The sequence below is a fragment of the Tiliqua scincoides genome, chromosome 12 (assembly GCF_035046505.1).
Source record: "Tiliqua scincoides isolate rTilSci1 chromosome 12, rTilSci1.hap2, whole genome shotgun sequence".
NCBI classification, from domain to species: domain Eukaryota; kingdom Metazoa; phylum Chordata; class Lepidosauria; order Squamata; family Scincidae; genus Tiliqua; species Tiliqua scincoides.
In genome coordinates, this window is record NC_089832.1 from 5,092,786 (window position 1) to 5,377,073 (window position 284,288).

The 284,288-nt window shown below is 45.0% G+C and overlaps 5 protein-coding genes across 12 annotated transcripts; 4 read left to right on the forward strand and 1 right to left on the reverse strand.

Annotated features, from left to right (window-relative positions):
* The first annotated feature begins 9,520 nt into the window (after positions 1–9,520).
* Positions 9,521–14,504, forward strand: MAMLD1 (mastermind like domain containing 1). Of its 2 annotated transcripts, none has more exons than XM_066640104.1 (3): positions 9,521–9,674; positions 11,522–11,600; positions 12,666–14,504. In XM_066640104.1, exons 1-3 carry the CDS (start codon positions 9,603–9,605, stop codon positions 13,697–13,699), a joined length of 1,185 nt encoding a protein of 394 aa, XP_066496201.1. In that variant the 5' UTR covers positions 9,521–9,602; the 3' UTR covers positions 13,700–14,504. The 2 variants fall into 2 exon arrangements, with proteins under 2 accessions (XP_066496201.1, XP_066496202.1); XM_066640105.1 differs by having other exon boundaries at positions 12,669–14,504.
* Positions 14,505–23,446: 8,942 nt separating this feature from the next.
* MTM1 (myotubularin 1) lies at positions 23,447–65,217 on the forward strand. Of its 2 annotated transcripts, none has more exons than XM_066639878.1 (15): positions 23,447–23,523; positions 35,001–35,086; positions 35,778–35,850; positions 37,347–37,441; positions 38,423–38,533; positions 40,942–41,043; positions 47,835–47,918; positions 51,690–51,839; positions 53,670–53,858; positions 56,035–56,220; positions 57,480–57,686; positions 59,615–59,707; positions 60,667–60,780; positions 61,118–61,294; positions 63,064–65,217. In XM_066639878.1, the coding sequence occupies exons 2-15, from the start codon at positions 35,024–35,026 to the stop codon at positions 63,232–63,234; spliced, it is 1,815 nt and encodes a 604-aa protein (XP_066495975.1). In that variant the 5' UTR covers positions 23,447–23,523; positions 35,001–35,023; the 3' UTR covers positions 63,235–65,217. The 2 variants fall into 2 exon arrangements, with proteins under 2 accessions (XP_066495975.1, XP_066495976.1); XM_066639879.1 differs by having other exon boundaries at positions 63,067–65,217.
* A 5,052-nt stretch (positions 65,218–70,269) lies between these two features.
* MTMR1 (myotubularin related protein 1) lies at positions 70,270–123,177 on the forward strand. Of its 4 annotated transcripts, XM_066640288.1 has the most exons (17): positions 70,270–70,424; positions 75,935–76,040; positions 78,500–78,523; positions 81,368–81,418; positions 85,527–85,602; positions 96,080–96,174; positions 96,444–96,551; positions 97,875–97,973; positions 98,484–98,567; positions 99,430–99,579; positions 101,304–101,492; positions 102,133–102,318; positions 104,325–104,531; positions 104,933–105,025; positions 110,823–110,936; positions 112,837–113,013; positions 120,576–123,177. In XM_066640288.1, the coding sequence occupies exons 1-17, from the start codon at positions 70,270–70,272 to the stop codon at positions 120,732–120,734; spliced, it is 2,073 nt and encodes a 690-aa protein (XP_066496385.1). In that variant the 3' UTR covers positions 120,735–123,177. The 4 variants fall into 4 exon arrangements, with proteins under 4 accessions (XP_066496385.1, XP_066496387.1, XP_066496386.1 ...); XM_066640290.1 differs by lacking the exon at positions 81,368–81,418; XM_066640289.1 differs by lacking the exon at positions 78,500–78,523.
* On the reverse strand, positions 122,964–186,752 carry CD99L2 (CD99 molecule like 2). Of its 3 annotated transcripts, XM_066640293.1 has the most exons (13): positions 186,603–186,752; positions 153,335–153,400; positions 152,305–152,343; positions 151,289–151,381; positions 149,011–149,091; positions 145,500–145,592; positions 143,930–143,965; positions 140,534–140,599; positions 135,597–135,638; positions 134,033–134,152; positions 129,471–129,536; positions 128,072–128,163; positions 122,964–127,194 (listed from the first exon to the last, which is right to left on the reverse strand). In XM_066640293.1, exons 1-12 carry the CDS (start codon positions 186,676–186,678, stop codon positions 128,096–128,098), a joined length of 846 nt encoding a protein of 281 aa, XP_066496390.1. In that variant the 5' UTR covers positions 186,679–186,752; the 3' UTR covers positions 122,964–127,194; positions 128,072–128,095. The 3 variants fall into 3 exon arrangements, with proteins under 3 accessions (XP_066496390.1, XP_066496389.1, XP_066496391.1); XM_066640292.1 differs by having other exon boundaries at positions 122,964–128,163; XM_066640294.1 differs by lacking the exon at positions 143,930–143,965 and having other exon boundaries at positions 122,964–128,163.
* Positions 186,753–236,167: 49,415 nt separating this feature from the next.
* On the forward strand, positions 236,168–246,360 carry HMGB3 (high mobility group box 3). The gene is made up of 5 exons (XM_066639915.1): positions 236,168–236,269; positions 238,973–239,136; positions 241,306–241,445; positions 242,379–242,553; positions 244,795–246,360. The coding sequence occupies exons 2-5, from the start codon at positions 238,987–238,989 to the stop codon at positions 244,960–244,962; spliced, it is 633 nt and encodes a 210-aa protein (XP_066496012.1). The 5' UTR covers positions 236,168–236,269; positions 238,973–238,986; the 3' UTR covers positions 244,963–246,360.
* The last annotated feature ends 37,928 nt before the right edge of the window (positions 246,361–284,288 follow it).

The following is a 284,288-nucleotide window of genomic DNA, read 5'->3' on the forward strand; positions in this document are numbered from 1 at the left end:
TTTGGCTGTGGATGCTGGAGGGGAAGACCACTTCTGGTTTGTTAACTGAAAGTGGCCATGAGTTTGCATATCTGCAGGGAATCCTAGCATGGATCCCCCCATGGATACGGGCAGACCTCTAGATGCGTAGAAGGAACAGCTATGCAGTGTGCCATGAGTGAGAGAAGTTTGCAGCCACCATTTGTTATACCCAGATAGCATCCAGGAGTGAGGGAGCTTAAGCACCTTTCAAGGCCAGAATTGAATGGAACAGCAGTTTGAACCAACATTGAGTACACACAGGGAACCTTGCCAGACTTGAAATTCTGCTTCTAACCAGCAGCCAGTGGTTTACAGCTGGGTGTGTCTGTGTGGAGAAGAGGCGGCCTTCGGTCTGTCTCTGTCTACTGTTTTCCTACTAGAATTCCTCTGGTCCAGTGCTGTATTTTAAATTTGCAAAGCAAGAGTGCATACATTGAGATTTCTTAACTGTAAGGTACAACTACCGTAACATATTTTGCATTGTAATAAAAACACAAAACACCACATTTTGCATTTTAATTCAACTAATTGAAAAAAAATTAAAACATTAAATGTGGAAGATTCTTCCTTGGTTTGGGAGACCAGATATGATCTGCCTTCTAACCCCTTCCAGTTATGTGGATTTAGGGAAAAGCTGTTGGGATTCAGCAAGATCTACCTCCCCACGAGTCAAGAGAGTGACCATCTTTACTCCACACGGGAAGGATTAACCACAAAAAACCATTTTTGTAATTGTGCATAATCATACAAGGGGACAGGTCTGTGACCTGAGAAGCTTACAATCTTAACAGTTGATAAAAGGGAGGAAAATGGGTAAACTAGGATAATTATACATTTATACATTTATTTAGGCATTGTGGGGAGGGTCTAGTAGCAGCTCGAAATCAAATTGGTGTTGGGGGATATGGAAATTCTCATGCCGGTGGCTCACATGCTTTAAGAACATAACAAGAGCCCTGCTTGATCTGGCCAAGGGCATCTAGTCCAGCTTCCTGGTTCCCAACCGAGTCAATGAAACCAGCGGTGGGGGCAGCAGGTCGTGGTGCCCCTCCCAAGCACCTTGCACATTGCCCCATTGATCCCCCAGCTACGCCACTGATAAAACCATAAGATTGCATATAGCCATCATTGCTTGAAACCTGTGATGGACTGTTCCTCCATCAATCTGTCCAATCAGCTTTTAAAGGTATCTAGGCCAGGTGTCACCCCCACATTCTGAGGCAAGGAGTTCCACAGTCTCATTGCTCTCTGGAAGGGATTCTTGAGGTCCATCTCTTTTCTGATTGGGCTTGGGGGCAAGATTCAGATTCCTATCCTTTCGTCTGATGCTTCCCACTTGGTGTGGCTCAGTGTGGGTGTGGATTTATAAGCCTAAATATAATGGATAATGTGAGGACTTGACATAGATTTTTCACATGCTGCATGAGTGAGAGAGGGGAAACGGAATAAAACTGGCAAAAAGTGCTTTCTTTTCATTTTTTTTTTTAACCATTGTGATCAATTGTTCTAAAAGTTGGGCTCTATTCCCAGCCTATTAATTTTTTTTTATTTTAATGAAGTGAATGGGAAATGGAGATGGCTGCTTTCAACATAATAGCACAATATGGCCTTTATACCGCTAAGCTGTAAAAACGAACCTACCCAGCTCATTAGATGATTTTGAAGATACTCTCGTATTGGATCTCTCTTGGTTTTTGAATAGGGCACAGTACAATGGTGGTTCTAGGGTGATTAGTGACGCTTCTCTTTTTAAGCATGGGGAATGGCCCTTGATAGGTAGATGGCAGCCAGGTGTTGCTGCTTCCATCAAAGGAGGCAGGTGGGATTTGTGTGAGGTGCACTGGACCAGCGCTTGTAAGGACGGAGGAAAGAAAGCGCTGTCTCCTAACAGAACTGTCTACCCCGTCAGATCGCTTGCAGACTTCAAACAAAGCCTTCACTTGACTGGCAGCCTCCGAGATAAGTCTCAAAAACCGGAGTCTGACAGTATTACACATGGCGATATATCAAGTAAATGGGTGGGAGAAACAGAGCCCTGCTGTGAGCCTACATGGCGTTTTTTTTTTATCGGTGCTCGTGCTTTTTTTTTTAAAGAAAAAAGAAAACAAAACTGAGAGCAAGAGAAGCTTCAAGAGATTTCTGAACAAAAAAGCTGGATTTTTATCTTTCAAAGCATCTCTGAACCTGGAGGGGAAGGAAATGTAAAGGAAGAAATTTCTAGAGCACACGGGGCCAGGGAAGCAGCAAACCTGGGGTTCTTTTTTCAGACCACCTGTCCTGAGAAGAGGATGGAGAGGCAACAAAGCATGGGCGATTGCATTGTGCCCACTGCCAAAACCCCTGGGGGCTGGGGATAAGAATAGGCCCTCGGTTTGGCTATACTTGTCGTAAGAGGCGACTAAACAGCCACCGGGTAGATGGGACTCGTCAGCCTGGGAAGGCAGCTCATCTGAGAGAAGGAAAACTCTGATCCCAAACCTCCAACGCCTTGTGGCTACATCCAGTTATGGAAAAGGCTTCAGGAGTCAACCTCGAGGCAAAATCCGGAGCCGGAGTCCCTGAGACAGTTCATGGCTGAACACAGTCACGTTCTGGCAACTCCTGCGACGCCGCTGGAACCAACCGTATTGGCCTCTGCCTTTCCATTGGAACATTTCAGCGACGTGGAGAGGGGGGATTTGCTGCATGGGAAGTCTATCCTCCATACCTACTTTACCCAGGCTTCGCGCACTGGGGAGGACACTCTGTTCCAGAACCACCATTCAGAGCGTGACGCCATAGTCTTCCGAGACTGAAGGATGCCAACAACTGCCAAAACATACAGGGAACCCGTCTTCTGTCCTCATAATAATCTTGGTTTGCCTTTTGTTCTCCTTTGATCACCTTCACATTTCCTGGGGCCTCTTGTCTAGGCCCAGCATGTGAGTCCAGTGAGGCCCAGTGAGTCCAGGGCAGTTCCTTATGTACATTTTGTCCACACAACTTCAGCAGCAGTTCCCAAACTTGCCTGAGTCATGACACCCCTGTGGTCACCTCAGCCAGGCACCGCCATCTTGAATCTCACAAAGGGCACAATTCTAAACAGGTCTACTCAGAAGTAAGTCCTGTTTCGTTCAACGGGGCTTACTCTCAGGAAAGTGTGGTTAGGATTGCAGCCAAAGTCTTGTAAGTTCAAAGATGGTGGCACCCAAATCTCATGAGACTTTTTGAAATCCAAGTGGCAGCACCCAATTCTCCTGGAACTTTGGCCACATCCAGCTCACCACAAGATTTTATCTGGCCCGTAGCAACTTAAAATATTTTTTTTTCTTAATCACCAGGTCAGACATTTAACACATGTCGTTCTGTCTGCCGCACTCTTTTCCATGTGACCAGAGTGGTGTCAGTATGGCTAACCCTCATTTTGTCACATTTCTTTTTTGTTCTGAATCATATAATGCTGATTGCAAAAAAGATTCAAGTAAAACTTATTCAGTCATTTAAATGTCAATCATTCATTTATAAAACATATTTTTCAGCCCTTGAAAATGTATAAAATGTACGACGTGGCCCTTGAACTGAAAAGTTTGGAGACCTCTTCTTTGGAGTTTCTGGCACTAGATAGGCCATTACACAGTTCTCTTTACTGGGAGTTTTTAAATACATATGGAGATAGAAATCCCTTATAACAAGCCAAGAAGAGCAAAAGCTGCACACCGTATACCTGTATTTACTCCATTCTTAGATCAACTGTTTTCAACATTTTTCATCTCATGGCACACTAAAATTGTCATCAGGTTTTTTAAGGATATATTCAGTGGCGTACCCAGGGGAGCAATGGGGACAAATACCCCAGGTGCAAGGCTGTGGGGGGCAGTGCCGCACCCCACTTCCCCCCCACCAGTTTTTCTGTGCAGTCAGGAACTGTGGTAACAGTGGCTGCAATACGCCTCCTTCCAGTAATCTCAAAGTAGGCCAGCTTGGGCAGGGGTTACTTGTAGGGCTGCTAGCTTTAATTGGTCAATGAATCAAATAAGGCTCTAGTTGGTTGATTGGTGGAGGCCAATTATATACGGTGAGAGAGAATTATGATCAGTGGGAGGCAGGTTAAGGGGCATGGTTGGTTGGTTGCTTACAGTAATGCATCCAAACCAAAATGCAACAGGGGATGCAAAAATATATTAAGAATTACTATTACACCTTACGATGAGTGATGACTCTTGGTTCATTTGTAACCTACAAATCAATACCTTGCTCTTTCCTTCCAGTTTCTCAAGAAGGGCATCTATGGTGAGATTTACAGGAACATACAAATATATTCAACTTCTAGTCAATCACATTGATTAATATGTTAAAAGGCAGGTGATCAACTAACAGTTTTTTAATTGGCTGGCAGTGCTAGTATTTTTGCATTACAGTTCCTCTTGTTTGGCTTGGCCTTTGAATGAGAAAGCAAATGAGTTTTTCCTTGGGAGTGATGAAGAGGAAAAGAAATCGGGTTGATTAACCTTTTGATGCAGATAGCAATGTCACTTTGGTCATGTGCAAGAGCTATTCTTAGTCTTTAGACTTGCTTGCCTGTTCCGCTTTCTGGAAGGAAATACTGTAGTTCCCACTAGTGGTGAAAGTAAAGAATTATTGTTGTTGTTTATCCTGAATGTAATTTTGCAGAGTGCAAATTGCCAGTTGTTGTGTCCTCCGTTGTGGTGGTTTAGCTTTTCCTGTCATGTTAACACACACACACTATCGCACAACCAAAAAAAAACACCCAAGATGTTTAGGAGCTAATTTAAGTTTTCTGATCAGGCTTCACTCTGAAACACTTCAGCTCAGCCTGCATATTTGCAAACAAACGAAACCAACTGCTTTTATTGCACTGGGGTGAGCGTGGAACACCTGTATATAATTAAAGCAGTTTTATTGCTGCAGTTATTGCTGGCTGTATAGTTACTTTCCCCTAACGATGGCAAGGGTGGGGAATTTGGCATTCTATTCCACGTGACCCCAAGGCGAAACTGAACCAAGATGGACACTCTTATTGGTGAGAGAGAGAGAGAGAAGACTCCTTCACCCTGATGGGCTTCATTAATGCAGTCACCCGCTGCAAAAAGTCCCAGCCATTGGCCTAGTGATAAACCTGTTTGCTTCGGTGCATACGCAATTAGACAGATTTGGAGGAAATTGGCAGGAGTGCTTGAGTGTTGCTCAAGTGCAGGGCAAGCCAAATCTTTCCCCTGAAGGCAATCTGTATTATTCAGAGCTGCGTGGCTGCAGCATAACATCCAATATTCAAATAGGCCATGAGTTTCAATGGAACCTTTTTCTTGAAGGGCTGTATCAGTGCTAGCTGCAGGGTTTGGGGGGGCGGGGCAGACAAGGTAGTTTCACTGGTGCCATTTGATGCAGAACTGGTGAGTCGTGCCAATGGAGAAATCTTCCATACTGCATCTGATCTTCTTGGGTGCTTTGTTCCAAGTGAAAATGGAAATGTTGATGCAGGTTTTTTGCTGGGTTTTTTTTTTTTTTGGGGGGGGGGGTCTTTTGCCATCCCCCAGATCCAGACTTTCTGTCTGTGTGGTCCGAACAAGTAAAGGATGGGAAGCAGGAACCAGCAAGTGGCTGAGAGTTGCATGAGCAAAATGGGTGCTAACCACATCTGGTCACCTGAGAAAGTTCCACGAGTAGAAGGCACTAGCAAGATGCTTCCACCTTTGTGCAAAATGTGTGAGTGTGTTCCAGCAATTATGGGTTTGCTTCTCAGCCCTATGCTGCGATATATACACAAGGCACCATAAGCATGAACAATTTCAGCGGCCACCTTTTGGTAATAATATCTCCAAAGTATTTTAAAAGGGGGGGGGCAATTCCTAAAGTGTTGATATATATTTTTTCTTCCCATGATGCAGCCCGCCCTGTTCCGTGTCTCTCCCGTCATGTGTTCCCCCCCCCTTCCGCTTTGCTCTCCATAAACACAGCCCAAAGCTTCCTTGCTGGCTTCCTGTTTTCTCCATTTCGGCATGAGCGTAATTGTCAGATGTCAAAAGGCACCTACCCTTTTCTTAGCGGCTTATCTTCTGATAACACCGCTGCTGGAACAAAGGATGCAGGCTTCCATTTGGCAAACAAAGGAAGCATGGCCCAGTTTTTGAGTATGCCGGCAAAGCAATGTACATATTCCTCTGTGCCAATAACAACAAAATGTCATCAATAATGTAAAATAGTCCTGAAGGCTGCAATAGATTGTGAGGCTGACGGTGGTGAAGGAGCAGACAATAATATCATTTCCTCCCTTGTTGGGGGGGTTGCATATTTTTGCCATTCATAGTTTGCAGGCACTGCCTCCTGGAAAACAGTGTGCTTTGGAAGGTCTTGGTTCTTTTTTCTACGCTTTTGATCACTGATGGCGATCTTAATCTGGATTTCTTCTCTCCATTGATTTAAGAGGGATGTCCTCAAAAAAGGCAGCCCTGTGATGCTGCCAGTATCTGTAAGAGGTGGACTATGCAAACTGAGAATTCTCTCACGCTGCCTCTGCTTCGGGTGGTCCATCAAGAATGAGAATGGCTGTGCTGTTGGGGCTGTGTGGGCCCTTTGCTATTTTGGGGGGGCTGGGGGGGGGCTGGCAAATGTCCAGCTTGCATCATCTTCTGGAAACAATCTTGCATGTATTCTTGAAACAGACTGGTATGTATTCTTGGCCAAAAGTACGGGGAGGGACCATAGCTCATTGCTACGGAGTGCTTACTTTCACATACAGAAGGTATGAGCATACTGAGCATCTTCAGGTAGGACTGGTAAAGATCCCTGCCTGAATCCTTGGATGAGTACACCTAGACAGAGCAGGCAATCCTGAACCAAGGCAATGGTTCCAATGGACCAAGGCAACCAATGGACCAAGGCAACTTCATGTGTTCTTGTATCCTCCACTTGTGTAACTCAGCACAGCTCTCTTGCTTGCTGTAGGAGGAGTTGCAAACAGACCAACACAAGCCATTCTGCTCACTCACACAAGAAGTTGCCCCCTCTTACCACAGGCTTCAGGAATGCTTCTCCCCTCCCTCCACGAGGAGTGTTTAGATGAGCCGTGGCCAAAGCAATGATCTCCTCTTGCAATAGTAAAATGACTCTTTTCTTTTATCTAGCTCAGTGGTTCTCAAACTTTTTAGTAACAGGACTCACTTTTTAGAATGGCCATCTGTTGGGACCCACCGGAAGTGATGTCATGGCTGGAAGTGACATCATGCAACAGGAAAAATTTTTAATCCCTCCCTTACAACAATATCTAAATAAAGTAAATGAAAAGTTTACAATAAATATAAGTTTAAAAATTCATCCAAAATAAAGAAGAACCCACCTAACACTCCAAAGCAGTTGCTGATCTATTTTTAAAAAGTTTCTAAACATCCCAAAGGCTGCAATCTTATCCACACTTACCCGGGAGTAAGCCCCATTAATTATCACAGTAAGAATCATATAAATAGTAGTCTGTTAAAAGCAGTGATCTGAAACACTTCCCTAAATGCTGTCACATACCATAGTAGCATCAAGTCTAATACATTAAACATTAACTACACATTAAAATAGCCATTTTCAAACATTGTGCCATAGCACACTGGTGTGTCATGGACGGTCTGCAGGTGTGCCACGTGAGTTTGGGGGAGGGACGTGTGTTGTTAGGGCCACTGGGGGTTGTGAGCTCCTGCTGTCAGTGGGTGTGCCTTGTCAATTGTCAAAAAACAGGTGGTGTGCCTTGACAATTTTAGTGACTTGTCAGTGTGCCATGAGATGAAAAAGGTTGAAAATCATTGCATTGAAATGAATGGGAATCCCCCTGAAATTGGCTCGTGATCCACTTAGTGGGTCCTGACCCACTGTTTGAGAAACACAGCTCTAGATAATACTTTGCATTCTCCCTGGCAAAGTATGCCCTGTAACTAAATGTTTTATCTACTTTTTAACCAAAAGAACACTTTGAAGAACCTCTTGCTAGTTTTGTGCAGATTACAGGTGACTCCCTGTTGTGAGCTGTGAAAGAGAGTTATTTTCTGTTTTGCTTTCTGGAGTGTCATGTGAGATTATAAGCAGTGCTGTCTAAAGGGTACAAGTGATCCTGCAACTTTAAGGCGTGGTGTAATTTGTCTGTAATCGGTGTGTAATTACTGATGAGACCAGAGCGAGGATATGGTGTATTATTCCAGTCTGCAGACAGCATCCAGGAAGAACCGGTATTTCTTGGATCCCCTCAAGTGAGACCATGAAAAGGGTATTGAGCTGGCCTAAAGCAGGCTAGGTTAGCAAACCTTGAATGCAATGGGGAGGTTTTCCCCTCTTTTTCTATCCTGTAGCTTTCCATCGTTTTGATGCTACTTCATGCTTGCATAAGTGCCCAAAAGCTGCCAAGTTATAAGGGCTGTAATCCTATACGCACTTGCCTGAGAGTAAGCGCCACTGAAGACAGTGGAACTTGTTTCTAAGGAAGCATGTATAGATTTGCACTGAAACTTTATGTGCCTACAGATACAAAGGAAGTGTATGCCTAAGGCAGTGGTTCCCAAACCATGTGCCACAGCCCCCAAGGGTGCTGTGGCAAACTCACAGGGGCGTTGTGGGATGCCCCTGGTTGCCTGGGGCATTTGGTGGGCCACTGTGAGATGCAGGAAGCTGGACTAGATGGGCCTATGGCCTGATCCACTGGGACTGTTCTTATGACCTCATACACCAGGTAGTCACAGAAATACAGACTCAATGCCCGTGGAAGCATTGCACCATAGACACGACTGTCCAGAGCATCATCCCAATCTGGGGACATTAAGTCCCGCGGTGCACTGGAACTGTAAGTGCTGGTCGCTCCAGGCATTGCATTCCCAGTCTTTGACTTTGAGTGCCACTGGTTTATCAGAACAACTGGCCTTGTCTTTCTTGCAATGACATCCGTCACTCTTGCTTGCTAAACAGGAACTCAGGGCGCAATCCTAACCCCTTATGTCCGTGCTTTCCAGCACTGACATAGCGGTGCCAGTAGGACGTGTGCTGCATCCTGCAGTTGGGTGTCACTCATGGAGGCCTCCTGAAAGTAAGGGAATGTTTGTTCCCTGACCTCAGAGCTGCACTGCCCTTATGTCAGTGCTGGAAAGCACTGACATAAGGGGTTAGGATTGCACCCTTAGTGACTTAACTCGGACACATCACAACAAGCCATGCAGGAAGTTTAGCAGGGTTTGGCCCAATATCTGAATTGACAAACCATCCTTGGACTGTTACTGCCCCTAGAGGTGGGATTGCTGAATGGAAAAGAGACAAGAGCAGCCAAGGACTCCAAACTCTTTGGAATGTACCTGATTGTTTGTTTGGACTTTCAAGCCACAGTTTGGATTCTGAGCTGTAGTTTGGGCAAAATACGTTTTGATATAATGTCAGAACTGTTGATCCTGGTTCCCCTTGGAAATGATGTGATTGTGTGTCTAAATGCCCCGTGTTGTGCTCAAGTTTTAAACATATTTTTCTGCCTTGCTCAACAGGACCAAACCCCTGGGATTGTTGCAAGGCTTCAGGAGCCAGGTGCCGTCCCAAATGCAGGTTCGGTGTCTACACCTGCACCAGCCATGGTGAACGGTTACACAATGAGGAACCATCTACTCAAACAGCAAATAATAAGACGGCAACAACAGCTCCAGGTTAGCTTCTTCGCTTCTGTGGGAAGCTATCGATGTGGGATGACTCTTAAATGATGGCTGTAAAGTGATGGGTCTTAATTTTAGGAGATGGGGCCATAGAGTACTTGCCTTACATGCAGAAAGGTCCGGGTTCAAATCTTGGCAGCATCTTGAGCTTGGGCTGGGAAAAGACTCTTGGAGACCCTCTTCCAGTCGGCTGAGAAGATACTGAGCTCAATGGACCAAGGGTCTGATTTGTGGGAGGCAGCTTCTTGTGTTCAAACTGCCACACTGACATTGCAGTGTTCCAGCCTTTGTTAGGTGGCAGTTAGCTTTGTCCATTTTTGTGACTCTGTCAACCAGGGTTGAAAGATCATATGTACACCCAAAACCGACATCTCAGTCCAATGTAATTGATTAGTGTTTACTATCATTAAGTCCGGTCCATTATCAAACTGTTCCCCTCCATCCTTTCCTGGAGAAGACCTTGAGAATAGTTCCTACTTCTGTCCAGGGATGTGTCTAGCCACCCTGAATCCAATGCAGCATTTGATTCCTTCTCTTAGGATAATATCAGCCCTTCTGCTGTGGACAGGAATTGAATGCACACTTGTGTGTATCGCATCTATCAAAGGGGTTATGGGTGGGATGTAGAGACCATGTTCTCAGTAGAGAAAGATGTCCAGCTGGGAACCATCAATGATATGTCCATGGAGGGATTGTTTATTTATTTATCACATTTTTATTTATCACATTTTTATACCGACCTTCCTCCAGAGAGCTCAGGGCGGTGTAAACAGCTGCTCCCCTCCTTTTTTCCTCACAACAACCCTGTGAGGTAGGTGAGGCTGAGAGAAAGTGACTGGCCCAAGGTCACCCAAGAAGCTTCATGGCTGAGGGGGGATTTGAACCTGGATCTTCCAGATCTGAGTCCATCTCCTAAACCACTACACCACCCTGGCTTTCTTTTGTTTACTGGATTACTTTGGTTATCTTCCCAACAGAAAACTCAAGCCATTTTTTTCTCCTCTCTTGCTCATTTGCTGGATATAAGATCAATAACTTAGGGTGCAATCCTATCCAACTTTCCAGCACTGACATAGCTGTGCCAACGTGGTGTACACTGCATCCTGGAGTGGGGAGGCAGGCAAGGGGGCCTCCTCAAGGTAAGGGCATGTTTGTTACCTTGCCTTGGGGGCTGCATTGCAGCTAGGTCAGTGCTGGAAAGTTGGTTTGGATTGCGCCCCTAATCTCTATGGGACCAGTGAACATGTGAAGCTACTTTGTCTGAGGCTAGTAGCCCATTTAACCTCATACTGGCTAACAGGCAGTTACTCTCCAGAATCTCTGGGAGATGTGTCCGCTGTCCGCCCCCATCATCTGCTACCTGAAACTTTTTAAGTGGAGTTTTTAAGTTTCTCTGCTGAAACTTGTTTCAGAAGTTCTGCCTGCCTGGGCTGAGGCATGTTTTAGAAAGCAAAATGTTATTTCCTTTTTATTCCTGGCCCCAAATCCCCAGCTTTCTAAACTCTTAACACAGTGAGGTTTCAAGTACATATGAGTGTGCTCCAGTTGCTGTTCAGTTCATCCCACAAGTGCTGGACTGCTCTGGAGCTCTGTCTGCAAGGAATGAGAGAGAGAGAGAGAGAGAGACATTGGCAGCAACCTTTTTAAAGCATTTTTGTTGTGGGTTTGGATGCCAGTAGCTGGAGGGCAGAATAAGTACTTTCGTACACCCCCCCTTCCTATCATGCACAGAATATACTCAGCCCCACCCAATGAGTGTTCTTGAACAGATCCTGCCAGTTGGCAGTGACCCCACTTAACGACGCCTCTCTGATGTGACTCTTGTTTTTCTTGTTTCCTAGGAAAAGCAGCGGCACAGCATGCTGGGAGTGGCGTCGGAGCAAAGGAGTTTCGTCGGACAGCAGATTAATCAGTTCCCTGGTAAGAAGCGAGAGGGCTGGCAAATGCCCTGAGTCCACTTTGAATTCAGGGATTTTTAAAGGAAATACTAGTTAGAAGTGTGCCATATGAGGCTGCCATAAATATGCTTTATGGCACGTTTATGACATCCAGTGCCGGCATGGATGGAGCTCAGTGCCGGCGCTCAGATAGAATAGGATTGAACCCTTAAAAGTCCAGGGTGCCCTTCATTGCTTAGGGGCTTCAGCAGGACTGTTGTTTTAACAAGAGAGGCTCGTGAAATGAAAAGAGTTCAGGTGAGTTCAGTGGATTCTGCAAGTGGAATTCCGTAGAGCCAAGACTGAATTTGTGTGGCATACATACCTGACTTTTGCAAGATGCAGCAGAAATGCAGATTTCTGATAAATTAAAGGCACTCGGAGCCTCCATTTCAAATTTTGCAGTGATCCACCTGAAATCAGTTGGATCATATATGCTGATGGCAGATTTCACTTTCACTTTCAACTGTCTCTCTTGTGGAAGTTTGTTTCTTTAAATCCTCAAATCATTGAAATCCAGCCAGAAATCTGCATTTTAATAGTTAAATTTGAGTTTTGAAAGGTACTTTGAAATACTAGCCCAGGAATTCTTCCACTCTTGCCACTGAAAGGAAGAGCAGCAGTCAGGGAGAAGGACTCTAGGCTGGCCTTGACTCTGACAAGCTAGTTTTCTACATGCAAGTTCTTTTTCTTAATGTGGGGGTAGTCATTCATATCCTGATTCTCTCCCCCACCCAAGTCTGTTCAGCAAACGTTGTAATGTATGAAATCTGCACTTGGTGTGACTTGGTGCTTTGGCACATTCAGTAGTTTGGAGCGTTAATCAGATGGACACAGCTTTGTCTTTAGCAAAGAGCTAACTTTGGGCTAATTTTTGTGATGGTTTTTGGTTGTGATGGTTAAAAGGGACACCAAATCAAAAACAAAATCAAAGTCATTTGTATGCTGTATTCTGCTTAAAGAATTTAAAAGATGAGTGCAGGATCCACAGTTCTCTGAAGAAGCCCATATGCGTCCTTATTTTAATGCCTTCCTCCTCTTTACTCAGCAGTCTCCCAGACCGATTGCAGCCAGTCTATGCAGACACCTCCCCCTAACCATCGCATGATGCCATCTGCACAAGGGATCTTGCAGAACACCTTGGCCTCTGGGATCACTCCAGCTGCCGCGAACCAGAACAGCGGGGGGATGGTGATGATTCCGCACAACTCTGGCAAACAGCCAGGGATGTTCCCACCCAATTCTGATTTTAGTCTCCCGCTTCGGCCAAGCCAAAACTCCCTGGGCATCAGTTCGGGGTGCCAGCCGGTCCACAGTCATCACGTAGCCCGGCCGGGCATGGCATTGCCTGGCTTTGCTGCTGGCTCCCTGGCAAATCACTCCTCTGCCCAGCAGCACTTGAGACCACCCACCATGCCCAGAATTCCCAGTGTCTACTCCAACTCGTCAGCACAGATGTGGACACCGACGGGAGTCCCAAGGATGCCAAACCAAACCCAAATGGATGCCAGCATGCAGCAATTTGCCAGTAACCCTCTCTTCTCCAAACAAAACCTGAGGCCAACTATCCCAGGTCAACAGTTTTCCCATCAGGCCGTGGCACCGCCCAATCAGATTGCTCCCGGAGTCCAGGCCCGGCAGATGCAAAAAGTCAATCTTGGACAGTCCAACCAGAGCTTGGGCACTCTGAATAATCAGCCCCTGAGGCACAATTTAACCAGAGGACCTTTGCCAGCTGCAATGAATGTTATGAAATCAATGCCACAAGGCGTGTCCAGTTTTAACCAGCTCAGTCCCGCCCAGGGGGTTGGCCCACCAAGTTATCCTGGCTCCACCAGCCAACCATCGGGTTCGTTCAGTAGGATGAATGCCGCCTCTGAACTTCCTCCGCAGTACGACTTCGTGACTCAGCAGAGCAATACCATTTTGCCTGGGAACTGCACGGAGGCTGACTTTATTGACTCTCTTATGAAGAATAGCAGTGGTGGAGGCGGCAGCAGCACAGACGAAGACTGGCTAAATAATTTGACAATGATAGATGACATTTTGGGGCAGCACATTCAGAGCTCTGGCCACGTGTAACTCTTGGGGGGGGGAGGCGGACAAACATGTAAATAAATTGTGCAGGACTTTGGACAAAAAGACACATTGAAAACACAGATCCTCCCCCATCTTTCAGTGACGAAAGAGCGAGCTTGCCCTGCGTAGTGCTTCACTTTCCCCCCTGCCCCTTCCCAGGTTTTTCAAACAGCTGTGTATATATTTGAATATTTTGTAAATTATGTTTTCCTAAACATTAAATATGGAAGTATTTATACTTCTTTGCTGGACTCTTTGTAAATACCCTATAGACTACTCTTACGCTCTCTTTTTTTGTTATATTATAGGAATTGAATTACATCTTGTTCTAAATATGCAAATATTATTGTTAGTTTCAGTAATACTGTGTATTACAGCATCAATTATTTTATGTTTTTGACATAACATGCAAAACAGGGGTGACTTGGCAAACGGAATGAACAGGAAGAGTGCACTGTTGTATTCGCCCGATACTCCCTGCTCCTCGTTCCATACACATCTGTGTGACTGATCAACTCGATTAAAAATCCATTTTGATCTTACAAAATCAGGCGTGATTCCCACCCAGGAATTAACCCCTTTGCAAACGAAAAGTACCTCATTTTTGGCAAGGGTTTTGCTCAATGGCACCAAATACCTTTTCCCACTCTTCTTTCAGCCTTGCTGTCAACACGGGACTGATTCACACATGCAAGTTCTCGCTAAAGGAATCCAGAATCAAGTCCCTACTCCTCTGTGTGAATGAGGCACAGAGGAGAAGGGCTTCTGAATCTCCTCAAACACTATATATATATATATATATATATATATATATATATATATATATATATATATTTTTTTTTTTCAGTAGTGTCCACCTGCATTTTCAGCTTACAAATCCATCAGACGCTGAATAACCCAATGACGAAGTACACATGTGAGCCAGCCCCTAGAGTAATAAGTAGAGGTGTTTGTTTCTTCTGAGTAAAATAAACAACACCATTTTCAAGCACCTCTAGTAAGAAGGCTGCTGAGTGGGGAAAATGCTGTTCTCCAAAGTTCTCTAACCCCAGAAGAGCACACAAAAATAGCTCTTACCATTCAATGAAGATAACCCTTCCTGGTTTGCCCACCTCGACAGTGTATATTTGTAGTGTACAGGTGATTTGCTCCTGGTTTAAAACAATTTTCATATTTCCTATGTTTTTAATATGAGACACATGCTCTCTTTTTTTTTTTTCTCCCCCTCCCTTCCCAGAGAAAATGTCTGTAAACACAAATAGCTTAACTTTGGATGTTTTTCCTGTCATATGTATATTTAAGAGTCTGTTTATAAAAGAAAATCCGTTGTACTGTAAACTTCTTCAAAACTGTTCATACTTTGTAGTAACCATGTTTTAGTAGCCACACCATCCTCCATTTGTAAGATAACGTCCACTTCAAGCACACCAAAATGTTTTTCCCTTCATACCATAATAAACTGCCAAGGAAAAATTGCACCCACTGCACGTTTTGTTCCTTTTCTTTGTAAAATCAGCATTGAAAAAACACAAAAAAATCTGCAGCCTTGACTTGAATGAATGTAGTAGACAACTTGCAGGCATCTACTATTTTTGGTCAGGAACTGGATCACAAGGTCTTGTATGTAACCCTTTTGGAGAAATTAAAATCCAAAGAACTGGAAAATGGCTTTGAAAATGACAATCCGGAGACTTGGTACTTCCACTATTAACACTTGGCACTTGTGCAGTGACTTTTGAGGAATGTGTCCTTTCAGCATGTACAGGAGAAAGAGTTGTACCAGTTTTGGCATGTACTGAATTGTCCCTTCTCCTCTTCTTTGCTGGAATCTTCCAGCCACTATTGTGCTGCTACCTGTGCAGCTCTTGCTGTGTCAGCACTTTTCAAGCATCTGTTCCTGTGCCTTTTAACATTGGCTTGATCTTCAGACATAACCAGTGAAGCCTTTTATGATCACCTACTGATTTTTTTTGTAGATCAAGCTGAACTGGTAAAGATTTAGAATCGGGTCACATAAGAAGAGCCCCGTTGGATCAGGCCAAAGGCCCATCTAGTCCAGCTTCCTGTATTTCACAGTGGTCCACCAGGTGCCTCACACAAGACAACAAAAGACCTGCATCCTGTTGCTGCTCCCTTGCACCTGGCCTTCTGACATAGCCTATTCTAAACCAGGTGGTTGCACATATCCATCATGTCTTGTAATCTGTGGTTTTTTCCTCCATCAATCTGTCCAATCCCCTTTTAAAGACATCTAAGGCAGATGCCATTACCACATCCTGTGGCAAGGAGTTCCACAGACTAAAGAGATATTTCTTTTGTGTGTTTTTACTTTTCTGACACTCAGTTTTAGTGGATGTCCCCGGTTTTAGTGTTCCTTTCAGCTTCCTTTCCCGGGTGTTCATTTGACAGCTCTCCCCAGTTGTCTTGAGATATAAGCACAGAGGCTTGCTCCATACATCAGTGTAGTTGTCTGAAACCTTGTTTTCTTTCCCAGTGAAAAAGGATGCAAGTTTGGAAATCGACTCACTGGTTCTATACTTCTATGTACAGTCAGTCCTGCTCACTTGTTAAGTGCATATTTTATTCTTCTGAAACTGGCAGTATAAATGGTAGCTTGCAATAAGAAAGTCCTGGGAAGATTACTGGAAGTACTCTGATCTCCCAAACCCCAAAGAGAGGTCACTTTGGGATAATAAATGGCATTAAAATATAAATGAATAGAAATCATGTAATTTTTTCCCTAGCAAGACTTATCCCCTAAAGAGCTCAAGAGAAGAAAGGGATGGATGCAAGTATAGTAAAAGGGATAATTCTCAAGAGGCGATGGCCTAGAGCTCTGCTAATTGACTGGAGAATCCTATTTCACAAGCCTAAGGGGATACACCAGGTTTCTGAAAAGGCCCATTGGTCTCAGGGATTAATGAAGTCAGAAGAGGTGTCCGACAGAACTGTATGTTGAGCAGTCTTTACTTTGAGAGGTTTTGGACCATTTTCTTTAAGCTGTTTTAAGTTACTTTTGTTCCTTACAACATAAACGCACCTCCCACCTTCAAAATAAGTAGTGTGCAGACCACTAGAATTCTTTCATGTGGTCCATGTAGAGAGCAAACAGCAACTGTGCACTGAATTAAACCCAGGAAAACGAACAAAGATCCAAGCAGCAGGTAAGAGGGGAGATGCACACGTAGGCTTGGCGTTGCTTTTAAAATGATTCTTGGTCAAGATATTACTCATGCCATTGTCTTTCAGGGTCAGTACAGCTGCACTGGAGTGCAGTACAGGTCGTGCCTCGTTATCCAAAGGGGGTTCCATTCCGGTGGAAAAAAAATCAGTGGAAAAATAACTTGAAAGACCACTTCCAGGTTTCTTGCTCCTCCATTGTCGCCCCGGAATGCATTGGTATAGACCAGGGGTGTCCAAAGTTTTTGGCAGGAGGGCCACATCATCTCTCCGACACTGTGTCAGGGGCCAGGGGAAAAAAGAATTGATTTACATTTAAAATTTGAATAAATCTACATGTGCTTACATAAATGAATATATTAAAGATGAACTTATATGAATGAATGAAGGTTCTTGCAATAGCTTAAAGCCTATAAAAGGCCTTTCGCAAAGCAGGGCTGGCCTTTCTTTTGCTGCTGCATCACAGATGTGAAACAACAAGCAGTGGAGGGAGCCCTCATCCCACAGCTCACGTGAGAGGTCAAACAGTTGTCCTCACGCTGAGAGCAGTTGCTTCGGGCCAGTGTGGGCTCCAACAAACCTCCAGAGGGCCAGAGGCCCATTGGAGACTGGGGCCGCATTGAGGGCCGCATTGAGAGGCCTCAAGGGCCGCAAGTGGCCCCAGGGCCGGGGTTTGGGCACCCCTGGTATAGACCAGTGGTTCCAGAACAGTGGGCCCATAGCCCACAAGTGGGTTGTGACCCAATTTTTGGTGGATTGTGAAACCGACAAGGCAGATTAAGCTATGTGTATCAAGGGTTAAACAAGCTAGTACTTGGGGGAGCACTGCTGCCCAAACATAGTTATAGCCACAGAGGCCTGAGTAGCTGTAAAGTGAAACTTTTTTTTTTTAAGGTGTGTCCCAATGCTAAGAAGTTTGAGAACCACTGGTATATACACTATACCGTGTTCAGCAACTATATGGGGTGAATAGTGGAATCTAATGTAAAGAAATTATAATTATTTAACAGGTAGGAAATTGGATTTTGGTGCATTTTTGCTTTGTCACAAGGCATTTAAAAGTGGACCCGTATAAATGGTGAGTCAAATCAGTGGATACTGAGGTCCCACCTGCAGTTCCATTTCTAAGCTGCCTGCTGTGCTGCTCTTGCAGCAAAGGAAACTATAGAGGCTTGTAAATGACAGACCAGTCAGAAGCACAGTTTTAAAAAATGCCATTCTGGTGGGACAGTTTGGTGCCAACACAATGAAGAGACAACTGTTATCATATTAAACTTAAAACCGAATGGTAACCAAAGTTAGGAAATGTTTTGGTTCCATGGGGCAAGGAGAGCAAAGGGGGGATTTTTGCAGCCTTTGGAAACTCAGCTTGTCATTTGCACACTGTTTGAAAAAGGGCAGTGTCAGACAGAATGCAATGAAGCAGTAGTGTAGCTAGAGGGGGTGCAAAGCACTAAGGGCGCAAACCTAACCAACTTTCCAGCACTGAGGTAAGGGCAATGCAGCTCTAAGGTAAAGGAACAAACATTCCCTCACTGCAGTGGTTTTCAAACTCTCCAGGAGAGTTTGAGCCACTGTAAGTGCTTGCGGGGGCAGGGGGAGGCAGCCGCGTGATCCCCAGGATCATGCCGCTCAGGGGGCTGCAGGGGCTTGTGAGCACTCACCCAAGCCTCCTGCAGCCTCCCCAGGGTGCAGGGAGCCCGGTGCAAACCTTTGTTAGAGATCCCTGCAGCAGTGAATGTAAAAGCAGAGCAATTGCGCACCGCCTCTGCTAAAGCCCCCCCCTTAAGGGGGCAGAGGGCAGGGCCCACAGGCTGGGGCGTCATGACGCCCCAGTTTGAAAAGGCCTGCCTTACTGTGAGGAGGCCCCCCGTGAGTGCCACCCAACTGCAACATGCAGCATCTGCCCCACTGGCATAGCTAAGCCAGGTACTGGAAAGTTGGTTAGGATTTGGGTCTAAGTTCTGCAGAGAGCCTCACTGCGGCGTGCAAGCAGCCCCTTCTGCTCTCCTTAAGAGCCATTCTGGGCATATGCCTTTGTTTTGCTCCTACTGCCCAGAGTGACTCCAAAGGGGAGGGGAAGGGGCCACTTAAGAACAGCCCTGCTGGATCAGGCCATAGGACCATCTAGTTCAGCTTCCTGTATCTCACAGTAGCCCACCAGATACCTCAGAGAGCGCACAAGACAACAAGAGACCTGCATCCTGGTCCCTCCCCTGCATCTGACATAGCCCTTTTCTAAAATCAGGAGGTTGCACATACACACTATGGCTTGCACACCACAGTGAGGCTCCCTGCAAAACTTATTGCTTTGCACTCCTTCTAGCTACGCCACTGCAATGAAGAGCTGTAAAGTATTGACACAGCTTAGAATCTGTGACTTACATGTTTGGTGATACTCTGGCTTGAACTTGCTCTCCTGTGCCTGTGTGACTAGCCTCAAACAGGCTTCCCCATTCAGGGCTACAAATCAAATGTAAAATGCATGCAATGTAAGCATGAGAGAATAGAACAGGCCGAACAAGGAACCAACCACAGTGCTGACACTACAATAGTGTAATTCAGGCACATAGAGATGGGGAGGGGGGAGAGTAGCATGTGCAACAGACCACAAAGTTCCATGAATGCCACCCTGAGGATGCAACCTATTGCAGCGAAGCGTTTGCCCTGATTAAACTTTAAGGCTTCAACATGGCTTGAAGCCCAATCCTTGGCATGTCTACTGAGAAGCAGGTCCCATTATAGTCAATGGGGCTTATTCCTGGGTAAGTATGGATAGGATTGCAGCCTAGGAGTGTGCACTCCATTCTAAGCAATTGCCAACCTGCACTAGGGGGTCATCCACATGTTCCTGGTCACCCTTAAGCAAGGCACATTGTTGTCTTCCTGTTGCTTGCCCCACCATCTGGTATCCTGCTCCTATATATGGAAGTTCTGTTTAGCAACCCTTGTTACTCCCCACTGATCTCTCTTCCACACATTTCTCTAATCCCTTTTAAAACCATCTGAGCCCGAAGTCATTGCTGCTTCAAGTCATTAACATAATGAATTCATATATTAAACTTGGACCAGTGCAAAATGACACATCTTTCTACCAGTAAGCTTAATGGGGTGGCCCTCAATTCAGCTGTGAAAGCAGGAAAAAAAATATATATCTATGTGGGTTTGCTGTTTAGTTTTTGTTGAGTAGATGAGAAATCTGACCCAGGGTGCTGCTCCTTTGCACCACACAGTTAACCATGTTTTATCAGTGAGTTGTGTACCTCTCTGGCCTTTCCACATTTGTCCAGTACAGACTTCAGCTGAGGGCTCATTTTACGACAGTGTAATGCCCTGTTCAGTGACGCAGAGCTGGATTCAGCTGGGACTCTGTGCTGTAAAAGGACAAGGTGGGGAAATGGCTTTAAATAGGATGAGGCCAGCAGCTGAGGAATTGAGGTCAGCCCAAACAAGACACTCACTCCAAAAGAATCAAGAATAGAAGGAGAGGGAGGGAAGAGGGGTTGAGTAGCAAGCAGTACAGGTTTAGCCCTCACAGTATGCAAAACTGAAGATCACAGCACTAAAGACCCTTAGCTTAGTTTATTAAAATGATTCTGAAAAGAAGGCTGTGTAGGTGCGTATGGTTTTGTTTTTTAAAAAAATAAACCATGCCCCATTTTTCTTTTAGAAGAAGACTCTAGGTCAAGGGTGTCAAATATAAGGCTCCTGGGCCTTATGTGGTCCCCAGAAGCTATTTATCCAGCCTCCCCATTATATTTGGGCTCTCCCAGCTTCATAATTGGGCTCTCTCATATCTTGAAAACATGAACAATATTTTCACATTTTTCACTTTTGTCATTTTCAGCTAATGAGTTTCTATGTGAGAACAAAGTGTTTATTTCTGGCCATTATTTGCTTAATAATGATGTCACTTTCTGCTTAATGACGTCACTCCCAGCCCTCAGAGAATGCTAACTTTGGCCCTCTTTATGAAATAAGTTTGACATCCCTCTCTGGGTCATTAATACTGAACAAAATGCAGAACAGCCCTCAGTCAAATCAGTGCCAGGGTAAATTGCCTGCTTTTCTCCACTCTGGCTGTCACCTGAGTCCAGGGCCGCACAGAGAAATAATGTCATGTGTGAACAGGTGTGCTACTCAAATACATGTTACAGGGATTTCTGGAGTGGTTCCAGTTCCTCCATGTCACTGTGGAAATCATCAGACTCGAACCAGGGTAGTAGCAGCAGCTGTCCACAGGGTGCAGAGTCAAAGGGGAGAACCTGCTGTTTTGCTTATCTGGTTTAAATACCTGCATGGCCTCTGAATAGAACTTTATCAGGGGTACAAAGTTTTTTTGGGGTCTCTTCCCAAAGGGGGGGAACAGGGTGGGGGAGAATGGAGAAGAAGTGGGGTGGTGATGGTGGTGGCAAAAGCCAGAATAGTCTTTGGAGTCCAGGTCTACTTGACTTACCAGGTCTACCTGCCTGCATGGTGTCAGCAACTAAATACATTATGGAAAACCAAATCCATTCCTAAGTCTTTCTAAAATCTTTTCAGTATAGGAAATCATTGCAGTAAACTAGCATAATAGTATTTAGATTCATACTATTAGACTTAATAATAGTATTTAGCATAATAATATTAAGAATGGAAAGTGTCCTGTGTGTATCAAAATTTACTTTTACAGCTCTGTCCCTGAGCTCCTCTATACTCCTTCATGGCAAGCAGATGCACAAGCCAAAGAGTTACTGTAGCAGACCAGTTTCCTCTCTACCATGACCAGGGCAGTGCTCCCAGCATTCCACCTGGGCAGCAAGACTGGGTGAGATTGGAAAATGTAAGATCCCAGGAAATTTCTTGGTGCCTCCTTTGGGGCCTGGGTACACATTGCCCCCTTTACCCCTCTCGTTGATAAAACCTTGCACTTCCTTTATCAGACTCTAACCAGGGTAGTAGCAGCAGCTGTCCACAGGGGAGAATCTACTGTTTTGCTTATCCAGTTTAATTACCTGATACTCTCTATTCCAAAAGTTGATAGAGCCTGGCAGTTCCTTGCATGCAAATCATTCTCCTGCATTGAGTTAAGCCATTTCTGCATAGATGCAACAGGGATCAAATGGGTTATTGGGCAGAAATGGGTTATTAAGCCCAGCCCACAGGTGTACACGTTTGATCCCTGTTGCATCTGTGCAACTTTGGGCAGAAATGGCTTAACAGCCCCAGAGCAACAAAACTCAACCCCTTTTTCTTATAAAGTAACAGGACATGAAAACTGAGTGTGGCTACAATCCTGTACGCATTTTCCTGGGAACAAGCCCAATTGAACAAAATGGGAGTTACTTTTGAGAGGACCAGTTTAGGATTGGGCTGTGTGTTAGCAAAACACCAAAGGTGCCTGTTATATACACTCATCTGGAAGTAAAAAAAAAAAAATCCCACTGAAATCAATGGAGTTTATATTGGAGTAAGGCATACCTAGCATCACACTGTAACAGCCATCCTATGCATGTCTACTTAGAAGTAAGTCCTGTTGAGTTCCATGGGGGCTTACTCCCAGGAATGTGTGGATAGAATTTGCAACCTAACAGCCCAATTCTATACACACTTTCCTCGTAGGAAGCCCCCATGGAACACAATAGGACTTACTTCTGAGTAGACATGCATAGGCTTGGGCTTTCAGGCTGCAGTCCTAGCCACATTTTCCTGGGAGTAAGCCCCATTGACTCTAATGGAACTTACTTCTGAGTATACATGCATAGGCTTGGGCTCTCAGGCTGCAGTCCTATCCACACTTTCCTGGAAGTAAACCCCATTGACTCTAATGGAACTTACTTCTGAGCAGACATGCATAGGCTTGGGCTCTCAGACTGCAATCCTATCCACACTTTCCTGGAAGTAAGCCCCATTGACTCTAATAGAACTTACTTCTGAGTAGATATGCATAGGCTTGAGCTGTGAATCATCCTACCTACTGAAGGCTAGTGAGTAACTGCAGCTCAGGCTGCAGTCCCTGTGCACACTTACCTGGGAGTAAGCCCCACTGAAATCAGCCTTTCCCAGTTTGAAGAGACACTTTGCCAACAGTCTGAGGCAAAGAGGCAAAGAAGGAAGGCCCATAGCCAGGGAGACAGACCAGGGACAGACTGCACTTGCTCCCGGTGTGGAAGGGATTGTCACTCCCGGATTGGCCTTTTCAGCCACACTAGACGCTGTGCCAGAACCACCTTTCAGAGCGCGATACCATAGTCTTTCGAGACTGAAGGTTGCCAATACAAAATACTCCTGAGTAGACATGCTCAGGGCTGTACTGCTGGAATCAAAGCTGTGCGGCTATTATTGACCCTTGGGGGCAAGATCCCCCTTGTCCCCCCAATTAAGACAATAGGATGGTGTAAAAAAAAAACTACAACTCCCCAGAAGTGCTGGGGAACGTCTAGTGACGTCAGACGCAAAGAACGCTCCAAGGACTCCAAAGCGGACTACGCTTCCCAGCATCCTTCGCGCCTCTCCTTTTCTCCCCCTCCCCTCGCGCTTTCTCTTGCTGGACGGAGCAGGCGGGTGGCTGTTTCCTGTCAGCTGTTGTCACGTGACAGCAGGAGGGCTGAGGGGAGGAAGGCTTGGAGGCTGCGAGGGGAGGAGAGGCGGCGTCTGACCACAGTGGGGTGAGTGGCCGGGGGAGAAGAAGAAGAAGAAGAGGAGGAGGGCAGCCCCCTCCTCCTGGTTCAGTGGAAGCAGACCAGGGTGCTATGGTTGGACTGTATCAGCTCTGGGGAAGTGTCCTAAGTCAAATATCCCTGCAAGGAGAAATCTAGCTCCTCTGGAAACTAGGAGCTGACGTGCCTGAGCTGCTATGTTTCTCCTTGCAAGGAGTAGTTGGTATTATGGGCGGTATTGGGAAGGGGAAAGTACATTTTTTGGCAGGGGTGGACTGTGCCATCGGTGGAGGAAGAGGGGAGAGACAGAAACAGCCTTTTGGAATGTCCCAAGTCAAAACATCCCTTCAAGGAGCAGTCTAATTCCTAATTTGTGAGGCCAGCTGAGATGGTTGCCCAAGGTAGCAGATTGATGGGGGTCTGTTTATCTCTCTCCTGCTCGCTTCTCCTTTTGCTGTGAGTGGAGGAGATGCGGCACCTTACCACAGTGGGGTGAGTTGCTGGGGGGAGAAAGAGGTACAGAGCAGCTCCCCCTCGTTCTCCAGATTCAGTGGAGGCACATCAGGGAGATATGGTGTGCCATCTTGGCAGAGGTGGGCTATACCAGCTCAGGGGAGGGAGCAGGGAGAGAAACAGCCTTTTGGAATGATGTCCCTCCTGTGAGGCCAGCTGGGGTGGTTGCCTGAGGCAGCAGGGTTTTTTGGGGGGGGGGCTGCTTATCTCTCTCCTCTCCATTTGCTCTCTGGGAAAGGAAGAGGGGAAGAGGAAGCTTAGGAGAGATAAAGAGTGGTAGATTAGAGTGTCTAGCTAGCCCACCACCCTGCCTCTCCTTCGTGTTTCCTCTTCTGCTCTGTTCACTTCTTTCTTTTCCATCCCCAGGAGCCAGACGAACAAAGTCTGGTGCATAACCAGGTGTGCACGATAGGGCAGCATTTCATCTACTGCCTCAGGCACCAGGGAGTCTTGGGCCAGCCCTGGATCCTCCACCCCTTCAGGACTCCAATGTCTTATTCTTCAGATTTAGACCAGTGAGGCCTGGAGTATAGACTGGGTGCCCTTTCTGGAGATGCCAGAGCTTGAACCTGGGACCTTCTGCATGCAAAGCAGGTGCTCTGCTGCTGAGCTACAGCCTCTCCTGTTTTTTATTTTAAAATCTGTATATCCTGCCCTTCTCCTCCCCACTGGGAGTGTCCAAGGCAGCTTGCAATTTTTCGCCCCCTATATTGTAGAATACAAAAATAAAGGAGTGGGAGGTGGTGCTTCACTGTGAAGGGGCAGAGCCACAGTTCAGTGTAAAAAGGCACCAGCTGGTGGAGGTGGCAGAGCTGGCCTTGATGGCTTTTTCTCCTCTTCCCCACATGTCAGCGTCTTTTCTCTCCATTATCCTGTGCCAACATTATCCTGTGCCCAAACAAACTATTTTTCCTCCTCCCTATTTTGACCCCTTCCATTTTTTCAAAGGCAAGTCTTTTCCCACCTCCCTACGGGCAGGCTCTTTCTACAATCCCCCACCCCCGGCATCTTAGTATGAACTTTTTACATCTTAATATTGATATCTCTTTTATAATGAGAAAAACTGCTATTTTTAGCAACTCATTACAGTTTAGGCTTTATTATTCTGTACCAAAAAGGGGACACTGTTCTGTCACTTCGAGGGGTTGGCAATTGTTTTCAGTTATCGTAAGCTGCCTTGGTGGGACTGAGAGGCAGTTTAGTGTTTTTAATTGAGCTAATTATGATAATGTGTGTCGCCTCCTTGCAGCCACTTTCATGCCCTGTGGCAGACCTCACAGGCAAAATTTGTCCATATATAGTATGTCTCACCCACACACATTAAATAGTAGTTCCTTTCTGATATATTTATCGCCCACATACACCAGATATGGTGCGAGTTCTCTCCCCCACTCTATACCTTTTTTCAAGCATCAAACTGTGACTTCTCCCTCCCTCCTTCCTTGAATTTTATTACAGTCTTTCCTCATATCTTCACTTAGTATCCTTTCCCCACCAACTTTCACCCTGAGATGTCCATGATGGATTTCTCCCACCCAGCTGCAATTAATCATTACCCATCTTCCTATTTAATTATAGTTCCTTCCTGTTTGGTTTTTTTTTTTTTTTGCCTTGTGTTCTCAACCTGTGATGATGTTCTTTCTGTTTCTCTCCCCTTTCCTGCTTCCCCTCCTTGCTCTTGCTGGTATGCATTTTGTACCTCTGTCGTTGTTGTCCTCTTGCTCCAAGGTGACAGGCATCATGACTAGTAGTGACTGATAGGATTGCCCCCCATGACGTTGCCCTTTCATCCACTTTTTATATATTTTTCACATTTTTACACCATCCTTCTTCCAAGGAACTTGGAATGGTGTACATAGTTCCTCTCCTCTTTTTGTCTTCACAACCCTGTGAGGTTGATGAGGCTGAGAGGTGATGATTGGCCCAAGGACACCCAGAAAGCTTTGTGGCTAAGTGGAGATTTGAACCTGGATCTTCCAGGTCTAAGACAGATTCTGAATCGCTTCACCATCCTGGCTTTTAAAACGTTTGTGGTGAAATCACTAATTCCCCCCCTTTCCCCACATAGATATATTCAGTGCTGTTTTGGACCTCATACCTGATTGCCCATCATTACCACTGTCCACCTTTCCCCCCTCCTTTTTCTTGCGCAGTCACTGCCTTGTGTTATTTCCATCACTTTCCCTCCCTTGTTCTGATATTTTGCAGCCTTTTAATAAATTCCTTGTACTTTTGCTGTTTTACCTAACTAAGTTCACTTAGGGTGCAATCCTAACCCCTTATGTCAGTGCTTTCCAGCAATGAAACTCCAAGGTAAGGGAACAAACATTCCCTTATTTTGAGGAAGCCTCCATGAGTGACACCCAACTGCAGGATGCAGCACATGTCCCATTGGCATTGTTATGCCAGTGCTGGAAAGCACTGACATAAGGGGATAGGATTGCGCTCTTAAGAGGGAGTTACTCCAGCTTCTACTGGAGCTGGTCCCTCTACTACTTGATTTTAAGGGGACTTACCAGATTTTGGTGATCCCTTTTAACTTGAGATGGAGCTTTTATTCTCCTTAAAGTGACTTCCTCCTTTCAACTTTGGGTGGTGGCAGTGACAACTTTATTTATCCTGTTAAAATTGGGATGCAGGAAGGGGGTGTTGGTTGCAAAGTCCTTCATCCATTTTGCCCTTCATTCCCTCCCCCCCACATGGCCATATAGGTGAGTAGCCATCTCGCTATCTTATGCTATCAAATTACATGCATTAATGTGCTGAATGAAGGCACACTTATTTTTTCCAATATAGCTTTTGTTTCTGTTACGTTTCATAGTGCCTGTCTTCATCTTCAGGGTAACTTAATATTATAAAATGTATTGGGCAGGGTGCTGGAGTGGGGAAGATGCACAATTAACCCCTGCTAATTGGGTAAAAGGCACTTTTTCAAGTGGGTGCTCCTTTTTGTAGCAGGGGGAGAGTAACTGGCCCACCTCACCCCAGCACTGTCTGTTCTAGTGGCTGTCTGCTGGTATTCATTTGCATCTTTTTAGATTGTGAGCCCTTTTGGGACAGGGAGCCATTTAGTTATTTGATTTTTCTCTGTAAACCGCTTTGTGAACTTTTAGTTGAAAAGCGTAAATACTGTTAATAATAATAATAATAATAATATAATCACTAATGGGAAGATGCTGCTTTTTTGTGCACCAAATCTTCTTGGGGTGCTTTCTCAGTTAACTTGTACTTTTGGGGTGAATGGACATGTTCTTGCTACATCTTCTGTAGGGGTGGTATTTGGTGGACAAGAGAAAGACATCTTGTTTTAAAAATGGTGGACTTCTCCTTTAGCTTATGGTTGGATCACAAGGACGCCAGGCCCAGTGAATCCCTTTGATGGAAGAGTGGGCAACATGCCCTGCTGTTGTCATACACACAGTACCCCATTCAGGGTCTTAGTCTGTGTAATTTTTAATCTTAAAAGGGGGGTAAGGAAAGTCTGTGGAAACTGCGCACCTACATCACGCATGAAGTGTGCAGCAGGGAGTGGCGCATGCCCATGTCTCCACCACTACAGGAAGAGGATTGTAAGTCTGGGTAAGCCTGATTGTCAATCCGCAGTATTAAGAAGCAGACAGCAATTTAGGACACAGGTGCAGAAATATTTCTAGCAGGTGGTGATTTAATGTTGTAACTGTTGCTTTCTTTGTCCCAGCTCAATAGGGTTATGATACTGTACAGGTGAAAAATGGTTGCACGTAGTGTGTGATGGGCAGTCCAGTACTGAAGCCGGTGGCTCCATCGCCCAACAACTCCGTGTCGGTCCAGAAGAGCTCCTGCAGTTGCATCCCCCTCTCACTCCGGTGCCTCCCCCCATCCCGGAACGCCTCCCCTCACTTTTGCACAGAGCTCTTACCTAGCTCTGGGTGGCAACCAGCCAGTGCTGGGCTCAGTGCCTTCTGACGCTAACTCTGCGCAGGGTGTCACAGACGTGCCATTTGTGACATTCAGTGCGGATGCTGCTCATCTTTTGGATTGGGCCCTAAGTGTGCACAGTTGTGTACAAGATTGCTGTGTTTCCATAAGTGTATTAGGACTGACTCTCAGTCACTCCCATGCCCATATATGTGCACTGATAGCATGTGTGACTAAAATGTCTCTGGTGGAACTGTATAAGAACATAAGAACAGCCCCACTGGATCAGGCCATAGGCCCATCTAGTCCAGCTTCCTGTATCTCACAGCGGCCCACCAAATGCCCCAGGGAGCACACCAGATAACAAGAGACCTGCAAGGCTTCCTGGGAATTGTAGTTAAGAACATAAGAACAGCCCCACTGGATCAGGCCATAGGCCCATCTAGTCCAGCTTCCTGTATCTCACAGCGGCCCACCAAATGCCCCAGGGAGCACACCAGATAACAAGAGACCTGCATCCTGGTGCCCTCCCCTACATCTGGCATTCTGACTTAACCCATTTCTAAAATCACTTGGTCACTTGGATGCCAATGTGGTCACTTGGATGCCAGAGGCTTGAAGCTTCTGGGTGTGGGAGCTGGTTGTGTGTGTAGCTCTTTCACATAGGACTTTGCTGTTTATTTGTGTGGTTGGCGTCATGTCATGTCTGCCAAAAAGGCGACCCAGAACCACCTCTGAAAGATATTACTAAATGCAAAATGTTCAGAAAGAGGGTTGTAACTCCTTTCCGACTATTTTTAGAACATAAAAAGAGCCCTTCTGGATCAGGCCAAAGGCCCATCTAGTGCAGCTTCCTGGATCTCACAGTGGCCCACCAGATGCCTCAGGGAGCACACAAGGCAACCAGAGACCTGGATCCTGATGCCCTTCCTTGCATCTGGCATTCTGAGGTAGCCTACTTATGAAATCAGGAGCTTACACATATCCTTCACGGCTTGTAACCTGCGATGGACTTTTCCTCCAGAAATCTATCCAATGCCCTTTTAAAGGCATCTAGGCCAGATGCCATCAGCACATCCTGTGGCAAGGAGTTCCACAGACTAATTATATGTTGGGTAAAGAAGTATTTTCTTTTGTCTGTCCTAACTCTCCCAACACTCTATTTTAGTGGATGCCCCTGGCTCTGGCATTAAAGTTCCTGGTTTTAGCACCAGAAAATTGCATTTTTTGTGAACTCCATATTCCAAAAGCATTTTGGCAGATTGAAAAATGTAATCGTATTAAAACATCAAGGGAAGGAAGAGTAAACAGAATGGTTTTGCTAAAATGCTATTTTTGAGCATCCAAATATTTTTGTTTGTTTTTTGTAACATTTCTTGAGGCAGTTTTGTTTTTTACCTCCCAGAATGATGTAAGGCCTTTCAAGTTGGCTGCATCATCCATTCCCTGACACGCAACTATTCTTATATCATTGATTTCAGATCAGATTCTGAGAGTTGACGGGAGGCAATTTTATTATTCCCCACTATCTAAAACGCTCCTTGGTCATGGCTGAATCATATAGGTGTTAGATCAGTGTTTCCTTCTGACCGCATCTTCTTTTTTACTTGCTCCTTGAGAGATGCTCAGGCAAACCTTCAGAGTTCTCACTCCCTTTTTGCATTTTTTAAAAAATCCATAGCACTTCACATGAAAGGTGAGAGAATTACAGGAAAACCTTGAGGCATTGAGCTTTGTAGTTACCAATGGAGGTAGCTCTTGGCTTTTCTTCATCCCCTTCCCTAAACACTATGTTGAAAAAAAAAAAAGAATCTGTAACATTAGCTTGCTCATTTGTTGTTTCCATTATATGTTAGGCTGGAGCAGATTCTTGTGTCGTTAAGTAGGCAATGAGTGATGCAGCCACATTGCAAGGTATTGCATAATTCTGGCAGGTAAAATGCAAAACTGCTTGAAGAAACGTCACAAAGTCAACCATAGCTAGATGAAACGTGGGGTGTAGTATTCATTCTTACAGAAAAGAAGCCTGTTAGGCTTTATGAAGCATGTGAGCATGAACGTAAGAGCAGCCCCACTGGATCAGGACAAAGGCCCATCTAATCCAGCTTTCTGTATCTCGCAGTGGCCCATCTGATGCCTGCGAAAGCGCATAACAAGGGATCTGTATCATGTTGCCACTCCCTTGCGTCTAGCATTAAGAGACAGCCTATTTCTGAAACCAGGAGGTTGCACCAGAAGGTTGCACTTACCCATCATGGCTTGTAACCTGTGAATGGACTTTTCCTACAGAAATCTGTCCAGACCCCTTTTCAAGGCATATAGGTCAGATGCCATCACCACATCCTGTGGCAAGGAGTTACATAGATTAATTAAGTGCTGGGTAAAGAAGTATTTTCTTTTGTCTGTTTTAACTCTCCCAACACTCAATTTTAATGAATATCCCCTGGTTCTGGTGTTGTGTGAGAGGGATCTATCCATCCCATGCATAATTCTATACGTCTCAATCATGTGTCGTCGTCCGTCCGTCCCCGGTGCCTTTTTCTAGACTGAAGAGCCCCAAATGCTTTAGTCTTTCCTCATAAGGGAGATGCCCCAGCCCACTAATCATTTTGGTAGATCTTTTCTGCACCTTCTTCAGTTCTGCTATATCCTTTTGGAGATGTGGTGACCAGAAGGGTACACAGTACTCCAGATGTGGCCATAACTTATGATTTGTGTGATTGGTGCAGCCAAATTGCAAGGTCTTGCACAATTTTGGCAGGTTAAATACGAAACTGTCACAAGAAATGTCACAAAACCAAACAGAGATTATAGTCAGATGAAACATGGAGTATAGAACTCGCTTATAGAATAGAAGCCTGTTAACCTGGTATCTTGAAGGAAGCATGTGCTTATTTTTAAATCTGAAGAAACCAGAGTTTAGTGGGTACTGGTGGAAGAGTGGCAGGTATTGTCAGTGATCCCAACTGGTGGTCTGGGAGCAAAGAGTGGGAGGTGCTGAATACGTAGTTTCACTTCAGCTGCTGCTGGTGGGTGTTGTGGAGAACAGTGTCATGTTGTGGTTTTGCAGATTGTGGAATAGAGCTAGCACTGGTCTACTGGACAAAGGTAGGGTTGTTTGAAGGGTTTAGATTTAAAGCAAAAAAAAAACTTTTGAGCTTCGTCACTCTGTTTATGGTGGCTGTATCCCCTGACCCAGTATGCCATTACCGTCTGGTTGAAACAAACAGGTAGTAGCAGATATTCTTTCAGAAATGGGGGTCGGGCAGAAGCTCTGTAGCTCAGTGGTTTATTGCCCTTGGGTTGTGAAAGACCTGTGTCTGAGACTGTGGCAAACTGCTGCCTGTTCAGAATCTGCAGTATTCTGCTAGATCAGTGGTTCTCAAAATTTGGTCTCCTGATTCCATTTTACACCAGTAGCCTCCAAACTGTGGCCCACTGGCTGGATCCGGCATGTCAAAATTACTGGTCCGGGCACAGCAGTGGCGGAAACTTTCTGTTCGATGCTGCAGCCCCCATGTTTTGTTACCAGTCTTCTCAGAAACTCGCACAGGGCCTGCTGGGACAACGGACAGAAGAAGCGGCTGCCCAGTACAAGTTTCTGAGAAGATTGCCAGTAAAACATGGGGGCTGCAGCATGGAACGGACAGCTTCCACCGCTACCATGCCCAAGCAGATAATCTTGTCATGCAGCAAGCCATGGTTTGGCGACCACTGCTTTCATTACTAAAAGTAGTCTTGGGGACCCCCACTGGCACTTGCATGGATTTTTATGGATCCCCACAGCACTGGTGCATGTGCAGTGTGGCACACTGATTATCAGTGAAGAGCCAGCACCTGAGGGCAGTGAGGAAGGAGTGCTACAAAAGGGAGGCAGGGATGACGGGCAGGGGCAAATGGCAGCCACTTGTGGTGTGCTCATGAAACCCCTGCATGGTCTCTTGGAGCCCCTGGACTTCTAGGAGCGTATTTAGAGAAACATTCCACTAGACCAGCCATTTTCAACCACTGTGCTGTGGCACACTGGTGTGCTGCGAATGGTCCACAGGTGTGCCACAGGAATTTGAGGGAAGGTCATTGATTAGTAGGGCCACTAGGGATGTGAAGCCCCCACTGCCAGCATGGTGTGCTTTGGCAATTGTCAAAAACCTGATGGTGTGCCTTGACAATTTTAACGCCTTGTCAGTGTGCTGTCAGATGAAAAAGGTTGAAAATCGCTGCACTAGACGAACCAAGGGTGATTTGATATAAAGCTTCCTAGCAACCAATACTCATTTTTAGAAGGATGAGGCTTAGTAGTCATTGTGAAGGGAGATGAAATAAGCTTTCAATAATTAGAGCATTAAAACACACGCCTGTGGTGTATTTGTACTTCTATTGAAGCATACAAAACATGAAAAAAAAATATGCAGTTGAACAAGTTGCTCTCCATAGAATATCAATTCTTAAAAAGACAACCACTTGCAGCACCCAAAACCAAAAGACAAAGCATCTCTTTATGTGCTTTGGACTCCCGGATATCTCTGTGTCATGCATGGACAGAATTTTCTGAGCAAGATGTTCTGTAGGAACCGTGCCGAGACTGAAGGGTTTGGAGCCGTTCCCAGCAGTGAGGATGTACAACTTTATTTTGTACCTCTGGATGACTTGCTATGGGACTGTGAACCGAGATCTGAATTTATTCTTCAGAGGTATTACTGCATTGTCATTCTAAAAGGAAGGATATGCTGTTTGCAAGCAAACAGAGAAGTTTTACCTGTGTGTTTGTTGCCATTTGTAGCTATAAAGTTTTCATCTGTTTGAAACAGGGGTGCCCAAACCCTGGCCCTAGGGCCACTTGCGGCCCTCAAGGACTCCCAATGCGGCCCTCAGGGAGCCCCCAGTCTCCAATGAACCTCTGGCCCTCCAGAGACTTGCTGGAGTCTGTGCTGGCCTGATGCAACTGCTCTCTTCATGACAGCCAACTGTTGGACCTCTCGCATGAGCTGTGGAACAAGAGCTCCCTCCACTGCTTGCTGTTTCACATCTGTGATGCAGCAGTGGCAGTAAAGGAAAAGCTGGCCTTGCTTTGTGCAAGGCCTTTTACAGACCTTGAGCTATTGCATGATCTCCATTCATTCATACAAGTTCCATCTCTAATCTATTCATTTACGTAAATTCATTCAAATTTGAAAGGTAAATTAATTCTTTTTTTCCCCCTGGCCCCCCCGACACACTGTCAGAGAGATGATGTGGCCCTCCTGCCAAAAAGTTTGGACACCCCTGGCTTAAAGGATGCTTTTATGGTCTAAAACATTTTGTCAGGATGGGTCTTACTGGTTTTTGTTCAGGAGCCACATCTTGATGCACCACCTAATTTCAGAATGATATTGACTCGGCTACTTTTTTATCTTTACCCAGAGCTTCCTCTCCCATTTTCCTGTTAATTGTGAAAATCTCCTCTTGCTTATTGGTCAATTCCAACCTTCCAGTATATCAGTTTTGATGCAGTACAGGTCAGCCGTAATTATCCGTGGGTTTGGGGCCCATGGATTTGACTCATTGCGATTTTCCAACCTGCATCTTGAGGGCTGACCTGTACCTGTACTTGGTCACATCTGGAGGTCTTCTATGGGCCCACACACTGCTCCCGTTATCTGCAGATTTCAGTATCCACAGGGCTTCTGGGAACAACCCCCACAGATGCTGAGGGTCGACTAGTATTATAATATGGGGCTAATAGCACTGATCCACTCTAAAAATATCTCTTTGAGTGGTTGTTGGATTATAATGTATGGAATACTCATTTTTAGTCATAATGTATGGAAAATTCAGCAAATGTTTTGAAGTTCCGTACACGTATCGTACTGTTATGACAAGGTTGCAACTGTTAACTACTGCTAATGATGTTACTTCAAGTGATTTTTTAAAATCATTTGATCAGCCCAGGTTGTCAAGTGAGAAGCCAGAGGGTTTCAAAAACCCTCGATCTAAGCAGCAGTAAGTGAGTTGGAAGGGAAACTGGGGCCAAAGTACATGCTACGGCAACAGCAACTCACAGATGTGTGTCTTGGTTGTTCTGCAAATACCAGCTGCCAGGGTGGGGGTGTTTTGTTAACGGAGTAAAAAGCACCTTCAAGTTGGGGGCAGTTCTCACTGGGGGGGAATAGTGCAGGGGCAGTGTCAGCCTACCCTCCTGCAGTAGTGTTTGGTCATCAAGTACAGAGTGATTTTTGGGGTAGCCAAAGAGGCAGTGACAACAAAGTTGTCACATTAAGAAGAGAAGCTAATCCTTCACTTAACCCCACAGTCCAAAATCCACTGAAGCATTTGTTGTCCATCCAAACTCACATTGCCTTTTTAAGCTACACTCTGCTCAAGGTGGTGCTGTGGGCGGTAGATTCTCACCTTCTGTTAACTGCTCTTCCAATTAGGGGACAGAGGTGTCCACAACTGGAAAAATACTAGTGATTCCTACTGCATTTCCTCCCTCCCTCCCTCCCTCCTTTGTGTGTGTCTAACTTTTTCTGAAATGGTTTGGCGAAAACAGGCTATTTTTCCCTGACCTTCCCCCAAATGGAAAACTCCTAGCAGAGAACTCTGGGCATGCCTGGTTTCCAGTCATTTTAAGCATTCTGCTTTATATTGACTAAACTGGCTAGTTAGCATTGTTGGAGCTACTTTAATGCATTAATTCATTTTTCCACATAAACTTAGCATGCGAACATGTGGGGTCTTTGGAAGCCTTCCAGATGTGTGAATATAATGGAGGAGGTGGTGTTAGGTAATAAAATTTCTTCCCATTCCTCCTCATTCAAGGGTTGCAAAAGGAGGTCCTGGATCAGTGGTAAGGTGTGTGCTTGGTTTGCAGGCAGTCCCAGGTTCAATTCCCAGCATCTCTAGAGATGACTCGGATTGCAGGTGATGAGGGATATCTATCACCTCTATCAGAGCCTCTACTGATCAGAGCAGACAATACGGAGCAGGACCAAAGGCTTGATGCAGTTTAAGGCAATTTCATATATTCTAAGCTAAACCAAGCTTTGATTATAAAATGTAATTACCAAGTAAACTTACGCCTTCTGTTTTCTTAACAGTTTCTTCCCCACCCCTCCCCAGTATGGCTGCCTCTTCAACACCTAGATGCAACTCAAACTCCTTGGAGAATGCTTCAATTAGAAAAGTGAGTGGGCGTCAACCTTTTTTCCTATACTAGCTTAAAATTTCTGGTTATTTTTTTTTAAGCTTTTGGAACCCTTCATTGTTATGTGCTTGAAAATTTGAATTGTTCCTTATGTTTTAGTTCTATAGGTTTAATATTTGTTTTAAGGATGTATGCCAAGTTGTTATCGTCCCACTACTTCGGCAGGATGAAACAAGACTGATCTCTTGTTGGGATTTCTTGGCTTCCAGTTCTTCTGACTCAGGGGTGTCAAACATGACCCGTAGGCTGGATGTGACCTGTGGAAGCACTTTATTCAGCCCGCGTTTCTTTGGGCTCTCCCTGCACCACCTTTGGCTTCTTTTGGCTGCTGGGCTGTGGTGAAGTGTTACTGCTGAAAGGGCAGCCTGCAAGAAAATTGGGCTCTCCCATAGCTTGAAAATATGATCAAGATTTGTGTATTTCCTTTCCTGTTATTTGTAGCTGGTGAGTTTGTAAATGAGAAAAAAAGAGCTTATTTCTGGTCATCGCCTGCTTAATGATATCGCTTCCTGCTTAAGACATTGTTTCCAGCCCTCAGCAGGCATCATTAATGCTATTCAGCCAGCTGTATGAAGCAAGTTTGATACACCTGTTGTAACTGGTGTTGAGGCTTCGATTGGGCTTTTGTAATCTAAGAATTTCTGCTCTGATACTCTTATTTCTCCTCTAGCCTATGAAAGACGGAACTAACTGGGATCACAATGAAGAAATCCCTCTTATTCCCGGTGAAACGAGAGTCACAGGTAAAAACAAAGACAAATTGTGTCAGGAGCCCATTCATATGTGGGAAAACAGTACGTGGATTGAACCACCTCAGATGGAGGATGTTACTTTTGAATTGAGTGTAGCATCAGAGTGCAGGCATGCAATCAGGCTTGGACAGTCTGCGCCATGGCTACATCAGGTTTTGCCGGATCCTAAATGTCTGCATTTAAAACCTGTGATTGATGCATCACTAAAGAGGACTTGGGCCAAAAGTCCCATGGCAGGCATTTGCCTTCGACCAAGGATGCTCTAGACCAGGGATGCCCAAACCCCGGCCCTGGGGCCACTTGCGGCCCTCAAGGACTCTCAATGTGGCCCTCAGGGTGCCCCCAGTCTCCAATGAGCCTCTGGAGATTTGTTAGAGCCCACACTGGCGCAACGCAACTGCTTTCAGAATGAGGGTGACTGTTTGACCTCTCGCGTGAGCTGTGGGATGAGGGCTCCCTCCACTGCTTGTTGTTTCACGTCTGTGATGCAGTAGCGGCAGCAAAGGAAAGGTTGGCCTTGCATTGTGCAAGGCCTTTTATAGGTCTTGAGCTATTGCAAGACCTTCATTCATTCATATAAGTTCATCTTTAATATATTCATTTATGTAAACTTATTCAAATTTATTCAACTTTTAAATGTAAATTAATTCTTTCCCCCCCTCTGGCCCCCGACACAGCAACAGAGAGATGATGTGGCCCTCCTGCCAAAAACTTTGGACACCCCTGCTCTAGACCAATGGTTTCCAAACCATGGACCGCTGTGCAGCGAAAAAGCCTTCCCTGTCCTGCATGGGGCTTAGTGTTCCATACTGCTGCATCTTATCTTTCCAGCCGATCTTGCTTCTGGACAGCAGCTTCCACCCCGAAATTGGGGCACAGAGTGATTGGCAGTGGAAGTGGCTACCAAGCATGCCTTTTTGACAAGATTGGCTGGAAAGATGAGGCGGCCCCGTGGAATGGCAAGTGCCATGCAGGATGGGGAAGGTTTTTCTCCAGGTGCCAGGTGTAGCCTGCAGATTGGGGTTTGGCTCCTGTTGCTCTATTTTTTGGGTGGGTTGCAGAGCTGGTGCGACCCAGTAGTCGCAAGTTGTTCTAGGCCACATTGTGCCCAGAATGCCTTGCAGCGTTGCATTTTGGGGATGCGACCCAGGAGCCACATGGGTGCAACATGACTAAAGTGAATTTCAGCGGTAAAAAGTTTCAGAGTTGCCGCTCTAGATTCTCTGGGAACAACCCCTGTTATCCTCCGGGGTGGGAAGTCATAGCACCCTGGGCAAATCTATCATCTTCCCCTTCCCAGCAGCCATTTGATCGCTGGCAAGAGAACTGCTGGGTGGGAGTGGGAGGGACTGCCCCTGCCTGGGCTACTGCCAATACTAAAGAGGTGTCCAGACCCAGGTGCAATGGGTATGGGGGAGGATTAGCGATCTGAGCGTGCAGGACCTCATTGCAGTATTTTAAACGTATAACTGCTATTCCTTCTGCAGATAAGGATGTCATTTACATGTGTCCATTTAATGGGCCTGTGAAAGGAAGAGTGTTCATAACAACCTACAGGCTGTACTTGAGAAGCGTGGAATCGGTAAATACTCTTAGAGTGGCATAATTTTCTGGTGGATGTAGTAGCTCAGGTATGTCAAACATAAGGCCCGGGGGCCGGATGCAGCCCGCGGAAGCTTTTTATCTGTCCCTTAGACTCTCAGCTGCTGAACAGTACTGAGGTGTTACTACTGAAAGGGCAGCCCACATGAAATTGGGATCTCCCATATCTTGAAAGATTATCAAGATTTGTGTATTTTCTCTTCTGTCATTTGCAACTAATGAGTTTCTAAGTGAGAAAAAGTGGTGCATATTTTTGGTTATGACCAGTTTCATGACATCACTTCTTGCCTAATGACATCACTTCTGGCCCTCAGGAGGTATCATGAATGCTATTCGGCCCTCTGAATGAAACGAGTTTGACACCCCTGTAGTAGCTTATGGGGGCTCATTCGGTGGTTTGACCTTTGAAGGTGATTCGAGGTGTGTTCATTCAAGCACCCCCTGCCTTTCACAAACACCGGAAGGCAAGATGGAGTTTGAACACAAAAGAGTCATGACACCTGAAATACGTTTGGGATTTTTCAGAAGCAGAATGTTAACTCTCTCTCTTAAACTTGAAGGAACAATACAGTTCTGACTTTAAATTTTCTATCATTTTTGCATACCTGAGTCACTTTCTGTGGACAGTACCACAGCAGGGTGACTTTCTGCGTTGTGTCATAGCTGAATACTGAGAGAGAAAAGCCATACTGTTTTACCATATACAAAAGAGGCATTGGTTTGGTGATACAGACTTAAACATTGCCTGCCAGCCACTGCTTGCATTACATTTCTATTGAGTACTTCTTGCACAAATATAACCTGCATGATTGACAAGTTGAGCCCTACTCTTCATCATGAAAAGGTAGCTTCTATTAAAATAGCACCTCTCAGTATAAGGTGTAACGCTGCACATGTTTTAGTAAAAATCTCCAAAGTGTGGATTGTGGGGAATCACCTGCTTTATCATTTATCTTCTTAGGATCCAGTGGTGGTTATAGATGTTCCTTTGGGTGTAATTTCAAGGATTGAGAAGATGGGAGGTGCGTCGAGTAGAGGAGAGAATTCATACGGATTAGATATTACTTGTAAGGTGAGATTAAACATAATTGTCCCATCACCCTGATGCGTAGGTTGGAGGTGGGTGTTTTTGCTGGGAGAAAAAGCAACTGGAGTGAAGATAGACTAGAGAGAGAACTCGCTTGTGAATTTCTAAACTTTGAGTAATATAGTCTTGCAATCTTGATTCCTTTTAAAACATTGTACTTTGCCTACCAGCCCTATAAAGACTCTCAAAGCACCTTGCAAGACAATATAAAAATGCAGTCAACTTAGACACAGATATGCACATCTCCTTTGGGTTAGCCATACTTGGTGATAGACCACCTGCTTTGTATGTTTCCTAGTTCAGTCCATGGGATCTTCAAGTACTATAAAATGTATCCCTGTAACTGTGGAGAGTGGTTATCTGTTCGTGTAGGACTTGCAGTCTCCAAAGTGTGGCCTACAGCGCACCTACAAAACAATCTCTGTTCTTCATGCCTGATCTTGGCAGAAAGTCACACCAGGCAGCCACTTCTACAACACATCACCCCAGAAGGCCCATGCCCAGATTTCTGGGGGTCAGCGGCTGCCCGTTGTGACTCTCAACATTGGGCACTAAGAAAAAGGCTGCAGTGCAGAATGGTAAGGTACCTCCACACTGTGCCTGAGATAGAGATTCTGCAGGTGCGTTGGATCCAGCCCATGGACTACAGCTTGGTGGTCCTCTGGCGTAGACACTACTGAGCTATGATTGGAGACTAGAAGGCAACTTCATGTGTTCATTCGGGGCATCCAGTGCTCAGCAGGAAGGACACACATACTGCACTCCCTATAGGCTAGAGCCTCTGCTAGTCAGAAAAGACGGTGCTTAGCTGGATGAACCAGAGGACTGTCTTGGTATAAAGGAGCTTCATATGTGTGCATGTGCCAGCAGTGGCAAACCCCAAGCAAAACGGGAGTGAAATCAGCCAGAGGCCCCTCTCTGAAATGTGAAATTACTGAACCTGGTGGGTTTCCTTGAGTAAGATTTTCCACAGGGAGGGTGCCAGATTAGGCCCTGCTCCTTGAAGCCATCACTCTGACCTTGCATGTATCAGAATCCAATGAAGGGCCTTGCCTATGATCTTCGGGGGCTGGGGGAAGGGAACATAATACATGCTTCAGATTTTTTCTCCTATGTCCCTCCCTGCACAGAGTTCTGTTGAGTCCCACTTTCTCAAAGTATGATGTCTGTTCATCTAAGGCAGGGGTGCCCAAACCTCGGCTCGGGGGCCACTTGCAGCCCTTGGGGGCTCCCAATCTGGCCCGCAGGGAGCCCCAGACTCCAATGAGCCTCTGGCCCTCCAGAGACTTGCTGCAGCCCTTGTTGGCTCGACACAACTGCTCTCAGTGTGAGGACGACTGTTTGACCTCTCACCTGAGCTGTGGGACGAGGGCTTCCTCCACTCCTTGGTGTTTCATGTCTGTGATGCAGCAGTGGCAGCGAAGGAAAGGCTTGCTTTGTGTAAGGCCTTTTATAGGCCTTGAGCTACTGCAAGACCTTCACTCATTCATATAAGTTCCATCTCTAATATATTCATTTATGTAAATTTATTTAAATTTAAAATGTAAATTAATTCTTTTTTTATGCAACCCCGACACAGTGTCAGAGAGATGATGTGGCCCTCCTGCTAAAATGTTTGGACACCCCTGATCTAAGGCAGCAGGCACCAAACCATGGCCTGTGGGCCAGATCCAGCACCTGGAAAAACCCTTCCCCCTTGTGGAACTTGTGAAAACTTGGTGCCTACTTTCTCAACCCTACTCAGCGGTACCCTGCGGTTTAGAGACCACAGATGTAAGGAGAGCAAATTTTGGGATTGGGAGACCAAGAACTTGTGGAAACTTGGTGCCTGTTCTCAACCTTACAGTTTACGGATAGGACGCATGTTTGCAACATGGGGATAAGGTTGAGAATCCTGGCTAAGTGAACAAGATAAAATTTCATTGCTATTCCAGGACCACAATTACTGCCAAGGAGGTCATTCCAACAGTGCTTTGGCACTACTCAGCTTTATCTAGTTAATGGCATTCGCCATCAGTTGTCAACTCTATCGCCATATTTTTTTAATTTGGGATTTTAAAATATCATTTGTTTTCATTTACTGTGCTTGTTTACTTCACAAATACAAAGCTTCACTGATCTGTGAGCCTGCTACTTTTAAGAGGCTACTTTTACCTTATGCTTGGTAAGTATCTTCCGATTTGTATAGGATAAAATTAAGCAGTTTGTGCTTATAATGCTTGTTCTCAGCCCAATCCATAAGCCAGTTCAACCAAAATATTTGGATTGCGCAGGATGAACTACACAGGATAAATTTCAAGTGCGCCGTCCAATGGATTAACCTGCTTTTCTCTTGGTTTGTTTTTTTGTGTGTGTATGTGTGTGTGAATTTGAACTTGTGGTTCCAATTTTAGGATATGAGAAATCTACGCTTTGCATTGAAACAAGAAGGCCATAGCAGAAGAGATATATTTGAGCTCCTGACCAAATACGCTTTTCCACTTTCACATAACTTGGTAAGTTGTTTGGAATGGTACAATTTTTCTAGAAAGTCTGAAGTCTTCTAGCCAGCTCCTTGGGAAAATGCCACACACCTGAGTGTGTGTGTGTGTGTTGTACTTTTTAAAGACTTGTATTTGCAGTGCATCGGTTTATGGTCAGGAGCCAACTCTGTGAGATTGGCATTGGCCTCAGTTTGCAGGTACAAATGCACACACATGCAGATGTAGAGGTAAAGAAAGGTATACTGTGGCTCCTGACAATCGTGAAATATCAAAATATGAAAATGTGATATTTCTATGCAAAGCTCAGAATATATAAACATGTGCACCAGTCGAAGCTGTAATACCTTACAATAAGGCAATCTTCCCAGCTTTGCCCGGTGTTTGCTTTTAGACTAGCACAGGATTAGACTTCTAGAATTTGTGAGCTTTTGTATGGATAAATAAAAAAAGACATGTAGGCACTTGATATGTTACATGCTATAGAAATTGTTTAAATCCTAATTTGTATTTCAGCCTTTTAGATACTTGCTTCCGCTGTTTTTCAAGTAGTTTCCCACAAGGAGTTTTGGGCTAGTACGTCTACATCTGACCAGGTTCAAATATAATGTGAAACCATAGCTTAGCTTTATTTTCACATTTTTATACCACCCTTCTCCAAGGAGCTCAGGGTGATGTGCACAGTTTCTTACCCCCTTGTGTCCTCACAACAAGCCTGTGAGGTAGGTTAGACTGAGAGAGAGTGACTGGCCCAAGGTCACCCAGGAAGCTTCGTGAGCAGGAATTTGAACCCAGATCTTCCAGGTCAAAGTCCGATACCAGAACCACTGCACCATCACTGGCTCTCAAGAGCCAGAATTAGATGCCCAACACGAAGTTTGGGCCTCATTGGATATCCTTGCTGGTAAACAAAGTGGTTTGGAACAAGCCATAGTTTCCTGTTCAAACTAAATGGGAGATGTGGCTTGTTCAAACTGCAAACAAGAGTTTTAAACTTCTTCCTTGCATATACATGGAGGGGGAAGGAGGCTACCTGAGCCTAAAATTCTTTCTCTGTGGCCCTTGCATGAAGTGTGAAATGCGGGTTACCTCTGAACCAGGCCTATATCACTTGATCACTCTTCACTTGGGCCTGGTTCATGCATGCAGCAAAATGAAGTCATAGACTAGACTGTATCACTTCAGCTGGGGATTCTTTTTTTTTTTTTTGAATGCTTGCTTATGGTTTATTAATAAAACAAGCAACCCTGCAAGCAGAAAACAAGCCCAGCAGGCGCTGATCTAGAATCTTACCCCTTGGTGTGCTACTTGTTTAGATCCTCAGAGTGTTTGTTTTTAAATGTACAAACATTCAGAAGTTGTATCTTCCTTCCAATAGTTGGAAATAATACAGTCCACTCTGCCACCCCTTTGAGCTACATGTGCAGATGCAGCTTTGACTTGCCCCTGAATATGTGAACTGTCCTCGGATGTTTTGAGGCTGTATGGAACCTCTGCCTGCAGAGTTCGTGGTGGGTTTTGGATGTGTTCATCAAAACTTCACACGTATGTGTGCGAGCCAAGCCATCTATTCCACAAACACTAGATTCTGGGAAGTCCTCAAGCTAACTGTTAAAGGGGTAGGGCAAATCTTCTTTGGATGGGGAGGAAGGGCAGAGTAGTGGCAGCAGCAACTAACATTTAAGCCTCATGTATATGTGTTAAGCCAGGCTATGCTTTATGGACAATTACAAGTGAATAATACAATCAGTAGGTGGCAAGGGATTGAATCTTGGTGACATATTGCAGATAAAATCTTGTGTAAGCGGTTTTTATGGTGGCTAGTAGCCAATCGGATGCCTTTGTCGCAGTGCCAGCCTTTTCATTCCAGCACTTGGCAGGGAGCATTTGCATTTTTTCCCCCACTGAATATTTCATATTGTGTAGTATAAATCTTGACTTTGCGTTGGATGTTGAGTTCAGTTGGCCCAATGCTCCGATTAAGAGAAAGGCAGCTAAGTGTTCCAGGAATGAGTTTTACCTCCCTGATATTGTTGAGTATAACATTCTAGATAACTTGCTTTAAAAAAAAAAAAAGAGGGGGGAATGGAGTCATGATGGGCAAGTCAAGTGTTCGCAAGCATTTTATCCTGCTTTAGAAGTGATTGAAGGTTACATCATATCAATTGTGCTAGGAAAGGGGTGTCAAACTCATTTCATACAGTGGGCCGAATAACATTCATGATTACTACTGAGAATCAGAGGTGATGTCATTAGGCAGGAAGTGATGTCATTAAACAGGTCACAACCAAAAATAAGCACTTTTTTTCTCACTTAGAAACTCATTTGCTGCAAAGGGCAGAAGAGAAAATATGCAAATCTTGATCATATTTCAAGATATGGGAGAGCCAGATTTTCATGTGGGCTGCAGCAGTAACTTTCAGCGGTAACACCTCCACACTGCTTAGCAGCTGAGAGCTTGAGGGCCGGATAAAAAGCTTCCGCGGCCCACATCCGCCCCCCCGAGCCTTACATTGGACACCCCTGTGCTAGGATATTTCTTTTCCTTCTATTGGAATTTTTGGTCCACATCCTTCAAACCTTTTTTCCAGTTAAGCTTAACTTTTGCTTTTTGAAACAAGTGGAATAACTCCAGGCATTGGAAGTTGGGCACTGAAACCTCCACCCATCCAGCCTGATCTCTCACTTCAGATTTGCTGATGCGCAGGGTGAGAAGAGCGGCCTTTGGCTTGTGGGGTGCAGTGCAGCCCCAGGACCATGAACCTGACAGAACTGGGAGTCTGAACCACAATAGCAGGTGAACTTATTTCACTGCTCTCCCTTTAGATCAGGGGTTCCCAAAGTGTGTTCCCAAAGGGGTTCCCAAATCTCACAAGATTTGGGTGCTTTCATCTTAGATCTTGCGAACTTTCTTGATATCCAATTTGCAGCCCCTGGCTTAGCCAGGAAGAAGAGGTTGTGGGGGTGTCATGACTCAGGAATGTTTGGGAACCACTGCTTTAGGTCACAAGTCATGTACCTGTAAGCAATTCAACTTTTCAGTTGATTCCCAGAAGTTTTTTTTAATATCTCCAAAGATATTTCCTTTTATCTTTCAACTTTTTCCCATTCAGTCTTTTTTTATGTGCCAAGTTAATCAGGTGATAAGGGGATAACTTAACAGTACTTGCCTTGTAAATTTACCACCACCTCTTAACAGCATGGATATACATGTGAAGCAGTTTGCACACTCAAAAGTGTTTCACCAATGCTAATTATTACAGCAAACCGGGGAGTGTTATCCATGCCCATCCATTTGCAGGCATTTCTTTCTTTAGGAATGAATGAAAAGTCGGTTAGCCTCTCACTGGGTTCTACATTGGGCTCTCACTTGGCACAGTACTCTGGGATAGGGATGTTTTTAATAGGGCCATAGTGGTAGAGCATCTACTTTGCAGGAAGAAGTTCTCAGGTTCAGTCCCTGGCTGCCTTTCCAAGTCGGGTTAGGAAAGATCTTCTCTGACCACCTCTCTGGAGACCTAGTTGGTGCAGACCAGTGATTTTGCAACCAATGTGCTGTGGAAGTTTGGAGGAGGGTCATTTATTAGTAGGGCTATTGGGGAATATGAACCACCCACTGGAGGTGCTTTGTGTGCCTTGTCGATTGTCCAAAAACTGATGATGTGCCTTGTCAGTTTTAGCACCTTGTCAATGTGCTGTGAGATGAAAAGGGTTGAAAATCACTGTTGTAGACTGTACTGCCAGATGAACTGGTGGTGCAAAGCTGTGGTGGGCATTCTGTGGCCGCAGGCATGTCAAGGTGCCATGTGTGGCCCACAAGACAATCTACCAAAAGGTGAAGTCTCTGGAAGATGGAAGGACTGATCCAGTTGCACAAAGGGCCCTTGCCCAGGTGGAATGGTCCTTTCGTTCTCGGAGAGACCTTCCCTACATTGATCACATGGAAGTGCATGTGTCCAGTTTTGCTGTTGCAGTGCACTGAGATCAAGGAGGGGCCACTCATGCTGCTCATTCAGTAGTGTGGCTTACCCAGCACATGTCTGACAGCTTTGTACGCATACCTACCACGCTCATTTTGAAGTGTTAGATCAGGGGTCTCCAAACTTTTTGTCTAGAGGGCCGCATCAAATATCTTGTGTGGTGCTGAGGGCCGGAAAAAAATTTAAATATAAAATTTAAATAAATAAGTTAGAGATGGAACTTAGATGAGTGAATAAATGAATGAATGGGCTCATTCATTCAACTTCTTTGGCCCTCAGAACATCCTCCAGATGTAACCAGAGCATAGCTCTGGTTGTGTTCAGTTGAGTGGCTTTCAGGGGACCAGAGGCTGGCTGCAGGCCGGATAGAGGCTCACCGTGGGCCGCCTCTGGCCCCCGGGCCGGGGTTTGGAAACCCCTGTGCTAGCTCAACAGATCTGTATTCTGCTGAGTAGAAACTAGTCTGGATATTAACAGGTAGTGGATACAAGACAGACAAAACCTTTCCTTGCACCATTAATAGAATGGTGCCTGATGCATTCTTCTGCCCAAGCACTGAGATCAACTTTGTATATACTGATTTATATAGCTTCTCTGCAGACATGCTAGAAGTGCAGTCTTGCGCATGCTTACTCAGATGTGCGTCGCATTGAGTTCTGTGGGGCTTACTCCCAAGCAAGTGAATGTAGGATTGCAATTATGCCTACTTCCCTGTCTTTTCTAACAGTACCTTGCAGTGGATTTTGAAACATTCATTTCCATGTACCATGCTATGCACAAGATAATACTGGAATTGGAGAGTCTCTAGTATTTGTAAATGACAATAATTAAGCAAAATACACTCTGTTTTTCTGGGGGAGGAGGGGTAAGGGCTCTTTATAATTTCCTTCACGGCTTGAGCTCTGCTGGTATTGTGAGAAATGCTTGCTGTTTTAGATCTCTCCCGTTTGAGCCAAATTATCTTGATGGCAAAAATATTGGAAGTGCTACCCAGCTTTCCCGACCATTAAGGCTGGATAATTGCCTTAGATTAGGGAAATCTGCAAGGTATTTTTTTTCTTCAGGCCAGCACGCAGAGGATATTGTTTCAGAGTTGCTGTGTATGCCTATAAGCATATAATATAACCTTAATTATTTTTATAGATACTGGAGAGGGTTTTATTTGGTCCCTCCTGTTCATTTACAGGAATTTCAGTCTTTCTCAGTGTCGTCTCCAAGTCCTTTGGTCTCAGTGATTTTCTTTTGACTATATTTGCTGCTGCTATTTTCCCTGGAGTTATTTTTCCCGGCTCTGTAAAAGCTAGGGGAGGGGAAACAGTTTCTGTGCTATAAAGATGCTGAATGACTTTGGTTTGCCATATTTTAGCATCTCACTTTTCAGTAGCAGCAGGAGTTCTTTCTAGTAACATCTGCCAAGATTTCTTGTACCTCGTGGGATATGCTTCATGTTCAGTTCACCTCACTTTCACCCTTGGCTTGCCAATTCTTGCACAAAACCAGAACCCTTTTTAAATGTTGGGAACTGGAGGAGAGGACGTGTGTCTGTGGCAGGCATTTAAGAATGAAGAGGTTTTTTTCTCTCTCTGATGTGCACACACAAAATAAACCGCACTTGCAAACATTAATTTTTGGTGCTGGTACACTTTTATGACTAGTAGAACTGGTGTATAGTGGAAGCCTCAGTTACTGATACTGCTAAGGGCCTCTCATTCAGACCTTCAGCTGAAAGCCAGGCTGATAATTGAGACTGGGCAATGGAACTAGTGTAGCTAAGGGAGCTACAGGGCCCCGGGTACCAAGCCTGAAGGAGTGCAAATTGCACCCTCCTCCCTTTTACAGACACTTGGAGCAGTTGTGCCCTTGCTGGACCCCTGCCCACTGCATTGCGCGCGCGCGCACACACACACACACGCCCCAGGCCTTGGAAGACCTTTTAGAGCCTGACAGTTACTTTGGTTTTCACCAAAGACCAGAAGTACCTGTTGGAGGCATCCAGGAGGCCCTTTTAGTGGTCTCCGAAAGGCACTTCTGGCACTGGGGAGGGGGTTAAAAATTTTGTGCCCTCAGGTACCTGCATGCCATCCCATTGTACCAATTCTCCTTGTTTCTCGTCCTCTCCCCCCCACCTTGTCTTACTTGTGATGCGTTATTTTTGCACCTTTTGTAAATGTGTAGGGTTTGGTCCTAGGCCAGGAATTAAACAGAGTCTAAAGTTGGAAAGCGTTGAGTGCCACAACAGCTATACAAAGTTAAGGGTGGCAGAGAGATTGGCATCTGGGTGCAAGGGTGCCAAAGGTGTTCACACACCCCCATGCTGTTTGTGATTTCTCATCCACGATTTAATCGACTGGGCAGTGTAAGCACCAGCCCAGCATGGTTGAGGAATTACTTCCAGCATCTTTTTTTTTTCCAGATGAGCAATAAGCATCTCTTATCTCTCAACGAGGGCAACTAATCTGTTATATGCCATAATGCCTTGTGAGTGTTATTGGATAATCTTCAGCTTGACAAGGGATCTCTTGCTGTTTGGTGGAATGGGGGGAAACTGTTTTAAAGATAAGTGCTCTTCTGCTTTTATGGGTGCTTTTTTCTTGATGAAAATGAAAGCAAGAGGGTGTTTTTTTATTTTTTTAAGCAGGGGGTGCAGAATCCTTGAATTTGAGAGCTGCTTTCATAAAGACACTTCTGAGCAGAACAGAGAATGAGATAAACAGATGCAGCTTTGCTCATGTCTGTGTTTGGGGGCTCTGATGGAAGAGACTGTCTCTTGTTGCTGCTTTCTTCTACCACAATCTTATGTGCTTTTTCTTCTTTTCATTCTTATAGCCACTTTTTGCATTTTCAAATGAAGAGAAATTTCCTGAAAATGGTTGGTTGATTTACAACGCCATGGTGGAATACAGAAGACAAGTAAGTTTGTGCTTCTTTTTTGTTTTTTAAAATGTAATATTGTATTTTGTATGAATTGTACCATGGAGGTAATTTATTTAGGTTTCCTTTGGATTGTGCAGGTTTGAATTGGGTTAAGCAGACAGAGACGGCTTTTTCTATGCAAGTTAAGAGTCGAGATGGACTCTGAGAGCTGTGATTTGGAGCCAGTGTTTGCATATTTTTCTCTTGCCTGGGAATAGATTTAATCCAAATGTTCAGCTTTTTGAAATAAATTTGGTCTGCTGTTGTGTGTTCTCCTAGCCTAGGATATCTTTTACCTCCACCTTGAGTCATAATTAAGATCTTGGGAGGAGCTGTGGCTTAGTGGTAGAGCCTTGTTTTTGCATGCAGAAGGTCCCAGGTTCAATCTCTGGTGGCATTTTCTGGTAGGGCTGAGAGGCCCCTGCTTGAATCCCTGTAGAGTTGCTGCCAGTCAGTGCAGAGAAGACTGAACTAGACTGACCAGTAGCGTAAGAATGTATAAGTAGAAGTGTTTGCTTCCTGTGAGTAAGATACAATTACCCCCTAAGTCATACTGAACACAATGGGCTTCTGAAAAAAATAACATTTTTCAAACACCTCTATGTATAAGGCAGGTTCCTATATAAACTCAAAGTTATCTTAGAATGCAATCCTAACCCGCTTTCCAGCACCAAGTTAAGGGCAATGCAACTCCAAAGTAAGGGAACAAACATTGCCTTACTTGAGGAAGCCTCTGTGATTTGCCCCCAACTGCAGGATGCAGCGCATACCCCACTGACTCAGCTATGCCAATGCTGAAAAGTTGGTTAGGATTGCGCCCTTAGTTATTTATCTTGAGGGGTTTGGTTCCAGATACCTCTGCGAATAAGCAGTTTTGCAGATGTTGAAGCCCAGCACCCGCAATCTTACCCAGAACCTCCAGAGACCTTTTCTGGGTCACACCAGGCCCACCACCCACTCTACAGTCTTCAGAATGGCCCTCAGAAGCATCCAGAAGTAACTTCTGGTTTTCGGAAGGTAACTTCTTCTTTGGTTTCGAAAACCTGAAGTCGCTTCCGGCCGCTTCTACAGGTCATTTTGTGGCCCTTGGTGGCCAACAGAATGAGTCACCAGCCCAGCAGGACGCAGAAAGAGGCCTCTGGAGGCTCAAACCTAAGAAATTGCAGAGAGCATTGAGAGGCACTTATGTGAACCTGCTGTATTCATGGATGGTTAAATCCGCAGATACGGAACCTGTACCTGTGGACAGTCTACTATATACGTTGCCTGTTCCATCAGCTTACGAAAATTCAAAAATAACTTTATGTGAAACCAGTGGAAGTTTTAGGGGCCTCGTCTGGGCACGTTACAGTGAAATTGCAGGTCAAAGAACAATATGGTCTACAAAAATTGATCCCACACAACCCAGAACAGTTCCAGGCTTCATAGTGTACTCTGATTAAATGCTGATATGTTTAAAAGTTGAATGCTGATTTAGGACTTGAATAACGACACTTTTAAAAAATTTTTCCTGGGAAATTTTTCTGATGGGATAAGGAGATTGCAGAATCACGCAAGCCTCAGTATTTCTAAGGAAGTGGTTCTCAAACTTCTAGCGCCAGGACCCATGTTTTAGAATGAGAATCTTGTCAGAACCTACCGTAAGCGATGTCATAACTGGAAGTTACATCATCAAGCAGGAAGATCTTTAACCATCCTAGGCTTCAATCCTACCCGGACTTAGCCAGGAGTAAGTTCCATTGACTATCGTTGTTAAAAGCATCTTGCTAATAGCCTGTTAAATGTACGGATCTGTGACATTTCCCAAATGCAGTCTCCTACCAGGGTAGCATCAAGTCTAATATGTTAAAAATAAAATATTGACATGGACCCACCTGAAATTGGCTCGCAACCCACCTAGTGGGTCCTGACCCACAGTTTGAGAAAAACAGCTCTAAAGTTTTAGACACCCAGATCTTAAGAAAAGGTAACATGCTGCTATACACTTTGTGTGTGTGGGGGGGGGGGGGTTTGGGGTTCTAGTCATTCCTTCTCAGCACCAGTGGGTTTTGGAAATAAACAGTCCTACAGTGTCATGTTAGATGGTGCCAGATTAAAGCATGGCCTCTTGTAAAAAAAGACACCTTGTTAAAAAAAATTACACCAAAATTTGCTGCACAAGCTGTTTATAAAAAGGTCTAAATATATATTCAGCACACATAAAATCCCCTAAAATCCCATAAAATTACCCCTGCTAATTGGGTAAGAGGCACTTTTTCAAGTGGGTGCTCCTTTTTTTAGCAGGGGGAGAGTAACTGGCCCACCTCACCCCAGCACTGTCTGTTCTAGTGGCTGTCTGCTGGTATTCCTTGGCATATTTTTAGATTGTGAGCCCTTTTGGGACAGGGAGCCATTTGGTTATTTGATTTTTCTCTGTAAACCGCTTTGTGAACTTTTAGTTGAAAAGCGGTATATAAATACTGTTAATAAATACTGTTAATAAAATCTTAAAAGCCCCCTAAAAAAAATTCTGAAATTGAGGCCCCTGCAGATTGTGATGCTCTAAATAAGCGATTTTCAACTTCTGGACCATGGCACGCTGGTGTGCCACAGATGGTCCGCAGGTGTGCCGTAGGAGTTTGGAGAGGATCATTTATTAGTAGGGGAAATTGTGGGATTTGAGCCCCCTACCAGCAGCATGGTGTACCTTGGTCAAAAAACAGATGCTGTGCCTTGACAATTTTAGCACCTTGTCAGTATGCTGTGAGATGAAAAAGGTTGAAAATCGATGCTTTAAGCCATAGCTTGTTTAGCTTATGCCTAAATCTGGCACTGATGTTAGGTCATTATAAGTCTTGATTGAGGAGTTCAGAGGCTGTTTGATGCTAATGGCTCTTAAATGTGTGTAATACTCCTAGATATTGGAGTAGTGGGTAAAAGGAGGTTGTAAAGTTGCAGCTTCATGAAGAGTCATTTCCTTTCCATTCCATTTCCACCATTCTTTTCTGTATCTTTTTGAGGCAAGATTTAAAGATTGATTGATCTTGGGGGGGGAGGGGGAGTCCATCCATTTGTGTTTCCTAACAGAGTTCTGGCAGTACTACATCTGTATTGTCTATATCAGTGTTTCTCAAACAGTGGGTCAGGACCCACTAGGTAGGTTGCGAGCCCATTTCAGGTGGGTCCCCATTCATTTCAATATTTAATTTTTAATATAGTAGACTTGATGCTACCATGGTATGTGACCGCATTTGGGGAAATGTTACAGGCCTGTACTTTTAACAAGCTACTATATATACTCTTTTAACAATGATAGTAACTGGAACTTACTCCTGAATAAGTGTGGTTAGGATTGCAGCCTAAGATCGTTAAAAATTTTCCTGCTTGCTGATGTCACTTGTGGTCATGGCATCACTTCCGGTGGGTCCTAACAGATTCTTATTTTAAAAAGTGGGTCCCAGTGCAAAATATGTGAGAACCACAGGTATATATGATTACAGGCAACCTTTATGAAATTATACATAGTAGAAATTGGGCCACCTTTTGGCAGCCTAAGTACTACAGTTTATAAAACAGTTAGGCATCCATTGGCAGCATCTTGCCTCTTGTGACCTGTTTCTTCAATCTCTGTTGCACCTGCTGTTCTAGATATCTATGGTGAATTGGTAGATTATTGCCACCCTGTGGCCATAATGGCACACAAATTATCTTGTCATTTTCTCTCTTCAGCAGATACGAGAAGCTAGTGCATACCTCACTTTCTTCCACCCTGTCTCTCCCTCTCTTAAGGGTCTGCCCAACGAACAGTGGAGGATAACATTTCTCAATGAGCATTATGCGCTGTGCGACACATATCCATCACTTCTGGTAGTGCCATATAATGCCACAGACGAGGATCTCAGGAAAGTTGCTGCTTTTCGGTCCCGAGGAAGAATACCGGTAAGTAACATAGGGAACCAAAATAGTTCTCTATACTAGTAGGGGAAATGCAAAGTAATTGACTGTTTTCAATATATGGAGCTGTCTTGTGTGCCCAGATATAGAAAGCAAACTTCCATAAAATGCATCAGAGTTGTTCTTAAAGTTGGAACCCAGTTGAAAGCAATTGTGATCTATTCATTAATCTCAGTTGATTTTAATCGGTGGATTAAATGTGCATTTTTAATAATACAGATGTATATCGTTTAAGCAGTTATAAAGAGTGCAAGTGTAGTGCTTCTCCATGCTGATTTCATAGGAAAGACTCATGTCCATTTTATCAAACAAGTGTTGGAAATGTAAGCAGATTGAGGGTACCTTTTATGATATGTGGTGAAAAAGCTAAGAAATATTGGAAAATGATTCAAGAGATGTTACAAGAGACACTTAATTTTGTAATACCATTCAAACCAGAAATATTCCTCCTAAATATAGTATCAGAAATTAAAGACCTACAAAAGAAATATCTTATTGCACAGATTAATACAGCAGCAAGAATATTGTGTGCACAATAGTGGAAATCTACAGATATTCCAAACAGAGAAAAATTAATAGATAAGATTTATAAAATACCAGAAATGGATGTATTAACAGAAAGAATGAAAGATAAAGATTTAGATAAAATAAGATATTGGAAGCCGTTTAATGATTGGATAGATAGTAGTGGATAAATATTAAGTATTTTAATGATATGTGGTAATGGTTTATATGGACACGTTTTTGTTTAGTTTTAACTTGTTGTATATATATTGTTTTAAAAGGCATGCTGAGACCTAATGGCCAATATCTTGTTGTGTAACCTTTGTAACCCTATCCCTAAGTTTATCCCATTTGCCTGCCCCATATCTGTAATAAATAAATAAATAAATTTTAAAAAAAGGAAAGACCCATGTCATTATGGACATTTTAAATGATACTTGTAATGAACCCCAAGAAAAGAAACTATCTGGATGCCCTTGTAATGTTTGAAGAAGACCCAAGTGCAGTTCTCAGGGTTACTTGTGGAGTTAACTGTCTGCAGATGAGACATTTGCTGAAGGTGTGCTCTGGGGGTTGAGCTATCCCTTTGCCTGAAAAAGCTGAACCGGATTAGTTGCCTTAGATGGGAGAGTGAAGCTTCTGGCAGATCTCTGCAGAGGAGTGTGAAGGAATTGGAAGGAACCACCTGCCAAGAAATGGATAACATTTTGGAAATGGATAACAATTGTGAATTGGTCTGAGGCTTGATTTGCAGCTGCCTTTGAAAGCATGGAAGCACAAGAGCTGGCAAGCCAGGATGATAACTGTAGTATAAAGGGAAACACAGTATGGAAGGGTCTGTTAGTCTCTCTTATGGAACAATACTTATAAAAACCCCATTTATAAAATGGGGTTTATGTTCAGCCTGCCTAAGTACACAGTCTTGAGTCTATGAACATCAGGAGATCCCTGCTGGATCAGGCTAAAGGCTCATCCAGTCAAGCTTCCTGTATCACCTACAGTGGTCCACTAGATGCCTCAAGGAGCACACAAGACAACACAATACCTGCATCCTGGTGCCACCCCCTTGCATGGCCTTCGGATGTAGCCTATTTCTAAAACCAGGAGGTTGCACATACCCATCCTGGCTTGTAACCTGTGATGAACTTTTCCTCCATACCTCTGTCCAATCCCCTTTGAAAGGCATCTAGACTAGGTGCCATCACCATATCGTGTGGTCAGGCAGTATATAAATACTGTAATAAAGAAATTTGTAGGCAACTTTAAGGAAAACATTTGGCAAACAAACTGAATTGTTTGTCTTCCAATTAGGTTTTGTCATGGATCCATCCAGAGAACCTGGCTGTCATCATGCGCTGCAGCCAGCCCCTCGTTGGAATGAGTGGCAAAAGAAATAAAGACGACGAAAGATATCTGGAGGTCATAAGGGAATCAAACGGCCAGATCTCAAAACTAACTATCTATGATGCCAGGCCCAGTGTCAATGCTGTCGCCAACAAGGTAAGCCGAGGTCTCTGCCGTGATGGCTGCTTTGTTTGTAACTCTAGTTAGGCTCATAGAAATAGTTCCTCCTATGGAATGCTCTCTGGATTTTTGGTCCGCAATGACACTTCATTCTGCAGAGTCAGTGTTTTGTGGTTGACCAAAACGTTATCATTTTGTCACAGCTGCAAAATCTGCTTGAACTAAGCCTTGTGGTAGAAATGCAAATTCCTGCCCACATGATTAAAAACTTTATAGTTGGGGAAAAGGACCATGTTTATCTCTTGAGGTTAGACTATATGTCACTTGGAGGGCATGACTGAAGCTAGTATGCTTGATTTATATTCAGGAAATAGCTGGCCCAGGTCTGAAGCATGCGAGAAGGAAGATTTTAACCTTGTGCCACAGATGTAAATGGGAGCTGTTTTCCAGGACAAATAGGGGCAGGAGGGTTATGTGACTATGATCAGGGCCATAGTGGGGACAGACTTGCTCTCCTTAACTCTGTGGGCCTGGTCTGCATGGAGTCTGATCCAGCAATTATGTGCAGAATAAAAACAGCTGCACTTAGATCAATATCTAGTTTGTGTCTGTTTTATTCTTACTATAAATTACTATATTTATATCGTACCTTCTTATTCCTCATTAGGAGGTGCCCAAGGTAACTTAAGAGTATTTTGTTTTATCCTTAAACTACAGAATAGAGAAAAGTCTGCTTTATATTCCAAGCTACTTGTATAAAAATCCTTCAGCAAAAATGACTCTTAAGAAACTACCTAGAACAATGCAGTACAATGAGCATCCCTGCTAAAATTCCAGTAAAGCCCCCAGAAAAATCTGCCAGCTAGCTGAATTTTCTCCTCCCGCTGCTGCCAAAACACTTGCCTACACAGAAATGCTTTGTGGCCTTTCAAAGGTTCAGGCTCTGCCCCCACAAACCAGGGCTGCAATTTCTGATTTGGAGGAGGATTGAAGCAGGGCCTTATTGGCAGATCTTAAAGAATAGATGGATTTGTGGAGGAACTGCTAAATTCAAAAATGCATGCACTTTTTCTTTTTCTCAATATTCAGAGTTCTGTCTAGTCTTTTAAGCAATGGGATGCTTGGTCTAAGCAGTACTTATTTATAACTACTTAAACTCTGAAAACAGTGGAAAAACTTAGTTGCTCTATATCCTTAAAAGGGGGTTGGGTGCAGGTTTTACTCTTGTTTATGAGCAGTCCTTGTGGCCTCATACTTCCCTCCTGCTCTCTGGCTACTCCCTTTTGCTTGCTTGTTTCTCAGCCCACACCCCAGGATTAGGCAACCACTCCCACCAGTAAAATTAACTGTCTCTTTCTGCTCCAGACAGACAGGGCTGGGAGAACACCATGCTGCCTGCGACTCTAGCCTAGTGTTGATATGTGGAAGCACTTACTTTTCCTTGAAGCTGAGAGAACTTGGCTAAACTTCTACTCTGATTTGGGAAATGTAATGACAGCAGATGACTTGGAACGTCGGCTCACAGTTTCCGTAACTTCTCCAGGGTGGACACTCTTTTTGTCTTTGATTCTCAAATTCCAGCCATGGAACAGCCTTTATGGCTACATTGCCTAGGAAGTTTATGGAAACTTTGACTGTGTTCTTTGTCACGCCGTTAGTTAGTATTTTTAAAGGCGTTTGGCAATAGATGATGATCTTGGGGAAGCCAAAGCATGGACTGGGAAAGGTTTTATTCAGAGGAACTGGCCTTTAAAATGAAAGTAAATAGCCCTGAGGCTGCGTTTTAAAACAGCAACTTTTTAATCAAATCCTTATGATGTCCAAAAAATAGCAAATGTGGGTCCATGTTGTATCAGACTTGCACCAAAGCATATCTTTCTTTCCAGATGGGAGATTGTCATGCCCTCTTGAAGGAAACTCCTGGGTGGTTTCATTGTACTGCAAAATCTTGAAAACCAGAAGTCATTGATAAAAATACAATCTTAAAAAGGATAGCTGTAAAAATAAAAGGAAAAAATAGGTTAAGCTCTCTGAAATATTTATCAAGGCATTTTAGAAAGTTGTCTGTTCTAAGACCTTCATTTTTTAAGGTCTCATTTAAGTGTACATATCTTTTTTATCCATACTACAATTAAAAAATATGTTCATTGACAAAATGCCAATGTATTATGTTCTGTCATTGATTTCTTGTTTTTTGTGTACTTATTCCCAGGCAACTGGAGGAGGATATGAAAGTGATGATGCCTACCCCAAAACAGAGCTTTTCTTCCTAGATATTCACAATATTCATGTAATGCGGGAATCATTGAAAAAACTGAAGGACATTGTTTACCCTCACGTGGAAGAATCTCACTGGTTATCTAGCCTGGAGTCCACTCACTGGCTTGAACATATCAAGGTGTGTGTGAATCAGATAGCACATGCTTGATGCACGTACTTGAACTGCGAGACCGATTACCGTCGTGGTTGGGTTAGGACCAGAGTGACGTAGATTCAGATCCCAAATCATCCCTGAAGCTCACTGAACCAATCATCCCCTCTCAGTCTTAACTGCCCAACAGGTTTGTGAGGACATAAAGGGGCAGGGAGAGGCCCAAGTATGTTGCCCTCAACACCTTGGAGGAAGGGCTGGATAAAAATCTTTACAGTCGGTCCTCCGTATCCATGGGTTCTGCATCCACAGATTCAACCATCCATGGATCATCAAAATGCCCAAGTCATCAAAACACCCATACCTTTCCCATCCTTTCCTTCGGCTGCCCTTTGGCCCTGACTGAAAAGCACCTCACCTGCCCTTGGGCCAGGGTCTTGTTGCCTTGTGCTGTCCAGTGTGAGCCTCATCTTGGCAGCACACAAAGGGCCATTGGTCAGACGGGGGAGGGGGAGGACCCTCTGCATTCCCGCTCAACATGAACATTGAGGTGAGCATTGAGGCTGCCATGGGTCTGTGGCAGACAGTGTCTGACACTGACACAGGTGGGGCCACAACAGGTAAGTCTAGCATCAGACAATATTGTATTCTACCTTTCTTCCATAATATAACTCAAGGCGATCACCCATCTAGGTATTGGCCATTTTACATAAGGGACTTGAGCATCAATGGATTTTTATATCCGTGGCAGCGTCCTGGAACCAATCTTCCCTGGATACTGAGGGATGATTATACAATGTACAGTGAGGTCTCATTATCTGTGGGGGTTTCTGTTCCCAGAACCCCCACAGTTATGGAAATTGGCAGATGTCAAGATAAGCAGATTTGAACCCCCCACCCTTCAAACCGAACCAGAACTGGGCTCCAGGCAGGCCCAGTTTTCTGAGACCCACAGAAGCCCTGGGCTTCCATGGGTCTCGTAACGCTTTACAAGACATTATAAATGTCGCTTCCGGTTTTATGATAAAACCAGGAGTGACCATTTTGCCTGTTTTGGATATTCTGAGGTTCACAGCGGCTGCAGGCAGCCTCTGCAGGCCTCAGAAAACCCTCCAGGATGGGAGGGGTGGGGTGGGGCCAGTTCAGCATCTGTGTATCAGAAAATCAGCACATGCTGAACCTGTGCATAACATGGTCCCCCTGTAAGTGCTTAAGTAATTAAGGGGCAAACTCTATTTTATTTGCTGAGACGAAACAAGTTTCAGTAGTTTTTCCTTGTTTCTTAGCTTGTTTTAACAGGTGCCATTCAGGTAGCAGACAAAGTGTCTTCTGGCAAGAGCTCTGTCCTGGTTCACTGCAGTGATGGTTGGGACCGTACAGCGCAGTTGACCTCTCTAGCCATGTTGATGCTAGACAGCTACTACCGAACCATTGTGGGCTTCGAGGTCTTGGTACAAAAGGAGTGGATAAGCTTCGGACACAAGTTTGCATCGGTAAGAGCAAATAAAACCACATTATTATGCAACTAGAGAAAGCTTAATTGCCTTCTGGTCATAGTGCCATTCTAAGATGTGAGTTTATACCCTTTTTTTTTTTTTTTTTGCATTAATGATACCAGTCTCTGAATTGTGCTCAGCAGCCTGTGTTTACCCATATTTGTAGACTGCCTCCCATCTGATGGGTATACCCAGAGCTGTTTTGACAATTGGAAGGCTCACAATTTACATGCATTATTTTTTTGCCTCAAGAATGTTTTGCTAGCAACATTTCATAACTTTTTTTAAAAGCATTATTTCTGTGTTCACAACCTGGTCCCAGAAAAACATTGGCTTGCCTCTTCTCATTCTTAAATTTAAAGATCGTGGCAGCTTGCTTCAAGTTTTTGTATTGCGAATTAGTAAAAGGATTAAAGTCATATTTGCCAGAGTCAGGACTGGTCCATTAGCATTGTTGACTTAACACTGATCTGAAGAAAAGTGTTTTGTGTCTAGCTGTCGTGTACGTAAACATGATTTATCTGTCTTAGTTTCCCATTAGGCCATTAAAGCAAACTTTTGACTGTCGAAGCTCGCTAGCTGTGTTCCTGAGCAGATTTTTCCCAGTCCAGAGAGACGTGGCTCTTAAATCCCTGCCTTAAGCAAAACCACATTGCTGTGTAGGAGCACAGCTCTGAAAATTTGGCAGCTCACTGCTGCTTCTCTAATAAACTAATGCGCCCTTTGAAAACGGCTCCAAGCCCATTTTAAAAGTCTCTGTTTGTGCCGTCAGGTTTCAAGTTGTTTGGGAAATGGGGTTGTCTTTGAACAATTGGGCTTCCCTATCTGGTGAAAGAAGGTTGATGTTTTAGCAGTACATGCTTAACGTTTTGAAAGAGCAGAAAGTGTGTGTGTTTGGGGGGGGTTTAGCGGCGGCAGCGGTGTCTGAGTGAGATAGAGTTGTCGATGATACTTTGCTTTTGGTTCACATTAATGATTTCCTGTGATCTGTAAAATGAGTAATGCTTTTGAAGTACATTTTCCATCAGTAAAATTGGCTCGCTGTTTTTTCCTTAAAGATTCTGGAAGTGTTTGAACTAGGAGGAAAAGCACAGTCCAACCCCAATTGCTTAACTCGGTCTTTGAAATCGGCAGGACTTCTGATTCTGATCTTAAGAATCAGATTGAGGGGGTGGGGGGATTGGTGGCCCAAATCAGTGAATCATTTGACAACATAGTTTACAATGCTGAATAAAATGCCAGTTTCCTGTCTTGGTATGATAAATCTCCTCTGACTTTAGATAATTGGAAGATTTGGACCTGGGCTGTGTGTTCTTGTGTAACTAAGGAAAGTCCAGCATCCAGTAAATCCTTGCCTTTTGACATGTTATCTTTCAGTGCCTTTTATGGAACTACTATTAGAGAAATCATGATTTGCTTCCATTTCCACAAATTCATACTTATATCTTGACTCAGTCAAGTATTGGGGGGGGGGTGCATGTTCATGTGTGCATTTAAAAGCTGTAGGGATGGACCTCAACAAGTGGGAAACTCTGGCCTCTGAGCGGCCCGCTTGGAGGCAGCTGTGCAGCATGGCCTTTCCCAGTTTGAAGAGACACTTTGCAAACAGTCTGAGGCTAAGGGGCAAAGAAGGAAGGCCCATGGCCAGGGAGACAGACCAGGGACAGACTGCACTTGCTCCCGGTGTGGGAGGGATTGTCACTCCCGGATTGGCCTTTTCAGCCACACTAGACGCTGTGCCAGAACCACCTTTCAGAGCGCGATACCATAGTCTTTCGAGACTGAAGGTTGCCAATACAAGTAAAGTTCAGTGGAAGGGTCGGTTATTCCCAAAGTGGAGTTATCAACTCAGGTGGGGTTTGCATGGTTTTATTGGTAAGGGGAGAAAGACAGGAGAAAAAAATTTTAAAATAACTTTGTTTCAGCGAATTGGACATGGAGACAAAAATCATGCCGATGCTGACAGATCGCCTATCTTCCTCCAGTTCATTGATTGTGTGTGGCAGATGTCTAAGCAGGTAAGTTGTTGCTACAACATATTGTAGTGCACTACAAAATATTGTTTGTTGTGTAGATACACAGATACTTCTCTTTGTCTATACCTATGTAAATTATTTGGGAGTTGTCATTTAAGTGGTGGTAGTCTTCTTATTTTTTCTTTTAATATACAAGTGCATGTACAGGTGTTTGCCACTTGTACAGGTGTTTGCATGTACAGGTGTTTGATAAGATATATGTTCTCTTATCCCTGTTATGCAATTAGGTCATTAAGTGAACATCCAGTCCAATCTATTGCCTTTGTTGTGTAAACAGACACTCCCTGCCAGACACTAGGTGGCTGCACAGGCTACTGGAGGTAGATTGCTTCTTCTTTTAATTAAGAGCCTCTCTGTTGTGTAAACAGACACTCTGCTGCAGGCTGTGGGAGGCACAATTGCCTCATTAAGAGCATCTTTATTATGCTTTGACCACCGTCATATATGCGATCCATCATTAAGCGAACGGTTAAGTGGTGGACACTTATACTTGGGAGCCCCCCAAATATGGAGAAACCACTATTTAATTTTGCCAAGGCCCTGTTTTCCTAGAAATCAGACAGGCGTGCGATCATACTGTTTGGGGTATGTGATGGATATGCTGTCAAAGAGGAAACACAAGGGAACAGAATATTTGGAGAGGGAACCACAGCAGCTACTGGCTCTCTGAAGCCTTAAAGAACTTTTGCAAGACTCCATCTGAGCTATTCTCGATGTTCAGGATTTGGACCAAAAAAGGTTTTTAAAAATCAAGGCAGAATTTAAAAATGCCCTGAAAAATGCAAGTGTTTTATATAGTGAAAGTGAGGCTAAGATTGTTTTAGCACCCTATAAAACAGGCTAGTGTTGCATGACAATAATGTGACCTCTTGCTTTTAACAATACGTGTGCAATACGTGTCTATCACTATTCTGAACATTTTCCTCCCCCTTTATGTCTAGTTCCCAACAGCTTTTGAATTCAATGAACAATTCTTGATTACCATTCTGGATCACTTATATAGCTGCCGCTTCGGTACTTTCTTGTATAGCTGTGACTCGGTGAGGGAAAGGGAGGTAAGTTGATGGGGTGGTCATGTAAGCCGCTTGTTTCCTAATAACTTTTTTTAAAAACCAGTCGCTCTGGTTAGCCAGATTTGGCAGCATCCCAGTATGGATGGAATGAAATGGGCTACAACAGAACCCTTGCAATAAAGCATGTTTATAATTTCCATTGCAATTCAGATAAAGAATAAATAGAGTTTTCAACTGAAGGGCTGCTTTTGAAGATGCTTTATCTGTTGAAGAGCGATGTACTACCTTTTGATTATACTGGGTAACAGCTATTTGCCAAAGCAAACTCCTCTGTTGTGTGCAGTTGAAATTAATGTTGAACTTCCCATTTGCATTGCAGAAACTGAGTGAAAAAACACTGTCTCTGTGGTCCCTGATCAACAGTTCAAAATCCACGTACACCAATCCCTTTTATACTAAAGAATTGAACCGTGCTCTTTATCCAGTAGCAAGCATGCGTCACCTGGAACTGTGGGTCAATTATTACATTCGGTGGAACCCAAGGATTAGGCAACAAGTAAGCTTGTTGGAGGGCAACTGTCTCTGTTTATAGCACTTTTCTACGGATTTGTAACCCTCTCTCTTTGACTAAAGTTTTATATGAAGTCATACAAAGTCAAATCATCAGTCCAACTAGCCCAATACTCTGCCTCTGCTACCTGAGAAGTTGGGTTTGGGGCCTCTATACAAAGCATATTCTTTGTTACTAAACTATAGTATATTTCCTCTTGTATAAAATATAGACTTTGGTATCCGCAGGAGCTCCATTCCCGGATCCCCCGTGGATAAACAGATTTATAGGTCTGATCCGTAAGACCTCCAAATGTGACCGGTGATGTTCTGCAGTCACCACCCGGAGGTGTTCTGAGGCCTTCAGAGGCCTCTATGGGCCTCAGGCCTCCAGAGGTGCCAGAAAGGCACTTGCAGTTTTTGTCAAAGCCGACCTCTGTGATGTGACCAGAGAGCATCTCAAGTTGTGTCCAGGAGCTCGGGGTCCAGCGTCCACTGTGCATTCAGAACCAGTGGTTAGTTAAAACCATGGGTCCCCAATCTGCAGATATGTAAGTGATGCCTATAAAATAATTCCCCCTCTAACAATTAAAAAAGAATGAAACAAAATGCATGAGGCCTTCAGTACATATGCTTTGGGGCAACATTTTAAAGCCAGGCATATTAGGCGTACTGACTTGGAAGCAAGAGTGGTGAAAATGTGCTTAGGGCTACAGAGTTTGAAGGTGAGTAATCCCCTTTTTCTGCCCCTTGATGAGATTGCTCTTGGAACATCCCATTTCTCTCTTGCTGGTTAGCTGCCTAAAAAATAATCAATGGAGCAGCAAAAAGATGGCACCCATTTGGTGCTGCTTATCCTCAAGCTTTGATGGAACAGCTGGGAGCAAAGAGAGAAGAGAACATCTCTGTTTGACAAACAGTCTTTATCGGCAAGCCACTAGAATGAAGCAGCAGTCTGAAAGCGGCCCTTTTCTGCATGTATCCCCAGTGCTATTCACAGCACTCCAAGGGCTGGAAGAAAGCCAGGCAGTGTTTTCTATGTCTTTCAGAGTTGCAGCCGCTGTAAATCTTGTCCTTTTTTTGTTTTGAAGATCTTTCCATGGATAAGAAGGACTGCCTCTCTAAAAAGTGAAGCTACAAATTAGTTCACTGGGAAAATGAGTCAAGTTTTGTTTGTCTCAGCCTGAGGCCATAACAAAGTTGCAAATAAACCATAAGCATCAAATTAATGCTGGAAAAACTAAATATTTTAGGGCAGGTGGCACGCTGGGGACTCCACCGCCCGACACAGAGGCTCATGATTCACCACTGACCTTTTGGTTGGCGGCGAATCGAGTAGCCCCATTGCGGGGCTACTCAGTTTACCCAGGGGAAGGGGACAAAAGTCCCCTTCTCCCGAGGAGCTGGCGGCGGCTGCCCATAGCACACAGGATGTGGCAGCAGCCATTTTTGGTGCCGCTGCAGCCCCAGGCAGCTCAGAATTGGGCTGTTAGACCCCATCCCCAAGATCTCTCATTATCTATATATGCAAGTTTTTTGAAATGTGGAACAATCTGATATCCAAAATGCTTCTGATCCCTGGGATGGACTCAAGGCTTGTTTTTAAGGTTCTTTGGAGATGATCTGAGGGACTCCAGCAAATGTGCATGAGGCCTCTGTACAACTATAATGTTGTTGGGTCTTAATAACCTTTTTATAACAAAACAACAATAACAACAGTATTTATATACCGCTTTTCAACTAAGAGTTTTTATAATGTTTTGCGCTTCTATCTAGCAGCCAAATCCAGTGGAACAGCGGTACATGGAGCTGCTAGCACTACGTGACGACTACATGAGGCGGCTGGAAGAACTACAAATCACAAACAGTCCCAAGCTTTCCAATTCGTCCACTTCCTCCTCCTCTTCTTCATCGCAGATGATGTCACACGTGCAAACGCACTTTTGAAGGGGAGATGATTTGATTTTTTTCCCCCCTCCCCTTGAACGTTGCCATCGTAACTGGTGCTTATATTCTGATGTATCGGACAAGAAGAAAACATTGATGCCTTATGTAGTGCTTCTTTAGAAATGGCTCCTTTCAGAGAGGATTTAAACACAAGTGGGCTTTTAAAAATTGATTTATGTGCCTTTCAGAACCTGTGGCCTGGGAACGCACTATCCAACTAGCGGTTAAAATATTTTTAAAAGAGGTGTTTTATTCCCTACAGCATCCAAATATATTTAGCTAACTGCTTTTATTAATAAGCATCAGCTTTTTTTAGCGTAGGGTGCATAATGTCCTCTATGGGCTCTTTCCTGCACAGACTTTAAAGTGCATGTTTAATTTCATATATCTAGCAAAGGGCCATCCGTGCCAGTGGGGGACTCTAGAAGCGCATGCGTGTGCGGTAGCCTCTGGTGAAGAGAGCAAGAGGTTTTCGGAAGACACATGCTTTTGGAAATAAATTACTGTGTGAATAAACTTAGAAAGTTTCTTACAGATAAAATTGTTGCGATCGTAGCAATGAGCTATATCGCACCTGAAATTTCTTATAAAAATGGGTGCCTACTCAGAGCAGAAGCCTTATTACCATAGATTAATATTTGAGACATAGTGCGGGGATATGTGTGTACGTACATACCCTTAATGAATTAATCTTTCATCAAGTATATTAAACAATGTATGGAAAACGTGTGCACTGAAGAAACGAAATGTTTTTTGCAGATCCTTTGATTTGCTGTCTTCATGTCAGTCGTCTGTTTAAATTTTTATAATTTGTTCCTTTCAGGAATATTTTTAAAATTAATATTGCAAGCACTTATGAAGTCAGCACAAATCTTATGACTTGATATTTTAATGCATAATTTTGCTTTAGGATTTAAAGTTTTAAGTAGTCTTGGGTCAGCTCGGAACATCTTTGAAGCATAGGATTTGTGAAGGACTGTTCATAGCTAACGTGATTTATTTTTTAAAAATGTGTTTTGACTCCTTGAGGTGGCCTGCCTCCTATTTGTAAATTATTGTACATGTAAGTTTTGATCTATGAGAGAGAAGAGGCGAGGACATTATAGGATAATGTGTAAATTTAAGTTTAAGTGTATGAAAGAGTCTTTTTGTAAAGTGTAAATATTTTGGGTTTGAAAGATTAAAGTCAATAGTCCATAAAATTACTATAAAATTTCTTAGTTTTAGAGGACATTGGAATATTTTGGAGATAGTGTATTTTCATTACAAGAAGAATCAAGCACATTAGTACATAAATAATATGCTGAGAAATTTGCACTACTTCTTCAGGGATAGACTGAAGTATTAGTAAAACTAGCTAATGCATGACTTATTTCCACTTGAGACCTGCCCTCACTCTCTTGTGGCTCTTTTCCTTTATGCATATAAGTTGGTTTCTTTCTAAAGGGAAACCCATCTGAACAATTAAATGCAGAACTTGAACGACAAGGAAACTCATATTTACTTCTTCGCCCTACTCTAAACAGCAGAGCATAGCTTTGCAGTTGGAAAACTATGCAGATTCTAAAATAACTGCCTTTTTGCTTGGCTTGTGTTCTAGAAGCATCTCATTGCAACCTTGAAACATTTCTGCAGGTTGTATACCCACAAGAGGTGTGTGTGTGTATTTGTGTGTTCCATTCTGACTAGTGTGGACAAATTGGAATTTTGCCGGTTTTTACTAAGTAAAACACTACATGCTCAGCTGTTTTCCTTTTTTTTTTTTTGCTGGGAGGAGGGGGGAATGTAAACCAGTTTAAATGCATTTGCCTTCTCATTGCCGTATGCCATCAATTTATGTTGCTGCCACCACCACACCACAGATGATGTTACATTGTGGTTTGTAAAGTGTTAATTTTGGTTGTAACTGGATGAAAGTTCACTTGATTTTTTTTTTAAATATCTGCTTTAAAGTTGTATGAAATAAAAAACAAATGACACTTATTCCTTGTGTCTACGCTAACTTTTCCCGTGTATTGCATAGCGCTTTTTATCACCTATCTCTTAAAATTGGGGCAAAACCAGGAGATGTTGGTGCTTAAGGGGAAAGAGGTTCTGCATGCTTTCCCCCCTTTTTCTGCAACTCTGACCCCAGAGAGTTGTCACTTATCTGGCTATTAGATTTTGACAGGTGTTTTTTCACTTATCATTTATCTCATGCCCTACCTTTTTAGAGGTAGGCTCACTGCTACTTGCAAAGCCAATCCAGTACTCTTTCTTAGGATAACATTAATGACCATTAAGTCTTGCAGTTTCAACTTGTCACAGCTCTGAGCACTCCCAATAGAGGTAGCTGCTTATTGCAAGACATTACAGCTGCAGTTAATGGTGTGAAAAGGTACATTACATCAGATCTTGATTTGAAGTGTCTGAGGCTTTGTTTTGAAATCAGAACCAATTCATGTGCAGTGAATCCAGTGCACAAGACTAGTGGCTGCATGTGTGATGCATTCTGTGCATTTGGGACATGGAAAGGAAGATGTTATAAAAGCAATTATTGGCACAATCCTAACCAGGTCTACTCAGAAGTAAGTCCTGTTTTGTTCAATGGTACTTACTCTCAGGAAAGTGTGGCTAGGATTGCAGCCTGTGTTGATTTACACTGGCTGGTACCTCTAACTCGCTTGAACGTTAGTGGTTTGTAGTACTGGTGTAGTATATGTGCTAATAGACATAATGATTACAAGTTTAGGGTTGGGGAAGCACAAGGAGAAGAGATGATACTATCGCAGTTCAAAATGGCAGACTAGTTTTCTGTGTGCAGGGCAGATGATGTGGCATTTGCTTGAGTGTGCAGCTAGCCTGTTCCTTTGATATCTTTCTCTCTGTCTCCCATCTGATCAGCCTCAACTGTGGGCTTTCTCTGCTTGCCAGTATCTGAGGACTAGTCTGTGAATTGCATTTATGGTGCGCTAGCCAGTCTGTCCAGAAAACTGCTCACTTTACCTAGATAGTTGCAGTGATTTTGACTGTACTGTTAACTAGTTATGTTACAACTATGCAGCAGAAAGCTTCTGTGTATGGCTTAGATGTAGTTTCGGCCCCTTATCTCCATCTGTGGTATAGTAACAAACGGGTGGACATCCGTTTCACTGCACTCAGCCACATCAGTAAGTGAATTCTGAGTCTGAAGTTCTGCAAACTTAGAAAATAGAAGTGAAAGCAAGATTCTCAATGCTTGGATTGTGGTGGTGAAGTTGACCTAATATGGTTTCATTTTATTTTTAAAGGTGAATTGGCAGCACATTGAATAAAAAGTGATTGGGTTGGTTTTTAAGAACTTGCAAAAACAGCAGATGGCAGGTTTCACTTTAGATAGGTCTCCACGTTCTCTCTCATGCAGGAGTTCAAGGCTTTAAGATGGTGCCTGTTGCAATGTCATGTGTGGGCTTTATCTAAGAACAGAATGTGGTTTTTGTTTTGCTTAGCTTGTATATGGATACCTATTTAATGCACTTATACTCTGCCTTATCCCCACATTGTGGGCACCCATGGCATCTTAACAAAATATTCCATCATTAAAACAGACTCCAATGCATATTAAAAACAGTAAACAATGAAACCAGCAAATGGACAATATCCATATTTTGATATGGTGACTGCACCATATACAATAAATTGATTTAACATATTTTAACCTATTTCTGCCCAGCCCACAGGTGTACACATTTTATCCCTTTTGTATATATGCAACGTTGGGCTAAAACAGCTTAAAAGAAATATTCAACTAAGGGCGCAATCCTAACCAATTTTCCAGGACAGACCCAGCTACAGTGCAGTCCCAAGATAAAGTAACAGACATGCCCTTACCTTGAGGAGGGCCCCTCTCCGCTGCAGGATGCAGTGCACACAACAACAACAACAGTATTTATATACCGCTTTTAAAACTAAAAGAGCTTTGTCAGTGCTGGAAAGTTGGTTAGGATTGTAGCCTAAGACTTCTTTAAGTATGCTATCTCTTCATTGGTATGTAGGGCCAGCTTAAAAGAACTTGCAAAATGGCATTTTGTCCCATATTGCTCTTCTGAGCAGAGACACCGGGACAAGCCCAATTCCTTAGGACTGAATTTTTTCCATATTGTTTATAGAGCTTGCCACCTAATTAAAGAAGTTGTAGTTGACTGATTACATCTGAATACATTCACCTAGATTAGAGCAATTGAGCAAACATCTTTTCCTTGTTTTTAGATGGTGCAGGTGCACATTGAAGCAGGTGTCATTGTAAACATTTTCATGTGAGTGGAGGGGAATGCTTCTTCCAAGATGTTGGTCATGGGTAGTTTTTTAAAGTGCTTGTGTAAAATGATTTTACACAACTTTTTTGTGTAACACTTTTTAAAAATCTGGTGACCTGTTTACTCAGGAGTAAGCCATGCAGTGTCCAGTGCGGCTTGGATTCTCCTTAATAACTGACTGAAGGTTGCAGCCCCATTGTTTCTGAAAGCAGCTCTAAGCTTTTGAGAGGCAGGGTGAGAGAGGAATGTGTGGTTTTGAAAATCAGAACACATCCCAGGTCAGCACTAGCTGTGGAGGCCCAGAGAGCAATGTTCTCCTTCTCCATGTTCTCCTCCTGATTAAATTTCTTCATATTCCACTCTGAGAGAGGCCACATACCTCTTAATCACAAAGGTGCCCTTCTAATCAATCACATAATTTTCCCTGTTCTTTCTGTTGTTGCTCAACTTGCAACCCCGACTTAATAAGACTCTAATTCAAAAAAGTTCCTAATAGATACTGGCTTAAAGCCCACCTGGCTGGCTTGACCCCTTGGTACCAGTGGCAGTGACTGTCTTAGCCCAATGTACCATCAGGGACCAGGTGTGTGTGTGTGTGTATGTATGTTGCCATGGCTAAAAGAATGAGCTGTGGATCGTGGGTCTCCTCATTTTGAATCTCACCTCTGCCTTGCTTGCCAGTGCAGACCATTTCCTCTTAAGTCTCAGTCTTCCCCATCTACAATATAGGGGCAACTGCTACTGACCTCACTGGGTTGTTATAAAGATTACACCCATGTGATAAACATGAAGATGTTTTAAGTGCTGCATAAATGCTAACCTGCTTGTTTCTTCCCTGGAGGAAACACACACAGAGCGCACATGTAAGAAAAACCCTGTAGAATCAGGCCCAAGGCTCCTCTAGTTCAATATCTTGTTCCTCAATTACCCTTTAAAGCAGCTCAGCATGTGGCCATATTGCTGCCACTTGTGGCAGCGAATTCCATAGGCTAACAATGCGCTGTGCAGTGCTTCCTTTCCTCCTGCCACTTGGTTTCAGTGGATGATGCAGCATTGTTGGAGAGGGAGGGAAAAACAGTTGTATCTGCTCTCTCTCCACAGCATGCGTCATAATTTCACATGTCTCAGCCGGATTGCTGGCAGCGACGAGCGCATGGCTGAGCTAAATGGCAGGATTCAGCCAAGAGAACCGAAGGTTATGAAACAAAAGGTGCAGCGGTTTTTATAGCTAGGTTTAACCGTACTGTATACACACGCACACACTGTGGGTATCTATATTGATGTGTGTGTGGATGTGACCATGTTGTCTACACGTGTACTTAATTGCATGTGTGTGGCACATACATATAGAATTGTATGCACGTAGAATTGTATGCACTGTGTACAATTCTATACATATAGAATTGTATGCACCGTGTACAAGTAATATTACATCTATTACCCGCATCCCAAAATACACCCTAGTCTTGGTATATAAACCACACTCACATATGCATATACCACCACTGTGTGTTTTGTGTGACACACACATACAGTGTGTTTAGTTGTGTGTAATGTTGCATATACACTCAAATACATCCCTGTATATGTCTAATACAGCCATTTCCAGCCTTTTTCAACTCGCAGCACACTGACAAGGTGCTAAAATTGTGAAGGTATATCTGTTTTTCTCACAATTGACAAAGCACACTGCACTGCCAGCTGGAGGCTCACCCTCCCCCCGGCCCTATAGGTAAATGACCCTCCCATGGCCCTCTTGCAGACCTTCCATGGCACACCAATGTGCTGTGGCACGCTGGTTCAAAATTGCTGGTCTAATGTGTGTGTGTGCTTATCTTAAAAAAAGAAAAGAAAAGAAGGCCTGCAATCCTACAACCACTGCAGGGGAGTAAGAACCCAATCCTATGCATGTCTACTTAGAAATAAGCTCCATTATGCTGATTGGGGCTTACTCCTAGGATAGACCAGGAATTAACTGAGTGTGTGTACAGACCAAGAAGTATGTGTACACACCAGGAATTGTGTGTGTGGATCAGGAATTTGTGTGCGTGCACCAGGAATTGGGTGGGTGGGTGGGTGTAAACCAGAAATATTGTGAGTGGGTGTGTGTACACCAAGAATTGTGGGTCTGTATGTGTGTGTTGATCAGGAGTTTTGTGTGTGTGGATCAGGAAGTGTGTGTACACACCAGGAATTGTGTGTGTGTGTGTGTGTGTGTAGACAAGGAATTGTGGGTTTGTGTGTACATATGCACCAGGAATTGGGTGTGTGTGAATGCACAGACCAGGAATTTTTTGTGTATGTGTAGGCCAGGCAGTGTGTGTGTGAGAGAGAGAGAACTAGGAAGTGTGTGTGTGTGTGTGTGTGTGTGTGTGTGCAGCTTATGGGTGTGTACAGACCACTGTCTGTGGAGACCAGTGTGTGTGTGTGTGGTTTGTGTGCAGAGCAGGGTGTGTGCTGTGGGTGTGTGTGCAGAGCAGGGTGTGTGTTTGTGTGTGTGGTTTGTGTGAAGAGCAGGGTGTGTGCTGTGTGTGTGTGCCGCTGGCCCCGCTCTCCCCCCTCCCGGCGCCAGCAGCGCGGGCGGCAGCAAAGAGCCGCACGCGGCGGAGGGGCGTGGCTTGCGCGGGCCCCGCCTCCGGGCCGGCGGGCGGCCGGGCGGCGCGCGGGGGCTTCTGGGTAGGGCCGCTGCCGCTCGGCCGCCAGGTGACAGTTGCGCCCTCCCGCCCGCCCGCCCGAGGCGCCTCGGAGCGGCGCCGGCGACATGGACGGCCGGGCGGCGGCGGGGCAGGGCGGCCCCGAGGGCCCCGGCCTGGCGCGGAGACCCCCCCGGCTGGCTACGGCGGGGCCCCCGGCGGGCGCAGGAGCAGGAGGCAGCGCCGCCGCGTCCCGCCAGCCCAGCGTGGAGACCCTGGACAGGTGAGGCCGGCGGGCGCCCGGGGGCGGGGCGGGGCGGGGCCCTCGTCTGTCGCACGCAGCACAACACAACACAACATACACACACTTGGGCCAAGACTCCCTTGTTGTTGCTGTGAGAGAGCAGCACAACACACACACACAACACACACGCTCACTTGTGGGATTTGAGGTTGGGGAGGCGAAGGCACCACAACGCACACACACACCACACACACCCTCTTTCTCACACGCTTGTGGGACTTCAGTTGGGGGAGACGGGCAAGATCCCCTTGTTGGTCTGAGGGTGCAACACAACACACACAACACACTCACTTGTGGTGAGAAGTGACTTGTGGGAATTGAGTTGGGGGAGACAGGCAAGAAACCCCCCTTGTTGTCAGTGTGAGTATGCAACACAACACAGTACACACACACTTGTGGGAGTTGAGTTGGCGTGAGGTGGGTGCTAGACCCCTTGTTGTAGGTGTGAGGTTGCAGCCCAACACACTCTCACTCACACGCACGCTCTCTTGTGGGAACTGAGTTGGAGGGAGATGGGAGCCAGATCCTCCCTTTGTCGGTGTGGGGGTGCTACACAGCACACGCAACACACTGACTTGTGATAATTGAGTTGGGGGGAGATGGAGGCAAGGAAACCCCCACTGTCAGTGTGAGGGTATAACACAACACATACACTTGTGGGAATTGAGTTGGGGGGAGACAGGCGAGACCCCTCCCCCATTGTCGATGTGAAGGTGCAACACAACATGCACTCTTGTGGTGTCTGATGGGGGCTGTGCTTGTGAAAGAGCACCATCCTAGGCTTATGTCTACTTAGAGATGAGTCCCATCACTTTCAGTGGGGCTCACTCCCAGGAAAGTGTGTGTCTAGAATTGCAGCCTGAGTGAGTCATGGGTGGGAGTGTCATGTCTTCCCCCCCCCCCCTTTAGTTGTTACTCAAGGGAATTGAGTTGGGGGTAGATGGGTGTGAGACACCCCCCCCCCCAGTTGTTGTCAGTGTGAGGGTGCAGTTTAAACACAACATGCATGGACTCACCTGCATTGTTTGATGGGGGCTGTGCATGTGAGAGAGCACAATCCTGGGCATGTCTACTTAGAAGTCCCATCATATTCAATGGTGCTCACTCCCAGGAAAGTGTGTGTCTAGAATTGCAGCCTGACTGAGTCATGAGTGGGAGTATCTATTTGTTAGGAAGGCTTGTCGCTTCTGTCGGCTGTGGGAGGCTAGACTGTCTGTGTGCAGAGGTGGTGGGTCCCAAGGGGTACCCTCCAGTCTCACCTGGGAAGGCCCCCCCCCAGCTTACTCATGAAATGCTTCCCATTCATAGAAGCAGGTCTGGTGTAGTGACAGTCTGCAGGTGGGGTAGGGCTTCATTCATGCACATTCATACATTCCAGTGCACATGCATGCGCTATAGTAGGGCCCGCGTTTCTGAACACATAAGGTGCCTACAAAAGCTTTGGGTGAGGACTTTTATGCATGCAGAGCGGCTTAGGTATTGATGATGCTAAGAGGAAGTGTGCTTGCACAGTGGTGGTGCTTGTGCTGGAGAACTTCCGGTTGAGATTGTATCCACCCACACTAAAGGAAGTGCTCTTGTACAGCTCGTGTTGATTTTAGTGCTTGTGCTGGAGAACAATTTAGATTGCTCCCAATAAGTACCCCCCTTCCCGTGCGTGTTCCTGTGAATTCATGCACAGTCATTGATACACCAGCAACATTAAACAAAGGATCTGGTCCAGCATAGCACCTGCTTATTTCAGTGCCTCCTGCCCGCACTGGAGGACTTCCTGTTGAGATTTCATCCCTGTGTGTGTGTGTACACATACATACAGTGAATGGTATACTAAAAGGAAGGACTCTTGCACAACTCCCATTTGTTTCAGAGATGCTTGCCCTGAAGAACTTTTGACTGAGAGTGCCTCAAATACATCCATGGATTTGCATGTGCGTACAATACAAGTACATATAAATGCAGCACTGAATTTAATGACTAATGCTGAAAGAAAGCATGTTTGCCCAGCTTCCATTTGATCCAGCAGGGTTGTGCAGGAGAAATTCTAGGAGAGTCTGTGCCCAGTATGATTCTATATTACTCTTCTATGTCCAGTATAAGAACCATAGTATAAATTGTGTATGTGTGTAAGTAATTGGGAGCAAATCAAGATAATATTAAAATAAGAGCATATCGTAAGTGTCTTTGGAACATAGTACATAGGATAAGAAATTGAGCTGTGAACCAGGAATCTCCTGTTCAAATGTTCGCTGTAGGTAAGCCAGCCTCAGGACCCAATCCTATCCACTTTTCCAGTGCTGGTGCAGTTGTGCCAGTGGGGTGTGTGCTGCATCCTGTGGTTGACGGGCAGTCACTGGGGCCTTCTCAAAGTACAGAAACATGTGCTGGGGCTGCACTGTGGCTACATCGGAGCTGGAAAGTTGGACAGGATTGGGCCCCTAGACCAGGGGTGTCGAACATAAGGCCTGGCAGCTGGATGTGGCCCACAGAAGCTTTTTATACGGCCCTCAGGTTTTCAGCTGCTGAATAGTGCTGAGGTGTCACTGCTGAAAGGGCAGTCCACTTGAAAATTGGGCTCTCCCATATTTTGAAATATGATCAAGATTCGTATGTTTTCTCTTTTGCTATTTGTAGCTAATGAGTTCCTAAGTGAGAAAAAAGTGTTTATTTTTGGTTTGATGACATCACTTCTTGCCTAATGACATCACTTCTGGCCCTCAGCAGGCATCATGAATGCTATATGGCCCTCCTTATGAAATGAGTTTGACACCCCTGCCCTAGACCTTCAAATCTGCAAAGTGAGGATGATGGTGCCTGCCTTAATGGCCTGTTGTAATTTAAACAAGTGTTACTGAGATGATTGAGGAGCACTTTGAATACTAAAGTGTTATGCAAATTTAATGTTAATAATACTGTTAATAATTAGGGTTGTTGTTCCCATATAAAGGTAAGCTTTAGCTTACGTACATATGCATATGTACATGCATATTAATATTGGTACTCAAATCAGTTTACAATAGGTCAAGGGTAGTCCACTGTGACAATTAGGAAGGAAACAGTTTAAAACCTGGCAAAGATGAATGTTAATTGTCAAAAGTACGCACTCCAGCCAGCAGGGGACTAGTTATCCCAGCCATAGATGTTAGGGCTTGGTAAATAAAATTCTGCTTCTGACCCCAAATACATACCGTATTTATCGGCGTATAACACGCACAGGCGTATAACACGCATCTTCATTTTAAGAGGGGGTGTAAATTTGCATTCTGTACAACGCCAATCATAAGTAGTGAGGCATTTCCCAAACGTCAGTATTTCTTTGCCCCCACCCCACCTCACCTCCATCTCTTCCCCCACCCCACCTCACCTCACCTCAATCCCTCCCCCTCCCCTCCCCAAAGAAAGGGTCTCCACTTACCATATTCATCAGCTGCCAGCGGCTGTGATAATATGCGGCGGGCGCAGCGCTGACATCACATCACGACGCTGCGCCGCCGCTAGGCACTATTGGGAACGGGATCCCTTAAAGAGGATTCCGTTCCCTGGACATCGGCGTATAACACGCATACATCATTTGCCCCCTATTTTCAGGGGGAAAAAGTGCGTGTTATACGCCGATAAATACGGTATTTGTATACGTATTTGTGAAGTCTGCCCTCTCCCATGGGCTTCGGTTTGATGAGAACAGTTTGTTTTCTGTAGAGAACTGACTTGGAAACATTTTTGCTTGACTCTTTTCCCATCCCATTAGCATTTCTCTTCATGATAGTGGTTGTAGCATAGCTCAGGTTCCTGTTTCACTTTTCAGACTCTGGCACACTCCTCAGTTTTTGATGCCAGACCTTTCTGGCTGTTTCAGGAAATAGTTTTCATGTTTTTCCCAAGTGTTTAAACATTCCAGAATCCTCTCTCAAGGCCTGAAGAATACTTTGTGGGTTATCCAGTCTAAATCCCTGGATCCACTACCATCTTGGTTTATCACTTGTTTTTCCAGCTGCATGTTGCTGATTTCCAGCACAAGAGATGTTTAAACTACTGTAAATCTCCCATTCTTTTTACCCCAGTCATATTTTACCAATATTGGCCTTCCTGCAATGTGTGATTGTTTTTATCTTGAGTGGAAAATTATTTTATATATTGAAGTGCACATCTGAAGTATGCTGCCCTCTTCACCTTTCATCCAGATTTCTACAACTTGAATTAAATATTCCAGGACCCAGAAATATATTTTCCTCCACTAATCAGTGCATTGGTCAAGTTGCAACATTATTGCTGTGATATCGCATATAGGCTTTCCAGTTACAAGCACACGTTCTCAGACAGTTCTACCTTTGATAACACAACCTCCTTTGGTGTTGATTCATTTCAGTGCTCTGTCCCAGCATAATTGACAGCCATTGTAACTAATGGGAGCAGTGCATTCTTGACCATTCAACATCAATTTCCTAATTGCATCAACAATGTCTCCAATAGCACCCTTACATGTAGCACTCAACCTCTGGGGAACATTTTCCCCACACTGTTCAAGGTGTTGCTATACATGTATGTTTATATGTTGCATGTGAGATCTGAAAGAGATGTAACATTGGCATGTAGAGTATCTCTATCTCCTCCAACTTGGAAAATATTTTTGTTTTCCTTGTAAGTGGATCTGGGCAACATTTTTTCATACTTGATGAAAATTTGGTAGGGCTGCCGAGGAGGCAGCTAAGGGCCCAATCCTATCCAACTTTCCAGCACCGGTGCGGCCACAATGCAGCCCCGAGGTAAGGGAACAAATGTTCCCATACCTTGAGGAAGCCTCTGTGACTGCCTCCCCACCACAGGATGCAGTGCAAGCTCCATTGGCACGACTGCATCTGCACTGGAAAATTGGATAGGATTGGGCCCTAAGTTAGCTACCAGTACTTCTGGATTAGCATTTGTTATCAGATAACTTCTTTGTGCATTATGAATCTGTGATTAGCAAAGACACACATGCAATTCCTGTTGTAATACCTTGAAGCAATATTTGGGTTCCTGTTTCAGCCAAACCTTGGCTCAGTTTGGATAATCCTACAGATCATTTCTGAGCACTGGGAACATCCTGCAAACTTGCACATTCTCTTTGTTCATCTTCTCTTACACGTACATACACATTCCCTCCTCCGTTTCTGATTTCCAGTAACCATAGTTTGCTCTGAATTATAAACCAGGGCAACCAACTATGATTGGTGCAAATCTCCACATTATAGTTTCAAGTGCATTTGAAAGCTGTGATTTAGAAACTAGTGGTAGCTATTTGGCTTATTTGAATATCATTGCAAATTGTGGGTAGAGGAAAAGTGGAAATGGAGTTTGGAATCTGTGCATATGGTGGAGGGAGGTGAGTAGGACAAGAAACACACAGTCCTACTTATAGTTCTAAGGATCAGTCAAATAGAGCTGTTATAAGTATATATAAATGTCTAGTATAAGGTTGAAATATTCTTCTAAATTATATTATGTTTTTGTAGCCCCACAGGATCCCATGTTGAGTGGTGTAAGCAACTGATAGCTGCTACAATTTCTAGTCAGATCTCAGGTTCTGTGCCCTCAGACAATGTCTCCAGAGAATATCGGGTAAGTCTTTTAAAGACATTTCTGCATTTATTGTGTATGTAGCGCCACACATGTTCTTCCCTAAAACAAAGTAAAAGGGAATGAGAAGCGAGACTGTTATGTTGCATACAAAACTTATTGAGAGAAAGGTCAAGATGATATTCATATGGGAACCTGTTAGTTACACCAATAGTTATGGTTTTTTTGTGCTAGTGCCATTCAAAATATAAAGTTGCTACTTAATTTGGAACTTGAATGTTATTGATCGTAAGAAAAGACATTTTCACCCTCACTTTGTGATTTTAAAAAGCAAACTTCTGTGTATTCTTTATGTTAAATAGCTGAATCAAGATTTATCTTGTGCTGTTTAAAGCAAAAGTACGTAACTAGTGTTCTCTGTGTTCAGAAGGATGTGGAATCCCCCTAGAAGTAGCACACTCTTTAAACCTTCTGTGAATATAGGTAATTTTCTACCTACTGTATGCTTGAGGATGTATCTTTGGAAGCAGATTTGATCGTGATCTATTTAAAAATTCCCTTTACAGCCTCAAGACACAGTCAGCATGTTGTTCTTATAGAAAAAAGGTTGGCTCTTCTGTATTGTGTGACAGCAAAATACCAATACTGTACTCTTCTTGAGTGTAGGCTGTTTCCTTTCATGAAAGATGTTGGAAAATTTAGCATTATAGATATAACCTAATTATCCACGGATTTCGCACCTGCAGTTTTATCTCCAAGTGATGAGAAGAGCCCTTTAAATTAAAGGAAAAAAGTTGTTTAATGATAGCCTCATTAATGTGAGAGAGGGCAGCCAGTTGACAATCCATCAATCATTCTCTCTCCAGGCACTTAGAATAGTTTCACTCCGAGGCAAGCAACCCCTTCCTTCCCCCTGAGCACGTGAAAGAAAGATAATCACTTTGTTCTGGGTAAAGGGAGGTCACTGGCTCCGAATGAAGCCTTTCTAAGCACCTGGAGAGAGACTTGATTGATGGACCGTTTGTCTGATGACTCTGTTTTACATCACAAAGGTCAGCAAGACTGTTTTTTAAATTGCCTAGCAAATGTACATTGTTTTTTAAATGGATTTGCTTTAATGCAGTTTTTTTTTGCCATCCACATGAGTTCTGGGGAATGGAACCCTCATGAATAAGGAGACTCAACCCGTATAGTCCTCTGTTGTACCTGTCCCAGGGAATCCATGTTTCAGAGCTTGGAAGTAAATGTGCTTCCAAGTTCTGATGAAGTATTCAAAAGTAGAGCATTTTGTTTTTTAATATCCATCATGTTTTTTGGCTACCTGTGCCCGCTGTTTAAAAGGCGGAAATCTTTTTAAAAGCCAAGGTGGGCAGCCTTCAGTCATGGAGCCACTTTGCAGTCATCATGCCCGGCATTGGGTCAGATGGCTCACAGCAGGTATATCTGCCATAAGTATAGCAAGGCTCTGCCCAGGTTGATCCACCTTCCTCCTCCCCAGCAGGTGCAATGTGGACATCTCTATTGCCCCTGCAGTTATATTGGTTAATGGTGTTTGAAGTCAGCAGGTACCCTGTATTTGTATTTCATGTTTTTACTGTATCAGATTCTTTCCATCATGTTCTTGAACGAATAGCTTGGGCCCACGCAGAGCAGGACATATCTGCTTCATTTTCCATCTGCCATTCTCCAAGTGTGGGTGTAGACTGGGAACTACAAGCTTAAATGCCTATTATCTGCTCTTGGAGGACTTGAAAAAGGGGATTGTTTTCTTGTGATTTAAGAAGACTAAATAGGACAGAAATAATTGTCTGTGACTTAAAGTTTTATTATCCCTTTGCTACCAGGAAATTATGAGTAAAGATCTTACTTCGAATAATTTATTGTATCATAAAGATGAGATCCAGAGTCACTTAAGCACCCTTAAGTTCCAGAGAAACCAACAGAACTTAAGTGCATGGTTTCATTGCATCTTAGGCCCATTTAATCATGTGGCTATTGTTTGCACAAAGTTTGTAATTACTGTTTTTTTAAATTATAGGAGAAGATTGAATATTTGAGTTCTGTAATCTTTCTGAGAAAAGTGCATATGCAGAAGCAGCAGAAATATTAGTATGTTCTTGTCAAAGCCCGTCCTTATTTCTCACTATGACTGAAACTTAAAATTTTAAACCATCTGGTAAATAACTGTATAATAATCTCAGTAGCTACTAAGGTATGCTTATAGCATCGGTTATCTGATACAACCTGTTAGTGCAGTAACTCTTGAACTCACTGAAGTCTCTTGATCTGTTTACCCCATCAGCAAACTGAAAGTAAAGTCAAGGGCTCTGGGTACTTTGGGGCTGTTGCTTTGCCCCTGCTTAGCCTTGAGATCAGTAGTCATATAAACAGTTACTAGTCATTAAGATGCTTAAGGAAATACAGTATAAGGTTTCAAGAGATGAGACGATCAGGATTTGAATGCATGACTTGTTGGATAATATCTGTATTTTAACTAACAGGTATACAGGAGGCCTACTATAAGGGTAAGAATAAATGTGGCTATCAGCAACTCAGCCTCTTACCTGTTTGTGTTTTTGTGCTGTGTTGAAAACTTGATGTGCCTCAGTGTTCTTCTTTACTTCATTAATGGTTGTCTCAAACCAGTTGGACCATTTTGCTATGCTGTGCAACAGCTTGTTTGCCATAGAAATGTTTTATGTACATTACAATGTTTTCATGAGCAATAAAAGCCAGTATGTGAAAGGGCAGTATCTTTAAGTTATGTTGGGAATGCATGGTACTAACTTAAGTTTTATTACATTAATTCTGTGACAGAATGGGCCCTCTCAACTGATGCCTACATGCTTTTGACTACAGAGTGCTGCATTAGCAGACTTTATGTGTTCTCTTTGCTAAAGATGTCGTAGGGAGAAGCCCAGGGAAAAAAGCAATAAGTTGTTGTCTGTCCTACTTAAATAAGATTTCAGTTCATGTTTGTGTTTATGCAGGCATTGCCTTAATTGCTAGCCTATTAGTGCAAAATTCAAAACTGGAACCAGAGCTGGGTTCCACTGCAGTGACCGGCATCTTTGTCCCTGAATTGCTGAAATATTTCCTCTGGTGTTTCTGGTATAAAAAAAATGCACAGTTTCTGTTGCCTTCAATTTCAAATCAGCAAAAACATTGAAAGGGTGAGAGATCTTAGGCATTTATTTCCAAACAGATACCCATTTTTTTTTCCTGCTAAAAATCTCCCCCACCCCTCTCCACAATATGCTGCTGAGGGGGAGCAAGAGAGCATAGAACAAGTTGGTAAATAGCTAGTTGCCTGTGGTGACTAAAAATAATCTGTGGGCAGCCTGATTTTCTAGCTGCCAATGGGCATGTGTGGGCACATGTGAACTCATAAAAATGTTTTGAGCTAGTAACTTGTGAGGGTTTATTTGCAAGGCTGCCATAGAACAGAGTTCTGTCGGATAAAAGAGCAGAATAATTTCCACTGAAATCCCAGAATCTTCACTAAGGCCTCTCCTTTCCTGTAATGCTGTCCTCAAAAGGGGTGCAGCTTCCAAACAACTGTGGCATTCTGGAGGGTGAGGAAGTGCCTCTAGCATAGCTCTAAGCTTCCCTCCAGCTACTTGCTGTCATAGTAAAATGCAAGGTAAATCCCAAGTTGAGCTGCAAGGAATATGCCCATTTTGCTTCCTGTGCCAAGAGGCTTTCTTCCATTTAATAGACACGATGTACAAAGGCATGGTGTGCAGAAGCAAATTTTGAAATAAAGGGATGAGATTTGAAAAAGATTGCAATTAACACTCATATTTCTAGGTTTTTACTGTTTCAATTTTAGGGCTTCTGGTTCGCACTGCTTCAGCCTTCTCTTCTTCATCTCTGTGCCTCGTTGTGCAGAATTCAACCATCTTCCTTATTGGCCCCTTTTTTTGTGGGACTGCCGTATCCTCTTTTCCTGTAGTATAATTCAACTGTGTCCACTCTTTCCTGCTTTATTTCTGACACAGGGAAGACTTATTTAAAAGAACACATAAAAAGCTTAAAATGTTGGAAATTCTAATCATCCAAAAGTTTTATTGGCTTTGGGGGGGGGGGGTTTGGGGGTCAGTCCACTGCGCTCTACTTTGTGGAATTATTGAAAAGAGTACTGTGGGAACTTATCCCGTCTCACCCCAAAAGTTGACCCAGAAAGGTATCACCTTCAGTTGCTCAGGCCACGTTGACATTCCTCTGTCTGGAACATTGGTCTGCGCTCATGTTCCTTCATTTAAAAAAAAAAAAAAGATACATGCTTTCAGAGAAAGTCCTTGGATTGAAATAAATGTTTTGCCTGACAATTACTTTGTTTTTTGTTTGTTTTTTTACTGACATAGTAAAAATCGTAAAGTCCCAAGGAAATTTTCTTTTCGAAAGAGAAAAATAAATTCAGCTTTTGGCTTCAAAGATGAACTGTGGTCTTGACTAGTCTGATAACAGCAGCTCCCCATCAGCATTTATAAAGGCCTACCTAGGATGAAGAGGAGCCTCATCAAGGAAACTGTCAACCAGCTGACTCCATAAAAATAAATGTAGTTAAAAAGTTATAGCTTCCCGTGACCTTTTGCTCTGCTGCAGAGAGTTCAGAAAGGTCCTTAGACTTCCATGGAAATTGAACAAATACAAAGAAATTAGAGGGGTGCAGCAAATGGTGTTCTTGGTCATCCCATCGTCACATGGGAAAAATGTTTGTCAGTGAAATCTTAAGAAGCAAAATACCAGAAATGTTTACAACCCAGTCCTCAAGTGTTTTGTTGGCTGCAGAGGTTTGCTCCTTGCAGAGTCAGCATAATGTTGTGGTTTGTGATATTGTAATAATGGACAGATCTCCAGATTGGGATCATTAAAACCGTTAGTAGTTCTTAAAATGTTGTTACTATTTTGAGTGGTGACAGAAAATTGTTTTATCTTCAAATAATTGCATGGTTTCTCTCTCTCTCTGCTGCCATAGTATGCTATAATCTTTTGTTATTTTAAGCATGTGGCCTCCTTTATACTCTGCATTTTCTCTTTACTGTTTTGAAGATTACTTGTTTGAAAAAAAAAGGAAAAAGACAGTATATACTTTGTGTTTTTTGGTGCCTGAACTTGCTGTTATAAAGAGGGAAATGAACACATTCTGATTTCATTTTCCAGTTTAATAAACTGGATCAAAGAGGTGCCAGAACATATACTTGATCTATGGAATGTACCGTACAGACAAACTGACCAAATACATTGATCTTAAAAGTATCTACTGTCTCAATTTTTATTTTACAAAATGCTATCCTTTCACCTGTCATGTGCATGTTTTTTCCCCTGTTCCTTCTGCTTGCCCACTGCTGCATCATGCTATTCAGGAGATTCAGGATGGACACAATGGCTATCCTTCTGACGCTGAAGTTGATCAGGTGGCAAGTTTTACTCACCTTTTGTTCAATAACTAAGTAATATGTAGCTGTGATGTTGGAGCAATCTGTCTAGTCCTAAAAAAGTTGGGAATCATTCTAAAGTATTTTTCTCAGCGCTTCTTTCTGAGGTTCTCTCCTTGGATTCAGGATTTATAACACATAATCACAATTAATTATCTATTAAAGCTAATGGGTAGTTATAGCTGTGTTTTCTAGCACTGTGTTAAGGCACAATTCCAGATTTTTTTTTAGTATGTAGGAAGAAGGTATTGCCAAATTTGTAGTGTCATGAATTCCTCATAAAATACGAAAAGTGATGACTGCGGTCCTGTCCCTTCCAGTGATGTACGGAGATCGTGTTTCAGAACCTTCATGTGTCATCCACAGCCCCTGTGGATGTTGGTTACAAGGGGTCACTACCCTATTATTTACGACATTTGTACCCTGCCCACCAGCCATCATGGCTCCCAGAGTGCCTCAATATAAAATAAAACAATGATAAATCATTACAAACAAAGAGTGGTCGGAAGGATACGCTTCACAGGCATCTTTTCTTCTCCTCTCAAAATTGTTGATGATTCAAGGCAGGGGCTTGGGCATTCATAGCCCAAGGGGGGATGTGTTTGTAGACGATACCAGCAGGATACTGCCACTGAGCTGCAAGCAGTGCCAGTGCTGACATCTCCAAGCAAGCCAGGGAAGCATCTTTATCTTGAAACCCTGGAAAACCACTGCCATTCAGTTTAGACACTGTCTAGTAATAGCTCGGTAGACCAGCAGTTGGACTCTGTGTAAGGCAGCTTCCCGTGTTCCTGTTGTGGCAGACACTATAGCTGTGCAGTGGCTTCCAGCAACTTGCACAGCTTGGTGTCATCACTAGGTTGTGCCCAGGCTGCTTGTGTGGCCAATACAGAAGCAGCTAATTCGCAAAACACTGAATCCTTCTTTCCTGTTCCCTTTGCTGCGCACTTGGCAGCAATTTGGTGATGCAGGTAGTGGGGCTTTCCAGGCTCTGTCCATGCAAACAAAATAGCAGGCAATAACAGTTTCTAAATACTCCAAAATAACCTACATTATGAAAAGTTGTGTCAGTGTGAGCAGTAACTTAAACGTCCAGACAATATTTAAAGTAAACACTCTCCATTTTAAACTCATGAGCAAAGAGCTGCTTAAGTTCTCAGGGCTTCTGTTTTGGATTTTTTTCTACTATCTATAAATACAGGGCAGGCTCCTTTCCTCCAGTTGCCTCCTCATAACCTGCAGCTTCAAAAACAGTATGTCATTCAGTATAGTTGGGTGATGAAGTTGCTATTTGAGAAACTCTCAAGGCTTAAGCTCCTCTGAGCTTGGAGTGTGATTCCTTGTTTCCTGGCCATGAAGTCTACCTAATGCAAAGACGAGGTATAAAATAGTACAACAGTGATAATTATGCAATTTGCAGAAATTTTTTTGTGATGTTGACTAAAGGCAGTGCAATTAGCTACCATTTAATAAATTAATGGGCTGCTTCAAATATCGTAGTATTGGTACAGGAGATATTTGAAGATATTCTACAACTCTGACATTTTTCTGTTTGAATAAATTCAGAAAAACCTTTTTGCAGTTGGAAATAATCTTAAATTGCTTGATTGAAGTAATGCGCCAAGATTTACAAGGCCAGTGGAACTGAATGCTATATAGTGGGGGTTGTTGCTAATTAAAATCCTATTAAAGTCTACATTTTAAATATGCAGTTAATGAATCAGTAACTTAATTGCACCATTTAATATAGAATGTAGGATAAGTAGTATAAATCATAGTATGTCGGATGTCATATTAGTATTTTTACATCTAAATCTATTAACATCAACATAATAAATTGGCTGATTTCTTCAAAAGACTCTGACAGACTCTTACTAAGGCACCTTTGTGCAGATGCGCACAAGTCATTTGCAGATACACAGTCACACACACAACATCAGGTGAGCATATGGGATAGTGACACTGAGAACACTAGTATTAATCCTTACTAGTAAATCAAAACTGCAAGAGAAGTTGTGGTGGACATCTGTTTGTGTTCCATATAGAATGATCCAGACATTTTTACATGCTGGAATTAAAAATGTTGCAGATTTTTGTCTGAAGTCTTACAGTGAAATATTGTGTACTTGTGAAAAGACATCTGGACCTGAACAGTCTCCTCACAACTTTCCCTTAGGATGTTACCAGGTTTTAGGGTTCTTTTCCAAAAGCTTTAAGGGAAACATGACTCTTGCATTTGAACTAAAGTTTTAGACTTGAAGCTGTTGTAGAGTGTGTAGAGATGTGCCCCCATAGTTGCAGGGTCTCCATTCAGGAATCCCCCGCAGACAGTTGAAACCATGGATACAGGTGAACACCTGCCCCTCACCCTCCGGAGCCGAGGGGAGCTGTGCTCCCCTCACCTCCGGAGGGTCCTCTGAGCTCAGCAAAGGCCACGGATATCCGTCAGGACTGCTGAGCTCAGCAGCTCAAATTATTTTTTGTCATTTTAACTTTCAAGTGCTGCGCACCTGGAATGCTGTCCCCATCCAGACTGCATCTGAGCGTTTCAATCAGCTGCCATGTGATGCTCTCCCTGTTCAGAGGACAGAGACACTCTGGGCAGTCACCTCATCTGCCCGGCATCCTGGAAGGCCGCATGACAGGATGTCTGGGCAGATGCAACTGCCCAGAGCATCCTCTGTCCCCTGAAGAGGGGGGACATTGCGTGGCAGCTGAGTGAAACCAAAAGGTCTGCTTACCGGGCAGATGGATCCACACAGATCCCAGATCTGGGCTTCAGTCCGCAGTTTGTGCGGCTCTGTTTTATATAAAATTATGCATTACTTGAGCCACCAAGCTCAGCCTTAGCCCAGGAGAGGCCATGGACAGATCCCCACAGCCTTTGCTGGGCTCAGGACCTTCCAGAGGTGAGGAAAGCAGAGCTCCTCTCTCGCCTCTGGAGGGGGTGCATGGGGAGGGGCCCCGTGGACCCAATTAACTGAATAATTGTGGATAACTGAATCCGTGGATACAGGGGGGCCTCTGTGCTTCCACTGAAACATTTTGGGGAAGTAAATTTTCATGAAGATGAAAAATTTGATAGTATACCTTTAAAAAAAAATAGTCGCAATATCTGAAGCAAGAAATTTAAAACACATTGATAGAGGTGTTTGAAAACTGTTTTTTATTTTACTCAGAAGTAATCCCATTGTGTTCAGTAAGGCCTAAGCTGTAATCCTATCTTGCTCATAGGAAACAAACACCTCTAATCAGGGAGCAGCTAAAAAATGAAAAGAAAAAAGCCATTTGTAATTACCTTTGGTTTCAGCAAATAAAGTACTTACTGACCAAGCGAAAATAATCTTTCTTCCTGAAAAGGCCTTATCAGCTGAATTTATGAAATGTAGGACTGCAACACATTCTGGGAGCTGTAGTCAAAGTACAATTTATAGTATTTATAATATATTGGTAGAATTTTTGCTTGTCCTTCTTGTGTGCCTTGTAAGACTTGGATATTGATCTTACTTTTCTGAAAGCGCTTTGCTACTAATACATATTTTACATGTCTAATGTATGTTAATTCAGTAAATACACAATTAGCAGCAGACCCGACCTCTTGCAAATGATGCAACCAAATTCTTGAACTTGGTTAAGAGCTTGGTTAATGCTGTGGGACAGCATTCTCCCTTGTTGTGAATTCTGTCCTCTCACCTTAGATATGGTTAAAATGATTTTATTGATTTAACTTTAACGTCTCAAGACTTACCAAGGTTCCAAACAGTTTTCAAATCCTGGCTAAATGAAAACTCTCAATTACCTTATCCACTGTTGCTGATAAAATTTCTACCCTTGGTTGAGGCAGGAGGGAGGAATTTACTGCCAAGTGGGAAGAACATGCAAAGATATGGCTTACTCCCAATCCCTTAACCATAATTAAGTGTACATCTGCATCATCCCTTAGTGTTAAAGCACTGTGCTTTGAGATGAAAGAGCTATAATTTGTTTTGCTCCTGTAACCTACTAGCAAGAGCACCTTGTAGTGGTACTGTATTGAAGCTGTGCAGATGGAACGTGAGATTTACTTCTGGCTTTGGCTTTTTGCCAGGCACTGAGGGATGGAAACAAACTCGCCCAGATGGAAGAGGCTCCTCTTTTTCCTGGAGAATCAATCAAAGCCATTGGTAAGTAGAGCACTGAGTGATGAGATAACATCATTTGCGGCTAAACATCAAATGAAAATTATTATTTGGTTTTATGTATACTTTTAAAAAAATACCAGGTTGTCATATTTATTCTGAACATTTAATCCTTTAGTGGGTTATTGGAACCCCAAGTGGGCTATTGAAGATATGGAATTCCACAGGCAAGCAGATCTGCATAGAATTTTAGACATTTAGCAAAGAAATCAGTGACGCATGAAACAGATGTGCTAAGTATAAACCTTAGATCCATATGCTTTCTGTACATCTTCAAGCATTTTCTCTTCCATAGTATGTTTGCAGTTTTTTCAGTTGCAGTCCTGTGCACTCTTTCCTTGGAGCAAGTCCATTGATTACAATGGGATTTAGTTGAGCAGACATGCATAGGATTGTGCTGTTAATGAGAAAAGTTTAAGGCTGATGACTTAGCATCTGAGTTCAGATAACACATCAAATGATAGTTAGGGGTGCTTAACTGTGGTTTGCTGTGTGTGCAAACCAGAATCAGAAACCATAGTTTGCCAACAAAGGCTGGTGATAATAAAGGTTTGACATGATGTCTGAATTCATAAATCCCAGCTTAGACCGCTGCTTTGCTTCCAGAGGCTGCTGCATCATGGATAGAAGTGTGACCTTACGAAGCTGAGTGCTTGGAAATTCAAAACATGATTTGGGATTCTAAAGAACATTTAGCACTAACCATAGTTTGGTGTGCTGTCTCAACTGATCACGCAACTGTCTTTATTAGTGTGCTAATTCTCCTTGGGATTCCCAAGCCTCTAATTTCCAAACTTTTGAAAAACCAGGTTTTATTCCTGTATTAGCAACTGTTACCCTGCACATGCCTGATCTTGTCTGATCTCGGAAGCTAAGTAGGGTCAGGCCTGGTTAGTACTTAGATGGGAGACCGCCTGGGAATACCGGGTGCTGTAGGCTTATACCATAGTCTTTCGAGACTGAAGGTTGCCAACCACCATCATTCCTGTATTAATAGTTTTAAGGCTGCTGGTGTCCTTCCTTCTAAGCTGATTTCCTTCTAGTAGAGAGGATTGGCTAACATTTCCTCATTGGGAACTAACTGATGGGAGACAGTCCTCCTTAGAGTCAGCCTGTCCGTGCCTGCCTCCATCCACCAGCCTCTCTCCTCTTCCTTTCACTCCTTCAGTTTGAAAAAAGACAAGGGGAACAATGTCAGTGTGTTGCAGGGTTCAAGAAAGCAAGACTCAGTACTGAAGGGTGATCGTTTGCAGGCTTTATTTCATTACAAGCAACGGGCATCTCATGGGACTAATGTCTCAAAGCATGAGAGCAATTTCCCAATGTTAACTGGTTCCTTTATACCATTTTGGGTCCTTTGTTTGAAAATCTGAACTTCCTATTGGCTGAAGTTTGACATCATAGATGGGACTAACTCTTAATGGGCTGTAGATAACTTTAGAGACACCTGATAGGCTTGTTTCAGGTTACAGTTCCCATAAAAGGTAGAATTAAACAATTAAACATATTGAATTGCAAAGTTTTCAAGAACCAGCAGGGGTTGCTATAATATCATTTTATCCAGTACTGACCCTTACTTGCATCCATCAATCCAATTAGGGGCTTCCTTGACAGGTCTCCATACCATCCTCATTAAGAGATGACACAATGTATTCTGACTGGTACTGTTATCTTTCCTCTGCATGCCTTTCTCCTATGCTAATGTCAACATAGAAACACCTGTGAAGCCTTCCTGCAATGTTAAAGCTTTTGTCTGTTTTCAAGCAGCAAAGGTTGCTTAAGACTTACTTCTAATGACTACTATGTCCCCATATATGTTGGTTACACTTTAGGGCAGTGGTTCTTAAACTCTCTGGGATCACTCCACATTTACTTTCACTGCTGCGGGGAGCCCTGCTGCAGGTCGCGCCAGGCTCCCCGCAGCCCAGGGAGGCTGCAGGAGGCTTGGGTAAGTGCACCCAAGCCCCTGCAGCCCCCCTGGGCGGCGCGATCCTGGGGATCGCGCCGCTGCCTCCTCCCTACCTCCAGGCTGCCCCTGCCTCTTACGGGGGCAGAGGCCAGGGCTCACAGGCTGGGGCATCGCGACACCCCAATTTGAAAGCCCTGCTTTAGGGCAAAGACTATTTTACCTATATGTACCTATATGTGTCTTTTCCTTTGAAAGCATGGAAGAACAACAGTTTAAAACTATAAACGAAGAGAGGCAGACTGTCCTTGCTAAGACGGGTATACTTCTGCCAAGTTGGGGCCTATCTGCTCATTACCTAGCAATCTTATCTGTTTGCATTCCAAGGTGTTTACAGAGCCTAAGCAGCTCTGTGAGAATACAATTTTGCATTTAAATGAAGTCAAACAGCTTCTTCTATTCTGTGTTTTTCTATACTTTTGCAGTGTGGCTTTTGCCTTTAAAACGATTCTTTTTTTGCTTATACTTATACTGGGCTATCCAGTGACTTTACGGTCTAGGGTCAAGGGTCACTGTGCCTCAAGTGAGGAAGTGTGAGGGGAGAATGGTGGGCAAGAGGGTCTCAGTTTAGTTAGATTGCAATCAACAAGACGAACATCCAGGGTCCACATTTTTCTCTCTCTGGCAATCTGATCAGTGATCCATCATTTTGCTGCCTGTTTTTAGAAGTTTACTTGCTTTCCATCTCCTCTGCTTCCATACTTGTAAATAAAGCGAACGTATAAAAAGACACCAGAAGTCTCCAGCATACACGCTCTTCCAAAGGAAACAAAACCCTGTAGTAGACTTCTCTCTCTGCTTGGGGAAGTAGGGAGTGCTTAACAATATGTTTCACTACCCTGGGCTGAGACCAAGGGTCTTTGTGCTGCTCCATGCAGTACTGCCTTATTGCTAAATGAAATTCTTGGGTCATATTTTATTCAAAAGGTGCTGTCTTGACTCTGTATCTGGGCTGTGAAGTGCTTTTTCTTTCCCTGCTTAAAACGATCTGAAAATGGAAATTACTTATTAAATAGGCTGCAGCAGGGGAGAGCCAGATTTGGAGTCTGCTTATTGCCTGCTGCAACATGAGCTCTTCCTATGACTAATGCATAGAGTTTTGAGAGCTACTGCTAAATGTAATTGTCGTTGTTGCAGAGAGTGATCTGAGGATGCAGTGGAATGGGGACTTCAATGTCTTTAAGTTCAGCTTTCAAATAGATGAGGCTTGATCAACACGGTTGCGTGAGGTGCCACTAACAAGGCTTCTGTGCCAGATTTCTTTCGCTAAAACTGATTGTTTGGGTTATTCTCCAGTGGTTCCAAAATGCCTCGGTCTTTGCAGGTGGGAAGTTTCTCCTCTTGGTAGCCAAGCAGGGTCATGATCTTGAAGGATGCTAAGGGGAGGGGATCCCCCTAATCCCCAGATTGACCTTGCCCAGCTAGCAGGCAACAGGCTGTTTTGCTTTCCACCAGTGGCTGAGTATTGCAAGTATAGATGGAACCTTCCCACTTAAGGGAAGGCTTGAGCTCACACTTAGCTGGATAATGGTGGCAACTATTTTAATAAAAATTTTGGGTCACTGCTGCAAAGTTGCACTCAGAGCACCTTACCATACATAAAAAAGGCAACACATTAGCAATAAAGCAGTTCCAATAACATTTTGGTTAATTAACAGAATACCAACATTTCGATACCAGTTCATTAAGAGACAAGAGTGTTACCAAAATGATCAAATCTTTACGCACAATCTGGACAAGATATAAATTATAATTAAGTTAAACTATCTAGGGTACTGTTGTGTACAAAAATGGAAGTCAGCGCTTTCCATATTAGCACTTAAGTGCTAAAAGTAATTAAATACAAAATTATACCACTCCCTCACCTTTCTGTTTTAATTTAGTCTAAGAACAGTAGGAACTAGCTAACTAAGGACCCAGAAATACTGCCATAAATACTCGCCTATTAGGTAAGACGTTTATGCTAATAAATCAAGTATAAAATCTCCTCTCCTTATCTGTGGGTCACTCAGGGGTCAGGGCTGTTCAGGCACATTCTGGCAACCAGGAGAAGCCCAGAGAAAAGCAAGAGGATAGTGCAGAGATAATTACAGGGTATTAGTCTCCAGGGCAGTGTTTCTCAAACTGTGGGTCAGGACCCACCAGGTGGGTCATGAGACAATTTCAGGTGGGTCCCCATTCATTTCAATATTTTATTTTTAATATATTAGTTTTGATGCTACCATGGCATGTGACTGCATTTGGGGAAATGTTATAGACCTGTACTTTTAACAAACTACTATGTATATTCTTTTAACAATGATAGTAAAAGAAACTTACTCCTGGGTAAGTGTGGGTAGGATTGCAGCCTAGGATAGTTAAAAATTTTCCTGCTTGATGATGTCACTTCCGGTCATGACATCACTTCTGGTGGGTCCCGACAGATTCTCATTCTGTCCTGGTGGGTCCCCCTGCTAAATGTGTGAGAACCACTGCTCCAGGGAAACAAAACTGCAAGTTGCAGCCAAAGTTAACCTTTTCACTCCTCCTGAGAAAAAAGTAAGCCAGGGCTCAACACTGTCTTTAAATCAAGCAAGCCTGGTTCTCTGGTAGGATCAAACCCACCCCTTCTGCACCCAATTTCCATTTTGCGAATGTTTGGCAGAGGTCTGGTTTTTAAAACAACAGAATGTAATACTCGTTTTCTTCTGAAACAAAGTCTTAGGCTACAATTCAGCACACCATTACTTAAGAATAACACCCATGGAAAGCAATGGGTCTCCTTCTGAGTAAATCAGGTTGCAGCTATTTGTAACTTCGCTTGCTCACGCTCAGTCCTTGTTGCTTGTCTCTCTGCGTGTTGGAGGTGGGGTGGCCGTTTATGTTAAGGAAGGGATAGAATCCAGCAAAGTAGAGATTAAAGGTGGGTCCGACTCCACCGTAGAATCTCTGTGGGTTAAATTACCAGGCTTGTGCAGCGATGTAATACTGGGGGCGTGCTATCGTCCTCCAGACCAGAAATCTGATGGGGACCTTGAAATGAGGAAACAGATCAGGGAGGTGACAAGGAGGGACAGGCTTGTAATCATGGGGGACTTCAATTATCCTCATATTGACTGGGTCAGTTTGTGTTCTGGTCACGATAAGGAAACCGGATTTCTTGACGTGCTAAATGACTGTGGCTTAGATCAGCTAGTCACGGAGCCCACCAGAGGACAGGTGACTCTGGATTTAATATTGTGCGGTACGCAGGACCTGGTTAGAGATGTAAACGTTACTGAGCCATTGGGGAACAGTGATCATGCTGCGATCCGTTTTGACGTGCACGTTGGGGGAAGAATACCAGGCAAATCTCTAACAAAAACCCTTGACTTCCGACGGGCGGACTTCCCTCAAATGAGGAGGCTGGTTAGAAGGAGGTTGAAAGGGAGGGTAAAAAGAGTCCAATCTCTCCAGAGTGCATGGAGGCTGCTTAAAACAACAGTAATAGAGGCCCAGCAGAGGTGTATACTGCAAAGAAAGAAGGGTTCCACTAAATCCAGGAGGGTGCCCTGGAAGTCTTGCCCTAATGAGGAGAATGAAAAAGAACATAAACTGTGGCAAAAGAAATGTAAGAAGGTGATACTGGAGGCCAAGCGAGACTATGAGGAACACATGGCCAGCAACATTAAGGGGAATAATAAAAGCTTCTTCAAATATGTTAGAAGCAGGAAACCCGCCAGAGAAGCGGTTGGCCCTCTGGATGGTGAGGGAGGGAAAGGGGAGATAAAAGGAGACTTAGAGAGGGCAGAGAAATTAAATGAGTTCTTTGCATCTGTCTTCACGGCAGAAGACCTCGGGCAGATACCGCTGCCCGAACGGCCCCTCCTAACCGAGGAGTTAAGTCAGATAGAATTTAAAAGAGAAGATGTTTCAGACCTCATTGATAAATTAAAGATCAATAAGTCACCGGGCCCTGATGGCATCCACCCAAGAGTTATTAAGGAATTAAAGAATGAAGTTGCTGATCTCTTGACTAAGGTATGCAACTTGTCCCTCAAAACGGCCACGGTGCCAAAAGATTGGAGGATAGCAAATGTCACGCCTATTTTTAAAAAGGGAAAGAGGGGGGACCCGGGAAACTATAGGCCGGTCAGCCTAACATCCATACCGGGTAAGATGGTGGAATGCCTCATCAAAGATAGGATCTCAAAACACATAGATGAACAGGCCTTGCTGAGGGAGAGTCAGCATGGCTTCTGTAAGGGTAAGTCTTGCCTCACGAACCTTATAGAATTCTTTGAAAAGGTCAACAGGCATGTGGATGCGGGCGAACCCATGGACATTATATATCTGGACTTTCAGAAGGCGTTTGACACGGTCCCTCACCAAAGACTACTGAAAAAACTCCACAGTCAGGGAATTAGAGGACAGGTCCTCTCGTGGATTGAGAACTGGTTGGAGGCCAGGAAGCAGAGAGTGGGTGTCAATGGGCAATTTTCACAATGGAGAGAGGTGAAAAGCGGTGTGCCCCAAGGATCTGTCCTGGGACCGGTGCTTTTCAACCTCTTCATAAATGACCTGGAGACAGGGTTGAGCAGTGAAGTGGCTAAGTTTGCAGATGACACCAAACTTTTCCGAGTGGTGAAGACCAGAAGTGATTGTGAGGAGCTCCAGAAGGATCTCTCCAGACTGGCAGAATGGGCAGCAAAATGGCAGATGCGCTTCAATGTCAGTAAGTGTAAAGTCATGCACATTGGGGCAAAAAATCAAAACTTCACATATAGGCTGATGGGTTCTGAGCTGTCTGTGACAGATCAGGAGAGAGATCTTGGAGTGGTGGTGGACAGGTCGATGAAAGTGTGCGGCGGCAGTGAAGAAGGCCAATTCTATGCTTGGGATCGTTAGGAAGGGTATTGAGAACAAAACGGCTAGTATTATAATGCCGTTGTACAAATCGATGGTAAGGCCACACCTGGAGTATTGTGTCCAGTTCTGGTCGCCGCATCTCAAAAAAAACATAGTGGAAATGGAAAAGGTGCAAAAGAGAGCGACTAAGGTGATTACGGGGCTGGGACACCTTCCTTATGAGGAAAGGCTACAGCGTTTGGGCCTCTTCAGCCTAGAAAAGAGACGCCTGAGGGGGGACATGATTGAGACATACAAAATTATGCAGGGGATGGACAGAGTGGATAGGGAGATGCTCTTTACACTCTCACATAATACCAGAACCAGGGGACATCCACTAAAATTGAGTGTTGGGCGGGTTAGGACAGACAAAAGAAAATATTTCTTTACTCAGCGTGTGGTCAGTCTGTGGAACTCCTTGCCACAGGATGTGGTGCTGGCGTCTAGCCTAGACGCCTTTAAAAGGGGATTGGACAAGTTTCTGGAGGAAAAATCCATTATGGGGTACAAGCCATGATGTGTATGCGCAACCTCCTGATTTTAGAAATGGATTATGTCAGAATGCCAGATGCAAGGGAGGGCACCAGGATGAGGTCTTTTGTTATCTGGTGTGCTCCCTGGGGCATTTGGTGGGCCGCTGTGAGATACAGGAAGCTGGACTAGATGGGCCTATGGCCTGATCCAGTGGGGCTGTTCTTATGTTATGTTCTTATGTTCTGCTGTGAATTGAATTGCACACAGTTATATGTTATATGTAGAGCCTCTGGCTTAACACACCAGGCACCTTATAAAAGGTTTTGATTAATGGTTCTACTGGTATGTTTACAGTGCACTTACTTTGATAGAGTTTACAAAAAGGTTGTGAAGACCAGAATTTGAAAAGTTAATGAATAAAAATGCATCTTATTATCTTTTACTATATTTTTAATAGAGACTGTACAGTTCTTGGGTGACAATTACTGGTAGGTTATTTTTCAGGATCTGGCATTGGGAAAAATCAGACAAAATTATAGTCAGACACCCCCCTAAGTTTAACCCCCAATTGGTCCAAGGGTTATAGAAAATTCCATGATATTTTGGCTCGAACCTTGTCCTTAACTTATTTGTTACATCAGCTTATAGTCGAGTATCTACGGTAAGCAAAATTTGTACTGATAGTTTCACACTCTGTAGAAAAGTATGATTGAATCAGTGATGTCAGTTGGGTGGCCTTGAAACAAGGATACTTGTTGGAAAGCTACTTCTTCTGCTGTCCTGATTCTGTCCTCCTAACAGCTACTTAACATCTACAGTGTTTCTGTTTTGGGAAGCTATTTAGAGAGTCTCCCAGATTTCCATTTTGTCAATAGTTTAATCAGTTGTTCTGTTCTAATAAGAAAGCTCTTGATAGCTTTACTTTTACACCTCAGAATCGAGAACTATATTATTTATTTATTTGTTTGTTTATTTGTTTATATCCTGCCTTTCTCCTTGAAGGGTACTTTGCCCCCTGAGGCTCCAATCCTAAGCACACTTACCTCAGACCCCACTGAATGTAGCAGAACATATTTCTGAGTAAGCATGAGTAGGATTGTACTGTGAGTTTATTACTGAAAATGTCAACAACTAACTATATAATATTTAAACTTAAAATGAAATGCTATATTTTGGATCCTTAGAAGCATTCCTATTAGATTAAGATCAAACTCCAAGGGAGTTTGAGCCCCGGCAGTATATTCTTGTGGGGGGGGGCGGCGGGAGGCAGTGACGCGATCATCAGGATTGTGTCGCTGTGAAGGGTAACAGGAGCTTGGCTGGACTTACCAAAGCCTTCTGCAGCCTCCTTGGGGTGCGAGGAACCCTGCACAACCATCCGCAGGGCTCCTCAAAGCTTAAAAAGTGAAAGCGAAGCGATCGCGCTGCACCCCCCTTAGTGATGCGATCCTGGGGATTGTCGCTGCTTACCCCTGCCCTCATCCCTTAAGGGGGCAGAGGCCAGGGCTCTCAGGCTGGGGTGTCATGATGCCCTGGTTTGAGAACCCCTGGATTAAGCTCTAGATATAGAACCATGTACACGTCCAGCCTATTTATACACAGATTTTTTATACACGGATTTGACTCAACATGAGTGGCCCCTGCAAATGAGAAGGGGTGTGCTGATCCCTGGAGAATGGGAAAAATTCACCCCTTTAAAACACTGAAAAGTCCTTTAACAATAGCCTTATTAATGAGGGGGGGCAGCTAGTTGACAATCCATCAATCCTTCTCTCCCCAGGCAACCCCTCCCTTCCCCTGAGCACATGAAAGAAAGGTGATCATTTTGCATTGGTGAAGGGAGGGGCTGAGTGAAGCACCTTTTTAAGCTCTTGGAGGACGACTGATTGATGGATTGTCTTCTTAATGACTCTTATCTTACATCACAAAGGTCAGCAAGGCTGTTTTTAAATCACTGGAGCAAAGACACTTTGTTTTTTAAATTGATTTGCTATAGTGCGTTTTTTGCCATCCACAAGAGTGCTTGGAACAGAACCCACATATTAGTCTCAACGTGTACTTTGCATTTTGTTCTAAAGGGAAGGAGCCTTAGAACACATGCTTTGCATTCAGAAGGTGCAGGTTCAATCCTTGGCATTTTCAGGAAGGGCTGGAAAAGATGTCCATCTGAAGCCCTGGAAAGCAGCTACCAGGCAGTGTAGACCGGTGATGGTGAACCTATGACACATGTTCCAGAGGTAACATGCCACAATGTTTTGGGTGACACGTCAGCATTCACCAGCATTTCACAGCAATTGAGTCTGTTAAACTCTTATTTCATTTCTGTAATTATTTGACGTTTCTTTATCTAATGCAGGGGTCTCCAAACCTTTTGGCTAGAGGGCCGCATCAAATATCTGACGTGGTGTTGAGGGCTAGAAAAAAAATTTAAATATAAAATTTATATAAATAAATTGGAGATGAAACTTAGATGAGTGAATAAATGAATGAATGGGCTCATTCATTCAACCTCTCTGGCCGATAGAACACCCTCCAGACGCAAGCAGAGCATAGCTCCAGTCATGTTCGGCCAAGTGGGTCAGAGGCTTTTGGGGGACAAGGGGCTGGCCGCGGGCCACATCTGGCCCCAGGGCTGGGGTTTGGAAACCCTGATCTAATGCATTGCACCACATATGATTGGACTGTATGTTTTTTAAATAAACTAATATGTAGAGGATTGTTTATGTTTTGTTCGGGGAGGGAGTGACACATCAGCCGAGTCAAGTTAGGCATTTTCTGAATTTTTGGCATGCTGACCCCAAAAGGTTTGCTATCACTGGTGTAGACTGTACTGAATTGGATGGACCAAGTGTCTCGCTCAGTATTGTGAAGCTTCCTAAACTCCTAATGTACTGATCTTTCATTTTTGTTTTCTTTTCACATACTGTCTTTTCAAGCAAAGTACTATAAAACAGGCCTTTTTTAAAAAAACTGTGCAATACTATGTTGTGTGAAATTAGTTATTTCATGTGTAACACTAGACTCACAAAGACTTTTGGAAGTACGAGGAGTTCTTTGCACGAAATATTTGCTTGTATGTCTCTAAATATATGCAATAAAATAAATTCTAAGTTTGGGACATTAGGACTAATCAAATGACAACTTTTTTTCCTCCAGCTAAAGACGTCATGTATATTTGTCCGTTTATTGGAGCCATCAGCGGTACCCTGACAGTGACAGATTACAAAATGTATTTCAAGAATGTTGAGAGGGTGAGCCTTTGTTCGTTATTGCAAATCATACAACTTTCAGCTGCAAGTTGTGTACATAGAGCTGCCATGTCACTTTAGTTTACACATCTGTGTCAGTTTCCGAAACACAGCAAGAAGATACTGGCACACACGTATAAACTAAACATAAAGTGTCATGGCAGCTTTATGTATCCTCCTGTAATTGTGTAATTTTATCTCGTACAGACTGCACAACAGTCAGTATTTCTCACAACTGCAATAAAGAAACGAGATGTTTACTTTTCTTCCAGGATCCACATTTTGTTCTTGATGTTCCTCTTGCAGTGATTAACAGGATTGAAAAGATTGGAGTCCAGAGCCATGGAGACAACTCTTGCGGTATAGAAATCGTTTGCAAGGTATCCGTTTGATCTTGAACAGGCGCACTGGCACTCAGACTTCTTGCTCCTCAGTGCTCCAGTTTCTTTGTGGGGTTTCTTGGAAGTTCTGGCTGCAAGCTGACCAAACTGTTGTCATGCCACGGTATCTGCAGAAGCATTCTAGCTTTGGAGCAGAAAGTGCCAGTTCAGTTTCAGAACATTGGAAAATACTTAGTTTTTCTGAGGGAAATGAAAGGCCAATTTGGTAAGAAAATATCAAATCAGGGAAAGGACACATATTCCTCTTGGGATTCACACTTCATAAAACACCCTTTGTTTTTCCCAGTGAATCCCAATGTGTTGAGTCCTCTTGTTAGGCTTATGGTATGGACTGTTTCTGTTGCAAATGACCACTGTTTGATTCACCTCTGTAATGAATGTAATGGTGCACGTTGTTCATATATCCAGGGTGGTGTAGTGGTTTGGGAGCTGGACGTAGACCTGGACGAACCATGTTCAAATCTCCCCTCAGCCATGAAGCTTCCTGGGTGACCTTGGGCCAGTCACTTTCTCCCAGCATCACCTACCTCACAGGGTTGTTGTGAGGACAAGAAGGAGGGGAGCAGCTGCGTATACCGCCCTGAGCTCTTTGGAGGAAGGGCAGTATAAAAATGTGGAAAATAAATAAACAATAATAGTCTAAGTATTTAGGGCAAGATTTATTACTTTTCTTAAGTATTACTCTTTCAGCTCAATCCTATCTTGCACTGGAACAGGCTGGCCGGCAGGCTGCGCTGTATCCAGTGCAAGTTTTGGGCTGTCTGAGGCTCAGCCCAAGGCAATGGAAAACTTTTCTCCTTGCCTCAGGAATAGACGCAGCAGCCCCAATGGGTCTAAATCGGTGGCGCAAGTCCAAGCAGCCTGGGACTGCCCTGGGTTGCCTGGGAACGGTGTAAAGTGCTGGATCCTGGCCCCACTCCCTACCCATCCACCCGCCCTTGAGAATGCCTGCGCCCTGCTCTCACCCCACCCCGAAACGCCTCCCCCCCACCTCCTCCCCACTGTCCCCAGACCTCCACACCAGCCAAGCTTGGCCGGCACAAACCTGGGACCTGCGTTGGTACGGGGAGGCCAGCATGTTCATGTACCAGCCTATCTTCCCTTATGTCAGCATGAAAGTGCTTTCCGGCACTTTTGTGATGCTGATGGGCCAGCATTGCGCCCTTAATTATTTATTACTCTTTTCTCTTTAAGGGGGCTTCTTAGTGCAAGTAGCCAGTGTAAAATCTTTGTTTTCAATAGAGGTTATAGCTGCTGCAATTTTTCATTTAGCATACCAAAGCTTAAAATATCTTTCAACAGGATATGAGAAATTTGCGGTTTGCCTATAAACAGGAAGAACATAGGCTGGAGATTTTTCAAAACCTTATTAATCGAGCATTTCCCCTTTCTCATGGGTTGGTAAGTATTGGGATGAGGAGTTCCATGAGTTTCATCACTCTTTTTCAAAATATAGAAGGAAGAATCTAGATTTAGCCTATTCATTATTTATAATTACAAAAGTGTACTTGCATTTTTAAAGAGATGGTGTATATAAGAACGAAGATTGCAATTCTGAACATGATAACCATGCAGTCCTATTGAAATCTTTAGGTTTTACTTATGAGTAAAAACAATATAGACATAAAGGAGCTATTTCTTGTCCTTCATGACATTAAAAAATGCAGAATTCCATGTTACACTTGGCATGGTTGTCAAATATTCACTATCCAGTGTTGGTAGCTGCAAGTACCTGATAGAGTTGATGGAGATAAAAATGAATTAATTTTCATAGTAAACATTTTTGCTCAAACTGAGTACTTAACCAGCACTTGTGGTAAAATGCTCTCCTGAAGTCTCTTGAGAAATGAAAGATGAAGCAGCATCTTTAAATGGTACTAATTTATGCTTTTGTTTTTGTCTGCCATTCAGACGCTCTTTGCATTTAGCTATAAAGAAAAATTTCCTACGAATGGCTGGAAAGTTTATGATCCAATGGCAGAGTATAAGAGACAGGTAAGTTATCAAAATGCTTGCTTTCTTCTTTCAATAATTTGCTATGCCAATTACTTCCCCAATATCTGTAGACAAATTAGGCAGCTACTTTGAGATCTTCTGACATGAAATTAACACCAAAAAAGTCAGAGTTCACCATGACAATTTCTAGTTGTGTCCCTGGTTGTAGAATTTGGAATCTAGTAGTAGTGATGTAGGGAACTAGTTGTCTACTGTTCTGCTGTGCGTGAACCATTCAGAATTCTACCACAGAGAAGGCACTTATTAGGTCGGTCTGAAGTTCTGCGCTCTAGGAGCCCCCCCTCCCAAGAGGGGGTAATAGGAGGACAATTTAGTGACATCATTCTGAAACCTGGAGCTGTCCCTGTGAAGTGCTTTCTAGCTTTTTGGTGATGGCTCCCTATCCTGAAGCTAAGCTTGCAAGCAAGTAGTCAGTGTAACTTCTGACCCAGTCAAGCTTTGAATGTCATATTTGCCTGTGTGTTCAAAAGCAAATGCCAAGTTTGTGTAACTTTCAGAGCTCTATCCAAAAAAGACAGAAAAAAGAAAAAGAGATTGGGTGCTGTGTCGTTTTTGTACGAATATATAGTGTCTCATTCTCTGGGGACTCTAAACTCAACTGGGTAAAACTTAAGAAACTTCCTTCTCCTGCATCAGATTGTGGATCCATCTAGTTCAGTACTGTTGTTTCTGATGGGCAGTTACTCTCCAAGGCTGCAGAGAGAAATTTTTCTCTACAGGATCTGGAGATTTAAGGGATTGAACTTGGGATCATCTACATGCAAAGCAAATGCTCTGTCACTGACCAACACCCCTCCCCAAAATCCAGTTTCTTTTTTTAAAACAAATGCTTTGTTTGCAGGGTTTGCCCAATGAGAGTTGGAAAATATCCAAAATTAACAGCACATATGAACTTTGTGACACGTATCCTGCTGTCCTTGTTGTGCCAACCAGTGTAAAAGATGACGACCTCTCCAGAGTAGCAGCATTTAGGGCCAAAGGCAGAGTCCCAGTAAGTAAGCCTCTTGAGATGGAAGTGAATGTTGCATTATGTGCATCTCTGAGTGGTGCAGTTACATGCTTAATCTGAAGAGCTCTTCAATTGCAAAAAGCCTTCTAGGAAAGTACCCTGAAGGAAGACTCTGTCAACTGAAAGGGGATGCTAAAAGAGACTGCAGGCTGGAAGATGAAGTGTGAGAAAGTATTTACTTTCTGTGCAAAATTGGGAAAAAAATGCAGATGATCCATTTTGTGAGTCCCATAGCTAGGTTCAAAACGTAGTCAAGGTTGTTTTTCTGTTACTTGTGGGAAAGGTACTATTTAAAGTTCGCAAAGGCACTGACAGAAATCCCTATCCTTCCTGTTCTAAAAACTCATATACCCGAATCTGGTGTCTGCTTTTATTTTTAGACAGAAAAAATGAAACTTATGGAAATTAAATTTCTAGTGGCTTGGTAATCTGTAAAGCGCTGTGTTTAAAGAGGCCAGCAGCTTGGGTACGTGTAGTGGGATTTCTTAACTTCGGGTGGTCAAGCAGCAGACCGTCCCCTCCCCCTCCAGTTGTCATATTGCACATCACTTTGGAAAGTACACTCCATTTCGGTGTGTTGTGTTGCTTCTTCTGTTGCTGAAGAAACACTCTGTGGATCTGTGGAACTAGCTGCCTGATTCTCTGGATCAGGGTTGCCAAAACCCTGGCCCTGGGGCCACTTGTGGCCCTCGAGGCCTCTCAATGCAGCCCTCAGGGAGCCCTCAGTCTCCAATGAGCCTCTGGCCCTCTGGAGATTTGTTGGAGCCCACACTGGCCCGAGTCAACTGTTTGACCTCTCATGTGAACTGCGGGATAAGGGCTCCCTCCACTGCTTGCTGTTTCAAGTCTGTGATGTAGTAGCAGCAGCAGCAAAGGAAAGGCCAGCCTTGCTTTGTGCAAGGCCTTTTATAGGCCTTGAGCTATTGCAAGACCTTCATTCATTCATACAAGTTCATCTTTAATATATTCATTTATGTAAATTTATTCAAATTTTAAATGTAAATTCTTTTTTTTTTCCCCCGGCCCCTGACACATTGTCAGAGAGATGATGTGGCCCTCCTGCCAAAAACTTTGGACACCCCTGCTTTGGATCATGGGCAAACATTTTTTTTTTAAACCAGCACCTTGGCTTAACCCCATCTCAATCATTTATTCACTCTGGTAATTCTCATTTTATGCATTTATATCCTGCCTTTCCCCTCTGTTATGAAGGTGCCTGGTAGCTAACAACAACAATCATCATCATAACAAAAGATGATAAAAAGCAAAACAGAAGTAGCAATAATAATGCAGCAAAAAGCCAGAACAGACCAAAAAAGGCTTTAGCCCCTGCAGAAAACAGAAAGGAAGGATACAGTGTGTAGCTCAAAAGGGGACAGTTCCATAGCTGAGGCACAACTACAGAAAAGGCTCTTCCACTTGTTGCCACCAACTCAACCTCTGCTAATGGCTGCTGTCGAAGGAGGGTCTGCATGCTGACCTCAGGGCTGTCTCAAATGGAGCAGGCATTCCTTAAACTATGAAGGGCTTTGCAGGTCAAAAGCAGTAACTTGAATCACACCTGGAAACAAATTGGCAGCCAGTGAAGTCAAAGGAGCAGCACTCCTGGCTTTCTTGTGATCTTTTTTTAATTTGGCAAGCAAGTTGCTCCAGAGACCTGCTGGTTTGTCCTTAAATTGCCCTGTGTGCTTTTTTTCTTAACCTAGGTGTTATGCTGGATCCATCCTGAGAGCCAGGCCACCATCACACGCTGCAGCCAGCCCCTCGTAGGCCCAAGCGACAAGCGTTGCAAAGAAGATGAGAAATACTTGCAGGCCATCATGGATGCCAATGCTCAGTCCCACAAGCTCTTCATTTTCGACGCTAGACAGAATAGTGTTGCCGATACAAACAAGGTAGTGCTGATATAAGAGGAACGTTCCCTGAGTGACCCATGTCACACGGTTGATCTACATTTGCTGAATATTTCATTTTAAAGCACTGAAATACAGGTTGTGTCTTGTTATCCGCTGGGGTTTGTGTTCCAGAACCTCTGGTGGATAAAAAAAAATCAGTGGATAAAAAAACAGTGGGAAAATAGATTTAAAGACCCACTTCCAGGTTTCTTGTCCCTCCATTGTTCCTAAAAAGGTTGTGTCTCGACATTCACAGGGGCTTGATTCTGGGACTCCCTGCTGATACCATAAAACGTGTTAAATAAGAGCAATTTAAAAAAAGTGTGCCCCTTTACAATTGTGGTTTAAAAACTGCTTTTCTTACTGTTGTAGAGAAGCAGTCAGCAATTAGAAATGCAAAGGACCCCTTGCCTTTGCCTGGCTCAGCATGGAATGATCGTTTGCATGACTGTCTCTCTAGAAAGAAAAGCAGTTTTTTAAAACTGTGATTTTAAAGAGATGCATTTTCCCCTTCTCCAGGAGACAGCACATTCCTTCTCGTTTGCAGTGGCTGTTCGTGTCGAATCAAATCCGTGCATAACAAGGAAACCTGTATCTTTAAACATTTGTTCAATTATTTGAAAACCTTTCATGTTTTCAGGCAAAAGGCGGTGGATATGAAAGTGAAAGTGCCTACCCCAATGTAGAATTGGTCTTCTTGGAAATCCCAAACATCCATGTAATGAGAGAATCGCTGCGTAAGCTGAAGGAAGTTGTCTACCCTACAATTGACGACTCTCGATGGCTGTCCAACGTGGAGAGTACACACTGGCTGGACCATATCCGGGTAATAATTCATTTCTTTAAAATATTATAAAACTGCTCAGTCTCCAGACATGTTGCCCTTCCAGGGTAATTAAATCAGGGTGAGGGGTGCAGGAATTTCATTGGTTAGTATGTGCGTTTTCAACTTATTTAGGTTACAGCAGCATTCTCTTTTCCATGTGTTTCAACCCCCCATAATAATATTTAGACTATATGCAGCTCTTTTACAGGGTGCTTCATGCACGTTATCTCTATACTTATCGCACTCTAAGTAGTATTATTCTGATATTTGTAGATATGGGGCTGAAAAAGAGAGGTGGTGGTTTGCCTAAGTCAGTGGTTCTCACATTTTTAGCATCGGGACCCACTTTTAAGAATGAGAATCTGTTGGGACCCACCAGAAGTGATGTCATGACCTGAAGTGACATCATCAAGCAGGAAAATTTTTAACAATCCTAGGCTGCAATCCTACCCACACTTACCCAGGAGTCTCGTTTACTATCATTGTTAGAAGCATATGCATAGTAGCCTGTTAAAAGGACAGATCTGTAACATTTGCCCAAATACAGTCACACACAATGGTAGCATCAAGTCTAATATATTAAAAATAAAATATTGAAATGAATGGGGACCCACCTGAAATTGGCTCGCGACCCTCCTAGTGGGTCCCGACCCACAGTTTGAGAAACGCTGGCCTAAGCCATCTAATGAATTCACAGTAGAGGTCAGACTTGAAATGGGAATATCCTGCTTTGACAGTTCAGTCTCTGCCCTGTTTCCTCCCAATGCAGAACATTGGCACACACACCTAAACAATCCTTCTCTGTCTGGCAGACTGCCATGGGAGCTACACTTCTGCTTGGCCAGTTACCAAGAGCACCTCATTTGTAAGCACTGCTTTCCTGCTAAGTCATGCAGTGTCATGGTTTATTCCATGTGTTCTGGAGAGTCAACAGATGCTGAGAAAGATGGACACTGAACTTCATTGAGCATGGGATTAATTTTAGTATCTCTGTCTGATACATTTTTTTTTAACAGATTTACTGATTTTTCTGTGTCAGGATGGAATTTCTTAATCCTTTGCATTTCCTGGCATGCATAAATGGAACAGAGCCTTTTGTCATATATTGTTAAGTAGATAATCAGATGATACACAGTTCATCCTAGTCACCCTGCTTGGCTGAAGCAGCTCATAGAGTTCATTGGTACAAGAAAATTTAACAGAGAGAGCAGGAGAAATGGCAGTTCTCAAGCGATTCTCATTTTCTTGCTTTTATAGATGCCTCAACCAACTTTTTAATATATACTGTTCAGAATGTGACACTTTCTCAGTCTATTAGCTTTGCTGTTTTGAAAAGCCCTTTTTAGTAGGGTCAGCTGAAATATAATGGCACTTTCATCTCTTTTTACCCTGCATAGCAGTTTGCAGTATGTGTGAGTCATCTGAGCCTGATTTATATTCTCCAGACAGATGTCACTAGAATTTTCGTGTTCATGTTTGGTCATTAAACTTAGATGACTTGGATTTAGAAAAAATATATATATTCTGATAAGATTCATTCGCCTACCTACATGGAGGAATGTTTGGTCATTAAACTTAGATGACTTGGATTTAGAAAAAAAATATATATTCTGATGAGATTCATTCGCCTAGCTACATGGAGGAATGTTGAATGCAGTGAGGTTACACCTCTGTAAGCTGTTGGATGCTTTGACATTCTGCATTCACAGAGCATTGCTCTGTCAACAGCTGTTTGTCATAACAGCTGAACATGGACAAGAAGCCTCCATGTTGGGAAGCAGTGTACCCCTGAGTACGGGTGCTGGACAAAAGAGCTAGAAAAGACCGTCGCTAATGTTGCTTAGGAGGTCCCTGGCCACTGTAGTAAATAGAATTCTGCCCTAGAGAGAGCTTTTGGGCCAATCTCATAGGGTGATTTTATATTCTTATGATAAGATACCTTATGATGGTATTTGCCTTGGTGTTGCATTTCAACATGGAGCCTTCTTGTTAACTATATTTTGAAGCTGCTACTTGCTGGAGCAGTGAGGATAGCTGACAGAATCGAATCTGGCAAAACATCTGTGGTGGTGCACTGCAGCGATGGCTGGGATCGTACGGCTCAACTCACCTCTTTAGCCATGCTAATGTTGGACAGCTATTACAGAACCATCAGAGGCTTTGAGGTGCTCCTGGAGAAGGAGTGGATGAGTTTTGGACATCGGTTTGCATTGGTAAGTCTGAAAAGTTTCAAATCCTTTTTGCAATTTACAGTAGCCTGCAGAGCTTCTGTCAACCCTTCTGTCTGTTTAGGGTCTGCTTTTTTTAACCCAGCAGACAAAGCATATTAAGCCATTTCCCTTTATTCATTGGACCAATCTCTTAGGGCTGATCTCCCTTTCCCTTTCTCATAGGGCTTATTCCTCTTTTCCCTTTTTCATTGCAGTATATTTAGCAGTTAATGGTATAAGAAACCATTTCTTAACAACCTTTTCTCATATGCTCCTTAAGTGGCCTGTGGAAGGTTCTCTCCCCCCAAAAAGTTGTTGAGTTCCACCCCCACCCCCCGAAGGGCATGTGACAAAAAAGGAAACCTCTCTTAGGATTCTTTTTCTCTCCAACCCCCCCCCCCCAGCGAGTAGGTCACGGAGATGATGATCATGCAGATGCTGACAGGTCTCCCATCTTCCTTCAGTTCATTGATTGTGTGTGGCAAATGACCAAACAGGTAAGCTGAGCAATATATTCCCTGTGATTTATTGAGTCTTTCTAAACACAGAAGAGGTCATATTTATGTTGGAGTAGTGGAATAATTTTTAAGTGAAGATTTATATTGGGTTGGGGGAGGGTTCATGCATTCTGCAGAAACTGTGCTGAAAAAGATTTAACATCTCATTGTGGTGATAGAAGAGCTCACGGTAAATAATCATAAAGCTTGAAAATGTTTTATTCTCCGGTGGTGCCGTGGCAGGGTCAGTCCTTGCAAAAGGTAAGCTCCTCTTCTCAAGCAGGCAGGTCAGTTGAACCAAGTCTTCCTGAGGGGAGCATCTCTCAGAATCCCCAGACTGGTCTTGCCTCAGAAGGTACAGATCACTTTCTTCCTGTGGCTCCCTGAGCCAAATTCTTTAAAAAGGGCATACCTGAAACCCCCGCAGATCCCTAAAACTGTGGATAACGGGATCCCTGGTGGGACTCTTAGTTGACCTCCAGATGCAACCAACCGGAAGCCTCTAAGACTCACTTCTGGTTTTTGGAAAACCTAGGCAGGCCTTCTGAGATATAGCCATGCACAACCTCCCTGCATCTCCGAAAGCCTCCCGGACACTTCAGGAATCCACTTCCTGTCATGTCTGGGAGGTCAGATTGGTTCTACATGACAGGTTCAGAACCCCGGTTAATCAAATTCACGGGTTTCAAATCCATGGATAAAGAGGACCAACCTATATGTCAGAGAGCTGCATGTGGCTTGTGAGCCGTGGTTTAAGCACGCCTGGTATATATCAACATTTTTGTTATTTCTGGAAACTAAAGAACCACATTGCCTGAAGGTATTCTGTTTTAATGTTGTATGCTTTTAATTGGGTCCACTGTGCTGCCGCACATGGGCTTACCTGGTCTTTCCTGCTTCCTTCTTCCTGCTTCTCAGAGCCTTTTGTGATGCTTGTCGCACAGACTCTGAAAAGCCAGAAGAAGGAAGTGTCAGCTGACGTGCAATCCAATCCACAGGCCGTGCTTGGAGAAGCACTGGTCTAGGCTGCAGGCCACCTTGAATTTTTTTTGTTTAATGGAAGGTGGGGTTATCCATAAATACAACTGTAACATCCACACTTGTGAAATGCTCACTGCCTGAAGAACCACATTGTCTGTTCTTTGCTGTTGCGTTTTCTCTGCTGGATATTGAATAAAATATTCCAGTGTTTCTCAAATTGTGGGTGGGTTGGGACCTACTAGGTAGGTCACGAGCCAATTTCAGGTGGGTCCTTATTCATTTCAGTATTTTATTTTTAATATATTAGACTTGATGCTATCATGGGTTGTATGCATTTGGGGAAATGTTACAGACCTGTACTTTTAACAAGCTACTATGTATATTCTTTGAACAATGATAGTAAAATGGGACTTACTCCAGGGTAGGTGTGGGTAGGATTGCAGCCTGGGATTGTTAAAAATTTTCCTGCTTGATGATGTCACTTTCGGTCATATCACTTCCAGTGGGTCCTGACAGAGTCCCTTTCTAAAAAGTGGGTCCTGGTGCTAAATGTGTGAGAACCACTGAAAGGTTCTGTATATAGCTCAAGCCAGGTAGTGGTGTATTTCTAATATTTCAGAGCAAATATATCTTTTAAAGACAAACTGAGGAAGTAAACTTTCTAGGATACTTGACAAGAAATGAGCCATTTTTAAAACCACTGGCTCAATTTTTGTTGGCAAGTATATATACTCTCCCACAGCCTTGGGCCTGTGCCTGGTGATCACACATGAAGAATAAGCTAGAATTTTCAAATTCAGTTAAACTGGGAAGCTGCTGCTGTGTAGCTTTTGTGTTATGAGCTAGTTAGTTTACATATCAAAGACATTTAATTGATATACACAGATTATGTTCATTTAGCTATTCAAGATGCATCGATGATGGTGCATTGTATTTATCATTAAGATTTTGAGCAGAGCTTTATAAAGCACACGGTACTTGAGATCCTGTTAACATTATAGAATATTCTAAAGATGTATAATTCACAGTTGACACTGAAATTCATATCATTCCCAAAGCAGATTTGTTGAAGGAAGTATGAATCAATGTTTGTGTAGCTTCGCTCTGATTGTAACAGAGAGCTTATAAAGTGAAGGAAAATTCTGTTGCTTCCTCCCCCTCCCACTTAAATTTTCTTTTTTCTTTTTTTTTAAAGGCATGCTTCCACAGACAGTGGAGTGGTTCAGAGATAGTGCCAGAACCAGAGTTTGATGTGCTGCATACAAGCAGTGAATAGTGTTGGGATCACGTGACACCCCCCCCCCCAATGCTGTACAGTTCCTTCCCTGTAGTTTGGTTTTCAAGCAAACCATAGTCTACTAGTTTGAACAAAATGGCAGTCTATGGCTTGACTCAAACCAGGATCATAGAGAAGGAATCGCAGAATGGGAAGAGGGAGCATACACTCCCCAAGTTCCTCACTGCTCGTTCTCATAACCATGTGCCTGAAACACCTCGGTGTATGACCGTGTGGGAGGGAATGGGCACAGATAATCCCAGGCTTGCCAACATGACATTCAGCAATTTTACAATACCCTTTAGCTATGAACTGCCGGTAATACAATCACCTGTTAACAAATAGGAATAAAAGGACGTATCCACATTTTAACCACTCCACATTCTAACCACTGGTATGACTGTTTTCTGCCTATTTAATGTTGGTTCTGTGTTAACGTTGCTTCCAGCTGCCTTGATACTTGGGTGTCGGGCATCACTGTGTATATGATGTTCTGTAATACAGGGAGTGGGTTAATGTGAAGAAGTGGAAGTAACAGTTTCAAGACAGTCTCCTCTGTTGTTCACGCCTTTCTTAGCAGCGTTTGGATTATAGCTTGGTCTGTTTCTCAGGTAGTACATTTATACATCAGGACTTAGATTGATGGTGTAAGTTTTGAAAGGACTTTTCTTTACACTTTATTTTTCCTTTGGGTTCATTGTCAGAGCCACAGCATACAGCGTCTAGTGATCACTGGTTTGGAGACTAACATAATTTCCAACTGTGGTTTCTTTTGTGACTGGGGTTGTGTGTGTGTGTGTGTGTGTGTGTGAGAGAGAGAGAGAGAGAGATACAGTTTACCAAGTGGCAATTAATCATACTATGCCTGTAATCCACAGCTGTCTGTAACGTTCTGTCAACTAGCAAGGAGAATTTTGGCACCCATCTATTCAGGTGGAAAACCTAGGGCAACGGGATGGTAATGTTCTCCCTGCCACTTGGCAGAATGTTACTAATGCCTGAGGGCCCAATCCTGTCCAGCTTTCCAGCACCAGTGCATCTGCAATACAGCCTTGAAATAAGGAAACAAACATTCTCTTACCTTGAGCAGGTCTCCAGGATGGCCCCAGCACCACACAGTGCAGCACGCGCCCTTTTTGCATGTCTGCATTGGCACTAGAAAGTTGGATAGGATTGGACCATAAGTTACCAAGTGGAGTCATGTGTTTGTGTGGAAGTCATGCTAATAGGACATGGTGCTATGCATCTGTTCCCTGATATAAACACAGACCCAGGTAGGCATTGTGCTGGTAACACAAAACGTGCTTTATTTTTAAAAGAAGGTTGTGAATGTGCATAGCAGCCATCCTCGTTTCTGAAAAGAGGAAAGGTGGGAAGGCGAGGAAGATGGAAATGAAACCATGCACATGAATCCTGACGGGCCTCCCAGCTTCAGATCTTCCCCAGAATCACAGGACAGTTCTAAAAAATGCCTGAAATGGGACGTACTTCAGATATGGGAATCCTGGAAGCAGACAAACACACTGTATGACTTGCAATTACACTTTGTGGAGCAGGTAGAAGTAAAGGGATTGGAGACTCGAAATTTACATGTGGCCTGCACGTGGCATAACATCCCATTGCCTTTGATGCCATCTCATTTTTAGGCCTGAATCAATTCTGAATTCTCTCTTTTTCATTTTTATAGTGATTCTAAGGATAGCGCTCCTTAAAACTCTCTTAAAACTAGCAAACAACTCTCAGTATATTAAGCATTTTCTTGCCTCATCAGAAAGACCATCATTTTATTTTCTATAATTTGGTGGCATTAAACATTGCATTGCAGGTATTTAATATTATCCCGTTCTTTGCCATGTGATCTGTTAAAAATAAATTGAATGTTGCTTTCTTTTAGGAAAAACAGCTATTTTTCGGGTGGGGGGATTCATACTGAGTTAAACATCTGGAAGGAACAAAAACCCTTAAAGGGCAGACCCTTAACTCAGAACAGCCTTTTCTGTTTCTGTGATCTCCTTTGCCGCTCTCTATTTCTTGCTATAAACTGTTTAGTTTTCCTCTGGTAAAAGACTGTGAAACAAGTTTTCCAGTTTCACATGTGTGCAAATCTGAATCCAGCAACATGTCTGCAAGACATTGAGCAGTGAGTGGCATTGGGAGGGAAGTTGGGGGGGAGAACATTGGAACCTAACAGGTTTGAACAGGCTTGTTGCATTTTTCCCCCCCAGAGAACATTGTTCCTTAATCTCAGTATCCAGAGCATTGATTAATGTCCTAATCCTGACAGAAAGTAAGATAAAAGGGCCCTTTCCCCCTTCTATAACTTGGGGCTTATCTATTCTGTAGCTTGCAACAGTTCAAACAAGCGAAGTACTGGTGTGCAGGGATTACGCCACCTTTATCAGACCATCTACTATGTTAACTGCTGCCAGATTAAAGTGAATCACATGTTTACGTAGCAGAAGGCTATGCTGTACTGCTCCCAACCCCCACCCCACCCCAAAAGCCAATGGGCACTGATTTGAGCCATTATCTGACTGGTGACAGCCAGGCAAAGCTGCCTGGAACCATGGGAGAAAAGAGGCCCACCAGGTCATGCTTTCCCCTTCTTGTATAGGGTGGCATCATCAAAGGCAATGAGACTTTGCACATGGTGGACACAGCTTTCCAAGTAACCTATAGATATTCCCAGATAAACTTTCAGTGCAGGTATACTGAAACTGTTCCAGGCTAAATTGTTGCCTCATTGGCTCTTAGCTCAGGCAAGCGTTTTGCTGGCTGGGTTATAAAAATCCCAGGTTTGATTCCAGGTAAGTTGAATCTGCATTGCAGCAGATGTAAGATAAAGTTTCAGAAAGGGCTTCAAGTGGCAGCAGAGCCACTGAGGTCTACTTTGGAAGAAACAACGAGCTGACACTGCAGATCTTTTCCAAGAAGTACATTCTTGACACCTGGAAGAGAAACTTCTAATTTCCCAGGGATAGGAGAAACCCTTTTACATTTGCAGCAGACACATGCATTACATAATATCTTCCAATCCTTGATGGGCTGTGACTGAGATACGATTTGAACTCTGGCTGACTATGTCTTGCATGTAAAAAGTAGTTTGCTATAAAAGAGCTGCAGTGCTCTTTGGGTTTGGAAGGCTGCCATCTTCCCCAGTTCTCCTACCAGGGATCCAGCTGTTGAAACTGAACATTGAGTCTTGCTGCGAGGTGCTGTCTCACCATGACTCCTTTCACATAAGGGACTTCTGTTGGAGAAAGTGAGGCTCTCTTACAGTCTCTTGAACCTTTCAGATGCAAAGTGGGGGTCCTTTTTGAATCTCTTGACCCACAGTTATTTGCCTTCGGATACCAAGCCCTCCTCCTTCACTCAAGACATGCAGTTTAACTGACTCTTCAAAACTTCACATTGCATTTTTTTTTTTACATTAGAGGTTTCATTGTGAGTGAGTTGAGTGGGAAAGAGAGAGGTGGGTGGGCAGGGTTCAAATTATTTTCTAACAAAAACATGTAATCCAAGACTTGGTTCTTTCTTTAGTTTCCAGCAGCATTTGAGTTCAACGAGCTGTTCTTGATCACCATTTTGGATCATCTTTATAGCTGTCTCTTTGGCACCTTTTTATACAACTCTGAACATCAGCGAATAAAAGAGGTAAATCAGCTGTGTAATTGTTTTATAGGAGACAAAAGGAATATCTGAGGCTGTGCTGGCCTGTTCCGTGCAGCCGAAAGTATTTGAATGTGACCTAGAAATGGATTTTCATAACTCTCTTGGTGTGTGACACAGGCACCAAATGCTACAAATACTGTTTGGAGATCATTCATTGCTGATTGATTAAAAAAAAAAAAAAAAAAGACAACACATTCTTTATCCTTCCCACTCTTGAAAGCTGTTAAAGTTTCTAGCCCAATTTACCAGCCTGCTGTGTACAAACTGAAGTGAGCAATCCCCTAAGGAACAGGGAGAGGCTGTGTGCTGTCTTTTCCCCATGCTGTGGGATTGCTTTGTCTAATTTGTAAACGAGCCCTTGGGGCACTTGCAGTGCGGAGTCATTGGCACCAGGGGCAAGCCATAATTTCCGACACTAGGAAAGGTATATTGGACAGTTCTTACTGTCTGCAGCACAGTTTGTATTTGTGGGCCAATTCTTTGACCCAACCCCTACAAAATGTGTTTTCTCCCCCAGAAAAAGATGGCAGGATGCAGTGGGATACCACCCCTTCTGTCTCCCAGGGCATATAGCCCAAACCTGGGAGGGGGCAGACCTGCAGCAGAGAATGTATTCTGTATATAGGGTCATGTCAGTCCCTAGCATATCCAAATAAAAGGGGACCTCTGCTGAAGGTCTAACAGAGCAGCTGCCAATCCAGTCAGGTAGTCCTCATTATAAAGGGGCTTCTTGTGTTGACACTGGATTAATTGGCACCCAGGTTTTCCACCCTGATTTGAAAAAGGGGTGAGAGGATAGATGTGTGGAGATTCTGAATGCAGATGAACCTGGTGCTATGCTGGATCACATGTGACTTTGTACCCAGGTTTAGCAGGATGGAAGCGTATGCTAGGCATCCCTCATTCCAGGAAGAAAATTGTTTGCACAAACACAGCTTGTTTGTTCTTTTTGTGTTTTGTTCTGGAATACATCGGGTTTAAATACCTGATCTATCACAGCAAATAGCATGATTGCACCACAAGATGGAGCTGAATTATACATTCTTACCAAGTATGTGCCTTCCAGACAGCTCCTTCTCATGAACGGATAATCTAATGCAGTTCCCTTTAGAAGGGGAGGGAAAAAAAGAAAGAAAAATGCAATTTAAGAGACAACTGTAGTGGAAACAGATGCTTTATAGCACTGAAGGAGTATAGAATTGCAAGATGAAGCTGATAAGAATTCAGATTCTGAAACCTTGATTTAATAATGGTTTTATAGTGATGTTTGTGTTTGGTTATAGGATTTTAAAATCCCCGTGAATAAAGCTAAACATGAACATTTAATTAAAAGCACAATATTTAGATAGGTATAGCTAGACTGTGGGAAAAAATTGATGATGTTCCTTTTCTAAAATACTGCTTTGTGAAATCCACATTGTAGTGTGTTTGTTGACATAGAGGCAATTTTATTCTCCTTGTTTTTTCTCTTCCTTTCCCCCCCCCCTTCATACTGATTCTGTTCGATGTTAAAAGTGCACCTTCACTACTCCAACCTTACTTGTTTCCTAAATATATATGACCATTGGTTATCAGGGGCAGGTGATTGTTATCAAGGGCATGGTTGTTTTCCATGGTGGGTTGTTTTCCATGGTGTGTTCTCAGAGGTGACAGTGAGGCTTAACAAGCCTGACCACAACAGAGAAAATGCCAAGGAATGTGCCCCCCCCTTCCCTATAGTGTACAAGAGTTCCATGAAAGAAACACAGGAGTTTCTGGACAAATGAGTGTTACAGAAATGGTGTCCTACAGCTAGGAAGTTTTGAAAAGTCACTGTGTTGTTTCAGTATAATTGCTTGCAACTGTGCTTGCCACCAATTAATCAATTAATTTTCCCCCTTAGGAGATAAGTACACGGACTGTCTCTTTATGGGCGTACATTAATAGCCAGCTGGATGAATTCAGTAATCCTTTCTATGTGAACTATGAAAACCATGTCCTATATCCAGTTGCCAGTATCAGCCACTTGGAATTATGGGTCAGCTATTACGTGCGATGGAATCCACGAATGAGGCCACAGGTATGGTTTGGTTTTTCCTTCTGTTCTAAACCGACTTCGGTGGTGGTTGCAGTTCTTTTTTTTAATCGAGAATGTGATGGCAAACTGGTCTTAGAAATAAGCCAAATCTAGAAATCTGCAGGTCTTCATTTGCATGATGAAATTATCAGAAGGGTTTTGTTCGATGGGCTTAGATTTGCTGACCTGTTTTTCTCTTTCATCGCTAACTAGAGTGGCACATTTTGTACAGGGACAAAAATGGAGCTGGTCAACATGTGCATAACTTGACACTACTTGGTTTCCTCTCGTTGCTTTACTTGCTGGCTTCTGTTGAACTCCATTGCGGTTCAGAGGTTCTGGATGTTCTCTGCATGGTGGCTCAACCACACATGCAAGTCATTGTTTGAGGCCACAGTTGTCATGTGATGAACATCACATTGGGTCAGTCTCAGTTCAAGCCCACCCACATTTTCAGAGGTCAGGGTACTCTGTGCTAGTACTGTAGGTATGAGAGCAGGTGTGCAGGACGGGTGGTGTTCGAGTCTGCATCTTCCTCTGCACAAGGTATTTAGGCAGGCTCCTTGCCCAGGCTTAATGGCCCAATCCTATCCCTGTTAGTTCTTGCAATGGGAACATTAGTACCGATGGCAGGGCTTGCTTTTCATCCATCCCAAACAGCACTGCGGAAGTGCGCAGAGCTATTTGGTTCTGTCCTGCTGCCGGACAGGCAATGGTGCAGTTAGCTAACCCCTGCTAACTGAGTAAGAGGCACTTTTTCAAGTGGGTTCTCTTTTATTTAGCAGGAGGAGAGTAACTGGCTCTCCTCACCCCAGCAGTGTCTTTTCTAGTGGCTGCCTGCTGGTCTTCTTTTGCATCTTTTTAGATTGTGCGCCCTATTGGGACATGGAGCCATTAGTTATTTGTTTTTTCTCTGTAAACTGCTTTGTGAACTTTTTGTTGAAAAGCGGTATATAAATACCGTTAATAATAATAATATGGTCCAGAGTGGTTGCCCCATTGGTAAATTAGTGGCAAGGGCAGGGGGGAGGGAGGAAGGGGGTGGGAGGAGGTGGATACAGCAGCAGTGGTGTGCACCTGACCCTATCCCTTCTGATTGGAAACTCCCACTCCTTGGACTTGCACCAGCTAAAAAGCTGGCGCAGGTCCAAGGAGACCTGTTGACAAGTGAAGGGGTAAGGGGAAAATTTCCCTTTCCCCCTCCCAAGCCTCATGATCCTCCCCCCACAGGATACGGCACACATGGCTGCATTGGCGGAGCGGGGGGAGGGAAGGATAGGCTGTAAGATAACAGTTCAACGAAAGCACATGCTAATAGCAGAATAGGAACAGCAGTTACTTAAACTGCGAGTAATGCAACACTCCACTTCCCTGGCCACTGCCAGTTTGTCATCTCTTCTTGCTGTTTATACTCAGCTCGATGATATAGGATTTCTAGGATTATGGTTCTTCTCCTTTGCAATAAGAACCTGTGCAATACCAGATTAGAATTCAACTGGTGCGTAGTCCGATTGGATAGCTCGAGGTGTCTTGCTTGGGAAGCCTGGACAGTTCCTGTTCCTCTGCTCTTTCACAAGCAGAATCTCCAGCCTCTGAACCATACCAGTTAGCACTAAATCTTTTTTTTTTTTTTCCTTTTGGTTTTGTGTAGCTGTGCAAGAAGCAAATTTTGGACATGAAATTTGCATAATCGCTATTTGCCTCATAGGACCTATTAGAAAGTCTCATTTTTTTGCCAGCTTGGATTATCAGTTTCTGCTGACTCTTCTTTTCCTCCCCCTTTCGAAAGCAGACGTCCCTTTTACGACTGCTAATGAAGGTACTGAACCCCCTCTCTCTGGAATACATTCACACCTTCTCTGATGACTGTTTTTCAGATGTTCTTTCCCAACAGCTTTTCCTAAGGATGGATCTTTTTTTTAAAAAGCAATTGATTAAACATTTTTAAAAATGCAGAAATCCTATGCGAAAGAATTTTCTAGTCAGCTGCTCTGTATCTGCCACCTGTGCTAAATGTCAAGAGTCTGCTTGTCTTGGTTTCTGCCAAAAATGCTCCATGCCTAGCGTCCTAAGTTTGCTTGAGAAATGCCCTTTGTTTCAATCAAAGCACTTGGTAGGGAAACACTGCTTCCTTCATAGGTGCTTGAAGTGTGACTGTGTTCCTGTGGCAGAGAAGACTTGAGTGTAGGAAAGAACACTCAGCTTGTGTGTTTCCTGTAGTGTTGGAAAATGGTTTTATTTTTTCACAGATTTTGTGATTTGAAAGGCAGAAAGTGGTGTTGTCTGTTTTTATTCTGAGTTCGCGTTCCAAGTTCTCATTTTTATTAATTTTAAACCCTTTTAAAGTGTCCGGTGAGTGATATAGGTGGTATGGTGTCAGCAGATGCAGCCACAGTATTAGTTCTAACTGGAAATGTAATCTATTTTAATTTCTGGAAAATATCTGAAACACCAAAATGCAATGTTTTGTTTTTATTTGGATACTTTAAACACAAAATGGTGGTGTTTTGTGTTTTTAACAAAAAAAAAAAACTCTGCTCAAGGCAATCGCATCTGTCACCCTGCCTCAAAATGTGTGCACCTTGCATGCTTCCTACAGGAGAATACTGGGAATCTTGTATCCTGTTTGAAGTGTCCCAGTGTAAGGCACTGGGACTGTTCTCCACCTGAAAGAATCTCCCGTTTCCCTTTTAACACTTCCAAGGAAGGGGCCCAAGGAAAAATGGATAAGGCTATTCACACGTTATATTGTACACATGTATAATTCTGGGTGCAGCGTTCCCAGATTGTTGATTTATATGCATGCGCAGTTGTTCAGTGTATATAGCAGTATGCGCAGTGTGTACCCTACACTCAAGGGGTACAGTCAGTCCCAGTGGTTCACTTTTAAAGTGAGGATGTGTACTGTCATTCACACAGAAACATGTAGTACACGTGCACAGATACTCACGCACACATACAGCGTAAAGAGTGAATAGCCCTGCTGTGGCATTAGGGGAACTTCACACTAGCAATGCTGCTCCCAAGCTGAATGCCACTCATCAGTAGCCTGGTATGTGTTTGACTGCTCTCCTGATTTTGCAGACCAGGCAGGTGGAGGGGCTTATTAAGCCCCAGGTGACACTGACATCATGGGCTGTGCACACAGCGCAGGTCCATTGTGTTTTGGGGGGCTGTTTTGGCTTCCGGCTGCACTCTGGCCTCTCACTGGACAGGTTTTGCAATATTTTCAGACTCCTGCTGAACCCAACTTGACCAGGGAAAATGAGCCTGCACATCATGGAGAACCACAGTCTAGCACCATACCACATTCTGCTCTCTAAGGGAGAGAGCCCAGAAAATCTTCTCTGCTATCTTCAGCCTCTAAGGAAAGCATATTGAGGCTGCCCAGTTCTGTCCTCCTGCATCACAGCAGCCGAATGAGGAGAGACAGTATCAGGATGGAAATCAAGACAGTGGGTTTTAAATCGCCATGTCATTCTCTAGCCTTCTTTTTATCCCCCGGTGCTAAAATTGTTTTTAAAAATGTGCAGGCTGAGGAAGAAAGGCATTCACTGTTGAACAATTTTCATCTGAATGACTGTCCTTGAGTTCCTAAAGGAAAGTGCAAGAAGCACAGTCGCTATCCATCCAATTAAGAGCTGGTAGCACTGTCAGTGAGTAGCTATTATGCTGGCTTTTATTCTTATCCTTGTCACTACAGATTTCGTTCTTCTCTGTGGTCTGCACGTAGTAGAGTTCTGCACAAACGCAGAGTCAAACTCAGGGTGCTTCCAGAGCTTTGTCAAGCATTCAGTCCCTGCTCTCCAGTGAAGGAAGCCCTGTACACACCCATGTTCCTTGAGGGCAAGAGGAACACTCACACGACCCCAGTTCCTTTTTGAAAGAAGAGCTACATGGATCAAAACTCTCCTCCTTGCCCCACCTGACTACCCGCTTTTTATGTCTGGCTCCCATTGCTGGATCTCTCTTCAAAGACTGCAACTTAAGTGATCTTAAGCAGTGGTTCCAAACTTTTTTGACTGGAGGCTCCCTTGACCTGCTGCACCATTGGTTGCAGCTCCCCGTTGGGGCTACAATCTATAGATTGTATAGGATGGTGGGTTTTTTGTGACGATTCCATGGCTCTCCTGGCTGGTTTCCACAGTGTCTGGGAACCAGTGAACTAAAGGACTGGCTGTTCCTCCTTCTGTCGAGGCATATGGGGTGTGCATTGGGTTTCCCTCACTCTAGAACAGAAGCGGAGCGCTTAACGAAATTCTGGAAGCTTACAAGATAGATTCTGCACATGCATGTGTCTGCCCAGGTGACCTCTTGAGGAACTGTAGTTACAGATAAGCAGCTGTCCTATCCGAGAATACTCATAATGCCAAAAGAGAGGAGGTAATCTAGGCATAGTGTGCCATGTAGAGATTTTGGAAGAGGAAGAACTCAGTCATACAGGGACCGGGTGGGTCCCTGAGAGAGAAAAGGTGCTCTGGCCATTTTGAACCCTTCAGCTGATTTTTATATTGCAGTTTTGCCCATTGGACTGTGTGGAGCCACAGATTGTCTTTATAATCAGCGACACAGTGGGAGCAATAGAGAAGTTTTATTAAACACACAATAAAGCATGAAATGAAACAGGCCTGTGCACCAGCTCCAGCATAAAAGGAGCCCCTGCAAGTTCAGCTGGGTTGAATGGGATGCAACTTTAAACAAGTTACTACTAGTAGAATCCACCTATCACTGTGTACTAGTAGAATCCACCTGTCACTGTGGGAATAAATCAAGAGCATCTTTCCCAAGTTAGCTGGTGGTTGTGTGCATTTTCATCTGACTGTGGGAAAATGGCAACATAGAGAGTACACGGCTGCTCACATACCCGGTGCAGTGTGACTTTACCCCTCATTAAAATCCTACCTCTGTTCCAAAATAGTTGAGCTTGTTGCCCTGTGATGTAGTAAGTCATGCTTTTCTCAGAATTAGCTCACAGGATCCCCTTCTGTTGAAGCCTTCTTGGACACTATTTTTGAAATGTCTTTTCAGATAACAGTTCCCTGTGTTCTTTTAATAGCTAAGCAGGTAGGTGTGTGTGTGTTCATGTTCCCTTCTCAGTTTTTCTTCTAAACAGTTAAGCAATCTGTCTGTCCTCCTTTATCATGTTAGAACAGCAATGTAGTATAAGGTGCAAGTAATATTTTTAGGAGCATTTAATTCATGGAAATAAAATGCGGAGATTAATCTTTTTGTTTGACCATCTTCAGCTATTTATTTGTGTGAATGACTTTTAATATATTTGTAGCCTAATTAAGTTGCTTAACAGAGAGCTGTAAGAGTTGCCGAAGGAACGTCTCATAAATTGGGCAGCTACATAAAAGCACTGCTGAACGTTGTTTTTTTGCTCAAATTACTAGCGCAGGCAGAATTCTGACCTGTGTTCTAGTCCACCCCTGGGGCAGCACCTCCATGCAAAGAATAGATGCTGAGCACAGGTGTGGGGTTTTCTCTTCCTGTTTCTGGCACATGCAGCTGCAGAGCTGAAGATGTAGACCAGTTGCCTAGCAGCAGACCATAAGCTGTCCACTGTGACACTTGTAATTCACCAAAGGGAAAGAGACCTGCGCCTACTCCTGGAATCCTGTCTTGCAAAAACCACTTGAATGCAAACTAGAAACCTTTCCAAGTCTCTTCTCCTCCTACCAGGCTTCCGCACAATTCTCTCACCTGCGTGTTCTGCCGCCTACTTCTAGATGTCCAAAGGTGCTGTTTACACCTTGGTGACAGAAAAAGCACCATGTTCAAAGACACACTGGCATGTTGTCATTGTTCTGTAGGTCCTGTTCCTGAGCTGCAGGATCGCTGGGTTTGAACACTGGCATTGGAGCCAATCCTGGCTTGCCAGCCCCCCAGGGGGCAAGTCTGCCAGTAGATGTTTCTGTGATCCGTTTATTAAATAACTATGTGCTTTACTCCCCTCTCCCCAAAAGCAAAGGCTGCCCAGAATTTCCCACCAGAGTTGAACTTCTTTAGAGGGTAAAAAAATTGATACTTACTGTTTAAAGTAAGTGGGTTGTTGTAGAGCAGGGGTGCCCAAACCACGGCCCTGGGGCACTTGCGGCCCTCGAGGCCTCTCAATGTGGCCCTCAGGGAGCCCCCAGTCTCTAATGAGCCTCTGACCCTCCAGAGATTTGTTGGAGCCCACACTGGCCCAATGCAACTGCTCTCAGCGTGAGGGCGACTGTTTGACCTCTCATGTGAGCTGTGGGATGAGGGCTCCCTCCACTGTTTGCTGTTTCACATCTGTGATGCAGTAACGGCAGCAAAGGGAAGGCCAGCCTTGCTTTGTGCAAGGCCTTTTATAGGCCTTGAGCTATTGCAAGACCTTCATTCATTCATATAAGTTCATCTTTAATATATTCATTTATGTAAACTTATGCAAATTTATTCAAATTTTAAATGTAAATTAATTCTTCCCCCCCCCGGCCCCTGACACAGTGTCAGAGAGAGGATGTGGCCCTCCTGCCAAAACTTTGAACACCCCTGTTGTAGAGTATCAGTTTAGTGGGTGCAGAAACAAGCACAGGGATATTCACAGTAAGAGCTTCCTGGAATTCCCAAATCCAGAAACTGTCTTTGGAAATTTTACTGGGCAACTGCAGATTTGTGCCCCCCACCCACCCCCTCCTGGCTTTCTCTTTCTTTGATCTGCCTTATTCACAAGGTATTCCCAAGTGAGAAAAAAGATCACAATCTGGCATTATAACCTTTGAAAAGGCTGGCAGCACAATCCTATACCCTGTTTGCTTAAGGAACTGTTTGCTTAAGGATGGACCCCATATGTGACTGCTTAAGCGAAGGTGGTCAAAGCACAATAAGGATGCTCTTAATGAGGCAATAGCATCTCCCATAGCCTGCAGCAAAATGTCTGTTTACACACCAGAGAGGTTCTTAATGCAAAGAAGAGGCAATCTATCTCCAGTAGCCTGTGCTATTGCACTGTGCAACTAGTGCCTAGCAGGGAGTGTCTGTTTACACAACAAAGGCAATATATTATGACCTAACTGCATAACAATTGAGATCAGGGATCTCCTTCATTAAGTGGTGCACACCTGAACATGCTTACTTGAAAGGGAGTTCCACTTTGTCCAGAAGGACTTACTCTCAGTAAGTGTGTGCAGAATTTCAGCCTGAAGCACTTGGCAATGATGAACCTTTTCTGACTTCTTTTATTCAGCAAATTAGGAAACCAGTTCCAGTTCCCTGACCCATAATGATGAAAACACTGAACAAGATAGCCCTGAAACAGAATTCCTTGCCTTTGTCACCCTCCTCCCTAACTTTTTTAGGAGTCTCTGCTATGCATTTGCTAACTGAGGTGTGTGTGTAATTGATTGAGAGGAGGAAACCGATCCCAGTACTTAACACCCAAAAAGTGGATGAAAAAAAGGGGATAATGTAATCCTGGGAGCTGTCCGACTCGAATAGATGATTTGCATTTATTGTCTCACTGCAACCAGCAAAGAAAGAAAATTGCTGGTCTTTGTTGGCTCTTTGGAAACAATCCCTCTGCTCATCTCCGTCAGATCCCAATTCATCAGAACCTGAAGGAGCTACTTGCCATCCGAACCGAGCTCCAGAAGAGAGTGGAAGAATTGCAGCGAGAAGCAGCAACACGCTCCATCTCTTCCTCGTCAGACAGAGGGTCGTCTCCTGCAGCCACACCAGTGCACACCTCTGTCTGACAGAATGGCACAAATCGAGGTACTGTTGCGGACATGTTCTGGCCGGCAGAAGATTTCCTTGCCAATTGCCACCATCACCCCCAGGTGTACCGGCTGTTTCCTGCCGTCTGTTGATTGCGCCAAGGTCAAAAAGTGTTTCCTTGTGTGTGACACTGTAGATGGGGGGGTGGTTGCTAGTTTTTATATGTGTCTTCTCGATGTTCCTACCTGTATTTACAGTTGAAAAGTGAACTTTAGCCGTAAGCAACCTGCCACAAACCAGCCTGGAACCAGGAATCTGTCAGGCAAAAGGTGCAGAGAGACACTGCTACCTCTTCCCAGAGAGAGGCCCCCAGAGAATTGCCAACCCTGCAGTGGACTAGAACATGCCAGGTGATCACTGTCTCTGGAACGGGAGCCCTCCTGGTTCCCTTGGTACTTAATTCGGAACTACACAGCAAATGTTGCATTCTTTGGGACAGTGGTAGATGATCTAACGCACTTTGAAATGGATTTAATTTTTTATTATAGCCAGTTGTATATTTTGAATAAACATGCCATTAAAGTGAACAGGATTTGCCAACTGTGACACACCGGCTAGTTGTAATATACTCTTTGAAGCCCAGATTATGGCACAATTATTTTTTGCACGTTTTCTGTGGTTTCATTGCCCACTTTTCATCCACCTAATTGTGGTGTTGACTCACTTGTGTCCATTGGTCTATGCAAGGAAGTGCTGCCTCACTTTTTAAACAGCCTTTTGGCCTACCTGGACCTCAATATGTCAACTGCAAGTGCAAATATTCTGTTTGTATTTAAACTCTATACATGTGCAGAAGGCCTTTTTGTTTTGCCTAAACAAGGTCAAAGTCACAAATGGGGGCAGGATGGGCACATAAGCTATGAGCAGAGCTGTTTATTTTCGATGAGTAAGATAGGCTATAATCCTTTTACTGAACACAATAGGATTACTTCTGAGTAAAATAACACAATTTTCTAGCTGTGGGAAAGAACCTGGCTTGCACTTCAGATTGCTTCTGTGTGTTTTGCTGCTCCCTGATAGGAGATAAAAGGTAAAGCCAAACTGGGGGCAAGCAAATTGTGAGCGCTCCTCTGTATGCTGGAGGCACCACCTCAGATGTGGATTTTGCTGGTGGCAACCTTGCCAAAAACCTTGGCTGCCACTGCTCTTACAGCATGTGGCTGTTCCAGGCCCCTGAAATGCACCTCTGTCCATTTCTCTCTGATCAGGGCTATCTCTGTTCCTAGTCTTTTCTTTTAAAAAATCCTCCCTTCCTGGTGTAGGCTTTTTTCCTCCTTCACTGATGGATACGCATTATCCATCCCATCTTTCCCTTTTTTGAAAATGTACAGTGATGCGACTCTGTATTGAGCATTGAGCCTCACATATGTGATCAGTTGATGTTGGATGACAAGTTGCTTTTTATTGTATGACCAAGGAAGTAGCACTGTGAGCTGTTCCATACTTTGTTTTACTCATGGGACCCTAAGTTGCTTTCAGGGTCATAAAACTGTACAACAGCCAAATACTTTGCATTTCAAATGCATTTCAGAGTGTAAATTTCTAGCAGATGAATTTTCTAACTCCTTTGATTTCTAAGGTCTGGTTTTAACAGGTGAGTGCACATTTTGCTAGACTCCTTATAGTCTGTTCCCCCCCCCCCAAATCTAGACAGTGAAGCCAACTTTAAGTACTCTAGCTAATCTAGAGAATCTTGCAGCTAGTTCTGCACACCTCTTAGGTTTTCAAACTACTGTTTCTCAGGCAGCAGCCCCAACATGCAATGTAGGAAGTTTCAAAAACATTTTTGGAGCTAGTGTGGATGTCTGCTGTGCAAAGAAAAACTGCGAAAAGGTCCCAGAGGGTGCATGAGTTTCGTTTTATGATGTTTTGCTTTTTGAGACTGCTGGGTGGATTATTTCAGTGTTCAGAACAGCTGGCATGATAGCATACAAAAATGTTGCTCTGCCTACAAATGAATTCCGTCTTGGGTCTCCTTCAGAAGAACAGGTGGAATAACACACACCCATGCTATATTTTTAAAACAGAAACTGAAAATATCCCTTATTGGGAGCAGAGGGGGAGAAAGACACTTCTTAGTTCCCTGTAAGCAGATTCAAATTCCCTGCTGTGCCAGAGGAGGAACTTGGAAGTTTAACTTTGTTTCATTCAAGTGTACAGCTCCCTGCCATTGTGTATGTGCAGACAGACACAAAGGGACACACTACTGTTGTACAAATCAGTCTTTATTGTTTTCCAGTTTGTAGTTCAGCCATTAAGTTTGGGTTTCCCTCCCCCGTAATTCTTATATGCACTTTAGCAAAATGAGTCTGCCTTTGGACAGCATAATACACAATTTTTCATCTGGGACAGATCATTTCTGTACTAGCAAAAGGTATGTGTTGTTTAAATAAAAGTTTGGCGTGTTTGGGGCACAATCTACTCAATCTGCTCTCTGGGTTCTCCTGCATTTTGTTTTAAAATCTGTTCACTTGAGTCCCCTTTTCTGTTTCTAAAGTTATGCATTTCTCTTGGATAAACACTAACTCGTACAACAGCATGTAGGTTGTCAACAATGAGAACAGAGTGAGTGGGACCACTTGCTATTGGTTGTGTGTGAGACGGTAATGGTTGACGCTGTGGCCTTGAACTTCTAGCCAAGTGAAGATGCAAAGGAGAGCGGCATAAGGCAAGCCAACTCTTAAGCCAGTTATTGTGACTAGTTCCCTCCTAGTGGTCTCAGCTTTACAAAATACAGGAAACCACTTTCCCTTTCTCTAATTGGGTATCTTTGCTTTCTTATGTGCTGCATATAAATTCAGGGCACAAGAAGGGGGTCTTATATACATCTTTGGCCTGATGGAAGACTTTAATACATTTCATTTGACCTATTCTGGAACATCTGGCTGCACTTATTTAAGTGGCGTTTCAGCACACACACAGTTTTAATTATGAATATAAAAAAAGAGAAAAGAAAAACAGAAATAGATCCCTTCATGACGTGTAGTGCTACACAGTTGGCACTTCTACAGAGAAGTCAGCCAGGCAAAGCCAAACATATTGTTGGTTGCATATAGACAATGGGAAGGAAGAGGTCCCTATAGGGGCAGAGGCTATAGTTCAGTGGTGAAGCTTATGTTTTGCATGAAGAAGGCCTCAGCTTAAATCCTTGGCATCTCCAGTTATAAAAAGATTTGTGGGTGGCATGCCTTGGGGAGCTATTGTCAATCAGTGCAGACAGTTCTGGGCTCACTGGACCAATAGGCTGACTCGGAATACAACAACTTCCCTACGCTGTTTATCTATCTGTCTTATTTGCAACAATGCAGTTAGGTCTTATTTGTTTTGGAGGGCTATTGTGTCACATGATAAGGTGCCTAAGTATCCTCCCCCTTTTCACACTGAAGCAACCTGTCCTTGCTGCTGTTGCCCCACTTTCACCTCTGATTTAAAGTGGGCATTGGGCAGGATGGAGGGGAAGATGTGTGGCTCCAGGCACCAAGCTTAATGCATTGCCAACCCAGCAGAAAGAACCAAATTACCACTCACAGGCTTTGTTGAATGGGGAATGCAGGGCTAGTCAGTTCTCAGGAAGCAGGCGTGGTTCTCTTGGGGAAGGGGTTTAAGCCACTTTTAAAAATTTTCCACAGCAACCAGTCAGAAGGTTCACATCAATCGTAACTGCCCCTCTACACCCAATAATGACTTTTTTAACAGGTGGCCCCCTGCCCTTTTGCTATGCATGTCTATACTCTGACTTTTATACTCTGCCTAAGATTTACATTAAGGCATAACCATTTACCAAATTCATATAAAAAGGTTTTGCGGAAGGAAGCAGTTTAAAAGTGTACTTATTGCCGCTTTCTGAATATCTGGTATTTTTTCTTAGTGGAACTTATTTCTTTCCCAAAACAAAGCTGCAACAGAGACACACATCAAATGTCTAAGTGGTTAGTGTTCTATTTCACACTCAGATGCACTGTATTTTAAGATGCGGATCAGTGTCGGGACAGTGCAGAAAGAGAAATACAACAGAATCAACAACTCACATCTACAGAAACACTTCCCATCATCAGCAAAAAGAAATAAGGAATTATCTTCACTTCTATCTATCTGACTCCTAGTGCAAGTACTAGTGTCATAGTAACACTTATTTCCTTACTATCTAAAAATGCACTATCTTATATGCTACTCTAATTTCTGATGTACTTGACTAAAAAAAATTTAAAAAGAAAAATTGCTACAATGGTTGGAAATGTACCATTACGTAAATTCAGCTGCAAGGTATTCTTCGCATCGGGCTTGTTTGTGCTCTGCAAAAAGCTGCAAACCACAACCTTCCAAAAAAAACCTACTCTACAAGATCGACAGGCAACCTCAAAACATGGAAGCCACCAGAATTCAGTTCCACTAGCCGTGGCTCTGCATGACAGCTGCAGCACTGAATGCTGTGCCCAGGTGGGTTGGCCCTTCTTCTGGGTCACAGGCTGTCACTATGAAGAGACGGATTTTCCCTTCAGTGGCCCGCCCCCCCGTTCCGGTGACTGTCATGGACAAAGTACCCTTCAATTAGCAAGTAAGCTGTGTTCCTTCTTTGCCTTTTCCCCTGTTTTTGTCCCATAGGAGCCCACAGTAAAATGAGAACTTTGGGAGGAAAAAAGCATATTGCGGCATCACTATGAAAGTGAAATACATTCAAAAGGTGTGTCTTGCTTACTTTAAAGCTACTGTAAGGCTTTTTGAAATGCAAGTTATGACACAAAAACAGAGCAGAAGGAATTTGCACAGATGTTGACAAACACCTAGGCTACACTATTAAGCACCTTTAAGACAGAAGCAAGTTCTACAGCAAGCAGCAAGGCTTGCTTCTGAGCATATACATATAAATGTGGGGTAGCAAAAGGCCCTCATCTAGCTTTGATCCAGCAGGCACCCTGTTGATGCCCCAACTGATATTTCCATTCTCACTGAGAGCTGCATCCTTCCTGTTCAACAGGGTCCAGATGCACCAGTGCACTGCATCACATCACTAGCAGAAGGTACTTCTACATGTGTGTTTCCCTCACTGGAGAGAGGCCCAAATGTTTCCAGTTTCCTGTACAAACATCCCCCATTAAACACACTAACAATTTGTAAACAGATGAAAGCTGAACAGATATTCTGTCCACAGACGTTCTTTTCCACCCTTTCCTACTATAGATGTGCATTTAAAAAGAAAAGGTGCACCCTTTCTGATTACTCTCCAAGAACTTTTGATAAGTTGTTCGTTATTGTAGAGTGTAAACATGTGCACCTTGCTACAACGGCAAAAAAAGGGGTGGCTGAGAGCTTAGGATACTAAAAAGCCATGGGGGTGGGGGGGTGGATGGATTTTGATCTCTCTTGCTCCTCAGCTCAGTGGCAGTTTTTGACAGCACTCCAGCTTCTTTCCTTTGTATTTACAATTAGCAATCTCAAGCAGCAGGGCTGGGGGGGGGGGTGGGAGACCTCTGCCTGAGCTTCAGAGGCAATCATGTCAGGAGATGATGGTGCTGGCCTTCACCTGGCTCAGCAGGAGACTGAGTTGCTGATAGGCCCGCAAATTTTAAAAAATGCCAGGGGTGGGGCGATGAGGATACCTGACCCTCTTTAGAGTTGGGCAGCACCAGAGCTTGGGGCAAGGGAAGGCGGCACTGAAGGGTGAAATTAGCAACCTTGTTTTGCATAAGTGTCACTGCTAAGCGCTGGCCCATTCACCACTCCCTTTCAAAAATCAGACAGCTCCTAAGTGTCCTGCAAAGAGCTGAGCTCCTGCTGTTTGCAAGTATGTATAAATATAGGGAGAAAAATGTTGGAGCATTTTTTCTGGTTATGTGTAAATAAGTAAAAATATTTCTTTCTAAATTTTTTCAAAGTCTCATAAAGCTCCATGATACAGTGTCATTTTAAAAAGTGGGTCCCAGTGCTACAAAGTTTGGGATCCACTGCTCTAGACAAACAGCATTGCATATCATAAAATAATTTCTGAACTTTACTGCTCCAGCTAAGAAGTGGAGAGTTGCATGTTTACATGCTCCCCTATGAGGAAAAGAGAACCTTCTCCCTGCCATGTAGTTTTCTCCAAGCAACTGATTTTCAGTATGAGGTATCATTCAGTCATTGGCACATAAACTCTCCTCCCATCACCACCAAGACCTTCTGCACAACCCTCTGCATTAACTACACAATGAGTTGCTGTTCAGAGCAGTCCTGCATTGGGAATCCATATATTTAGAGAAAGGAAGTAAAATATGGACCAAGAGTGTGACAGAAAATATTTTACGTGGCCAAGTCTTGGAGCTTACCCCCCCCCCCCCAATACACAAACAGGTACAGGTACTCATCTCAATTATGCTGGTGCCTGGATCTTCTGCCACATCATGAGGGATCCTAGAAGTGCAGTGAGCGGTGCTTTGAATTCGGTTTTAGCATATCCTAAAGCTGGAGCAAGAGAGACCACAGTCTGAACCCTACGTTATCTGTCCAAGCCTACAGAATCTTCATTGCAGTAGTGTACGGGGTGGGGTGGGGTTCCTTCACGATGGCCAGCTGATCGCTTACCAAAGCTTAGATACAGGGTCAATTCCTACCTCTGAAATGTCCCTGGATTTCTATTTTACTATTTATAGGAAACACAGAATGCACAACTACTACCTGCATAGGGTTCTGGTAGCAAAAAAGGTTAGGTGCTATACAGCTGTGCTGAAGCCCAGTTGCATGGGGTCATGGTCGCTTGCTGTCCTCTATCAAACGAAGACCCTACCCCACAGGCACTTGGATATATCTTGAGGTGCAGCTATTCAATGGGCTAAACTCCACCCTCCAACCACCATGAAAACTTTCACCGTTGTGAGTGGAAGCTGCATGCTGGCAGCTAACAGCTGATCCAGCTGAGAGCCATTTTACAAAAAAGGTTTTTTAAAATGGTTTGCTTTGGATTGTTACTTTACAGGCACTTCATTTGTTCTCACACCTGTAGTCACTACCCAGCTGCTTTTTTAAAATTTTCCCCTTCATTCATGAAAAACCCTATATCTAATATGAAACATCAATTCAAAAGCACCCTTGTATTTTATATTCAACCTGACAAAACTCCTACATGATCAAGTCGATGTAAACCTACAACTCTTCACCATAAAAAAAAAAAAATCAATTGGAAAAAAAAACAGTTCAACCAGCCTACTGCCTACCACAATAAGAAGCCTGTTCTAAGCCAGAACGCACATTTAAATAGCTTTGGGTCCAAATCAAAATGTTCGTAAAAAGCTAATTACAAGCATGTGAGAAGCATGTGTGTAAGTGTTTGCCGTTGACTGACTATTTTCCAGTCCAAGCTTGTGGTTCAGGCTTTTGCGTTTTCTTGCGGCGGAGGGGGTTCTGCTGACTGCGGCTCTAGGACAGAGTATTTAACTGGGAGGAAAGAGGAAAAGGAAAGTCAGGAGCTTGCATCTCTTGGTATAAGAAAGCAGAATGGAATAAGAAAGAACGGAATGGAAACTGAAGCCAAAAACACATTCATAGGAGTGTTTTGGTGAACTGAGATGAAACCTGAGCCTATAAACTCTGTTCCTCAAACTGGAATTGGACCCAAACCCCTAAATACACAAAGTGGTAGCCAGTTCAAAATAAATACTCCAGGAATTGCTTCATTTGGACTTTAGGATTAATGGGGAGAGGAGATACGGTTTTACCCTTTTTGTTTAATATATTAGATTTTTAATAATCAAAAGCTAAATAGCTGTTGCATTTTTAATAGTTAAACTGCACACAAACAAATTTCATTTTTCATGAAATGCTTCTCAACAAATTATCACATCAGTTCTTTAAAATTAATGTCCCAACTAAAGAGTTTAGATGGGGGGGGGGAAAAAAACTGATGAAGTGGGACTGAATCCAGAGTTGTAATGATTCTACTCCCTGTAAGAAAGTGTTAAAATGCAAGGAAGTGTTTATACAGGGGCATGTTTATAGATAAGAAGTGTGTGGTAACTGTGAAGAAGACCAATTCCATTCCAGGGTCATTAGGAAAGGGATCGAGAATAAGACTGCCAGTATGACACTATCCCTGTACAAATCTATGATGCAACCACATTAGGAATACAATGTGCAGTTCTGGGTCACCACACCTCAGGGACGAGACAGTGAAGCTGGAAAAAGTGCAGAAGAAGAGATCAACCAAAACTATCAGCTGCCTGGCTTACACAACCCAACCACCTTTGGAATCCATGCTCAGGTTTGCTGACTGGCTTGGCATAATTCTATTTAGATTTGTTTGTTTGTTTAAACAAAGCAGGTTGAAGTGCTTAAACGTTTAGGGAAAGCACTGGTCTGTGGAATTCATTGCCACAAGATGCGAGATGACTATGAGCTTGGATGGTTTTAAAAGAGGACTGGACAAATTTATGAAGGGCAGGCCTACCAGTGGTGACCAATCACAACAGCTATGATGTTCCACCTCTAGATTCAGCAGCAGTCTGCCCCAGAATACCAGCAGCAGGGGAGCAACAACAGGAGAGAAGTTTGTCTTTCTCTCCTGCTTGTGGCTTCCCGAAAGCATCTGTGGGAAACTTAAGAGCAGAACTCTGTTTATGCAAATGTCACAATTACAGCCTACAAGGTGGAATCTTGTGTGCGGCTTGGCCCTTCGGACTCTTGTTATCTCATATTTTTTCAATGAGCCGCTCACTTCAGAAACCAAGATTCAAGGGAGATCTCACCTTGAGGTTCTTCAGTTACCACGGCCTCCATATTTTCTCCTTTCACATACTCTGCATTCAGGCCCTCTGAAAAATGGCAGAGAACAAAAAACAATGACTCCCAAAACATCAAGCACCTACAACCCTGTTTAGGATTAAAGGTTATGGAAAGGCCTTTGGGGACAAGAGCCATTTTCAAATCCTGATTCATGTTACAGTGAGATGAAAAAGCAACAGGTTTGCCAGTTTGTTTCTGGGCAGGCTTCCAAATATTGGTCTGCCACATAGAAAACCTTAAACAGTCTGGAAAGGGGCATCTGCAGGACTGCTTACTCTCAAGTGACCTTGCCCAAGCCCTGCTTGCACCTTCAGAGGTCAGATGAGTGGCTGCCAGGAGGTCTGCGGTGGCACTCAGGTTGTGCTGCCACTCTCCCCAGCCACATTCACCAACTGGAGGCAAGAAGGTTGCTTCGTCCCAGGCCACTGACACAATGCTTCTGCCCTGCTGCATTGCAGCTTAAGGGCATGTAACTGATTCCAAAGCATATTCTTTTCACTGCCTCCATCGTCTTCCTCTATTGCTTCCATTGCATCTGTCTAAATAGTAAGACCGCTGGGCAGAGGCCGCCTGTTTGTTCTGTGCTGACCATATGGAAATGAGGATCCCAAGAGCATTACACTGTGTAATCTCACCACCTCGGTTACACCTTACAACACTGTGTAAAACTCAGCACCTCGGTTCGTGTGGGAGAGCTGGCATGGTGGAGACCTGCCAGGCATCCATGGCTACTCAGGTGACTCTAAAAGCAACATTTATCAACGTTAGTGCCCCACCATACCATTTTGCATGGTCCACCTACTGGAAGTAACTGGCGATGATGTGACGTGACAAACTCCCGTAAGAGGCTTAGGGTGGACAGGAGGGCCTCTTCCAAACACACAAAAAGCACACATTGGAGCTATGCCTGCTACACCAAGTCTCCTGCGGCTTGTGGCATTGCACTGCTGGCCTCACTGCCAGGAAGCGTGGAGAGGGTCTGGGGATCCAACACATACCAGTGGACACCACCCTCAAGTATCACCACTAGTATGAATACCACTGGTTCAGAAACACTGCTCTAAAGTCTGCTGAGCTTTTGGGTAAAAGGTCATGCTTCCCGCTTTATGTGCATGGACACTAGAGTGAGTGGTTAAATGTGCAAAACAAGGCAACTGAGCATAATGTGTGAACTGGCCTGAGGACACGGCTGAAGCTGAGTGTCCATCTCTCTGCTCCAGCCCTGCACCTCCAGCAAGCCAAGCCTTCCCCGCTCAGCTGTGTGTTTTGCCAGGATAACACCAAAAGCAGTTTTATGTTCTTCAATAAAAAGTCACTTGGGCTTCGGCAGCTGATGCCTTGCCAGCCTCCGCTGTGCGTTGCAATGCATCTAAGGCCTGACATTATCCCAGCATGCCGTGTCTGATGGCTTAAATTAATCCTCCTTTATAATTAACTTTAATTTCCTGCTGCCTTTCTATGGTTTTTGCTTCTCTCAGTGCTGCCTTTCTAGAAGCTCTTTCTAGATTTTATTTTTCTTTTAATATTTGTTCTCTCCAAAATATCACTTGTGGGGCAAAGAAACAACACAAGGAGGGGATTTCATTTTATCACACCCCTCTTGACTTTTCCCAGTGACTTCATTTACCCAGACATGTTCGTGTTAGACACTCCTGTGAAAACAGCCATTTGATTTTCCCCCCACTGGCAGCAGATGCCCCCCCCAAGTGATTTTTGAGTCATCCAAGAAGGAGCTGTTCTCACTAGCACTACTTAAATACCTTCATGAACTCCAGGCGAGCTTGAGGACATCAGGACTTTCAATGTCTGTATGAGAACTGAAGTTAAGCCTAAGGCACAGCTTGTCACCCTCAGAGCTGAATGCTGCCCACAAACCATCTACTGCGGACTGCCAGATCCCCCCCCCCCCCAAACTGGTTTCAGGCATGGCACAAAAACAGGAGACTTCGCAAGTTCCTGGTGGGCCACCATCCAGCTTGATCTGTCACAAGGTGTGCAGATCTGATCTAAAGATGTTTTCACCAATCAGGCAGATGGCTTTATTAACCTGAGATGCTGCCACTGACAAAACAAAGCTCCCAAACTCATAGACACTCGCCTATAAGTCGATCCCACAGATAAGCCAAGGGTAGGTTTTGAGCCAACAATCATGGAATTTTCTATGACCCTCAGATAAGTCGGGGGTTAAACTTAGGGGGTGTCTGACTATAGTTTTGTCTGATTGTACTCGAGGCCAGATCCTCAAAAATAACCCATCACTAATTGTTACCCAAGAACTGTAGTCTCTAATTTATTAAAAACATAGTAAAAGATCATAAGATACATTTTTATTCTTTTTAAACTCTGGTCTTTATCACCTTTTTGTAAGCACTATCAGAGTAAGTGCACTGTAAACAACATACCAGTAAAACAGTGGTTCCCAACCTGATATTCATGTACTCCCAGGGACACTCAACAGGACCTTTAGGGGTACTTGAAAAAGAATGGAATAATTGTAGGACAAGGCAGGTCATGCTCCAGAATGCCTTGCAAGGCAGGAAGGGAGGTAGCTAGCTGGCTGTGAAAGCCCCACCAATAGCTAGTTTTTGGTCATCAATTCATGTATGAACCAGTGATTGAAAACCAGCACAGTAAAAAAGCTGAAACATAATATGGAAAGTGATCCATCACCCAGAATTTCTCAGCACACTTCTGGTGCAAAACAGTGCAAAGGCAGAGTCTTCTGTTCTTCAAACAGATAAAAAGAGAAAACACTGTGATGAATACATGAAGTCTGGGCTTTCATATAGAGGAGAGGAGGGCTTGTATTATTAATTACAAACATTTTGCTAATATGAAGGGTACAATTTATGGAAATGGGCTGCCAAGGGATATGCAAGTGAAAAAGGTTGGGAACCCTTGGAGGAAAACCAGGAATCAAATCCACCTTTAAGGTGTCTGGCGTGTTAAGCCAGAAGCTCTACGTACAACATACAACCCATAACACATAACTGGGAGTGTGCAATTCAATTCATACTGCTTTATGCAGTATGCATAACACCCATGGAAAGCAAATAGGCTGCAGAGAGATGCAGCTGCATATATTTGCAACCCTTTTTACTGAGAAGTAGACCCTCTGCTTTCCATGGGTGTTATTCTTAAGTAAGGGTGCACCGAATTGTAGCCTGCTTCAGATGGAAAGGAGGATTTCCATCCTGGTGTTTCAAAAAACAGACCTGCTTTGCAAGCATTTGCCAAGCAGAACCAGGCTGCAGCAGAAGGAAGGAGAATAAAAGTTAGCAAATTGCTTCTAAGGAGCTGCTTGAGAAACAGAAACTTTTCAGAGCTGAAAGCCTTTGCCCTCTGATTGACCCGGAGATAAGGCGAAGTGATAATTTGAGCTTGATTACTTGGCAAAAATTTCACAAGTATCTACGGTACTTGCATATACTAGTCCCTGGAGATGGGCCATTTGAACTACAATGCAATAATGATTCACAGACAATAATAGCCTATCCATGTATTTATTACATTTATATTCCACCTTGCTTCCATCACAAGGAAATTTATTCAGTCATTCAATTTTTGCCTCGCTTTTCTCAGATGGGCACCCAAAGCAGCTTAGAAATTTATATATATACAGTCGTGTGTCGCTTAGCAACAAGGAGGCAAACCAGCACCCCCATCGTCAAGCGACGCTTGACGTTATGCAAAGCCTCCGAAGGTGAGGGGAGCCGCGCTACTTCTACAAAGCTCTGAACGACTGTTTCGGGTGAAAAGACGTGACTTCCAGTTTCCTGTTTTGCCACATGTTTTGGGCTGAAATGGCCAGTCAGCCTTGTAGAGGCAGCACACACATGCGCTCTGCCTATGTGAGGCTCAGAAAACCCTCCAGAGGCGTGAGGAATGCGGCTCCCCTCATCTTAAGAGGCTGGGGGAAAATGAACAAAAACAAGCGATGGCTGTCACACATGCGGCCTGTTGCTGGTCTAAGTGACACTCACCTGTCTGAATGTATGGTGTGTGTGTGTGTGTGTATGAACCAATTTATTTACTTACAAATTTAAACCCTGCTTTATCTCCCCGACAGGCCTTCAAAGCAGCAAAGCAATTAACACAGAACTAAAAACAACCACCAGCAACAATCACCCCAGAAGAGTAAAAGAGTGACAGGATACACTCAAATTAAATGAATAAAGAGCAAAGCATCTACAACGCACACGCAGCAAGGATAGATAGAGCCATTTGCTATCATAACAACCTCATCTATTCTTGCTAGAGGCAATAAGCAAATCGTCAGGTGCCTCCCTTCTTACTCTGCTTTTCTCAGCTTGTCTCACAAGGCACTTTGAATTGCTTTGGAAAGCAGAGAGTAGCAGAAGATTTGAAACTGAACTGAGCAGGGCTGGGAAAGATTCCCACTTGTGACTGTGGAGAGCTGCTGCTCGTCAGTGAAGGCGATGCTGAGCTGGGAGGGCCAATGGCCTGCCTCCGCATACAGCACCTCGTCCGAGACTATTACTTGGGAGGAATCTGTGACACTTACGTTGTATGCTGAAGCAGAACTTCTTTTGCTGGTAGGAGATGTAGCTGCTCACAGCGCCAATCAGAGCCATGGCAAGGCCACTGACGATGCCAGCAATGGTCCCCGTCTCCACTAAGGCCCCTAAAAGACCAGTGAGAAAAACACTGTCATGCTGAAATACACTGGAAGAAATGCAATTCAGGGTCACGTTGCTTTCCTTTCTCTGTACCAGCCACAGTGACTGAGATGGATGCTACCTCGGTTTCACTGTTTGCCATGACATGGAGGAGCTCTGTGCTTGTGCTTGCCTTTCTCCGTTTGTTCCAATTCAAAGAGTAACGTCCTCTTTGGTAAAAACCATGCACTACGTCTGCATGGGCAAATCATGGTTTGCAGCTGATCCTCCTCTCCAAACCATGTCTGCAAATCAGCTTCAAACCATGGTCTGCAATCCTGGTTTGGAGACCAAACACAAAACCACAGAGTTCCCATTTAGATGTAATGGCCAACCTACCTTGTTGGCAGGTCGCGATGCGCTGCTCTGTCTTGGAAAGGCCCCAGAGGCCTCTTCTGGGATGGCGACCTACTCCATCAGCCTCTTCGGGCCTCCAAATGGTTTTACTGGAAGTGAATTTAGGAGGCTTCTGAGGCCTGCCAACAGAGTGGGTCACTGGCCCAGAAGGTCTCCTAATACTTCCAGAATGGCTCAGGTTCAGAGCCATCTGGAAGTATGGGCTCATGACCCACCGGTGTGTTGTCCCTCACATTTTGGGAAGCACTGGCTTACACCAAAGAACCATCATGGAATCCAATCACCTGGAAGATGGAGCATCCAAGCACAAGACTCTCTCAGTGCCAAACTGTGGCTGGTTGCTATCTAAACCAAGCCGGAGAGTGCCTTGCCTCGTAGTAGTAGTAGTAGTCCCAAACTACCTGTCAAGGTGATCCTTGAGAACCCTAATCTAGGTTACCTCACTTGAGGAATTCAGGACAGTTCAGGAAGGGAAGGGCCTCCCTGGCGGTGCATACAGCTGCCTCCGATTATCGGATGATTGCCTGAGACCTGACCTGGGTCAACGGAGGGTGGCTGAGGGACAATATCTTAAAGGCTGGTTCCTGAACTGAAAATTCCACAGCTTGCATCACTGTGGCATTTTGACTTTGTAATATTTCTATCCCACCTGTTGAGCAAGCTTGCCACTATTTTAAACAATGTTCTGCAACACTCTGCAGTGTTCTGTGCAGTATGTGGATTTATGTTTCTCTAAAAAGAAACTAGCATGCACACAACCCTTTGGCAGTTTTACCCAATTATGTCCAATGCCCGGGCCGTCCACTTATGTGGACTATGGCTCAGCTTCCTCTGTGAGAGATAAAAACCAGCACAGTGAGGATTTCTGGCAAAACTGGTGTTAATATGTTTGGTGGACCACAGACCTTAGACAAGGAAGGTTTGGGTCATGCTTGTTCATGGTGCTGGATGAGAAAAGAGTCCTGGAAAGAAGCCTTCAAGGCACCTCTGGTTCTGCCTAGTTGTACAGCAAGGAAAAGGACTTGCAGAAAAGGATGCCACAGTGGGGCTTACCGTCGTTATAATCACTGTTGCCGCCGCCGCCACCGCCGGCTCCTGGAAGTAATAAAAATTAGCATTTATATACATAATTTTCTCAAATATTTAAAGCATGTACATTTTCAGCAATGTATACAATGCCCCTTTTAGATAAGGTAGATCAGGTATAATCTCTATCAGATCAAGTGTAATAATCAGATATAAAAACGTTTAACATCTTTATTGGCCGAGGGAACAGGAGGCTAAGAGAGAACACTGTGCTGATAGTTTTTGAATATATGGAGAAGTGGATACATTTCCCAGATAAATCAGAGCAGGAGGCCTGAAAAGGACCTTGGTGCTTCCAGCAGTAGAGAAGTTGCCACATGGAACTTTTCAACAGAGGGATGGTGTCCGGAGGAAAAATAAATGCATCCTCCCTTGCCCAGTATGAACATGGTCTGCGATGACTAGTGTCCAAAAAATACTCCTCCTTATTTGAACGTATAAAACCGACTTAGATTGCTGCACAAGAGTGCAGGATGTGAATTTAGAGTGCAGAATTCAGGTTTCATTTAAAACACTGGTCCCCAACCAGTGGCCAGCAATGTCTCAGGAAAAAAAAGATCATCTTCAATCACTACCAGCATCTCACCAAGCAAGCCCCCCCCCACCCGAGAGGACGGAGACTGGACCACCTGCAGACGCAGCTGGTAACAAAAGCAGCAAGCAACAAATCTCTATAAATAATAAATCTTCTAAACTTGTGTAAGTTTAGTGTAAGAACGCTACTAGCTGAAATCATTGAAACCACAAGGGTCTGGGGAAGTGAGGGAATGTACAAGATGGGCAGTAGTTAGAAGTGGGGGAATCTGTCTTCGCCACATCCATTTTTAGCACAATCAGAATTCTGCCAGACAGCAAAATAAAATGCAGAATAAATGATAATGAGGACTTGCAAATTTGCATAACTTAAACCAAGTACAGCTTTACTTGGCACAATCTGAACTGTCTGGGCTTTCACGTTGTCTTTTTTAACGCTTCCAAACTTATACGATGTTCAACCATTTGGCTCCTCCAACCCAGTACTGTCTTGCACCAATGGCAAAGCACCTCTTCAAGCTCAGCCTCAGAGACCAACACACTGATCACCTGCACGACAGAAGCATCGACATCTCCCCGGCAGCATGTCTACCTCCACACCCAGCACTATGGACAGAGATTTTTTTGGCTGAAATCACTGCACTGCTAGCTGCCAACGAAGCTCTCTTGGGGCTATTTCCGACTCAACATATTTTTTTCCCCCTCCATGGGATTGTTTCTGGGCCGATTCCACAGAAACACACACAAAATGGTACACTAGAAAGATCTATAAACAGAATGCTAAATCCCTGCCAGGACCAACTCAGAGAGAGAAATCCACAGGGATTTTCAAGGCCTGACATCACACGTGCCCGATGTTTGGCCCCCTGGAACTCGTTCTGTCAAAAGACATTGTGCTACGTCCTGGAGTTGAAAGCAAGGACAAATTGGGGGTGGGAACCATGTCCTCCAAGCACCACCTCCCTCCAAAGCCAATTCCAAGAAGCATGAGGAAGGGGATGCAGAAATCCTGGGGCTATTTTAATTATCTCTTAATATGTTGACGAAGGTAGTTGTGTGCATGGCTCGATGCTCTGCAACCGCAGCCTTGCATGTGCAGACGCACACACTGGTAGCCCTCGTATTAATTAACCAGCTGCTGCCTCAGTAGCACCGCATTGAGCAATAAATAAGATTGATTATAAATTTAGCGCTGTGCGCAGTCAAGAGGTGGGTGGGGTATGCAGAGACTGGAGGCTTTGTCTGTAAATTTCTGCACTCCGCAGCATAAGCTGTGAGTCCGTTTTCTCTCACACACACACTTCCTCTCTCTCTCTCCCTGGTAAAATGCTGGGGTGGCTAGAAAGAAAGGCTCCTTTGCAGCATGCCGAGATCTGGCAATGGAAGATTTGATGTCCTCAACCCAACAAACAAGACCAACTGCAATTCCTCATTGACCCTTAAGGGGCAAGCATTCGTTTACTCCCGAAGAAATGCTTTCACTTAGGTCAGTAATCCCCAAATGGTGGGTCACAGGGGAACTGCAAGAATGATATTTGTGACCCGATTAAACGGACCTGCGATTCCAACATGCCCAAACTGCAGAAGAGGTGACTTGCTGCCTCTCTGGCTCTGGTCTCACCTCCTTTCAATCAGCCTTCTCTGGACCCAGCTAATTCTTCTGCACTGGGTGCCACTGGATCAGGCCAGCAGGGAGAAAGGGGAAGATACTGCAGAGTGCCGTATCGTAACAAGCAGCCAGTCACTGCATCTCCATATGCTCATGTACCAGAATGTTCTGGGGCTGATCTCTTTCCAGGAAACAGAACAGTAACTCATGTAGAAAACAGATAGTTGTGGCCTCCTCCAAGGTCAGATCATTCTCTCCAAGGCTTACATTCTCTAAACTAGTGGTTCCCAAGCTTTTTTGACTGGCAGTTCCCTTTGACCTACTGGGCCATTGGCCACAGCTCGCCATTCGGGCTACAATCCTATACATTGTACAGAGCAGTGGGTTTCTCTTAAGGATTTGATGGTGCCTTTGGCTGGTTTCCACAGCTCCCAAGGTAGGCACGGCTCAGTTTGGAAACCACGGCTCTAAACCATTATTTGGAATAAAAGCACTGGCCCTGGTTCGGTTGATCCAACAGCCCTTAGTTTGTTGGACAAAGGACACAGGACAAATCGGAATGTTGCTTTCCTGACATCTACACCTCACCTCACCTCACGCATCCGTGCCTTGTCCAGCTGCAGCCGCTCTCACTTGTGGCTTGCAGGCTGGACTGTGGCCTACGAATCAGGATATCCACAATATCCACCTCCAGTGGAGGCGAGGGGGATGGCGGCAAGAAAGAGGGCCTTCTCAGTGGTGGCTCCCTGTCTATGGAACTCCCTCCCCCTGGAACTGAGAACAGCTCCCTCCTTAGAGACCTTTCGCTGGGGGCTTAAGACCTTTTTATTTCAAGAAGCCTTTTAATGCTGACACAAGGGGGCATTGCTTCTTATTATTTTTTATTTTTTATTATTTATTTTAATTTTGGGTTCCAAGTTTATTGTGTTTTTAAATGTTCTGTTTTTAAATGTTTTATTTTTATACATTAAAATATTTATATATTTTATGTTTTTATATGATTTCTTTTGTAAGCCGCCTTGAGTGGCCTTTACTGGGACAGAAAGGCAGGAAACAAACAAACAGAATTGTATTTATATCCCAAAGGAGTCAGCATAGCTTCTGATTTCTTGTGAACTATTTCAGTTGGTCCTGATAAAGATACGAGCTTCCTTGGGTTGCCTCCCCACCAACGACCTAACTCAGGTACTTACAATTTGTGTGTGTTGTGGAGAACCCAGGATTTGATCTTGTTTTCACAGCCTGTCAAGGGCCATGGTTAAACCACGGCAGCTGGCTTTGAACGACTCAAAGAACTGTGGTTTAACAAAGTCACAGTTCTGCACACAAACTGAGAAGAAGGGCATGGGTGATGAGGGAGCGTGTGGGCTCACTGTTCATTTCTCCTGCATTCCTGATTCAACAAACCATGGCTGGTTGGGTTGTCTGAACAGGACCAACTAATGCCAATTTTAACTCAGCAAACATTTGGCCTCAGGAAGCCTGAAAAACTCCAGGCTTAGGTGTTATGCAGACACTGGAAATATGGGACGGTTTCATGGGGAAGGAAGATTACATGTCTCCACTGTCCTGCCCTCTTCTGCTAAAAAAACCCAGCCCTGATTCACTTCCGTTGTGCCAAGATTAGTCCTGGTGTTACCTGGCCTTTTCATATATTTGTATGCCATGCTTGACGGAACACCTGCGCCCAAGCATAGCAACTCAAGCTCAGACCATACAATGGCGCCTGACAATACAGAAATTGCCCACCCCTGCCGTGCAGGATCAAAGCTCTACATACAGCAACATCTTCATAGTCTGGCTGTAGTTTAAAAATCTATTCTTGAACAAAACTCAAGGTTAAAAAGAAAAAAAGCCACAGAAAAATGAGCTGGCCCCACCCCAAAGGGAATCCCTGTTCATTCCAACCACTATGTTCTTTCACGTGTTATAGTGCCCATTAGGAACCAAACTTGTGGAAACAAAAACTGTACACACAAGTCTCTGACCTCTCGACAAATCCTCTGAGAAACCGGCTCCCCAGTTTTACGACTACAAGGCAGGGTTATATTCCTGCAGAGTCACAGGAGGGGTTTAAGATGACTCCCTACGTAACCAGTATCTCTGTTTAGTTTTGATTAATGACACTGGAGGAGCCATGTGGGGCCCATATTAAATGTACAGGATTCCAACTCCTGTCCACCACCCTTCTGAAGTGGATACACATCAAGGTCATCTACCCCTGAGCAAACTTCTGTACGCAAAGATATTAGGAGGAAACCTATGGGAAGTGTAGCTACTCACATTACTGCTTCACTCAAATTTTCCACAGCCACACCATTCACACTAGGTGGCATTCTGACCAGCCTTTCTAATCCCTGGAGCTTCCCCCACAAACGGAAGTTTCTCCCCTTTCTATGGAGAAAGCTTCTGTGATCTAATGCGACAATCCACACAAGCAAACTCTTGACCAATATTTTGAGAGCACTTTCCCCTTCCATGGAACCAAATTCTTCACTGAACAGTGGACCTATGAGAGTAAGGAATTGTCCAAGTGAGAACTCCTTTAAATGAGGCAAATTTCAGAAAAACGTTGCCTGTATATTCACTTCTTAAAGCAGGCGGGGGGGATCACTTTTTCCTAGAACCCTACCAAGCCGCATGTCACTGCAACTCTTATATTGACCTATGCAGAACAAAGATCCACTGAACTCAAGACTCCATTCCATGGCAGTACACTTGAGGGCACTGAACATCTTACAGGAAGTGGAAGAATGCCTACCTTTCTTCTTATCTGGGTGGTAGTCTCCCTCATCCACGATCCTAGCCAGGTCATCATCTGAAATTCCTAAGAAGATTAAATGAATGAAAATGTTGCATTAGTTCACAAGCTATCCAAAAGTCCACTCGTTATTTTTATTTAGGTTGGACAAAGAATTCTCTTTTCTAATAATGTGTCCAAAAGGAACAGAGGTGCTTGTTAGCTGGATTGGGGCTGGTTAGGTTCTTAATTAGGAAACTGAGTACAGGGATGGAAGTAAAAGCTAAAAGAAACAGATCTACAACCAGAAGCATCAGCCCTGTGTCACGTCTCCTTGTCCTGCCCCCACCATCAACTGCAATGATTGGCATAATTTTTGGTTTCATGGCATGATAACTGAATATTGCCCGATTCACAACTTCGTTGGCTGCCACCAGTGGGGAGAACATGCAATGGGGGAACATCGCCCCATGGGGTAAAATTGACCACGTGTCCATTTCATAGATTTTTTCATAGAGAAAACTGTCCTCCTAGAGTGCCATCACATGCTGCAGTTTTAAGGGGAACCAAACTTCAACAGGCACAAATCAATGACCTTAAGCACCTCTAATTCTGTGCTTCAGAGCAACCAGGAAGCGCTGATTTCTAGACTACAACTGAAATGCGTTATATGGATAGACCGGAAGATTGGCCAGGCTAGCCAACTGAATTCAATGAGCAGGATGGACCAAGGCAGCTTTATGGTCACATATGCTCATATAAGTTCTTAGGTCTGGTCTACACATGCAGCAGAATGAGGTGGTAGACTCCTAAGAAGGCAGAATGGAGGGCATCATTTCAGAGTGCAGATAAAAGCATTCTGAATGCTCCCCCCATGAAAGCACAACTTGCTGCAAGTCACAGAAAGTTAGCACAGCAGAGAGCAAAGATCTAGCCCAGAGCATTCCCTGTTGTATGAACTGTCTATTTGCAGGGACTGTTAATCCACCACCTGCATTTTGAACTAGCAGAGGTGTTTCCACCACCTATAATCTACTTGAATAATCAAGTTGGAAGGAGCCTTCCAGATCATCGAAGTCCTGCCTCACTGAGTTAGAACAAAACAGTCTCATTCTCACTTCCTCCTATTGCATGTATCAGAGTTCTGCAGGGGTGACCAGCTAAGGCCAATCTATCTGTTTAGATAACAGACTTTCTGATGGTGGTGGTGGGGTGGAGCAGAAATCACACTATGCTTTGGCCGTGCCCAGCTAGATAAACAGGTCCTTGCTCACTAGGTGTTTAGTTGGATAGAAGCAAAAAACAGAGCAATTTCTTGGTGTTTCAGAGCAGGTGGTTACTTCACTTATGGAACACTAAATGCTCTCTCATAATACTGCGGGAGAAAAGCAAGCAAGCAACCTACAGCAACCCTGGGTGATGGGGGAGGACAAGAGAGTATAAGCAGAGGAGGAAAAGATGAGAAGGAAACAGGAGGTCCAGTTGGCAAATGAAGTTTGGCTGGCATATGAGCTTCCACCAGCTATGATGTTCTCAGAGGCATCCAAAGATCAGGGATGGCACTAGTAAAGCTGCAATGCAAAGGTACATCCCATGTCTCATTTGGTATCCCAAGCTCTCCAAACTGGGAGACTGGGCAGCAAAATGGCAGATGCGTTTCAATGTAAGTGTAAAGTCGTGCACATTGGGGCAAAGAATCAAAACTTTACATACAGGGTAATGGGTTCTGAGCTATCTGAGACAGACCCGGAGAGAGATCTTGGAGTCCTTGTGGACAGCTCGATGAATGAAAGTGTCAACCCAATGTACAGTGAAGAGGGCTAATTCCATGCTTGGGATCATTAGGAAAAGCATTGAGAATAAGACAGCTAATACTGTAATGCTGTTGTACAAATCGATGGTAAGGCCACACCTGGAGTACTGCATCCAGTTCTGGTCGCCACATCTCAAAAAGGATATAGTGGAGATGGAAAAGGTGCAAAAGAGAGCAACCAAAATGATTACTAGGCTGGAGCACCTTCCCTATGAGGAAAGGCTACAGCGTTTGGGCCCCTTCAGTCTAGAAAAGAGGCGCCTGAGGGGGGACATGATTGAGACATACAAAATCATGCAGAGGATGGATAGAGTGGATACAGAGATGCTCTTTTCCCTCTCACATAACACCAGAACCAGGGGACATTCACAAAAGTTGAGTGTTGGAAGAGTTAGGACAGACAGAAGAAAATATTTCTTTACCCAGCGTATAATTAGTTTGTGGAACTCTTTGCCACAGGAAGTAGTGATGGCATCTTGCCTGGATGCCTTTAAGAGGGGATTGGACAAATTTCTGGAGGAAAAGTTCATTACTGGTTACAAGTCATAGTAGGTATGTGCAAGCTCTTGGTTTCAGAAGCAGGCAGGGGAGGGCACTGGGTCGCAGGTTGCGTCTGTTGTCTTGGGTGCTCTCTGGGGCATTTGGTGGGCCACCATGAGATACAGGAAGCTGGACTAGATGGGCCTTTGGCCTGATCCAGTGAGGCTCTTCTTATGCTCTAGGAACACCTTTCAACAACTTGCTTTTTAAAAACAGAAGAAGAATGTTCCACAGGCCATTCCAAGGTCCCTCACAATGGGCATGGTGGCAATATAGATGAAATTGAGATGATCCCTAAACTATGGTAGAGAGCGGAGATTCTTAACCGGGGGTACCCACATCCCCTGGGGAAATGGGACTCGATAACTGAACAATTTTTAAAGAATTGTTGTTAGATTATTAACTAACTATCACCATTATCAATACAGACTGAGGCGTTCTGTTCCTAGGTGCCTGTATGCAAATTGAAACCAAGCTATTGACATCTTTTGAAATGGGACCAGCGACGATGACGATTTTGTCAGTCTGGTAAAAGGGGCGTGGGAACATATTGGGTAATCCACTGGGGGTCTGCAGTTGTAAAAAGTTTAAGAACGCTTGGTTCAGAGGCTCATAACTGAACACCTGAAGTTTAAAGCACTCGTTCATGGTTTGTAATAAACCAGAGTTTTCCTCTGTGTCCAACTAGAGGCACTTAACAAATCAGGATATCAAAACAGAGCTATCCTGGTGTAACGTTATCAGGTTTCAAATTCATGATGACAGTTCTCTCCTAGTTCTCAAAATGGTTAAAAAAGAAACATACAAGTGACAGACAAGACTGGATATTAAATCTGTTATAAATGGGGGGGAAAATTCAAGGATGAGTGAGAAAAGGATCCTCAGTAATAGGGAATATTAGAAGTATTAATAGGTGTTGAGCACATAACATTCCCAGTACAGTGTGTGGAAAGGAGAGGAATTTTAGGATGCTGTTCCAGTGCTTAGAACAAGTGGGTGGTACCAAGCACAGGTTGGTAAGGAGAGGAAGGGTAGCAGCAGAGAGCCAATCCAAGACTCCTTACCATGTTTTCCATCTCTTCCACCTCTACCCTTCGAGCCTGGAACAGAATTCTTTGTTCATTAACTTATCACAGAAAACAATGGTTCTTGGTTCAGGTTTGCAATACAAACCGAGGCAAATTAAAAGCATTAACAAGGGCACAACTGGGCACATGAAGCATGAATGCTCTGCCACAACGTCTATCATTCTGCTTTGCACTTTTGCAGCATTTCTCAATGGTTGTCCCCCACCGTGTCACCTATTGGAAGTACCACCGGAAATAACTGGTGGTGATGTCATTGCCAGTTACTTCCAGACTAGAAGGCCAGATGCGACATGACAAACACTGGTAAGAGGCTCAGGCAGACAGGAGGGCTATTTTGAGCATGCAAAAAGCACACACCGGAGCTCTGCCCACTGAGCCAAGCCTCCTACTGCTGCTTGTCCCATTGCACTGCACTGCTGGTCTCACTGCCAGGAGGAAGGGTCCTGCATGTACCACCAGGCACCACCTCAAGTATCACTGGTGGTACCCGTACCACTGTTGAGAAACACGGCACTATTGCATCTTGTATTGGCAACCTTCAGTCTCGAAAGACTCTGGTATCATGCTCTGAATGGTGGTTCTGGAACAGCGTCTAGTGTGGCTGAAAAGGCCAATCCGGGAGTGACAATCCCTTCCACACTGGGAGCAAGTGCAGTCTGTCCCTGGTCTGTCTCCCTGGCTATGGGCCTTCCTTCTTTGCCTCTTTGCCTCAGACTGTTGGCCAAGTGTCTCTTCAAACTGGGAAAGGCCATGTTGCACAGCCTGCCTCCAAGCGGGCCGCTCAGAGGCCAGGGTTTCCCACTTGTTGAGGTCCACTCCTAAGGCCTTCAGATTCCTCTTGCAGATGTCCTTGTATCACAGCTGTGGTCTACTTGTAGGGCGCTTTCCTTGCACGAGTTCTCCATAGAGAGATCCTTTGGGATCCGGCCATCATCCATTCTCAGGGCATGACCGAGCCAATGCAGGCGTCTCTGTTTCAGCAGTGCATACATGCTAGGGATTCCAGCACGTTCCAGGACTGTGTTGTTAGGAACTTTGTCCTGTCAGGTGATGCCGAGAATGCGTCGGAGGCAGCGCACGTGGAAAGCGTTCGAAACTATTGCATCAAGGTCCCCAAAATATGGTTTCAAACCTGGAATTGGTCTAATCTGTCACCGGACCCAGCTGCACAGGCAGAGCCACTGCCTGGAGATGAAGTCAGAGGAGAAGAGTCATTTACCAGGCAGCGTACAGGGAGGAGGTGGAACCGCTTGGAACAACTGCGGGACGTGTGGGAAGGAAATGAACTGCTGTGGCTGCAGCACAGCCAAAGGCGTACAGGAGCGGCAGCAAAATGTCTACTAGCCCCAAGAAGAGGACTGGCCACCCACCACCACCCCAGCTACAGTGGCTTGAGAGCTCTGAAGTGGAGAAGGGTGACAAAAGCAGCAGGAGGGCAAAAATATTTGGGGTTTTGTTGAGGGAGGTTGGTGGGGATACACAGCTCCCCTGGACATGCCCTGCTTTGTTTTCACGGGACAAAGCTGTGCTAGACTTATCCGCTTACCTCCACCAGGGTTCACGTTCGGCATTCCACCGCCTTGCCCGTCACTGCTGTCATCCATGGCATCAGCTAAGTCGAAATCCGAAGGATCTTTGGCTATAAAAGAGCACACCAGTTACGTGTGGGACCCTCTGAAGCTGCCCACGTCACTGGTCAGTTCAACTGAGAAGGTTCCTTAATTAGAGGTGTTTGTTTCTGGTAAGTAAAATAGGTTTACAGCCCAAGTCTTACTAAACACAATGGGCTTACTTCTGAGTAAACTAAATAACTGTTTTCAAATGCATAATTTTTAGAATAGGTGCTAGGAGGAGACAAAGTGTACAAGATGGACCTCTTCAGGTTTTCCTACCATATGCTGGAAGCCACACTCAGTCCATTCAGGGCCCAATCCCATCCAACTTTCCAGTAGCGATGCAGCCCCAAGGTAAGGAAACAAACAGCACCAGGGTAAGGGTGGGCAGCAACAGGGGCAGGGAGTAGTCGGATCAGGCCCCGGAAAGGGCACAGGATTGGCGGTGGGTCCCCAGTCTCATACAGTTGTTATTTATTTGTTGGGGTCATAGCATGAAAAGAGTTGAAGACCACTGATCAAGATTCTAGAGAAATAATAAGGGCCTACTTTGGTGGAGGAAACCGCAAGGAACTCTCTGCTCTTGTGGCACATCTGAAACAATGGTGCTCCCACATCCCCTTAAGTGGGAAGAGTACAGCAAATAGCTAACAGCCACCCATGAGTGTCCCCTTCCTGTTCTTACGCCACGTGGATGGGTGCGAGTTTGCACGGGTTTGCATCAAATAGGGTTCCTAGAGAAGATGAGATTACCTGGGAGCAGAAGTGCTATTCTTGCTGTTAGAATATTTTCACCTTGTGGTGAAAATCCCGGCTTTCCCAGTATCTTCCCCTATTTTTTCCTCACTTGTTTTGGACCTCTCACCCCTAGCCTTCAGAGGTTTGAAATGTTCCAGTAACCTGAGACAGACTGCATGGAGCCAAGTCCTCCAGGTGCAAATCACCATCCTTCTAGGTTTGGCATCTTCTCTTTCCCAAGAGCCTCTTCCCCTAGCCCTGGGGTCGGCAACCTGCCATTCTGGAGCCGCAAGCGGCTCTTTCAGCCTTTTGCTGCGGCTCTGTGCGGGGCCAACCCGTCTGGGGGGGAGGGGCTCGCCCCTCCCGCGACGCAGCCACCGCTCTCCAGCCCGAGCACACGAACGCAGCTCCCAAGCGTCCTGCAGCTGCGCCCCATAGGAGAGGGCGCGAACGGGCTGGCGGAGCAGCTCCTGCCCAAAGAGCCCGCACCACCGCTGAGGGCGAGCCCCCACTGCTGCCGCACGTTCCCTCCTGCCCGAGCCGCAGCGCAAAAGCAAGCAATTGAGTGCAGCTGCTCAGTCCTCCTCCCAAGCACTGAGCACCATCCTGTGCGTGTCTCCTCAGAAGTAAGTCCCATTGTGATTACTCCCAGGAAAGTGTGCACAGGATTACAGCCTTCAAGCTCCCTACTCAGCATTCCCCCGTCACTCACACTCTCATGGCTCCATTTCCTTCACTTGGAAACTTGAAAGGGGTTTGGAGACCCCTGCACCAGATGGTATTCTGTATATGTTTGTATACTGTATGTGTAACATACTGTATATGTAGCACCAAAGCATATTTCATGGTTGTGAAGTAATCACTGTTAGTATGCCTTTTATTTTATGCAGTTTTGAACTCTTCGCTTGTTTGTTCAGGAGCACTTTTGTGAACAGTGTTAAGTAGTACTAAGTGGTCTTGTTCAGAGGTAGTATTGTGTGTAAAGGCATTTACAAAAGTACAGAAGTAAATGACTGTAAAGAATGACAGTATCCTTCACAAGCAGTTCAACTGTGCACAATCTAAAATAGTTGTTCTCCAACTGTGTGTCTGGACCTGATTTTTAGTGGGACCTACAATCAATCAACAATCAATCAACAGTATTTATATACCGCTTTTCAACTAAAAGTTCACAAAGCGGTTTACAGAGAAAAAAACAAATAACTAAATGGCTCCCTGTCCCAAAAGGGCTCACAATCTAAAAAGATGCAAATGAGGGGAGTGTATTACACTACAAGAGGGGAGTGTATTATATAACTGGGACCTACAAGAGGGGAGTGTATTATATAACTGGGACCTACAAGAGGGGAGTGTATTATATAACTGGGACCTACAAGAGGGGAGTGTATTATATAACTGGGACCTATAAGAGGGGAGCGCAAACTATATATGCAGTGTTATCTTCATTTTAGATGTCAAAAGGGTTTTGTGGCTCCCAAGGTTTTATTTTTTCCGGAAAACGGGTCCAAATGGCTCTTTGAGTGTTTAAGGTTGCTGACCCCTGCCCTAGCCCAAAGGAACCTGAGTCGGTTTATTGAATCTTGCTGCCCACTTGATACCCAAGAACGATAAATTTGAGACCTCAGGTGACCCCACCCCACGGCCAAATCTCTCAGAGAAATTAGGGTTTATGCTCACTGGCTACAAAGCCCAAAAGTGCAAAAGCCCTGTGTGTAGTTGCCTTGGCCCAGCAGCCAGGCATCAGATGCTCTGCACAGGCCACACCCACTCCACCTGCAATAATCTCTAATCTCGGGTGTTTCCAAAGTCTTTCAACCCACTTTTAATAAACTCCTTCAGCATTCCTCAAACTGCAGGTCGGGACCTCCTAGGTGGGTTACGAGCAAATTTCAAGTGAGTCGTGTAGCTCAGCTGCCATTGAAAATATAGAGTTGAAAATATAGGGTACAGAGGTGCTGGACAGGGCAGGCTCCCGGTGGGAGAGAGGCCTGGTGCTTTACCCCGAGGAGGTGGGAAGACGGAAGGCCAAAAAGGGGGAAGGACTGTGTGGTTGGAGAAGGATCCAAATTTCCGTTCTGCTCTGACTTTCAAGCCGGAATGTTTGAATACTTAGCTGTGCAAAATAACAGCACAAGCAATGCTGCATTATGGACCTTTGGCTGATCGCTGCTTAGGTTTAGGGCACAATCCTAACCCCTTATGTCAGTGCTTTTCAGCACTGACATAAGGGCAACGCAGCTCTGAGGTCAGGGAACAAACATTCCCTTACTTTGAGGAGGCCTCCATGAGTGACACCCAACTGCAGGATGCTGCACATGTCCCATTGGCTGGAAAACACTGACATAAGGGGTTAGGATTGTGCCCTTAAAGTCTAAATTGAAGGTATCACTTCCAGCTATGATATCACTCCCAGGTTATTGACATCACTTCCAGGGGCTCCCAACAGACTGTCATTCCAAAAAGTGGGTCCTGGCGCTAAAACATTTGAGAACCATTGCCTTATATTTTTATCTGCTTATATATTTTTATCTGGTAGGTATCAGTTCATTCAGGAGGGGTGAAGGGCCACACTTCCTCAGACCATTCCAGTTTCACTGCTTTTTACAATTCCCCCCCCCCCTTTTCTAAGGTCCCTCATCCGGGATGGTGACAGCTACTAACTTCCCGTTTCCTGATGTTCAACGTGTCCCAAAGAAGTTGACTTACCTGGAGGCTTTCTGGGTGGTGATTTGGTGGTTTTTGGCTGCTTGGTGGTGGTGGTGGCCAATATATTCCAGTGCACATCATCTGAATATGGGAGAGCACAAGGAAAAGGTTATCCTCACCCCAAAAGGCACCCCATGGGTGCAGGAAAGAGGATGCATTCAGGAACTATTAGATAAAGGCATGTGACAAATGTAAAGTCCTCCATGTAGGGACAAAAAAAAAATATCAGAGGCACAGGTACAGGACGTGGGAAACCTGCCACAGATAAGCTGGAGGGGTTCATAAGAGGGCAAGGAAGATGGTGAAGAGACTGGAAACCAAGTCTTGCAAGGAATGGTGAAAAGGACGTGGAATGTTTATTTTTCACATTCTTACACTGCCCTTCCACCAAGGACCTCAGGGTGATGTACGTGGCTCCTCTCCTCCTTTGTCCTCACAACAACCCTGTGAGGTAGGTGAGGCTGAGAGTGTGTGAATGGACAAAGGTCACCCAGGAAGCTTCATAGCTGAGCAGGGATTTGAACTTCTTCTAGGTAGAAGTCCAACTCCCAAACCACTTCTACACCATCCTCGTTCTGGAGATCAACAAGACTAACTGGTAAGTTCATTTTCTGCAGTGTTGTATGGGCTTGATATTTTTATTTGATCGGGATTATTGCTTTGTTTTATCATTTATTTTTGACTGAGGTTTTAGTGCTCTGATTTATTATCTTGGAAGCCACTTTGGGCTTTCCCCATTGGGTCAGGAAAGGGAAAGATCAAAATGTTTTTAAATGAAGAAATCAAATGCCCAAACTGTCAAGCCAGGGTGTGTCTGATCAGCCAGCAAAACAGAACTGAAAGACACAGCTTGAATTCGGTTTGCAAACTATACCAGTTGTGCTAACTATGGTCAGGCATGGCATCTGGATGGAGACAAGTTGCGCATTATGTTGCTTACAAGAGCAGCTTGCAACAAAATCCTATAGTCTCTCCAGCACTAATGCCAATTAGCTTCAGCAGGCCAGTTCCCCTCCCACCTCATCTGCCCAGTGTTCTGTTCTTGTTCCCACGCATCCCAGGGACACCTCTACATTTTGTGGCTCCTGACTGTACTCCATTGAGTACACACAGTCTGCATCAGCCCCGTGGTGCCCTCCTCCCAGTTTTACAGCTCTTCTACAAATCTAAGGGATTCCCCCTGTCATGGCCAAGTTGAGGAGGGGGGAGGGAGTCATAAGAGTTCCCTGGGCCAAACCTCCACCAACTTCTCCTCCTTTACAGTAATGTTTATAAAGCAAGCAGATGGCAATTCCACCAATCCAAAAAAGAACCTGGAAAAATACGTAACTAGAATATAGGAAACTGAATAAAAAGAAGAGGGTTTCCTATAGGATGTTTCAAATCCTACAAGCTTCTTCGAAATCCTCTCCCTAAAATTCCGAGGTTTCTTGTAACTCTCCCTCAGAACAAATCCAACATGGAGAAAGACCAAAACTCTACTCTCTAGGTATTCGTTCTTCCCCTAACAAGGCATCCTCCCGTTTCTAACTAGTAGCACTAATCCTCACCTGACATTTTACACAAGAGGAGTCCTAACAAAAAAGGTCTCCTGTAAAGCTCTACTGCAAAGCAGGGGGATAGGGGGGGGAAAAACGATATTAAACAGAACAGTTTCATGACAACCCCAAATATACGGAAATCTCAAATATGTGGAAACCTGTTTCACGTATAAATTTATAGGCACTCATCCACCTGTGTTTGCTGCTATTATATATTGCATGCACATTTCTATCTTGGCGTTCTGCGATTAAAACACCACCCATGGCAGATACAGGTAACTAGGAACCAAAACAGGAAGGAATTATGCAGGTTCTGGTAAGACCTATTATGACTCACAGGTCAGGTCTCTGATCTGGTCACTAATACTGCCCATTTCTCTCTCCCCACATTTATATTTCCTCTGTACAGCACAAAAACAGCTCTTGTCTGGCCTGTGCTGTTTGCAGTCTCACAACAAGAGCAGCCAAGCTGGAGCTCCTACAACACTTTTTTTTAAGTGCAAAATTAGTTATGCGCACTTGGTCACATTATTGCTGTCCCCTCCCACAGACCCACAAGCTCCAAGCAGACTCAGAAATAAGAGACAATGCAAATGAGAATGATACTGGCAGGAATTTTGGAGAGAAGTAATGGCAGGGAGGGTTAAGAAAGGCCTGGAAAGCTTTCACTGGACAGTTTGGGGACACATTTGGGCATATGCTTGTTATGAAATGTAGCAGGAAAAGAGAATGGTTACCTGGTTTCCTCGGATAGGGCTTAGTGGTGGCCTTTGTTGGCTTAGTCGTCGTCTCCAACGGGGTATCAAAGAAGTCAGCCAGGTCCAAGTCACCTGGGTAGGCAGGCACACACACAAAATACTGTCACTTTGATTTCTTTGATTTTCGGCTTCACCCTTCCTCCACACAGGTCAGAGCAGCACACACAGAGAGAACCCATTTTAACCCACAACAATTTTGTGAATAAGGCAGGGGTTCCCAAAGTATGTGTTGCAATGCCTTAGGGTATCACAGCACACTCACAAGGGTGCCGAAGGATGTCCTTGATAGCCCTCCTACCTATTCCCTCCTGGTGCCACCATCTTGGATCTCGCTAGAATTCGCAAGATCCAAGACAGCACCACCTGGCTAAGCTGGGAAGAATAGGCAGCGGGGGCAACGTGACCCAGGAAAGTTTGGAAACCACTGGGCTAGGGTGCCATAAACAGAAGGATGACTTCCCCAAACCACCCAGATACGTCACAGTTGAGCAAGAATTTGAACTCAGCGCTTCCCAGCTCATGTCAAACACTCCACCACGGGTGCTTTCATTTCTGGTGTGCATGGCATGTACCTTCATCACAGCCACTCTCACACCTGGACTGCCAACTGACCAGATTGGGAAAACAAGCCATTCATCTATTTGGTTTTTAATATTTGGCCTTTGAACGAGTTCCTACGTTTGTTTTTTTTTAATGAAGCCAAAATTCTCAAATAAGAATCAGCCGCAGAGCATTTTTGCTTATATGCATGTTTTAAATTGTGTCACTCACACAAGTGCAGTAAGGAAATGGGACTCAGCCTCAGTGTGATGTTTTACACATGTGAGAGACCACAGAGTTATTCATCCCCATAAGAAACAGGGGGTTGAAATGGGGAGAAGCAGGCTGTTCTTGGCACTCATTATTTGCAGCTCTAAATCCAAATTGTTTCCTGGCGTAAGACAAACACAAGTTCTGTGGCTTTGACTTCAAGAACAAAACAGCAAACACCTCACCTGTTTCACTGGAAGTCTTCTTGGGTGGCTTCTGAGTAGCTGTAGCAAGACCCAGAAAGGGAGGAGGGAAAGAAATTGTCATTAAGTACAAAGTACAAACAAGAATTTGTTTGTCCACTATGCTATCTGGAACGTTTTGGACTAAAAGCGCAATCCAGCCCTTGACATGCCATAAGGCACGTTTGCGCCTCCTCAGGAGTCGGCTAGGCCAGCACGCAGAGGAGTGCTGGTCTGCGGAGGCTGGAACAAGCCTCCGAGCCAACAAAGGCACGAGGCTTGTGTTGACCCAGCTGGGCCGACGCAAGCCTCTGAGGTAAGTGGGGAGGGGGCGGGAGGGAGGTGTTCCTGGGTGGGGAGAGGATGGGCAGTGGGCGGCCCCAGGGGCGGGTGGGCAGAGAGTGGGGCTGGGATTCAGCAGTTATGTAGGATCCCAACTCCGGGGAGAACAGAGGGGCTTCCAGTCACTCTGCTCTCCTCGGACTTGCACCACCTCAAGAGGTGGTCTGAGGAGACCCATTGGGGAAAGGGCGCCTTTCCCAGAGGTAAGGGGAAAAGTTTCCCCCTGGCTCTGACTGAGCCACTTTTGGACCCTATCCTGCACTGGATACAGCACAAGCCTCCTGGCTTGCCTGTTCCAGCACAGGGTAGGATTGTGCCCTAAGAAACAAATTTTACCTATTTATTGCAAACAAAAGTATTTATTACAGGGAAAAGTAAGGTGTGGGGCACTACTCTCGAAACTCAGCGTTCTGAGAAGTTGTGTTTTCATTTTAAAGAGGAAAGCAAACTTCTAGTCCTCATGGACTTAAACCTACCATCATAGTACTAACACTAGTGTTAACACTGAATGTACCACTGTTGGAAGTTGTAGCATGTGGTTCACAGGTTGCTTACGTTTGAAGGTCATTTTTATCTTAGCTGTGGATAATTGTGGGGAAGAGCCTATGCCCATATACACAAGCCAAGCTATACGATAATCCAGTCTGGTTACAATTTATTCTTTATTCTCTAAGAATATGATGAAACTTACGTCGTTTCGTTGGAAGATCATCAAACAGCGCATCTTCTAGACTGAAGTCAGATTCATCAGCATATCCTAATGACAAAGAATTAACACAGCTTTACTCACTAATCAATGGACGGTCGGGAGGGATCCAACATTTTAAAGCAGTACATGGCAGGACATGCTCCCCCCCAATTGTTTCAGCTTATGGCGTTGGGCCACATTCTTGGAATCTGGCCACTGTCAAATTGCAGGGCAGCAAGTGTTTAGGTTTTCCATTTGTCTCTCTTAATGGAACTGGTATTAATGCATAGGCCTCTCTCACTTTTATCAAGCAGAGTCTACCAATTCATCTCCCGAGCTGCCACTCAACTCTCAATGCTCTCCTGATTATTATATGTTTGGGGGGGAAAAGCAATGCAAAATATTGGTATAGCATTTGACAAAACAAAACAAAAAAGGAAGGAAGGAAGAACCCACCCACCCATATGCATCTCCTGGAAAAACACATTCCGAGATTGAGAATAATCATTTTGCATTTGCACAGAAAGGTGGGGCACGAGCTGTCAGAGATATTGTCCCTCAGAAATAACCAGCATTGAAGCTGCACAGACTGAGATTCCCGTGATTAAAATAAAAAAAGCAGATCACTTCTCTTCAAGGAATGGAAGAGACAAATAAAAGATATATTGGTTGTGAAAATCGCTTTGCATCCGAGACATTTTCCAGACCAACCTGTGGTCGCCGGAAGCTACCAGTGGTTGCAATGGGAACAGTTCAGTGTTAATACTTCTTTTTGGTGTCTTGCCTTTTATATTTTAAACTCCACATTAATTACTCTTGACTTAAGATTCGCTGGCAATGCACGCAATCTTGATAAATTCAGGATTTTACATCTGTGAGCATGCGGAGCAATTAATATCCTTCGGGTCTGCTAAGTAATGCGGTGCCGATAGGCGAATGTTCAAATGGCTTTCCTCCGATTCCAACTGCTAAATGGATTTAGCTGCTGCCACCTGAGCTCTGATGTGTTTCATGAATAAATTTAAGGCTCGGCTGACAAGGCCAGCAACAACAAGAAAAGACACCAGGCCAGCAGGAGGCAGGTATCAGCACCACAATGGATGGGGACAGGGAGGGAACACACAGTGGACACAAGCAATTACATCCCATTCAGCTCCAACTTGTCCCACATGTGCAACTTACAAGCAGGCTTGAAAGCGTCCAAGTTATTTTCTCTTAAATTTTATTTCACACATAATCATCGTAACAACACAGGGCGCAATCCCAAGCCACTTTCCAGCACTGACGTAAGGGTAATGCAACTTCAAGGTAAGGGAACAAACACTGCCATACCCTGATGAGGCCTCCGTGACTGCCCTCCAACTGCAGGATGCAGCACATGTCCCACTGGCACAGCTATGCTAGTGCTGGAAAGTTGGTTAAGATTGCACCCTTAGTTACACAGTGCCATCAACACGCATGGCGCTCTAAAGTAGCCATTTTCAGCCACTGTGCTGCAAATGGTCTGTAGGTGTGCCATAGGAGTTTGTGGAAGGGTCATTTATTAGTAGGGCCATTGGAGGATGTGAGCCCCCCTGCCTGCAACATGGTGGGTCTTGTCAATTGTCAAAAAAACTGGTCTGCCTTGACAATTTTAGCACCTTGTCAGGGTGCTAAGAGATAAAAAGGTTGGAAAATCGCTGCTCTCTACAGTGAAAAGAGGGATCCCAGCCCCAAAGAGTTTAATGTCTGGACACTCCCACAAAGGAGACAACAGGGGAGGGAACAGGTAGAGGGGATGGAGACAGGCAGATGAGTGCTAGTTTCAAGCTTAAGTAAGAGATAGGAACTAAAGCACTGAATCTCAACCTTTTTGACTGGCAGCTCCCTTGACCTACTGAGCCATTAGCCATGGCTCCCCATCAGGGCCACAATCCCTAACCCTGGCTTCATTCATTGCATAGGGTGGTGGGTTTGGAAAGCCCCTGCCAGACAGTGCAGCCAGTGCTCAACTGGATGGACCAATGGCTCGACTCAGTATACACAGGACACCTAACAATCTTTACAGATGGGGCACAATTTGAATCCAGGTCTTCCCATTCTACATCCAGCTCTAACAATCATACATATAATATCTAACATTTGCTCTCATTGCAACAAGGAGCAGAAATGACAACACTAACCAGTCAGATAGAATACCAATACAACTTCTACCTGATAAGAATGCAAAATGAATGTGCGCACTCCCACACACATACCATTCCTGCCCCATGATCAATAAAAAATCTAAACCTAGCAAAGGAAGGGCCCAACAGCAGTATTAAGACCGCATTTGTATTCAAGGAAGGCTTCTCCCTTTCCTCCCCTGCCCCTTCCTGCCTCTCCATGATTAAATAAATGTTAAGGACACTGATTCATTATACTCCAAGGTGATACAATTAACAGGCTTGCTTTTAACACAGGATAATGCAACTGTTGGAGAAAAAACTGCGGTGTAGCTTTCAAATGGTGGTGTAAAAACTTAACACCGGGTTTTGGTCATTTGCAGTTAGCGGTGCCTTTTTTTTTTTAATTAAAAAAGACAAATAATGATATATTGACTATACATGACCATTTTCCTGGGCTGAAAAAACTATTCCTCCTCTCCACAATCATCTAAAAACTGAAGCAAAACACACCCCTAGTAAAAGAGTGGTGCATTTTATGCTAAGCACCAAGAGACAGAGATGCACATTTCTTTACACTGTTGTAAAAAGCAGGTTATGGAGCTGAGGATGTTTTTCTTCATGCTTTCCTCCCCTGCACTATTCTTCTGAGAAAAACACACACACACCCCTCTATTTTTTATGTGTTCAGGAAAACTACCTCTAAATCTTCCCTGAGAAAAAGAAGCCTGCAAGACTGTAGCTTCAGAGAGGCCATCTTCACAGGGAAATGCAGGAATAGCTCCCCAAGCTGGTCTGGGGGTGGCACATGCTGGAAGCCCACGTACATGCAAAAACCCAACACTGTGGCCAGCCTATGCCTGAGGCAGTGGGATTCTGCTGCTGCTTTCCACAGCCAGCCGTGGGGATGCTTATGGGGATTGGGGGCATCCAAAAATTGGGAAAGAGCACCAGGGAAAGGCTAGAAAGTGGCTACCTTCCCCAATGCCACATACCTGCCTGCCATTCAGCCCCAGCAGCAGATTTTAGCAAAATACTTACAGAGATCCAACTGTGGCTCTCTACTGCCTCCTCTGGTCTGGCCCTAAAACTGCAGTGAGAGCGCCATCCTATACATGCTTAGTCAGAAACCAGTCTCGCTGTACGCAGTGGGGCTTACTCCCAGGTCAGTGTGCACAGGATTGCAGCCTTCACCCTGCACCTCACATGCTGCCACTGCTGTATCTATTAGGTGTCACCTCGTCACCTGCCAAGCCCTGTCTGTGGACAAGAACTGCAATGAGATTTCCACAAATTAAGAAGACGATCCAGAAAAAGTCTTCTGATATTTCAGTTAGAAATATGGAGGTGTTTTCACATTATTGTTCTGCTGGGAACATTTTCCGAATGGGTTTTAAAAAATAAATGAATGGCACAAAATGTTAACATGCAACGACATGCAAGAGGATGTTTTGCGGGAAAGGGGGAGGGGAGCCTGACCTTCTGTTTCAGAGGAGCATCCTCAAGAAAGCCATCAGACAGAAGGAAGGGAGAACACATGCTCCAACCTGCTGTCCTCACCTGCATTTGGCCACCCTAATCATCAATGCACAGATAATATTGGTACAGCAACACCTTGCACTCTCGTCTGGTTTGGGAAGTCAAAAATTGGCAAATGTCAAAGCATAGTTTTATTTATTTATTGGATTTTTATCCTGCCTTTCTCCCACGCTGCAGGGGATTCAAGGAGGCTCGCAAATTTATTTTGACTGGCAAAAGACATAAATAACTATTTAACACACGCGAACCCTAAATATAGAAATAAAAGAAAAATAAACATAAGAACGTCAACAAATGTCAGTGAACTGACACGGAAGGTTGGTTGAAATTGGATGAAAGAAGAAAGTATGTGGATGAAATTTGAAATGCGGTTATAACTGAAAACGGCTGAAAGAGCCAAACGATGCAAGTCAAGGTATTGCTGTATAAGAAATTTAGCCCTAGGAAAGACCCCTGCTTCTCTGCCCCCCACCCATTCTGGGACTGGCAACACTGCAAGTTCTGTACCGGTTACAACCTACAGTTTCAGCAAAGATCCAGCGGCGTCCCACCAACACCTCTTTAACAGTTCTTTAACAAGCGGAGCCCTGTCTGCAAGGGGGAAGCATCCCTCTCTTCTCATCCATTTATACAGGCTCTCTAACCTGCACCAAGGGTCACTGCCTGATGCCACAGGCAATAATCTGCGGGATGCATCTCTGTTTGCTGTGCAACAGCCTTCCTTCCACTGATCCAAAAGCCAAGGACTTGTTTAAAGATAAACAAGGGGAAAAAACCCAAACTCAGTTTTCCGTCACGCTTCAAAACCGATCTCAGCAGCTGAAGTGACAGGACTGTGCGTTGCATGATGCCTTTGCATTCATGCATCTACACATATATGCATGTGTGTTAGAGACAAGATGCATCTATTCTCCACTCAGATACGATCTGACTAGAAACTGGCACATGTGGTGTGCAGCCCAAAGAATTTCAAAGAATGGCAATTCTGGAAATGGCAACTGATCAGTCAGATTTTAAGAAGACATTCTGAGAAGGTAAAACCAGAATAGTGATATGCAATCTGAATCAGGACTGCAACACAGGGGGTTTTAACTCTTTGCCCCAACTGTGATCTTCACCCAACCCCACCCTGAGACTACAGGTCATCCTGCAAGTCAAGCTCCCACTAGCACCAATGGGTTCCTCTTTTCCTGGATAATCACCTCCTACAGGAGGGTCCAATCTGGATCTTGGCAAAGTAGTAAATCCCCCTGCCCCCCACACTGTAGACACAATTCAGATCTCCCTTGCACTTGCCATTTACCTTTGCAAAACAAGTATACAAGAGCCAAATGATATTGCAGTAGTTTGACTGGAGCGCATGGAACCCCAGGCCTTTTCAGCTTAATCTGGAAGGACTTGCCTTGAAATAAAACTTACACAGCTTGCTTTTCAGTAGAAATTCAACTGATTCAATTGAGGATCCAGTCTATCAGGGAGCCTGGTAGACCATTCAAGCATTTTTTTCCAGGCACACATGATTGTGAATCCAGATAGCACTTCCTTGGCTGCCACTGCTATGCAAATGCGCAATAAAAGCCACTGTTTCTAGCAACAGGTTGGGAGAGTAGGACCTGAGCCAAGATTTCCAGGAAGTTGGCTGGAATTATTAATAATACATTGCCTGCTAATTGAAGCTGACAACATCTCTGTCTTGCCCACAGAGGTTAACGGAGACACGCAAAGCCCTGATGGATCGATAACAGGGCTCTCTTATCAAGATGACATCTCCTCCTGTGCACGCATCTTGGCGCAAGATAGAAAAGGCATTGCTCTTGGCTTTTTCATCCATTGGGAAAGAAGCAATCTGGCACTTTGCAGCTGGATTTATGGGAGATAAAAAGGAGACCAGTAAAACTCCACATGGCACTTGGGCCCACAAGAATGCATCACCTCTAGTCTGGTGTACAAAAAAGAAATTGTTACCCTACTGATACCCAAATAATCACAACTGAGCCTTTTCTGCCATCAACATAAAGCATCTGTGAATGCAATCCAAGCCTTTCTTGGCTCTACCACAAATTCACAACTTACCATCTGCTTGGTCACCTGTGGCAAGTAAGAATTATCCCAGGCAACCAAGTAGGAAAGCTTCACAAAAGGAACTTTTTCTTGAGTCACAAGCAAATATGATAAACACAGGGTCTTCTCAGTTGTGGCACCAATACTACGGAATTGCCTCCACAGGGAAGCTTGCCTGGAGACACTGTTGTTGGTCTTCTATCACCCAGACAGACATCCCTGTCTCTCTTCCCCTTCAATACTGCTGGTTCTCTCATTCCCACACACGGCCTTCAAGGGAGGGCACCAGGATGCAGGTCTCTTGTTATCTGGTGTGCTCCCTGGGGCATTTGGTGGGCCGCTGTGAGATACAGGAAGCTGGACTAGATGGGCCTATGGCCTGATCCAGTCGGGCTGTTCTTATGTTCTTAACTACAATTCCCAGGAAGCCTTGCAGGTCTCTTGTTGTCTTGTGTGCTCCCTGGGGCATTTGGTGGGCCGCTGTGAGATACAGGAAGCTGGACTAGATGGGCCTATGGCCTGATCCAGTGGAGCTGTTCTTATGTTCTTAACTACAATTCCCAGGAAGCCTTGCAGGTCTCTTGTTATCTGGTGTGCTCCCTGGGGCATTTGGTGGGCCGCTGTGAGATACAGGAAGCTGGCCTAGATGGGCCTATGGCCTGATCCAGTGGAGCTGTTCTTATGTTCTTAACTACAATTCCCAGGAGGCCTTGCAGGTCTCTTGTTATCAGGTGTGCTCCCTGGGGCATTTGGTGGGCCGCTGTGGGATACAGGAAGCTGGACTGGATGGGCCTATGGCCTGATCCAGTGGAGCTGTTCTTATGTTCTTAACTACAATTCCCAGGAGGCCTTGCAGGTCTCTTGTTATCAGGTGTGCTCCCTGGGGCATTTGGTGGGCCGCTGTGGGATACAGGAAGCTGGACTGGATGGGCCTATGGCCTGATCCAGTGGAGCTGTTCTTATGTTCTTAACTACAATTCCCAGGAGGCCTTGCAGGTCTCTTGTTATCAGGTGTGCTCCCTGGGGCATTTGGTGGGCCGCTGTGGGATACAGGAAGCTGGACTGGATGGGCCTATGGCCTGATCCAGTGGAGCTGTTCTTATGTTCTTAACTACAATTCCCAGGAGGCCTTGCAGGTCTCTTGTTATCAGGTGTGCTCCCTGGGGCATTTGGTGGGCCGCTGTGGGATACAGGAAGCTGGACTGGATGGGCCTATGGCCTGATCCAGTGGAGCTGTTCTTATGTTCTTAACTACAATTCCCAGGAGGCCTTGCAGGTCTCTTGTTATCAGGTGTGCTCGCTAGGGCATTTGGTGGGCCGCTGTGAGATCCAGGAAGCTGGACTAGATGGGCCTATGGCCTGATCCAGTGGGGCTGTTCTTATGATTAAATTCAAGGAGGATGGGTCTATTGCAAACCAGAGGGGAGGGGGCGTGGCTCAGTGCTTCCTTCCATACTGAAAAGTCCCAGGTTCAAACTCCTGTTTGACATGCTAGGCAGCTGCTGCCAGTCAGTGTCCAATTCAGTACAAAACAGCTTCCAAAGATTTCTCTCTTTCATGTCCTGCTGGCAGGCTTCCCCAGAGACATATGGTTAAAAACAGGATGCTGGTCTTATGGGAGAGACAGGAACACGGAAAGCTGCCATATATATCTACCATTCATCCATTAAGGATGATGATGATGATACAGGTATTTGTATACCGCCTTTCTTGGTCTTTATTCAAGGCGGTTTACATAGGCAGGCTAATTTAAATCCCTGGAGGGATTTTTACAATTGAAAGAAGGCTCTATCTTTCAAGAGCCACAACAAATTCAGATGTTTCGTTCTGATCTGGCCTCCATCCTCCCACGCTCAGAGCAGATGGAATAGCTCGGCTCAGCTTGTCAGCTGCTTCAAGCTCGCACGGTGCCGGTGGCCCCGAACTGGCGACCTTCTGGATGCTATCTTCAGGCAAACGGAGGCTCTACCCTCTAGACCAGACCTCCTGACCAATCCTCCTGTCAAGGCTTGACAGCACTGGCTGATAGCAGCTCTTCAGGCTTTCAGACGGGAAATTCTTCTTTGCCTCCCTGAAGATGCTGGTCTTCGATCCTGTCTATGCAAAGGAGACACTCCACATCACTGCTGGAGCCGTTCTGATGTTCACAGGATTATACAGTGGGCCCTCAGTACCCGGGGGGATCCGTTCCAGGACCACCCCCCACGGATACCGAATTCAGTGGATTTAATTATCTGTGACAAGAGCGCCTCGTATGTCCACCTGGACACAACCCGAAGGCACTTCCAGTTGTGTTTGGGAGGTCCTCTGAGGCCCTCCAGCCACAGGTTCACTGTCCACAGATACTGAAATCTGCAGGTGCTGAGCTTGTGGATACGGAGGGTTCATTGCACTGACACTACAGAAAAAACTGCATTTTCCCAACCCTTCATGCAAAACAGAATTCCACACAGGATTTAAAAATAGGGCTCTTATGCTTTCCGCCTCATCTTGACACCATTCACACATGCACTCAAAATGACTGGTAGGTTTTCTTCCTAAATGCCACCCCTCGCATTTTGTGTGAAAACGCCCTCCACGACTGCCAAGCCTGAGCAGTTGGATCCACACCGAATCCTGCAAAGGAACTCCTCTCATTTGTCTGGCTAGTGACCCGTAACCCCCCTTTCGGGGGGCTGACAAGGCAGACACTGCATCCACGGAGGCCACTGCCGTCTGCTCTGCCAGCAGTCCGTAGGCAGCAAAGCAGAACAGAGCCTTTCAAGCCTCTGCGCTGCCGTGTCCTTATCAATTAGAATTCTGTATGGAACGAAGCTGCTCACCACATGGGCAGAGGCGCTGAACCTTTGCAGCTGGGGCCTGGGCTTTAAATCGCTCCCTTGTTCTGGATTTCCATGAGCTGGTGGATTTCCAGGGAACTGAATGCAATTGTGAGCTGTCCTCCCGTGTCCCCCCCATCACCACTCACTTGGGATGATTTTTTTCTCTCTTGACAATGGGGTAATGTTAGCTTTCATTTCCAATGGAAGGTGGTCCACTATGTCTGCAGTGGAGAAACATGTTTGCTGTATATGCCAGGTAGAGAGCGAAAGGATGAACTTTGATCCGAGGCTGCACAAGCAGCACCCGTTCACTATCATGGCCAGTGGCAGCAGTGTGCTAGCCATGAAATGCCTGTCTCTTGGAAGGATGCATCACAGCAAGCAAGCGTGGATAGGTGCAAGGGGTGGGGCCTCACTGCATTGGTTGAATCCATTCCACTTGCCCTGCTCTAAGGAGAGCGAAGTGTAGGAAAGGGATGTCTCCACTTATTCTATTTCACTACTGACATGGAACTTGGAGGACGAGAAGGTCAAGAAGGTCAAGAAATGTCATTTAATCACAGAGACTCATTGCTTCTTTGTCACACTAGACTTCTACTGTCTGCATGCACCCTCTAGAGGACAGGCGAACATACTTCATCACTGCTCAGCATGACCACAGATAAACTGACCTTTTAATTTACATTTTTTACTTACACACACACACACACACACACACACACACACAAAATACCTGATGATTAAGTGACTAAAAAGGCACCCCTGGTTAATAAGGCAATATATTTATTAAGTTAATTATTTGTATTATAGGTACATATAAAAACTGCAGGTGACAGACATGGAAAGAGGCATTCCGCCCTCACTTTCGCACTGGAGGGAATGCCTCTTCTGCGATGGCACTGCTGCAAAATAGATAGGCACCATTTAAAAATGAAGTTTTTTTCCCTCCTTAAAAATGTGTTAGTCACAAGCAATTTATGCAGACTTGATTAATTAATCAATTAAAAGTTATTTAATCGATCAGCTAAGATAAATGTAATAGGTTGATAGCCCCAACAGTAAAGAGAAAAAGATTTATTTTCTAAAAGGGGCACCAGATGCTTATGTAAGGCACTTTCTAACAAATTTAAGGGGGCCTTCATTCATTCATATAAGTTCCATCTCGCATGTATTCATTTATGTAAATTTATTCAAATTTTAAATGTAAGTTAATTCTTTTTTTCCCCAGCACCCAACACAGTGTCAGAGAGATGAAGTGGCCCTCCTACAAAAATGTTTGGACACCCCTGCTCTAGTATAGCACGTAGGAAACTGACATCTCAGTCTCACAACTGCTTGTAGAAAAATGGCTATACAGACTGAATGATTTGGTATAGCAGAGGTAAAGAGGCTGCAATTCACATTTCCAACATTACATACAGGCAAACCCAAGTGTACTACCAAGTGCACTTTTGCTGCCAAGTGTACATGCAACTGGAAGATGAAGGTAGTCACAGCTCCCCAACTAATGAATCTCCATGATACTTGCTATTACTGCTGTTGTTAATAATACAGATCAGTGTTTCTCAAACTGTGGGTCAGGACCCACTAGGTGGGTTGCAAACCAATTTCAGGAGGATCGCCTAGCACCTAGCTCAGCTGCCACTGAAAAATACAGAGCTGAAAATACGGAGTTTGACTGGAGAAGGACCCAAGTCTGTGTTCTGTTTTGACCCCCAAGCTGGAATGTTTGGATTCCAAGCTATACAAAATAACGGCACAACCATGTTGTGTAATGGAACTTTTGGTTGACTGCGGCTTAGGTTTGAAGCCTACATTGATTATGTCAGTTCCAGCCATGACTTCATTTCCAGGTTAATGACATCATTTCTTGTGGGAACTGACAAACTCTCATTCTAAAAGTGGGTCACAGTGCTAAAAGGTTTGAGAATCACTGGTATAAATAAATGGCTCTTCACAAAGAATGAAAGGACAAGTTCCTTCCCCGAGTGGATTACAACCTAGAAATACATAGAGGAAATAACAGAGAAGGGGAGGAAAATTTGTGTTTGTCACATTCACCTTTAATGTTCTTTAGGTATATTCTTGAGCATTTGTTATCTTGGAGGCTATTTAGCAACATAAATTGTTGTTGGTTCACAAACACATTATTTTGCTGCTCATAAAATCAAAAGCAATTGTACTCGCTTCGCATTCCCAGCACCCCCACGGCCCTTAATAGCACAAGCTTGCTTTCTCATTTCTTGGACAAGCTTATGCGTTCTAATTAGAAGCTGCGGCTTGACAAGTTCTAAGATATAACACTGTACTTCACACTTAATGTGGTGTTAGACCTTCTCTGTAAGCAGGAGTGAATTTTTCAAACTGTGATAAAGGGGAGAAAATCCTTACATGTCTCAGTTCAATTCATCCTATGATACAAATGGTCATAACATCTTGCTTCAGAATAATTGGAAATTGGCTGCTAAATTTATAGATCCACAAAAAGGGCTTGGTTTTGCAATTCCAGGGCAGGGCAGAAAAGCTAACAAAATTGGTATTGGCTCAGTTAAGATACAACCTTAATTTGTGCATTAAGTTGTATACCAAAAAGCAAACATGTTGATACAAACTTGCATTACATCCAGCTTAAGGGAGTGGGTAGGAAATGGCTGTTTGGGATCAGCCAGTGTATCAATTTAGGATCTCAAAACGGAGATCAACTCTCCATCTGCCATTGGTGCCGGTAGCCCTAGCAGCAGATGATGACTTACAATGGAGAGATAAGATAACATGCCAGTGAATTGTATTGCCAGGAGTAACGCAATGCCACTGAGCTGGTACCCACTCAGGTGACCCTGCCAACACATTTTACAATGATGAGGTTCAATCAATATGAAGTCAATTTCATTGTGAAGCCATTTCTTTAATTTATGTTTTGTTTTTAACACAAGTTCCTCTGAGGAGCTCCACACAGTATATGTCAACTGCCCTCCCTTTTATCTTCACAACAACACAACAGAGTCGGTTAAAAGCTAGGGGAGAGAGCAACAGGCACAAGGTAAGCCCCCCCCAAAGCTTTATGGCCCAACCCCTGGTCTAACCTTATTTCACAAAAGACTCCAGCTCCTAGGTTTATCAACTGATCTGATAGTTGGATTACCCATGAGTGCGGCTTATAATCTTATTCGGACCCGACTATTCAATATAGAGAAACAGATTTGCAAGCTGCAGCCCATAAGTCTTGTTCGCCTCTATATGTTGGTCTTCCCTGGCCCTCTGATTTGGGTTCAAGCTATCTATCGTTCATGTGTGCACCTCAGATTCGTAGAGCCTTTATACTGGGTGGGTTTAATATCTTACCTCCAAATGTACTAAGAGCAAGATTTAATAGACCATTGGAAAGTCCCCAGTCATGTTCTTGTGACCTGACCTCAAAAGAGTCCTTGACCCATGTACTTTTGTATTGTACCCACTATATTGATTTACGCCATCAATTTCTATATCCATTCCTGGAAAACTTTCATGGTTCAGATACAGACTTGGACTGGTACTTGTTGGATGGGAGAAATGAGTGCCGCTCATCAAATGTAGCAAAATATATATTTAAGGCACTGTCGAGGCGTAAATTCCTCTGTATTTCTTTGCCTGATCAGTGATTGGTGGCTACCCTGAATGTTTTAATTTTGTTTTCTTGTTGGATTGTTTATGCCAATAAAGGTGGAATGAATGAATGCTTTATGGCCCAAGCAGAGACTGAACTCAGACCTTCACTCCTAGCCTAATACACTAACCACTACATTATGCTGTCTCCCTCAAGCCAGTGGAAGGGAAAGTGCTTCTTAATTATGACTTTATCTCATTCTGAAGTTTTATGCCCCACCTTCCTACCCCCAATAAAAGCACTCAGATATTAAAAGCAACACCAGAACTGCAATGCAACCGTATCAGGAATGATTTAAAAAAACACGGTAGTGAAAGAAACTGAAATTACAGAAGAACATATTTAAAACAAAAATCAAAAGACGGCAGGCCTAAGCAAAAACAAGCCATGAAAGAACACTGAAAAAAACAAAACCACTCAGGTGGCAAGATGCATCTCTTATGGCAGGAAGTTTCACATTCACAGCTTGTCACCCAGGAGGCTGCTTTTCTCATGTGTACCAACCACACTTCGGCCCTAGTGAGACATGTCAGAGAGCCTTTCCAGCTGAATGCAGAGTGTGGCCAGATCTGTACAGAAGGCAATGGTTCTGAAGGCATCTTGTCTCTCGTCTATTGCGGGCTTTAAAGGCAATAACTAGCAAAAGGCCTTGAAAGTCACCAAAGCCCTGTGCTCTTCTGCATGTAACCCAACAAGCAACTGGAAATCCACGCTGTATGGCAACTTCCTTGATGAGCTCCAATTTGGATGTTCTACAATTTGAAATTCATCAGCCTTTCTGTTGACATAATTTGCTGTTTGACATCTGGGTTTGCTGAACACATGACTCCGCTTTGCAAGGAAGTAACAGCCCGCTCCTAAGCTTCCCAGCACTCACTGGAGCAGCGACATCAAAGCAGTTACCTCTGTATCCAGCAGGTGCCAGGAAGCTGCCAGGAGTCTCCTTGGGGAAGCCCTGCAATGGGGCTTCTTAAGTCTGTGCCAGCTACTTTGCTGGCGCAGACCTGAGAGATTCCATGTTGGACTTTTCAGCTGGACACGGAGTTCAGGATCCAGGGAAGCAGGGCTCCACCAGTCCCACACTCCTCCAGGGCCGGTTTCTCTTCCTGCCCCACCCTACCTCCAACCCCCCCAAGGCTGCACCGCCACCTGGTGGTCTCACCCCTACCAGTGGCACATCCTCCTTCTGCTGGCGCTGGACCCAGTGCTGAACCTGCACAAGCACAGCACCAGAGCTCCCTACTCCCCAGGTGTCATAAACATGCTTTATGGCTCATTTACAGCACCCAGTACGGCCAAGGGAGCTCAGGATTGGACCCTCAGACCATTAGAAAGCTGCATATTGAATACCAAGTCAGATCTCTGCTCTATTTAATAACACAGACTGGCAGTATCTCTCCAGGGTTTCAGTCAAGAATTCTGCTCCATCCTCCCTGAAGACACTACCAGGGATTGAACCTGGGACCTCCCAAATGCAAAAGCAGTGCTCTACCACTGACCAAAACCCCCTCCCGTTGGTTCCTCTAGTCCTGTACAGTCTACCTAAGATCCCTTCCAAAGGAGCTACTCTGTCTTGGAGGCTCAAGCTTGCTCAGAGTGAACAGCAGTCAAGACTAAGAATCCTCAGTCCATTCAGTCCTGCAGGGCTTACTTTTAAATAACATTTGCATAAGATCATAGCCTTGGTGCTGAAAGACCAACAAAACGCTGTTGATTTAAAATGTTCAGGACACTGGAAAGCCCACAAGGCTTATTTCAACACCGCTATCTTATTTTTAATCCCAGCAACCCAATGAGTCAGGATTCCTATACAAGGACTTTGTCACAAAGCACTCTTGCAGGAAAAACCCAACATGCTTGTAGAGCAGACCCAGACACCATTTAAATGAAACCCCAACTTTCCCAAAACAGATGTGAATAGAATGAAGGGTCCAGGGCAAATGTCTGGGAAACTGTGGGAACTGTACAGATTAGAAGAGAAGATGTTGCTGATCCCCCCACCCTTCAGCCTCATGATACAATTGTTTTTCTTCTGCATTCCCAACCACCATACCCAGCCCCTGACACCCAAGTTCTACCTTTACTACTGGTGGCGACTGGTGTTCACTCCTGCACTGCTCCTTCAAACACCCGTCTCCTTTTCCTTGGGCTTCTGGAGAGCCCCATCACATGGGATGCCACTCCTCCTCCTTGCACAAGCTCACAGCCCTGCCCTGCCCTAGCTCCACCCTCCTCTGCTATCATTGTTGTGACAGCCGTGAGTTTCCTCAGAAGCAAATGGTGGGCCAATGCGGAGACAGGATGCTCGGTTAGAACTCAATCCTGTGCTTGGCAGCACGGCTCCGTGCCACCGAGCACTGTCACAAACATGCCGTAAGCCACATTTGCAAGCCTCACCGCTGGGCTCCCGCCCCATGTTAGCCCAACGCTGGCCGGTGCTGGGCTAGCATGCGGCGGTCGTCCAGCTTCCGCGGCTCGGCGGTCTCCCAGACCGCCAAGCCGTGGCACAGTTGGTGGGGGCGGGGAGGAGATGTTCTGGGGAGGGGGGAGGCCAGCGAGGGCTGGAGAGAGGGCGGAGAGGAGGCGTGCTGGGGAGGCGTGAAGCGGGGAGGGGGGCAGGTTGGAGGCGTGCCGGGGGGAGGGAGGGAGGCGGGTCCATGCAGTTCTGGATCCAAGGCGCTCGGGGAGGGCTCCGTGCCCTACATGAGTGCCTTTACTTTACCATCGGCAGTAAAGTGAGTAGCCCCATTGCAGGGCTGCTTACTTTACCTGGGAGAAGGAGGCGACAGTCTGCTTCTCCCGAGGTGCCTCCCGCGGTAGCCCATGGTGCGCAGGATCTGGCGGCCGCCCTTCTCGGTGCTGCCGAGCCTGGGCGCCCCGGACAGCTCAGGATTGGGCTGTTAAATGGCTAGTAGGACTTTTCTTAGCTTCTCATCACTGAAAATGAATCATTTTACTTACCATCTAAAAAACTGCAGAGGGCAAATAGCATCTTAGAAAAGGCATTCCCCCCCCTCCGCCTTCCTTTGGGGTAGAGGGAAGAACACCTCTTATAAGATGGTTCCTGCCACATACACCATCTAAAAACAAAGTATGCTTTTTGCTTCCAAACATAGCTTTGATTCTTATGTAAATCTATGCACTGGTAGTATGTTGATTTAAATTATTTTATCCTGCTGCTTTTTACGTTTGTTGCATGGCTTTTATATTTCTACTCTGCAGCTTGTTTTTATGTTTCTGTTTTTGTAAAACACAATGTGAAAATTTGCTGCTTTAGACTGTCATATAGTTTAAATAAAATGAATACATTTTTAAAATTTTTTTGTTAGCATTAATTAACTAGGTCTGAATTCCCATATACATTTACCTGGGAGTGAGCAAGCCCTTACCTGAGTATATAAGCATATGTTTGCACTATAAGACTGTGGCTACCAAACTTAATGGCACCACAACCCATCTCATCCTTCATGGTGAGTCGCAACGCTCCTGGTGATGCCAAGAAGTCTTCTTCTGGGTAGCACCAGCCCGCTGACCTTCTCTACTGGCCTTTGTGGGCCTCAAAATGGCCCACAGAAGCCTCCAAAAGTCACTTTCGGTTTTTGGAGGCAAACCAGAAGTGGCTTCTGGTGTCTTCTGTAAGCCTTTCTGAGGCCCACAGAGGTCAGTAAAGTGGGTGACTGGCCTGGCACGAACCAGAAGAAGCCTCCAGGGCCGCCCAATTTGGAGCCATTCCAACACAAGGGTGGGTGGGAGGCACGATCCACCAGCGACCCACACTTTGGGAAAGGCTGCTATAAGACCTATAACAGTAAATCAATTAAGGGCGCAATCCTAACCAACTTTCCAGCACTGGCATAGCTGTGCCTGTGGGGCGCGTGCTGCATCTTGCAGTTGGGGGGCAGTTACAGACACCTCCTCAAGGTATGGCAATGTTTGTTCCCTTAACTCAAAGTTGCATTGCCCTTATGTCAGTACGAGAAAATACACACATATGGGAGTAAGTCTTGTCGAATTCAGTGGTGCTTCCTTCTTAGCAGACATACATAAGCTTGCACTGTAAGATTCCTTAACTGGACCTAGTCCCCACCTCTGGGAGGGCCCACTCAGGCACAAATGGTATCCTAGGAGAGCACCTTGCAACCTCCACCTTCTTGTAGGCTTGATAGAAGGGGAGAAATTCACAGGCAATGCTTTCTGCTAGGCTGCAAATCCTAAATCATGTTACATGAGCAGCACACAGGATTTGTCAGGTGAAAACGGCGCCACCTCTACTCAGCAGGAAAAAGAGGTAAAGAGAGAAAACAATGGAAAACCATCTCTAAGGTCTCGTTCCCACTAAGAGATAAACCTGTGTCTGGACTGTACCACCTCAGGCACCTGGGGAGGGGGGCTCACATGCCTGCAAGCTTCTCCAGATGGAAGGAACAGAAAACTGAAGATGAAGAAAGTGAGGCCAAGACCTTTCCTGTACATGTATCAGAGATTTCAGTGTGCAAGGAATGTTTTGCATGAAGAAGCATGCAACCATGTGAAGTTTTGACTTGCAACATGAGAAGGCACAGTCTCCCAGGCTTTTGGCATCAGTGAAGATGAAGGTCTTTGCTACAGAGGCTTGGAAGACTTCCCCCCAATCCAGCCACTGGAAATCTATTCCTACCTTGGTTTCCTCACTACAGTTCTATCACACCTTTCTCCAAAGAGTTCAGGGTGGTGCGCGCGCACACAAAATGTCATTCCCCCATCTCATTTTATCCTCACAACAACCCTATAAGAACATAAGGGTAAGTTAGGTTGAGCAATAGTAACTGGCCCATGACCACCCAGTGAGCTGCATAGCTGAGAAAGGATATGAACCCAGCTCTCACTGACCTTAGTCCAACAACCTTAACCACTATACCAGAGTGGTACTTCAAACAACACAGTCCTGGAACGTGCTGGAATCCCTAGCATGTATGCACTGCTGAAACAGAGACGCCTGCGTTGGCTCGGTCATGTCGTGAGAATGGATGATGGCCGGATCCCAAAGGATCTCCTCTATGGAGAACTCGTGCAAGGAAAGCGCCCTACAGGTAGACCACAGCTGCGATACAAGGACATCTGCAAGAGGGATCTGAAGGCCTTAGGAGTAGACCTCAACAGGAGGGAAACCCTGGCCTCTGAGCGGCCCGCTTGGAGGCAGGCTGTGCAGCATGGCCTTTCCCAGTCTGAAGAGACACTTGGCCAACAGTCTGAGGCTAAGAGGCAAAGAAGGAAGGCCCATAGCCAGGGAGACAGACCAGGGACAGACTGCACTTGCTCCCAGTGTGGAAGGGATTGTCACTCCCGAATCGGCCTTTTCAGCCACACTGGACGCTGTTCCAAAACCACCATTCAGAGCGCGATACCAGAGTCTTTCGAGACTGAAGGTTGCCAACAACTTCCAAGAGCTCACTGGGCGTTGTTTATCAAATCCTTCCAGCCTACTACAAAGGATAGAAATTTGCTTTCAGACTTGATAAAATAAATCTTAGGATCTGAATTCAGCACCCAATACCACACCCTGAATTCTTTCTTCCCTACTTTTAGAAAAGAATGTCTTTTCTGCCAAGGGCTGCAAGGAGACCCATAATTTGCCTGCACTGCTGCACTCTGTCTTACACAGCACATGAGATAGTGTGCACACCTCTGCCCTTGTCAAATCAAGGTTCTCCGGGAAGGCAGGGCTGACCCAATTGCAGAAGGCAAGATTTTCACACCTCCCCATCTGTATCTCACAGCAGCCCACCAAATGCCCCAGGGAGCACACCAGATAACAAAAGACCTCATTCTAGTGCCCGCCCTTGCATCTGGCATTCTGAGGTAGCCCACTTCTAAAATCAGGAGGTTGCACATACACATCATGGCTTGTAACCCATGATGGATGGAAGACCTCATCAGAACAAAAAATGTAGTTGCCAGTGTCAGGCTCCTGAGTGCATTTGTGAACCCCTAATTATTTGTCCCTTGTAGACCAGTTCACACATTCATGACACACTCTGTTTCTTACCACCTGAGAGTCAGAGAGAGAAATGGAAAATTTGTTGTTCATAACTTTCAGGGCTGCGAGCTTTAATTGATAAATCAATCAACTAAATTACATTGATCAAGGACAATTTCAGATCAACAGGGACGAAAGAGAAGGGATATCTCCTTAGCATCTGAGGCAATGTTGGTTCTAGTCTGGCAAGAAATAAGAATGAAAATAAGGACACTTCTTACTAACAATAAGCAGATTTGTGAACTTTCAGTTGAAAAGCGGTGTATAAATACCATTACTAATAATAGTAATATGCTTACTAAATTTTTGCATAATCTTGTACTTCTTTCAATATAGCAAAAACCTACATTAGGTTTTTGCTGATATGCAAATTTATTTAAATGTAATCAATTAGCTCAGTTAAAAGGCAGGCTATTAATCAACTAAAAATTATTTATATCAATCAACAACTGTAATAATTTTTTGCATAATGCAGCCATATTATTTGAGCTGTTGCCAAGGCTAATTACTCATTTTGCCACTTACAACTTAATGCCTCTTTAGCAAAGGTGCACATTTCACATTTTTCCTTCCAGATCTTCCATTTCCTATCTCTAAAGAAACAGAACCAGATTTCAGCTTGAAAGAACTCACTCCTTCAGAAAGAAGAACTTCCCCCTTTTTCGAAATGTGAAACACTGGCAGATGAAGATATACACTAGAAGCACATGGAAGATAAATGTTTCATTTCTAGTGTGGGGAAAAATAAACGGTATCTGTCTCTCCATCCAGGAACCCTCTGGAGAACAGTAACAACATGAGGGGTGTGTGCCGTAAGAAACCAGGCAACTAATTACAGCTTAGCAGTGGGGCTGCCAGACTGAATTGCCAGCTCTGGATGAGACTATCAGCATCAGGGCTGAGAGACACCTCAGAATTCCTAGGGAGCAATATGGCCACCGGCAAGCTTGGGGCCCATGATTCTTTGGGAGGGGGGGTAAGGCTTGGGATTCATTGGGAGGGGAGTAAGGGGTTGACCTGGACAATCTCTGCAATACCAGAGAAGCTCTCAGGCAAAGTGAACTAATGGCCTCGTCCTTGCTGTTCTGCACTACCACCTGGTTAATGGTCAGAGAGGTGTACTTCAACTCATCAACCCTACTGGACCGGGTGATCTGGACAGTCAAAGGGGCCTGGTTGGTTTCATGTAAGTGCTGCCTCAGGAACAGTTCCCAGGTCCAAACAACTTCCTACTAGAGTACCTGCTGTTTTGTCAAATCTAACCACCTGCCTCTGGCCTTCCAGACCTACTACTGCTGTACTGGAGTGTCCCCATATCCACGAGAGTTCCGTTCCAGAACCCCCCATGGTTACAAGAAACTGCGGCTATGCGCAAATGCTTCCAGAGGGTCCTCTGAGTCCAGCAGAGGCCCCAGACATCTGTCTGCAGACTCTGCCAGGCTCAGACTGAGCCTGACACACAAACACAAAAAACTCAGTTTCACAAACAAACTGAAAGTCACTTTTTTTTTTAAACTGCTGGGCTCAGACTGAGCTTGGCAGAGGCCACAGACAAGCATCTGCAAAGCTCAGAGAACCCTCCAGAGGCGAGAGAGATGGGAGGAGGCCCTTGCATGGGGGACCCTGTGGACCCGATCCTTGAATAAGTGAATCCACAGATATGGGGGTCCCCCTGTATTTTCGATATGATCCTGCCTTGGAGAGCATAACTTGCTTCTGGCCATTTGAACTGCTGTTTTGCATTTGACCTGTGCTATTCCTTGACCAGTCTACTCACCTCCAGGACTTTCAACTGGCAATTAGTATTCAACAAAGCTGAAACCAGACTGCTTCTAGGTCTAACTCTGCTGTGCCCTGACTGGAGCCTGCTAAGATTATCATGAAATGCACCACAGTCGCTAACCCATTTTCACAGCTTTTTCCTCCCTCAGTTCCACAGTCTTTAAGCCACGGCACCCAATGGTCTCCTGGAAAATGGGAGACCAGCAGTTGGGACAGATTAAAGATAATGAAAACTGAACAAGAGATGGATTTTTTTTCTGGGAAAGGGGAAGATCACCTGGTTTCCCCCTATACCCAGAATCAACCCAAAGGAGAATCAGCTTTGAGCAGGAACTGTGATTTGGGAGCAGCTGCGGGGGAGGGGGGGGCGGTCAAAGAAACAAAATAAAAACTGTAGCCATGATTTGGTGACCCTTGGTGCGTAATAATGACCCTTGGTGTTTCTCAATATCTGCTGCCATACTACTTCACATGCTCCACCTTCTCAAAGTACCACTGGAAGTAACACACTTCTGGATTGGGAGGCCAGATACAATGCAACAAACACCAGCAAGAGGCTCAGGGTGGACAGAAGGGCTTCTTCAAGTGCAGAAAAGCATGTTTTGGAGCACCTACCACTGGTTTGTTGTGTTGTGTTCCTGGTTCTCACTGCTGGGGGGGGCAGTATTCAGGGGTTCCGTGAGTACCACCAGACACCACCTCAAGTACCACTGGTTGTACCCATACCACTGGCTGAGAAACACTGGCATAACACAAAGGCACTGCACTACACGAGTGAAGTTTCTGAGGCTTATCCTAATTTTGTGATGCGCCATGAACATCATAGCAGCATTATGCTTTGCATTGCACAACACAGTCTGCAAGCTTTTTGGAGGGGGGTGTTTGCAATGTCTGGAGAGGAACTGTCTGGCAACTGACATAGGAAAACTAGTACCCTTGAGTTTCACTTCTCCCTACAAAACAGGGCACTGATGGCTATTTCTTCTTCAAGTGAAGTCCAAGCACACACTTGAGTATGCACAAGTGTAGAGCTGCAGTTTCTTGGATCCCTTCAGGTTTTTTGTCTGCCTTCTGCTTAGTCGGGAGAGAGCAGGTAGCTGCACAGGAAGGCAAGCGGGCATATGAGTGCCATACATGCATATGGCCATAACGGTGTGCAGCCGGGGATATTCCACAAATCCCATTGTTTGTGACACTATTTGTAGCATCTGCTTTGCAGACTGGTCACCCATGCTGGGCAAGCGCAAAACCAGGTCACAATCACTATTTTTAACAACGTTATTCCAAGGTGCAGGGAACCCTCCCGAGCAAGGGTCCGCAGGGCTTCCCGCAGACCCCAGAAGCCAGTGCTAGCTTAAAAAACCCCCTCCTGTCCCCCAGCAATGGCACAATCATGACAATCACATAGCCGCCGCCCCCCCCCTCGCCCTGCCCCTTGTGGGTAGAGACAGAGTCGTGACACCTCAGTTTGGGAACCTGTGCACTACACCATCCTGACTCTCAACCAAACATGGCAGCATTTTATTGTTAAACTGTGTTCCCTGCTTTTAAATTATTACCACTTAAGAGTTCTGTTCCAACTCTCCTCCAAGGATCCTGTGGGGCAGCACAGAAAATTTCTCCTTCCTCCTTTATCCTCACAATAACCCTGTAATTGGTTAATAGGTTAGACTGAGAGTGAAAATGACTAGCCCAGAGTAGATCAGTAAGCTTCATGACTACATGGGGATTTCAACCCGACTCTCCCCACTCCTAGGCCTATATATAAGAAGCACTCTGCTGGTTCAAGCCAAGGCCCATTCAGTCCAGCTTCCTGTATCTTACAGTAGCCTAGCAGATGCCTCAAGGAGCTGACCACCACTACACTGCACAGATTCTCATTACATGACATGAAAATATTCCATAAGTAAAGTCTCAAGCTCTATCATTTGATTTAAAAAAAATAGTAATTTAAATCATGCATCAAAACAATCTACATCCTGTACCAAGAGATAATTATATGCAAAACACATACAGCAGGCTTATACTGAGGTTGACCACTGGGCCATCAAGCCAAATACTTGGAGTTTAACAAGCAGGAGGTGAACAGAGAAGATAAAGTGCAGGCTTGGCTAATGTTCCCAACTAACAGACCATAGTTGAGTAATTTACTTTCATTTTTCTTCTTCAAGAAGCTCAGGGTAGCATGCATGGCCAGGTCCATCCTCATTTATTCTCAAAACAAACCTCACAGGCAAGTTCGGTCTCAATCCTATACACACTTACCCAGAAGCAAGTCCCACAGAACTTACTTCTGTGCAGGCATGCATAGGATTATGCCATTAGAGAACAGTCCAAAGACACCAGGTGAGCTTCACAGCAGAGCAGGGATCTTACAATATTAGAGTTGGAATGTACCTGGAGGTCATCTAATCCAACCCCTTACTCAGTGCAGCAACTACAACATGTCTGACGAGTGGTCAACCAGACTGCTTAAGTTTAGGTAACACTGTACCACTAACTTGCCAGAGACCCATCCAAAGGATTAGAACTTGGGTCTACTTACTTCAGTCCAGAATTCTGCCCACAACAACTCATCCTGACAGACAGAAGTCTCTAAGACTGCAAACAATAGGATTGTAAACAGCCATTTGCCTAGTCACCTTTGGCAAGCTGACATGCTCTCCAGATAACCAGGCAGGAAAACGTACACAATTTTTTTGCCTTGGCTGGCACAAATGACTAATATAAAAATGTATGAGTAATCAGTCAAGTTAGAAGAGGATTTAATGGGTGACTTTTGTAACCTTATTTGCAAAGCTGGCCTAGAATGCTCAACTGTTCTGCCAGTCCTGACTTTTAGAAGCGTTGATCTCTGCAAAAACACCAGATCAGAAGTAAGATGTTCTATAAATATCACACTTATAGTCACTCCAGAGCAGACAGGCCAGCAACTTAAGACGCTACAGCCACACACAAGCTGTAAATACAACAGAGGGATGTCCGATTGAGCAATATGGTTTGGAACCAATTCAAAGTCTCTGCTGTGGGTGAGAAAAAAGATTAGCCCCTGCTGGGAATGGGGAGGACTTGGTTCACTAAAACATTAATTAATGAGAACCAATCATTTGCCCTTTTGCCCTGTGCCAAGAGAGACTAATGATTTGGGAATCAAGGTAAGTGGGACACACTGACTCTACTGCTATGGGGTAGAGGCTGACGCTAGAATTTCCTAACCCCGCTTGCTAGGAAATAAGCATCACGGAACTTATTTCTGAGCAAACCTGCTTGGGCTCACTCTGCATGTGTTAATAGGGTTGAATAATTGATCAAAATCATTTTGTTAGCCAAAAACCTGCAGTTTTGATTGGCCAGCAGATTTAATTTTTTTTTACATTAATTGTGATGCAGACATTCATAAAAGCTGCAGGTGGAAACCATCATCTGAAAAGAGGCATTCCCTCCTGCATGAGAGGCACAAAGAATTCATCTTCTCAGATGGTGCTCAGGGATGCAAATCATGGTTTCTTTCCCCCTTTAGAATAATGTTTTTCTTCATCTGCACATGTACTCAGATGCAATTAACTGATGCATCAACTACAACTTGTGTAATTAATCGAATATTTCTTTAATTGGGCAACAGTTGTAGTCAAGAGACCCTCCTTGTGGGAGGTGCAAAAGCCAAGCTGCATTAAGTAATTCAAATTTATGAAGTGACAGGTAACTCTGGGGTGGTAACCTCCAAGTTTACTTACTTCTGATTTGCTCACCAAAGGGGCAAAAGTACAGGAAAAGATGAATTGGAAGAGCCAACGCAAGACTGGGGGGTTCATGGCTCACCTCCTCCCACAATAAGAGTTAATCTGAACAGCAGTGTTGAAGAGGACATTTGGGTAGCTGCTGCCTCTTTTCCTACCATTAGCCCAAATATCCCCTGACTAGCTCTGCCAGAGAGGCAAAAAGCCCTCTTCTCCCCACAGACTACAAGAGAGGCAAAAAGCCCTCTTCTCCTCTACAGACTACATTTATTTCAGTCTCTACATATAGTTCAGTTCAGAACCTTTATTGGCATAATATACACTTAGTTGCTTAGTGGGAGTTTTATTTTTAAAACTTTTAATTGCCTAAAAAGATGCCATTAATTAAGCAGACAGTAGACATTAAAAAAACAAGTACTTCTACAAAGTGCAGGTGGAAAGCATTTCCTTAGAAGAGGCGTCTTCCTTTCTCTGTCAGGAAACAGCGCCTTTTCTAAGATGACGCCTACTGCAATAAGTGTTTATCCTCTAAAAATTGAAGAAAGGATGTGATTCAAGAGCGGTAAGAGAAAGAAATTCCCCCCTCACCATTTAATTGCATCTTATAGCTGCAGTTGGCCAACACAGAACGAAAGGGATGATTCTTACAGGAGATCAATTAAGGGTGGACTACAACAGTGTGATCTTATGTGTACATGGCATGAGAGGTTCACTTGCAATTAATATCTCAGATCTGCAACCTCACCTGGTTCAGCTCATTAGCTTGAGCAAGGAATCTAAGGATTTTTCAGACTGCAAATCTTTGCTTGTTATTTTGCTCTGCCGGTTTACTGCATACTTGCTATCAGTTGTGTCAAATTTCCTCCATTTCCAAAGTCATTACTAGAGGGTGGTTTCTGTGTGTTTGCTTTTCACAAAGACTAAAAAGTGTGTGAGACAAATAAATCTGTAAAGTTTCCACCACCACCCCAAAGCATCTTTGCATCCGATAGGGTTACTGCTTTGTGACTTTGTTCCTGTTCCTCCCATAGCAGCTTTGGAGACACGCAAGCACCTAATGTAAAATGCTTCCAAGAATGGAGGGGAAAAAAGTTTCCCCAACTCAGAGCCCAATACTATCCAATTTTCCAGGGCCGGTGCAGTCATGCCAATGGGGCATGCACTGCATCTTGTGGTGGGACAGCAGTCACAAGGGGCTCCTTAACATATGGCAGTGGTCCTCAAACTCTCTGGGTTTCCCCGCAGCAGGGAAAGTGGATGCGGAGCTATTGCGCCCCACCCCAAGGTGGAGCGCGATAGCTCCGCATCCACTTTCCCTGCTGCTGGGAGCCCTGCAAGAAGTTGCGCTGGGCTCCCCACACCCGGGGGAGGCTGCAGGAGGCTTGGGTAAGTGCACCCAAGCCCCTGCAGCCCCCTGAGCAGCACGATCCTGGGGATCGTGCCGCTGCCTTCCCCCCGCCTCTAGGCTGCCCCCGCCCCTTAAGGGGGCAGAGACCAGGGCCCTCAGGCTGCGGCCTCGTGACGCCCCAGTTTGAATAGCACTGACATATGAGAATATTTCTTCCCTTACCTTGAGGTTGCATTGCAGCTGCACTCATGCTGGAAAATTGGATAGGAATGTGCCCTTAGTTTCTGCTTGTTGAGCTGCTGTTAGGCACAAAAGGAGCAGGTGGACAAACTGAAACACCCATAACCAGTAGGCCAACTTGGCAGAAGGCAATTTCAAACAGATACCCAATAACAGATGTTGTTTCACATTGCCATAAGAAGGGGTTTTTGCTCAAGCCTTACTGGTTAGTTGCAGTTATTCCTTTTCTTTTTTAATTTTATTACTCACAAGTTTTTGCCATCCTCTAACATGCTCCTTGGCTCACTCACCCGAGTCATCTGAACAACAAGCTGCAATATATACTTTCTTTGCTACTGTTAACTTCAATGGTCTGGATTCTGTGAGCTATAGGACCTGATGTGCAGATATCCTGTGGAGACAGCTGGATTTTCCAATCTCATGGCTACTTCTAGTCCTAATATTTTAATTCACTAGATCAGTTCTGAAACTGAGAAATCTGGGCTCCTTAGAAACTTGATATGCATTCCTCAAGGAGAAGATGAGGAATAGCAAAAAAGCATCTTTCCAACCAGGACTGAGCTTTCCCTGCAATGCATGGCCTCAAGGGAAGTTGGGTGCCTTCCGGGCAGAAAAGCGAGAATGTGTTAATACTGAAACAAGGAGAGAGGAAAACTCAGAGCTGCACTAATTATCTATTTTATCAAGCCCAACAAGTTGCAAGTAAGCAACTCTTCCTCATGGGCACAGATAATTATTAAGTATATTTACATACTGCATTTCAACCAAAGCGATCAAAGCAGTTTACATCGCAAAAGACTTAAATAAAGAAATTGCCAGCACTGGCTCACAGTACAGTGATTATTTCTTTAAGAAAAACTATGTCCTGCCTTTCCATCATTAAAATGACGCTCAAGGTGGCTTACAACAATTCAGGATCAATAAAACCAATATAAGAACAAGATAATAGAGTACATTGGACTCTCTACGTCCACAGGTCCTGTATCCACAGCTTTAACCATCTGCAGATTGAGAGGGTCCACGTAGGTGCCTTCGGACTGTCCCCATAATTACATGGCATCTATGGAGGCCTCTCCTGGGTCATGCCAGACTGGCAAGCCACTCTATTGGCTTCCATGGGCTCACAGAAGCGACCAGAAGGGACTACTAGTTTTCAGAGGCAACTTCCAGATTGCTTCTAAAAACTGGACGTTACTTCTGGATACTTCTGTGGGCCATTTTGAGGCCCATGGAGGCCAACAGAGTGGCTTGCAAGCCCATGACAACCCGGAAGAGGCCTCCAGAGGCTCCAGGGAAGTACTTGTGCACGTTTTGGGAGTGGACCCCAGCATCTGTGGAATTCCTTATCAGTGGGGGACTTGGAACCAAACCTCTGCGCATAAGGAGGGCCCACTGTAATCTCAAACAATGATAAAAGCACCATTGCATGCACTCAAACCACAGAGTCAGAATCGAACATAGAGTGGAACCAACAGAACTGAATCTCCTTCTGAGTTCTTTTTAAAGTGTTTCTTTTTAAGAAAGAAAACAGAGTTTTCCCAACTGGACTCATTCTTTCCTTTATTCCACTGAGTTAAATCACTCCTCTTACGGTATGAAACCTTTTCACGGTGGCCAACAGCACTGTCACCTTCATTTAAGCCATTTCTGCCCAACGCTGCATGTACGCAACGGGGATCAAATGTGTACACCTGTGGGCTGAGCAGAAATTGGTTAATTTAATTCCCTTTTCTTTCAGGACAATCCTGTTCCATGTTTACTCAGAAGTAAGCTCCATCGAGTTTAATGGCACTTGCTTCCTGATACGTTTCTATAGGATTCCAACCTTTCTTTGTCACCATGAGGTCTACAGGCTTCTTTCTTGTTGTTCTTTGTTATATATTTTAAAACTAATTTCAATAAAAATGCCGTTTACTTTTAACAAATAAAGCTCCAGGTTAAAGGCTACAGCTCTGCACTGAAATGGCAAAAGGACAGAAATCAAGCAGGGATTAAATCAAGCAGACCAACACAGCGGGACTGGGCCCCTATTTCCAGAAGCAGCCACACGTTTGCGCCGGAGCAATTAGCAATGCAGTGGTGAAGAAACAATAGGCCTGCTAAATACAGCAAACCAGTCAGAAAGTACAGAGAAAGGCCTGCCACTGTGTTTAATGTCGTCCTGCATGTTCCATAGACATAGTCTACCCACCCCAGACAGCGTGGGACAGAGCCCGGGTCAGCAGTCACTTCAGCCAGCAGGAGGATGAAAGCACATGTTAGTGGGTGGGGGAAGGGAGAAGAGGGAGGAATGAAGGGGCACGTACACAAGGATATGGGCTCAGTGGGCTGGTTAAAATGTGTGGGTGGGCCACATGAGGTCCACAGGCCATAATTTGGAAACTCTTGGCCTAGACTTTAACACATGACTAGGCAAATGTCTCAGTTTGCCTCCTGCTGAGTCCAGTGGTGCTTCTCAGCTGACCTCCTTTGAGCAATGTTTCAAAAGCAGCCCCTGAACACTCCTACTGATGACATTGCCACTCCCACTGCAGGAGAAGTCCAGAAGCTCTGCCCCCGCTGGTCTGTATCCCTGGTCCTTGATCATTTGTGGAGACCGCTCAGAAGACTTTGCTCTTCTACGGCAGAGGTCTCCAAACAGCAGCCCATGAGCCACATCCGGCCCCCTCCCCGGAAGTTTTTACCCATCCCACAGCATGGTGGTGAAGAAGCCTCCACGTTCCGGCCCGCAGCAACCTGCTGATGCACCAGGTAACCTCAGAGCACCTTGGGGCAATCTTCCACTGAAACTTTTTCCCATGCAAGGCCCTGAGCATCAGCAGGTTTGTTGTGTGCCAGAACGTTCAACACTTCCCCACCACCATTTCCACAAACCTAGCCTCCCTGCAGACTTTCCCAGTCACAGCCCAGCTGGTGCTCACCCTCATTCCGCTGAAGTGCTGTCGCTCCCCAAGCCCCCAGAGTAGAAAACCTAGCAGCAGCTGAGGAGGAGGTGAACTCGGGGATCAGCCTGCACTTTACCACCTTGCTCAGTTAGGAGAAATTCTTATTTGCCTTTTTCAAAGCCTTTGAGAGGTAGGCTTTGAGCCTTGCGCACCGACCAGGAGAAGCCAAAGCAAGGGAGGGATAGGACAAAGGAACTGGGGCCACACTTCAGAAGGTAAAAAAAAATTAATCAAACTGCGGACACATGTCCTCACATTGTTATTTCACATTTAAAATGAAAAAGTTAACAAAGCATATTGGGTAACAAGATACCAGAAACCTGATGATGTGGCCACCTGGAAAGGTAGAGATATGTATGGAGTGGAATGAGGTGTGGTAGAAAGACTCTTTTTGGAAGAAGGGAGGAGAAAAATGGGGGGGGGGATTCAGTTAAATTTATTTGACTGATTTTTTTGGCTCCCGAACATGTGTAAAATATAGAATGTGATCCCTTTCTTGACTATCTGCAGGGCTGTGATGGAGGCTGGAAAACACACACACATGGTGCAGAAATGATGCTCAGGACTATACTTGGAACATGGGAGCTTGGCCTGCTTTTCCACAAGAAGTAGAATGGGCACCTATGCAAAGTGCCATAACCCTGCACCAAGTTGAGGGGGGCTTCAGCATATCACCTCTATTGTGGTTCTATCCCGTTATCCCATCCAGCCTATGCTATGTAAAATAAAGAAAGCTTCAATTTACATTCCACTACGCCTTTTTTTTTTTTTAACTACACAACACAACTACTACACTACACTACTACACTAACACAAGGAGAGTTGCAATTGGGATAGGAACTGTGACAGGGGCTCAGTCCTGAAGTTGCTTCACCCCTTCACCTTTTCCTGAAGTTTTGCACACACTCCTACAAAGCAGTGTAGACCCTCATTTGAGTCCCCAAGCTCCCACCTTTCCATCCACAAACTGGATGCAACCTGGGAATTCTGTGACCAGAACATTTATTACAAAGTAGCCCTCAGGAGGAGGGGGCAATTAGGATCACAGACTCAATGCATGAGGAAAAAGGTTAGATTGGCTTCCTATTCACAAACAGTGCAGCCCCAATCAAAACCAGACACAGCTGCCTTTCCTAAAACACATCAGAAGTTCTAATCATAGAGATGCCTATAAGAAAAAGGTTAAACCATGGGATGGGGATAGTTTAGGCAAGGAACAAAATATAAAAATGACAGGTGGTGTGGTAAGAGGGATTTATTTCCACTCTCCATCATGCAGTGATTTTCAATCCATGTGCCACAAAAGGTTCACAGATGTGCCGCAGAAGTTTGGACCACGGCACTGAAAAACTCTTCCAGGTTCTGCAGCTCTATTTCTAGGGCAAGGCTGTGCCGGCAGAGGAAGAGGAGCAGACAATTCATCACTACAGACACGTGACCTAGAAAAAGAACTGTAGATTCAAGAAGAATCTCCTGGAAGCCAGAAGCGACATCACAAGTGGCAAAGACTAGAGAGATCTGAGTGCTGTGAGGGGGGGGAAAAATGTTGAAAATCACTGCCTGTGATAGTAGATCTCAAAGTGGGGGCTGGGGAATCAACCAGTGAAAATTACTGGAAAGAGATTCAGAACAGACAGTGGAATCAATTTTAGGAATCTGTTGCCATGAAACACTGATAGCTGTAGCTTAGATGGCTTTAAAAGTGGCTTGGGCAAATTCACAGAGGAGAAGGCCCCATCTACGTAGAACCTCCATGTTCAAAAGCAGGTACACCATGAAAAGTCAGTGGCAACAACAAGGGAGAACTAATGGCCTTCTTGCCCTGCTTGTGCATTGCATGGCTGGCCATTGTGGAAAACAGACTGTGGGACATAGTGGACCCTTCCTCTGGTCCTGCAGGGTTCTTATGTCCCAAGTACATAGTTGGTTTGTGGAATTCACTGCCACAAGATGAGACACTGGTCACTAATCCGAGGGCCATTCAGGTGGCTTCTCTGTTCACATGTACAGCAGAGGGGGGTGTAATTTTTTTTTAATTTTACATAAAAAAGAAAAGATAGGAGGGGGAGAGTAACATGGGTCCCCTTCCACTAGTTTGCTTGCAGCATGTTTCTCCCAGTCCAACTCTAATCAGCAGCGTAGTTGGGGGGTAGGGAGAATAGCAAGTACTGCAAGCACCACAACTCACTATATAAGCAGCCCCTGCCACTTGCTGTTGGAGCCATTTTAGGTAGCGGGGGCAACGTGCAGTAGATGCCATTTGGTTCAGCAAACACCTGTGCATTGCCATTGGTGCCCAAAAAGATGCAAAAGGTGAGTAGGAGAGGCCACTTATATGGCATGTTGCAGAGGCTGCAGTGCACACCATTTCCCACCCACCCCGGCTATGCTACCAACTCAAATACAAGAAATCAGCCTGATTGGGGGAGAGGAGATTGCTTTAAAGCAGAGGTGCCCAAACCCTGGCCCTGGGGCCACTTACGGCCCTCGAGGGCTTCCAATCCGGCCCTCAGGAAGGCCCCAGTCTCCAATGAGCCTCTGGCCCTCCGGAGACTTGCTAGAGCCCACGCTATCCTGATGCAACTGCTCTCAGCGTGCTGGCCAACTGTTCAACCTCTCGAGTGAGCTGTGGGATGAGGGCTCTCTCCACTGCTTGCTGTTTCACATCTGTGATGCAGCAGCAGCAGCAAAGGAAAGGCTGGTCTTGCTTTGTGCAAGGCCTTTTATAGGCCTTGAGCTATTGCAAGACTTTCATTCATTCATATAAGTTCCATCTCTAATATATTCATTTATGTAAATTTATTCAAATTTGAGATGTAAATTAATTCTTTTTTCCCCAGCCCCCAACACAGTGTCAGAGAGATGATGTGGCCCTCCTGCCAAAATGTTTGGACACTCCTGCTTTAAGGCAATGGAGTGTGTTGTGATAAGAAAGAAGGGGGTGAGGTTGTGTCCCCCTCACATGTTACTTTCATATAAAGACACCCCCTGACTTTATATATGAAGCTGCATTTTCTTGTGTCTGCACTTTGGTCCATCTAGATCAGTATTGTCGCTCCCAGCCCTATCTAAAGATGTTGGAGGTTGGACTTGAGCTACAGTACTTTCCCACAGCAGAATACACATCCCTCAGAGAGCTTTGAGAAAGGACTAGACACATTCATGGAGAGGACACTCTCAAAGCCGATGAGCCATTGTAGCTAACAAGAACCTCCACATTCAGAGGTAGTATACCTCTGAACAGATATGAACAGACAAAGACCACTCCCTTTCTTGAGCTCCAAGAGGCACTTGGTTGGCTGCAGCTGAAAACAAGAGCTTAGCCAAGAAGAACCTGGGTTGAAACCTGCAAAGGTAATTTTTATCTTCTTAAACTTCATCTCAGACACATGGAAAGACCCATTAGATCAGCTCCTAGTAAACTAATGGAAAGCAGGTGTCCCCCCACAATGAGAATTACATTAGAAGTGGGGATGTGGAAACAGGTGAGATTCACATTCCTGTTAGTCCATGAGAGAGAGTGATCCAAATGACCCCATGGGAACACAAGGCCAAGACTGAATTAAAATTGTTAGACACCACCATGATTAATAAATGACATTCTGAGCTGTCAAACACATTTAACAACAGATAACAATGTTCCTAATGAGCTTCTCTCCAAGCAGATTTTTACTTTAAGTAAACGACCACGGGCCAGCACCACCAAACTAATTCTGATCTAATCATGATCCAATGGGATGTGCTTCCATTTTGACTAATAATTGTCAAATGTCCCACTGGCACTGACGTGACCCCAAATTTGGTTATGTTCTTTGCTTAACCTGGATGATGCAGTATGAATCTGCCTGGCATACAGTGGAACCACCAGAAAGGGGGGGGGGCTGACTAAATTACCTGCAGGATTCCAAGTGCCTCTAGATCTCATCCCTAGCTTAGCTTTGCACCTCCACTTGCATGCGTCTATATTGGTCTAGCTTTCAAGCCCATTTTATAAAACAATACTCAGATGGGGGGGTCATCAACCTTTCCTCCTTCACGGATCCCACACTGAACATTTCCAGGGACATTAACCCATTTGTGCCTGGCCCACAGGTGTACACATGTGGTCCCTGCTGCGCATGCATTTCTTTCTGACAGGGGCATTCTGCTCGCAGCCTGGGGCAGTAAAAGGTCTGCTCACCTCCCTGACCTAAGAGTCAGCAGGAGAGTGGGGCAGCGCTTCCTCGTGGACCAACACAGAGAGGAAAGAAGGCTGCCCCCCCCATCTGCTATTGTTCTTGCAGCAGGGCGAGGCTTTCATCCCAGAAACTCTTTTCCTCCCTTGCAGGGACGCAGGAGAGGCTGCACCTGAAGCTCCGGCAGCAGCAGTCGCCCGCACAGAGAGAACGAAGCCTGCAGGGATGATGCCGGAGCCCCCAACGGTTGGGGTCCATGCCTGGGCAAGGGGGCGCCCCCTGGTCTCAATCACGCCCCCCCCCCGCAGATCACTGCTTTTTCACACACACACACACACCCCGCAGATCACATCCCTTGGAGGATGGACGAGCCGAGGGAGCCCGGAGCGCTCTGCAGCCCCGCCGAGCCCCCTCCCCGCCCGGCCGCAGGCTGCCAGCCACAATAGAGGCGAGGGCGGCGAGGGCGGGGGCTGCCGGCCGGGCTGCCTTTCCCCGCCTGCGGCCGGCTGCAGCAGCTGCAGAGAGCGCGCGGCGCTTTTGTCCGCAGGTGGGGCGCGCACGGGGAGATGCTGCCGGGAGGGAGGCGGAGGGCCGCCCGCAGCCCCTCTATTGTGGCGGGCACCAGCCCATGCGCAATGATGCGGGCAGCCCAGCCCAGCCCAGCGCCGGGACGTGAGCGGAATGAGCGGCGCACGGCCGGGGCGAGCAGCACAAAGGGGGTGGCGAGGCGCAGGCAGGGCTGCCCCGGCCGGCCAGGCGCAGCGCTGCCTGCCTGCCGGGGGAGCGCCCAGCCCAGCCCAGCCCAGCCCAGCCGCTTACCTCTCCCGCTGAGCGCGGCGAGGGCGACGGCGAGGAGCAGGAGCAGGAGGCGCGGGCGCCCGGGCTTCCGGGCCATCTCGCGGCGAGGCGCACGGCGCGAGGCTGCTGCTGCTGCTGCTGCTGCTGCTGCGAGCCGGGGGCTCCGGGCGCGGCGTGGCGCTCCTGCTCGCGGGAGGCGGGCCGTCGGCAGCCGCAGCAGCCCGAGCCAGAGAGCGGAGGGGAGGAGCGCGCCGGGACGCGCGGAGCGGGGGCGGGACGCGCACAGGCGCGGGGGCGCCGAGTCGCAGAAAGGCCGGCCTGCGCGCGGGGGGCGGGGCGCCGGAGCCGGCGGCTCTCCCTCCCTCCCTCCCTCCGGCCCGCGCTGGAGGCGTGACCCGCAGGGAGCGTGGCCGCGGAGGGTCCCCGGCGCAGGCTGCAGCCCGAGGCGCAGCGGCCTGGGAGGCAGGAGGCCCGGGCTCTTTGACGCAGCCCGGTTTGGAGGAGCAGGGAGTCGCTTTGGAGGAGACACGCGCAGGAGGGGGCTCTCACGGCCCAGTCCTCGCCACACTTACCTGGGAGTAAGCCCCACTGACCGTAATGTGGCTTCCTTCTGAGGAGACGCGCGTAGGGTTGGGCTGCCGGTCAGCCGCTGGGCCGGAGGTCTCAGGGCTGCCCATGGAACCCTGAGGCTTCAAAGGGGACATTGCGGGCCCCCCCGCCCCGCTCCTGGTGCGCTGCTGGAGAGCATCAGGAAAGGGGAAGCCGCTGAGCATCCAGAACTGCCATGTTCAGCCCTTTTCATCTCGCGGCGCAAAATAGTCAAGGCACACCACCCGTTTTTGGACAAGTGGCAAGGCACGCCGTGCTGCTGGTGGGAGGCTCACCTCCCCCAAAGGCCCTACTAGTAAATGACCCTCCCCCTAACTCCCACAGCACACCTGCGGACCATTCATGGCACACCAGTGCAGAGGCATAACTCATTGCCCTGGCATCCATGCCACTGGCATCATGATGGAGGTGGGGCTGAGATCCGGCTGTTATGCTGGATCCCAACCCCTGTTCCCGAGCAGCTTCAAGCGGCTCGCTCTCCTAGAAGAGGTGGCACAAGTCCAGGGAAACCCATAAGGGCTGCAGGGCTTACCCAGGGGTAAGGGGAAGAGTTGCCTTTTACCTCTGGCTGAGCAACTTTGGCGCCCTCTCTCACACTGGATACAGCACAAGCCTGACTTGCCTGTTCCAGTGCAGGATAGAATTGCACTGCACATTTGTTTAGGGCCAAATCCTATCCAATTTTCCAGCACTGTTGCAGCTGCGCCAACAGGGCATGAACTGCATCCTGCAGTTGGGGGGCAGTCATGGGGGCCTCCGTCAGGCAAAGGAATGTTAGTTCCCTTTCTTCAGGCCTACATTGAAAGCTGCACCGGCATTGGAATGTGGGAGAGGATTGGGCTCTTAGTGAAAAATGTACTTCCATTTTCCCTCTATTCAAAGGCAGCCAAAGCAGCAGACCAGTGCTTGAATTACAGGGGTGGCTGCCCCCCTTAACACCTATTTTAAAAGGAGATACATGACCTGACCAGTAGCAAAAATTGGGAGGAGTCAGAAGGTGGGGTGTGGATTTCCCCCTTAACTTTCCCCCATTATTCAAACGCAGCAGTGAATCTAAATCAAGTACCACAATAAAATAATTTTGTTTTTGTCCAGGATTTTTTTTTAATTCTAAAGAGAAATATTGTAGACACCTCTGAGGTTCACCTTGTCATTTTCAAGGGGACTGAAAGGGTTCAATTTCATAGCAATTTCATAGTGGAGAAGACCAAAAAACATGGGGGGAAAAATCCCTTAGAAAAATCACAGGAAAAGAAGTAAGTTCCCTGGCCACAAGCCTGTCAGTGTGGAACCAACATATATGTTCTATACACAATAGTTCATTGCGGGGATGGGGGAGTGAACACAAGCTAGAAATGGCATTATGGCAGTCAGTAGGTGTACTTTTGGAGGACAAGGTGGCTCCTGGACTTACAGCCCAATCCTGAGCTGCCTGGTGCATGCATGCGGCTGCCACAGCGCCAAAAATGGCTGCCGCGGTATCCTGTGCACACTGGGTAACCACCACTGGCTTCCTGGGAGAAGGGGACATTCATCCCCTTCCCCCAAGTAAGGCAAGTAGCCCCGCAATGGGGCTACTCAACTCTGCTGCAGCTCTTTAGCGGGCATAGAATCAAAAAACCTAGTGTCAGTTCACATGGCCTGATACAGGGTTCTGGGTCCTATTTGTAGAAGCAACTGTGGGGAAGGGGGAAACTTCCCTATTTCCACCCACTGCTTCTCTCCTTCAAATCCCCCTGAAAACTGCTTTTTCTCCTTAACGATTCCAGACACGTTTATAAAAATAAAGTTGCATTTTTGTGCCTTTCTTGTTGGAGGTCGAAATTAGCCTCAGGCCTCCTTTCCCATACAAACCCACTTGACCAACCCATCAAGTAATTCAAAAGCCACTTGCCCGAGAATCTCACTTGCCCATGGCGATTTCCTTCAGAGGCTTGGAGTATGGGTTACGAATGCTTGTTTGGTGAGAGACTCCATTGAAAGTGGATGAAGTGCATTTATAGCCAGTGTGTGAGTGAGCTATTTTAAGGCCCAATCCTACTGTGGGCCACCACTGGCACCGAGCTCCAGCACTGGCCCTGGCTGTCGCAAATATGTACAACACCCACAGAGGAATCAGCACCAATGCCAGCCCAGTGCCAGTTTGGCAAAATACCTGGCACAGACTTGAGAAGCCTGATTGCAGGGCTTGGGGCTTTCCCTGGGGCAAGGGGATGAAAGTCCCCTTCCCCCGAGGAGATATCCATCGGCCCCAGCTGTGCCGCTGGATGCAACGGTAACCATTTTGTTGCTGCTGCACCCAACACTGCTGCTGGGGATAGGATTGGGCTGCCACTTTGAACCCCCTTTGTGGTTTTTGAGCACTTTAGTAAACATCTATACTTTCACCCTCGTCTCCATTTTCCTTTCACTGTCAAATTATATAGATGCACCACTAGCCACATTGGGTCCCTGCATGCTACTGTGCCCCCCCTCCGCAACTTGTGCATGTTACATGAGTTTGTAATGTGACTCTGAGCTCCTCATTGTGTAGAGATGGAGGGTGCATCGAGACTGTCATAACATGGGCTGCATCTGGAGGCATTTCATTTGATTGTTGGCAGGAATGTTGTTGTACAAGAATTGCAGGCCCCTATTGGACACTATCTGTAATGTTGCTGTGAGTGCTTTGAACTGATTTTCTTAAGCTCCCCATTAGCTGGATTCTGTGTCAAATATTAGATTCTGTGTTAACACAAGAAAACCAACAGATATGCAGAATAGGATGTCTTAGCCACTGATTACCGACTCCTAGGTGTGCCTAGTATGCATTGGCTCATTTTGGATAGATGGCTTTCTCAGGAAGCCTTCACGGAACACTGTCCTCCTCCACACTTCTCTTTCTCAAGGTAGTCACAGCTGAGCGACATCCATCAGACAGCCTGGGGATTTGGGCTCTCCTGATGCGCTTGTTTAGTCAGTCAATGAATGATGGCGGCTTCTGAAGGGCCAGCTCATTCCTCCTCATCAGCACAGCGATTGCAGAGGGCTGCGATAAACGCTGCATGGAAATGCACATTGGCTACAGGAAGGGTGTCGGCATTGCAGCCGCTCTGCTGTCTGTTGCTTCAAAGATGCTGATGTTAGCAGTGGGAAAGCAGCAAGGGGAGACTCCCTGGAATACAGAGCAGCCAGTGTGAAGAAGATGCTCAGCAGCCGGTCACAAAGGGTGTCTGGCATGTCACATCCCGCCTGTCCTTTCATCTCTCTGTTTTTATGAAGGGAGGGGGGAATCAAGACAACAATTCCACTTCAGTTCTCCCTAACTGGAATTAGCATGGTGACATTTGCATTGCTGCAGTCTACCCCCCTCCCCCCAGTTCTGTGCACCTGATTTGCATGTCAATAGGCTCTCTGAGCTTTCAGGAATTGATGTGCAGGGCAAAAGGGCCATTGTACAAGAGTTAGATCAGCCTTTGCAAGTCTGAGCAAAGAACAGCCCCGTCAACAGCAGCAGCTGACCCAGTGCACAGAAGCAGATCTCTTTGCCTGGTGTTTGCTGCCATTGTTTGGGATTAGGAATTTAGTCACGGCCCCAAAGGAATCAATTTAGCAGTTACAGAAAGTGACAATGCACCCGGGACAGTGTGAACCTGAGGCCGGGTCAGATCTGTTGACATGAAAGACCAGAATCCTGGGGTTAATAGACTGAGCAGAGGAAATGGAAGCATTGTCTTCTGTTTGTGCCACAAACGCCCTTCTTCTTCTGCAGTGCTTTATAAGTCTTTTTATAGATGCAAGAATGGCAGCCCAATCGTACTCATTTCAGCGACAGTGGAATGTGTGTTCCGCCGGCAGGTGCGGTTGCAGAAGCACCATAAAGCATTTTGTGACAGCACAGAGAGCTGGTACACCAGTGGGAAGGCCTGAGCCTTCCCACATGCATCTGCAGCCATCACAAGGCCCGTTGGACCAGGTAAGTCCAGTGTAGGGGCAGGGTGATGGCAAGGAGAGAGTGGAACAGAGAGGAGATGGGGCGGGGTGGGCAGGTTGAGCCCTGGAGGGGATGGTATCTGTATCCCCTACCCCCTTCCTTGGCCTTGTGAGCTTGCACTGATCAACTTGGACTTGCACCAGCAATATCACTGGCGCAGGTCTGAGTTGACCCATTGCGGTTGCTGGAGCTTACCCTAGGTCAAGAGGACAAATGTCCCCTTACTCCAAGGACCAAAATGGACCACATGCTCCAAGGACCCCTTACTCCAGCAACCAAAATTCCCCAGCAGGATGCAGCAGAGCCTGGAATAGCATCCAGGGCAGCAATAGCTTTTGGGATGCTGTTAGTATGGCACTTCCAGGTTTCACCACCATTGAAAAGAGGTAAGTAAGAACTTTTTTTTTTTTACTTACCTGTGTTTGGTGGCAGCAGTAAAACCTGGAAGTGCCCTACTAACTGCACCAACGGGTCCCCAGTCAGGTCGCTACCCTCTTTAAGGGAGTGGTTCCTGACTGAAGGTTGGAAATCTCTGTATTAGTAGTACTATAGATGCATTTTTCCCCAACAAAAAAATTCATAAGCTGTTTGCATTTGAAAAAGTACAAGAAAATGGGCCCCTGTCCTTGAACAGCCCACAGCCTAAAACATACAGATGATAGCAGCAGCAGGCCACTGGGAGGAAAGCTGTGTTGGGATAAATAGGGACAGTAGGTATCAACCTTGAGAATGAAATGGGAACTCCGTGTTCAGAAACAATTGATTGCCAGCTGCTGGAGGAACCTCTCTCATATTATCTGTTCAATATTTGAGGTCCTGCTCCATGTGACTTTCCCGAACGAGGGCCATTGGTTATCTAGAAGGAGTGAGGCCTTCTCACTGATGGCAGCAGCTTGTAGATTGCTCTCCTCAAGATGAGCAGCCAGACGCCAACACTGCCTGCCAGCGGCCTTTCCAGAGATACCAGTTGGCTCGTGTGGGAAACCAGATATTGGTTTAAATTTGGTCCAGTCTAGCAAGGCTCTTGCGTTCTTATTCTAAAAGTGCAATGCAAACCTTGCTCCGAGCCAGCGTGCCCCTGCACCAGCTCAGAGTGCCACAACTGTGCTGTAAGGACATTTGCTGTAAGGCTCGCACCAGCTCAGGAGCACCACATTGGATCCCCATGCAGGCTGGCACAGGTACATTTGTGCCGGGCGGTGCGGGAACTGGGGGAGGGTGGTGGAATGGCAATGTAGAGATAGGGTGGAGGCATTTTTGGGTGGAGGAGGGCAGAACAGAGGAAGGATTGGACCCAGGAGGGGCATGAGCACCGCACACCGCATCCTAACTCCCTTCTTTGGTCAGGCAGCCCTACACAAGATTTCCAGGATTTGGTCTTGCTATATAGCTGGCATGAATCCAAGAAGCCCCATGGGGTGACTGGCAGCCCAATTCTATGCATGTCTACTCAGAAGTGAGTCCCAGTAGAGTCAATGGGGCTTGCTCCCAGGAAAGTGTGGATAGGATTGGGCTGTGGGACTTTACCCAGGGTAAGGGGAAATATATCCCCTTACCTCAAGGAGATCTGCAACTGCCTCCAAAGCTGCACTGGAGGGAGTGCACGTCATGTGGCCTGGCTGTGCCAGTGCAGCTTAGGACTGGGCTGCCCATGTCACAAAAGTGGCGGATCTATGCCTTCATGAAGCTAGACTCAGAACAATCTAGAGCGGGTGTGACCAAACTTGCTTAAAATAACAGCCGCATATGATAAACTTCAGATGTTCAAGAGCCACAGTAGAGATGTTTGAGAGCACAATATTTAAGAAGCATATATACGATTCGTATTCTTAAATCCCCTGGGGGCTGGGGATAAGAATAGGCCCTCAGTTTGGCTGTACTTGTCGTAAGAGGCAACTAAACAGCCACTGGGTAGATGGGACTCGTCAGCCTGGGAAGGCAGCTCATCTGAGAGAAGGAAAACTCTGATCCCAAACCTCCACTGCCTTGTGGCTACATCCAGTTATGGAAAAGGCTTCAGGGGTCAACCTCGAGGCAAAATCCGGAGCCGGAGTCCCTGAGGCAGTTCATGGCTGAACACAGTCACATTCCGGCAACTCCTGCGACGCCGCTGGAACCAACCGTATTGGCCTCTGCCTTTCCATTGGACCATTTCAGCGATGTGGAGAGGGGGGATTTGCTGCATGGGTAACAGCCTATCCTCCATATCTACTTTGCCCAGGCTTCACGCACTGGAGAGGACACTCTGTTCCAGAACCACTATTCAGAGTGTGATACCATAGTCTTCCGAGACTGAAGGATGCCAACTGGTATATTCTTAAATATGTTCACTCACCATGAATATTACACTTGCATTTTAATCCAGTGAATTCTCAGTAAATACGTGTAATTATACAGCTTGAAAACTTATTTAACTTTTCTATTAATTATGGCGCTGAGTCAACGTATTTCCAAGAGCTGAGCAACATGTGGGTCATGAGCCAGTTTGGCCACCCCTTCTCTAGAGCTTTAGTGGTCAGTGGCCTCTGCTGTCACTGCAAGCTGTGTTGGCAGCAGGGGCTGAGAGAGAGACCTCATCTGCCCTGCTCCTAGCCAGATGTGTACCCAGGACTTTTGGCGCTCAGGGCAATGCTGTGACATCACAACTCCATTCAGCAAGAAGACACATTACCATGCATGCACTCCAACCGCTTCCTCATTTGGGAAGCAGTTGGAGCACGACTGTGCACTTGGCAGTCAGCCGGGCAATTTCGCTCAACCAGCTGCCAAGAGGACACATGCACACCCATTGCTTCCCCAGTTGGGAAGCAGCTGGAGCATGAGGGTGTATTCAGCAGTCAGCTGGGTGGTTTTGCCCAACTAGCTGCTGTGAGGGTGCATGCGCTCCAATTGCTTCCTGAATGGGGAAGCAATTGAAGCACCTGCTCTGGTGCCACTCCTGTTGGTGTCCAGGGCACTTGCCCTGTTTAGCTCCAGGGACTATATGCCAACCACTGCTCCTAGCTAGAGGGAAGGAGAGTGGTGGACCTCTTTCACTAATACAGATGTCAGTCAAGCCTGTCTGGGTGGGGAATTCCACCAGTAAGGTGCCACAGCCAAGAAGTCTTCTCTCTGGCTATCTCCCCTCCAAATGCAGGGGCACGTGGAGGAGATCCAAAGATGACCTAAGTGCACAAGTGGGAATATGTGGAGGTTTTCTTCCAGAACCTGGGTCCCAAGCCTTACCTTTCAAGGCAAGCCCCTGCGCTCTGAATTGTGCTCAGAAACAAATACTGGTTTTGTTTCATTTAGATTTATTTATTTATTAGTAGAATTTATATCTCACCTTTCCACTCCAGATTTCATGAAGTTTCAAAATGCATGTGTCATATTAGCACAAGTTTGTACTATGAAAGCTGCGAGGGAAAGCCCATAAAACTTATTATTTTATTTTTCTAAAACTTTGTGGCAGTTATATCCAGTATAGCAATGGTTCCCAAACTTACTGGGGTCACGGCACCCCTGCAGCCTCTTCTTCCAATTTCAGGTGGTGGCACCCAAGATTGTGGAACCCATGCAAGACCTTGCATATTCAAGATGGCAGCACCTGGGAGATCCTGTAGGAGGGACCACCAGGGACATTCCATGACACCCCTGTGAGGGCGCCACGACACACACTTTGGGAACCTTTGCAGTATAGGATATCTAGTAGCATATGCATATGCATGTTTAGTCAGAAGTACGTTTCGCTGTATACAGTGGTGCTTACTCCCAGGTAAATGTGTTGAGGGTTGCAGCCTGATTGTGTGAACCTGGCTGCAACAAAAGTATAAAGCATTTTGTACTTTGCGTAGTTCTTCACACATGGGCATAATGATCATGCAGAATTCACTGCCACATGATGACTACTATCATGAGTGGCTTTAAACAGCGGTTAGATAAATTTGTGTGGGATCGATGGCCTCTGAGATGGATGAATGAAAGCTCTATAAACAGATGAAGCATACAGAATATAGGTTCTAGTGACAAACAGTGTGGATGGGGGCTGTTGCCTTTGTTCCTTGCATTTTGAGCTTCCCAGAAGCTTCTGTCTGGTCACCATTGGAAACAAGATGCTGAACTAGATGGATGTTTGGTGTAATCCAGCAGGATTTCAGCGTTACAATCTTTTTATACAGGGCACTCATTTTCATTTGACAAATGGATAAAAGCCAGAGAACCTAAGTAGGTTCTTAGGTTTTCTGCTTTTAAAAATGTGTGTTTACTATTTTGAAACCACCGCTAATCTAATCACCGCTAAACCACCGTGCATGGAGGCTGCTTAAAACAATAGAGGCCCAGTGGAAGTGTATACCGCAAAGGAAGAAGGGCTGCACTAAGTCCAGGAGGGTGCCCGCATAGCTAACCAGCCAAGTTAGAGAGGCCGTAATGGGCAAGGAAGCTTCCTTCTGTAAATGGAAGTCTTGCCCTACTGAGGAGAATAAAAAGGAACATAAAGTATGGCAAACGAAATGTAAGAAGGTGATACGGGAGGCCAAGCGAGACTATGAGGAACGCATGGCCAGCAACATTAAGGGGAATAATAAAAGCTTCTTCAAATATGTTAGAAGCAGGAAACCCGCCAGAGAAGCGGTTGGCCCTCTGGATGGTGAGGGAGGGAAAGGGGAGATAAAAGGAGACTTAGAGATGGCAGAGAAATTAAATGAGTTATTTGCATCTGTCTTCACGGCAGAAGACCTCGGGCAGATACCGCTGCCCGAATGGCCCCTCCTGACCAAGGAATTAAGTCAGATAGAGGTTGAAAGAGAAGATGTTTCAGACCTCATTGATAAATTAAAGATCAATAAGTCACCTGGCCCGGATGGCATCCACCCAAGAGTTATTAAGGAATTAAAGAATGAAGTTGCTGATCTCTTGACTAAAATATGCAACTTGTCCCTCAAAACGGCCACTTTGCCAGAGGATTGGAGGATAGCAAATGTCATACCAATCTTTAAAAAGGGAAAGAGGGGGGACCTGGGAAACTCTAGGCTGGTCAGCCTAACATCTATACCGGGTAAGATGGTGGAATGCCTCATCAAAGATAGAATCTCAAAACAAATAGACGAACAGGCCTTGCTGAGGGAGAATCAGCATGGCTTCTGTAAGGGTTAGTCTTGCCTCACAAACCTTTTAGAATTCTTTGAAAAGGTCAACAGGATGCGGGAGAACCCGTAGACATTATATATCTGGACTTTCAGAAGGTGTTCAACACGGTCCCTCACCAAAGGCTACTGAAAAAACTCCACAGTCAGGGAATTAGAGGGCAGGTCCTCTCCTGGATTGAGATCTGGTTGAAGACCAGGAAACAGAGAGTGGGTGTCAATGGGCAATTTTCACAATGGAGAGAGGTGAAAAGCGGTGTGCCCCAAGGATCTGTCCTGGGACCGGTGCTTTTCAACCTCTTCATAAATGACCTGGAGTCAGGGGTGAGCGGTGAGGTGGCAAAGTTTGCAGACGACACCAAACTTTTCCGAGTGGTGAAGACCAGACGTGATTGTGAGGAGCTCCAGAAGGATCTCTCCAAACTGGCAGAATGGGCAGCAAAACGGCAGATGCGTTTCAATGTAAGTGTAAAGTCATGCACACTGGGGCAAAAAATCAAAACTTCACATATAGGCTGATGGGTTCTGAGCTGTCTGTGACAGATCAGGAGAGAGATCTTGGGGTGGTGGTGGACAGATCGATGAAAGTGTCGACCCAATGTGCGGCGGCAGTAAAGAAGGCCAATTCTATGCTTGGCATCATTAGAAAAGGTATTGAGAACAGCTAATATTATAATGCCATTGTACAAATCTATGGTAAGGCCACACCTGGAGTATTGTGTCTAGTTCCGGTTGCCACATCTCAAAAAGGACATAGTGGAAATGGAAAAGGTGCAAAAGAGAGCGACTAAGCTGATTACGGGGCTGGGGCACCTTCCTTATGAGGAAAGGCTACGGCGTTTGGGCCTCTTCAGCCTAGAAAAGAGACGCTTGAGGGGGGACATGATTGAGACATACAAAATTATGCATAGGAAGGATAAAGTGGATAGAGAGATGCTCTTTACACTCTCATATAACACCAGAACCAGGGGACATCCACTAAAATTGAGTGTTGGGAGAGTTAGGACAGACAAAAGAAAATACTTCTTTACTCAGCGTGTGGTCGGTCTGTGGAAGTCCTTGCCGCAGTATGTGGTGATGGCATCTGGCCTAGATGCCTTTAAAAGGGAATTGGACAAGTTTATGGAGGAAAAATTCATTATGGGTTACAAGCCATGATGTGTATGTGCAACCTCTTCATTTTAGAAATGGGCTATGTCAGAATGCCAATGCAAGGGAGGGCACCAGGATGCAGGTCTCTTGTTATCTGGTGTGCACCCTGGGGCATTTGGTGGGCCGCTGTGAGATACAGGAAGCTGGACTAGATGGGCCTATGGCCTGATCCGGTTGGGCAGTTCTTATGTTCTTATAATCTAAAACCGTACCCAAGTTGTTGTTCAAAAATTGATTCATCCATACGTTTTTTAAAAGCAGCAAAACAAACAAACAAAAGAGAGAGAGAGAGAGAGAGAGAGAGAGAGAGAGAGAGAGAGAGAGAGAGAGAGTCGTTTAGAAAGCCTTGTGTGACACCTTACAGACAAAACCAATTTATTGCAGTAGTGCCAGCCGTTGTGGACCAAAGCGCATGTCATCAGGTGCATTCGATGAAGTGGATTTTGTGGATTGTGGTCCACGAACGCTATCTTGCAATTAATTGGTTTGTCTTCAAAATGCCACAGAATCACTGAAACGTCTTTGCTGCAACAGACTAACACGCTCTGTGGACAATTTACAAATGATGTAGCACTCTCTTAAGCATCATGTTGACTCAGAGGCAAGTCCCAGTAAGTTCAAGGGGGCATACCACTTAGTAAGTGTATTTTAGGATTGTTGCCTTGGTACAAGAGTGAGAAAAGAAACCTCTGGTAAAAGAAATCAATCAGGAAAGCCTCAACAATAAAGACCATGTAAATGTACAATAAGTAATCTGACCCCTACTGGTGGAAGGGAGGAACAGAACTGGTTACCTAGCTAAGCAGAAGGTTCAATTCTGATTTCACAGAGGAAAAAGGTCATCTTGATTGTCAGTTGAACCACAGCCTACAAGTCTTTAGGGTCATGCCCATGAAACCACAGAAGTTTTTTTTGCAGCCGTCTCAAATGCTTTTTTGTGCTCACTCCAATTGGATCGATGTGATATCCTGGGAATTTTTACCCTATGTGTCCTGCTGGGGCCCCCACCTTTTTATTTTAGGTAAGATTTTTTATCCATCATTGGGCGCAATCCTAACCCCTTATGTCAGTGCTTTCCAGCACTGCAGCTCTGAGGTAAGGAAACAAACATTCCCTTACTTTGAGGAGGCCTCTGTGAGTGACACCCAAATGCAGGATGCAGCACATGTCCCACTGGCACCGCTATGCCAGTGCTGGAAAGCACTGACATAAGGGGTTAGGATTACGCCCATTGTCTCTTTTAAAGCTAGCCCTGCCCGACTTCATTCTCCCTCCTGCCGGGTTAAACACATTTTTTAAAAATCAAAATCCATTGTGATTTTATGTTAAATGCAAAGAGCTGCACCACGTAATAAATGGAGTAGCTCAGATGTGGAAAAGGCTGGGCATGATCTTAGAGAACAAGCTTCATGGTAAGTTCAATACAAACATAGGGCAGGGATTTGAAGCACACGCCTCTCTTCCAAAAGCTGCCTCAGAGCCTCCATGTTCAGAGGCAGTACATCCCTAAATAGCAGTCGTGGGGAGCAACAGCAGGAGATGGCTTGATGTCCCACTTATGAGCTTCAAGGAGACATTTGGAAAACTGTGGAAGATGGGATGCTGGAACTGTGGAAGATGGGAGGATCGATCAGCTGGAGGACATCAGTGCATGGACCCAGTGAGTTCTACACAGAAGAGGGAACTCCTTGTCAGGGTCCTTACCCAGGTTTCAGACCCTCCATCAACCCCCAGGACCATAGGAGCAGTGGTTACATTTGGCAGCCTGATCCCTTACGTTCATCTGTCCTAGTTGGGAAAAGGAAAACCCCCTCATGTGCTCTGCATCAGGACCCTGAGATGACAGAACTCAGGAAGAATCAGAGCCAACAGGTGCATGATAAAAACCCTCCATTCCTAGTTAACTGGTGCGGGTGCAGCAGCTCCAGCTTCCCCAATAGTCCTGGCTTACCCCTGCTTCTTGCACTGTTCAGGGGTGGAGGGGGTGGCCAATACCTCCTCATCACTTGGCATGTTATTAGAAAACATCTCTGGGAAACTGCAAGAGCAGGAAATGTAGGAAGTCCTGGCAGTTAATTTATTTTCATTGTAGCATTTTGCATCCCGCCTTTCTGTTTAAAAAAAAAAAAATCCACAGAGTAACTAACATGTATTAAAACCCAAATAAAATATTGAAATGGCAACACTGCAACAGCAAGTTAAAAATCAGGAGCCGTCCATCAATATGACAAGTCAATATTAGGAGCAGAAAGTAGAAATTCATGCTAAAGTTATCGAATACACCCAGAGGCACATAGGGACAATGCAGCTATGGCCAGCTGCCTAAAAGATGGGAGGAGGACAAAGAAATGCACATCCCTAAATGAGAACTCCCCCAGTGGTTGTGCCACAACTGGAAAGGTCTTACTTCATGTGCTGCTACCATTTTTCAGATCATGGGCATGTAGAGTTCACCTCCTAGGAAAGTAGATGGACATAGGATGGTGCCTCCTACAGAGGAAGTGCATTGGTCCACCTGGGTCAGTCTTGTTTACACTGGTGCTTTTCATCAAGTGGTCTTAGTCCCACTTGAGGTCATTCACACAGTATGGTAGATGGCACTTGGCCCCACTGCCATGGGGACCCTGATGCACTGCCCCACATGGCAATATTGGTGGCTGGAGCAGTGGGCAAGATGTGTCTGGGCAGCTCAACAGAGGCACAGTTTGAGGAAAATGGGCAATTTTCACAATGGAGAGAGGTGAAAAGCGGTGTGCCCCAAGGATCTGTCCTGGGACCGGTGCTTTTCAACCTCTTCATAAATGACCTGGAGACAGGGTTGAGCAGTGAAGTGGCTAAGTTTGCAGACGACACCAAACTTTTCCGAGTGGTAAAGACCAGAAGTGATTGTGAGGAGCTCCAGAAGGATCTCTCCAGACTGGCAGAATGGGCAGCAAAATGGCAGATGCGCTTCAATGTCAGTAAGTGTAAAGTCATGCACATTGGGGCAAAAAATCAAAACTTTAGATATAGGCTGATGGGTTCTGAGCTGTCTGTGACAGATCAGGAGAGAGATCTTGGGGTGGTGGTGGACAGGTCGATGAAAGTGTCGACCCAATGTGCGGCGGCAGTGAAGAAGGCCAATTCTATGCTTGGGATCATTAGGAAGGGTATTGAGAACAAAACGGTTAGTATTATAATGCCGTTGTACAAATCGATGGTAAGGCCACACCTGGAGTATTGTGTCCAGTTCTGGTCGCCGCATCTCAAAAAAGACATAGTGGAAATGGAAAAGGTGCAAAAGAGAGCGACTAAGATGATTACGGGGCTGGGGCACCTTCCTTATGAGGAAAGGCTACGGCGTTTGGGCCTCTTCAGCCTAGAGAAGAGACGCTTGAGGGGGGACATGATTGAGACATACAAAATTATGCAGGGGATGGACAGAGTGGATAGGGAGATGCTCTTTACACTCTCACATAATACCAGAACCAGGGGACATCCACTAAAATTGAGTGTTGGGCGGGTTAGGACAGACAAAAGAAAATATTTCTTTACTCAGCGCGTGGTCGGTCTGTGGAACTCCTTGCCACAGGATGTGGTGCTGGCGTCTAGCCTAGACGCCTTTAAAAGGGGATTGGACGAGTTTCTGGAGGAAAAATCCATTATGGGGTACAAGCCATGATGTGTATGCGCAACCTCCTGATTTTAGGAATGGGTTAAGTCAGAATGCCAGATGTAGGGGAGAGCACCAGGATGAGGTCTCTTGTTATCTGGTGTGCTCCCTGGGGCATTTGGTGGGCCGCTGTGAGATACAGGAAGCTGGACTAGATGGGCCTATGGCCTGATCCAGTGGGGCTGTTCTTATGTTCTTATGAAGGAAAGTGCAGAGTGGCAAGCCACCTGCTCCTTTGTGAAGCTTCTGCCTCTTGCAGGAGCAGTGAGACTTGGAAACGCTACGCCATGGCTCTTCGGGGTTCCCCAGAGATGACTTTCCCAATTCCTACCTAGAGATGTCAGGGTGCAAACTCCATTCTACCACCTCAGCATTTTATCATCATCTTTTTCTCCTGCATGAGCATATTAGGGCCTTAACCGGGGGGGGGGGGGGAGAAAACCCCACAAAATTGCATGTTCTTTTTGACTTGTACATATATGCACCTTCTAATTATTTCCAGGGCTGTTAACATTCCATTAATTCAGTGATTTTCAACCTTTTTCATCGCACATCACATTGACAAGGTGCTAACATTTTTGAGGCACGCCATCAACTTTTTGACAACTGACAAGGCACTGCACTGCCAGCCAGGGGCTCACATCCCCCAATGGACCTACTAATAAATGATCCTCTCCCAAACCCATGGAGCACACCTGCAGACCATTTGCAGCACACCAGTGTGCTGTAGCACACTGGTTGAAAATCACTGCATTAATCAGATTACTTGATTAACAAATTTTTAATTGATTAAAATGGTGCCTCTGAATAATCAACACATTTAAAATAAATAAATAAGAGTACTCATCAGAACAGCAGACACCTCTAAGAAGTATACTCTTAGAAGTGGAATTCCCTCTTCTCTTTCACTCTAGTGGGTGTACCGCTCTACAAAAATGTTTAGTGACTTCTGAATGTGTTTTTGTTTGTTTGTTTTGGAACTATTGTTGTGACTTATGCACATTTATGAAGATTTTAATTCCTAGATTAAGCATATGTGCCACGGAAAGGAGAACAAAATTGCCCAGCCCCTGATGTGGTGGGTGATGTAGAGCCTCTGTGCCCATCAACCATATCGTAGTCACAGTCAAACAGGATTTGTGGCATTACATTTGTTGCTACAGATGTCTGCTAAACAGAATCTCCCGTTTCCCTTCCAGCATCCACGGGGGTGTGATTTCTTTTTCTATACGTAGCTATATTAATCCTCCTCCTCCTCCACCCAGCTTGTAAAGGTACTACAGTTTCCGAAAGGAACCCGATCACATGAAAAGGAAAAAAGCTGGGAAGTCATCAATTCCCCTTCCCCGGGTTTGGCAATGAATGAGAGTTATGTCTGGCACTCTCAGCATTGAGTCAGAAGCTGCATCAGCATCTGTTGTGGCAGGGAAGCATCTTCTGAATAAAGCAAGAGGCAAAAGCCAAAGGGAACAGAACAAGCTTTTGCATTCCCCCCCCCCCCCACACACACACAATACTGTGTCAGTGAAACAGTAATCTTGCACAGCCCCAAACAAGCTTTTGGCACTTCAGGAGTTGGGAACGCCAAGCTGATTGCTTCCTGAGTCTGCTCATTCAGTCTGCTGCTATTTACTTGGTGAGTGGGAATGGCTCTCCTGTAACCAAGCAAAGACCATCTGGCTCTGCAACTGATCAAGGGCTCCCTTGAAGCACTGCCTGCGGGAGAATGCTCCTGGGAATACAAACCAAGCAGAGCCAGGGCCATTTCTGGCAGAGGCCTTGGCACTCATCACAGGCTGGCTTGGTGTGCCCACCGTCAATGCAAAGCCGTGAAGGAATCCTGGGCAGTAGAGCTGGACAAGATTGCCCCCTGAGACCCCTGGAAAGCTGCAGGCAAACAATGAAGCCACAAGGAGGGGACCACAGGGAAGAGCGACCTCTCTGGGAGACAGCTGCAGCTGCATGCACTGATTCCCAATTGCGGTTGAGAAATGATGCCAGTGAGCAGACTCCTGAAGCCATCTGAGCTTTAAGTTTGGCTTGAAAGACCCTTTTCCAGATACATGGAAAAGGTGGGGCAGGAACCTATCCAGAGAAAGGCTATCATTGGAACTACCTCCACAGACTAACTTGGGAGGTACTTTCACTGTTATTTTACTTGACTGTCTACTCCTTGACTAATAGAAGATGCTACTCACTGGGGCCAGCCTTAGGAGCTGTGGGGCCCAGCTGGAAACATTTTTTGTGGGGCCCCTGGTTCACAGCAAGGTCTGTCGAATCTTAGAGATATAAATAACATTTACAATCAACTTTATATCAATTTGGTAGAATAGAAAGCAATCAAAATGAGCACTTAAAAAGTGTGTGTGTGTTAATGGGCCAAATGGAACTAAGCACATTCTAATATGAAGTTGCATATATAAGCCTACAAGTAAACAAACAAAATGTGTAGATTCCCTTTGAAAAGTAGCTAGCATAATTAATTAGCATATTATGTAATTCAAGTATAGTCAAGGAATTTCCAAATATAAACAGTATAAATGTGATTGACTTTTTAAAAAATGCTGATGCAAATTAAAATTGTGGCAGTCCTTTACAAAACCTGTAATGTGTTGTTGTGTGCCTTTAACAAGACCTAGTGTGGTGTGCCCTTAGGCATGGGGTCCAATTGCTTAAACCCAGCCCTACAGCTCACTTTGTGGCGAGCTACATTGTCAAGCTTCTTTGTATGAGGGCACACTCATTTCTCTTCTACGTTATAGCGAAATTGCATTGAACAATTTGAAATGCATCACTTTAAAAAAAAAGAAAAGAGTTCCTTTTTGTGTTAATCGCAGTTGCTTCATGTTCAGAGAGGAAACAGCAATAGAGGCCTTTCTGCTGAACATTTACCCCGGAACGGGCTCCTTCCCCATCCTCGATCCCTTACGTAACCGTTCAGCATCGCATAAGGAGTCCATTTAATTTGTGACCTTTTGTCATCTGATATTCTGCTCATGCCAAATATTTGTGGGCACCAGAGGAATGCTTTCAACAAACAAGAACAGGGTTGAACAAACTTGTGAAAATTACCCTTTTAAAAAGTTTTGGCACAAGTCTTGAGTCAATGCTTTTATCTGTTAAGTTAAAAATGACATGTTGAATGTTACAGAAAAGGGGTTGGGGTGGCGGAAGTGGAGGTGCACACTGAAACTCATCTTTCAGCTACACATGCCACAGGCTATACTTTTTAATGCTTCCAACTGGGAAAACAAGACTTGACATGAGGAAGCTATGTTGAAGAGGAGGGATTTGAGTAAATGCAGCTTTCCCTCACTAGATAACAAGCTTTCCGGATCGACAACAGGTGAGCTGTCTTATCTACAGTTTTGAAAGGTTCCAGAACTAGGCAGCTGAAGCCCAAACAGAAACCTAAAATCATTTGGTTGCCTTGACCCAGAACTGAATCCATAAATACACAAAATATAATAATGAATATTTATATATTCCTTTTCAACAAGAAGAGCGCATGAAGCAGTTTAACAGAGCAAAAAAAATGAAAGGTGGTCTCACAACCCTAAGAAAAGGATCTCACAACCCTATCATAAGGCAATGGCCACTGGAAAAGATGCCCTGCTGGGATGAATCGGGGGGGGGGAGGGAATTATTCTCCCCCTGCTAAAATATAAGAGAACCACCACTTCAAAGAGATGTTTCTTTGCCCAGTTAATGGGGGTGGGGGGTAATCAGGCATTTGGTTTTCAAGCATTTAAGAAGTGGGTTATTGTTGTATTCACTCTATAGAGTTACACTGTATTACAAACTGGGTCAACCCATTTCCAAGGCCAACTGAGGACACAATCCAAACTCGCCCTTGGGCCAGTGCAAGTCCCAGGATTGTCACAAATAATATAATAATATAATATACAGTATTTATATACCGCCTTTCTTGGTCTTTATTCAAGACTTTATTCAAGGCGGTTTACACAGGCAGGCTTATTAAATCCACGCAGGGATTTTTACAAATTGAAAGAAGGTTCTCTCTTTCAAGAACCACCACATTCAAGCTGTTACACTCCGATCTGGTTTAACATTCTGGCCTCCATCCTCCCACGCTCCGAGCAGATGGAACAGCTCAGCTGCAGCTTGCCAGCTGCTTCAAGGTTGCACGGTGCCGGTGGCCTCGAACTGGCGACCTTGTGGATGTTAATCTTCAGGCAAATGGAGGCTCTACCCTCTAGACCAGACCTCCTGCCCTAAATGTGCCATAAAGCATGTTTGCACCTCCTTCAGAGTCAGCTGGGCCGGCGGACGGACATGCACCAGCCTGCAGAGGCTGAATCCCACCACCACACCGACTCAGGCAGGGAGGCTTGTGCTGGTCGAGTCTGGCTGACACAACTCGGGTGGACGGGGATGAGGTGGGAGGCAGGCATCCTGGGTCGGGGGGGGAGGGTGGTCCCGGGGGCGGTGAGTGGGGGGGGGGCTGGGACCCAGCAGATATGCTGGATCGTAGCCCCCGTTCCCGAGCAGCGTGGAGTGACTGCAAGCCGCTCCGCTCTCCTCTGACTTATGCTACCCCCAGAAGTGGCTTACCCAGGGGTAAGGGGAAGAGTTACCCCTTACCTCCAGCTGAGCCACTTTGGACCCCCTATACAGTGCCTGCCTGTTCCAGTGCAAAATAGGATTGCACTGTGAGTTGATCAATTCAGGCAGCAGATTAGCAGCTGGGGAGTCCACCTCTTCCCACCCATTCCTCTTCACCGCTCCTCCTGCCACTCCCTGGACTGGAAAAGAAAGAGGGAGACATAGAGGAGAGGAGAGGAGAGTGCCTCTGACAGTTTAGCCCAGCATGGTCCTCTCCTCTCCTCCGTACTTCCTCTTCTGTCCCCCTCTTCCTTTTCCAGTCTAGGAGTGGCAGGAGCGGAGGCTGGCACATCACCAGTAAGGAGGGAGGCAAGCAACATTTGGCACTCCACCTCAGGGCTCCAGGAAGCCCTAACTGCACACAAAAGAGTTAAACAGACTGCATGAAATCTAGTCAGATGCTTTAATCAGAAACTTAAATGGGTTCAGAATCAGTTCAATGTGACTGACAGTGCTATCCTATTCTTACCCTCCACCAGTACCCCGGTGAATGTCACAAACATAAAGCACATTTGTGACTACTGTAGTGCAGGCAGTGCTGGCAGAAATTCTTGTGCTGGCCCACTAGCACTGCATCCAAAGGGGTGGCCTCCAGCAGAGGTAAGAAAGTGCTAAGCCTGGGGAGGGCAGAATGGAGGCATTGGGGGGCTTTGGGGTGGAAGAGGGCAGAACAGGGGTGGATCAGGCCCGGTAGGGCGGCAAGTTTGGTGGAGGAGGCCTCCACCATATCCTATCCTCCTTCCTGGGCCTCCCCACGTTACAGGGCAGGGGTGGGTGGGTGGTGGGCATCCCCGGGGGCAGGTGGATGGGGAGCGGGAGTTGGGGCTGAGACCTGGCAGTTATACTGGATCCCAACCCTGTTCCTGGGGAGTTTGGAGCGGCTTCAAGTCACTCCACTCTCCTCAGATTTGTGCCACCTCAGGAGGTGGTGCAAGTCCGAGGAGACCCATAGGTGCAAGGGTGGCTTATCCAGTGGTAAGGGAAAAGTTTCCCCTTACCTCTGGTTTAGCCGCTTTGGGCACCTATCCTGCGCTGGATACAGTGCAAGCCTCTTGGCTTGCCTGTTCCAGCGCAAGATAGGATTGCGCCCTTAGTCACTCGAGTCTGCTCTCAAATATATTCCAGAATGAATTGCCAAAACGCTGTGTATTTTAGGAACATTTCTTTGATTCATTTTTTTAACATCACACTGTAACTATAGCAACGTTATCAACATGGGTCAAAGAGTGTCCTTTTTTTTCTTTTTCTGCTTTTTGAGACAAAGGAATTTGTGCTTTTGACATGCACTCCTGGAACATAGGCTCATTTTGTTGTTTACAATGATAGTCCTCAGTATGTCAAACCAGTGATTCATCTAAAAATAGAACTGCTGCTGGGGAATAAACACATGTAGTCTAAAAGTAAAACAACAAGTGTGTATGAAGGTTTCCTGAAACAGGGTTACCAACTGACCAGAAAAAAATGGCTTGGCCTGCTCTTGTGCCTTCGGTTTGCAACGCAAGCTCCAGAAATTAGCAAGTTAAGCCTATCACAAGCATGGAGGTAAGTAGCATCACTTGCTAAAGTCCACAGATCAAGCTGCTGTTAAAAACGTAAGATTGGGGCTGGTAGAAAAATTGACAACCCAACTCCTGAATGCATTTACCTTGAAGTGTAATCAACAGTCTTGGTTTCCATCGCATTTAACTGGAAATACAGGTGTCCCCCATATTCACAGATCCAGTATCTGCAGATTCAATTATCTGCAGATCCAGGGGGGCATGTGCCTGCCCTGCACACCCATTAACATTGCTTAGAGAGGTTTACCGGCAAAGTGCTTCTTCGTTTTACAGGATGCTATAAGCATGCAGGCTTATATCACGTGCAGGCGGCCTGAATGCTTGAGACTAGATCAAATGCTAACAGGAAGCAAGAAGTTAATGCTTCCTGCTTCCTGTTAATGTTCGATCTAGTCTCTTCAAGTATTCAGGCTGCCTGCACGTGATAAAAGCTTGCATGCTTTTAGTGTCCAGTAAAAGGAAAAAACACTTGGCTAGTAAGCCCCTAAAGCAGGGGTGTCCAAACCTTTTGGCAGGAGGGCCAAATCATTCCTCTGACACTGTGTTGGGGGCCGGGAAAAAAAAATAAATTTACATAAATGAATATATCAGAGGTGGAACTTATATGAATGAATGAAGGTCTCACGATAGCTCAAGGCTATAAAAGTCCTTGCACAAAGCAAGACCAGCCTTTCCTTTGTTAGCATTGCTGCTTCACAGACATGAAACAGCAAGCAGCAGAGGGAGCCCTTGACCCGCAGCTCACAAGAGAGGCCGAACCAGTTGGCCCTTGCGCTGAGAACAGTTGCATCGGACCAGCATGGGCTTCAGTAAGTCTCTGGTGGACCAGAAGCTCATTGGAGTCTCCTCCAGGGCCATAATGGGGGTCCCTGAGGGCTGCAAATGGCCCCCGGGCCAGGGTTTGGTCACCCCTGTTCTAAAGTAAGCAAAGGTAACAGGTGGACAGGGGGCTACTGAGATAGAGTTCCCCCATATCTGTAGCTTCCATATCCACAGGAGGCCCTCAAACAGATCCCAAGAGGATTGGGGGGGGGAGAGAATACATTCCTGTACTCCATACAAGGGTTTCTTCCTGAGCTGTCATGTGTAAAGCATCGACCACAGCTGTGATATAGAAGATATTCCTTACTACAATGCAAGATATGTCTCCGGCTGGCATGCAGAAACCATTAGGAATTTGACAGTCTAGCTGCACTCGCAAAATGTTTTCAGTTAATGTTTTATGGCTATCTTCTTGCACCCCACTCTTCCCTATCTTTTCCAAAAGCTGACAGAATTTCCTGTGGCTTATTTGAAATAAATATGCTCCTGAGTGAAAATGTATTTGTTTCTCTTTTTCCTCTCCAAACCTGAAAACCTGAAGAAGAAAAAAACACCAAAAGACCCCCAACCTCACAAATAGCCTGACCTCGCCAGCTAATAGCCCTCTTCTGGGATATCTCTCTGTGACTTAAAGGTCTTTTAAGTGCAACAATTTAAGGGTACATCAATAAGAGGCTGGGCATTTCAAGCAAATAACCTCAAAAAACCTCAAAACAAGAAAATAGAAATCCTTGATTTGATCTATGCCTGGAAAGGAAATAAATGCTGACACCAGAGACCTATTTTCTTTTAATTATGTAGTTACTTCATTAAAAGTCCAAATCAAGAAACATCTAGTTATCAGTAATTGCTCATTGTTGCCAAGGAAGAAAAATGTGGTGGAGGGTAGGGGTGAGTAGCCTTTTGTAAACTGCCAAAACCCACCTTGAGCACATTGTTTATTTGGAGGGAAAGAAGGGAAATTAATAATTTAAATAAATATATTTATTATTGTCAGCTGTGTCATAAGCCACCTGATACTTGAATTGGGACTTTTGGATGCTCACTAGTTCACACCCTTCCCAAGAGTTTAAGAATTGGTGAGATGTCACCATGTAATGTTCCATTTCCTAGTCGTGTGGCTCACTGCTGTTATTCATTATCTTGTCAATGCCTATATTGGTCAGATATGGATCTGGGCCCAATTCAAGGTGCTAGTTTTGACTTTTAAAGCTCTTTATGGCTCGGGTCCGGGGTATTTGAGGGACCGCCTCCTTCCCTACAATCCTGCCCATGCTCTTAGATCATCTGGGGGGGCCCTTTTGACTGTGTCGCCACTAAGAGATGTGAGAGGGGCGGCGGCCAGGAAGAAGGCCTTCTCGGTGGTGGCCCCCAAACTGTGGAATACCCTCCCCTTAGAACTGAGAACTGCTCCCTCGTTGCTAACGTTTCGGCGTGGACTGAAGACCTTTTTGTTTCAAAAAGCTTTTAATTGTTGACAGGCTGGCTGGCGTTCTTGCTTCTTGCTGTTTATATGAAAATCCACGGGGTTTGTTTGTTTTTAGATTTTTTAATTATTGTAAATTGTTTTTAATGATTGTTTTTAATGTTGTATTTTTAAAGTGTTTGTAAGCCGCCTTGTGTGCCCGTTGGGCAAAAAGGCGGGGTATAAATTAATAATAATAATAATAATCATCATCATCTTGAGGATTGCACCTGGTGCACCAGTGACAACAGAGGTGGTTGCTATTTTCTTTCCCCAAAGGGCACTGGATTTCTATTTCCAGGCCTTTGAATTTCGTGATCCTTTCCAATTGATTCCCCTCTACTCAGTTACCTCCTGGAACGGCCACATCAATAAGCAGCACTTGTTTCTTCTCAACCACAATTATATCTGTGGGATATTAATCATTCTAAATAAATACACTTTATTATTTTTATTAAGAACCTATACTGGTTTGCAACAAAAAAAAGTTCTCCGAGGCAGTTGACATGTCAAAAGGAAGGAGGAGATGGTTCCTTATCCCAAACGGTCTCGCAATAAAAAAAGAGGGTCGCAACAGGTACTGGGAGGGCACACTGTACTGGAGGGAACGGCAATAGTCGCTGTCCCCTACTAGATACAGGAGAACCACTACTTCCAAAGTCAGTGGCGTCACTAGGGTTTGTGTCACCCAGTGCAGGAGGCCAGTACATCACCCCCATGATGGACTGTTTCCCATGCAGTGGGAGGGGAAACAGCCAGGGCAGTAGATGTGATGATGCACCATTGCCCACCCTGCTGGTTATTTGGCTATAACTTATGACAGAATAGAGATATTTCAACATGGTTTGTTTAGTTGAATTCTGCATGAATTACTTCTGAGTAGACAGGCATATGATTGGGCTCTGAGTCTTATTTGTAATCTTCTTTTGCTGCTTTGGAAATTGTGTTCGTGTTTGACATTACCTTATGGCTTTGTTTTATTGTGCTTCTTTAATATTTTTTTAGGCAACCATTTTGGGCATCTCCACGAGGAGAGGGAAGGTGGGGTATCCATTTTTTGAATGAATGAATGAATGAAATAACTGATGTGTGATTCACTCTGCCATAGGGAGCCCTTCCCTTCTAAGTTGTTGGAGCCTCCAACACAGCTTTCACACTGGCAAGCGAGTTTAAGCCGTGGGAAATCAATTGGTAAATGGAAAGATGCTCCCAAAGAGAGAGAAAGGAATTTCCATTTGCTCTCTCACACTTCTTGGGAGTGGACAACATTCTAGGCATCTGGTGTTGATCCCCAGTGATGATGGGTGTCCCTTGCCATCAATCATAGGGAAGTCACTTAAAAGTTCCCCATTTCATTCTATATGTGCTACCACAATCAGTAGCATGCACATCTAGCTGACTCCTTTAGAAGATCCCTTTACCTGCATTTGAGAACTCTGCTTTTTCTAAGACTCCAAACCGTGGACCGCTGTGTTTACAAAAAGCTGTCTGGGTGTGGTGGTTTCCATTCCATGCCACAGCCTTCTTCCTTCATGGCTGTTCTTCCAGCAGTCTTGCCCCAGGCAGCCACTTCCACTGCCTCTCACCCCTGAAGGCTCTGCACCCCAAATTCCCAGGGGAAGCAGATGCCCAGTATGAGGCTGTTGGAAGATCGGCTACAAGGAAAGGAGGCTGTGGCATGGAACAGAAAGCACTGCTCCCATATGGCTTTTTGTGAATGCTGGATCTGGCCCATGGGCTGGGGTTTGGAGACCCTCAGTCTAAGAGAAAGAACTCACCAAAGTCACATGTGTTTTAAAAAGCTCAGTTTTATTCACTTTGAAATGGACAGTTCATCAAAGTAATTTGTTACCAACTCTGGCCGAGATCCAACGAACTGCTTAGACTGAAACAAAATACTTGCAGGATCCCAATGGAATGTTTAGTTTATATATACTGTACTCTCTCTCTCTCTCTCTCTCTCTCTCTCTCTCTCACACACACACACACACACACACGCACACACACACACACACCTCTTTTAAAAATCCATTCTGTTTCAAAAGAAGTTTGCTGTGCAGCATGGAGACAAGATGCCTGCCACATGAGAAAAATATGTCTAAAACTCTCTAAGGCTGATGGAACTGCTTTGCAGTTCTTTTTATCCTGATTATAACTTACAAGCACGTAGGTGGTAGTTACCTTGCACATATGTAGGCCCAAGTTCAACCGTCAGCTAAAAGGGATATCATTAAGCAGGGCTTGGGAAAAGTTTATCTCTGCCCACAAACCCAGAGGGCTCTGCCCATCAGAGCAGATAGCACCAGGCTAAATGAATAGCGTCCAGCTTTGGTATGAAGCACCTTCAGATGTTCTCCTCTCTAAATTAACTTCTGAATGTTTGGCTCTCAGGAGTTCCCATTTAACTGGTAGTGTATTTGGAATTCACATCCCACTAGTTGCAATTGGAAAGGAAAACTTTTTTTTTTTCTTCAGCACCAGGAGCTGTTCACACACAAGACCTGAAGCACTTATGCAGATTCCCGTGATAATGATGACTGCTAATGTTGAATCCTTCTGGATGGGTGAGCTTGCAGGTGCCATAGTGGCTGGCTCACTCAGGTCAATGTAGAAAGGGGGTGGCGGGGGAGAGCAACCTTATCCCTTCCTGTTTGAACACCCTGAGAGATGAAGTGCTTCCTTGAGGTGATCCAAAAATGCTCTTTGTAAGGATAGCTGGGATCCTTTCACATTCTGTAATGGAAATGTAAAGGTGCACTGTGGTTTTTCCAACCTTGAGACCATTAGAATCATTTGCACAACCTCACAGTGGCTCTCAGTAGATATTGCTGCAGTTCTCAATGAGGATCCTGACATGTGTGTTTTTGTGTCTGTGTGTTGGAGAGGAATTTTCATGCAGGAAGCAAAGCAGGGATCAAAGAAAAATTCTTCATTTGAGAGTGAAAGCAGCAGGTTGTGCTTGCAGTCTCTCTTCGGGTAAAAACAGTAGGAGTTTCCTAACTGTGTGTCAGTACTGAGTACTAAAGAAAGTTCATGCATGTCTACTCTGAACCCAGGAACCTAAATCATTACAGCTCAAAGAACCCTTCTGCAATGGAGCCTGCTGGCGACATCCATGGCCCTTGTTTTGCCTCCCTGTAACTAGCAGGCCCACCAGGACACCAGAAAGCCAGGCCAGGCAGGAGGCAAGGCAAGCCAGGCTCCAAGCCAAGGCAGAGGGCTGATCAGGATTTGGAGCAAGGGGCTTTAATGCTTTGACCCTACCATAGGACCATGGTCAGCACTGCCACAGCTGCTATTCATCTCAGGAGGGAAACCCATCAGTTCTCAGCTATCAGAATTGTAGGAAACACTGGTCCTGGAAGATCCGGAACATGTGAGTTTGAATCTTCTCTGTGCCCTGGTTTCAGGCTTGGGCAAATCACTACCTCTCCCTTAAATAGAAACTGTTTTGGTTGAGATTCTAGACCAGTGTTTCTCAAACTGTGGGTCGGGACCCACTAGGTGGGTCGTGAGCCAATTTCAGGTGGGTCTCCATTCATTTCAATATTTTATTTTTAATATATTAGACTTGATGCTGCCATGGTATGTGACTGCATTTGAAGAAATGTTACAGACCTGTACTTTTAACAGGCTACTATGTATATTCTTTTAACAATGATTGTCAATGGGACTTACTCCTGGGAAAGTGTGGGTAGGATTGCAGCCTAGGATTGTTAAAATTTTCCTGCTTGATGATGTCACTTCCAGTCATGACATCACTTCCAGTGGGTCCTGACAGATTCTCATTCTAAAAAGTGAGTTCCAGTGCTAAATGTGTGAGAACCACTGCTCTAGACCACTGGTTCCCAAGCTTGTCTTTGATCATTTTCAGGGTCTCCCAAGTGAGTGCTCTCCCATGGACCACCAGAGAGGGTGGAGAACGGACTGCCTGCAGCTGCAGCTGGCACTGAAGTGTCAGCTGCTGTTGTGGGAGGTTCATCCTATGCCCTCTCTGATGATTTGTGAAGGAGCACTTGCTTAGACTCTTCCCCATGGACCACCAGAGAGGGCAGAGAGTGGACCACCTGCAGCCAGCAACAAGGACAGCAACCCTCAAATCAAATCTTCTCTATAAATAATCTAATAAATCTTCTCTAATTGTTACAAATTTAATTGATTTTTTTGTGTGCAGGGAACTGGGGAGAGGGTTGCATGTGGTCCACAATGATTCCAGTTTTTGCCTCAATGGCCTGCAGGTTCCTAAAGGTTGGGAACCCCTGCTCTAGACTTTAATCCATAGGGATGTTGCGTTGTGCCTTGCACAGGTAGGTGTAGTAGTCAGAGGGTTGCATGAGGGCTGGAGGGACCCAGGCTGAATTGCAACTGAGGCTGAGAGCAGTTGCATAGATAGGTAGGGGTCACAGGGATCCTGTGACCCCAGGCAGCATTCTGTGGGGGGTAGCAATGTCACCCCCACTGTGGTCAGGCTGCCCACAATGCCTGCTTTTCTTCCAAAGTGGACAAAGCTGCTGGCTTCTCAGAGAGGCATGCAGCCACTCGGGGCAGTTGTGCGCTGCTCCAAGAAGCCAGTCGCTTCATCTGCTTTGGAAGGAAAGCCAGTGAAGTGGGCAGGTGGGTCACTTGGAATGGCACACAACTGCAAGGGCCTCAGCCAGAGGGCCTCAGCCAATCAGGGCCATTGTGCACCACCCAAAGAGGCCGGTCACTTCGTCCATTTTACAAAAAAAGTGGACATAGAAGGCAGCTTCACCCCCCTCCCCTTGTAGCCACTTGTTCTGTCCAAATAGCTGCAAGGAGGCAGAACCAGAAGTAATTGCAGGCATGTCATCAGGTCTCTGCAATTATTTCCAGGTTGGTGTCAGGATAGCAGGTGTGATCTGGGACAGCAGGGTCCTAAAGTACACCACTGGCTGAGACGGAGCAGCTGGCACAGTGGTGTAACTGGTTCTTGTGCCACCTGGTTCCATCAAGTGTGCAAGTGCAGTGACGTGATGATGTCACCATGATTACTTCCAGTTGCGCATCTTTGGGAAAAAAGTGGAAGAATTGGATGGCCGCTCTGAATGGCGTGCAGCAGCTCCAAGCGGCGCTCAACAGCTCCAAGAGTGGCTGTGAGAGGGAAGGGCTGAGCACCACTTGGAGTGGCTACCCAATACTTCTGCTTTGAAAAACAGCGGAAGAAGAGGACAACCATGCAGGCAGCTCACAGTGAGATTGATGGCCATGGGGCGGCATTACCTTCCCCAAGGAAGTGCCACCCAGGAGCACAGCACCTCCCCAGCCCTCCCTCAGCTGCACAACTGGGCTTGTGCAAAGGCCTTGCACAAGTCCTTGACAAGAGGCAAGATTTAAACCAGAGAAATTCCACTTTGCAGCTCAGCCTCTTAGCCAGGGTGCTACGCTGCAATGCAGATAAGAGTGAGGGGATAGTGGGTATGGTAAAAATTCAACAAATAAGAACATGACAAAAGCAGCTGTATTAAGTGAAGCGGTGTGCTGAAGTTGCGTGGTGCCTGAAAGACTGGCAATATTCAGCGTTCAGAGCATTTCACACCGGGCACAATCCTAACCCCTTATGTTAATCCTAACCCTTTATATTACCCTTGCTAATTAGGTAAGAGGCCCTTTCTCAAGTAGGTGCTCCTCTTTTATTTAGCAGGGGGAGAGTAACTGGCCCTTCTCACCCCAGCAGGGTCTTTTCTAGCGGCTGCCTGCTGGGGTTTTGCATTTTTTAGATTGTGAGCCCTTTTGGGACAGGGAGCCATTTAGTTATTTGATTTTTCTCTGTAAACTGCTTTGTGAATTTTTGTTGAAAAGCAGTATATAAATACTGTTAATAATAATAATAATAATAATAATAATAATAATAATAATAATAATAATAATAATAATAATAATAATTCCAGCACTGACATAAGGACAATGCAGCTCTGAGGTAAGGGAAAAAAATATTCCATTGCTTTAAGGAGGCCTCCATGAGTGACACCCAACTGCAGGATGCAGCACATGTCCCATTGGCACCGCTATGCCAGTGCTGGAAAGCACTGACATAAGGGGTTAGGATTGCACCCACAGTGTCTCAGGAATTCTTACAATGGTCTGGTGATGTGCATCACTATTATTATCCCCATTTGCAGTTGGGGACTGAGGCTGAACAACAGCAGCACATCTCAAGCCACCAGTACATTCGTGGCAGAGTTGAGTTTCAGATTTCCTGGCCCACAACTCCCCATCTTAGCCAGCACACCAGTCAAACACATTCGTGGAGGTGTGAATGTTCAAAAATCACTCTCACCATCCCAGGTGTCAGTCATCAAGCAGATGGCACTGCCCATGCTTGGGTTATCTTTGCTACCCATATATCACACTATGCATGTTGGGTTCACTACCTAGATTTGCACAACGGTATAATGGCCATAGAAGACAGAGCTGCTTCTTTTGGAACTTAGATTCCCTTCTTCCCAAACCTGGACACCTGCATTTTACAGTGGGATTCAGGGGTTTTTCCTCTTATCATATGAAATTTGGTCAAGGGGGAGCTAAAGCAGTGCTCCCCTGGCATTGCTAGACAGGGCTGTGAAGTTACCCTATCTGAAATTGGAGAGCTGCTACCAGTGTAGACACCTACTACCTAGGGATGGTCTGAGTCATCCAATGCTGCCTTATACATCATCAACCCAGTGGTCCAGCTTTCTTGGCTCTGATTGGCAGTGGCTCCTCACAGTATTGGGCAGAAGCTTTTCAAAGATCTGTTAGTTGAGAACCTTCAAATGAAGGAGCTGGAGCAAGCATGGGATCATATGTGTGTAAACCTTTGTGTTCTGCCACTGAGTAACTTGAATCAACCCTTTCACATTGACAACACCAACTGACTATCCAGCAGCTATCCAAAAGCTGTCCTCTGTCGAGTTACTAATTTTTCATAGCAGCATTTGCTCCTGCATTTGCATTCAAACACTGCAATAGGGAGAGTCCTACAAGCCACTTGCTGGAAGCTCTCCATACTGCAAGAGAAACCAGGCAATTGGTCATACATTGAGACTATCCAAAGCCTGCCTCACTTAACCTTTGAGAAGAACCCACCTGAAGGGAATTATGATAAATGAACCAAAGCCTAGGACTCTAGAATTCAGCGGTACTGTACATGAAGCTTGCAGGAGACTCATGCAGCAGCAGTTTTGCTTCAGGTAAAAGGAGGTAGGTGCAATTCCACATATGTTGGAATTGGTGAAATTATTTTGGCTGGGCATTGTAATGGGGAGGGGGCTGTTGCAATGAAATGTGGCTTATCCCCGGACCCTAAGAACAGAATTCCTGGGCAGCGCTGAGCCATCCGTCTGGATCAGGAGTCTGGCAGTTATTTTATTGCTTTATAGAGCAGGGGATGTGGGGATTGGTTTTGGAGAGTGGGAAAAGGTACTTCCCCCCCCTTCTGAAACAACCCTGTAAACTGCAAGGTGGGGCATTTAGCTTCCTGGCATGTAGCAGTCCTGGGAGGGGATGTTATTAGAGGTATACGTGTGTCAATTTCTCTCTCTCTCCCCCCCCCCTTTATTTTCCTGTGTGTGTTAAATTAAGCGATAAGGTAGCTCTGGGGCCCACCATAGCCTTTAGGTCTGGGAAGTACACAGAACCATTGGAGGGGGGTTTAAAGCAATGATCTCTTTTAACTTTCAATGTATACACTGCTTCAGTACCTAGGATATCCTGCCCAAGTAGACAAAAACTACTATCTTATTTTTGGGTAGCCCTGTTTTGTATCCAAAACCAAGTGGCGCTTAACCACCCAAGTTTGCTGTTAATGAGGAATTATGGTCCAATGAGCCATTGTGAAATATGGACCTAACAATCAAGATTCTTTCTGAATGCTATAGTGATGGAGTGTTGGTAGCCAGTAAGGTCGGTCTCTCTCTCTCTCTCTCTCTCTCTCTCTCTCTCTGTGCGTGCGTGCGTGCATGTGTTTTCTTTCCAAAACCTTCTGATAAAATTGACCTAAACCAATATTTGTTTTGGAATAGGAACTTTTCACCACACTGGGCAGTCCAATCCAAATATATCCTTCAGCTGCTCTCAGTCTAGGCCATGTCTATCTTCTTCCAAGCTCGTGCTACTATAGTAAGATGGGGCAGTTTCTCACCCATGCATCTTGTCACTCCCGAATTACATCCCGGTGCATCTTACCCATGCACCCTACCAAACCCATGTTCTCACCTACACACTCTACCAAATTTCCCTCTTTCCACTTCTTAATTGGCCAGAAGCTCCACTAGGACAGTCAATATAGTTTAGCATCTAGAGTGCAAGACTAGGATTTTGGGAACTGGATTCAGATCCCTGCTCTCTGAATGACCTTAGCCCAGTCCATCTCTAGCTCTCAGACTAACCTACCTCATAGGATTGCTGTGATGATTAAAGGGGGGGGGGGAGGAGAACCTTTATATGGGAGAACCCCCATTTAAATTTTAGCAATGTTGTCAATGTTAAGCAAAGTTATGTGTTCAAATCTACTAACGCTTCAGCTCACTTAGGACCCAATCCTATGCAACTTTTCCGCATTGGTGCAGTCATAATGCAGGCCTGAGGTAAGGGAAGAAATGTCCCCATACCTTGATGAGGCCTCTGTGACTGCCTCCCCACCACAGGATGAGTGTATGCCCCATTGGCATGGCTGCACCGACACTGTAAAATTGGATAGGATTGGGCACGTCACTTATTAAAACGTAACAGACAATGGCAAATCTCCTAGGACATCCCACCTGAAAGTCACCATTTTTACAACAAAGAAATGCAAGGAGAGACTGGCCACAAACTGCTGAACTGGAGTCAAGTTTCCTGATAAACTCTTTTCATTTTGTCTTGAACAAAGATGAAGGTTTCCTGTCTTTCACAACTCTGTTAAATAACTCCATTAAGCCAGCCAGACTTACCACCTATCACTGCCGATCTAAATGATCATGGTAGTTGTCTGGTGCATTTAGCTTCTCATAAGGAACAGTCTTGCATTCCATACTCATTTGGAATGAGTACTCCACCAGAGGCCAGACGCAACTGCTTTACCTAGTGCTACTATTGTTGAAAATAGTCATTGCACTTTACATAATAAAGGGCAGTGCCTGCATCTCTTCCATCCCAGGGTCCTTTGACCTTACCTTTCAAAACCGTTTCCCCCACCCACTTTTTTATGGGGGAAACAGGTATACTATATACCAGGTAGGGCTGCCACTCCTCCATGATTGACCTAGACTCTAGAGTCTCCAGGAACCAGCATGGATCTCCAAGTGATAAACTGAAAACAATTCTAGAGATTTTAACAGGCTCACCTTGATTTTATGACCTTATGAGAAAAAACAAGTCTCCAGGAATACTTGGGCAGGAGTTGGCAACCTTTAGTGGGCAAAGTTCTTGACCAGAGGGCCACAGTGGGATGCAGAAATGGGACTGAGCACTATAATGTGTACTTTATAGTTTGCGTTGTAACTTTGATTTCAGATCTGTAAATAAAACAAATTTTGCATTTCACTCTGACATTTACTATCCACTTTTTCTTCTTGTTCTTCACTATTTATTTGTGAATTGGAGGCATTCTGGGGAGGAATACGGGAAGTGTTTCTTTCTTGCTGCATCTCCTGTATACATTCAGTTCTTTTAGATCTGCACTACCCCCAAACAGGACACACATGCTGAGCAGCAGCATGTTTGGTCAATTGGCATATGTACACACTGACACTGTGTTTAGAAAGCATGTGTGCCAACCTCCTTCCTCTTAAGTTGGCGCAAAAGTGCTTTATGGCACTTTCATGAGATGTTGGGCTGGTGCAAGGGAATTGAGACAGGCTAGGGGACCTCAGTGAGGCTTCATCTCCAAAAAATGCCCAAGCCCAATTTCACCGGCTAATGTTCTGCTCTTCTATCAGTTTATGTTATTGCTTCTAGCAGGAATGAGGTTAAAGGGATGGGTGTTGAAAAACAGGTTCCTGGCTTTGAAATTTCTGATGCCAGAGAAAAACTTTATGGAATCATAAATCTGATGGCTGGAAAAAGTAACCAGGAAACAGATGTGTGTGTGTGTGTGGTGGGGGGATGATTCTCGATAATCAGTGATGTATGATGTTTGCATTACATTTTCAAACTCTGAACACATGAATGAGTAAATTATTTCAGTCTTATCCTTATTTTTCCTCAAGGACATATAACAATACTAAGAATAACATGTCATGAAAAAGCCTGCAGTGATTTTCAACCTTTTTCATCTCGCGGTACACTGACAAGGCACTAAAATGGTCAAGGCACACCATCAGCTTTCTGACAACTGACAAGGCATACTGTGCTGTCAATGGGGGCTCACATCCCCCAATGGCACTATTGATAAATGACCCTCTCCCAAATTCCCACAGCACACCTGGGGACCATTCGCAGCACATCAGTGTGCCACGGCACAGTGGTTGAAAATGGCTGAACTAATGTTTCGATAACTTTAAAATCTCAGTGTCCATGAGACACTTTTTAATGTAAGTCTTTTAAAGCTGAGAGTGTCACACCTTAACATGCAGTTATAGTTTAGTGTCTGTAAATTTTAGACTGTGTGGACCATTTTGCAATAGTTTCATTTTTTCCAAATGTTATTTTAGAAACAATCATAATATGTTGCAGAACCAATTATCTCAAATATTTTTAGGGGAACTGTGATGCTCTTCCATAATACAAATTTATATTATCTGAAACAACTAAAAAGAAAACTTAACCTATCTCTTGTGTCATTCAGATGCTCAAGATACTTATTTTTCCTTTTAAGCTAAAACTTAATGAAACCATCAATTTGAAGTTGCAGTAAAATCAAAATTTTACAAATAAAATTCATGTTAAAATCAATAATTTGAAAGAGAACAGAGTGAAATTATCTCTCTCTTTTCCCCAGAAGACCAGATCCAGACAAATCTAAACACTTTTCAACCCCATGAATGGGGTTGAATGTAATGTATGAATGTAATGTAATGTAATGTATGTAAGGACCTAGAGCTGAGGTTCTCCATTTGGGGTGTTGCAATGCCCCAGCCTGAGAGCTTCAGCCTCTGACCCTTTAAAGGGCTGGGGAAGGGAGAAGACAGTGATGCAATCCCCAGAATCGAACTGCTGCCAGGGCCAAGGGGGGGGTTTACTTACAGGGTGATGCACTGGCCTCCAGGAGGTGTGGGGAGCTCCATGTAGAGCGCTTATTTTTACTATTTGAAGGCTTGAGGAGTCCTGCAGAGAGGTCTGCAGGGCTTCCTGCACCTCCTGGAGGCTGCTGCATCACCCTATAAGTTTAAAAAAAATAAACCCTTGGCCGCTGGCAGCAGCAAGTCCCTGGGGGTCATGTCACTGCCTTCACCCCTCCCTTGCCAAGACTTACCCAGGAGACTTACTCCTGAGAGGTTTGAGACCCGCTGAACTAGAGACTGAGGGAGCCAGAGGAGTTTAAAGGTGTTTTAAAATATTTAAAATCAGTGCCTTGGTTTTTGAAATTGTTAGCCAGCAGCTTTTGCATTGGGATCCATCTGAAGAACAGGAAAAGGATGGAGGAGAGGTGTAAATTTATGACCAACACAGATAAAACAGGACAGCTGTTAGGACTGGTGTTCCTTTTTAGAAGTGATCTTCAGAATGCATCTTGATAAAAATCTTCAAAGGGAAGCATTTAACCCCTTAGTAAACCAGATCAATTAACCTCTGATAAACACAGGCCCCAATCCTATCCAGCTTTCCAGTGCGGATGCGGCCGCAATGCAGGCCCAAAATATGGGAACAAGTGTCCCTTACCTTGAGGAGGCCTCTGTGACTGACTCCCTGCCACAGGATGCAGCATATGCCCCACTGGCACTATTTCATTGGTACTGGAAAGTTGGATAGGATTGTGCCATGAATTTCACTGGGCTGGTTTTATTAATGCTACAATCTAACGCTTACCTGGGAGAGAGTGTCATTGAAATTAACAAGACTGACTTTTGAATAGACATGCCTAAGCTTGCCTTGTAAGACTTTAAATATTTAGGGTGCAATCCTAACTTGTGCTGGAAGCAGGCAGGCCAGCAGTACATCAGGAGCAAGTTTGGGGCCAAAAGCAGTGCAGCCTAAGGCAAGGGAAAACATTTCCCCTTACCCCATGTCACACTGCAGTGGCACCAATGGGACTATTTGGATCTGCACCACCTGATGAGGTGGTGCAAATCCAAACAGTCTAGGACTGCCCTGGACCACCGGGGAATGGGGTCGGGATCCAGTATAACTGCAGGATTCTGGCCCTGCCCACCCCAAGGAATGCCTGCCTCCCCCCCACCTTCTCCATGCCCTCCCCAAGGCCACCCCCCCCCACCCCTGCATCGGCAAAGCTTGGTTGACACAACTCACCTCGCCCTCGGTGCCCAAGGCACGTGTCCGGCTTTACAGCACTATTGCGATACTCCCATACTTGCGCCTGCCCAAGTACCTTTCAGAATTGTGCCCGTAGTCATTTCTTTGATTTTCCTTTGTAAACCACTACGTGAACTTTTTTGTTGAAAAGTGGTATATAAATACTTGTCATAATATTTCCCTTTTGATAAAATATTTATCAAATGCATTGGGATCACTCTTCCCAAAAGCAAACCCCAGTTCAGGCAGCTGTCTTGTTTATGTGCTGCATTTAAAGACTCACTGTGGTTTTCAGGGGTTTTTCAAGTCAAAACCATAATCCACAAACCACTTGTTGATGTATTTCTGAATGAACCTATTCCTCTTGCAGTTAATTAATCTGGGGTCTGTGGTCAAAGAGTGTAAATAGAACCAAAGAATCTGCCTCTGGTTATTTATCCTTTCACTGCTTGGTTTAAAAAACTTTTGTCAGAGAAAAGTTTGAACACAATGTGGGTAGTGCAGGCAGTGGAAGAGGGAGGGAGAAAGAAATAAGCCCAATATTCAGAAACACTTGCATATGAAGCTTCTCCCATCTCTTTATTTTCCTGCTAGAAAAAGCATCACCTGTTAAAATTTCTGTGTGGCAGACTGCTGTTAAAGGCATAAGAGCAGACCACTGAAAATGTTGGCAACCCAATTTTATATATTGAGATATATATATTCTCTCTCTCTCTCTCTCTCACACACACACACACACACACACACACTGCTTCAAGTGAGACAGGAAACTCAGAAGCTGCATAATACAGATTTTTAAAAAATGGTTTTATGAACAAAACAAAAATGGCAGAATGACATGAAAGACAAGTCTCACCCACGCAAAAGTGGTGAAAGAATAGAGAGATCCGATTCTAATAAGACACCACTCATCTTAAGTTTACTTCTCATATGCGATAAATTCTTTAATTTGTGGTTTGATTACTTGTGCTGCTCATCTTGTCAGGGCAATGCCATGTTGTGCTCTACTTCTATGGAATATAAATTAGCAAAAGATATAAATCATTTCGACAAAAGTTTGATAAATTTCTATCTGATATGCACTGAGCAGAATCCTCCAGGAGTTGCCTGGCAGTATTTAAACGACAAGTTTTTGGATTTTTATTATTAGTATGAAATTTCCACCACTACAAAAAGAATTCCACCATTATCCCAGAGGACTAAAAGAAGTATAGTATTGTTTTATAGAGGTTCGTTTTATGCATACTGCTATTGTGTGTCTTATATTTGTGAGGAAGTTGAAGAATTTCAGTACCAGCATGTTGGATTTGAATCCATTTGTCTGGCAATTAGCACATGCAGACCTAGCCAGAGGTGAATGGGGGGGATGGGTGAGCTGTCCCCCTTGGAAATATTTTAGGTCTCTCTAAATTTTCAGCATTCATTTTTAAAAAAGTTTTGTAGTCCTTTTAACTGTGGAAAAGGAAGGAGAGGCACCCCTTCCCCTTTTTTCCCCAGTAAGAAACAGTACAATCAAGGCTGCAACCCTATACACACTTACCTCGGAGTAAGTTCCATTAAACTCAGTGGGACAGACTTATGAGGAAACATGCATAGGCTTGAGCTGTAAAGAACTTTAAATCAGACCACCTGTATTTATGTTCTGGCTGTTTTCTGTACACAGGCATAATTTCTCTGGGCCTGCTACCAACTCTTAAGCACTGGTTCCCTTTTGTCCCCCTCCTGTTCTTGAAAATATCTTATTTGTTTTGATAAATCAGAGGATTGATTTGGTGTCCCTTTTAGATCACTCTGTTTAAAAGCTCCTTCCGGTTTTTGACTGCCTGATCCATGTTTATAGCCAGGCAGAGCAGCCTGGTATAAATGTATACAAATGAAACACATGGTATGACAAATGTCCTTTAGGCATTAATTCCCTACCCCTGGGCTTCAATGTCAGTTCCGTATGGAAGCTGCCTCTCCCCCCTCCCGGAAGTCTTGACTTCAGATCCATTCATCACTTTCCACCCTTCATTCTAGAGCAGTGTTTCTCAGTGTTTGTCCACTTTGCATGGTCCACCTATTCACGTTACCACCAAATGTAAGTGGTAATAGCACGTTATTTCTGAGTTGGGAGGCCAGAAGAGACATGACAAACCCCAGTAAGAGGCTCAGTGTATATGGGAGGCCTTCTCAAGCATAGAAAAACATGCTTTGGAGCTCTGCCTGCCAAGCTGAGCCTCCTGCCACTGTCTGTTGTGCCACATTCTTGGTCTAGCTGCTGGGCAGCAGGGATCCAGGGGTCCTGTGAGTGCCACTGAACACCACTCCAAGTACCACTGGTAGTATCTGTACCACTGGTTGAGAAACACTGTTCTAGAGATAACTTGTTTCTTCTCGCATGTTCTGGAATATGCAAATTCTGTGGGCAGCCATTACCCTTTATATCTCAGTGCCAGACATGGATTAGGGTACTTCTCCCTCCTTCTTACTGCTAGAACCTGGTGGTACCTTGTGTCAAGAACTAAGGAAAGTAGTTTTTAAGAGAGCACATCTGGGGTTTGTAGTTCTTAAGAGAGCACATAGAATGACACGCTTGTCTCATTTAAGCTGCAAGTGCTATTTCTAATAGCAAATAGGAGGAAGTAATATTTCTAGCATGGCTCATTTAAAAAATGACAAAATAGTGTCCAGTCATAGTCATTGAAATCAAATGCATGAATGTTGCCATGTTGTAACCATTGTGTATGGAGGCTACCATGTTTCTGCCAGGAAATCAAGTGTATGGAGGTGGCCATCTGTATTGGAAGATCTGGCAAGGAGGTAGATGTGGTGTCAGCAGTGGCCCCTTTAAGGGTAAGGCCTGGGCTTTCAGCAGGGAGTGTGCTGTACAGCTGCAGCCACTTGAAGGCAATGGGGTCCCTCAGGTATAAAAGCACCTGCTGAAGGGAGAGTTTGGTGTCGGTAACAGGAGAAGGAGACTGGTTTAATGGACTAAGGAATTGATGGCTAATGGACTGCTGATGGACTGATTAGTGAATGGACTTTGGAGACTGTTGGAACAGACTGCTGGAGACACTGGAGTTTGGTGTGTGGCTGCTGTGCCCAAGACCTGCTGAGGACTAAGAGGCTGCTGGCAGGAGAGAGGACCTCTGCAGGTTGAACAGGCGAGCTACCCTGGAGGTGGGGTCCAGCAGGACTGCAAGGCAGAACCAGGGTCATTCTTGGGTAAAAAAGGGGTGCTAATTAGCTAAATGTGGGCATAATTCTCCAGGCAGCTCTTGGATTGGGATTTGGCAGAACACCATCTTTATTAGCTCAGAGTTAGCAATTTAAGTTGCTAGCGTGGCAAACACACTGGAATGTGAAAAATGAATGCGACCCAAGGATGCTGGAGGGAGAAAACAGAACAGCTCTCTACAACTTCTAGTGCTAGAAGATGAAAAACAAACACAGCCTCAGACTACGAGAACCAGTTTCCCATATAAGTGTGTTGCAGAGCGGTGGGCAGGCTTCAGCCCCCCTTTTTTACATAACTTTACGTGTGCAAAATGGCAGAGCATGTGGCAGAATGGCCACTTGGGAAAGGTGGAGCATGGCAGCCTGCACAACAATACAGGTTGAGTATCCCTCATCTGAAATGCTTCGAACCTGAAGTGTTTTGGATTTGGGAATATTTGCATAAGATACCTACAACAACATAGATACCTTGGAAATGGAACCAAATTCTTATTCACACATAAGTATTTAACAGTAAAAAAAAATGACATACAATTAATACAGCAAAAAAATGCGTTCAGGATAATTTAGCAGCACAGGAGCATCACCAGAATACCTGCATCAGTTGTTAAACAGCAACAACAAACAGACAAAAAGTTTTGGGTTTCGGAGCATTTTGGATAAGGGATAGGCAACCTGTATATGCCAAGTCCCCAGCAAACGTACCAACTCTGTTCCGGAGGTTTGTCGGGAAGTTAGAATGCCAGTACCTTGAAACTCTTGCTGATCTAGTGCTTTTGCACGTGTGCTAAAGCACCACAAAAGATGTTCTGCACCTGTGGAAAGTGCCGGCGTAGCCATCCATAAGTTGAGGAGCCAGTGCACAGCTGATTTTTTAGAAACATACACACAAGTTCAGTGGTGCTGTCTGATCAATGCTCCCACCATGCTCCAAAGAAAACTGAGCAGGGATTTGAACCTGGGTTCCTTGGAGCAGGGGAATAATACTGGGGGGGGGGGGGGAGAATCAATTGAAATGGGAGGGGTAATCTTTATAACAACTTGTAAAGCAGTGATTCCCACACTGTGGATGTGCAATGGGTTGTGCAGCACACCAAGTAGAGCCTTCAATGAAATCATGGGTGACTGATAGATCAGATAATTGCCTCAAGCCCCGAGGATATTCAAACATCAGATAGCTGCTAATTGACCTGCAAACAGTCAGCTCCCTAAATAAATAAAAATATTATTACCTGTGAATACATAAAAATTTCTTTCCAGATCTCCTTTGTTTAAAAAAATTCTTGATAACCTAGGTGGGTCCCAACAGAGTGTCATTTAAAAAAGTGGTCCTGGTGCTAAAAGGTTTGAGAACCACTGCTGTAAAGTATTATCCCCATATTGCAGATGGGGAAGACTGAAGCTGAGAAGGATTCAGGGGTGGCACTAGACATCAAGTGGGGCTGAAGACCCCGCTTGGCCAGGTTGACCTCTGACCCCCCTCAGTAGTGCCCACTGCACCATCAAGGAGCAGGTGAAGGGGCTGTGGGGGGCTCAGAGTAAGACTTTGCCGCAGCATCCTAGCCGGGGCACTGAAGCTCATGAATGGCTTAAGTCCACCTAGTGAGTGTATGACAGAGGCAAGAGCTGAGTCAGTTACATCCTGGTTTGCAGCCCAGTTTCTTAACCACTATGCTGTGCTAGTTCTTGTTCAGTGGCTTCCAATCTTTAGGGCAGCAGCTTCCAAAGTACTGACCACAGGCCAAATCCGGTGCAACAGGACAGTCTTTCTGGTTGTATGCGGTACTTACCGTCCTGCCGTGCTGCAACTTATCTTTTCAGCCTATCTGAACTGAGAGATTCTCTGGACTGTTGTGTGCCTGGATTTCCAGGCAGATGCGACTGCCCAGAGCGTCCTGCTGTACAGATTGGCTGGAAGGATCATAAGTGGCAGCCGGGTGGAATGGTAAGTGCCACTCAGGTTTTTCTGTTGCACAGAAAACTGGAGACCCTTTAGGGGCCCATATACAATTGAGGCAAAAATTGGAATCTTTGTGGACCACATGCAACTCTCCATACCTGCATGCAAAAAAATACAATTACGTTTGTAATACTTGGATAAGATTAGAGAGTTATTTATAAAGAAGATTTGTGGTTGCTGCTTTTGTTGCCAGTTGAGGCTGTGGGTGGTCTTTCTACCCTCTCTGCTGGTCCATGGGGCAGCATTTCCTGAGTAAGTGCTCCCTCACAGACTGCTAAAGAGGGCAGAGAACATCAGTGGGCACCCTGTTCTCAACCCTCTCTACTGGTCAGAGGGGGAGTGCTTGCTCACCTTCAATCACCTCCAGTGTCTTGACAATTTTTTTTTCTTGAGACCTCACGGAGCACTTCGCCTGGTACATTTGAAGTCAACTGGTTGGGAAACAGTGCTATTGTTGCTATAGAAATGGTTATAGATGTCATTGTTAAGGGTTCAGTGCCCCCCCCCCCAGTTCTTTAATCTTAGAATGGGGAGGAAGTTTGCATCTTGCCTGCAACGCAGGAAGCCAAAGGTTGGCACTGACAAACTGCTCTGTTGAGAATGTTCTCAGCATGATCTAGCTAGCCGATTCATTTTAAGTGTCCAACTGCATTGTCGCCATAGCCCCACTTCAGCCTCTATTTTGTATCTAGCTCTGGTTGGCAGACCTTGGCATTCTAGTATGCAATACTGCAAGGCTTGAGGTTGCCTGCCCCTCTCTAGTGCATAGATGCAGGTGCATAAGCATTGAAGCAGCATGCAATGCACATGCGCTAGCTGCCCAGGTCTGTTTTTGTGTAAGTTGCACACATCAAATGTACATATGCCTAAAGACAAACTTAACAAATATTTAATTTACACTTCATTCTGATTTTATGTATCAATTAATCCACAGTAAAAAGAACATGGAAAAATATATTTAGATAATCTGGTTTGACCAGGGTCAAAAAAACAGTGCATAATTGCATCTGCTAGCATCTTGCCATTTCAATACATGACAAATGGGCTTCAAGACTCCAAGCGTGTTTTGAAGTGTTGATAACACATTGTAGGATAATTGTATTTTTCTAGTATATCTTTAATTTGAGGAGGAAGTACCATCTGGGCTTTTAAGGCTGCAATCCTAACCACACTTTCCTGAGAGTAAGCCCCATTGAACAAAATAGGACTTACTTCTGAGTAGACCTGGCTAGGATTGTGCCCTAAGTTAGTGGAGGATGGGATACTGCAGATTTAAGACAACAGAGGGCCCAATCCTATCCAATTTTCCAGGGCCGGTGTAGCTGTGCCAGTGGGGCATGCGCTGCATCCTTTGGTGGGGAGGCAGTCACAGATGCCTCCTCAAGGTAAGAGAACCTTTGTTCCCTTACCTCCAGGCTGCATTGCAGCTGCACTGGTGCTGGAAAGTTGGATAGGATTGGGCCCAGAGGGAGGAGAGGCTGTAAAATGTGTCATGATAGTATCAAGAGGGACATTGACTCTGGGTATGAGAGCAGGGATGCCCTCATTTTTGCCAGTAAAATGCTGACTGTGATGTTAAATCTGCACTTTGGATTGATTTGGAATTGTGTGTGCACCAAAATGTTGGTTGTCATGGATCTAAGCAATTAGCAATGTAGCTCTGGTGTTAGAACCTACAAACACCTCAAGATGTTGGAAGAACTTGGGAATTTGAATTTAACTGTTTTGACTTTCACCCTGGACCCTCTTTCACCTCTTGTTGAAAGAGTTTTTGTTGTCATCTAAGCAGCCCTTAAATCTTGTGGAGGAAGTTTACAGACTGTTGTGCTAACTGAGGCTTGTGCAAAGTGCCTCTCGGAGGGGGGGCACTGGTGTCCATAACTGGGAATGTTGTGGGAAAATACAAATGAGGTGGGTTGCAAATTTGAAAATTGACCCACCCAATTTTTTTTGTTCCGCTTCATCTCTTTAAAAAAACAAACCCATCCACTTGAGAGGAAATGAATACTTTCAGCTCAATTTGTGGTTTTCACCCTAGCAGTAATGCCAGAACATTTTTGGGATGACAAAATTTTGCTTCAGGGTAATCCTCTGTCAGAGCTGCTGTGGTTAATAGGAGTTAAACAGAGTGTTGGCCTGACACTTGCGGGGAAACCCCAAACAGACACCTTCTTAGTCCCATTCTGAAGCATGGTTGGGACTGAAAGCATTAGCCTGATGATTTATGACTCATTAATAGCTTTATTGTATTTAAAAATAGAGCTCTAATTAATCAGAGCCAAGCATCTGGGCTTGACCAGACAACCACCTGGGGTCTGGTTGCCCCCCTTTTTTGTAGCACTCTCATACTCACTTACTTGTGAGTAAGTCTCATTGAAATAGCGGGGCTTACTTCTGAGTAGACTTGTATAGGATTGTGCTCTGTTAGCCTTTTACAGCTTCATGCCAGGCAGAAGTTCAACCAATATAGCTTCACATTAAGGAAAGGTGCCCCTCTTTCCTCTCTCCCATGCAGCTGCTTAAGGCTGAGAAGCCGTGCTTCAGAAAAATTTGGGAACTCTTCTGGGGGCAACATCCAAGCTATCTATCTCCCATTACTATGGTCCACTCCCCCACACAATCTGATAAGAGTATATTTAGGTCACAAATCTGTATTGGTTTTATATCAGTTTAACTGTCCTAACTTTTCCCTGGAAACTGTCATTTTCCAAGAATTCTCTGGTAAGAGATGGGCAGATGTGCTGAGGGCTTACAAATGTGTCTTATGGCACCTCTGCAACAGAGCACACTCGCAGTAGCCGGCATACACTAGCTAGGATTGGGCCCTTAGCCCCTCTCCCTGAGTTTAAACAGGCTATACGCAGAATGACATTTGCTTTTTCTGTAATAAACAAAAATACTAATAATAATTAAATCTGTCACCCAAGACATCTTAGTTGATGAAGCATAGCCTTCTGGGCGGTGATTCTATTATGTGAATTCTATTACCTGGGAGGAATTCACATAGAACTTAATGGGACTTATTTCTGACTCAACATGCATAAGTTAGCTGATTGCAGTTAGCTGATTGATCTACAAAATGCAAAATGAATTGATTTTGAAGCAAAAAGCGCTTTTTTTAAGTTTGTGTACAGTATGTCTGTGCCATGTCAAGAATCGCCTTGAAAGAGAGATTGCCACCTGTGTGAGAGAAAAGGGAATTCCTCTTTTAAAAGAGTTCAGGCCACGCTTGGATATTCTGGCCTGTCCTAACTGTAGTTACTTTGAAAACTCCTAAGTCTGTATCTAATGCAGAACTGTGGATTTTGTCTTAACATGAATGTAAAGCATTCACTCTCCTTTCACACCTGAGAGAGAACAAGAGTAGGGCCTAGGAGAGGAGGGTAAAGGGGGTAATTTGTACCCAGGCCCAGGGTCAAGAGTAGCCAAAGGAGGGGGCCCCAGAAATTTCCTGGGATCTTACAATTTCCTGTCTACTCAGACTTGTTGCCCACATGGCATGCTGGTGACACTACCAACCCATGTGGCTTGGTAGACCTGGGCTGCAAAGACTTTTCCAGCAGTCTCTACTCTCCCCCCACCCTGCTCCTATTCTGCTTGTCCATCACCACCCTCCCCCTTTGCAAAGGGGCCCAAAAGAAACTTTGTACCCCCTGATAAAATTCCTCTCAGAGGCCCTGAACAAGAAGGAAGGACAGAGCATGTAAAACCACAGTTCTCTGACAGCCCTTCATGTAGCTCCACACCATGGTTCAGTACTATTTCCCAGTCAAGCTGGTGCTGGCCATTTGCAGTTTTACAATATGCATATTTTAAACTGGCTTCTTGGTTAATTGGAAGGCACCCTTTTAGATTAATTGCCTCCCTAATAAGAAAAGATTCCAAGCCCCTCACACAGAATTACAGTTCCTTGTGGGGAGGCAACACCTATTAAATGAGGAGGACCAGCCTGCTGATGAGACAGGAGAAAATGACATGCACCTTGGGCCAGCCACTCCTGCTCTCTCTCCAATTGTTTCAAAAAGCAGAGTCTAAGAAGCAGGAAGACATAGTGAGTGAAGGAAAGGACAGTGCTAGCCTAGTGTGTCTCTTGACTCCTCTAGGCCAGGGGTGTCCAAACTTATTGGCAGGAGAGCCAAATTATCTCTCTGACACCGTCAGGGCTGGGAAAAAAGAATTTACATTTAAAATTTGAATAAATTTACATAAATGAATATATTAGAGATTTACTGTAGCATTTATAGTCCACCTTTCTGCTCCAGAAAGGAGCACTCAAGGCGGCTAACAAATCAAATATGAAAACCATGAAAAATATAAGTATAAAATTCAAAATATTTTAAAACAATAAACAATTGGTTCCCCCTCCCCCAAAAAAACCTTATATGAATGAATGAAGGTCCTGCAGTAGCTCAAGGCTTATGGCCTTGTACAAAGCAAGCTCTGTCTTTCCTTCACTGTTGCATTGGGCCAGCATGGGCTCCAGCAAGTGTCTGGGGGACCAGAGGCTCATTGGAGACTAGGAGCTCTTTGCGGGCCAGATTGGGGGTCACCAAGGGCCACAAATGGCCCCTGGTTCGGTGTTTGGGCACCCCTGCTCTAGGCCACTACTCCCCTACCCTCCACATACTTCCTCTTCCATTTTCAGTCTGTCTTTGAAAAGCTGAAGCCCAGGAGGAGGAACAGCAATGAAGATGGAGGAAATGCATCAACTAACCCCAAGTAGGGGCACTAACTTGGTATGTGGCCTTAAAAAACAGAGTGGGAAGTTGGGCCACTTCTGTAAACTTTGATAATTTTGGGAGTGTGGATACCCCTGTTAAAGGCTAGAGCTGGGTAAAACATTAAAATGCATACAATACTTTGAAGGTATTTCAGACATTTCAAGAAAGTAGCTAGTGAGAATTTGTGATTCCACTCTCTCTTGTCCCTTCATCTTGGTCCACCCCTTTCTAGATTTCTGGGCCCCTAGATTGCTGGGCCCCAAAGAAATGCATAGGGTTGGAGAAGAGCGTGAAAGATTTAGGCAGTCAAAAATCTTAGTCCTTCCTTATGCTTACTCCATGTCCAAAGTCTGGAATGCTGATCTTGCTCAGTCAATGAAAGTTTCTGAAAATTATTCCAAATTATTTTAGGTTGTCTCCCCATGAAATAGGAGCAGCAATTATTATCTAGCTGTTCCAGAATAAAGTTGCCAGAATTGGGTATGATGATTCTATAATAGGATCAGAGATGAAAAACTATCATCCTGGAAGGCTGGGGTAAGTGGAAGAGAAAGGAGGGGTGTTGAAGGAGTGTCAATCCTTGTGAAAGAAAATTTAAATTGTTGCCACATTGGTTCCTCATAGATTTAAATTAGAAGCTGATTAACCTCTGGCTTTCTAAGCCCACTGGGGTCTGGCAACTCCTACCCTGCAGATAACTTTTCTTCTCAGTTTGCAATGTTTAGTTTCAAAGGGAATATGTTAACTATTCTGGTTAGAGTGGATAGCTTCAGGGGAGAACTTCTAGTGAAACATCATTTGACCGTTCCTTGGCTACATGGGGCCAGCCTTGCAATAAGACACTGGAAGTGTCATGCGTAAAATTCTGATATGATCCAAGAATGATGACATTGCAACTTCCCCTAAATTTATGGTAGTGAGGGCACACTCCTTCATGATTAAAAGTGAAAGTACCATTCCAGTTCACTCTTAATTCCTAAAAGTGTAATGAGCAGAAGTGTTGTGAGTAAAATAGAATTACCACCTAAGTCTTACTAAATACTTATTTTACTCAGAAGTAAGCCCCCTGTAACACCATTTTCAAACATCTCTTGTAATGAGTGTGCAAGAGGTCTGCCTTCCCAACAAGCTCCCTGCTGTGTCTCTGAATAAGTTACTGTTATAACTGTTACAGAGTAGCCTGTTGTGAAAGTTGGAGATTCTGCTGCATCTCTGATTCACACTAGGCTGAATAAACTGATGAGATAAGATCCAAACAGTAAATAATGCAAGGAGAGCTGCAGACAGAAAGTCTAATTTTTGTGATCTTCAGGTAGGTCTGGGAGAGAGCCATGTCTGAAAACTCAGGGAGCTGCTACAGGTCAGTGTTGACTACTCTGAACTGGAGAAATTAATGGTCAGACTCAGTAGAAGGTAGCTTTCCATGTTCATAAAATGCAGCAGGCAGCCTCCTCTGTAGATGAGAGCCTTAGGATGCAATCCCATCCAACTTTCCAGTGCTAGTGCAGCCATGCCAATGGGGTGTGCGCTGCATCCTGTGGTGGGGAGGAAGTAACAGAGGCCTCCTCAAGATAAGGAAATGTTTGTTCGTTTACCTTGTGGCTGCATTGTGGCTGCACCAGTGCTAGAAAGGCTAGGATTGGGCCCTAAGATGCTTTCTGGGATGGGCCACTGTTGGCAATAGAACACTGAACTCAATGGGCTGATGCAGCTGGGCTCCCCTTATTCTCCCAGAATCTCCAAGCAATTCTAAAAAATTTCAAAAGGAAATTCTAATTTTCAAAGAAAAACAAGCAAGATATTAATACTTATTAGCATTTATATCAGTGTGTTCAAAAGTGCTCGGCATACATTATCTAAGTCTTTTCAACAACCATGTAATGAAAACAATAATATTTGCACCTTAAGGATTGCAGCCTTAAAATTTACTTGGAACAAGCCCTACAGAACTCAACAAGAGTTGCTTTAAAGTCAGCATGCACAGAAAGATCAGGTGGAACATCAGCAAGGATACTTTTGTTGGAATACCAAGAAAATACCTTGTGTCCAGGAATTTCAACACCCACCAACACTTTCTATAATGCTACACACAATGCTTATTGTAGGGCAGGGGTCTCCAAACTTTTTGACCAGAGGGCTGCATCAAGTATTTGGCATGGTGTTGAGGGCCAGAAAAAAAATTTAAATATAAAATTTAAATAAATAAATTAGAGATGGAACTGAGGGAATAAATGAATGAATGGGCTCCTTCATTCAACCTCTGGCTCTCAGAACACCCTCCAGACACAACCAGAGCACGGCTCTGGTCATGTACAGTTGAGTGGGCCAGAGGCTTTCAGGGGACAAGAGGCTGGCTGCAGGCCGGATAGAGGCTTGTCGCAGGCCACATCTGGAGACCCTTGTTGTAGGGTATGGAATTAGGTTATTACACTAGACGCTGTTCCAGAACCACCTTTCAGAGCACGATACCATAGTCTTTCGAGACTGAAGGTTGCCAACTACAACTACTATTTGCATATTTGTGCTGAGCAGTAGTTTGAAACCTTGCCATATTCAATGTGTATAATTTTCTGTTTAATAGTTGGGCAGGGGAATGTTTATGAAGGCTTACTGAATTCTATGATAGTAAAGGCTGGGAATGCTGGAGCCCTGCTGGATCAGGTCAACAGTCTATCTAACTGTTCTAACATCCTGCTTCCCTGTAACCTAGTGGTTCCCAAACTGTGAGCCATGGCTCCCTGGGGAGCAGCAGAAACCAGCGAGAGGGGGGCCACAGAACCCTAGTGAAAGAAACCCATTACAATGTATAGGATTGTGGCCTTAATTGGGAACTGCAGCCAATGACCCGGTAGGTCAAGGGAGCCTCCAGTCCAAAAGGTTTAACCAGGGTGGTTAACCAGAGGTCTCTGCAAAGCAGGAAATGAGATCAACAGCCCTCCTCTGTTTTCCCCCCAGCAGCTGATATTCAAAGGTTGACTGCCTCAGAGCATGGAGGTTTTCACATAGCCATCACATCCAACAGCTAGTGAGAGACCTATCCTCCATGCACAGAGCTGAGTTATTGTTTTGAAGTGACTACCTGGTTTTCTCCCCATGCTCAGTATGTTGGCAGCTTGACAGGAGGCTTATTTAGGCTACAATCCTATCCGACACTTTCATGGGAGTAAGCCCCACTGACGATAATGGAACTTACATTTGAGTAGACACACATAGGATTGGGCTCTGATTCAGATCCTCCTAGTACAATGGAGTTTAGAGCCCAATTCTATGCATGTTGACTCAGAAGTAATCGCCATTATAGTCAATGGGCTTACTCCCATGTAAGTGTGGATAGGGTTGACTCCTTAGGAAAGTGTGGATAGGGTTGTAGTCCAAGGATGCAACCCTATCCACACTTACCTGGGCGTAAGCCTGTTAACTATAATGGGATTGACTTCTGTGGCACTGACTTCTGAGTAGAAGGGCACAGGCTTGGGCTGTTAGTCCCCAACAAGCGCGGAAAAAGTTGCAGAGCGCAGTGCAAGCAGCCCGAGCGGAGGGAAGCTGCTCGCTCAATGGGAGGCGAGTGCCTCCTACGCCGTGCGGGGGGCCAACGACCGAGCCTGCGCGCGTCTGTTCGGAAGCAGTTTCCCCCGCGGGATTCCACGCGAAGCCGCCCAACGTCTCCCCTCCGACTACACGGGCAGGCAAGCGGGTGGCGGTGCCTGGGAAGGTACGTGGGTCTCCCCCGGGGGGCAGTGTCAGCCAGCCTGCCAGCCCACGTGCGTGCGTGGGGGTGGGGCAGCGCTGGCACTGCCAAGAGTGGGCTTCAGGAGGAGCGACTAGGGAGCCTGGCTGAACGCGGGGCGCTTACCTGGGAGGGCAGCCCACGGAAACTGCGCGCGGTTCCCTTCCCTCGGAGCGCGCACGCTGGCAGCCCGAGCCCCCCTGGCGCCCTGCAGGCCGAGCCGCGGCTGCCTCTTCTCTCCATCCAGAGGTTGCCCCGACCTCGAGCCCGCCAGGTGTGTGGGCTGCCGGAGAGGAGCGCCCAGAGTGGCTCCTTCGCCCCCTGCTGTTACTCTCGCCCCCAACTTTGCTCTCTCCTGTCGGGGCTCGCGGGCTGCGCTCCCCCACGCGCTGATTCCCACTGCCTCCCTCTTTTCCTGTCCCTCCGGCCAGGCGGGTGTTCTTTTTGAATGAATGACTTAACGGGCGCGGGCCAATCGGCGCCGGGCGGCGCTGCATATTTAGGAGCCCCTTTCCCAATGGCAGGGCGAGGAGGTTGTTTTAAACGGCGGAGCCCCGCAGCCAATCAGGCCGCTCTCGTAGGCAGCCAACGCGAGGCTGAGCCCAGCCAGCGCTGAGTCTTAGCGCGTCGTGTGTGCGCTCCTGCTCTCTCTTCCCTGCTTATCGCCCGCACTCCAAGCGAACAATACAGGTACGTTCCCGGAGCTGCGCTTGGCAACTTTCGAGGGGGCGGCTCTGTGCCGGCCCTCCAGTGGCACTTTCCTGCGCGCGGCCCCCTCTGCAGAGCCCTTTCCCCCCTTCTTTTTGCGTGGGTTTAATTTTTTTTAAATTAATCCTGGATACGCTTTTTTGCAACTTCTTTGCCTTCTCCTCCCCCCACCCCTTTTCCAGAGGTAAATACCAAGCATGGGGAACGCGATCCGGGTGCCTTTTAAATTTTCCTCTTGGGGGGCAGGCGAGGAGGGTCGCCCAGCCAGGTCTGGAGCTCATGTTTGGATCGCAATTCTTAATTGCAGTTCTTTCCATTCTTCTCCCCCCAGTTTTCTGCCCCCCTCCAGCCCCCTTGGGGAGGGGGCGTCTCTGCCTGCGAAGTAGATGCCGGGCAGCGTGGGGCTCTCCTGCTGGAGTGGAACATGGCTGGTGCAGTCGCTCTACGCCCGCATGGACGGGGCTCTCCCACCACCCCGCGCCGCGGCTGGCTCCCCCTGCACGCTGCCCGGCTGGGCTTCTCCCGGCTCGGGGGCAGGAAAGTTGCCCGGCCGTGCGCAGTGCCGGTGCCTGCTGTTTATTCTGCATTAATAATGGCTGTCCCCTTCGCGTCTGACGGGGATCAGCCCTGTGCGTCCGGGGAAGCGCGCCGCTTTCCCCCTTTGCCCGGCCGCCCGCGCTCCCCGCCACCCCGCACCCTTCGCCTCCGCTCCCGTTTCTCTTCCCCTCCCCGAAAAGGCGCCCCCCGTCCCCCTGCGGCCCCCGGGCAGCCCGAGCCGGCGCTTCCTCGCGCGCCGGGGCTGCGCTGAGCTGCTGTGTGCATTAACATGGCTGGCGTCCTAGTGCTACGGCTCAAGGAAGAAAGACGCGGAAAGACAGCAGAGGGACGGGGAGGGGGAGCGGCGCCGGGCCCTAAGCCTCCGGGGGGCCCCGCAGAGCCCCCGAAGCTTTCGCCTTCGTCCCCGATGCTTTATCTCTACCCGGCGGTGCCCTTGCCGGGCAGCCGGGGGGCCGCCTTGGGCTCCTACCCGCTCTTTCCCCCCGGCGCGGCTGAGTGCAGCCAGGGCTGTAATGGCTGCACGGCAGTCTTTGTTATAGAGAGTATTGCGCTAAGCGGGGCGCTGTGAGGAGGGGGGGCCTGCTTCGGGGCCGCTTTTGCCCCCCTTTGCGGGCCCGGGGTGCCCCCAAACCGGGCTGGGGGGAAAGAGGGGAGGTTTTTCTACCCCCCTGGCCGGTTTGGGGGCGGCTGGCCGGCCGGGGGCGCCCGCGCGGGGGCTCTGTTTCTGCTCAGGGCTGCCGGTGGCTTTGTTAAGCGCAGCACTGCCTTGTCGAGAAGCCATTTTAGCGAATGGAGCTGGCTATGGGCGAGGAGGAGAAGCACTTCCAGCCCTGCCTGAGCAGCACCAAGACTATGGAGATGACTGTGGCAAGGGCAACAACCCGCTGCTCTGCCCCAGCCCTGCCTGCCTGGCCCCCCCCCGCCAGAGGCCCCCCCAGGAGAGCCCAGGGGCTCATTTGAGGGGCACTTTCTTTCATGAAGAAGCATTTCACAAAATGGAAGATGAATTATTGGTGTCTTGGTGACCTGTCGTTTTTCCTCCTCTCTGCCTGCCACCGGCTCGCGGGGCTCCCAGCAGACGCAGCCACCCGGGCAGGTCCCCCACCGCAGCCACCGGGGCTCTGGCTCGCCCCCAGGCAGCAATGCCCAAGGGAGCATTTTTGCCCAGCAGTTTTTTTGCAATGACCTTGGGGGCAGGAAAACAAGGAACTGCGGGAGGGGGGCATCGGAAAGCAAAAGGCAGCTTCTTTTCCCCCCTTATCTGAAACTTTTCAGGCTCAGTCCCTTGAATAAGTGGCTGAAATTTTATTTTTTTAAGAGAAATTTTTTTTTAGGTGTCAGGCTGTTTTCTTCTTCCAGGGGAAGGATTGAGGCAGAATTTTTGGGGGTGGGGGCTACCAATTATTTTCAATTTTAGTGCATTATTGTCAAGAACTGGAAAATTTTTAAAAAAAGCTAGGCTGGCAGCATTTTGAGCAGAATAAAAGCGTTTCTTAAGATAGATTTGTTGCTTTTGCAGGAAAAGGGAAGTGATAAAAACCAGATTTAAAAAGTTAGCATCTGTTCTGGTGATTCAGTGGCCACCCAGACAACTATATTGTCCCTTGTTGGTGGTGCAGCAGCCGCAGACCTAGCAACTTGTGATGTATTAAAACGAATTTGATTTTTTTAAAAGTCAAAATTACACACATATTAACTAATTTTAGAGTTGGTTTTATAAAGGGCACCATTCCAGGTTCCCACATGAATATGTGACTGCTATTCTAGCATGCAGCACATGAAGTTCTAAATAAGAAACTGTCAGAGGATCAAGGATTTTACTTATGCAGTTGATGCTTATGCTTTATAGCCCAACTAGCTGGTGGTGTGTGCTTGTCTCTTGACTTGCATGTGTGAATGAGCCACCACTGATGGGCAACATATATGTTGATGCAACCCCCCCTTGTCAGTGGAGACTGTTCACACTGCAAGTTGAGCAGCATGTTGTGATCACATGCCTTAAGTCTGAAGATGTTTCCTAACCTTGGCCAACCTGAGGGAAGCTTGATTTTTTATTTCCTAAATGCAACTGTCTTGAGTGGAATACATGCTCTAAACTGCTTTGGGATCTCTTCAAAACCTTTTCAGAGAAGAAGAGAAAAATGGCTAAAGGTGACCCGAAGAAGCCAAAGGGAAAGATGTCTGCGTATGCCTTCTTTGTGCAGACTTGCCGTGAGGAACACAAGAAAAAGAACCCTGAAGTTCCCGTCAACTTTGCAGAGTTCTCCAAGAAGTGTTCAGAGAGGTGGAAGGTAGAGCTTTGAGCCTAAATACTTTTGCTCTAAGAGGATGATGACCACCTGAGGATTATGAGCAAGGCTGTGTATACTTTGCAAAAAAAAAAAAATCTAAAACATAATAGTTCATAGAAATAAAATTCTAAACTTTGATTTTTTTTAGTCTAATTCCATGACCTGAATCAACTTTGCAAGAAATTTAGAGTTCCTTTTCTTGTGCATAATTCTCCAGCTCTCATGTAATTGTGCATAATGCACAGATTGATGTTCTGCATGTGTTTTTAGAAATGTTGAGTTAAAGGGAGCTTTTTTTCCAAATGCCTGTGGGCAGGAACACATCCTAAGTTTGCTTTCACAAGACATGGGGTCAAGCCAAGGAGCTACAAAGGGCACAGAAACCCCGTTCCTGTCATCCCTTTGACAAACTATCCCTCGAGCTCCTGCAATTTCATCTTAGGTTCATGACAATAAAGACTAGAAACTTGATTTCAGATAAACTGTCTTCTGAACAACTCAAGATCCCTGCACCCACTACCACATCTCGTGTGTGTTGAGTTTTGGTTAAAGTGCACAGATCCAGTTGTGGGTGATCTAAAGCATGCTGCCTTCGAAGCCTAGATTTTTTTGTGGGTTTCTTGGGATCAAGAGAGTAGATAGTCTCTCATTTGGTCTATAAAATGCTAGGGCAGTGGTTCTCAAACTGGGGCGTTGTGATGCCCCAGCCAGAGAGCCCTGGCCTCTGCCCCTTTGGGGGAGGGGCGGGGCAGCGACACGATTGCCAGGATCACATCGCTTTGGAGGGCTGCAGGGGCTTGACTGAACTTACCACAGCCTGCAGCTGCCTCCTGGGGATGCAGGGAGGCCTCACGCCAGCCTCTGCAGGGCTCCCCAACATGTGCAGAATGTAAAAGGAATCATCACAACCCATTTAATAATAATAATAACTTTATTTTGACCCCGCCTTTCTCCCCGAAGGGACTCAAGGCGGCTTACAACAGGTTAAAACAGATTAAAAACATAATTTAAAACAACTAAAAACATATTAACATATCATAAAAACAGCAGTCAGATAAAAAATAGTCAGGTAAAAAGAGCATAGAGCAGCAGCAAATCATAAAAGAATCAGGCCTGTAAAAAATATTAAAAGCTGTTAAAAAGGCCAAGAACTCAGAAGGCTTGTTTAAACATAAGGGTCTTCAGGCCTTGCCAAAAAGTCTCAAGAGAGGGAGCCATTCTTAAGTCAAGGGGAAGGGAGTTCCATAGCGTTGGTGCCACTACTGAGAAGGCCCTATTTCTTGCTGCTGCCCCACGTACCTCCTTAGGCGGTGGCACTTGCAAAAAGTCCTTCTCTGATGACCTAAGAGGACGAGCCGGATTGTACTGGAGTAGGCGATCTCTAAGATACCCTGGCCCAGAGCAGTATAGGGCTTTAAAGGGCACCTTGAATTGGGCCCGGAAACGAATGGGCAGCCAATGCAGCCGCTGGAGAAGCGGACTGACAGAGTCGAACCGCCTACCTCCAGTAACCACACGGGCCGCCGCATTCTGCACTAGTTGCAGTTTCCGAACCGTCTTCAAGGGCAGCCCCACATAGAGCGTGTTACAGTAATCTAACCTTGATGTCACCGAGGCATGGATCACCGTGGCCAGGTCTGCACGATTCAAGTACGGCCGCAGCTGGTGCACCAGCCAAAGCTGAGCGAAGGCCCCCCTAGCCGCAGCCGCCACCTGGGAATCCAGGAGCAGCTGCGAGTCTAGGTGGACCCCCAAGCTGCGGACCTGCTCCTTCAGGGGGAGTGCAGCCCCATTCAGCGCAAGTTTGCAATTGCAATACCGGAAGTGGGTCGCGATAGTTATTTTCACAGTCTCCCCACCTGTTGGGGAGCGCTGTGGAGCGCTGTGGAGGCTGGCGTGGAGGTGCCTGCACCCCTCCAAAGTGACACGATTCTGGCAATTGTGTTACTGCCTCCTTCTCCCCTGCACGGACTTACAGTAGGGCTTGAACTCCCTGGGAGTTTGAGAACTGCTGTGCTAGGGGGATGATCAGTGGCTCATTCAGCTTGATTTTTGCCTCTTCCGTGGTGGTCCTACTGTAAGGAGGCATCTGCCAGCTTTTTCCTATACATTTTCGACTGTTCTCTCTGGGGGGAGACACATGACTAACTTGCTTTGTTTGCCTTTCAGACCATGTCAAGCAAAGAGAAGGGTAAATTTGATGAGATGGCCAAGGCTGACAAAGTACGGTATGATAGAGAAATGAAGGATTATGGACCAGCAAAGGGTGGCAAGAAGAAGAAGGACCCCAATGCCCCCAAACGACCACCGTAAGTTAATTTCCTAGCAAAAGCTTCTATAGCCTTGTTCCTTTGCATCCCCCAATAATCTGGATTTCTTAAAGATGCAGTATTGCATCCTTCATGTGGTATTTTAAGTGTGAGCAATATTTCATGCAATATGCATGGGGTAAAGAAATTGTGAGCAGAACTCCATCTTAAGCCACAGACTTACAAGAAGCAACTTTGCACTTCTTTTATAACTTGCATCCTATCTTATTCTGACACCTGTTAAATGGCTTAGAATAAAACTAGCATCAACATAATTCCCGTAGGAGTTGTGTGTATGTTGGCTTTCCATGCTATTTGTGCTTGCTTTTTTTCTTTCATAAATTGTTTCACAAATCGTTATAAAGACTTGCTGTGATCTTTAAAATTCATTTAGCTGTTAATCAAAGACTTGGAAGGGGGCATATGGTGCTACATTAAAAAAAAAATGGGGGAGGAGTAGGCTGCAGCCCCTTATTTACAAACTTATATCCTGCTGTATGTCGCTGATGGGCATTCAAAGTGGCTTATGAATTTCCCAAAGTCTGAAATCCTGGCACTGAGTGGATGAGAAGAGAGTGTAATATTGGGCATTTGGGGTGATGAGCCCTTATTGCCCTTATTGCAGATGAGGTGGCATGGTTGAGGGATAGTAGTTTGATTTGGATTTGAACCAGCGTATTTTCAGATAATACTATTAGGGTATATCTGACCTTATTTTTCTGTCAGTTGAATGATTGCCACCCCTCTTCTTTCCCGGGGATTGTAGTTTGAAGATTTTGAGAAGTCAGTTGGATCCTTAACCTGTTCTTCAAAGCTATAGGTGGTTCTTCTCACCAGGAAGTGATCAAACCATTTTCCCTATAGTTAAATAAATCTTAATCACACCACCAGCTCAATTACACTGTGTTTTCTTTCTTCTCCCCCCACCCCCAGGTCTGGCTTCTTCCTCTTTTGCTCAGAGTTCCGTCCGAAAATCAAATCTACCAATCCTGGCATCTCCATTGGAGATGTGGCAAAGAAACTGGGTGAAATGTGGAACAATCTCAGTGACGGGGAGAAACAGCCCTACAATAACAAGGCTGCTAAGCTGAAGGAGAAATATGAGAAGGTAAGGTGGCAAGGGCTTGCCTTGGCCCTAAAATGGCACGGGCAAAACTTCACTCCGTTGTTGACATTAACCAGTGTTGTTCAGATTCCGCTCTTAGTCATGAAATACTTCCTACCTGTGGGTGCATTCCTACAAACAATAGAGTCACTGACAAGAAAATGCCTATGAAATTAGTGGTACAACAGGCCTTGAGCTCTAAACCATACTTCAGCAAGATCTGTCTGGCATTTACTAACCTCACTGAAAAAAAACCTTGTCGTGTTTTTGTTATGTTGCAGGCGTATAGCCCGCCCTATCCTAGAGACTTGAGATGGATAAAACTGAAGCAAAACATTCTTCATATTAAAACGTTCCTACCCTTGTGTTAAATTAGAGCCAGAGTTCCAAAGTCCAGCCCAGCCCAAACAAAAGCATTAGACCAGTAGTCTTCGACCTTTTTTGTGCCATGACCCCAATAAAGAAATTAAGTACGAGACTAGAGATTCACTGTTAATCTTGGGACTCTATCCGCTTACTCCCTACCCCGTTACGCCCTCCCAGCACTGTTCACTGTAACCAAATATTCTTATTTGAGAGAGCACAAAAAGTTACTGTGAAGCCTGGCACTAGTGAAAGCTATCTTAGCCCAGTTGCTAAGAACCTGAACAGGACTAGGGCACAATCTCTTGGTTCCTGAAGGGGTGCACCAGATGCCTCCCCCTTTACCTGATGGTGCTCTAGTTCAGTGGTCTTCAATCTCTTTCATTCCTGTAAGTTGCCACAACCCCACAATTGAGGATTCGTAACCCATTAGAATCCCAACCCCAGGGTTGAAGAACACGCATTACAGGTTTATTTGTTTGAGATAATTATGCCTTAGGGATATAACTATATTGGCTTTTCACCCGTAGAATGGGATGTTCAAAGCGGCTGACAATGGTTAAAATATAAAATTTCAATAAAATACAATGAAGCACAAAATTTTGGTGACTAAAAACATTGCAAAATTGCATTACAATGATGTTGCAGATTAATAATAAAGTAGCAGCAAATGTTGGAAGCATAGGTCTTTTTCCTTTTCCTTAAATATGAAGTAGCCACTGAGCTCTTAATGTGAAGAGTCTATTTTAAAGAATGATATCCTTCCATACAAGCCTTGCTAGGGAGTGGAGGGGAAGAGAAGAGATGGGGGACTTTGCAACATGATTGTGATCTTGTGGCTTCCTGAGAAACATAATTTGCATGGTTCTGGTTTTGTTTGGGCTTTTCTTGCTTGTTAATTGCAAAGAGATGCTTGGAGGCAGGAGGTTCATGATGTCTTTAAGCTATAGCACCAATGACGAATATCCTTTATTCTTCCTCATGGCTAGTAGGACAGGGGACATGTCTATCTTTGCTTTTTAAAAATAAACTTGTGAAACTCATGTGGGTTATGCAAATGTGGTTCTTCTAGGCACATATTTGGGGCTGATTGACTTTTTCTTCTTAAAGGGCAAAATATGTGGTACCCCTGGCTTGATTTTAAAAAGCCTCTGTGTAAGCAAAACAATCTGTTCAGAGGTATAAGAGGGGAACAATCCCCTTATTTTTTCTTCTCTGTCCTCTCAGTATGTGTTGTTCTGGAGGGTCCCTGACCCATTTGAGTGGCATTTCAGGATGTGTGCATGCAAGAGGAAGTGGTGAGGACAGCACAGTCCATTTCATGAGCAAATTCTGTCTCTTGGTAGTCAAGCCATTGCCAGCACTTCTAGTCTTCTTTGGTCCGCAAAGCCCCTTCTGCATGCTTCCAACTCAGCTCCTGCAAGTGACTGGCAACAATTTCATCACCAGTTGCATCCAGGTTGGAGACCTATGACAGAGCTTCAAACTGCAGTAGAAGGCTCAGGGCTGGCTTTTCAAATTGTGTGACAACCATGTGCTGCAACTCAACCCACTGTGCTGAGTCTCCTACCACCATTTAAAGCTTTGTTGCGGTTCAAGTGGCTAGCAGCCTACAGTGCTGAGCTTGGGGAATGCTGCCTTCAGTGGTAAAATATTGGGAGTTGGTAAACTTCTGAGCAGTAGCCATGTCTTTTCCGAAAGTGTCTTCCAAAAGTCTCATAGTCTGTGATCGTCTTTATGGGTCAGTTTACTTGGTGTGCTCAGTGCATACAGTAGGAGTGTTCTTGCACCAGGGAGAAGCTGTTGAGAGTTCTTTATAGGAGCCTCTGCTGATACAGGGTTGGCTTGTGGCCCAATGAAACCCTCCTTTTAACATTGCAGGATGTGGCCGATTACAAGTCTAAAGGTGTCTTTGAAAAGGCAAAGAACGCAGCAGCAGCTAAAGCCGCCAAAGCTGCCGCAGACCGGAAAAAGATGGAGGAAATGGAGGTGGAGGATGACGAGGATGAGGAGGAGGATGAAGAGGAGGAAGAAGAGGACGATGAATGAGAAACTGTATATTATTTGTCTCCATGTGAATACCATAGAGTAGGGGAAACACCATTTGGAAAAGAGAGAATAATAAAACTGCACCTCTTATTTGAGACGGTGTCTTATTTGCCCATATTAGGTTTAATGTCACAATTTGAATTTCTGACCACACACCGTAGCTTCTTTGAAAATTTAAAGCAAAGTGCTGTAGGGAAAAAAAGCAGACAAACCATCCTAACTGGTTTACATGAGGTGGCCATGCGTGTCCTAAGGCGCCCTGAAACTGTAACAAAGTTGTACATAGTTCCAAACATTTTTAAAAATGACAAAAAAAAAAAGTGGAAACAAGAGGTTCTAGTGTTCTCCTCAACTCTGTGCACTTTCCTGTTGGTGTAACAAAGCATTTAAAAATGTTTCAAGCATCTTATTTTTTAATTTGTAAGGTGGTGTTTAACTATATGGTTATTGGCTAGAAAATCCTGGGTTATAAACTGTACATATCTATAGTTTGTAAAAACTAGACAGGTTCTTGTGGTGCCTGTTTTGAGTGATGCCTCAATCAACAGGGAAGGCAGGTGACTCTTAAGGAGGCTTGCAATGCTTTTCCACAGAGGTCTTGGTCCTCCAAGCAGGCACCACAGAAGTTAGATCTATTTACACTACAGTGAGCGTCCATTTAGCTTAAAGTTGTCTTTCTGTATATAGTGAAACTAGCATTCTGCGGCCATTCTTAGTTGTGGAAGGGGGGGGTGGTTCAGCTGGCATGAGAAATCGTATGGACTTTTTTTTCCCTTTTTAGTTAAGTGGGGTAGTTTTTAAATGGAAACTTTAGAGCACTTCACTGTCAGCTTTAAAAGTGAAGAGAAGGCGCAGAAACTGAAGTTCAACAATGCTCTGTACTTAAAAGAGAAACAAAAATTTGCAAAAATGTTATGTTGGTTTTTGTATGTTTAGAATGCTGAAATGTTTTTGAAGCAAAAAATAAACAGTATTACATTTTTAAAACTTCTTGACAATATTCTAAATTTCCTGCTTTTTTAAAACGAGGTTAAGTTGGAAGTTTTGGCTTTCCTCCGACTTCTTTAATTTTATTTTTTTAATTTTAGCAAATCTTTCCCCACATCTCCCAGGCTGAATGTGATGGAGGGTTAATGGTGGCTACTTGACACAATGGAGTGTTTAGAGATGCTATGCAAGTCTTGAGTCTTTATTGCTTGAAAGTGGGAGCCTAACAACACTTGTGACCTTTAATTTGTGTGTTGGATTGTGTGAATACCAGCATTCGGAAAGGTAGGTAACTAGGAATGGAAGCAGACCTTACTTAAGAATTTCTTTCCAGCTGTGTTGGGTACATTTATAGCCCAAATGCTATGCTTTTGTAAATATTAAAATGTGCCTTTTTTGTCCTGTGTTAAACTGTTTCAGACTTGTCTTTTTTTTTCTCCCCCAGCAGTTCAGTCATTGGCGGGAAGAAATACTAGGTACAGATAAGGTTCTCACAAGTGGTTTTGTCTGCTTGGTGTGCTGTATTCTCCATTGTGGAACTGATACCACCTGGCACATGAAAAGGGATACTCCCAAGGGTGAAGTGTTCTGCTATAAGTGGGGAAGGAAGTGGTCTTCCTACTTGTCTTTGGCTTCCCAAACCTTGTTGCCTCACATTGCTTTTTTCCCTGTAATGCAGCTCTATATAGAACTTGGCTCATTTTGGATCAAGATCATTTTATGTCTAGTCCTAGCCTACACATTTGTGGTTTTTCCCTTTTATGTAGCTTACATAGCTGTTACCTTGCTTAGTGCCAAATCCTATCCAGTTTTCCAGCGCTGGTGTAGCTGTGCCAACAAGGCATGCACTGCATCCTGCATTAGGATAGGTTGAGACAAAGGCTTGTTCACCCAAAAATCTAACTAGTTTGCCTTGGATAGGGAGACACTTTCAGATCTGGATCAAACATTCTAGGCAGGAACTTTTGGTGTTTTTGCAACTGAAGACAGTAAAGTTACTCTTTTTCCAACCCCCTGCACAGCAAGTTGGTTGCTTGCAAATCAAGCCAGTTGGTGAAGCCATGGCTGAGTTGTCAACCAAGCTCCTTTCATAGCCAAACATGCTTGAAATTAAGCCTTTGAAAAATACATTTACTGTCTGGTGTTTTTCCTCCTCCAGCTTGGTCAGAGAAGCATATTGTATATTTTCCTGCATAAGACGCCAATGGCTGTGATGTGCAGGAAAAGTTAATGTCATGGATGTGTGTGGGGAAGCAGGACAAGTTAAACTGGAGAGAAAACTATCAAGTGTGTAGGAAAAACTAGTGTAGTAGTAAACTCTGAACTGGGAATTGGGGGTCTCTAGTTTGGATCTAGGCTTGAACCCTGAGCTCTGTAACCGGACTTTGGCAAATGACTTTCATCTGCAGTTGAGGGATTTTCATGCAGAAGAATCCTGGGTTCAGTTGCTGACATCTCCCAACTAGAGCTGGAACTCTGGGGTTTCAGAAAATGATCAGTCACTGCAGGCAATACTGAGATGGTTGTGTCAGTGGTCTGACTTGTTAGAATGGAGTACTTTGAAAATTCTTGGGTGCTGTGTATGCCAAGTGTATTTCAGTGGTCTCAATCTGTAGTCTCTTTGTGGCATGACTGAAGAGGTCCAACTGTAGTAGAACTTGTAATAACTTTTAAAGTTCTCTTCCAGCCATGCATATACATCGCCCTTCAAAACAAGGGGTGTCAAACTTGTTTCATACAGTGGGCAGAACAGCTTTTATGGAGCCTGCTGAAGGCCAGAAGTGGTGTCATTATGCAGGAAGTGAGGTCATTAAGTGGATGATAGACAGAAATAAGCACTTAGTTCTTGCATAGAAACTCATTGGCTACAAATGACATAAGAGAATGTGTGAATCTTGAATCATATTTTGAATACATGGGAATGCCCAATTATCAGGTGGGCTGCCCTTTCTGCAGTGCCACTTCTGCCACCGTGTCACTCTGCAGATTTGCAGCTGAGAGGTGGGTGCCTCAGCAGATGCAGCACTGCTGAAAGGGTGGCCCAAAGGTTAATTGGGTTCTCCCGGCACCTTGGCAGTGTCTCCTCTCAACCCTCTTAGTTTGTTCCTTGCTTTCTGAGACCACCTTCTGACTCTCCCTCCCAGAACCTTAGCAAGAGCAGTGCTACTGAAAGGTGCTGCACTGGGACAGTCCAATTATGAGGAGGGGAGGCTTAATAAAGAGCTTCCAAGGGCCTCATGTTTGACATCCCTGCTTCTAAAATTCCTAAGTAACTGGGGGAAAATAGTGATGCATACACATCAAGTAAAAACTGACTGTACACAAATGTTCTTAAAACCCATTCCAATAAAAATGGGTGGCTCTAACTTGTAGGAAACATATTGGTGAAAGTGAGGCTGGGTTATGAATTCAGTGGCCTTTAGATGGATCCCTTTTTGAGCAGTATTGCATGGTAGCTGATGCTGCAATAACCTGCAGGGTGAAGATAATGTCTGAAGTCCTAGGGAATATGTTGAGAGGGACTGCAAGCGTAGCTTCCCTCATGCAGTAGGACTTGTTTTGCGCTGTGAATTTGGTTTTGTGTCCACTGTTAGGACTGCTGTTGGTAGTGGGTTTTGTTTTAAGGGTTGACTAAAAAGGGTGGCTACATGAAGGATTCTATCCAAAGGATGAGGCTCTAGGACTCTCAAAATCCTAGGGCCCACTATTTAAGAGGGGAAGGGCAGTGGGCTGAAGGCCCTCTCCACTCTTAAGCCATGTTCCTGTACCCAAATGAGGTTCTAGTAGACACAGAACTGCATAAGCACTATCAAATGGCACGTCTGAAATGACTCAGCTTGCACCTAAAGCCAAATCAAATCCAAAATTGTGGGTGAGTGGATGTGGTAGAGTAGTGTTCGGTGACTGCAGCATCTCCTCCCAGAGATGTGGAGGGAAGTACTGTTGGTAGCAGGAAGCGTTATGTTATGCCCAAAAGTGGGGATTGAAAGCACCATCCCTCCTGTGCTTCCAGGAAGACTAGATATATCAGGTCAAATTTCTGAATGGCAAGAGTGGTTTAATGATACTAAGGGAAGTGGTGGGTTCTCACTGGAGGGCTTCAAGCAGAGGCTTGGTTGCACCTTACTGGAGATGCTAGAGCGTGGGCATTTCTGCTTCTAGCAGGGAGTTCAATTAGATGGCCCATTCTGTGGGCCAAGTCTTAAAAGTTGAGTTGCTGAATAGCGGTTTAAACTCCTGTGTTTCTAGCGAAAGTATTCTGTGCTTTGGAAAGCCAGTATCCCCAGATTGCCTATCTCTGACCCTGTTGTGATCAAATAAAGGTGACTAGAAAATGGTTTATTGGTGTTTGGCCAGAGCTGGTTTTACAAAGTGCTTGGTTGTTGATGCTTATATAAGTGCCACCTGGTAATCCTCTGGAGGGCTTAGATTGGAGTGTCAAGACCTGGAAAAGTCTGAGTTCAGTGGTTTTCTGCATGAGTTTATGGTTCAAATAATTCTGCAGATAGGATGTTTTGTCCTGGTTGAGCTAAGAACTAGATGTGGGCTCTGCAGTAGTCCCCCACCTTGCTGGATCAGCAAGGATCAGAAGAGCCTTGCTGGATCAGACCAAGGACCTGTTTAGTCCAGCTTCCTGTGGCCCACTGGATGCTTCTAGGACACCCATAATCTTTTGGCACTCCCTTGCACCTGGAGTTCAGAGATCACAACTTCCTGTGGCAAGGAGTTCCTCACTGTTAAACATGCTCAGCTGTTCTTAAATGCTCATAAAATGTTTCTATAAATCCAGCTGCCTGTGTTGCATTGTACAGGACTAGCTTCCTTTTTTCTGAAACTAATGATTTCTTCATGATTTTAAAAAATCAGTTGGCTGATTACTCTCATTGGAGTAAACTGTTCTCATTACCCCATTCTTTGTCCAAGAAACAGTAATGTTCCATTCCCCCCCCTTTTTTCCTCCTGCAACAGTCCTGCAAGGTTTTTAGGCTGATAGACTGCAACTTGCCCAAGAGCACTTAAAACAGCCCCATTCTATCCAACTTTCCAACACCAATGCAGCCCCAGGTAAGGGAACAACTTAAGGAGGCCTCAGTCATCATCTCAGGATGCACACGCCCTGTTGGTACAGCTGCATCAGCACTGGAAGATTGCATAGGATTGGACCCATGTATTGCAGGCAGGGAGGAAGCACTGCAATTGGCAGATAAATGCCAAAGGCAACCCAGTGAGCCCAAGGTGGAAGTGAGACTTCAGCTGGGGTCTTTGGCTCAGTTCAGTCTCATTGGTCCTATGCTACACTAATGACAGACATTGTTAAAACATCTATTGTTGGGTATTCTGAAAATAGTAGAACAAAGTTTCTACAGAAAGAAGCTAGCAGTCCGATTGTACCCAAATCCTCACGTGGCAATACAGTGGTGCCAGCGTGGGGTACGTTGCATCTTGTGGGGGAATTTTGGCTGTTGGAGGACTCCTTGGGATAAGGGGACATTTGTTCCCTTGCCCTACGTAAGCCCCAACAGCAACAGGTCAATTGGAATTGGGCCATAATTTACCTACAGCTGCTACCTTATGCACCTATGCTATAGGTAAGTTTTCAACCAATGCCGCCTGGTTCATATCACAAGTCTTTTCACCTATGCTCCTTTCACTGTCAAAAGAGCAACTGCAATAATCTTCAACAGACACACAAAAACCATATCAGAAGAAAGTTTTTTTGGGGGGTGGTGGTGCAGAGTGGTCAACTGTCACATTAAGAAGCAGGAGACTAGGGTGTGAATCGAGAGGTGGGACTATGTGGGCATTCTTCAATTTCATTGCAGAAAAATGAATGAACCTGCCCTATAATTTATATTGGTCCAACTAACAGCTGAGTCACTTAAGTCAATGGGAAGCTTCACTCTTTAGTAGAATCCATTGTAAACATTGAAGTGTACTACAGAAATGTTCTGGTGTGGGGTTCTGTGATTACTTTATGTGAGGAGAGAATAATTACTTAGTCTTTCATAGGACCAAGAAAAGAAATGAGTGTCAATGCTCGTGCCAAATCCCGTTGGTTCAATTCCAGTTAGCAAAATGCTTTGCTTAAGAAATGACATGGAGTAGAGTATGTGAACCATTTCATCTGGTGCTGTAGTTGGCCTGGGGTGTTGTGTTCATCCTTAAGCCACTTTGGATACACTATACAGAAAAGCAGGGTTATACATATAGTAAAATCAATAAATCCTATTCCATGCTTAATGGTCACAGGGATCAAGTTAGTTTGCAAGGTTTTATGGATGGTTTGCAGGATATAAATGTATGCTTAAAAATGGTGAAATAGTCATTCCCTCTTCACAGTAAACCCAGGAATTGTAGTTCTGTGCAAGAATCATTAATGCAGACTTGCCAAACTACCATTCCCAGGTTTCTTTGGAGAAAACTATGACAGTCAAGCTGGTATATAAGATATGGGTTGGGTCTTATCTTGTGTCCCAGTCATGCTCTCCTCGGGCATGTGGCTAACAGATTTCCCTACGTTAGAGCAGTCCACAGATCAGAAGACTTCTCTATAAAAAAAAGTTAATATTCTTAATATGTATTGCAAGAGAGTAACCGGGCCCAATATAGGATATGGAAAGGAAGTAACAGATGCCACGTGAATTAAGGCAGTATCATGACAAACTTTGTTTTTAAAACTTCATAAAAGTGCAAAAATATATAAGTGTTTAATTCTTCCCTGGAACTATTATAACAAATGGGCCTAGCAAATTACTGTGGCCACAATCCAAGACAGAATGACGCAGGCTTAAACCCATTGATTTCAGAATGTTAACTCTGTCTTGGATTATGGAAATTCAGTCAAGCTGTCTGAGCAATGGCTGATTGCTCCATGAGGAAGATAAATGCACAAAACAGGGTAGGAATTCCCATGTGGTCTGCTTGGAGAATAAAATAAAATAAATCTATGTATCAACATAAGAAGCTGTATAACCACATGAGTTACTGTGCTGACCATCCCCCTGCCAATCAGCTTCCTTGAGTGAGCTAAATTCTGCCCTGCACATCAGAGTGTGAGTAATTGGAGGTGTGGCAAAATTGCCCACTGTCAGAGGAGATGCCTAGTGTATCTCTGAATGCAGTTATGTGCCCTGGGTATGCCTCCTTTCAATCAGGAGGTGTACCCTGAACAATGACTCATAGCAATGTACTGGATGGGGGGCTGCTTCTCTGAGAGCTGATAATTCTTTCTCACACTCTCAGTGTAAACTTTTCCAGATGTAATTCAGAACAAAAGTGTGTCTCTCAGGAGCCAGAAGTCTGGGAAATGCAGAAGAGCGACTGTGTTGGAGAAACAGAGCAAGGTTGCAGGCAAACCCATCTTCCTGAATCATTGCTTCAGGGGGACATTTGCTTCCCCAAGTGCACTAAACACAGGCACAAACTGTCTTTCCTAAGTAACATTGTCTTTTTCAGAGGAAGATGATTGCTATATTTTAGGTCATCCATTGCATCTTTTCTTTCTAAAGAATTTCCTTTTTGTTCCTTGCAAACTTTGGATGGGCAAAGTTGCACAAGTATTGATAGTGGATTGGTTTGTAACCTGGTTCTTTAATCTACAGGTTCTCATTTGTCAAGCAGAGTTCTGGGCTGACAAAACATTCAGCTCCTTTATGCCCACAGACGTGAATTGCAGGAGGCCAGAGGTGGGCTTGATCACTTTACCTTTTGTGAAGCCCCTTCTCAACCCTGCTACTGTGATTTTTTTGTTTTTGTTTTTAAAGAAGGCTACAGAAACAGACAATTCAATTCCAAATTGTTTTTGCTGAATTAGGGCTAAAACTGGAGACCAGGCTTGTGAATTTCATTAAATCCCCCCCCCCCTGCATTTCCCCTGTAATTCAAGCACTAGGATCTGCCACTAGTGTTTCTTCAGCTGCTGGTTGGGCTGGTCAGTTTCCTTCACAGCCAGGTTTATTTTTGCAACTATCATGAATATAAAAGATTTGATGCTGAGTTTAAGTACTGCCCTTGACACTAGTGCTTTTGTACGCATGGGAACAGAAGATAGCATAAAACTCCCTATTCCTCCTGGCCCCAGTGAAAGACAAAAAGGGAGAGGTGAGGCATTCCAGAAGTTTTCTAGCAGTTTTCTAGTTTGATGGGTGATGGGAATGATTCTGAAATCAGTTGTCACTCATGCAGCTGGTCTGATGGTACACAATGAGGCCACCTTGCTACAGTTATGCAGGTCTGGATGTGCTCAGTGCATGGATGACAGACTGAGAACTTCATGACTCACTATAAAGATTTCAGCATAAGTGTCCATGAACTATAGTGAGCTGAAATTATCTTGTTACAATGCAATCCTAATTTCCAGTTTAGGGTGTTGCAAACATGCCATAAAGCAAGCAAGGCACCCCACAAGTAAGCAGCACCAGCAGGACAACCTGCACCATCCTGCTGGCACTGAATCCTGGAGCATGCAGCCTGTTGGCATCCAGTCAGGCAAAATTCCCCAGCCAGCTGCCAAGTGTGAGAGCACTGATGATGTCAGGTGTTGCCCTGGGTGCCAGAAACCCTGGGTATGTTACTGAGCAGGGAGGATGGAATGGGGTGGGGGAGGGGCAGTTCAGGGCTAGGAGGGGGCAGGACTGGTGGTGCTGGCCTACACCTATTCTCCCTCCCAAGCCTGAAAGCCCTACACAGGGCTTTTTTGGGCTTGACCCTGGGATTTTGCTGGCACAGATTCGAGTAGACCTATTAAGCAGGCTAGGGCTCAACACCTTCAGCTTGCTTCATCCCAGCACTGGATACAGCATGGGTAGTGTGGCCCCGCTGTGCCAGTGCTGGATATGATTAGGCTGCCCATCTTTAAGCTGCCACAAGACTGTTGTTTTTGCTGCTTGTAGACTAATACAGCTTATGCTACCCCACTGGAAGTGATTTTTTTAATTGTGACTCTAATGCTCCAGTTAATACTATGGGTAGCCCAATCCTAAACCAGCTCCCACCAGCAGAACAAGCATGCTCATGGTCACAAATGTGCCACAAAGCACATTACAATCATACAGAAGCCAGTGCCGCTAGCCAGGAATGGGCACTTGTGACCACTCGGGTCGTGAAAACATGTGTTTTCCAAGAGTCATGGGAACTCAAGTCACATGCATCATTGACTCTGCACTGTGACTGGCCCATCCCTGCTGCCAGCAGAGAGGGGTATACTGGCAGGCCTCCACCAGCGCTGGAGCAGTTCCTGGCAATTCAGGTAAGGCCAATGCCAGGTGGTGGGGGAGATGAAGGAGGGTGGTTCAGGCCCAGGAGGGGAGCCAGTATGGTGAACGAGGCCACAGCTGCGTCCAAGCCCCTGGCCTGGGCTGGAAAGCCCTACACAGATCTACTCAGTTCTGTGCCAGCGATTGAGCTAGCATGGATCTGAGTAGATTCATAGAGGCTGTTAAGGCTCAACATGGGGCAAGGGAACACATTTTCTCTTATCCCAAGGAGGCCTCTGGCTGTCTCTCTGCCCGCACAGGATACAATGCCGGTCATTTCGGCACTGCTGAATCATGCCATAGATGGTTAGGACTGGGCTGAAAGAGGTATTAACCACACCAAAGGCATTTAAGGGGTAAAGAGCTCTTAAATGTTACTTCCCTCATACAAAGAAAAGCTTTTCTGCAGTCTCCAGGTGAGATAAGCTATATTTAAAATTAGGACCATTATTTTTTGTTGTAGGCATTTGATGAGTTATAGTCTCAGAAATTTTTACCGATAGAACCGTTTTTTTTCACTTCTCCTTGCATTGCTATAGCACCATGTTTGTAATAGAAAAGTGGGGGGTGCGTAGAATACTTTGAAACTCCTACATGCCCATAAAGCATGGCAAACGCAATGGGAATTTTAGATGGGTACCTATCTCAAAATAGTTGCCGTCCCTTAAAATCTGTACTCTCCCAGGAAAGTGGCAGTGATGCTATACCTTTATGAAGGCAGTCTCTTAGGAAGATGAAGCAAAAGGCTGTTGCTCATTTGTATTTGTTGATTTGACTGTGTAATAATTTAAAGTTGCCTGTTGCCTAGCGGTTGGAGCCCTGGGCAGGAGGGCTCAGGAACAGAATAAACAGCAGGGATCTGAGGGGTATACGAGAGGAGGATTCAGATGCTAAAGAAAGAACCTTTCACTGGCATTTTGGCCTGCGGACAGAGCCTGTGTACCACTGGTAGCCAAGGAGTGTCAAACTTGTTTCATACAGTAGGCCAAATAGCATTCATGCTGCCTGCTGAAGGCTGGAAGTGACATCATGAAGCAGGAAGTGATGTCATTAAGCGGATGATGGACATAAATAAGCACTTTGTTCACATACAGAAACTCATTTGCTGTAAATGACCGAAAAGCAAATGTGCAAATCTTGATCATATCTTCAAGATACGGGAGAGCCTAGTTAACATGCGTGCCACACTTCCAGCTGCACAGTTCTGCCTAAGCATCACTTTGCAGCTCAGCAGCTGAGAGGTGCTCTGCCACAGTGATGCCTCGGCAGAAGGTGCAGCTGAAAGAGCAGCCTATATGATAATACTCCAGGCCACACCTGGAGTATTGTGTCCAGTTCTGGTCGCCGCATCTCAAAAAAGACATAGTGGAAATGGAAAAGGTGCAAAAGAGAGCGACTAAGATGATTACGGGGCTGGGGCACCTTCCTTATGAGGAAAGGCTACGGCGTTTGGGCCTCTTCAGCCTAGAAAAGAGACGCTTGAGGGGGGACATGATTGAGACATACAAAATTATGCAGGGGATGGACAGAGTGGATAGGGAGATGCTCTTTACACTCTCACATAATACCAGAACCAGGGGACATCCACTAAAATTGAGTGTTGGGAGAGTTAGAACAGACAAAAGAAAATATTTCTTTACTCAGCGCGTGGTCGGTCTGTGGAACTCCTTGCCACAGGATGTGGTGCTGGCGTCTAGCCTAGACGCCTTTAAAAGGGGATTGGACGAGTTTCTGGAGGAAAAATCCATTACGGGGTACAAGCCATGATGCGTATGTGCAACCTCCTGATTTTAGGAATGGGTTAAGTCAGAATGCCAGATGTAGGGGAGGGCACCAGGATGAGGTCTCTTGTTATCTGGTGTGCTCCCTGGGCATTTGGTGGGCCGCTGTGAGATACAGGAAGCTGGACTAGATGGGCCTATGGCCTGATCCGGTGGGGCTGTTCTTATGTTCTTAACTACAATTCCCAGGAAGCCTTGCAGGTCTCTTGTTATCTGGTGTGCTCCCTGGGGCATTTGGTGGGCCGCTGTGAGATACAGGAAGCTGGACTAGATGGGCCTATGGCCTGATCCAGTGGGGCTGTTCTTATGTTCTTATAATTGGGCTCTTGCAGTCCTAGCACCCCTGCAGTGTCTCCCTCTCCCACCCCCCTTGGTCTGTCCCTTACCCCATAGCATTCATTTCTGAGACCTCCTTCTGTCTCTCCCTCCCAAGTTTTGGCAGAAGCAGCATTGTTGAATGGGCAGTGCTGGGAGAGCCCAATTATCATGGGGGCCAGATAAAGAGCTTCCAGGGGTCGCATCTGGCCCATAGGTCTTGTGTCTGACACCCCTGAGCTAGATTGTTGGCTGTCACTAGGCTTGAACCAGCAGCCTCATGGACCAGATACTGGCAACTTCAATGAGTTTTACTTAGTCTTTGTTTGGATTTCTGAATGAAAGGGTGTATAAACTGCTTATATAGTTTCAAAGTGAATTTTCCCCCTTTCTTTTTTTGAAATTCTTGCAATAGGTAAGTCTGGAAACTCAAGTTTGTTTTTGAATAAGACCCTTAGGTCTGCCAGGTGCAAAAGAGGATGCAAAACTGTGGAGGTGGGGATTTTAACACATAACTCCAAAATGGACCACCACAGCTTCATAAAGCTTTGGTCAAAGTCAACTAATTAATGCTCCCATTTTAGAGGCGAGGAACACTCAGGCTGAGACATGTGGCAGAAAATGTTTTGCTTCAAATTGCAATGTTCCATGTTGCTTTTTGAGCTATTGGATTGGAAGGGGTGCCTGAATTTTTTTTGTTTTGCAGATTTTGTGATGTAAAAGGCAAAAAGCAGTGTTATGTGTTTTAATTCCAAGTTCTCATTTTTATTAATTTTAAACATTTTAAAAGTGTACTAGGTAGGTGATATAGTGTCAGCAGATGCAGTCACAGTATTACTTTTAACTGGAAAAGTAATCTATTTTTATTTCTGGAAAATATCTTAAGCATCACAATGCAGTGTTTAGTGTTTTTTATTTGGATATTTTAAACACAAAATTCAGTGTTTTGTGTTTTGATGTGTTTTTAACCAAACACACACAAAACAAAAATGAAAAACCACACCACTAGCTATTGGGCATTTCAGATCCTTGCCAATCTGTAGCAAAAGACTCTGAGATTTTGGTTTGCTTTCTGCTCACCCCTGGCTTACTGATCAGTACACTTCGTTCAAATGGAGAAAGCTGATATGGTAAGCCAGTAACGAACCCAAATTATGCAGTTACCTGTACATGGGCACTGCCTCTGTTACTTTATATCCTGAACGCAAATGTGTGCATTTGGGCCTTGGTGGAGAGTGGGAGAAAAGAATACACTGTGCTCCAAAGGCATTTCATATAGTTCCTGTGATATTGGGCTCTGAGGAGCACTTGGCTGCTAGAAAACACCAAAGTGAACTATCTGAGCAAGTGAAATAGTGAAGCTGTTTAGAAGATGACCCCTATCTTGGGCACAGAAATAGCATGACCTAGACCAGCCGCTCTAGATTGCACTGGGCTTAATGCAAACCAGCACAAGAAGAGAAGGTGCAAACACAGCAACATTAGCAGAGGAGACATCAAGATGCAGAGAATATCATTGACTGCACTTTGAATCATTGGAACTATGTCAGGGGTAACTTGAACTCGGTCCTTTCAAGGAGAGTCTGGAACTCAGGGCCAAAACAGATACAGCACTAAACGCATCATTGGTGTATCTGTCATTTTTTTCTTCCTAGATTTCTGATTAAAATTACAAGCTGCTATAGGGTCCAGGTGGGAAGCTTCTATAGTTCCATGCTGATTCCTGCCTGAGTGCAGGGAGGGAGCATTGCAGGTTGGTGCATGGCCACAACTTCCTGTCCCCTTATCTATCTAACGCAAAAACTCTCATTCAGGCAGGCAGTTTATTAATTGACAAAGCACTATTGATGTAGTTGCACAGAGTAGCATAAACATTAAGTCCATTCCCCAAGATACTTGCAGTCAAGGTCCTGGTTCTCTCCTGCAGTAGATGAGGTAGTGTATCCATTTCCATACACTTCACACTGGGAGGAATAGGACTGAAAATATTCCCTGCAGAGAAAAAACTAGTATGTCAGGGATAAAGCTGATGTAGCTGGTAAGAGTTGGTGGCTAAGGCACTGAGGTGTGAAGGACCAATTCTATGGACTGCAGTGGCAGCACTCTGCAGGTGCCACTGTCATGAGTCGCAAGGCACTTTCACACCAGTGGTACAGGCGCTGGGCCCAGTGGTACGGGGGGCCACGGAGGACTCCAAGCAGCAAGCAGTACCGCTGGCCAGCAGCAGGCCTTTTTGGGGCAGGGAGGGGGCAGAACTGAGTGGGGGAGGGGAGGAGCGGGCACTGGAGGGGGTGCAGGCTCTGCTGCCATATCCTAACCCCCCTCCCATGCCAGGAAACCTGACACAAGTCTCCTTGATTCTGCGTCCACTATTGAGCCGCCTAGTCACTACACAGGGTAAGGGAATATTTGCTCCCTTACCCCAAGAGACCTGGTACTGCTTCCCTGCCCCATTAGATACAGTGGTCGCCATTTTGGCACTGCTGCAGCCCTGGATGCTAGGTAAGCATGGGATTGGGCTGTGAATCAGGCCTTTGCCACAAACTCTCTAGATGGCATTAGTCAAATTACTTCCCAGCAGGTGCAATATGGAGATATGACTTATCCTTACAACAACTCTATAAGGTAAATAACAAGATAATACATGTGAAAGATTTTGTACATCAGCAACCACTTCTCAAGTGGTAAGTTTCTGAAGTGTGCTGGGCTGCAATGCTAGTTTTCTAAATACAGGGAATAGGATCCAAATGGGGTGAGCCCCTCTCAGCTGTGGTACAATCCAGTAACAGTTAACCATTGTTTAGGAGGTTCATATTTCGAGAGAGAGGAGAGACTTACTGTATAAGACTACCCCAAAGTCAGAAGTGGAATTTGTATCACAGCCCAGTTGTGAGCAAAGGACTTCAGGCGCAATTCAGAGTGCCCCTTCAGCCGGCACAATCCCTTGCACTGGCCACAGAGTATTGCAAAAGTACTGTAAAGCACTTTTGTGCTACTCTTGGGGTAGATAGACCGGTGCACAGATGTGCTAGCCTCCCCACGCCAGTGTGAGTCCCAGAACCCAGTAAGAGCGCCAACCGAGTTCGACTGGTGCGGAAGTCTGGGGGCACATGGGGAGGGCAGAGAGATGGCGGGAGGGAAGTGTTTCAGCATGGGAGAAGGGCAGGCATCGGGCGTTCCTGGGGGTGGACAGGCAAGAGTGGGAGGTAGGATCAGGATCCAGCACATATGCCAGATCTTAACCCCATTCCCAGGCAGCCTGGGTTAGCTCCAGGCTGCTTGGATTTGCACCACTGATTTAGGTGGCGCAGATCCGAGTAGCCCCTATGCAGCTGCTGCAGCTCTCCCCAGAGTAAGGTGAAAAGTTTCCTCTTGCCTCAAGCTGAGCCTCAGACAGCCTGAAACTTGTGCTGGGTACAGCGCAGGCCCGCCAGCCTGCCTGTTCCAGTACAAGTTAGGAATGCACTGTCCAAAGATGACAGCCGAACCCATCAATATTTATTTATTAGTAGAATTTATATCCCGCCTTTCCACTCCAGAAAGGAGCACTCAGGGCTGCTCAATGCCAGCGATTGTGCTGCAAGATATAGACTAGGGCAGTGGTTCTCAAACTTTTAGCTCCAGGACCCACTTTTTAGAATGAGAATCTGTCAGGACCCACAAGAAGTTATGTCATGACCGGAAGTGACATCATCAAGCAGGAAAATGTTTAACAATCCTAGGATGCAATCCTTAACCAGGAGTAAGTCCCATTTACTATCACTGTTAAAAGCATATACAGAGTAGCCTTTTAAAAGTACAGGTCTGTAATATTTTAGATTGTGAGCCCTTTTGGGACAGGGAGCCATTAGTTGTTTGTTTGATTTTCTCTGTAAACCGTTTTGTGAACTTTCCGTTGAAAAGCGGTATATAAATACTGTTAATAATAATTTCCCCAAATGTAGTCACATACCAAGGTAGCATCCAGTCTCATATATTAAAAATAAAATATTGAAATGAATGGGGACCCACCTGAAATTGGTTCCTGATCCACCTAGTGGGTCCTGACCCACCGTTTGATAAACACTGGGCTAGGGAGAGAGATTCACAATCTAGTCTATGCATGCAGCCAATAAAGGTGGTAGAATTCTGAGGTTAAAAGAGTGAACTGTAGCATTCAGGCTTCAGGTAGAGCAATGTTTCTCAAACTGTGGGTTGGGACCCACTAGGCAGGTCATGAGCCCGTTTCAGGTGGGTCCCCACTCATTTCATTATTTCATTTTTAATATATTAGACTTGATGCTACCATGGAATGTGACTACATTTGGGGAAATGTTACAGACCTGTACTTTTAACAACCTACTACGTATATTCTTTGAACAATGACAGTCAATGAGACTTACTCATGTGGGTAAGTGTGGGTAGGATTGCAGCCTTGGATTGTTAAAAATGTTCCTGCTTGACGATGTCACTTCCGGTCATGGCATCACTTCTGGTGGGTCCTGACAGATTCCCATTCTAAAAAGTGGGTCCCGGTGCTAAATGTGTGAGAACCACTGAGGTAGAGGGTTTGTTCTACCATCTCAGGCACCCATCTCTCCATTGTCACTTTATACTGCCATGCAAGGCTGGCCTAAGACCTCCTGGCTCCCAAAGCAGCATACCAAATGCAGCTCCTCCCTTATTGGGTGAAGCCTCAGCTCTTCCCTCTCCTTGGATTGGAAAAGGAAGAGGGGAATGAAGCAGAAGTGTGGAGGAAAGAAGTGCCCTGGGGCTGTAGCCCCTCCACACTTCCTCTTCTGTTCAGCCCCACCCCTTTCCTTTTCAAACCCAGGGAATGAGAGGAGGAGCAGTGGAGGCGGGCAGGCACTCCTTGCCAAGCATCTTCCTGAGGTGACTGCCTCTGCCCTGGCATATATCAGTCCTGGACTCAACATCCAAGAGTGGTCTTGGAGTTCTGAAGTGGGAGCAGGGGTGTGTGCCACCTCAAACTGTTGGTGAACTTCTGAATGCTGTCCTGTATGGGCAAGAACTGAATGCAATGTGCAAACTAGTACAGCAGGGAGAGAGTTGGCTAGTACCTTTCTCCCATCACATGTGATAACTCTGAGTTGTGGGTTTGTTTTCTTTCTTTGAAATTCAAAAGTAGTATCCCCTTCCAGGCATTTGAGGTGGTATAGTCCATCATTCTACCTCATTCCACACTTGCACACATACAAAACAAGCTGGAGGTTTGTATGCACACATACAAACCAAGCTGTCAGAAAGGGTGGATTGAGTGCCCACTGGCAAACCTCTGCCATTTTTTTTTTTTAATTTGGTGCTGGAAAAAGGTATCCTAAAAACTAGTTCTCCAAAACCAGGCATGTATAATGAGAAGAGAGGAAGAAGATCTGCATATGGTGTGCTCGCACAGCGCCTCTATGAATTGGATCTTTAATAATTTACAAGACCAGTTTAATACATTGAATACAAATTATCCCCCTCATATGCCGTGCTGACAAACATAAAAATGGAGTAATCAAAGCTGTAATAGCGCTACAGCTAAAAGACATAAAATGCCACTAGAAGGGTTAGGATAAGTTATTGCAGGCAGAGAGTAACTCTATGGCTCCCTGGTGCAATTGGATGCAGTGCAATTTTGTCTCGGCTCTTTGCATTTGGGTTCAAAAAGCCATGGCAGTGCAGGAATACGGTGGGCTTTCTCACACACCAAGTCTTTGACACAGTGCTTTTTAATTGGCTTCTTAAAAACAAAAAGACCAGCATTATAAGCATGTTAATTATAATTTTTGCTTTGGCACCTTGTGGGTTGCAAAGCAAGCAAACAAAAAATAATCTCTTCCTATTTGCTGAGTGCATCTGATCTTTTTTATTCCCCCCTCCCCAAGTCTGGTGATTTGCATGAATTTGGGAGTATGGTATTATCTTGCCATCTTCAGGTAGCTGCTGAGTATTGCAGGTTGCTCTTGTGCTTATCAGGAATGTTGGGGAACAGCAGTTCTGGTAGTGCAGTGGGATGTATGAGGGCGACTTTCAGCTTATGCAGGAAGCTGCTGTCCACTGAGTGGCAGACCCTGACTGGTTGCAGCTCTCCCAGGTTTCAGAATGGAGAAACTTTGTTCTACACAACCTGCCAGAGATCAAACCTTTCTACATAGAAAGTAGGTGTGCCCCCACTGAACTATGATCCCTCTCTAAAGAGGGCATAGGAACACCCCTTCTACTGACTCAGACAGTTGGTGCAGATAGCTCAATATTGTCAGCACTGACTGGCAGCAGCAATTCAGCAGTATAGGGTACAGCTGTTGCTTGGTAGTGGAGCACCTGCAATGTATGCAGCAGGTTGACATCTCCAGGCCATTGTCTTGCCCAAAGGCTGTCTGAAAGACAGTATGTAGCTCGTGTTATACAGGTTAGCCCTCTTTATTCACAGGTTTGGAACCCATGGATTTGACCCAACATGGGTCAAGAGGGCTTCACTGTACGTCCGGCTGTGACCGGAAGAGTTTTCTGGTCTTATCAGAAGGGAGGCATTCTGAGGTGCAGGGAGGGACTTCTGGTCATGTTCAGAGGTCTTATGATGGCCACAACCCGCTTATCCATGGGTTTTGGTATCCATGGGGGTTCTGGGTCTGGAATCTGGGAAAAGATCCCCCATGGGTCAACTGTATTTAGGCTGCAGTCCTATGCAAATTAACCTGGGAGTAAGCCATACTAAATGACTGGAGCTTACTTCCAAGTAAACATGTAAATGCTAGCATTCTAACACTGCAGTCCTATGTATATTGACTCAGATGTAAGTCCCACTATTTCAATGAGATACTTTCTACTAAGTGTGTGTAAATTGCAACCTAATATCCCTTTTACATTTATCTGGGATAATTTTTAATTCTACTTTTCACTTTTTATATATTTGTTTTCAATGCACTGGACCTCACTCCAAGACTTTTGGGATGAAATGAACTAGACTTTTAAATATGATGAGCTTCAAAGGAGGAATAAAGAATGAGCAGAGGAGAAAACATTTTAATTAAGAAATTTCAAATTGTTTTCTTGTTGTTGTCTTAGTGACTCACAAAGAGAGCCTGGTCCAACAAGAAGCTGACGGAACATACCAAGATCCAGGTCTACAGAGCTTGCGTCCTGAGTACACTTCTGTACTGCAGCGAGTCATGGACTCTTCGCTCATAACAGGAGAGGAAACTGAGCGCTTTCCACATGCGCTGCCTCCGATGCATCCTCGGCATCACCTGGCAGGACAAAGTTCCAAACAACACAGTCCTGGAACGTGCTGGAATCCCTAGCATGTATTCACTGCTGAAACAGAGACGCCTGCGTTGGCTTGGTCATGTCGTGAGAATGGATGATGGCCGGATCCCAAAGGATCTCCTCTATGGAGAACTCGTGCAAGGAAAGCGCCCTACAGGTAGACCACAGCTGCGATACAAGGACATCTGCAAGAGGGATCTGAAGGCCTTAGGGATGGACCTCAACAAGTGGGAAACCCTGGCCTCTGAGTGGCCCGCTTGGAGGCAGGCTGTGCAGCATGGCCTTTCCCAGTTTGAAGAGACACTTTGCCAACAGTCTGAGGCTAAGAGGCAAAGAAGGAAGGCCCATAGCCAGGGAGACAGACCAGGGACAGACTGCACTTGCTCCCAGTGTGGAAGGGATTGTCACTCCCGGATTGGCCTTTTCAGCCACACTAGACGCTGTGCCAGAACCACCTTTCAGAGCGCGATACCATAGTCTTTCGAGACTGAAGGTTGCCAATACAGTGGGACATGGTGATGGAGGGTATCATGGCAAGCTCCTACACTTCAAAATTTATGACAGGACTACTGGGTATTTCCAGATATGATAAGAAGGGGAGCTATTCAGTAAGAAGGTGATTTACCTCCCTTTTTTCATTATCTGATTAAGTGTTTTTTAGACATAAGTTTTCATATTTTGAAACTGTCCTGCCCCAATAAAGTGGCAGATCATGCCTTTTCCATTTATTGACTGTCTCTGCAACTGCAGAGACACTTCTCCAATGGCAATCACAGAGATACAAGAAAACCAGAAGACCCCCCCCCCACAACAGTTATGCCCACAGATGGATCATACACCGATGTTCACCTCAGTGATGTCCAGATTGAGCAGGTTGACAAATTCAAATACCTGGGATCGTTGGTACAGGAAAAAAAGTTGCACCCATCACTGAAGTCCACAGCAGGATTGGCCAGGCAACTGTAGCATTTGCCTCACTCAAATGGTGCTTCTGGAAGGTCAGTATCTCCATCAAGACCAAACTTGGTCTTTTACAAACACTGAACCTGCCACTTCTCCAATACAGATCAGAAACATGGACTCTGCTCAGATAAGACATGAACAAGCTCAAGATCTTCCAAATGCAATGCTTGAGAGAGTTCCTGGGTGCCTCCTTTCATGATCACTATTTTAATGAGACAATTTGGATAAGGTGCGTCCATCAACAATCAGTTGAAGAACAGATCCAAAAACACAGACTGCAATGGTTCTGCCTCCCTGGAGCGTTCAACAGGCAGCAGTGAAGAAAATGTGATTCGAACACCTTGAAGAAGATCTAAGGAACCAGTGATTGACCATCCACAAGGCTAGAAATATCACCACCAATCGCCAAGAGTGGAAGCGTATTATGAATGACACATGGATTCCAGCAGCACCTACAGCAATGTATTGGCTAAGAGGATGACTTGCCCCTCAGCTAAGTGCCAGCTAAGGACTAAAGGAAGAATAGACCATTTCCGGGTCCAGATGAGTGAAAAAACCATTTTAAAATGTCTTTGTGTACAGAAGTGAGAGCTACTTATGGACATTAACAGAGAAATCCAGACTTTTGATATTGTCATGACTATACCTCCCTCTGTTCTGTCTGACTTTTCTTGTGTGTGTGTGTGTGTGTGTGTGTGTGTGTGTGTGTGTGTGTGTGTGTGTGGAATAGCTGATACAAAAAGCTTTTGAACAGTTTTGAAAATGCCAGGGCATTCTTACTCTGTTATCCCTATATTGTGTGGTCAAAGGCACTGAAGCTGAGAAAGTGGATTACAAAAACTCAGCAGTGTATTTTAGTGTTTGTATGCAAGTGGGGAAACCATGCTGAGGCTGAGAAAGTGATTTCACTGTAGTGACTGTAGTGTTGTCTAACAACAACAACACTGTAGTGTTGTCCAATGTTATACCCTTGTGGGGGGGGGAGCTTAAACTGAGAGAGATGCTTATGACAGACCTGCAGTATATTCAGCTGTTGCAGATTACAAATAAGGCTGGGCTCCTTTAGATTTCCAGTCAAAAGTGCCCCCTCCAAAATACCCCTGTAAAGCAGCTGTTTCCAAACTGTTGGAACCTGTGATGGCTGCAATGATGACTTCCAGGTTCAAAACACCTCCACAAACAGTGGTGAGGAGGCCAGGATGGGTGAGAGGGCTTTTCCCAGCACGTGTTTTTTGCATGCTGGGGCCCTTTCTGTCACACCAAGCCTCCAATAGCTGTTTGAAGTGGCACAGTGTGGTCACCCTGGCCAGGCAGCAGGCATCATGGAGCAAAGTTTGGAAACTGCTGGGTTACAGAATAGGTCAATCATCTTAAAGAACCTCCTCAGATTCCCTCCTATCCCAAATCTTGAGCTCAGTGCAAAGTGAAACATCATGCTGACTTGCATGTATTTGCATTTGGAAGCTGCCTAAAACGGAGTCTGACTTTGATCCGTCTTGCTTGGTATTGCCAGCACTGACTGGCAGTGGCTTTCACAGTTTCAGACAGGAATTTTTCTCTGCCTTATCTGGAGATGCTGTCAGGGATTGAACCTGGGATGGTCTCATGCTAAATAGCTGCTCTATCACTGGCAACAGTCCCTCTCCAATCAATTTTTTTTTTTTAAAGCCACTTCTATATGGCTTTAAAAGACCAGAATGAGAAATAGGAGGACACTCCTCTATTTGCTGGCACCTTCTGTTTTGGGGTGGTGGGGATCAGCTCACTGCTGCCCACCCACAGCTTTGTCAAAATCCTGGATTCCTCCATTGTTTTCAACAGGCAGCTCTCCCTTCCACTTGGGAGCATGGGGTGGAGGAGAAAAAAGACATTCAAGATAGGAGTGAACAAGGGAGGAAATATGCAGTGATCTCAGTTGCACATTATTTATATACTTGGTTACATTGGCAGAAAGGCAATAGATAAATTGCTTTGATAAACCGCTGCTTTGAGCATTTGGAAAAGCAGTCTATAAATCTTTTACATAAATACATAAATAAATGAAGTGCAAAAATAAAACATGTGAATGTGCACAATGTTACGCCTGCTTATTACCTAACAAAGGTAAAAAAGACTCCATCAAGGTGAGTTTCAAATCTGGGGTTGTCTTCCTCCACTTTCCTGAGTGGTAAAGACCAGAAGAGATTGTGAGAGCTCCAGAAGGATCTCTCCAAACTGAGAGAAATGGGCAGCAAAATGGCAGATGTGTTTCAATGTAAGCAAATGTAAAGTCATGCATATTGGGGCAAAGAATCAAAATTTTACATATAGGGTAATGGGTTCTGAGCTCTCTGTGGCAAATCAGGAGAGAGCTGTTGGGGTACTGGTGGACAGCTCAATGAAGGTGTCAACCCAATGTTTGGCAGTGAAGAAGGCTAATTCCATGCTTGGGATTATTTGAAAAGGTAATGAGAATAAGATGGCTAATATTATAATGCCAATGTACAAATCGATAGTAAGGCCACACCTGGTGTATTGCGTCCAGTTCTAGTCACCACATCTCAAAAAGGATATAGTGGAAATGGAAAAAGTGTGGAAGAGAGCAACCAAAATGATTACTGGGCTGGGGCACCTCGCTTACGAAGAAAGGCTACAGTGTTTGGGGCTCTTCAGTCTAGAAAAGAGGTGCCTGATGGAGACATACAAAATTATGCAGGGAATGGATAGCGTCGATAGAAAGATGCTCTTTACACTCTCACATAACACCTGAACCAGGGGACATCCACTAAAATTGAGTGCTGGGAGAGTTAAGATAGACAAAATAAAATATTTCTTTACTTGGCGGCAGTTTGTCTGTGGAACTCCTTTCAAAAGGATGTGGTGATGGCATCTGGCCTAGATACCTTTGAGAGGGAATTGGACAAATTTCTGGAGGAAAAAGTCCATCATAGGTTACAAGCCATGATGGATATATGCAACCTTCTGATTTTAGAATTGGACTCCCTCAGAATGCCAGATTCAGGGAAGGGCACCGGGATGCAGGTTATATCTTGCTATCTTGTGTGCTCCCTGAAGCATTTGGTGGGCCACTGTGAGATACAGGAAGCTGGACTAGGTGGGCCTATGGCCTGATCCAGTGGGGCTCTTCTTACATTCTTACTGCCTGCACTGCGACTGTAAGTAGCTTGGGGCAGAAACTTTTTTTTATTCATGTTATCTCGCAGAGTGTTATATTTGTTTATACTACTATAGCATTATTAGTATGATGGGCTGAGAGATCTATCTGCAACAGCCCTACCATAGGAATGTAAGAATACATTCCTAGCAGGGAAAGTCCGTCTGTATTCTTTTAAGAACAAGGTTTTCTGATGGACAGGTTCAACATAAGAATTGATATTGCAGATGTGGTACTTACAAAGTGTGGGATCATATTATATGCTGTGATAAAGACCCCAGAGACGGTCCTTTTACATACTTTGGAGTCAATTGCATCATTCCATGCTTATAAAGTTTTATTTGTAGTTGGCTTCTCACAGCCAAGATCGTTTCATGTCAGTGTAATAGGAGAGGCAGACTAGGACTTGGGGAGACCCCGGTATTATGAAGCTCAGTAGGTGGTCTTGTGCCAGGCACCACGTCTTTATCTGCCTTACAAGGTTGCTGTGAAACAGGGATGGTGGGGGAAGGAACCACATATGCGATCAGACTGTAGACTGCCACTCTTCTCTCTCCATCTCCACACTTTCTCTTCCACTCCATGCCTGTCTTTCTTTTCCAGACCAGGGAATGGGAGGAGATGAAGAGGTGAGCAGATGAAAAGAGGTGTGTGCCTCTTGTTAGAGTTGACTGCCTCAATCAGACCCATGCATGGACCAGTCCTGATACCCTGAATCAGTGCAAATAGAAAGAAGGGCATGGCAAGATGATCTTCAGAGCTGGGTAGGTTCAAACGGGTGCCAGCAATCCTAACCTGGTTGTGCCAGGACATAGCACATCCATAAAGTGATAGATCACTTGATTCTTTCCCTCTATTATGCTTTCCTGAACCACAGAGTGATGTCTGCACTTTGCCCTCTAAAGTAAATACAGCAGGAGCAAGTATAATACTCATTTGGGTCTGAATCCTATTCTAAATAATACTCATAATACCTAAATAATACTTGTTTAGGGCCCAATTCTATCCAGCTTTCCAGCACTGATACAGCCATGCTAACTGGGCATGTGTGGGGAGGCAGTCATTGAGGCCTCCTCCAGTAAGGGAATGTTTGTTCTCTTACCTAGGGGCTGCATTGTGGCTGCATCCGCTCTGAAGTTGGATAGGACTGGGCCCTTAGTGTGCTGGGGTTGATGTGTGTGTAGTGGGGTTTGCTGCATTCTTTTGGTTGGAGAAAGAGCTCTCCAGCTCTCCAGCCAAGAGGTGTGGTAGCAGGCATGGGTGGGAATAGATGGGAAAGAAGGTAAAATTAGGACCCTTAAGTACCCCTCCAAGCCATCAGGTAAGTTCTATGTATTTTGCACTTGTGTAAAACAGTGAATTCCAGCAGGCTGCTGTAGCTTGCTTGTGGCTTCCTCCCCCCACCTTTCCTTTCCTTTCCTTTCCTCCCTCCACTTGTGGTAGGATCCCAAAAAGGGAAGATGGGAATCCTGCAGTATTCATGGCGAAGCGAGCTTAGTCACCATGCCTCATTGGCTTTCATTTCTTTTAATTAATTCCAGAAACTGCAATGTCTCATTGCAGTGCAGACAGTGGAGAGCTCCTCAAAACACACACACAAAGTTCTGGGCTTAATCACCGTTCTTAATAATGGTCAGATGGCTACACACACATGCTTCCAAAGCTCCTGGTGCATGAGGTACATTAAGCTGAGGGCAAGGACTGGTCTAGTCCAATGTCATCCATTGAACTGTGTGATTCAGTGGAGAGCTGAACTCACATCTCCCTAGTCCTAATCTAACACATGAATCACTCCACCATGCTGGCTGTTGTAAGACCTACCAAAGGCAAAGGAAGTCCATTTGTAAAAAACAAACAAACAAAAAAACAAAGAAGCATTCCCTTGGTTATACATTCATCCATTTCCGGTCAAGCAGCAGAACTGAACAATCCCCCTGTCTTATTTCCAGCATGACAGTTTCATTTTCTTCTTCTAGGCAGAGAAGTGCAGGTTGACTTTCTGCCTTGTTTGGATAACAAATGGAGATTTCTACAGCTTGCACCAGAATCAATGCATGGAAATCTAAAGTGACTATGAGCTCCCCCACCCCCACCCCCACCATGAGCTGGGAAGAAAAGCTGTAAACACAGTTTTCCCAACTGAAACCACAGTTGTCCCTCTGTCTGTCAAGGAAGCTGACTGTAACCTAGTAGGAATTATCAAACAAAACAGCTGAGTAAGTCAATTTCCCTTGCATTTAGCAAGGCACTGTAAGTTGCAGGAGGCTACTAGAACTCCCTTCCATAGTAACTGCCACTTGTAGCATTTCATAGGAACACAGACTAGGTTCCGTCACAGAGGAAATAAGTATTATTTCCCAACCTTTGATCCTCCTCCTAAATTTATCCCATGTAAATAATTTAAGCACATTGCTCCATTTATCCCAGAATTGCCAACTATGGCTGGCAGCCTCTCTGTCCTTTCCCATTACCTATTCCCTGATCCTTTTAACAAAATATGTTAGGAGCTGAACCTTCTGCATGCGCATCATGTGTTCTGCCACTCAATGGTGTCACTGGGGGAGGATGCTGACCACACCGGGTGATGCACTCAGGGGTGGTGGTGACACCACTACAAACAAAATTGTGAAATCTGGGTATTTTCAAATAGCACCATCATGTTATATATCATTTGATAGATTTAATGCAGAATGCAATGAAACAAACTGGGTTGAAATATCTGTATTCTATGAAAGGTTGTGCCCAAATAACCACAAAAGGGAAACACAACTGCCTTATGTACCAAAAAGTGGATTTTTTAAACTCAAAACTGACCAGTGAGACTGTTCTGAGAGCCAATGAGGTGTTGCTATCACACACCAGGGAACCAATAAGGTGTTATGAGTCAGTTGTCATTCCCATGTATCAGAGCAAATACTAGAACTCTTATTCATTTGTGGGAGTGTCATCAAGTTGGCCACAGATTTTTGTTGGTTACTGATTTTTTGGGTGACCTGTACTGTTATATATTGAAATAAATAAAGTGAATGGGGATTACACCAACCCTAGTGATGCCACTGCATTTAGGCTGTGTGCAGGATATTGTAATTTATTCTGTAGGGTCTGGTACGGGAGGAGGTTCATCATGGGGGTGATGCACTGAGCTCTTGTACTGGGTTACACAAACCCTAGGGACACCTCTGCTGCCATTCAGCCCCTCTGAGTGATAGGACAGGGTAATGCATCAGAAGTGGCCTTCTATGAGTTGCAGGGATCGATGATCATGCAATTATTGTATTTGGCTGCTTTTGGGGGCTGGGCTAGAATCAGGAACTTCATAATGAGCTACTGGGGAATTATAGGAAACTGCTGTATGGCCAGTGAAACCATTCATCCATCCAACCCAGTTTACCTGCTCCTTGATCCTTTTAACAGGATATGTCAGGAGCTGAATCTCAGCTGAACCACAGCCTCAGGCAGAGCTCTTTCTTCATCCATCCTAAGATTTTAGGTACCTGAGATCCTTGGCGATTCCAAATATCAAACCTGGGATCTTTTCATGCAAAGCATTGCCCTTTCACTGAGCTACAGCACCTTTCCTTAACATAAGGGTTTACTTGTCAGGTTACCAGGGAGAGAGGTTAAGGTAGAGCACAGCACTGGGGCCTCTCCTATGGCAGGTACAGTTACACCATCAGCAGGAATGCTAAGGCGCTGTGCTTGAAATGTTTTTCAAAGGACTTGTCAGGTTCAGCAGGAGGCAAACTGAGAAATGTGTTCCCTAGATGCAGGTAAGTTGGTAGGTAGGTAGGATTGGTGGGTCAATAAAAGCAAGAAGGAATGTAAGATTGGATCATGTCCCAAGAGCGGGGAGTAAAAATATCTGTTATAATGTATTAATTTTAATGCCATCTTTCAATTTTTTATAGACTTGTTTTAAAACTATTGAAACCCACTCATAGAGTTCAGGGTGAAATGAGCTACAATTTTAAATGAAGCACACTGTGTTTCAAAGGAGAAATGAGTAGGAGAAGTAAACAAACTGGAGCAAAGACATATCAAATCGATGTTTGGTTGCGGTGTCATCTCAGTGGAGGTGTGGCTATGGGGACAGGCGTCATGTTGAGGTCCTGCAAAACATACCACTACACATGTATAGAGTATTACAGTATAGACATCACTGGTCCTATATCTTGGAATGACTTGCTATTTGTTAGCATTGTCCCCATCTTGTTCCCCATTCATCTTTCTTGACCTATACATTTGCAGTAATGCCTTTGTGCAGAGTCTACTGCTGGGAACATAATACATCCTTGTGTACATCTATTACACTCTCACAAAGCAATTTGTTCGGGGCCGTAAAGCTCAGTTCCTGTAATTGACAGGGGTGGGGGGGAGGACACAGCAATAAATTCCTCCTCTCCGACCGTCACCTGCTCTTATCAGCTGGAGTCGACTAATAAATAGCAACATCAAAATGTTATGTGGCTACAGTTATAGGTCTATTTAGCCAGAGTCCACATTAGGGCCCTGTTTCCACATTGCTGTCTAATTAAGAGCTGGGGGTCTCTGTGTAGGAGTGTATAAATACCCCAGCCTTAATTTCTCTGGCATGTCAGGGGCAGATTTAACAGGGTTGACTGCCAAGTGCTCGTAAAGCTCCCAATAAAGGGCCGCAAATCAGCCCAAGCTGCTGATCTGTGAGGAAATTTAAAATTTCATTGGAGCCTTTATTTCATGTCTGGCAGACGGGGCTTCTTCGCAGGCTGGCTGTCAGGGGTCTCTGCAGCTTGAATTAGGAAGGTTCTGGACTGAGGCTGGAGGCTAACCTAGCAAGCTACCTGAGGCCCTGTGTATAAGACAGCCAACTCTGACTGAAGCCATTTCTGGAGGATGTTTTTCCCACAATGTAATGGGTAGTCCCAGACACCCTGTTAAAATCTCCAGGAATGCTTCTGGTAGTCACCAGGTGATTGATGCCAATTCCTGGAGATTTCAGGTCAATTCTGCAGGGTTGGTGACCCTATCTGTGAACGGGACCAGCAGAGAGAAGATGCCTGGTCACAGCTGCCCTTAATGGCTGCCCCGCCCATCCTCATGGTACCTACTTTGTTTGTCCCAAGTATGCCTCTGATACCCAGATGCTGAGGACCAGCAAGCAGGGGGCACTCTTGCCATCTTGTCCTTCTTCCCAAGGGGCAGCCATCTGTTTGCAGAGGGCTAATCTTGATGTGCCCTTTGGCTGGTTTCTGTATGATGATTGCATTCTGTGCTTGCTGCAGGCAGGGGGTAAATGTTTTTCCAAAAGTAAAAGGGGTCACACCCGTTGGTGAAGTTGTTAAATATTTTGTGCTGGGAAGAAAGAAACAGAGACAGAAAGAAGGAAAAGGGAGAACAGAAAAGGGATCCAGGCAAGCCCTTTGTGAGTCCAGTGATCACACAATTGCCCTCTTGTCTCGGAGCCTATTTTCCTCACATTCTGCTCTTAAATACATTCTCCCCTGATGTGTCACAGAAAAGAACAAGCCGAGGGAGCCAGCAAGCATGAGAAGAGCCTCTTCTCTTTTTCTAATTAAAGACAGATCTTGAAAACAAATAGGACCACTGTCCTCTCCCACGGAGGAGGCGGCCCCAGTCACGTGACCAGCATAGCTTTGTCAGCCTTCGCAATTGGGCTGTGTCGGCTGTGTATCAAATGGAACCCTGCAGCACTCAAACCTCCCCATTGTTAAGCAACTGAGAGAGAGCAAGAGAGTTTGTTTTCCTTCAGTTTTATTTCCACTGGTTATTTGTTTTAGGGGTTACGTTGCTTGCAACATGGCCTGTGAAGCCACAGCGAGCAGCTTTCCTCTGTCAAAGCCAGTGCATGGAATCAAACCGTTTGTGATCTTTCTGGCTAAGTGAAGGCAATGCCTGAGGGCAGGGGAGGTGGTGATCCCCCCCCCCCGTTCACTACCCATCTCCTGTCCAAAGTATAAACAGACTATTTTAGAGGCCTTGACTCATAACAGCATTCCATAACTTAGTTACACTAGGCAGCTGGGAATGCTCTGTGCTCCACAGTAAACTCTCTACAGCTTGATGCCTTCTTAAAGTTTCTCCCCCAGCTGGCACTGCTACCCTTGGCTTGCTATCTGCATTTAAATACACTGTCTAGAAAATTCATACTTTGAACTTTTTTTCAGCAAAACGTGTGGGTGCGCACTTGAACATGCACATATACAAGCTGATTCTCTTGATTTCTTTTTCTCACCAGCTGACTAATATTATAGGCACGCGCAAGAAGGCATTTGAGATTACTTTTCCAGATCTATGGCTGTGACCAATGTAAGGTAAACAGTAATTCATTGGTGCCACTCCCTCCCGAATATTTGAATGACTTCTATTTCCACAGCAAGGATAACCTCCCTCGTCTCACTGCACACTGCTCTGCCCAACCTCAGCGGTCTGCACCATCAGACAGCTGTTGGGGTCCCGATGCTGCAGCAGAGTGCATTGCTCAGTGGCGCTGGAGTGGCAGCTGCCATTGCTTGCCCTCTGTGGGGATTGGGCCCAACCACCCATTTTTCCCAACCACAGTGCCTTTGGCATAGCAACACTCTAGGACAGCAGTTCCCAAATTGTGGGTTGTGACCCATTGGTGATTGCAACCCGACTTTTAGTGGGTCATCCATGACCAGGAAATTGGTCAACATTGTGGCATGCGACACAGAAGTTGGTTCTGTGTCACACCAGTGCACGATCTGCATCAGTGGCTGCATCACACACCTGGTTGCCCTGTAGCTGTTCCTGGTCAGGGCGAGCCAGCAATCAATCAAAAATCTGCAGTCCACAAAACCAAAAATTGTGGCTCGGAGTTTGGGAACACACTCATGATCCAGAAGTGACTTCCACACTGCTCCTCATAATGACTGATGACCCCACAGCTGGCAAAGGGCCTGCAACCCATTGTGGATGACATGGGGGGTTGTGAAGCCCAAATGTTTGGGAATTGCTGTTCTAGGGCATTCTGGAGTTAAATGGCTACTGCCATTTTCTTTTCCCTACAGTGCCCAGCAGTGCCCATCAGGGGCAGTGGGGGAAAAATTGGTGACTGATTGCTACTAAAAGAAGATCTAGTGACACTGACAAGGAGTTGGTTGTGCCCACTACACAGGGTCAGTGCCAGGTTCTGGGGGGTGGGGAGACTCTGCTGGGCAGCAGTGGTTTTGAGCCCTTCACAACAGTTGCACTGGCTACCACCATTTTTTAAAAATATGAATGTAATGCACCAGCCCATTGCTGCATGGCTGTCATACATTGATGAGATGACTGCATTGCATTCTATTTAAAAGAAAATGGTTAAGGCTATCGCAGTCACCATGAACCATGCTTTGGATCTTTGCCATCTCGGCTCTCAAGAGGGTGCAGTACTGGACAGGGCCTCAAGGGTCTTCTAAGGGTCCTGGGCCCTTGACCAGTGTCCTAGTTGGCCTATCTCTGACTTGCTGCTTTAGCCTCTGTACTACACTGGGGTACCAGATCCGGTTGGGTTTTCTGCATGAGCCCAGTGTTAGTTTCATAAATGCTGCTTTGGAACAATCAACAAAAGCCATTCCCCTTCAATCAGCACACATCCTACAAATGTCTGCACCAAAGCCACAGTGTCATGTTTCATCCTCAGAAGTAGTATTTATAGCCTCATTAATATGGTAAGCTGAAAAGAGAAGAGACAATGGTGGATATCTTTGTGCATTTATTTTGATCAAGGTTCTTCAATGAATTGTGGAACCTTTTCTGATCAGATGCATCATCTTTTCCAGTGGGTTTGTTAGGAATAGCTTACAGAAGCCATCTATTCAGATGGAGCAATTCAATTTACAGGGGGGTTATTGGGTAATAAGCACTTGTGTTTCTTGCCTTCCTGCACTGCCTTCCTGCCGCTGGGCAAAATGGGCTTCCTGATGCTGGGTGAAGTGGGAGCCCTTTGGACATCCAGGGGTGTCCAAACTTTTTGGCAGGAGAATCACATCATCTCTCTGACACTGTGTCAGGGGCCGGGGGAAATAAAGAATTAATTTACATTTCAAATTTGAATAAATGTATATAAATGAATATATTAGAGTTGGAACTTATATGAATGAATGAGGGTCTTGCAATAACTCAAGGCCTATAAAAGGCCTTGAACAAAGCAGGGCCAGCCTTTCCTTCGCTGCCGCTACTGCATAACAGATGTGAAACAGCAAGCAGTGGAGGGAGCCCTCGTCCCACAGCTCACGTGAGAGGTTGAATAGTCGCCCCCAAACTGAGAGCAGTTGCGTCGGGCCAGCACAGATTCCAGCAAGCTCTGGAGGGCCAGAGGCTCTTTGCAGACTAGGGGCTCCCTGTGGACCAGGAGTCCCCGAGGGCTGCAAATGGCCCCCGAGCCAGGGTTTGGGCACTCCTGGCCTAATCTATTTATCATATTCTCGTGTCCTTAACAATCTTTCTCCCACTTTATACTTCTCTAAAAATAACAACTTATACCCAAAGGTTCCCACCCTCCACAGGGATGGCCAGATGAAGTGGTTGCAGTTTGAGGCTTGGTGATTTGGATTAATCAACCAAATCTTATACTGTGGGGTTTCTAGTGCTTGTAATCTGTAAGGTGGTGGTGGTGGTCTTGAACCAGCTCTACTATAGTAGTAGAGTTCAGTTACCCTCTGCTCTGTGCCACTACTGCTATTCCCAGAAATGAGGATTTATTGGGACTAGGGTATTTTATTTATTTTTCACATTTTTATACACCCCTTCCTCCAAAGTGCTCAGGGCAGTGTACACATCTGCTCTCCTCCGTTTTGTCCTCACAACAACCCTGTGAGGAAGGTGAGGCTGAGAGAAAGTGACTGACCCAAGGTCACCCAGGAAGCTTTGTAGCTGAGGGGGGATTCGAACCTGGATCTTCCAAGTCTAAGTCCACCTCTCAAACCACTACACAACCCTGGCTCTCTATTTGTGTCATGGACCACTGTGTCCCAGTCAAATGTATCCCGGTCATTCGTGTCCCTGGACATTTGCATCTGGTTTTTTTGTGTCCCAGTTATTTGCGTCCCATTATTACTAGGCAATAAATTATAAATAGGCAATAGACCCCATGTTATATATCCTAAGCTTCTTATCCTAAACCTACCTTTTCTTTTTTAAAATAAAAAAGTAGATCTAATATACATATAGAGGAACATAAATATCTGGGATTTTTAAAAAAGCACCTTGGCACAAATGTCCAGGAACACCAATGACTAGGATGCATTTGACCAGAACACAGTTGTCCAGGATGCAATGATCATGTCACTGAACTGATCAAACTGCTGTCTGCTGCACTGCAGCACCAACTATATCTGATAGCCAGTGATGGCACTGCGGTTGTTCAGCCCAGGCAACCTTGATGACCTGACTGGTACTATATAGCTGTTGCTGCTCAGTTTTGTTTCCTTGACTCCTCTGCCTCTGATCCTTGTTCTCCCTGCTCCTGAACATTACCACCTTTGTGTCCTGCTTGACCACATCTCCAGCTTTTGGCCCTTTGGACCCTCATCTGCCTAGGCCAGAATCAGACTCCTGGCTGTGTGGCCTCAAGCCTGATATGAATCACCATTAGGAAAAATGACTTCTGCTGGAGCCCAAAGAAATTAGATGGCTGCCAGGATAGAGTGGGATAATTGGCCCTTCCAGTCTAGAAGCACTCAAGCTGGGCCTGCTGACCTTAAATTTGTCAAGTGCCACCAGATGGCAGCATCCATGCGAATATCTGATGGTGCTGTCTGCAAGGAGAAGAAGCTGCAGCCTGTTTGTGTTTGCGCCCCAGCTGTCAGTGCTAAGATTTAGCATTCACAAGTCTGGAAAGTCAGCAGCCAGAGTAACAGAGATGTGACTTTTTTTCATCTTCACATCGCCTCCCCCCCTCACCCTTCCTGTTCAAGTTCTCTCTCAAGCAAGCCTTCATATATCAACTCTGCTGTCTTGCCTCTGCAAAGTCAGCAATTAAATGATCAGAGAGAGAAAGGAAGAGATTCTCTCCTCCAATCAAGGGACATCTAATCTCACACCCAGGGATGATTTGCTACTAGACTGTATCCTCCTCGGGATGTGACCTTCTGTGATTTTGCTCCCTGGAGAAGTGATACTGCATACAGAGTTTTCATTTCACCACTTTCCATTAATCTGTACATTCAAATGGACTGAGTTAGAGCCCTTGCAGTGCTCATAAGGTCTGATAAGGAATGTGGCAAAGACTGAGCGGAGCAGTGGTTAGTGTTGGGTACAACTGTGAGAAATTCAGGTGAAACGTCTTTCTGCAACATGAAGCTCACTCAGAGGCACACGGCAAGCCCAGTGGCATCACTAGGGTTTGCACCACCCAGTGCAGGAGGCCAGCACATCAACCCCATGATGAACCTCTTCCCATGCAGTGGGCCTGAGCAACACCCTGGGCAGTGGGCATGGCAACACATCATTGCCCTGCCCCCACTGGGTTTTTTTTGCTATAACTTTTTATAGAGATATTTCAAAGCGGTTTATTCATTGCATTCTGTATTAAATTACACATTGAATGATATATAACATAATGGTGTTATTCCTAAAAACCACAGTTTTAATAATTTTGGCTGGTGTCACCCAGCGTAGCCTGCACTCCTCTAGTGATGCTACTGGGCAAGCCACAATCCCTCTGCTTGACAAGCATATGAGCTGCCTCGGACCTCCATGGAGGAGAAATAACCCATCATTTACTACACTGAAATGGCAGGAGCTCTCCAAGGTTTCATATGGGGGCCTTTTCCTGTCACCGCCTGGAGATGCTACCAGGAATTGAATCCTGGTGTCATCTGCAGGCTAGCCATGTAGTCTGCATGCTACATTCCCCAGTTAGTGTGAGTTACAAGTGTTGTCATTCATTGGGGGCTCAACCCCCTCTTCCTTGAAGATATATAGAAATTCAGTCAACATTGAGTGAGAGGGTTTATTTATTATATTCGTAGCCTACTTTTCTTCCATCATGGGACGCAACTCATAGGACTCATCCAAGCACTATGCAGACTTAAATCTGCTTAGTTTCAGCAAAGTGGCAGTAGCACAAGCAGGGCCGGCCTTAGGAGCTGTGGGGCCCAATTGGAAAGATTTTTTGTGGAGCCCTAGGTTCTCAGCCAAGGTCTGTAGCATCTTAGGGTGCAATCCTACCCTGCGCGCTGGAACAGGCAAGCCAAGAGGCTTGTGCTGTATTCAGCACAGGATAGTGGCCCAAAGCGGCTCAGCCAGAGGCAAGGGGACACTTTCCCCCTTACCTTCGAGTAAGGTGCCTTTGCCCCATGGGTCTTCTTGGACTTGCGCCACCTCCTGAGGTGGCACAAGTTCAAGGAAAGAAGTGACTTGAAGCTGCTCCAAACTCCCTGAGAATGGGGGTTGGGATCCAGCATAAGTGCTGGATCCCAGCCCCACCTCCCACTCCCCACCTGCCTGCCCCCGGGCCACAAGGGACCTGTGCTGGCCCAAGTGAAGGGTAGGATTGCGCCCTTAGAGATATAAATGAAATTTATTATAGATTTTATAAATCTGTGGTAAAATGGAAAACAATCAAAATGTGTGCTTCAGAAATGCACATGATGTAATGAACCCAATGGATCTAAGCACATTTTAATATAAAGTTGCATACATGTAAGCCTACAAGTGAACAGACAAAACGTGTAGATCACCTTTGAAAAGTAAGTAGTTACATGTTTGTCTTTTTTAACATTTTCAGAGAAATAAATTTTTATGCTGTTCTATAATTAATTAACCTATTATGTAATTCAAGTACAGTAAAAAAAAAAATAAACAAACACTTGCTGACTTTTTAAGAATTCAGAAGAAAATTAAAATTGTTACCGTTCTCTATAAAACCTACAATGTGGTGTTGGATGTCCGTTGCAATGTGTTGTGTGTTTGAGAAGCCTAGAGTAGACCACCCTAGTGCAGGGGCCCCTTAGGAGCCGGGCCCAATTGGGAGCAATTGGTTCAATTGGCTTAAAGTTGGCCCTGAGCACAAGCCCACAGACCAGTCTCTCTCTCTCTCTCTCTCTCTCTCTCTCTCAGAGGCACCCAATTCCTTACTTCCTTAGATCCACACTGAACCACTATTTTGCACCTGGATCTTATTCTAATCAGAATTCTACTTTTAAAAATATTTAACTCCTACAAGTCTGCCCATTTCTAATGCTGGGGAAATAACTCCCTGGTCAGATTCTAATAATTACAATACTTGGCATGTTTACAGTGGTCCTACAGACAATTGTTTTATTTATTTAGCGTATGGCATATAATACATGGACTTATATATCAACAGACAATTGTATTGCTTGTCTACTCAAAAGGAAGTCCCACTGAGTTCAGTGGAACTTACTCCCAGGTAAGAGTGCATAGAATGGAAGCCTGCCAGTACAATACCCTGTCATCATTATCTCCTTACAACAGCCCTGTGCAGTAGGTGGGTTGTACCCCTGAGTTATATAAGGGAGACTGAGAGTGAGTTCATTTCAGAGGTGAGATGCAAATCAGTGAGCCTTCGCCACTGTGATATTCCAGCAGCCCAAAGTCACTGGATGTCCTTGGGCTAGCTGCTGTTTCTCAACCTAGCCTACTTTGCAAGGCTGTTGTGAGGATACAACCCCCACCTGAAACACTACCTTGAATTCCCTAGAGATAAGTTGGGATACAAATGTAGTAATTATAACATTTTAAAATGTTATAATTGATGTTGTGGGAAGCTGCACACAACCAGAAGCTGCTGTATAGTATCCTGTTCTGTCCAACTTGCTCAAAGTCTTATCTGTACTAGCCTTTCAAATGCCAAGCTGCTCATTCTCTCATAGACGGCTGCCACATTGAGACACTGTGTGAACTCAAGCGTTTCTCCAGTGTGCCTGTATATGAATGTATGGACATCCTTTTGCTGGCATTGATTCCAGGGAAATTCCAGACTAGGGGAAAGGAATGTGGCAGCGGCGGCGGGGGGGGGAGGGAGCTACTGTCTCTAGCAATAGACTGGTTTATTGTAAGTCTCCTCTTGCATGAGATTGCGGTGGGGGGGTCATGCTTGGATGTGGGGAACTAGCTGCAAGGTGAACCACACATGGTCTGCCTTATTGCATGAAGAAAGTGTGTTCCTTGTGGGCACTTCCTTGCCTGAGTGCTCCAGTTGATCCAAAGAGGGCTGGTTTTCTTATATTTGCTGGGTGATCTCCCCAAATCATCCCTGCTTCTTTGAATAGCAGGTGGGAACTGCAGTGGTGCAAGGAAAAAGGCTCCACTGCCTGGGCAACCCAGAGTGCAAAGCCAGTCCAGGGTCCAGTCCATGACATATTCAAGTGATAACTTTAGGTAAGTTATTCTGTACTCTTTGTCTGGCACTTAGGGACACTGTACACCCAACACCTAATCAGTGCACCCACAATCTGCAAACATTGATAAAGGATTGTGTGTCTATTTTCCTGACTCCAACAGTAGAGGAGTGGGGGGTCTGGGAATTAGCACGTGGGGGATGAGTTTGCATCGTTTGCATGGAGGAAAGTTGCACATGCTCAATATCGACGTAGCTTGACCAATAGTCTGACTGAGACTAACATATGATGCTGAATCATGTGTTGAATGAGACTACTGGTCCGTCTAGATCAGCAATTTTCAACCTGTGTGCTGCTGCACATTGATGTGTCATGAATGGTATGCAGGTGTGCTGTGGGAGATTGGAGGAGGGTCATTTATTAGTAGGGTCATTGAAGGATGTGAGCCCCCTACCAGCAGGCATGGTGTGCCTTCTCAATTGTCAAAAAACTTAGGGGGGAACCTCACAATTTTAGCGCCTTGTCAGTGTGGTGTGAGATGAAAAAAGTTGAAAATAACTGGCCTGACCTGACTGGCAATGGCTCTCCAAAGTTTCAGATAGGGTCTTTCCCAGCCCTATGTGGAGGTGTTGCCAGGGGTTGAACAGGGGGCATGCAAAGAACACATTGAGCTATAGCCTTTTTCCAAAGGCAGATTCTGAAGTTCTTCATACATTCAACTGCCTCTCTTGCTGGTTCTTGGCTTTGCACAGACTGGGTCATCATAACAGGCTTTGAGATTGCAAAGAATCACCTTTGTATGGCCACTACATCATTGCTTCTCCTTCTTTGCTGTTTTATGGGAACACTGAATTATTTTCATAGCTGAGACTCAAGAATTGTCTTGATCATTCCCAAGAAGGAAAAACAGGAGTGTCACAAAATTGGCATTGCGGCCATGAGAAGTGACAGCCGCCTTGTCTATGAAATGAGCATAGTCATAATTTTGGCCTGATGCACAGAGACTATTTATGTAGTTTTGACTGGCAGGGGTTCATGCAACCAGCACATCTGTGTATGAGGAGACAAAAAGATACTTCTTTATAGGGGATTTATGAAAAGGCCTCAGTGATACCTCATTACACAATAGTGTAATGAACTAGAACCAGAGACGCAAGACTAATAAACCTTGCTTCTTTACCAATTAATTCAATTTCATTTTTTACATTTTAAAATGTTTTTAAAAGGAATGTTTTTTTAAAGCGTCTGGTGCAACCTGGAAGTGACTTCTGGGACTGTCTGGGATTGGAGACTGTCTCCCGCTATCTGTACCACTCTAAGCACACATACAGGATGACCACAGGGTCCCTATGCATGAGATTGTGTGGATTTGGGACTGAAGCCATTAAAACCTGAATAGGGACTTTGTGACCATTTTGTAAGACTGCACTGTAGGTGTAATTGGACTTTGTGACTACAGCAGCTAATTTGCATTTCCATATAGACAATACTCAATATGACTCCTACCAAATGGGTAGTTTGAAATGGGGAGTTATCATATTTAGCAGGGCAAGAGCAACTAGTCCGTTTCTTGTTGCTTATCATAGGGAGAAAAAATCCTTCAAAAACCTAATAGCATTTAAAAAATGTTTAATACGAGTTTGTATTTGGCCTCGTATGTTTTTGGCCTGACCTTTATGATCTCCTTTTTCTTCTGTTACATTCTGAGCTTCTACTAAAACAAAAAAGGATCAACAACACATATATACAAAACTCTCATGCAGAGCCAATGCATTCTTGCTTTTATTTCTCACTAGCTAAAAATGTCTGAAATGAACCACTATCTTGGGGGGGGGGGGGGGAAGAAAAAAAGATTTCAGGCAAGAGAGCAGATTCCACTCTCCTCTATCAGCCTCCCCTCCCTGCTGCTTCCTACTCTCTGGTCCCTGCCTGCATGAAGCAAAGATGAGAGGACTCCTCTAATACATTCCACATTTCCCTCCCATCCCCTGGTGATTGTTCGACAGTCGACCTAAATTAGAAAGCCATTGTCTTTGTTGGAGCTTATTCCCAGGGCTCAAAAGATGGGTTTAAAAGTGCAAAGGACACAAAAAGGAGCTTGAAGTTGCAGGCTGGCATGGTACAATTTGCATGACAGATTGATGATTTGTCTTAAGATACATTCTGCTTGCTTTCACTTTCTTGCAGGTAGGTGATGCATTGCTTGGCAAAGGGCTTTTTGAATGTATGAGAATGCCAGCGCATAGCAATCTTCTCCTGATAATTAACTTGGGTTGTGGCTGGGGTGTGTGTGTGTATGCTGGATTCACTTACATTGGGAACGGCTTTGAACCTTTTATTAGCAAAACATAGCGTAGAAATAAAAAACATTGAGGTACAGTCCTAAATACAGTTATAAGACACTGAGCCCCATTGATCATAGTGAGACTTGCTTCTCAGTAAACAGTAACATACACTGAATTGTACTGAAATCCATCTATTTATTGCTTGCTACTCATGGGGAAAACACAGACTGTTGGGAGATAAGAAAAACACACAAGCACAATTTAGTTGCACCCTAAGCACTAGTTAAGGCTCCCATTTTGGCTTCTGTGGATTTTGCGCCACCTAATGCAACCCCGAAAATTGTCTCTTGCTTTGAAGATATAAACTTCTGTTTATTACTCTTGTTTCCTGACCTCTGCCTTCCAAACTTTATATTTCTAAAATACAGAGGTAGGTGGGGGTGTCAATCATTTTAGCTTCTTTGTCTTAGCAGCCCTTTGTGTGCATGCATGTGTTTGTGTGTGTGTGTATTGAAACTGTCTCCCAGTTTTCAGAGGCTGAATCAAAGCTGCAGAAGACACCCAACTCTATTTTAACTTTTGCAAATTGCTGACCATTGGGGCTTCTACAACATTCCCCATTTTTGCTTATCATCTGCCTGATGAAGAGTTCTATAGGACACTAATGCTCACTGATAATTTTTTTCATTTTAGTTGCACCTAAACAAAGCATTACCCAATTTTGTATTGTGAATTTTTCTTCTATTGGACCAACATGACCACTTACAATTTTATACCTTGTTTGCAGACTTTCTGCTTTCTAGGCCTAAGACCATTCAGGCTCCTGAAGAGCTCATTCAAGCCCAACAACTCACATAAACATTTGCTGTTAAACTGAAACTGTTTCCCCATTGCTCTCACATAGTCTTCTCATCCTGAGGCCTTCTGACTTGATCTCTTAAAGAGGCAGCACACAAAAGGGATCTCGTTCCTGATTCTGAATTATTGATTTTACAACGGGTGAAAGCTCTTTAGAAATGAGCCAGCTC

Excerpts from the sequence above, each read along its gene's own strand:
- MAMLD1 (XM_066640104.1), top strand. The coding sequence starts at position 9,603 with ATGGTGAACGGTTACACAATGAGGAACCATCTACTCAAACAGCAAATA. Across the intron at positions 9,675-11,521 it reads GACGGCAACAACAGCTCCAG|GAAAAGCAGCGGCACAGCAT; the intron begins GTTAGCTTCTTC and ends CTTGTTTCCTAG. Across the intron at positions 11,601-12,665 it reads GCAGATTAATCAGTTCCCTG|CAGTCTCCCAGACCGATTGC; the intron begins GTAAGAAGCGAG and ends CTCTTTACTCAG.
- MTM1 (XM_066639878.1), top strand. The coding sequence starts at position 35,024 with ATGGCTGCCTCTTCAACACCTAGATGCAACTCAAACTCCTTGGAGAAT. Across the intron at positions 35,851-37,346 it reads CGGTGAAACGAGAGTCACAG|ATAAGGATGTCATTTACATG; the intron begins GTAAAAACAAAG and ends TTCCTTCTGCAG. Across the intron at positions 53,859-56,034 it reads TCAATGCTGTCGCCAACAAG|GCAACTGGAGGAGGATATGA; the intron begins GTAAGCCGAGGT and ends ACTTATTCCCAG.
- HMGB3 (XM_066639915.1), top strand. The coding sequence starts at position 238,987 with ATGGCTAAAGGTGACCCGAAGAAGCCAAAGGGAAAGATGTCTGCGTAT. Across the intron at positions 239,137-241,305 it reads AGTGTTCAGAGAGGTGGAAG|ACCATGTCAAGCAAAGAGAA; the intron begins GTAGAGCTTTGA and ends TTTGCCTTTCAG. Across the intron at positions 242,554-244,794 it reads TGAAGGAGAAATATGAGAAG|GATGTGGCCGATTACAAGTC; the intron begins GTAAGGTGGCAA and ends TTAACATTGCAG.
- CD99L2 (XM_066640293.1), bottom strand. The coding sequence starts at position 186,678 with ATGGCCCGGAAGCCCGGGCGCCCGCGCCTCCTGCTCCTGCTCCTCGCC. Across the intron at positions 140,600-143,929 it reads TGGAAGAGATGGAAAACATG|GAATTTCAGATGATGACCTG; the intron begins GTAAGGAGTCTT and ends TAATCTTCTTAG. Across the intron at positions 128,164-129,470 it reads GGTAACTGAAGAACCTCAAG|TTAAATACTCTGTCCTAGAG; the intron begins GTGAGATCTCCC and ends CTTTCCTCCCAG.
- MTMR1 (XM_066640288.1), top strand. The coding sequence starts at position 70,270 with ATGGACGGCCGGGCGGCGGCGGGGCAGGGCGGCCCCGAGGGCCCCGGC. Across the intron at positions 76,041-78,499 it reads ATGTCTCCAGAGAATATCGG|GTATACAGGAGGCCTACTAT; the intron begins GTAAGTCTTTTA and ends TTTAACTAACAG. Across the intron at positions 85,603-96,079 it reads AGAATCAATCAAAGCCATTG|CTAAAGACGTCATGTATATT; the intron begins GTAAGTAGAGCA and ends TTTTTCCTCCAG.